General features: G+C 39.9%; 2 protein-coding genes and 2 non-coding genes across 4 annotated transcripts; 1 reads left to right on the plus strand and 3 right to left on the minus strand.

Annotated features, from left to right (window-relative positions):
- The first annotated feature begins 1380 nt into the window (after window positions 1–1380).
- On the plus strand, window positions 1381–158610 carry phf21b (PHD finger protein 21B). Its single transcript, XM_041781051.1, has 18 exons — window positions 1381–1434; window positions 5022–5029; window positions 44975–45001; window positions 48411–48424; window positions 70878–70894; window positions 80055–80096; window positions 128563–128826; window positions 152398–152490; window positions 153134–153499; window positions 153760–153891; window positions 154175–154226; window positions 154469–154545; window positions 155213–155267; window positions 156749–156771; window positions 157387–157545; window positions 157757–157823; window positions 157924–158027; window positions 158277–158610. Exons 1-18 carry the CDS (start codon window positions 1381–1383, stop codon window positions 158550–158552), a joined length of 1830 nt encoding a protein of 609 aa, XP_041636985.1. The 3' UTR covers window positions 158553–158610.
- trnat-ugu lies at window positions 22349–22421 on the minus strand. Its single transcript has one exon. It is a non-coding gene; the product is annotated as a tRNA-Thr (tRNA).
- Window positions 27942–28014, minus strand: trnat-ugu. Its single transcript has one exon. It is a non-coding gene; the product is annotated as a tRNA-Thr (tRNA).
- Window positions 158611–170229: 11619 nt separating the features above from the next.
- Window positions 170230–182898, minus strand: LOC121505470 (rho GTPase-activating protein 8-like). The gene is made up of 13 exons (XM_041780839.1): window positions 182799–182898; window positions 181999–182051; window positions 178923–179066; window positions 175673–175760; window positions 175053–175184; window positions 173950–174036; window positions 173770–173868; window positions 173580–173690; window positions 173403–173476; window positions 173048–173125; window positions 172521–172649; window positions 171169–171272; window positions 170230–171086 (listed from the first exon to the last, which is right to left on the minus strand). The coding sequence occupies exons 2-13, from the start codon at window positions 182036–182038 to the stop codon at window positions 170889–170891; spliced, it is 1284 nt and encodes a 427-aa protein (XP_041636773.1). The 5' UTR covers window positions 182039–182051; window positions 182799–182898; the 3' UTR covers window positions 170230–170888.
- Window positions 182899–288358: the final 105460 nt, after the last annotated feature.

Below are 288358 nucleotides of genomic sequence, written 5' to 3' on the forward strand. Positions count from 1 at the left end.
CTGTAGCTTTAAAGTAAAACATCATCCAAACCCACTGGTCTTTATAATAGCTTCCTGTATAGGTTAAAGATATAGCTACCAAATTTGTCAGGATGACTTTTAGAAATTGTGAATCAAATATAAACTTTATCCCCAATAATACATGTAAAGTAAGGTGTCAACTAAATGAAATATTCAGTTATGAATCAATATGTAAAATAATTAATTATATCAAATAAGAATTGATGTGCAATTCTTACATAGAAGGGTTTCTAAAAATAAAATCCACCGATTTTTATGTAACAAAGTGATTGAGAAAGTTCAACTGTATTTCTTATTCAGTTTTGTAATGTCAAAGTTATACATTTTTTATTTATATTGCTTCTTATGTGGTTTACTGTACTATAAATAAATTAAAGAAATAAAATAAGTGTAGTTTTAGAGAAAACTGTAGCTTCAATATTGTAGTCTCTTTTAAAATAAAGTCTTTTATGTTGACAAAAAAAGAGTTTAAATCAGAAATAGCCATTACTGTGTTAATTACTGTGATTAAAGCTGTAAATTACATAAAATATTCATATATGATGCACTATGTAAGATAACTAATTGTGTGAGATAAGGACTGCAGTGTAAAGTATGTCTACTATTTTTACAAGTGTTTATTAAATGTAAAATAAACCAATTTACTCCATCAAAGTAATGGGAATGGTTTAACTGTATTTCTTATTAGGTTTTAAAACACTAAAGTCATATATATTGTGTTTACATTGCTTCTTTTGTGGCTTATTGTACAATAAATGCATTAAAGATATAAAATGAGTGTAGTTTTACTGAACACGGTTTGTTTATAACTTCAACATCCTTGATGCCTTTATAATGGAGTCTTTCATAGTTAAAAACATTCCCAGTAATACTCATTACTGTGTTCAAGCAGTTGTAGCTCCCCTTGCTCACAGCGCATGCGTAGTGTATGGGGGGGTTCAGCTCTCTCTGCTCCATCCGGGAACTTCAGAATTACCATTGACAGCCGAAGCGCAACTTTTCCCCAGGCAAAGTGAAATCAAGCCGCGGACTCGGACAAAATATAGTCCCCGTTTTTCAACTTAAAATTATCGAAAGAAAAGCTAACCCGCTTCCCCGTCGGGCACGTCGACGTTCGGCCGTTATCCGTAGAGGATCCGACCGGGGCCTGGGCTCTTTGTGCCGGGTTTGGAGCACTTTTGAAGACGGGCGGAAAGTGGGTGATGAGTCCTAGCCTGTAAAAGAAGAAGCGAGAACTTGCTTTGCAGCCTGAGTAGTTCTTCTTTCAATTGTTATTGTCGCTTTAAAAAATCTTTAATTCACTTAAACTTCGTCTCGGCCGCATCGAAAGTGGGAGAAAAGTGCTTTTCTGGTCGGAACATGGAACTACAAGGCCTACAAGAGGCGTTGAAAGTAGAAATCCAATGTCATCAGGTAAATGAAACATCGTGTTATTCTACGCTTATTGGTGTTGTGAGAGAGTGAGAGCAGGAGGGGAGAGATGTGAAGGGATGAGAGGTGAACACTGCGAGATGAGAACTATGCGACATGTCTGTTGCCGACACAACATGTATACACTTCCAAGTGTTATTAAGTGCACTTTTCACACTTACTTTAGCTTATTGTCGTAGCTCTTAGCGGCGAGCAACAAGAAATGTGAGTGATAATGCGGTGCTGGTGCTGTGTGGCGATCAGGACGCGACCTGCATATTTATGAGGTGATAGAGTCTCTGTGGCTATCATCCCCGCTTTGTTCCTCCCTTAAACTTTGTAATTCCCATTTCACTCCTCCATCCTTTACAAACTAGTTGCACAGATGAAGCAGCACCCACAGGTAAAGATAACATATATATTTCCTCTCAGCTTCCTTTCAGGCGGATTGGGGAGTGTGCGAGAAACTTTATCAGCATAAATCTCTCAGCATACAAACCCTTGTCTTATAATATCTCCTTTCATTGTGACTTTGCTGAAAATCACACCGTATATAGCGTGAAGTTGTATCCTTTTTGTGTATGCACTGGCTTATTTTCGCTGGAAATGTTTTGTTAAATAGTAGGATGGAGATGTGTACGACAGTCAAAGAGGAAAAAACAGCCCTAAGCGATTCTTTTTGACATTTCTGCTCCCATTGTTGACGCTTTGAGAAAGCCACAACAACACGGTGGATGTGAAAGTGTTAAAGCCCTGTATTTATGGTCTCTTGTTGGGTCTCACTGCACTCAAAGTTGTGTAATGTTGAAAAATTTTAGCGTCCATTTTGAGTAGGTCGACATGTTTCTGGAGAGTAACGGTGGATGCTCATAAAGGGAGCAGCTAAGCTAACTTAACGGCTAACACTTTGGGGAAAGTTGTAGTTTTAACGGTCGAGCTGACGGTTAATAACGCCGCGGTGGTGCTTTTTAACGTCTTTTAATCGGTTTAACGCGTCGGTTTTGTTACTTTGTAGTTAGTCTGGTGTAGTGATGGGACGTTCAAGAACGAGCCAGGCTGTAGAGCCGAATCATTGTAACGGTGAAAATTATTCGCTAACAATCCTTTATCGTGACAAATCTGTTGGGAATGTATAAGAAGACGTCGACGTAGTGACGTATTACCTAAATTTGAGCTTGAAACTTTTCACTAGCCTGTAGTGTTGTTATCATACTGTCTTTTCAAACTAGTACAAACCATACAATATCTACTGGTTGAATACAGTAGGCCTAAAACAAAAGCACAAGTCCCAGGCACAGCAATGTTGTGTACTTAATTGTGTTTTAGGCCCAAGAAAGTTGTCAGAATTGCTCTGAAACACTGCCAAACAATGTTTCTTGGGCATAATGTTGTTGTCAAAGCTCCTGTTGTGTAAGCAGAGTGAATTTAGAGATGGTAAAATAGAGGAGGACCAATGATTGATCTCCTTGGGTACACCCAGTACACTTTATAAGGCTATCAAAAATTTCAATACCTTGTTATTTTTCTGTAGCATAATGTTAGCTGTTGTTGGTGACATAGTAATGCTCCTGAAAGCACCTGTTTTCGATGTACTTTTTATTTAGATTCAGTACTTTTCAATACTATCACTCATCATAACAACAGACTGTATCATTTCGAAACTTGTAACCTTCAAAGTATTTATTTTGACCATCTGACTTGTCTGTATTTTCATGAGCTGAGCATGACCAACTATAGCTCTACTGAACTGAGTGTAAATACTTGTTTCTTTCAAATTTCATCATATAAAGTGGATGGTTTAACACATTATTAAGTAATGTCATTTTTAATCAACTACATATTGTAGATGAAACTTATTTTAGGGAGGAAAAGTACCTTTTTATGCACAAATGCAACTTTAAAATCGGCCAGAGAAATGTTATAACAACCCTTCTAAGATATAAAATCAACACTTTATTGATATGATGCCAATTTCTGTTTCATGGTGGGGAAAAAAGAAGATTCAGACACAAAAATTGGGTAATTTCTGTGTTTTAATGTCCAAAAATTGCATGAAAACTCCTGCATACTCTCTAAATTCCAAAGAATTGCATGCATTTTCTTTCATTTGTATAGGATGTAATCCACCCCTAAGCAATTCTCTTATGAAATCGCTGTGGTTTCTAGAAAGTTTCTGCCCTTTTTTGAGACAATCTCTCATTAAACTAACAGGGTTTAATTGTTTAAAACCATGTGATAGAAAAAGAGTAGTAAAGTATAAGATTGCAACAACTTCAGGCTAGTATGTGCAATTATTCCAATAATTGAAAGATGAATATTCCTGCAACTAATCCTAATCAAAGTAAAGACAGTAATTAGATTTTTTAATTTCAGTATTTAATGATTTATGTAACTATTACTGACACCAAAGTGGGGAAAATGCATGGTAAAGTTGTCATAAAATGCAGTATTTTGGTTATTTTTCATACCATGTGTTTTGAACAATGCAGTCTCCAATTTCTGAAAGATTAATTGTACCAACTAGTATCAAACAGTTGAGCAGGAGAGCATAAATCCATCAAAAACTGCATGCAAACTCCATTTTTGCAAACGTTGCAAATGTTTTTGTGCAGTTATAAAGTGTGCAGAAGATGTCTTGCAAGTTTTTGTGATTAAAAACAAGAAATAAGGCAGTATTGGGTATCTAGGACTTCTCTTTATGTTGTTGTGGCATCAAACAGGTAGGATTATCATCTTATTTTCACTAAACTCATATCACAGTTGAAGTTTTAATTGAAATATTTGCACATATACTAATCAGAAAAGGCTAAAGTTGACTGAGTTGCAAAATTAAGAAAGTGTACTAAAGGAAAAAAGGTCTCCCTGTAAGCTAAGTCAAAAGATCTGATCTTTAAAAAGACCCTGAATTCCCATCCCTAGTCTGGTGGTATTATTTCTTGTTGTTCACATGACCACAGAGATGCATTTGATTGGCCCAGCCTTCCACTTTCACTCTTTTACTCTCTTTATGGCTGCCCTACATTAACTTCTTGAAGCTAGGTGTTTAGCCTGTTAGCAGGAGCAGCAGCCGGTCTGTTGGATGCTGAGAGAGGCAGCAGTGTGTTCAGCACCACGGCCAGCTCCTCCGGCTCCTTCAGCTCCCCGTCTGCTGCTGCTGCTGCACCGCCCCGCTGCTTGGTCCCAACCCGACAGCACATACACAACTTCCCCACATCAACAACAAGAAGAAATCAAGTAAAAATAGGTCGATTTGAATGTAGGCACTCTTTTTGTTGTGTTTTATTCAACAGTTAGAGCCCTCTTTCCCTCCCTCTGACTTGAATCGACATTTCTAGCTTGTAAGCACTTGGACTAGCCTTGATTTGTTGCCCATTAAAGTTGCCAGATAAAAGACAAAGCTTCATGCAGCTGTTGTTCCAGTTTCTGCTGTTTTTTTGGCCTGAATCCTGCATGTAAATCCTTGTTGTTTTATGTTGTAGTGTGTCTGTCTTTCCTCTTCTTCTCCTTTCAGTTTGGTAGTGGAAGCTTCCATTTTGAGAGCGAAAAGGGGGGTGGTTTCCTCCCCCCTGCTAACATGGAGAGGAAAAAAGTCTGCAGAGTTTCGTGCAGGAGGAGGAGGAGGAGGAGGAAGAGGAGGGGGGATGGGCCCCATTCATGCCTAACATTACCATTTTGATTGCTTTGATGCTGTTTTTGGTTTGGAGGGGGGGAGGGGCGGCAGGGAAAAGAGAGACAGAAAGCCCAGTCAGCAGAGCACGGCGATGTTTTTAATCACAACCCACTACACTCCATTTTTTCTTCTTCTTTAGCTGCAAAATGTGACCTTTGCTTTTCCCTGTAAACATGAGCTGCTGCTTTTCTCTTAAACCAAATGAGTCTTAAATTAAACATCCACGGTGCAGATTTAATGATGATCCTGGTTAAAAAGTGAGCACACTTTGAGGCTGTGTCAACATGCCCAGAAATCAACTCGCCTTGAACTTTAAGCTGCTCTCGGAGCGGGAGTGTATCGGCTGGAAGCAGGAATAATTAGATAGCTGCACAAGTTGTTTATTAGCAGGATTGAGAAAATGTCTGCTGGCTGGAGGAAAGGTCGTTTCATGGTCACAGTTAGAGGCCTGTAGATGTGAGTTTGATTTCTTTTTGAGGGAGAAAACACTAGTAAGAGCTTCTGCTTTAGTTTTTGGATCCATGTTCTGACTAAAAATAACTCTCAGAGGATGTAAACGCTCACAAGTAGGGGTGTGAAGCTCTCCTTTGCAAGATGATGTGATTGAAATCTTGATTCACATGCTATAATTTGGTTTGCGGATGTTTCATTATAATGTAGAACAATTCTGTCCAAATCAGATCAACTCTATTCTTTTTACTAGAATGTGAGCTGATGATCAAATCATAAGATTTTTTTTACTTTTTGTAACTAAGATAAAGGTCAAACGGTTGGTATCATGTCTGAATTAAGACATCTTTGACTTTATTTATAAGGGAGAAAAATACCAGGCCTCCTGTCTAATGACGTTATGTTTATATACTATAGTCTTCATCACACACGCCCAGATGTCATTGGAAGATTAGTTGGGGGGACAAATTTGTCATTACCGTTAAAGAAGACTCTGCCCCTCTCTTCCTTCCTCTTTATAGGTTGCTAAAAGTGAAAACTAATTATTAAACTCCCTCAAGAGACACATTAAAGCGTATCCAACAATCAAAGGAGATTTGGACTAACACTGTTACAGAGATCTGCCTGCTAGTACAGGAGAAAGATGTAAAAATAATATTGAAGCAGTAAAAACCAACACTTTCAGTACCTTTAAATATCTATTTTTGGCTTTTATTTTAAAGATATGACAGTTAAAAACTGGAAAGAGAGAGGATTAAAAGAAGATAAACCAATTTAGTGAAAATTAAGCCTGTTAAAAGCATGTTAAAGTCTTACATGTCACAATATCTTAGGTAGTTATTTGCAGTTTTTGTATTTGCCTAAAAAGGCTAGTTTTTCAGCGTTTTTGCATCTAGTTTAAATCACAAGAGATTTTGATAGGACTCCGCCAGATCGGACATCAGTCTGCATGCGTGTTCATGTTCTGTCCCGTTAAACTATCAGTGCATCCTTAAAGGCCCTGTAAAGTAAAACCAAACTTTCTATCTTGACACACTAGATGTGTTGGAATATGGTTGCTGTAAACATGTGAGAACACTCAGATCTTTTTGTGACTGAATTTTTGATCTAGACTGTTAGAAACATGTTCACCTCCTATACCTATGACTTCTCTGGTCTGGATGTGGAATGACCCCGCCCCCCTAACACTACAATAATATAAACCACAGAGCTGTTAATCTCAGTTCAGTCTGTTAGCTGATGTCTCTGCCTTCATAAGAAGTTAACAGCCAGTTACATGCTGTTTTGTTGTTCATTGTGAGGTAAATTCCCCAAATCTATCAAAGTATCAAAGCTGAAATTTGTGCCAGAAAACAGTAAATTTTATCCCCAACTTCTGTCTCTGCTCTGGCACAGAGCCAGGCAGCTGAACTCTGATCAGAAGCATTTTTAAAATTTAAGAGGATCGTATTTCTCTGAGTGGGCGTGGCTTCAGCTCATTCAAGCAACACACCTACACCATTCTTGAGCTGATATTACTGCCTCATTTTTCAAAGTTTGCATAATTTTGAAGCATAGTTTTATAAACTTAGAGACGTTTTTCATGACTGGAATTTGGCCTGATGGTTTGTAACACAGTGGACAAATGTAAAATATGTTTTTTTTTTTATCATGTTACAGGGACTTTAAGCTTCTGAGACCTGTTTGGGACCAGTAGGACCTGAGAAATTCAAACATCAGCCTCAGGAAACAGGGAATTTTGGACATTTTTACTTTCCAAAATCCTCACAAATTGACTAAAGTGACTTTAAATTCCTGTGAATATTTAAAATATTTATATAGTAACAGTCCCCAAATGTTTCAGCCGAACTTTATCTCGGTGCCGCAGCATTCTAATAAAAACATCTTCCAAAAATACAATGTAAACTCCTGAAAATTTCAAGAAAAGTCCAACACTTGGAATGAAAATTACCCCTAAAACTTCTTAGCAAATTCCAAAAAATTACATGTGCATTCACCTAAATTTCTTTAAATTGACAGATATCCAAACGAAAAGTTTCCTGAAATTCCTGTGAAAATGATTAAAACATTTAAAGAACATCTCCTACCCCATATTCTCAATCAAATACCCACACATTGACAAATAAATTTCTCAAATTTACACTAAAAAGACCTGAAAAGTTCCAGACAAATCTAACCAAACATTCCCAAATTCCCATTAAATTGCCAAAAAAGTTGAAGCAAATTCCAATGAAACTTTTCCAAATCTAAAAACATATCCCCAAAATTTCCAAACAAATTCCTTGAAATATCCAAACAGCATCTTAAGCATATTACTTAAACTTCAATGGAAAACTATCAAAAAATTCTAATAGTAACTATTACTATATTGTAAGGAAGCAGAAATGCAGTGTCCTCACATGTACATGCAGTCTTAGGAGGTTTAAACCCTGCTGTGTCCCTAGCTAGCAGATAAACTAGTGTTCAAGTGATGTGTGGATGTGAATGAAGGGTAAATCTAAGTTTTCTGAGAAGTGCTTAGAGGAGAAGAGGTTTGCGCTGAGGCCAAGGCCAACCATGTTCATAGTCTACAGGATTTTGCAAGCAAAAAGAAGCTTTTCAGTAAACCTTTCACTGAGTATAATACCAGCTCAGAGTCTGTTAATGTTAGCCCCTCCAGCATCCCAAAGAAACATTTATTTGCACACTAGAATGACAGATACCAGCTGCATTGTCTTTACTATGTTGTCACATTTTACCATACTGCACAAAAAATGCACAGACCTGTGTCGCCATGCTGCGGGTTAGACATTAAAGATGTAATTGGATTTTGAAATACATGACGAGGGTCTTAACAGATCCTTAGATTTAGTTTCAGATTTGCTGTTTATTCCCTGGATTAAGGAGCCACAGGCCAGACCTGAACCAGGGCTGTCTGCCTTGATGACGACTTCCTCTGCACATACGGGCATGGGCATAAACAATAAGCTACCAGTGCCCTAAAAACAGCATTTTATTTTAGTATTTTTTATTCTTTTGCACTTTTTTTCTGGTTGAAACACGTAGCTTGTTTGGTAGTCATGGTTATCTGCCTGATGTGTTGCTCATGTCCTGGTTGGTTTTGTTCCACACTTATTGTTGCCAATATTGATACCATACATAAATACTTAATTAGCATAGAGAGCACCCAGTGTCTCTTGTTATCATGAAAGTCTGTTAGCTGTTAAAACAGACACCAGAGTCTTTAACCTCCAAATAGCACTGGAACAACCTGCTGACAGAAAGGTGAGCATCTCATACAGCTCATACTCTACTGTTAAAATTCATTCTCCTAGTTGATCAACAGGTAAGCAGGTGGATTTACTGAGACAGCTCTGACAAAGTGCATAAAATCAAAACACCTTCTTCTCTACTGTAAAAAGTTAAAACAGCTGTAGTTCAGGCCTTAAGACCTGAAGGCACACTTAAAAGTTTAAGAAATAAGGATGAGGAAAAATGTAAAAACTTCAGTGGAGGTGGGTCCACTGGTTCTGCTGAGACCAGTGCATCCCTACAGCTCTGCTGTGCCCCTAGCTCACAAGTTAGCTGTGTGATTGAATAATGTGTGCATGTAAATGATGAGGTAAATGCAAGTTTTCTGAGTAGAAGGTATAGGAGCTGAAACTGAGGCCAAGCATGTTAGCATTTTACAGGATTTTATGAGTTAAAAGCTGCTTTGTAGTGAAGTTATTGCCTATTGTAATACCAGTTTAGAGTAGGGATGAACAGGGTTAAACAGTTCAACGATTAAATTAGTTCATCAAATTAGCTGGCGAGAGATTTACGAGTCTGATGATCTTTTAAACCACTAGAGGCCGCTGTAGCTTTAGTTAATGTCCGCTGCCTTCCTGTCTGAGCTTTCCAATGGCACGTAAATATGAGACGCTCAGCAGTAGCTTAGAGGTAAGCGTGTAGAAGGAATAGCGTGGTATGGCAGCTTTTTAGTAGTATATGGAAATAAAGTAGGCTGTTGAGGGTTGAACTCACGAACTACTCAACCAAAGTAAAAAAGAGGCCACATATCAAAGTCAGAGGAACGAAGGCTGGCGGAGCTAGCTTTTAATGTTAGCCACACTGTACAGAGTGTATTAGGCTCACATCACACCTGTTGACGCGACAGCCCTGTGAGGAATTCAGCTGTTTTCTAAGGATTTTCTCCTCTTTAGACTGGTCAGTAAACGAGATGTAAATGAGCATCTAACCGGATGGGGAAATAGATGCTTAGGAACATCGTTAGCCTGTTAATCTTAGCATTGCTAGCAAGCTTTATTGCAAACTACAACCACAAATTCTATCTGCATTTTTATGACCATGTTGTCACATTTTAATCTTACAATCTGCACAAAACATGCTCATGACTGTCACCAATGTAACTGGGCAGAAATTGAAGATGCAGTGGGGTCTTGAAATATACTCTGAGGTTCTTTACAATGGCCTTTAAAAGCTTTGAATTTGAAGTCAGATTTTCTGTTTATACCCCGTAAAGCAGGGGTTTTCGAAGTTTTGATAGCTGAGAACCAATTTAGTAACCCATCATTGGACTGAGGGCTGCCTGAAGGAAATAAAAAAGGAAAAAAACAGAAAAAAATGCTATTTGTAATCATTTTAATGACCATGTTGCATCTCTACAGTTTACATTTATTGGTCTGCATCTAGTAATGTGCAATAAACACATTTTAATTAATAAATGAGGCTAAACCTGGCAAAACTTGAGAAAATCTTGAGGAACATTGTAATGCACACGAAATCCCTGGGGTTTTCTGCCCTCTATAGTCAAATTTGGGATATAACAGTCCTGTGTGCAGTCCATTTTAGAATATATGTAAAAACTTTAGAACAAACAGTCAGTCTCAGTGTGCCTTGCTTCCTGTCTTAACAATTGCGGGCCTCCAGAAATGTTTCTGCAGGCCGCCATTGGCTCGCGGGCCGCACTTTGAGAACCTGTGCCGTAAAGGAAGCAATCAAAATGGAGCACAGTTTACTTAAAACAGGATCACAGCAGCAGTTGGTAAATGGTTTGATTTGATTTAACGTTAGCAGTGCTAGCTAATCCTCTTTGCAGTTTAACATCCATATTCCTATGCTGCATGTTCTCTCTCTCTCTCTCTCTCTCTCTCTCTCTCTCTCTCTCTCTCTCTCTCTCTCTCTGGGCTATATGTGAGTATAACCTGAGACAGCCTACCTATAACTTTAATTTCATTTTCTGGTTCAAATCAGTGCTCAACTACTCCGTTGTTTACACCAGGTTAAAGAGTATTATAGTAACAGCATTAAGCACAGCTGCAGTGCCTACTAGTGGCAGGAGTCTGCGCTTCAGTTTAGACTGATTCTGGTGCTGACTACCAAGTGATCCAACTTTAACTGTTTAGCTGTCTAACGTGCGCATCCTCACTCATGAGCACAGCATGTTTGTGGTTTATCTTTACACCACAACTAACACAGAGTAATCAGACAACAAAATTAACTCTGGTTGGATCATTTCCCTGCTGTCTTCTCTCCTCACATCCAGGATTTAATCTTGATTTTCACTGTAACATCTACATTATTCTGGCTCCTCGCTGTGTTCTTGGCCCTGGAAGAAGAAAAGACTCATTGATTCTCTTTCACTCCGCTCCACTTGCTCTCTGTTGCATCATGGCGTCAGATTTTTTTTCGACTTGTCAGGTAGAAAGAAGTTGTTTTTCTTCTTTTTAAACCCAGTTGGGCTTCATTTATTGTGACGCGGTGGTTCTTTCTTATTCCTCAGAGCAGATGAGATCGACCAGAGTGCTCGTGTCTGAAACTCTTTGTCGACTCGAGTGTTTAATTCTCATATATTGTTCCATTTCTGGTCTCACATTTAAGTGGAAACAAAGGCCGCAGCTACTTGACTTGAAAGATTTCCAATGACAGAAGTAAAGGCAGCATCTGTAACCATGGCGACTCCTTCTTACACATTCACAGAGTGTGAAGCTCATTACGGCGCTTTTTAAAGTTGCACAGAGACTTCTATACAGCGGGTGTATTATTAAATTATATATACGTGTGGATATTTAAAGAGCAGAACAGCAAAGAGAAAGTTCACAGGAGAGGATTAATGGAGGAGAGGTTGTAACAGCTGCTTTTATTCAGTCTAGGAAGACATACTTGATCTAAGGACTGGATCGCATGCGTCTGATTGGTCAAATTCACCTCCTATGATTTGCCATTTTGAAGGAAAAGTGGGTTAAGAGTATTTGATTTAGAGAAAATCAGTTTAAATCAGCTTTATGGGATGAGAAGTGTTGGGTTTCTGTTGTTTAAAGATCTTGGATCCTGCATTTTTAAAGGCTGTGTGTTTTAGGGCAGTCACAAAACAAGAAATTAAACTTTAATAGGATGCTAGTTAAAATTAAATTGTTTTTATACCTGTGTTTATACTTCAGCAGTAAATGTAGTCTAGGACATCCATTGGTTTTGTCACTTGGTAAATGAACAATGCTTCTTTTATTTTGGCCATAACAGGTTTTTTGTTTCTTCATTTGTAATTATATAGAATAATTTTTATATTCTTATGCTCCTCCCTCTTTTTTATTTTTGTTTGTAGCTTATTAAAGTGTTCAGAGTTTTTGGGTTTGATAACTGCATGTGATGCAGGTGTTGTAAAATCGAGTTATCGTGTTTTAGCAACAATCATGCAGCCTTACATATGGATAATTTCTTATTTGTTATTCCCCAGATCCACACATGAAGTCCTGCACATGCACATAAATTTTGCCTATTTGTTGTGCACTTTAGAGTAGGGCTGAATGATTTAGGAAAATAATCTAATTGCATTTTTTCCCCAATATTGCAATTGTTTTAAGTATCTCATCTTATGCTTTTACAACAATACATAAGTAAGTTTTCCTGTTAGAGAACAAACAATTTTAGAGGGATTAAAATAAGACTGAACAAATCTGATAATAATATCTTACTGACTCATTGCAAATTCAGTGTGAATTTTATTGGAGGGAATCATGACTTTACCTGTCTCATTTTTTGAAAGACAAACATACAAAAATAAGGAAGGTAGGACTTTTTGCAAATTATTCTAGAAAGAAATGACACTTGAATGTCTGCATGATGTGTAGAGCATAACATCTCTGCCTCAATAAATGTATTAAACTGGTATTTTGACACATTTTAGGTTAAAGAAAAACTACACCCACTGAGATTCGAACATTTTGAGAGGGTATGTTGTGGTTTAATCAAAATTTCCATGGATCGCCCAGCCTTCGATTTTAGATACTGAGCAGGAGTTTGCCAGCCAACAAAGCTGTCTCATTGAAATAACAGAGAATTTTTTGTTTTAACACAAAAAAGTATGTTAGAATTAAAATATTGACAACCTATCGTGGCTTAATTCCACACTGTTTAAGTAAACAAGACTTGTACCATAAAATATCGCCTATGGAAAGATTTAACGCCCTCTTTCAGGAGTAGTTAATGCACTTTGTGATCAACAAAGCAGGGATGTTTGTCATCAGATAATTTACCAACCAATAAAACGCAAGATGACCAGTCTAACGCAGGGTTGTCCATGGTCCATTTTTGAATATGGCCCACATTAGAACATGAAGCTTTTCCTTGACTGTATTGTACTTCTTAGTTTCAGTGCAAGGTGCTACCATGCTAATTCTGTAAACAAACATTTTGACAAAGAAGAATTTATTGTTTCTTTTAATTTGTGACTGAACTAAGATGACACTGTGAATGGTAAACGTATTTGCAACCAAAGTAACAATATTATCTTGAGTTATAATATCCTAATTAATTACCACAGCATATGGTAGCACCAATAGCATTCCAGGTACACAGCCAGTGTTAGCCTGAATCTGATTGGCTTCCCCAGAGTCCTTAAATTAATTGGCTGTTTGCCTTGTCAATCACTAACTAGCCATGTGAGCACGCTCAATCACACAGAATATCTTAAACTACATTAGATTGGTTTCTAACTTTAATATCCCTGAGGTGTGGTGTATGAAAGTGGCCCCACTATTCTTAGAAATTCTATATGTGGCCCTCAGTTGAAAAAGTTTGGACACCCCTGGTCTACAGTTAAGACAACACCACCAAAACCACCCAGAACGTACTCCACACAGAATCACAGCAGCTACGGGTAAATGATGTGGACTTAGCCTGCTGAATGTGGCTAACATTTGCAATGCTAGCACATCAGGCCTCCCATCCTTCTGTCAGGTTTTCATCCACATATGTAACTGTTCTGAATGTGGTTTCTTCTTAACTGACTTTTCATCATGATCCCAGTTATAGCCTTCTTATAGTCAAAGAAACAATTGACAGCACTTATTTACATTAAAAAAGCACTCAGTGGTTGTTAGATTAGGTTTAAGAATCAGCTACTATTTAATAAAAACACACTCTTACTATTGCTGGTTATGATCGTTTTAAAGCGTTGAGGTTTCCAGATTAATCATGAGCGTTAGCAACAGCCCTAATTCTTACATGAGGATGAAAACTAAACACTGACCTTTTTTTGTGATATTGTCTTGAATGTGTTTTCAGATTGTGTCATGTTTGGCTTATTTTTAGAGGCCGATGCCAACCAAAAATGCCTGAACAGATTGTTTTTTCCTAGTCCAAACCTATCCGGTATGTCAACAGATGTGAAACAGGATATACACTCACCAGCCACTTTATTAGGTACACCTTGATAGGACCGGGCTGGACCTACAGAACCTTCTTTGTGGCATAGTTTCACTAAACTTGCCTTGGTGTTTCTTGTGAGAATTTGACAGAAATTTCCTTCTAGATTTGATAAAACTCTTCTGTGTACCGTCTGTCGTTGTGAATACAAGTAGTCATTGAAGAAGAAAAGGGACTTATTCTTTGTTTTACAGCTCCTTATATGTAAAGTAACTAGAAACAAATACACAATTGATGCTTTTTGACCTTTTCTCACATTGAAAAGAGAAGTCTGAGAGAACATATTTAAGAATTAAAATACCCTTAAGTGGCAGATGAGCTTTTTAGTTTTCCTTTTCCAAGCGTGTATGTGTAAGAAAGCAGAAGTTAATTATGTATTTGAGTGTTTTATTCATAAAGTCACTTCTCTATTCTCGTGTTTCTGTGTCTCTTTAGTTTCTCAGTCCGGGTTGAATCCAGTTCACCTCGTCTGAACTCAAAGTGTGCAGGTTAAAAATGTTTCCTGCTTTGTTTTTTCAGAGCTGCTCGCCGGTGTATTGTTCCACTTTGTTTTCCAGCTGTGAGCAGCTGCTCTGCTTCTTTTTGTGCAGTGCATTGTGGGAAAAAGTTACATTTACATGCACTTAAGACACCGGGTTGCCTGAGATGTCAGTGTGCAGGCAGTATATTAAATCTGGGTGCAGTTTGTGGTTTATTTCGGAGTTGTAGAGTGATACAAGAGGCTGTTTGAAATGGTTTGTCAGTGGAAAAGAGTTATTTTGAGTTCTTGTAGCATCTCTTCTCTGTGCTTTTATCTTCAATACAACAAAACATCTCTACATGCAATCATCGCCAAGCTACAACTGCTTTTATTTCATGAGAGCTACAACAACACAGCCAGAAACATGTTAGCTGTGTTGGCACACATGAGGAAGAGAAGGAAAGCTGTAGTAGAGTTTAGAATAACTTCATATAGAGAGTGTATATGCTGAATGTTTTATTGTACTAACTTTAATTCAGATAACAGTTTCATTATTAATCTGTTTAACTCGTCCCTGAATGGTTTCATAATGATGTTTTTCTCTTTCATGAGCTCCTGGATAGTAAGTTGTATAATCAGAGATCAGCGCTTTGTATTCATTGAGCTGCTTCTAAAAGACAAAGAGGAGGAGGAGGAGGAGGAGGAGTATTTCATAAAGGTGGATGAAGCTGCAGTTTGACCTCTGATCCGTTTATTTACATCCGCCCAGGGTTTGGTTTGGGAGGTATTTGGGTTTAATGTGCTGATGCAGTGAGTTCGAATCACGACTAATAATGAATGGATTTAGAGGGTTTGGGTTATAGATGTACGTAGGAACTTTAACTTGCATTTTCTGTTCATGAAATGTGGCTCAAAGAGCTTTAGAGCATGAATAGTCAGAACGATGGTAAACACAAGAATGGAGAGCACAACTTCAAAAGATTTCTGAGAAAAGCTGAACTGATGTAGATTACAGTATGCATCATTTATGATGATGGTGACATTGCAGGGCTAGTTTCAATGGCATTTAGCTACTTTTTGTTATTAATCACCAAAAATTGCAATCAAATTGCAGATATGCTTGATATTGCAGTGCCAGCTGTTAGCCAACCAGCTGACTGATCTTTTAATCACAATGTGCCACCTTTTCCTGTTAACATAGCAAAATGAAATAAGTTGCAACATGCTTTTCCCGTATGTTTAGGAGGGGTGGGAATCACTAGTGGCCCCATGGTACGATATTATCACCACACTTTGGTCACAATTCCATATTATTGCAATTTTACACATTGTGCAATACAGTGAATATTGCGATACATTGTGATCTATACCATTTTCAACTGTTTAGCTGATTTAGCATTTGTCTTTATGTTTGTCATATATCTGCAGTATTTTTCCATTATCATAGACTTCAGTTCATATTGACAATTTGAACAAATCGATACTTGGTGGACGAGATGATACGATACATCACCAGATGAAATATCATGATACTAGGCTGTATCGGTTTTTTCTCCCACCCCTAGTGTTTAGTATTTATTACAACAGTGTATCAACTTAAAATGATGAATTTTAGATTTTAAAAGGTCTTTTCTACTTTGTCTACTCTAAGGTTGTCAAGATTAGATTGGCATATATTACCTAAGATCATGGCACAATTTTACCCAAATAGTTTATACAAATGTTTTTTGGTATAATAAACATATAAACCTGTTTTCTTTGGGTTTGGTCTATGAAGCAATTAAAATTGCTGTTGATTTTTGACAGTAATAATTACTTTTTAATCCATGTGGGTTTTGGGGGGCTCGGCTTTTCTTAGCTATAAGTAGGGGGGCTCCAGGAGAAAAGGTTGGGAACAACTGGTTTAGAGGACTGAAGTATAAAATGTGAGCTACATTTACATAGGGATGCAGATACCTAACCTTGCAAAGCAGATGGATTCCCCCCTTGCATTGTTTCTTACTGGCAAGCCCATCTTGCAAAGTTCCCATCTGAACCGTTTGGGCCCGGTTAGAAAGTGACAGGACCAATAAGCAACGAGGGGCAGTACTTTAGGTGTGGCAGAGTTGTGACGTAAGCGAGCAGCAACAAGAGGCCGGTGCAATCATGGCAGAGGAGATTAGTGTGGATGCTGCTAAAGTGTCAGTTTTATCAGATCTTGACGACATTTCTTCATGATACAGTTTCTTGATATTTTTTTACAGCAGAGATTTTTTGCTCTACACATTATGCACAAATACAAGTGTGTTTTTTCAGAATACTTTACAAAAATCCTACTTTACCTGTTTGTCTATATGATTTATTAATGAAGATGAGAATAACATAAAAAATTGTCATCCCTTCAGTATAGCAACCAATTTAAAATTTTCTATATGAGCCAAAATCACAATTAGATCTTGTCGCATCCTAAATGCATATTAAATCACAATCTCAATATTGGAGAAAAAAATTGCAGTTAGATTATTTTCTCAAATCGTTCAGCCCGAGGAACAAAGCGTTAAATGCCATCCTATATGATCAGTAAAGGTACTGACTGCAGAGACAGTGATTGGAGCATCCTTAGCAGAATCATACTAGAATTTAAAATGCAGGTATTGTGACAATCCTGCTGTGTGTTAGAGTTTCAGCCTTACTCTCTGCATGTCTCTGAGGAGTTTCCTTGCTTTGTCAGCCGGTCACTAACTCCACCATCAGTATGAACAGAGCATCTTCTCGTCTCTGCCCATGAGGGTGTCCCTGTGCATGCTGGGATACACTTCTGTCCAATCATCACCTTGACAAAAGAAAAGATGAAAATGATTCAGAGGCTGTAGCTTCATGTCATTTTTAAAAAGGATTAGTCTGATGGGTCAAACAGCTGTTTATGGATGTTGTTAACTCTGGTCTTGTTCAGAATTATGTATCTTACACAGTTTAGATCCTCACAGTGTTGTAAGACAAACAGATGTGCATTTGGGGCCACATAGAGGACGTCCACCTCTCTGCCTGTGAGCAGCAGATCCTGGTTCAGTCTCTGAGGACATAAATCTGTCCTCTTTTGTCCTCTTGATCTTCAGGCTGCAGAGAGTCGTCGCTGTCTTTGTGTGTGCTCGTTTTAATCGTCCCGCTCGCTTTAATTAAGAGACACATCGAAGGAAACACTGAGATGACTCGTCCAGAGGGAGGAGAGTCTGTCTGTTAAGAACGCCTTTTCATCTAACGGTGTTCTGGTTTCTACAGAAGGAGATGTGTGTTACAGCAGTTATAATGTCACTTTTTAATCAGATGTGTTTGAAAAGTCGTGTCTTTTTTCAGCTATACTAGGAGGTCACATCATTTTTCAACATGGGATTTTAATCTACTGTATTATGATCCTCAGTCTACCTTAAAGCAAGGATGGGAGCTGATAGATTGTTAAAACTGTAAAGCATCTGTCAGACCTTTTAGGAAATTCTCATGTTTGCTGTTTGAGTTGATGAGAGGCTTATCTAATAAAAAGCCTGTACATGCAGGTCGTATGAATCATAGATAGACCTTAAATATCAGCATTATTTTGAACTCTTGCATCAGGTATAGGTGGTTGCCTAGGGCAGCCTTTCTCAACCTTGGGGGTTGCAAGATGATTTCTAGGAGTCGCCAAATCATTTTGGAAAAATATAAATGCACATTATTAATATTAAATTACATAATTTTAGACAGGGAGTGGTTTTATTTGTTTTCTGCTTCATTATTTGTCCAACATTCATTGTATCAACTGAGTTTGTATGATCTGAACTGTGCGTGTGATAGATTCTGTTCAGTGACAGCAGAATAAAGAAACAAAGAGAAAGAAAAAAAACCTCTTTAGCCGCAGCTGCAGTAAGTTTGCTAGCTACCTGATGATCAAAAATGGAGCGATGGCTTCACAGAAAAAGTGCTCCAGCTCAAGACTTGGGTCAGCAGCAGCAGCAGGGGTCTCAAGGACAAGCCTAACAGAAGCTCCACCACCTTGATTTGTAAATCAGGCACAAATAATATGCTGTAATGGTCAAGCATGTAAGTGACAAAAAGGACATGGAGCGCCTTTAAAATATTACAAGTTATGAATTAAGACAGAATGTCATGAAAAAACAAGTATCTATTGGGATTTATTGTACATGTTATTCATCATATACAGAAATATCCCTCAATATCTTGAGCGAAAGCTCCTCCCTAGAGGCAAAGGTGCTGCTGTTTTCTCTCTCTAGAATGTTTTCTCTCTCCCACTTGTTGACAGTCGCTTCACTTAGTTGTGTTTCCACTATCTTTCCATTTCTCCACTGTCATCAGAGTGAAATTAGAGCCACAGTTTTATTGACAACTAGTAAAGGGAGTAGAATAAGTACTCAAAGTAAAATTTTCAGTTGGTTTTTCAGTATAGCTGCACTGTTTTTTGTTTCAGTACCGTGGACAGCTCTTCGTCCATTCACACCGGGATTTGGGGGGGGGGGGTCGTGTGACTGGGAGAAGGGCGGGGGTCGTGGACACCATTGCATGTTAAAGGGGACATATTATGCAACAATCACCTTTCCAGGCTTTTCTAACACAAATGTGCCATTTGTGCCATTACATCTCTGACCCACCGGGCGTGTGATGGTGGAGCCTGGTCCTTCCATTTAAGAAGAATGAGCTGGCGGGCCAGAAGGGAAGCAAATGCTAGCAAGTTTGATTGAGCTTTTGAAAGGGATAACACCAAATAAAGCAGTTATAGGATTAGGTGATAGAGTGCAGGAATACATTTGTGAGAAAGTTTTAAATACAAGAAGCCAAAATGGGGCGATTGACTGGCAGGAGAAAAAAGTGTGATATAAAGTAGCAGGTGCAGCATGGCACCTCTGGCAGGTTGGAGAAACGGGGGTTTTAGACATGCAAAAATCTAATACTGGAGTGTTTTTTCAGCAATAAACTTCATAGACATGTTTTGGGGACCTCTGAGAACAATATAAATGTGTCTTAAAAGGGTAAAATATGTCCCCTTTAAATTGGAGCTCGTGACTCAAGAATGGTTGAGAACCCCTGGCATTTTGAATGAAGCCCCAGACTGTCCACTTTCCAGCTTCTCTTTGCACAGTCAAAGCTTGGTGTTTTTAGTCTGTTTGACTAAACTGAGTTTACAGATATCTCGTGATTCACAAAATTGGATTTTTGCTGACAAATGATATTTCCGTATCCACAAATTCATACAAAATTGGTACCAGTATTGAAATGCAGTTCAGATGTGAAACATCCTTCCTTGAAAACCACACTATTTAAAGTCTGAGGAGGAACAACGAAACAAATTTCAATCCTTAAAACACACTTTAAAGTTTAAGGAATGATAATGAATCAAGAAAAAGTCTTCATCTGACATGGGTCCAGACTTAAAGGCCGCTAACATATTTCTTCTTACAGCTAATATTTACACCTGACATAGGCAGATTTTATAGCCAGTTGTAAATAGTAGCAGAACTGCTTCAATCTGCTGGTACCAATGATAGACTTCTAAAACTTATATTTGCAGATACCCATATCATGCTGACAATACTGTGCATCCCTTTAAATACGGCCTATTAGATATTATTGTGCACCCCTACTACTGATGATGTATTTTAAATTAGAAATGGATGATAATGATTTGCTGCTGATCAGTCGGGGCATCTCTAGATTCTAGTCAAAGGTGTAGAAATACAGCATTGAGATCTAGCCATGACCAGTTTTTAATGGGTATTAGAGCGTAAATATTAGCTGCTGATCAGTCCAGGCATCTCTAAATTCTCTATATAACAGTATCCATGCTTTACCTCAGCCCCACAAATGATAAAAAATAAAAGTCCTTGGCGTCTGATATTTGGTATTTTCTAGTCTATAATCATCAAATGTTCAAACTCCTGCACACTGTCTAAATTGCTGAGATAACTTGGCCGCCTTTCCGTATTTTCCCATCAGCGAGACGATTCAGCCACTCTCAGGTTAAACCTTCCCTCACTGTCAGACACAGAAGAAGACAGACAGGCGGAGGATACAGGGAAACAGTTGTTTAAATGTAACGATCGGCGTGCAGGAGTAAATCTGAGAGAGTCTACAGGGAAAACGCCGGTCCTTTGCTCCAATCTACTCTGAAAAAATGAAGCTCCAGTTAGTCCAGCCTGGATCCCTAAACCAGGCCCTGGATTATCGGCCCTGCAGGAGGCCGTAATGAGCCCGCTTGGGATTAGACGAGGTTTGGTTTCAGTCGGTGGGAAAGTTTGCAGCTCGGCGGTCACTAAATCCTGTCGTCTGTGTACCCAAATCTCGCCGCCACTCCCCTGACGTGTTTACAGCTGCCTGCAGGAGGAGGACGGGAAAATGTCTGATATCAGAGCAGAGCTGATGTCACAGAGGACGGTTTTAGAAGTGCAGTGACCTCTGATTCACCCTGATTAATGAACGTGCAAAAAGCAAATGAGTGCAGAAGAGAAAGCCAGTGTTTTTGAATGCCTCTTAGCCACACTGAAACAGTTAGAGCAGTTTCATTATCACCTACAGAGCTGAGAGAGAATAAATACCCACTGACTGAGAAACCAGAGAAACCTTGAGCTTTATCAAAAAGTAAGAATTGAATTCATGTTTAGACACAGTTTAGCAATTATATTGTATGTTTAAAGAAAAAAAGACATGATTAAGCAGAACAAGCAGCAGAAAAAAGGTTTGAAACATTATCATTCATTAGCCTTTTACTAGATATCAACACATTTCAGTGCTAGTTAGCAATAGGTGAGTACAAAATATCCCTCCAAACACTGAAATTACATATTTAAAATGCAATTTGTACTGAATTTCAGCCTCTTGTAGTGGATTTTAATACATTTAACACCTTCTAAGGCATTTGAGTTAATTGCATTAATTACCTTTTTCAAATTTTCAGGCCTGCAGAGAAACGACACTTGTTATCTGAACTTTCTTAGCTTTTAGAGCAACATATGCTTCCATCCAGAGGACGTCTTTTTCAGGGATGCCCCTGCTTATTTCCCTGAGACTATGCCAAGTGACATTCTGCACAAATTACAACACCGTGGCTTCACAATAAAAGAAGGCATGGACTAGACTAGCCTGCACACAGCCCAGACCTGTCTCCCATAGAAAATGTATGGCACATTATGAAGCTTAAAATACAACAGTGAGAATAAATGCAGCTAAACATGTAAATGGGAAAGATTTCTCCTGTCCCCACTTTTTTTTTTTTTACAATGTGTTGCATTAAATTAAATTTAGAACTTTCATATTTTAAAAAATGCAGTTTATCAGTTAAAACACTAAATATCCTGTCTTTGTGCTGTAAGTAATTGAGAATAAAGGAGGAACATTCCAACTGACCTGTCATTGTGGCAAATTAAAAAGCTAAAATATCTACTAAAAAAATAAAACAGAAAATGCAGAAAAAATCTGATAAATTACAGAGGATTTTAGCAGTTTTTATCAAAAACTTTATTTTTACCTGCTATACCTTTGCACCAGATTTTACAGACATTGATGCAGTTTGAAGATGGCTCTTTTCCTATGAGTCAAACATAATCAGGTATTTCAGGTTTACTAAGAAAGTCCTGTTCATGTCACAGTGACCTTTGACCTTCCTGGAGCAAATATATTAAAGTATTTTCAGGCCCCAGCGAGATTTGAACTCGCGACCCCTGGTTTACAAGACCAGTGCTCTAACCACTGAGCTATGGAGCCTTGGATATTCACCTGGGAGGGACACACCTTTTTTAATCTCACCTCCTGCTGATGTGGACAGGTGACATGTCAGGAGGCCACACCCCTAATCCTGCTCAACTTCATTCGTGAAGATCCTAGGTGAATGGTTTCAATTCCAGTGAAATGCAAATGAAAATTACGTTAGTTGACTACTCTGAGGTTAGGAAACTCACAGGAAGCTGTCAGCGTTGAGCATTATTTATATTATATATTCAGTTTCACAGAGGCAGTGGGTGAATGATGCAAGGCCTGTTTGCAATATATAATATAATATTAGCAGTGCTAGGGTGGCGTTCAGACCTCTGCAGAAAAACACCATGCAATGCTTTAGTTATATGTTAGTATAACCTGACACAGCTTATGGCCAACTTTATCGCTGTTTCTAGGTGAACATAGTGTTAAATCAGACTTTCTATAAGATGTTGTTGCTGTGGCGTTGAATAAGGTCAGAGAATCAGCTGTAAAAACCGACTGTCCTGCTGGCTGTTAACACGCTGCTAAAGCCAAGTTATATCATTAAAAAACATGGTACCTCTGGCAAATCCTTCACAATAAAAGTTCATCCTTCTTGTTTCCCTTGGCTGCTTTTATTGTGAATCCCCACATTAAGAAATGTCCAATTGATTTAATTCACCACAGGTGGACTTTAATCAAGTTGTAGAAACATTTCCGCAAAGATCCTGAGAAAGTGTTGTTGCCAAAGGTCTTACTACTCAAGTCAATGTGATATTTTAGTTTTTTATTTTTTGTAAATTTGCAAAAATTTCTAAAATTGTGTTTTCACTTTGTCATGATGGGGTACTGAGTATAGATTAATGAGAATTAAAATTAATTTTTTCAACTGTAGCATCAGGCTGCAACATAACAAAACTGAGTAAATTAAATAAATGGGTTCTGGATACTCTCTAAAGGTACTGCATGTATCTGAATCGAATCGAACTAAAAAAGTTGATCCATGCATCTCAAAATATAACCTGACATGCTTTATGTACAACTTAAACTCTATTTTCTAGATCTGAATAGTTTTAAATCATGCTGTTTCTATAAGATGCTGTCGCTGCTAAGGTTCAGTATTGTTTACATCGGATTAGAGAGCGTTATGGAAGTAGCCGTTAACTGGAGATACAGCGGCTACTAGTGGTGGACAGCTATGCTACAGTTTTGTAGGATTGTAGGACTGAAATGGTTAAAAGTGATTAGAAATAAGGTTCACCGGTCCATAGGTAGACTGAAAAGGGGCTGGATGCTTCATTATTAAAGGCACACATCCCTAATCTTGATATCTTATTTCAACTAAAACAGATGAGTTATTTAAAAAAAATCACCCTTTTATGGTGTGACCCCGAAAGACATGAACCATTTGGCCCAAAATTGTTCAAACCAGGCTGTAAACATGTATAAAATCAACATTTGAACATGTGGTGGCTCTCTGTGCTTCTGCAGCTTTTTGCACTTCCATGTTGGCTTCATTTTTCAGCCAAGGAGCTTTCTGCTTGGGTGTTACATAATGTAACACGTGGATGTTAAAAGGTCTGTGAGCGGTCTTGAACCTGGAAAGTCTGGGATCTTTCCTGACGTCTTAGCCCTGTGGATATTCCACTCTCTGTTAGCGATGCTGCGCGCGTTTCTGGTGAACAGGTTTCAGATCAGCTGCAGACTCTCAGCTCTGTATCATCCTGCAGCCGCGGCTCCGTCTGACGGCTCCTTATTACCCAACAGCAAACAGTCATTTCCACAGTCACAGAAAAGTGCTGATGTAGCTGAGCTGGCAGGCGGGGCACGGGGATGAATTAACCCGCGCTGACGGCCACGCTCAGGCTGCTGCTCACTGAGAAACACTCTGTCATCTCTGGAACACATTGCAACACGGCGCAACCTGCAGAGCATCACTCACTCCACACAAAACGTTCAAATCTGAGCATAAACATCGTGTTTTTCAGGAGCTTAAACCAGAACAAGCCGTTTCTTACATAATCGCTGTTGTTTTGGACGTCCTAGAAATAAAACGTTCTATTCTCATCAGTTTGATTTCAAATGTTTCATCGTAGTTTATTATTCGTTCCCCTCAAACTGTCTCTGTTCTGCTAAATATTTCATCTGCAGCCTATTAAACCATTCTCCTGCAGTTACTCAGTTTTATGGGTCACAGTTCAAGAAGCATGAGATGGAAAGTGAGTCACATTTTTATGTTTTATTCCATGATTTAAGAGTGTCGGGATTTTCTTGCTTTAACTCATAAGAAGGACGGGTGGAGATTTAGAGCAGCTGCAACAATTAGTCAATTAGCTGCCAGCTAAATAAATACTCATCTATACTGACAGTCCATTTATATGTTTCAGATGTAAAGGAAGAAAAGGCCAAAGCTCTGCTTTCAGCTCATTTAATGGGAATATTTTGTGGTCTCTGTTTAAAACTTAATTAGGTGTCTTTTATCGTGTGCAAAACAAGACGTTCCAGGACTTCATTTTGGGCCTCTAGAACTGCTAATTGACACTTTATACAGCAATTACCTCATCCATTATAGGAGGTTGTAATATGCAAATTAATTCCAATAAAACACTCACCAGTTGCAGCAATAATGCAGTGATGACTTGACATGAGTGTTCGGTTTAATGCATTCTTTTCATGAAAATATCAACATGAGTATTCATTTTTTTTGTTTCTGTTTTTTGTTTGCATAATTTCAGATAGAAATTACATATTAACAGCCCCCAAGTTGACTGAAGACAGGGGTTTCCAGACTTTTTCCATTCGGGGGCACGTACAGAAATTTATAAGGATGGTGGTGCCACTTTTACATTTTTCACCTTGACACTAAAGACCCTGTAAAGTGAAAATAAATCTGTATTCAGGTATGTTGAATGACAGGTCACTGTGTTATGAACCCCCAGGTCAAATTTTAGTCAAATAAAACATCTCTCTGTTTGTAAAATTAAACTTCAAAATCATGAAAAATGAGTCAGTAAAATCTGCTCCAGGATGGTGTGGGCGTGTCTGTTGATTGAGCTGAAGCCACGCCCACTCCGGAGAAATACAATCCTCTCAAATTATAAAAATGCTACGATCTGAATTGAGAACAGCACTTACGCCATTAGCCTGCCTCTTGACCTTTTGTTGACCTTAGAAGGAGAGATAAAGTCAGTTTTCTGGCTCAAATCTCTGTTATGTTGTTTTCAATGATCCATAGACCACTGTGGCTGATAGATTTGGTAAATTTACCTCAATGAAAAAAAACAGCATTTAACTGACTGTTAACTTTCAATAACGGCAGTGACATCAGCTAACAACAGACTGGACTGAGATGAACTGCTCTGGGATTTTAGATTGTAGCGTTAGAGGGGCGGGGTCATTCCCCACTGTGGGCTCGTGACATCACCAGCCCCCATATTGGGCCCCGCCCACATTAAACCAGGCCAGGAAAGAGGTTAAAACTTTTTGTAACTTTCTAAATCCAGAATTCAGTCAAATGTAGATCTCAGTTTCTCCAAGTTTACTGTGACCACATTCCAACATACTTCCAACCTTGGATTTCACTTTATAGTCTTTAAAGTTAGTAAAACCATTCTAACATTGGTTAAGATATGCTCAGTGATTGGGTGTGCTTAAATGGCTAGTTGATGGCTGACAAAGCAACTGGCCAATCATTTTAAGGATTTCGAGGAGGCCACTCAGATTTCAGGAGGCCAAAGTCAGCTCTGGCTACCATTGGCCCCGCCCCTGGAACATCATTGGTGCTGCTATTTGCTGCTGTGATCCATTAGGGTGTTATAAATCAAAATCTCTTATTATTTGGCTGTGAATATTTTTACTATTTATAGTGTCGTCTCGACTTACTCCTGAAAAAACAGCTATAAATCCTTGTCAAAATGTTTGTTGACAGTATTAGTATGGTAGCACTGCCTTGTTTCAGTAAGAAGAGTAATACAGTGTAGCACAAGCCTCATGCTCTATTGAGGGCCATATTTCATTTAATTTAAAGAACTCATGGACACGTCATTTTTGTTTAGAAGTCAAATATTTTTAATTCACCATCATTTAAATCAATAAACCTACATTTTGGGGAAGCTAGATGTATACATCTCTTTTGTAGTTACTGATTTAACACACTAGAAAATATCAAGTTGGATTTTTGGACTTGATTGGATGTATTTTTAGGAAACAGGCAACTTTTGATGTTTTTGTGTTTTAAATACATGAGCCAGATGTGGGCATAGAACAGGCCGGGTGGATCTGGCACTGTGTGGTTCCTAGAGCATCTCCTCTTTTTGCATTCCTCTTACAGGATGGAAATAAAGTAACGTTGATTCAGCACGTCGATCGAAAGTTCGTAGGTGTAAAGCAGGAAATCTTCCACAATAAGGATGCGAGTCTTCTCCTCCTTAGTCTCAGACTTTGGGGCGATCTCGATGTCCAGGATGTTATTAACACCATGAGATTTCTCAAACTTCACTGGGTTCTCCAGCTATTTTAAAAAGATAATCTCCAGATCAGTTGACATAAATTACTCATCAGTTGCAGCCTTTATGTTGTGTTGTTTAGAGCACATTTTTCCGCATAAATGTTCAACTTTCTCATTTTTTAAACCTTCATGCTGACAGTGATAAGGCTGGAGGCATAATCTTTCCTCTAGATGATAAGCATGGGTTGTTTGTTTTTTGATCGAGGAAAGAGAGAGAGAGATTGTGAAAAGAGCGGCGTGCGGCGCTGTCAGTCTTAAGTTTGATTTTTCCTTTAAAATGATGTAAAGTCACTGAGATCAGACAATGCAGAGAGATCGAGGAGGGCCGGAAACCTGTGTCATCTGCGTCATCAGTTGAGCCATAATTCAGTGATGACATGAGTGTGAGGTTTAATGCATTCTTTTAATGAAAATATCAACATGAGTGTTAATTTTTTTTCTGTTTCTGTTTTTTGTTCGCATAATTTGAGATAAAAAATGACATATTTACAACCCCAAAATTGACTGAAGACAGGGGTGTCCAAACTTTTACATTAGGGGCCACATACAGAAATTTATAAGGGTGGTGCGGCTGCTTTTACATTTCTCACCTTGACATTAAAGACCCTGTAAAGTGAAAATAATGATCAGAGGTGTTTCAGTGGGTAAACCAGGCAAACCCAATGAAGAAACTGGAGCACACGAATCACTTGAGGACGTTTAATAAGGTGCAGAGGACTAACGAAAATAATGACTTAATGACTTAAGACACATCACTTTTGTTTAAAAGCCAAATATTTTGAATTTACCATGATTTAGATTTATTTTTGCCAAACAGGTAGCTCAGTTAAGGTGGAAAGGCAAATCCCTGCCACCAAACCAAGCCGAGTTGAGCCACACCATGTAATGGAAAAGCCACATTTGTTTCTGCAGCTCCTCCCATCAGTCAAACATGATCAGGTATTTCAGGTTGACTTGAAACCTTTGATTGCATGGACAAAGTCATGTTCATGTAACAATGACCTTTGACCTTCCTGGAGCAAATATATAAAAGAATTTTCAGGCCCCAGCGAGATTTGAACTCGCGACCCCTGGTTTACAAGACCAGTGCTCTAACCACTGAGCTATGGAGCCCTGGCTACTCACCTGGGAGAGACACACCTTTTTTAATCTCACCTCCTGCTGATGTGGACAGGTGACACGTCAGGAGGCCACACCCCTAATCCTGCTCAACTTCATTCGTGAAAGTCCTAGGTGAATGGTTTCAATTCCAGTGAAATGCAAATGAAAATTATGTTAGTTGACTACTCTGAGGTTAGGAAACTCACAGGAAGCTGTCAGTGTTGAGCATTATTTATTCACTAGATAATCAGTTTCACAGAGACAGTGGGTGAATGATGCAAGGCCTGTTTGTAGAATGCACCCTTACAGTAGCAGTAGCCTTCATGCAGTGCTTTAGTTATATGTCATTATATCCTGACACAGCTTACATCCAACTTTATTGCTGTTTCTAGGTGAACATAGTGTTAAATCATACTTTCTATAAGATGCAGTTGAATAAGGTCAGAGAATCGGCTGTATAAACTGACTGTCCTGCTGGCTGTTAACACACTGCTAGAGCTAAATTATGTCATTAAAAAAACATGGTACCTCTGGCAAATCCTTCACAATAAAAGTTCATCCTTCTTGTTTTCCTTGGCTGCTTTTATTGTGAATCCCAACATTAGGAAATGTTGACTTTTCCGGAGCAGCTTGAGACATGGGAAAGCAAAACAGCAACTTGCAATGTATGGACCCTTAGGTAGGCATTGTTTAGTGCGCATTTATCTGCATAAATGTTCAACTTTCTCATTTACTTTCTCTCTCAGCTGGTTTCTTGTCATTCTTTTTGTCATTTCTCTGATAAAACATTTTTTATTTTTATTTTACAAGTGCATAAACAAACAGAGTAAACGCAGTACAGTCACACCAAACAAAAACAAGAACAACCTTCCGCTGCTTATGTACCGTTAAGTTAAAAGGTGCTGAAACACTCATTTATACATTCACTCAGACGTTAAAGCCCTTACACAGCTGTATATCCCATGATGCACTGAGTGCACTGTGTGCAGCAGATATTTGACAGTGACGATGAGATCAGAGTGATGAAGGTGTGTGTGTAATCAGTGTGTTCCCCTCAGGCTCGTTCTCTCGTTCGGCAGCAGGTACAAACAGAGAGGAGAGAGAGTCATTACGTTTCATCACTTCTTCTTCTTCTTCTCCTCTTTGTTTGTTATGTTCGCAGCGTCTCCTCGGGGAAATCATAAATAATGAGACAGAGTTTTATTTTGGAGAGAAGAATGAAAGACGTAAGTCAGTGAAATCGATAAAACACGCCGGACTGTAACTCTGGTTCAACTGGAAACAGCTCTGTACGCAGTGGTCTTTAGTTTGTCCCATTCAGGCTCCTGTACTCTTACTCACTCTTCATAATGATACAGCTCTGCTCAGGACTATATGTTCTTTATTTGTCCCACTCAGGCTCCTGTACTCTTACTCACTGCTCAGACAGGGAGCTTGGCGTTGTGTTCTTTATTTTGTCCCACTTAGGATCCTGTACTGAGTTCTGCCTACACAAATGAAAGAAGATGTTCTTTTTAGGATAAAAATAGGACTGAAGATCTGTAGTTTTTGGTGCATTTAGATGGTTTTAGAAAAGTTTGCCTGCAGACAGATGAATCTCTTCTTCTCTACATAACATAACATTTTTATAAAGTGATTCTTATCTCAGCATCTCCTCCAGTCTGCTGTGCACTAAGGAGCTGTAAATTATGTGTTAGGTGTTATGGTTTAACTAGTGCCTGTGCTAATTGGTGACTTTCAGCTGAATGCTTCTGTGGTTGCCATGGTTCCACAAACATTAATAAGCTAGACATTTTACAACTAAACATGCATTTAGTGTCACCAGTTAACACGGTCACATATTAAATCACAACATCAGTCAGACAGATCCTGTTTTTCTTTGTCCTCATTGGTCAGCAGTTGCCATCTGCTCTGCCTATTTAACCTCCGGGTGCTGATGCAGGATGCTAACTCTAGCTTTTGACTCGTTCCTGAATCAGGCAACATTACTACTGTACTTTTGACTACCTGGAAGATTTAGATCTTGGTTTGACTCGCCACAGTATCACAGCTCAGCAGGGGGTTTGCTTCTCCACCACAACCAAGCTACTTCTGATGATGCGGCATAAGCGTCATTTTGTTTCTTCTTCTCTCATGGTAATCCGGCAGGTATTTCAAAGTCTGGTGCAGGGGTTGCAAGTTAAACATGTCTGCCATGCGTCGCCAACTGATGACGAACTGCTGTGAGGCCACTGCGGGGCACTTAGAGGCGGGGCAGGCGTGCTTGGGCCCTGCTCCAGAGCAGGACCATTCCGGGTGCGGCTTGGCGTAGCCTGGCGTGGTGTTGGAAATGAGAATCAGCACGGCTTGGTTTTGGATTGGCGGGGCCAAAAGTCATAGCGCAAGGGTGTCCAAACTATGGCTTGGGGGCCAGATGCGGCCCCTCGGTCCACTTTTGTCTGGCCCTCAGAAAATTCTTGATAAAAAATGAATCATTGCCCACATTTGGACATTAAGATTGTGCTTAACTGTATTGGACTTTGTAGTTTCAGCACAAATCTGTGCTACCATCTCAGTTCTATAAACAAACATTTTGACAAAAATGTATTTGTAAGCTTTTTTGTGACTAATATGGGATAACACTGTAAAGAGTAAACAAATTTGCGACCAATATTGAAATATCTTGATGTATAACTCCCTGATGGATTACTGTAACAAATAGCACTACCAATGACATTTCAGGGGCAGAGCCAGTGGTAACCAGGGCCCTCTGAAATCTAATCGGCCTCCCAAAATCCTGAAAATAATTGTCTGTTTACCTCGCAGCCGTTAACCATTTAGGCATACTCAATAACTTGGCATATCAGCAGATTAGATTGGTGTTATTGTTTTTGAATATCCACAAGGCAAGGAATATGAAAATGGCCCCACCATCCTTTTATATTTTTGTATGTGGCCCTCAGTGGAAAAGCCTCACTAGTTCTTAGTATGCAGAAGAAACTCACTTTATAAAGAATTTAACTTTAACTGCTGAATTAAAAGTGGATCCTGTTGTACAGCTGAGATAATGAGTGTCTAATTTCCTTTCGGAGTACATTTTTGTCCCATTAAAGTAGAATTTTTTCTTGTTAACACAATTTTTCCCTCCTAAGTGGTGACTTTATCCTTCTAATTCAACCAGCCCTTGGATGCCGTAGCAACTCAAAACCCTCCCACGATTCTCATGAGACTCAGGTCATTCAGAGAGTGTCAGTGAGAATGCTTAGTTTTTTTTTTAAAGAGATATTAAACTTGCTTTTTGACTCTGCAAACTCTTCCTCCTCGTGTTTTGCCAATGAAGAAATTCCTGTGATAGGGAGCTGCCCTGTAGCTAGTTGAACCAGGTGTCACTGGTTAATTCAACACCAGTTCAACCGTAACACCAGTTATACATCAGACAACATACATGATTAAAAGGTGATGTTTATGTTAATTCTTATGCTGTTTCATTCATTCTGAGACTAATGTATTCAAGAGTTTCCTCATTTAATACATGACTTCAATTTTTGACAAAATGATCAAAGTTTATGATCAGATGAGGACTGTAGTCATAGTTTAAAACCTCCACCATCTAACACAACAGATTAAATCCAGTCAGAAAAAATCAATACTCACATTTCAACATATATTGCTCATTTAACTTGTAACATTTGAGGCATTTTTGGTAAATTATTCCACATTTTTTTGTGTGAAATTGCACCTTTACGTCATCACACCAGATAAAGCATGACATCGGGAGCAGAAGTAAGGCTGCCCTCGTGTTTAACATGCCACTTCATTAGTGAAGAAAACCTTCCCTTCTTCTTCTGTGGTGTCTTCAGAGGGCGTCAGGTGTGTTTCCTCCCTCAGGGAGCGACAGAGTCATGTACCGGAGCTGCACAGCTCGGATTATCCTCCTCAGAAAAGCGTGAAAATCGCTGTTATAATTCAGAAATTGCCTCCGTGCATCATGAACTGAGCCTCTTCTTCACTTCCTGAATGTTTGTGTGAAGGAAACAAAGTGCCACAGTGGCTGCTGGGTAATCTGCATGTTTTGTGTATACGAGAGCCCTTTGTGGTAACGCTGTTTTCAGCTCCAGTCCGTATCATCGCTCAATTTCACGCAGACCTGAAGTTAATTGTTGTGGTTTCATGGACATCAGAGTGTTTTCTCTGCAGAGCGCAGCACAGTGTGGAGGAGCTGCACAAATACTGTCAGTGATATCGACAGGTCTGGTATTTAGAAAGTTCAGCTGGAGCCTGACACGAGGCGTGCACTTTACAGAGAGAGTCAGAGCAGCATCAGGACTTATCTGCATCTCAACACCTTAAAATGTAATGCACATCAGTCAAGCATGATCTGTTCCTGCAGGACTGGCAGGAAAACTGAACATTTCCATTCACTGTGTCCTGTAGACAGGGTGAAGGCAATTAAGTCAACTTTTGGTTATTAAAGACAAAAGATATACAAATATATCACCCTTATTGGAAGCCTAAGAGTATGCTTTTGTACCATGTTAAAGTTAATGCAACCCCTCTTCCAAAAACGCTGGGGTGCTGTGTGGAATGTAAATAAAAACAGAATGCAATGATTATCAAATCTCATAAATCCATATTTTATTCACCATAGAACATGAACAACACATCAAATGTTGAAACTGAGACATTTTACCATTTCATGAAAAATTTAACCTCATTTTGAATTTAATGGCAGAAATGCATCTAAAACTAGAAAAGCACTCTGAGAGCGCAGACCTCCGCCATAAGCCCTATCTCCCAATAATGAAGAATCCTTTAAAAATTTCCTGTATCCATCCCCATGTGCCCCCCACCACGGCATTCGCCAATTACTTGGAAACATGGTGAGGCAAAGCATTGGCTTCGCTATGGGTGCCAACAGAAGCACCCATGGTCTCACCGGACGACTGAAAGTCATTGCAGAGGCTGAATGTTCCTCTGTTCCTCCCAGCATTGTGAGTATTCTCGCTACAGTTTGCTGTATTTCTCTCTGTTACACTCCGACTCCTCTCCTCGACCAGGCGTGCGTCTTTCAAACTCTATAAACTCCAAAACTTTGAATAGAAACACACCAAAAACATGCTGCTGGGATTGAAGTTACTTATGTCCACCATCTCCTGGTCTAAAGTGGTAACAGCGCAGACCTCCGCCATTAGCCCTATCTCCCAATAGTACAGAATCCTTTGAAAAATTCCTGGATCCAGGTAGTGATCCGGATCAGTCCCAAAATCTAATCAGTTCTTCCTTATACCATTTTTGACATTTCCTCAAAATTTCATGAAAATCCGTCCATAACTTTTTGAGATATACTGCTAACAAACAAACAAACCCACCCGATCACATAACCTCCTTGGAGGAGGTAAAAAGTAGAGACGGAGGCATTTTTACTCTTGTGTAGCATCCCCTTTTCTTTTTAAATGTCTGAAATCTGAAGGGCCAGCTGCTGGTGTTTTGGCGAGGAATGTTGCTGAACTGTCCTGGTTCTTCTTCACTGGATTTTTTCCCTTTATGATTCTCCAAATGTAAAAAGTCTGGACTGCAGGCAGGCCAGTTCAGGACCTGGATTCTTCTACTGTGAAGCCATGCTGTTGTGATGGATGTGGTATGTGGTTTGTCTTGCTTGAACTTTTAAGGCCTTCCCTGAAAGTAACGTTGTCTGGATGGGGGCATATGTTGCTCTAAAACCTCTCTCTACTTTCCAGCATTGATAGTTCCTTTCCAGATGTGTAAGCTGCCCACGCCATAGGCACTAATGCAACCCCATACTATCAGAGATGCAGGCTTTAGAACTGGGCTGATAACAAGCTGGATGGTCCCTCTCCTCTGTAGTCCACAGGACACGGCATCCATGGTTTCCCAAAATAATTTCAAATGTTGGTTTGACTGACCACAGAACAGTTTTCCATTTAGCCTCATTTGAATGAGCTTCGTCCCAAGGAAGATGCCGGCATTTCTGGATCCTGTTCACACATGGCTTCTTCTTTGTATGATACAGCTTTAATTTGCATTTGTGGATGGAACTGTGAACTGTGTTGTGATTTCCGAAAGTGTTCCTGAGGCTGCCCAGTGATTTATGGTACAGAATCATGCCTGTTTTTTTTTTTTTTTTTTTTTTTTTTAAGATTTATTTTTGGGCCTTCATTAGATAGGGGAGGACAGTGGATAGACTCGGAAACAGGGAAGAGACATGCGGGAAATGGTGCCACAGGCCGGACTTGAACCCGGGCCGCCCGGGTGCGCGCCTTAACCACTTGACCACCGGCACGCCCCGAGAATCATGCCTGTTTTTAATGCTGTTTGGAACATTTGTTCGAAATTCTTCCATAATTTTTTGACACAGTTCTTCAAAAGTTGGTGAACCTGTACCCATCTTTACTTCTGATAGAGTCTGCCTCTCTAAAATGCTCCTTTTACACCCAGTCATGTTCGTGACCCAACGCCAGCCAACCTAATTAGTTACATATGCACCTCCAGCTGTTTTCATAGTACCTCTTACTTTTCCAGCCATGTTTTTTTTTCCTCATCCCAACTTTTTTGAGATGTGTTGCTGCCATCAAATTCAAAAAGAGCCAGTATTTTTCATGATATGGTCAAATGTCTCAGTTTCAACATTTGATGTTTTTTATGCTTTATTGTGAATTAAATATGGGTTAACAAGATTTAACAATCATTACATTTGATTTACATTTCACAAGGCATCCCAACTTTTTTGGATTTGGGGCTAAAACAGATCTTGAATGTAGCGCTTTGATGCAGAAAGGATAGAGTGGTTTTTCAATGACATGCATGCTTTGTAATCCCTTCAAATTCATGTGTGATAAATGAGGAAATAGTTTGATTTTAAATATTTTTTTTACCCCATTTTGCAAATTTATTATGAGATTAATGAAAGAAGTGCAGTGCAGGATTACTGATGATGAAAGAAAATATAAGCTGGATGTTTTATTTTCTTTTTTGCTGCAAGCAAAACTTAAATTTGCTGCTGAAATTGAATTAAAATAAGTAACATTACACTGAAAGCAGCAGGGAAAGTCAACATGGCTATTTTGGTCCTGTAAGACCTCCATACTCTTTGGAGATGTAGCTCTGTAGAAAAGGAAGCATCAAACTGATCCTCAAAGATGTGTAGAATGTAAGTTTACAGCTGTAATTAAATATCTCTAATCAAAAAGGTCTGACCCTGCCCTTGTCCTGCCTCAGGTCGACCTTCAGGGACTCCATGGACTCACCTTGACGCCGTCGTTTAAAGGACAGGTGGGAGTTTTTCCCTCAGATTGGGATCAGGTCGTTGTTGGAGCGTTTTTCTATCCTGTAAAGGGCGCGGCGTTCGGAGCACAGTATTGACTTTTCTGTGATAAGGTTTTCCAGCTCGCCTCTGTTGATAACCGAGCGGAGCGGCTGCTGCTGCTGCTGCTGGTGTGTGTGTTATGTGTGTGTGTGTGGCAGGTTCTTCGGTCAGCAGCTTACCGGCTGATCACACCGCTGTGCTCAGTCAGCAGCCGGACTGGGCAAAAAAAAAAAAAAAAGGCCGGCTTTATCATCAAACGCTGAGCCGCCGCTTCTCAACCCGCTTTATCAAAGATTATTCTGACAGTTACCATGACAACCGCACCTGAAACGTCTCCATGGGAGATTTCAAAAAGGAGATGTCCTCAAAACTTCACTAGGGACAGAACTTTTTACCTTTATATGAAAAAATTATAATCTGCCTCATGGAAAAGTTCAAGGAAGTTTCTATGAAACTTAAATTTTAATCTCTCCAGCACAGAAAATAATGTTAGCATTATGGTTCCTTAGAGTCGCTGCCTATACCTCTGAGATGAATCTTTACATTTGTGTTTCTTTAAAGCCCACCCTCATCCAGTCTGAATGTCTATCAGTCTGGGATATTTTCTGGGCATGGTGTGTTTGATAATGAAAACTTTATGCTAATATTTATCTAAATTCTTTACTTTTTCTTTACTTTCCAGATGTGTAAGGTTCAGTCCTGGTCTGGGGAAATCTCATGCCTTAATTTTTGACTGTTTATTATGCAAGAAGTGGCATTATTTTTTCTCAGTTCAAGGTCTTAGTCTTATATCTATATCTTATCAGATCAGATGTTTTATTGACCTTTGGAATAAACATCCCTGAATGTTTCCTACCCTGCTTGAATGGATAAAGGTGCAACTTACCTGTTGAATGCTAGTGCTAAATTAAAATCTCATGTCAGCAGACTACTACACAGTAATCTGTGTAGTGCACAGTTTGTTCACGGAAAGTTACGATAGTGTGAAATATCATAATTAGATGTTTGTAAATTAGTTTTTATAGTGTAAAACCAGGAAATATTCAGTAGCATGTAAGTATGTACAATCCAGGATTTATAAATTCCTTTATTAATTCTAAGGCCTCTGTTTTTAGTAGTGCAGCCCACAGTTTCTTTTTCTAGTGTTATTAAGAACTCTCTGGGGAAGTTGGTACAGCCTGAGGTGAAGCAACACAAAACAAAAGAGAGGAAACAGATAACAAAATAAAAGCAACACTTAACTGAATAGCACAATATTTTCTGATTTGAAATTATAAGATGCATATGATGAAAAATTGTTGATTCCTAAGCACTTTATTTTTAATCATTACAGATTGCAGACAAACTCATCTACAACTAAATGACACAAATAAGACATGACCTTTCCTTCTTATTTGTGCAGTTAGACGATACACAGGAGTTCTCACTTAGACATTTTGATGGATTCATTCCTCTCCAACACACCTGTCTGATGAAACAGATGATTCTTTTAAAGCTTGAGTGCTTCTTGATGGTGGAGAGAGAGGCTTCAAAAAGCTAATCAGTGAATGAGGCTGGAAAACAGACTGAGAAGAGACGGCGGCAGAAGCATTCCTGACTTTCTTCTGCTTGCTTTCAGCGATAAAGAGCTGAAAAATCCACCAACATCAATACCAGCCACGTGTTTATACCCAGGGAGGAGTAAAGAGTTTGCAACAATTTATAATAAAGCATCAGAGATTGTGCTGTTTTATCCCTCAGGCATCACTAGGGGCATTTTTGTCCATTTGAGCAAATTTTTCGTCTTTATCTGCTCACCATTTTGGCTGTGTTAGTGCATATGGTCTAATTTTTGCAAAAAAGTTTCTTTCTATGCAAATTTTTAAATTTAAATTTAAATTTCTCTAACAGGTCAGGGAAACACTGGAACAAATTTACTACCCTTTAAAGCCCTTAAAGACAAAAATGTCCACTTCCAAAAAACTGCTATAAAAAAACTTACAGATTAATATTTTTTCTGCTTTTTTGGCATAAATCTCTTAAACAACTTCAGCTGTGCTCAAAACTACCAAACATTCAATCATTTTGAGGATTTTAACCCTTCAAATGCCAGTTTCATTACTTAAAGTCAGTGTAATAACTGGCATTTAAAGGGTTAAAATCCTCAAAATTATTCCATAATCATTGTTTTTTTTATTAGAACTTAAGTTGATCAATAGATTCGACCAAAAAAAGCAGAAACAAATATTAATATATACTATTTTTAGTTTTTTTTAGTTATTTTTAGTTCCGTTTTGAAAGTGGACATTTTTGTCCTTTATGGCTTGAAAGGGTAGTAAATTTTAAATCGGATGCGTTACAAAAACTTAAAATGCATCAAAGTCAATATTTTGGCTAATCATTGAAATATCCAAGCTGGATTTAGAAATAAAGCCTCAGCCATCCAACGTTTGGTTTGAGGAAGATATCACATTTTTCACTTTTTTTTCATTAAAAAACATCACTGACTTTAAGTAATCAAACTGGCATTTAAAGGGTTAAAATCCTCAAAATGATTGAATGTTTGATAGTTTTAAACACAGCTGAAGTTGTTTAAGAGCTTTATGCAGAAAAAAAAAACTGAAAAAAATATTGATCTGTTAAGTTTTTATAGCAGTTTTTTTGGAAGTGGACATTTTTGTCCTCATTGGCTTTAAAGGGTAGTAAATTAATGTGATGCCTGAGGGTTAAATATGGTGTACTGAGAGCTTTCTCAACATTGCAAATTTTGACAACCTTGTTTCAAATTTGTGAAATAAAATGAATGAATGCATGGCTGCTTAGGGCTTCCATACAAAAGCATACAATCCCATGAAAAGGCAGGTATACTTTAAAAAAAACTTAAAACATGTACCTGTTAATCTGGAGGACTAAGTCAGTCTTTTAGTGGATTTTTTGCAGAGTTTCATTTGTTACCAAGGACCAGAATATTATCCGAAATCAGTTCAAACCTTCAGAAGCGTTTGAATTTCTTTTCTACTTTCCTGCAGAGCATCCGAGCCAAACGTGACCCCCAGAATCGATTCAGAATCCACTCTCTGTTTCACAGTGATTGATGGACCTCCTGAGCAGTTAGTGATCTGGTTTCGTGGTTTGTGAGGGACGTGTCCGGACAGGTTTGTTGGGGTAACACCCGACTCACTTGTGATTGAATTTTCCCCTCGGCTCTGACTGACAGGCTGACTGGCTGCAGCCTCCTACTGCTCCTGTAACCCCCGTCACCTCGGTCTGTCTGTCAGAGAGGAGGAGGAGGAGCTGTGCTTCATCCTGACACTGTTCCTCTCAATCTTCATCACACTCAGCGTCTGCAGCTGCTCCTCCAAACAACACAAAAACCTGATTTAAGGTGTTTTATACTACATCACTCCAGTGGCTCAACAGTTCCTTTATTTCACTGTCTTCAGCATTCAACTGAACTGTCAAAAACTGAGCCTAAGTAATGCACGATGGTGCTTTTAGAGACATTGTATGTCCATTTTTGTTATTCTAGGCTCTAATAGGCAAGGCAAGTTTATTTGTATAGCACATTCCAGCAACAAGGCGATTAAAAGTGCTTCACACAGGACATTAAAATACAGTGACAAAGGGAAAAAGAAACACAATGGAAACATTTTAAACAAAGCATGTAAAAGTTGATAAAAAACAGCAAATAAGACCCAGAAAAAAGATAAAAACCCGGGTTCCTCTCATTTCATTTGTTTTGTTTTAATACAATTTTTTTATATGTCAGAAACAACCTTGGTCGATAGACTGGATTCTGTCCCAGACAGTTTCACGTTTCTGACTTATCCCTCTATATGCCAGAAACAACCTTGATCCGGAGACCGGATTCTGTCCCAGACAGTTTCACGTTTTTGACTTATCCCTCTATATGCCAGAAACAACCTTGGTCTGGAGACCAGATTCTGTCCCAGACAGTTTCACGTTTTTGACTTATCCCTCTATATGCCAGAAACAACCTTGATCCGGAGACCGGATTCTGTCCCAGACAGTTTCATGTTTCTGACTTATCCCTCTATATGCCAGAAACAACCTTGGTCCGGAGACCGGATTCTGTCCCAGACAGTTTCACGTTTTTGACTTATCCCTCTATATGCCAGAAACAACCTTGTTCTGGAGACCAGATTCTGTCCCAGACAGTTTCACGTTTCTGATCAATCCCTCTATATATATGCCAGAAACAACTTTGGTCAAAGACCGGATTCTGTCCCAGACAGTTTCACATTTCTGACTTATCCCTCTATATGCCAGAAACAACCTTGGTCCGGAGACCGGACTCTGTCTCAGTCAGTTTCACGTTTCTGACCAATCCGGGATGCAAGAAACAACCTTAGTCCGGAGACCGGATTCTATCTCAGACAGTTTCACGTTTCTGACCAATCCCGGATGCCAGAAACAACTTGGTCTTAAGACAGGATTCTGTCCCACACAGTGTCACGTTTCTGGCCAATCCCTCTATATATATGCCAGAAACAACCTTGGTCGAAGACCGGATCCTGTCCCAGACAGTTTCATGTTTCTGGCCAGTCCCTCTATATGTCAGAAACAACCGTGGTCGAAGACCAATTCTGAATCTGAATAGCCAGCTCCACTTTGGATTTAGCTACAAAAATAGTTGTCTTGACATTTAAATTCTTAATAAAGGGCTAAGAACCAAGGCAGCAAGGATCTCTTATCAAGCAATGCTTTGGTTAATTGATGCTTTGGTACTTTTTGTAGTGCTGATTACCAAAACGACAGGAATTGTATCATAGTATCAAAAGATATAAAGCATTGAACATTTAGACATCCCTATAGTTTTGTTTTTTGATGTTGCTTATTCAAAGTAAAGCATGGAATAAATGAATAAGAAGTCTAAGGACTGGGTCCTGAGGAACTCCATGTCCCCTGACTATGGTTCAAATGTGATAGGAAGAAGCACACTCTGGACGGTGAAATCTTTGGCGGTACACAGGATAAAAGACTCCTGAGAAACTGAGCAGTCAGCACACATAAATGTCCTTTTAGTGTCTTTAATTCTGAGCCGTGGCGGCGTCCGGACCGTGACGAATGCGTTTCAGCTCTTGGCCTTCATGCTGCACGCGTTCATAGTGGTCTGCCTGCTGCCACTGGCCAGAATTTAAGACTCTAAAGGACATTTGTGTGTGCTGACTGTTCAGTTTCTACTAAGAAAGACTGTCAAACATTTGTAATACTTCATATTTAAGTATCAAACATTTTGGCAACTTAACACTGTGGGTATTTTATGTCTGTCGCTGATCTTTAGAGCAGTGCACTGCCTTGTTTCATTTATTTGCTTTCTGAGATATCTGACTGTCAGACAGTAAAAGAAAAACCTCTGTGTACTCAAGATTTCCTCAAGTACAGCCTGGTTGTTGTAGACTTTTGGCTCTTTTTGTTGCTGTAGTTTTCCCCCTGTAATAAAAGATGATTTATAGTTTTGCTGAGAGTTTTATGAAGCTGCTGTTTTGGTGTTTTTGTTCCGAGTTGAAACTCACTGAGCCTCAGAGGAGTCAGGAGCACAAAGTTTTTTTTTCTGAGCTCTACTTTCTCCTGCTTTGAATGAACCGTGCTCTTCTTTAATCTTTTATTTATCCCCTGAATAAAGAGGTCATCCTGATTAAACATTGAGCGAGAGCAGAGTCGAGTTTACAGTGAGGAGAAGAAGAAGAAGTGGAGACTGACAGGAACAAGGGGTTGTAAGGTTTTGTTTGTCGCTGCAAGGTGTGGGACGTAAGTTTACTGCTGAGACGTGACGCATTAACATTTAGATCAGAATGTACTGGCTTCAAGGAGACTAAGAGGTGGATTTAACTTTTGTCAATGCCTTTTTGATGCAGAAATGGAGTCATGTTACTGCTGATGGATGGCCATAGCAACTTATTTCCCTGTCAAGTAAAACACAAATTTAAATTCAGACTTGTCGACCTGTCTTGGATTAATCAAAAACTATTTAATAAAATGAGTGCTCAGGAGAGGAATGTGGACCTTCTGCATACTGTCCTCAAATATATCTGCCATGTTTAATTGAATTGTTTGCACAGTATTTTAACAGTTTGCTTGCAAGCTTTTGATTCTCGAAAACAAGAAAGCTTTCAGTATTCGTTGACTCTGACTTCCATTTTGTTGTTGTGGTCTCCAAATAGGTGTTGATATTTGATTTTTCTAGTGTCATATCAACGTTTAAAGCCCTTGGCATAGAGAGAAGCTCCATTAACCAGAACTACAGCACTACCTAGTGGCAGGCAGCTACATTGCAGCTTAGACACAACATTGTAGGTTAGGGACACCAACATCATGGCGATTGGCGCTAGTTTAATTCAGCAGAGCATGAAGTTTTTTTTTTTTTTTTTTAAGTTTTGTCAGCAAATAGCATAACCAATGATATTTCAGGGGCTGAGCCAGTGGCAGCAAGGGACAGACAGGGCCCCCTAAATTCTTATTGGCCACCCCAAAAACCTGAAAAAGATTGTCTGTTTGCCTTGTCAGCCATTAGATTGAGTGTTAGTTCAGGAAGGCCTTAGAGTCAAGCTCTGCCCTGATCAGGTGATCTAACACAAGCCGTCATCAGCTGACAGCCAGCTGATTGGCCAATCACTCTCATGCTTTCTTTGGCCTTGTCAACACAGAGATGAAAACAATATATTTCTGTTTCCTTTTGAAAAAGTTTTCCATAAACACAGGATCATTTTAGGAAATGTCCGCCTAAGCACGGAACAAGGGCTGAATGATTTTGGAAAATAATCTAATTGCATTTTTTTTCCCCCAACACTACAATTGTGATCTTATATACTATTATTCCTTAACTTTCTTTTATTCCTCAACAGGGATTGAGCAATTCTTTAACAGTGTCTAATCCTGATGATTTTGACTTGTATTGCAAATTGGTTATGAATTATTGCATTGAAGTGTTTTTGTCATTCTTATATTTAATAAGAAAAAAGTACAAAAATGAAGAAGGTAGGTTTTTTTGTAGCCTATTCTAAAAAAAATGGCACCTGAATGATTGCATGATATGTCATGTATAACATCTCTTTTGCAAAAATAGTTTAAAACTGGTATTTTGACACAAATTTCAGGTCAAAGAAATATTGCACCTTTTGCAATTTGAAAATTGCAGTAGGTCATATTGCGATTTAATCTACTTTTCGATTAACTGTCCAGCCCTACACAGATCCACTGAAAATGACTGAAAACGCTGTATGCCAAGCCTGTAAGTGGCGCTGTAAAGCTGCCACATAAATGCACCAAAAGATTTTCATGGTTGCCCTTCTGGTTGTTCTCTGTGGTGGATTTAAGAACATCTGGTGTCTGCTGTTCTCCGTGGTGGTAAAGGAGCATCAGATTTTGCTGAAAAGCAAGAATAAGCTCAGTAGCTTCTGCAGCACGAGTACAGTCCTGTAATCCACCACTGTTGTTTTGGTTTGACAGCACATGCAGCGTAGGTTTCAAGAAAGATGCGGTTGGCTGTCCACATAGAGATGAAATGGTGAGCATTTACAGATTTGTTCACTCTGGGACCCGGTTTCAAAAAGTAGCATCCAAACGCTGTTTACGTGTGGATGAAATGCCGATACAACAAAAAACTTCTGTGAATACTCCTGAATTTGTCTCTGTGTGGACGGGACTTTATTCAAACAGCTCTTGCTTGGCCACACTCTGCAAGGTGCTCTTGCAACCCTCCTCCACCCCAGCTCCTCCTTTTTGCCGCTTCTCAATGTTATAAACCTCATCTTGTGGATGTTAGAGTGGCCCAATTTATTTCTGTATGTGGCCGTCAGTGAAAAAAGTTTGGGTACTCCAGCTTTACAACTTTAATTCTGCTGCTACACTTTTCTTTTAAAAGTATCAATTCAGGCACTATTTAGACACCGGCACCAAAAAGTTTCAAATTAGCACTGTTACTGGAAAAAACAAAGCAAACCCAACTCTATTTATGAGGTTGTCAAAATTTTTGATACTTAACAGTCCCATGTGGGCTTGAGCTTAAATAGCATGTAGCAATTAGCAGTGTTCTGATAGTTATCAGCTCAACAATAACAAAAAAAAGATTATGTTTTTATGGCATTATGTGTGATACTTTGCTACTTTTTAATACTCATTATTGTCAATGAATAGATTTGCTGATATTTTGATACTTGATAGAGTTGAAAAATACCAAAACTTGAAATCGTCAATTATATTTTTAACAGAACTTAGAAACAGAACACTTCGAAATCCTGTGTGTCTAGGACTGCTACAAGCATACATTTAGATGGATTTTTCTTTCTCTAAAACTATAATGCAGCTGTAAACTTGTATACTCACAATTAGTGGAAATGCTGAGCATGCTGAACATCCACACTATTGATATTCCCGTTGGCCATTTTGTTTGTTATTCTTTCTCTGCGCCAGCTATCTCCTCCCTCATACTTTGTTGAATCGACACCGTTTAAACTTAAAAAAAATTCAGATTCTTCGTCATTCTACTGCTATGACTTTTCTCATTTCTAACTTTTCTAATTTTTAAAATATAGCTATTTTCATACTATTTTTTATTAGCTATTTCTATGCTTTTTCAGCCATTGAATGCAACTTTCAGCTACTTTTAGGCCAAAATCAGCTATTTTTATGCTATTTTTGGCTATTTTAAGGCTATTTTCAGCTATTTTTATGCTATTTTCGTCTATTTAAAGGGTACTTTCAGCTATTTTTGTGCTATTTTTGGCTATTTTGAGGCTACTTTCAGCTATTTTTAGGCTATTTTCAGCTTTTTTTAGGCTACTTTCAGCTATTTGTTATCCTTTTATGAGCTATTGAATGCCATTTTATGCTACCTTTATGCCATTTTATGCTATTTTTTTTTTGCTATTTTCAGCTATTTTTGTCCTTTTGGCTATTTTCAGCAGTTGTTCCACAATTCAGCTCTCAGCATCCCCACGCAATTTCAGCTGAAATTGCACTTTTGATCTAGTTCCTGAATGCTGTTACAACTCTTTCTGTACTTTCCTGATTGTAAAGCATTGATGTCGATGTTTTAAGAGTAGCTGTGTAGACCTGAACCAGCAGCATTTTTCAGGTCTTTGTCTCTGCGAGAACCAGGCTAGCAGAGAGAGGAATGTTTTTGTCTTTCCTCAGCAGCTGGTTCCCTCTCAGCCGGCTGTCCGGCCTCATTCACTGAGCGCTGATTAGCTTTTTGTTACCTCTGTGCGTGTGTGTGTGTGTGTGAGTGTGTGAAGAAGTAGTGGAGCTCTTCTAGGAACAAACAATAGACTCACTCAGCCAGCTAAACAGGCAGCACCAGAAAGAGGTCAATTATGGAAAAGGACTAACAAAGAGCAAAAAAAGAAAAGTGAGTGTGATTGCTCTTTGTTATGGAAACCGTGCTGTACTCTCTGGCTGCAGAGATTGGTCTCCTGCTGTCGACATCACTCTGATTGTACCCCTGAAAACACCCAAATCCTCCTGTAGCTTCACTTTCCTGCTCCAGCTGCATCAAAACACTTCAATCTACCCGGAAACCTGCAGGAAAATCCTGCTTTTATGCTCTGTTTTGTGTGGGAGGAGCTTGTTTTCCCACTAAGAGTTCATTTGCATACTCCTTCTAGGCCGACGTCCCACAATGCCCTGCGTTTTATGCATTATTGAGTCTCCTGGTGGCTTCCTTTAAAGGGGGAAGAGGCCTCGCCATAAAAGGAAGTAGGACTCTGAATTCAACAAGCGTGACTTCAAAGACCCTTTGAAAAATTGATCAGGTGGGGTTGTCACTGGAGTAGATCTCAGGCCGAGGCCTTTTTTTATCAGGTTAACAACACAAAACAGGAGGAAAACACAAAAAAGTGCCTCCTCTGACACTCTGGAAAGGTCACATCTTTCTTTAATGCTGATTTTCCTCCCTAGGTTTGATAAAATAGGGGGAAGTTTCCATGGTAGTTGCAGCTCAAGTTAACCATCACATCTTTATTGCATCTCAGACTGTTTTTTTTAACAGCATTGTCATTAGAAAATCAAAGAAAGAGGGAGAAAAGAACAGAACTGCACCTCTGAGGATTAAATTTGTTTTATTAAATGAACCTGACTAAAGCAAACGATGCTAGAGAGAGGGAAAACACAGATCTGAAGGCTGTTCAATCTGTGTTAAGACTGAGCAAAAACAGAACTGAAAGTCCACCATGGTTGTTGTAGTCCATCTGTTTGTACATGGGTATTGACTGTAGCTGTGACTTGCATGTCTATGAAGTATGTTTCAGATGAATTGAGTAATATCAGTTTCCACAGCAGCTGAAGTGGTGCTCTTTACAAGCATTTGTACCCTGGAACCCCTTCTCAAAACTTTATTTTATCGCCCACCCTAAAGAGACAGCCAAACTGAAAGCGAAGGTTACTGCTTTTGGCTGAAACTGTCGTGTAAAGACGGCCTGAGGGTTTATTTTTAATCAGGAACATCTCGGCCCATCTTGGACAGTGAGGCATTCCTGGAATCTGCAGACGAAAGTCTTTCAGTCCTTGGTTCTCCTGGTCCGACTATACTCATGTGAGGCCCGGATGTTGACTGATGGCGTGAGCTTTGTGACAGCTTCTCTTCAGTGATTTTTGGGCATCATTGGCAGGATTGTGTGTCTATGCTGACGTTAGCAGGGATGGGAAGGGTCAGCTGCACTTTCCCGAGCCTGATCCAGCTCACTGTATACTGGGTGTGATGAGATCCAGTACCGAGTCCAGTAGGTATCAAATGTGTTGGTACCTACTGGACTGGATTACAACACAGAGGTTAACTGTGAATTGTGATTCCCCGCCCACCCAAATGAAAGGCAAGAAAGTAGTCATGGAATTTTGAAGGGATGCACAATATAGGATTTTTGCTGATATCTGATATGCCAGTATTTACAGATTAATTTTAGCCGATACCGATATTTAAATATGCTCTTCGGACAAGAAATTTTAGTCCTTTTGGACACATTTTAGGGTTTGAGAATAACAAAGAAAACAAACTTTAGTTCCTAAAAAACACTTTAAAATTTAAAGATTGGGATACATAAAGAAATAGATCTATACTGACTTAGGTCTGTCAGTTCAGCCTAATATTCCACTAATTTATTAGTATGTATGGATAAAATTTACAGTCAGCATTTGCTGAAATACACAGACAAAATATCGGATGTAAATATGGGCAGAAATTTTGATATCTGCTGATACTGATATTTGCCTTTTGAAGCTAATATCTGCAGATACCGTTATCATATCATATCCGATCTCTTATTTAGATATTTCTGCAAATTATTTATGATTCCTAGACAGCTTTTAGTCTCTCACTGACTTTCAACACACTTTTTTCCTCTCAAAAGTGAGGCTCCGTCTTTGCACTTGCACGGTGTAAAAAGTAGGGCTGGGCAATTAATCACGAATTAAACTAAGTTGCAATATGGCCTGCTGCAATTTACAAATTGCAGAAGTTGCAACATTACTTTAACATGAAATTTGTCAAAATAGCAGTTAAATACATTCATTTTTTTGCAGCAGCAGAGATTCAAATATCATTTATTTTAAAATGGTATACAAGAGTCCTCTTTTTGTGTTTTGTTTATGTTTTTTTTTGTTTTAGTGAAATTGAATGACTTTAAAATGAAAATCCCCTTCAATAAAGCAATGGGTATCAAATTTGCAATATGAGCAGAAATGACTGATAGCCAGCTTCACCTCCTCCACCCCAGCCGCCTCCTTTATAGCTTAAAGTTCTTGCACCCTCATATTCAGATTATGCTACTGTGGATTCATTTCTTGGTTTTCAGTGCACATTGTCATTTATGTATTCATCCACAAGTGTTTTCTAGCTATGCACTCTCTGAAAAGTCAAACCCAGGGAGCATCTTTAGAGCAGAGCCTTCTCTACCTGGTGAAACTGTAGCTCTATTTAGTAATAAAATGGTTAAATGTGCCATGATTGTTCCTGACTGATTGTAGGTTATGATATAGAACGATTTATTGCTTGAATTTGTTAAAAAATACATAAGTTGAGGAACCTAATAAGAATCGCATATTAAATTGCAATACTGGGAAAAAATTGCAATTAGATTATGTTTGCAAATCGTTCAGCCCCAGTAAAAAGTATTGATTTAGCACTAGTATCAGAAAACGGACAAACGATACCCATCCCAGGACCCGCTGGGTTGGTCCAAATGCCGGATGCCTGGGGCGACCGTGTGTGTTGTGGAGGCTGCGGGGGATACCCGCAGAGATGGGGCATGAGCCTGGATGGCCAGAGCAGTACCGGACCAAGGATGATGTTGCCAAACTGGCATATGTTCCAATACCCGACCCGAAACCTAATTTATGAAAACGATTTTGGCAGATTATTTTCTGTAGACCTGCAGTTTTTTGTTTGGAATCACAGTGCTGAATGATTTGGTAATAATGCAAATGCAGTGTGAAAGAAAACATAAATGTGATGAATCTACTTGGTTGGTTTTGGAGGAAAATGCAGGGAATAATGGCAGTTTTGAAGTGTTTATTTCTCATCTCAAAACATACAAACATTAAGCCACATAAAAACTTTACAAAACCTGGCGCAGTGGCGCCATTGTAAAGTTAAAGGCCAATGTTTGGAAACCTCTGATTTAGAGTCATTTAATGAAAATAGTTTCTTAAACCACATCTAACCATGCCTTTAGTGTCTCATCAGCCACTGAGACTCTAGTATATGCTGGATTATAATGATCTAAGTCCTGACTGCTACATTTTAATGTGATTAGCTCAGATTAGCTACAGACATCAGTCCACCTTTGTTGTCCTGCATGTTTGTCTTGAAGTTGCAGTGATATTGAGAGCCAGAGCTCACATATACAGTCTGAAGACTCTGCTGGTACCACTCTTCTGTATGATAAATATTTTCCTCATGTCTTTACAGAGCAGCTTCACACCCTCTTCACACATTCAGACGTGTATTCAAACACACGTCGGCGTCTTCTTGGTTCAATCGGTTCAAGGTTTTTCACAGGTTTTAAAAAAGTCCTTATATGCAGCAAGATTTATATTGCATGATCATAGAAGCCTGAACCAAGAACTGTAAATTATATAAGACTTGTTTAAAGGGATGAAACATCAGCACCAGTACCAGAATAACTAGTGGGTTAAACTAATGATTGAGATTTTACCAGAAAGTCGTGTATAAGCTGTACTAAAACTACCCAACAGCAGACGTTCCTTTAGCTCCAGTTAATAAGCCTTCTTCCTTACTCTGCTGCTCAAATATAAATCAGTATGAAGTCGATTGGCTGTTTTTGATTGTTGGAAAAGTGAGATAGAGGTGTACATAGGTTGCATCAGAGCAAACTAGTTTATAACTAGTTTTGAGCTCAGACATGTGGATGTTTACCTGCTGAATGTGAGCTAAGGCAGTCTCTATTATTCCAGTGGTAGATATGATCAGAGCTTTAAAAACTACATCTATTTAATAAAAAAGGTGTTTAAGACAGGAATTAATATGCTAACAACTTTACTGAGTACACTGGGAGTTCTGCAGGGTTAAGTGCTCGGGCCTCTTCAATTGATCTATTTCAGGGGTTATTTTGAACAAAGCTGCTTGAAAAGAAAAATTAAGGACGTCTAAATGTTCCACACTTTGATAATTTTTGAACCTATATGTTTTAAAGGGGACATATTATACAACTAGAAAAGCACTCATAGAGCTCAGACCTCCACCATTAGCTCTATCTCCCAATAGTGAAGAATCCTTTAAAAACATTCCTGGATCCAGTCAGTGATCCGAATCACTCCCAAAATCTAGTTCGCTGATTACTCCTTCCCCGGTGGGGTGGAGACACAGTGAGGCAAAGCATTGGCTTAGCTACGTGTGGAAGTCATGGCAGAGGGTGAATATTCCTCTATTCCTCCCAGCATTGTGAGTATTCTCGCTAAAATTCGCTGTCTTTCTCTCTGTTATGCTCTGACTCGTGTCCTTGACCGGGCATGCGTCTTTTAAACTCTATAAATCCACAATGTTGAGTAAGTTACTCATGTCCGCCATCTCCTGGTGTAAAGTAGTAACAGCGCAGACCACCACCATTAGCCCAATGTCCCAATAGTGAAGAATCCTTTGAAAAATTCCTAGATCCAGATGGTGATCCGGATCAGTCCCAAACTCTAATCAGTTCTTCCTTATACCATTTCTGACATTTCAGAAATGGTACAACCCCCCCTCTATTTCAGCCCTAGGGCTGTTTTAGACATGCAGAAATCAGTACTAGAGTGTTTTTTCAACAACTAACTTCACAGGCATGTTTTGGGGACCTCTGAGACCAATATAAACTTATCTTAAAGGGGTAAAATGTGTCCCTTTTAAGACAATCCCAAAATGATGCCAGAATTTTTGCACAATAAAGAAGTTTGCTGAAGTTTCCCTGCAATTTTACAAGTGCAAACAAAACATTACTCAATATTTGGAGTCTGCAGTTTCTATCTTTGTTGCCATCACATGGAAACAATAAATCACGATCATTGAAAAAAAAAATCCAAATATTTTTTGCTGATTTTCATTTTATTTTCTGCAAAGTTTAGTGGGGGAATGTGCCTCGTAGATGATTCACAAAGTCCCACAGCAGGATTTAGAATAGCCCTCAGCTTCATTATCAAAGATTGTGATGGACTGCTTTATATACTGTAGCAATTAGACAAACTACAAGTAATACATTGTTTTGGAAAATGTTTTGTTCAGCTAATTTAGCTCAGTTTGGCTGTTTTCTTAGCTTTAGTCATCTGAATTTAAATTTCCACTTGATCCATAATGAAATTATGTGCATGGATGTAATATGAGATGTAATATAATGCTCAGGTTTAGTTGCAGGAGTGTATCTAATAGAAGTTCAAAAACTTCCACCCTGGCTTGCTGGTCTGTCATGTTAACTCTGAGAGTCTGAGCTTCAGCCCCATCAGCTCACTGTCCTCATCCACAGCCGCCATTTGTTTTCATGAATCCCCCCTGTAAGACCCTGAGGCTTCACTACGTCCGTCCTCCTCCTCCTGCTCCTTGTCCCCCTCCCCCTTCTCTCTCTGAAGGTCTCGGGGTCGAACATCACATTACATCACCCGGATGGTAATAAAAAGCGCACTAAATGTCACGCTGCACCGCCGATAAATAACAGACTTCAACCTGCAGGTGTTGATGTTCAAGAAGCTGGAATACTTTTATTAGAAATACATGTCAATATTTAGAGAGCAAGCCTTAAACAGATTTCAAAGTTTTAAGAAAAACTATCAGACAATAAATGATTTAACTAAAATGTAAAGGAAGTGCATACATTTAAAAGTAAAGATAAGATTGCTGCTATCTGTCCCTAAATATTTCTCTTAAAAACCACTTCGAAACTGTGTTTTTGAATTAGTGTTGTCTTTTATAAAGTTTTTCCCCAAACAACATGCATTTAAACTAGATTGCATTTAAAATTAAAGTCAGAATGTTTGCAACATTTCCAAACTCCAGAATTAATGACTTAAAAGTTTTTCATTGTGTTTTTTTTTTTCATTAAGTGATTTTTTGATATATGCACTGAGTGATATTTATAAAAAAAATACATTATTATCAAGCATATAGAAGTAAATATTGAATTTAGTAGATGGAATATGGATGTATTCAGGCTGGGAGTGTTATATCTGTGTAGTTTGGAGCTATAGTATGATATATTTTTGGCACAGAGCCAAGATTCATCATCCAACTTTGGCGCCTGTTACATCCCCACCTTCTGGTGAAAATGCTTACAAAGCACAACTTAAGATCTCCCACTTGTCTGGAATGAGGAAAAAATATTCTGGAGTCAATCACATGAAATCCCTCTGAGGAGAACCTTCAGATATGACGCCGGTGATTTTTTCCCCTAAACACCTACAATTGATCTCACTTCCTTTACGTTTTAGACGAAGGTCTCAAGAGACTTTCTTGTTTGTCTGGACATGATACATGTGTTTCAATTTTCATGCATGTACAGTGCCTATAAAAAGTTTCCACTCCCTTGGATGTTTAGTCCTTTTATTGATTTTATAAATCAATCATTGTCAATAAAATGAGGCTTTTGTGACTTTCCTGCATTCATTTTACCCTCTACTTTTACAAACCTTCCATGTCCGGTTGCTGAGAAGCATCCCAACAGCATGATGCTGCCACCACCGTGCTCCATAGTGAGGGTGTTGTGTTTGTGGTGGTATAGGCCAAACGGCATCTTGTCTAATCTTAAAAGAAAGCATCATTTTGGTCTCATCAGACCAAAGAACTTTCTTCTACTTAACCACGGAGTTCTTTTGGTGAACTTCAGTCCAGTTTTCTCTTTGCCACTCTCCCATAAAGCTCTGACTGGTGAAGAACATGGCCAACTGCAGAGTCTCTCCCATCTCAGCTGCTGAAGCTTGGAACTCCTTCAGAGTAGTCACAGGTATCTTGCTGGCCTCTCTCTAGTCTTCTTCTTGCACAGATTTACACATGTGCCATATTCCTTCCATTTCTTGATGATGGATTTAACTGGATGTTCAGTACTCGTGTGTTTTTGTATCCATCCCCTGATTTCTACCTTATTTCTGAGTTGCTTGGAGTGTACTTTTGTCTTCATGGTGTAATGGCAGCCAGGAATACTGATAATCATTTATGTCTGCACTGAGGCTGTATTTCTTTGATTTTTGCTACTGTTCTTGTGCTTTTTTAGGCTTAAAGAAAGTTTATTTGCATTATTTTTTGGGGTTATTTTATTGTAAGTTTGATAAGTCATTAACATATTTGCTTTTTAATTCAACTTTTCACTTCAAAGATGTACTTCTTCAGCTGATAGCTGTCTTACATGAACCAAAGATAACATACTTTTGAAAGGGTTCATAATTTGTGTATGTTTTAAAGTCGTAAAATTCTTCCAGAGCTCGTCCCCTGCAGAAAGGTCTCGTTAGCATTTTATGACTTCCATCTAATTAAACCTTAATGATCGTTCAGTCGTTAAACAGCCATTAAACGCCTCAGGGCAAAAATTCACCTTAAACTTAAAACGCTCAGTGAATGACGAGAACAAAGGAGGAGTAAACGCCCGGCTGCAGGTGTCTGACTTCTTTTAGAGTCGTCACACGTCAACAAGATGAGAGAAATGGCTGCCATGTGAGAAGAACTGTACCTGAGATGCTGCACAAATCACAGAAGCTCCTTTTGTTAAGGTGGAGGGTTTAAATACAGCAGGAGGCAAACTCAGACAGGTTTGATTCTTACCAGAATCATATTAAAGTTTAAAACTCAGAGGAGAAAGCAGAGGATCATTAGAGTTTATCAGATTGATCTGAGTCTAGGAGAACCCATACCCTGCATTTCTATCTGGTAGTTGTTGAAATATCTCGCTGTTTGGAGGCTGTTTGCTACCTTTCCTCAGGTGTAAACATCAACACCTGGTCTGATTTGATTTGGCATCAGCAAATCAAACTGGATCTGGCTGTGCGTCTTCAGAGATGCTTCAAATATTTACTCTGAAGTTTTGCGACTCAGACGAGGATGCATGGGAGGTAGAAGAGTTGTGCATCTGTGACAAACTCCAGGAAGCAATCAGATCCAAATCATCTTTGGGCCTGATCATCTTTGGGCATTTCTAAGAAAGCAGGAGGTGTTGAAGTGTTTCCTGAAAAGTGCATCCTCACCCTCAGTCTGTCCTCTTCTTTAAGGCAGGTTTTTGTTTGTTCCAGGGTCCAAACGCTGAGCAGACGTTGGGGCTTTTTCGATGTTTCAGGGATGGAGCCGGTGTTAATCTGTGATGAGCTGTCAGGTCGACGCCTCCGTGCGTCTAATCCAGATCTGATCTCCTCCTCAGATCTGCAGAACAGCTCCAGGCAGCGCTGCTTTAATGCTGATAATGCCTTCTAGTTTGTGTGGAATATAATCTGTGGAAATCCCTTTAATCAAAGCAGCAGTGACACAAACATTGGCCGGGTAAAGGCTTAATACGACTAAATGCCACAGAGAAACTCCCCCTCCTTTTTCTGAGGATGGCATGAGATGTTTTCAGCTAAATTTAACCTCTGACTGAACCACAGGCAACAAAACACTTCATAGCAGTCTGAATGCACATGAGGTGGAAGTCAGGTACCTGTGTTTTTCATGCTTTTACATCTCACGTGTCGCACACAGTGCAAAAATGATCTGTCTAGATTTAAGAAAAAAAAAATTGTTTCTAGTCTGAATCTTCTCTAATAAAGTGAAATTATCTGCCACATTCCAAAAAGGTTGGAACAGGCACAAAAAGACTTGGAATGTTGTGGAATGCTCCAAAAACACCTGGAACATTCAAGAGGTAAGTAGATTAACTGGTAACAGGTGATAGTACCATGATTGGGTTCAAAAGGAGCCTTCCTGAAAGACTCAGTGAGTCACAAAGTCCTAAAGCTAGTATCTGTGATGTGTGGGTGTATTAGTGCCCATGGCATGGGTCATTAGCACATCTGTGAAGGCAGCATTAACACTTTAGAGGTACATACAGGTTGTAGGGCAGGGGTGTCAAACTCAATCACAGTAGAGGCCGGATTCTGGATTTAAATCTAACCTTTGAGCCTACACTACAACACAACCTTAAACTGTCAACCTCATTTTCAGCAGTAATAATATATGAAATAAAACAGCACTGATGATAAATCATTTGGAAAATCAAAAAAAGTAAAATTGATGTTTAAAGGCTCAAAAGTGCAACTTATTAGTCCAAAAGATCAGAACATGATATTAAAAAATAGAAAAATTATGGTTTGAAGAGCAAATATATATGAGTAGAAAGTTGAAATCATGAGTTTGAAAGGTCAAATATGAGATCAAATTTGAAATCATGAGTTTAAAAGTCCAAATATGAGTTAAAATTTTAAATTTTGAGTCTGAAAGGTCAAAATATGGAATTAAAAAGCCAAAGTCAGGAGATGAAAATATCAAAATATGAGCTAAAATTCAAAATAATGACTTTAAAAGTTAAAAATATGACTCAAGTTTTAAATTGTGAGTCTTAAAGGTCAAAATATGATAGAAAAAGTCAAAAATATGAATTTGAAATGTCAAAATATGAGAAAGAAAATTGAACTAATGAGTTTAAAAGTCAAAATATGGGATTAAAAAGCCAAAGTAAGGAATTGAAAATGTCAAAATAATAACTTGAAATGGTAAAAAAAATCTTAAATTTTAAATTGTCAATCTAAAATATGAAAATGTGATATATAAAGTCCTAATTATGAGTTGAAAAGGTCAAAGGATAAAACTAAAAGCCAAAATTATAAGTTTGAGTCATAATCTTGATATGCAAGATAGAAAATTTTAAAGAAAAAATAAATTTCTTTCCCTATATTGTGACTTTTTATCTAATTTTTCTTACTCTTATCCAGATTTTTATGGCTTTACAAGGATTTTTTAAATAATCAAGGTTAAGTTTACATTTTTATACTGGAGGAAATCTGCAGACCTCATGCTGGTGGGCTAGTTATAATAGAAATATGATATGATCTTCTAGGCCGGATATAACCGTTCTAAGGGCCAGATTTGGCCCCCGGGCCTTGAGTTTGACACCCCTGGTTTAGAGCATCATGTGCTCCTAATCCAGATCACGTCTGTTTCAGAGACTTATTTCAGTGAGACAATGCTGAGCCACATTCTGCACGAGTTACAACAACATGGCTTCACAGTGAAAGAAGGCGGTGCCTATTGTGGCCTGTAAATGCAGTCCAGACCTGTCTTTCATTAAAGATGTGCAGTGCACTGGGAAGAGCAGAATCAAACAGCAAAAACCCCTCACTGTTGAGCAACTTGAACATGAATGGGAGAGAATTTGACTAAAATACTCCCTGAGTCCCCCACACACTTACAGAGCGCTGTCAGGAAAGGGGATGTAACACCGTGGGAACCATGCTCTCGTCCCAGGCTTTTTGGAATTTTTTTTCAGTCATCAACTTCAAGATGTGTGTATTTATCCACAGAAACAGTTAAGTTTATCACTCTGAACATTAAATATTTTGTCTTTGTGCTGAATTTAGCTGAATTCAAACTAAAAAGTTTATGCAGTTTTTCTTGATGCTATTTACATTTTACAGTGTCCCAACTTTTTTTGGAATTGGGGCGTGTAAAAAGCGTCAACTACTGGAGATGTAGACAACCTTATCTCTTGTAAAGTCTATTGTGTAGAGTTTCTGTTGTGTCATGGTGAAGCCACCGTCTCATGATGAATATTGATGCTAACTGGCTGAATCTTCTTACCTCCGTTGAAGCTTGGGCTGCACGCCGTCGTCTCAGGCAGCAGCAGAGATGATCACGCCGCCTCCTCAGAGGAGCGCCTCCTCTTTGAAGTGGAGCATGTTTCCTCTCCTTCAGTCATGGAGAATCCTCCAGAGACCCCCCTTTAGACCCCTCCTACTGTCAAGACTCCCCAATCAGCTTCAAAGTTGGGGACATTTGTGCCTCCGAAGTCTCTGAGCTTTGAAGTGAGGACGGTTCAGGCACAAAGGTTCGCTTGTGGACCTGTAAAACACCGTCTCACTGCTAATTCAGCGCTGATACAAGTTTGTTTTTAATGCTGGAAGGTTTGCCAGGAGATGAACTTAAGATGACTCACTGTCCTCCTGACTGAGAAACACTCAGGATAAGAAAAATGAACCTTCAAAGTATCTACAGGCTCTTTGAAGGTCTTAGCTAGAAGCTTTTTAAGTTCTAGGATGGTTTCATCCACTTATGACCCGCCATAGCTGCACTTTTTTGGACTGCTCTGTTTCGGAGTTTTCCCTCTGTTTCCCTGAAAAGGACTGGCAGCAGAGACACCAACATTTATTTATTTGTTTATTAGTTTTCATACTATAAACCAGACATAGAATATATTCCTCTATGTCTACAATTTATAGTAGACACAGAGGAATATAAAAAGTATGAAGAACTGCAGATAAGTGATGTTAATTTTGCAGTCAGGAAGCTCGAATAAGTCCCTGTTTCTCTGGCACCAGAAAAAAACATTAGCTGTGGCTCATTTTAAACCCCCCCTGCTAACGTTAGCACCCTAGCAAAGTTGGGGAAACTGGACAGGCTCCTGATTGTTGATTTCATAAACAAATTTCACATAATGAGGGAGAAAAGCTGTTAAAAGTGCCGACTTGTGACTGCAGCATTAACCAGGAAGGCCTTTTTTAGCATCTTTTCTACCACATGATGGGAAACTTATCAATGAAACAAAAAAGTCCCTTTGCTACTTTTCCCTTTGGAGGAGCTGTGCAACTTTTTGACATCACTACCCAGAGTGCATTGTGCCATCATGGCAGCTTCCATATTTGTCTAGATTTTGATGTTCTGGTTGTTTTCATTGGAAAGCATACATATAAAAGACACTAATGTTGATGAAATCTACTAAATTTGTCTTTGGTTCTCAGGGCATCTCGTTAACTTAAACTAAAATCTGATATATTTATATGTGATCGTGTGGTCTTGTAGTCTTCTGGTCTTATTTTCACCCCTTTATTTAAGTCTGTGATCATGAGCCAGACTGAGACAGAACACAAAGACGGAGGCGTGAAAGTGTCCTAAAATTCCCCTTTTCCCTCGTCTGCTCCTTGTTGTTGTGTGTCAGACGTAAAGCTTGTGAAAGCACACACATTTCTGCACAGTTTTGAACGTGTTCAGACCTTTCTCTGTGTTACGTAACAGCATGGGGAGCACAGGAGGACAAAGTCAACCTGAAACCTCTCTGATGCAGCTTGTTTTTGATGTTCAGGATGATAAAACAAGCTAGAGACAGGATATTTGGTTTAAATATAAATAAAAAACTCTGCTTCATAGCTGAATATCTCCCTGTAAGGATCTCGATTTAGTGATGGAGGATGTAGACGAGTTAACTCTGATTTCACACTTCATTTCTGTGCAGCTATTTTCAGCCGTGTGTCGAGGACAGAAGGCCCGGTTTGTGTTTCAGATAATGAAAACACACCATCCAGCGGTGAGCGGCTCCTTTCATCCTCCCCACGTCAGCTCGTTATTGCTCGAGTTAAGACATTAAGTCGAGAAGTGAGAGAGAGAGAGAAAGCGCTGTGTCTGTGAGTCACTCACCTAAAAATATCAGCCATATTCCTCCCGTTCTCTGCGCCGAGTCGCTCTGACCCGTGAGTCACAGCTTCACATGGAAAGGTTCAGAAGCAGGCGGCGTTCAGAGGAACCCGGCGATCTGACCAAGAGAGGATGTTCATCAGGGAGAGAGGAGGGCAGACTGAAGGCAGCGACAGACAGAGCTGGAGAAGACTGAAAAAGGCCCAGCCAGGTTTAATACAGCAAACATGGAGCTGGGATAGTTACAGCAACTTCACAGGCCTGAATCAAAATGGCTGCCTCTTTTTTACTGTTGAGGAAATAAGAACAGAAAGTTACTAAATTCTCTACAAGTGAGTCTAACTTCTTTCCAAAGTCCTGGAAAGGGAACTATTATAATTTTTTATCATGCACATGAAGATCCATCCATCCATTTTCTATAAGCAGGGGGGCTGGGCGAGAGGTGGGGTACACCCTGGACTGGTTGCCGGCCCTGCGAAGTTGAAATCATAAGTTTAAAAGTCAGAATATGAGATCACATTTGAAATCATGAGTTTAAAAGTCAAAATATGACTTAAAATTTTAAATTGGGAGTCTGATTGGTCCAAATATTGGATTAAAAAGCCAAAAATTAAGAGTTGAAAATGTCAAAACATGATCTAGAATTCAAAATGATGACTTAAAAAGTTAAAAATATGATTTACATTCAAAAAGGTCAAAATATGATATAAAAAGTAAAAAATTTTCATTCAAAATGTCAAAATATGGGAAGAAAATTGAAATCATGTTTTTAAATGTCAAAATATGGGATTAAAAAGCCAAGGTAAGGAGTTGAAAAGGTCAAAATATGACTTAAAATTTAAAACTGGAATCTAAAAGATGAAAATGTGATGTATAAAGTCCAAATTCTGAGTTGAAAAGGTCACAGTATAAAATGAAAAGTCAAAATCATAAGTATGAGTCGTAATCTTGAGATGCAAAATTGAAAATATGAAATAAAACAGATTACTCAGATTTTTATGGCTTAACAAGGATATTTAAAATAAACAAGTTGAAGTTTACATTTTTATACTGGAGGGAATCTGCAGACCTCATACTGGTGGGCCAGTTATAATACAAATATGATCTTGCGGACTGCATATAATTGTTCAACGGACTGGATTTGGCCCCCGGGCCTCGAGTTTGACACCCGTGACTTAGCTGACTAGTGTAAAACTAACAAAAAATTCAGGAAACATTTCAGAATGACTGCTTTATTTAAGATGGGCTCACAGCAATGTCATGATTCCTATTCTGAATGTTGTTACTTACAACTTTAACCCAACTTTCTAGATCAGTGGTTTTCAAAGTGTGAGGTGGGCCTCCCCTGGGGGGCGCCACAGAGCTTCAGGGGAGGCGTGGAACCATAAACCAGAAAAAAGGTGATTTGCTTTGCTAACCTCTGCTGTGCATGGAGCAAAATGGATAGACTTATAGTTACTATAGGGACTATGCTATAGAGCAGTGTTACTCAACTAAAGAGCCAAATTATTGAAGATACCTTTGCAAGAGCCACAAGCTAAGAGGTAAAAAGAGGCAAAAACAGCTTGAAGTAGCAATAAATACAGGTTAAAGGTGGCAAAACTGGTCAAAAAGCTGCAAAAACTGGGTGAAAATGGGGAGACGAAGTGAAAAAATGGTCAAAAAGCAGTCAAGAGAGGCAAAAATGGGCAAAAAAAGACGAAACAAGTGGTATTGAAAGGCAAAGGGTAGTTTAAATGAGCAAAAAGTGGCCAAAAAATGTGAAATAGGGCAAAAATGGCAAAAAGAAGAGGCAGAAATTAGGAACAAAGGAAACAAGTGGTATTTAATGGCAAAAGGTCCCTTAAATGGACAAAAAGTGGCAAAAAAATGGATAAAAATGGCAAAAAGACATCGCAAAAATAAGCCAAAAATTTGGAAAAAATGATATTTAATGAAGAAAGGTAGCTTAAATGGACAAAAATGTGAAAAAAGGCAAAAATGGGGTAAAAGTGGAAAAAAGGGGGAAAAAGAAGCAAAAAGAAGTTGTAAAATGGCCCCAAAAAATATGAAAAAGGTATTTAATGGCATTATAACTGAATAAGAGGGAAAGGCAGATGTTTAAGGACATTTGCAAACCAAAATATCCAAAATATATTAAAGAGGGGGTATTATAATTTTCCAATACTTTTTTTTTTCTTTTGAAACATAAATATAAAGTCACAATGTTGGGTGTTCATACTTCACGTATGGTAATTTTCAAACCGCAAGATAAACGTATGTGGCAGTTATCCTGTAATTAGAGTGTAAACTGATGAAAACGGTTTGTTGGGAATCTCTCCAAGATCTTCCTGAGACGAGAATTCAATGGAGCAAACTGATGAGGTCATCACAACAGGATCTCCTGATTGGTTCATCTGTGCTGCCGGCAAAGCGGAACAGACGGCCCCCACAAGGCCGGACTCAACACGTACGGACGTATATCACAATTTGCCATATTTTTCTCAGTCGGACCAGTTCATTCAAAGTTTACAAGCACTAGCATAGCAACATAGCCACATTGGAGGGGGCAGGCACAAAACATTGAGTCCTGCTGCTGGCCAGCCTATGGAAAATCAGCCAATCAGAGGAAAGAAGGTCCGTGGCGGGGGGGGGGGGGGTGTTAAAGAGACAGCAGGGAAAACAAAGCGTTTCAGATGGAGGTTAAATAAGGGTTTTTCAGGACACCAGTGAGAGAAACATGAGGAGTTTTTTGAGCTGTAAACTATGTGAAACTACTACATGGGTATCAGAGAGATGGTGTAAAGCCTTGAAAAAAAGGTATAATACCCCCACTTTAAAGTTAAAATGTTTGAAGATTAGACATAAATGTTTGAAATGTTGTTACATTTTTTTTTTAATTTGAATCCTTTTTGTGGGTGGGGGTCCACTGAATGGATCAGTTCTTCTTAGGGGAGGCTCCCTGTCACACACTTAGAAAACCCCTGTTCTAGACCAAAATAGTGCTAAACCGTGCTGCTATCAATGCTAGACATCCACCATTGTTTACACTGGGTTAAAGAGGATTATGGCTGGAGCTATTAACTGGAGCTACAGTGGCTACTAGTGGTGGGCGGCTGTGTTGAAGTTAAGACAAAGCTTTTGTCTGGGATGTGGGCCTGGAATGATAGATTGTAAGGATTAGGTTACCTGGTTGGTAATACTGATGCCAACTACAGAGGAGTCATGCTGCATCATGGTTTAGCATCCCTGTTAGTAACCTAATAAAAGGGTTACTTATGGAGCAGAACCATTATGCATTCTTCCGAAAAAGATGTTAATTTATTGCAAGAATATTGCCGTTGCAGTGTTGGTGAATGTTACTGCACATTGCTCCATATTACCCTCCTATCATGCAGGCAAAGATGCCAGAGTTTTTCCTCGCCAAACAAGCAGCATCACCATAACTGTCTGTGAGCCGGACATAGACGAGTATTTGGCCTGATTACAGCTGTGTGCAGACATCTGATCCGGTGTGTGACAGCTGTCGTCTGTCACTCTAACACACACAGTTTGTTTGTTACCTAAAGACTTGAGAGGTTCAATCCCCAGCTCTGATAATTTATTCATACTTTTGGCCTGAGACCAACAAAGAAAACACGGCTGATAAATCAGAGCGGAGTGACATCCACATGAGTCATTTGTTTGTTTATTTTTGCTGATTTCAGACAGAGCTGGCATCACAGCTTAAAGAGACAGGAGGAGTTTATCATGCTATCTGAGGGGAGGCTTTTCTCTGTTTTGTTCTGCAGTTAGAGCCTGTGTTTGTGTCTTTGAGTTGTTTAAATTCCTATCAGGTGAGTTTCTGGAGGCCAGGATGTTAAATAAGATGCTTTTGCAAACAGTCAGTGACACTCTCTCACTCTGTCTGTGCTTTCTTATCGTTAGCGAGCAGCAGTATCTCTGTTTCCAGCCTCGACAGTGATTTGTTGTGTTCCTCTGTGTGTTCGGCCTCTTTTTCTCTCTGCTGCAGCCAGAAGATGGCATGGTTCGTATGCAGTCACACTCTGGATCACTGCTGCCACGCTATTATTAGCCCTGCCATGCTTAAAAATGTGTGTGTAAATAAAGCGCCGGGCCTCGCTGTGGAGAAACGGCACCAATGCAAACACGCTGCACGTAAAGCAACATGACAGTTTATTGCCGTGTAAGAGGCTGATGATCGTGATCCAAACTGAAAAGGGATTTCCTGGTTTAAGCTGAGATTTAGAGCTGCGAATGCGTCACCTTCCCTCTGCCAAGACCATTTTTTTTGACACATTTTCTTGCCTGCAGGGCGCCGTCGACAAACACTCAGGTTTTTTATCGCTCCCCGGTCTTCAGGACGCCAGCGCCAGCCACAATTTCTGCAAAGGCAATGACACGCTGTGGCTGGATAAAGAGCTACATGTGAGGAATCAGAAGCAGGGAGGAGAGAGGCCTGAATGGAAATGTGTTTCATCGGGCCTTCAGAGGAGAGAATATGTTTGCTTAATCACGTCTCACTTCAAAAAAACCTGCAGCCAAGTTGCCTGGTAACTAAAGTGCAGCGGAAGTCTTTGACTTGAGAATGATCATTTGACAAAAAGAGCCAGAGAAAGTCTTTGTAATCCTGATTCAAGGCCTGAAAATGTCCTTGAATGCTGTTCCCTCTAGGGGTCCAGGTTTCAGTCCATTTACATATTAGAATCAGACTTTAAACACAGTTGTTGCCTGAAGATTAAGTGTAGAATATGTTAATTATCGAAACTTAAGTCCTTCTAAAAAGTGCTTTAATCAACTTACATGAAGCTTTTAAATTATGCATACAGCTTCTGTAGCTCCTTCAGGTTTAAAGTGATAGATTTGTATGGATTTTTAGACACATTTACATTCAAGAATCCCACTTTAGCAGAGTGAAAAACTGTCAGCAACCTTCGAATCACATTAAAGCAAAGTCAGGGTGAATTTAAAGAGCAAAACTATAATTTTCCATGCAGCATTTTTAGTTTGAAGCTAGAGGACTTGTTGATTTGTTCGTCTTTAACTAGAAACAGCCATAAAATGGAATTTTTTTTTTAAGAAAAGTTTCAGTGAGCATGGACATTTCTGCTCACATATTTGTTGTGGACATTCTTACATGAGTAGCTTTACACTACTGATGCTTAAAAAACATTCTAGCTAACTGCAGATACTGAGACCAGTGCTTTTCAATACTTTTTATGTAACACCTACATTTTCTTTTGTGTTTGACCTTTAAAACAGATGAGACTTTGTTCAAGCAGTGGCTTCTTCTGCCCTGTGAAAGTCTCAGTAACTCTAGATGTCAGCATTAAACTGATAGACCTGGACCTGGTTACTGATGTTTGTTGATGGGACATTATTTACCAGTGGTGAATGTTAGTCAGATATCAGATATCTGCTGATATCTGTGTTAAACCAATTCACCCACACATCCTTATTCGGTATTTTCAACAAAAAGATAATGCTCAGGTGGGCAGGCCACGTATATTTGCTGACTCTTCTTTTCATCTCGCTTTTTAAAAAGTCAAATAAATTCACCATCCATGCACAAGAGAGGTAACACCTGCAAACATAAGTGCCCACATACAGTCATGGACGAAAGTATTGGCACCCCTGGAATTTTTCCATAAATACACAATTTCTCCCAGAAATTGTTGAAATTGTTTTTTTTAAACTGTGGGTGAATCATTTTATTGAGGCCTACAAAGAAAAGAATACAGGACCTACAGTCAAACATGGTGGAGGTTCAAAGATGTTTTGGGCTTGTTTGCTGCCTCTGGCACTGGGTGCCTAGCCTTGCAAAGCAGATGGATATGCCCGTTTCCTTGTTTCTCACTGGTGAATCCATCTTGCAAAGCTCCCATCGGAACTGTTTGGACCCGGTTAGAAAGTGACAGGACCAATCAGCGAGGAGGGGCAGTACTTTGAGGCGCGGCAGTGACGTGACGTAAACAAGCAGCAGCAAGAGGCCGGTGCAATTATGGCGGAAGAGCTTAGCGTGGATGCTGCTGAAGCGCCAATTTTATCAGAACTTGACGACATTTCTCGAAAGAAGAACAAAGAACAGCAGTGAGTTGTTTTCTTTTCAAAAACAACAAAATTCGAGTACTTACATGTCTACAGTCGCCATGTTTTGTGTTATTCCTCGGAAGCTGAGCACGCGCAGCTCGATTGCGGCTACGTCACGTGTTTTGTTGCTCTGATTGGCCCGTAGAGATGTGACAGGACGTTCATCCAATAACACTCCCAGCTTTTTTCAAAGCCTCTGCCTTTTCCCAAATGTTTCCTATAGAAGTTTTCCCAGATGGATGTGTGAAACAAAATCCATCTGGTGTATCAGGTTACTGGGTGCCTTGACTGTGTGCAAGGAATCATGAAATCTGGAGACTATCAAAAGATATTGGGCCGCAATGTAGGGCCTAGTGTCAGAAAGCTGGGTCTGCGTCAGAGGTCATGGGTGTTCCAGCAGGACAATGACCCCAAACATACCTCAAAAAGCACCAAGAAATGGTTGGAGACAAAGCTGGAGAGTTCTGAAGTGGCCAGGAATGAGTCCGGATCTAAATCCCATTGAGCACCTATGGAGAGATCTCAAAATTGCTGTTGCAAAAACCACTCTTCAAATCTGAGAGACCTGGAGCAGTTTGCAAAAGAAAAGTGGTCCAAAATCCCAGCTGAGAGGTGTAAGAAGCTTGGCAATTGGTTTCGAATACTTTCGTCTATGACTGTATCATAATAAACCACAAATGCAATACAAATCTGCAGGTTTTAGCTCCATCTCTGTAGGGATCCTTTGAGCCTGTCAGTGACCAAACAACTTTCAGTGGACACACATTTGCATGCATTAGTCAGTGAGACCCCAGTACACGTAAAAGTCCAGCAGATGTTAGAAAATAAAGAATCCTTCTTTAGGAGAAGCTTCAGCTGTAGGAGTCAGATCATAAAAGCAGAGTGGGAGGTTGGAATGCTTGCTTTGTCTATTTCCATCGCCTGAAAATGTCCTTGTCCTTGGTTTCCTTGTTTCATTTCTCCATTTCCTCTTTTACACGCAGTCTTTTACCTTCAGAAATACTTCACAACAAATGCCTTCAGATAGGTTGACTTCATGAATCGTCGGCTACAAAAGAACCGAGCTGCATGAGTTTAAACTGTATTCAGCATCATAATGTGGATTATATATGGCTGCTGTGAATACAGAGTTCTTTATGTGCATCGCTGTAATCTACAGGTCGCTGCTAACCCACAGAAGGTCTGTATGAAATTGGTAAAGCGGTTTACAGCTGATTTCAGCAGTGTTTTTGAATTAATTTGCATCCGTTTTACACTGTAGATGCTCTATTCTCCTGCAGAAGTCTAGTTTGACTTTAAAAAACATACAAATGCATTCTATTGTGCTCAGTTTGTTGCTGGATTCTGGTACAAGGACAATAAGAGTACAACATTTGCAGATATAAGCTTTAGGAGCAGGAGTTCAGGGTGAAAAATGTGAACTTTATAAGGTTTGTGTTTGTTTCAATGCCTCTGTAAGTGTAGCCTTCTGATTAAGGTTGGCAAAAGTGCTCTAAAACGAAGGATAACTACTCCAGAGAGACAAACTGTGCAAAAAGAAGACTAAATAGTTGATAAAAGCAGCTTAATGAAAACAGGAGTATTTTAGATGGAGCCTGGTTTGGTGGTTTGGGGTTAAATTTAGCCGTTGAAGTCCGTCCGTCCTTGTGCTGCCAGTCAGGCGCTAACAAAGAGCAGCGAGTAATAAATGGGAGTTTAATTTGTTTTTCTCAGACAAGGTCGCCGTGAGTGATGGGTGAAAGGCAGCGAGGGGATGTTGAGTTGGAGTGAAGAGGGAGGGAGGGAAACGTGGGGAGGAGGCGATAAAAGCTTCAATTTACATGAATGAGTTTGTGGAAGCTCTTAAAGGAAAGATCCACTCGCTAGCTGGAAAAGTCGACCCGCCCATTTTCAGGACAGCACCTGACAGAGTCACAGTGGAATAAAGGGGACTGAAGGAAAAGTGGGAAGGCAAGATGGAGCTGTGAGTGAGATGCTGTCAAAGCTGCCATGGCAACAGGCTCACGTGGATTATGGGTAATGTAGTATAAGAGTGATCTGACTGAACCTCAGCTTTAAAAAAGGATGTAGATGTTTCTGAGAGTTTTTCAGAGATTTTTGTGTTATATTGGTGTGTTATATTTTGTAAAGCGTTGTTTTGTAGGACCAAAAAATTTGGGGCAATGTGTTAAATGTAAATAATGACAGCAATGATTGTCAGATCTCCTAAACCCATATTTTATTCCCAAAAAAACATAAACAAAGTATCAGATGTTGAAACGGAAAAACCATTACATGAAGTTCAAATGACTCATTCATGACACTTTTAACCCCTTTTCATCAATTTCCTTCCAGTTTTCCACACTTTCCCATATTTTTTTCAAACTTTAACCCTTTTTTTGCTACTTTTTAACTGCTTTTCACCATTCTGTCCATTTTTTACCACTTATTGCCCATTTTGCCATTCTGTGACCCATTTTTGCCAAATTTAACACATTTTTGCCACTCTGTAACCCATTTTTACAGCTTTTAATCCATTGGTGCCACACTGTAAACCATTTTTGCCATTTTAACACATTTTTATCACTCTGGAATCAATTTTTGCCACTCTGTAACCAATTTTTGCAATTTTAACACATTTTTACCACCCTGTAATTAATTTTTGCCATTTGTAACCCATTTCTGCCACTCTGTTGAATTATTTTCCCCTTTTATCTATTTCAGTTCCTTCTACTTTATTCTCTGGCAGCCTGTCGTTTGTGCACATCATGGCTTAGCTATGAAGTCTGATATTACTTTACTAATATTTTAGTCAATGTGCCAATCCACAATGATAACATTAGCAAGACAAAAAAGTTATTCTGTCTGGTAGTTATAATATAGGTTAAATATAACATCAGGTTACCACAGATTAACTTTACAATGAACCAGGATTTTCATGACCTCCATGTGTCCCCCATCTGGCTGGGCCCTAAAGAGTTCTTCCTTTTAACCCCCTTATGTGCAGCCTAGGGGACACCTCCAGAAATCTTTTTCTGTCAACACAGTTAAAGCTCATGCAGAGAGGAAGCCATATGTGAACAGGATCCAGAAACGCTGTCTTCTCGAGGGTAAAGCTTATTTAAAATGGACTGAGGCATAAATGGAAAACAGTTCTGTGGTCAAACAAAACATTTAACATTTTTTCGGAGGCTGCAGATCCATAGTGCCTATGGCGTGGGCAGCTAACTCATCTAGAAATGTACTATCAATGCTGAATGCAACGTATTTCCCCATCCAGACATCTTTTTCAGGGAAGGCCCATGCTAAACCACATCACCACAACAGCATGGCTGCACAGTAGAGGAGTCCAGGTCCTGAACTGGTCCGCCTACAGTCTAGACCTCTCACCAATAGAAATCATTTGGAGCATCATAATATGAAAAATCAAAGTTTATGTTCAGTTGTAGATAGAATAGTCCTACTCTTTTATACTTTTGTCTGCTAGTGCCAACATGCATGGTCAGACTGTGGTGTGTGGAGGGTCTGATGGTTCTGCCAGCTGCTTTAGTTTGGTTCAGCACTGTTTGGTAGAGTTTGGTATCCTAGATGAATGATTTCCCATCTGATTTAATGCAGTTTTTAACTGGGTTTAGCGACTAGCCTGGAGTCAAGTAGAAGCACGCTGTAAACCACCTTCCCATGGTGTAATCAGTGTCTGTAGCAGCAGATCTTACCAGTCCAACACTGGGTAGCAAGGATGTTGTAGTCATGTTGTTTTAATGACCCTAGCATGAGTATTTGAGCCTCGGTGTGACCAGCTGGCTGTCATGTGCCTCCTCTGCTCTCTGACCTACACCGTGCTCCCGTGTATCCTGTCAGACTCCAGCTGCTTTATTAAAAACCTGCACAGAAACCTATAAACGCAGCAGAATGAGCTTCAAAGTGCAGCAGGATGAGGAAAAGAAGAGAAATAATCACTTGACTGTGCAGCAGCCAGTCTTATATTTATACTGTGACATTCCAGCTACCTCTGTAAATGTATTCAAATTAATTTCCCATTATTGCGTGCTTATCGTAGGCCGCAGAGACGTAAACAAAGATGCGGACAAAAGCAATTAAAAATAAATGGGGTTTGGACAGAAGAGCCCGAGAGGAAGAGATAAAGGCAGAAACGGTGCCGAGCTGCTGCAGAGCTTTTATTTTCTATTTTTCTCAAACTGTTGTGGACTTTTTTTGGTTCCCGTCCTGCGGCGTCATCGCGCTAAACGGCCAAATTAACCCAATTATTTGGAGCGAGCTGAAGTGGCGCTGCTGCCTGCAGGCACTGAGTTCTTTCTGTATGTCCATACCGTCTCCACAGCTCCCGGGTAGAAGTGTGAGTCTGTGTCTGCGTGCACATTATTCATCGGTCAGCTGATTCCGTGCCTGCAGAGGGAGAGTGATTACTGCGCGCCTTTGCTTAATGAAAAATAATGACTCCTTCTCCGCTGACTTTTTCCTCCTCCTGCTCTTTAGCGCGAGTCGAGCATACCTGAGCTCCGTGTCAGATGTGAAGAGAAAAAAAAAAAAAACCTCGGCACAGTTTGTTCAGCCTTCACAACGATAGTTCTTAAATGAAGGCCGGTTTCCGTAGCAACATGCCAAATATAACAAGGCTCCTGCTCACACACAAATAAAGACAAACACTGAGGATACAGACAGACTGCAGGCCTCAGATCAGCCGCTCTGATCTTATTTGGCTTTAAAAACAGAAAATTCAAATGTATGCTAATGCCTGCAGCTCTAATGCTTCAACAAACTGACTTTTAGCAGCAAAAACAAGAGCAGATTTTTAATTTTTTCATGCTTTTTGATAAACAGAACAACACAGGATCGTGTCATTGACCTCTGTGTGACTCCTCGTTTTTCAAGGATGACTCAAATGTTCAGAGATCAACCTTTTAGGCTGCTGTGAGGACGTTTAATAAGCAAAGAAAAGGTTGAATTGTTGATTAAGGTTGTTTTCTGTTTTCTTTTTCAAAGATTTATTTATGCCTTTATTCATAGAGGACAGTAGAGACGCACAGGAAAGATGCCACAGGCTGCCCGCGCATACGGGGCGCGACCTAGCCCATCAGCACTCCACCATGTCTTTTTAAACAAAACAGTCTCTTTAGTTCATCTGGTATGGCAAAAAATATAAATAAAACATGTTTTAATAAATATATTCATGATTTGTAGCAGTTGTTCTCAACTGGTCTCGCATCAGGGCCTCAAATTATGACCCAAACTTCTTAATTTTTCACTCATAACAAAATGTTTTTAATAAAAAAGGGGGCGGTTTGGACTTGAGATGGAACAAAAAATCTGGAGGTATAAAGAAATGAAGGTACTCCTTTCAAAATAAAAGCACATCATAGGCTTTTTGCCACACACTTCTTCCAGAAATACGTCCTCAACAAACTGAAAACTGCACTGGGATCTACTTTTGAATCTGCCCTACAAGTTAACAGCACATTCACACCAGAGCTGTTTGGTCTGCTTTAAATGAACTCGGTCCGTTTTCTCGGATAGTCCGGTTCGTTTGTAGTGGTGTGAGAGCTCACTCTAACTCTGCTGCAGACCAAACAGGGGGTCTCGGTCCGCTTCCAATCGAACCCTGGTGCGGTTCGTTTGAGGTGTGAAAGCAAAGTGGACCAAAGACAGGAAGTGGCATAAAGCATAATGATTTATGGATTTATATGTGATTTAATACATTCAAATACATACTGGTACCTCGTTTGGCATCTATGTAACCATAGCAACACGTCATAGCTGGTGCTGATTTATTCTTCTCATGTAGAGAACGACATGCTGGACAGCTCACCGCCTCGCTGGCTGCTCGTAACGCCCCAGTGCAAGAGCAGAAACCCCAAGACAGCGGAAGGAGATGGATTCCCGGTTTTGTCTTCTTCTACGCCTTCTTTTCTTCTTGGTCACTGTTTGTGACGACAGCGCCCCTAACGGGCAGAGGCTGTAAGCGTTCAGATGGGTTGGCCCGTTTGACCAAGAGCAGTGTGAATGCGAACCAAACCAAAAGAAAGAGAAACAATGTTGCAATTTCTGTTCCAAAACGGGCCGAGTCCCCCGGACTATCAGGTGTGAAAACGACCTAAGAATCAAAGACCTGTAGGTTCTTTGCTGATGACGCCACGCAGTAGCGGAGAACTCCACTACCATGCTACCAAAAGGCCATGTTTTGTCCTGTTTATGATAATGCCAAGTGTTCAAAGTGCAAACATGAAAACGTTCTTAAATCTTAAGCTCCTTTTGTGTCCCAAAAGTGGTGAAATATTTAGGCAAAAAAAGAAATGGCAGCAGGCAGGAATGAAAAAAATTTCCGTCTAAAGCAGTGTTGATTTCGTCGACGAGAACTATGACTAAAAATGTTCGTCGACAGCCTTTTTTTCATGACAAAAACTAGACTAAGACTAACAAAAATAGATCTGTGATGACTAAAACTGACAAAAAGTAAGGTTAGTGTTTGTTAAGATGACTACAACTAGACTGGAATGTAATGTAGTTTTCATCGGACATTCAAAATCCATGATATTTCTCCACTGTGGGTACATCTGTCAAAACAATGTAGTTGTATCTATTCTACCTCTCAGCTGTAGAAAGCAGGGACCCCAGGTCTGGCAGAGAGCAGAGAACACACTACCATGATTTGGTACCAGATTTAGGCAAGAAAATAAAAGCTTGGACTGAAAGTAAAGACTAAAATGTGAGGACTTTTTATGGACTAAAACTAGACTAAAATGTTTTGGAGTTTCCGTTGACTTAAACAAGACCAGTGGTTTTCAAAGTGTGAGGCGGGCCTCCCCTGGGGGGCGCCACAGAGCTTCAGGGGAGGCACGGAACCATAAACCAGAAAAAAGGTGATTTGCTTTGCATGGAGCAAAATGGATAAACTTATAGTTACTATAGGGACTACGCTATAGAGCAGTGTTGCTCAACCAAAGAGCCACATTATTGAAAATACCTTTGCAAGAGCCACAATCTAAGAGGTAAAAAGAGGCAAAAACAGCTTGAAGTAGCAATAAATACAGGTTAAAGGTGGTAAAAATGGTCAAAAGCAGCAAAAAAGGGTGAAAATGGGGAGAAAAAAATGGAAAAATGGTCAGAAAGTAGCAAAAATTTGTAAGAAGTGACAAAAAAATGAGTGGAAATTGACTTAAATGGGCAAAAAGCAGTCAAGAGTGGCAAAAATGGGCAAAAAAGAGGAAACAAGTGGTATGTAATGGCAAAGCGTAGTTTAAATGGGCAAAAATGGCAAAAAGAAGAGGCAGAAATTAGGAAAAAAGGAAACAAGCTGTATTTAATGGCACAAGGTTGCTTAAATGGACAAAAAGTGGCAAAAAAATGGTAAAAATAAAAAGGGCAAAAAAATGGAAAAAAGTGGCAAAAAGACATTGCAAAAATGAGCAAAAACAAAAAAAGAAAAAAGGGATATTTAATGATGAAAGGTAGCTTTAATGGATAAAAAGGTGACAAAGGGCAAAATGGGATAAAAGTGGAAAAATGGGGAAAAAGAAGCAAAAAGAAGTTTTAAAATGGCCCAAAAATATGAAAAAGTTGTATTTAATGGCATTATAACTGAATAAGGGGGAAAGGCAGATGTGTAAGGACATTCGCAAACCAAAATATCCAAAATATATTAATGTTAAAAATGTTTAAAGATTAAACATAAATGTTTGAAATGTTGTTATTTAATTTTTTAAAAAATTTGAATCCTTTTTGTGGGTGGGGGTCCACCGAATGGATCAGTTCTTCTTAAGGGAGGCTCACTCTCACATACTTTGAAAACCCCTGAACTAGACTAAAACTAAAAAGACATTTCGTCTAAAACTAGAACTAAAATTAAAAATAGCTGTCAAAATTCACACTGATCTAAAGCCTGGGGGAGTGGGGGTCACACACCAATCTTACCTGTGTTTCCATAGCTGCTTCCGGTCCAGCCTTGCTCGTTGTGATGGGAAATACGGTTCTTTGAATGTGGATTAACTAACGACAAAGGAGGGTGGAAAGGAAACTGGCACTCAAACGGAAGCTAGCTACAGCGGCTAATATAAAAGAGCCGTTTCGTAGGACAGGATCGTTTGTGAACGGCTCGTCATTACATGGTCACTCAACCACCAAGATTTCTTTAGTTGATTGTTTATCACTGTAGGGCTGGTGATGTGGAACACAAGTCATATCTTGATATTTTTAAGCTCAATGGCGATATTCGATATATCTCTATTTTTATCTATTCTGTAGGAAGATTACAAAAACAGTCACCTTTCAGTCAAATCCACATAAACCAGGGGCAGGTATGTGCGCTGATATATAAGAGCATTTGTATGTATACATGTAAGAGCATGTATGAATGTGTAAACAGTGTGTTTATGCAGTATATATCAGTATCTACTGTATGTATCTAGGTGTTTATGGATGTATGTTTATTTATGAGTGGCCATACTTCTGAACTGAACTCTGAGACATTCATCAGGGTTCAGGTGCTAGTGCTATTTCTGAAAAAATAATTTTTTCTTAGAAATGTGCCATTGTTTCATATTAAGAACTAGATCTTGATTTTCAAAAACAGATTGAGAGCACAGAGCTGACATAAACACATAAACCCCTGGGATAAAAAAGTGGACGGCTTAATGACAAATCATGCTCAGTGGAAAGGCACTGATTTGTGAGTGAGAGGCGATTATTTCCTGGTCAGCAGGGTTTCGTACCTCACGATGACGCACATTTCTCCCTGTCACATCTGTAATGGACTCCGTGTCCGTACACAAACGACTTCCTCCTCGCGCTCACCGCGGCAGAGACAAAAGACAATTTCATTTACCTGCGTCTAATGAAAAGGCAATTTGTCGTGTGATAGGATGGAGATGGAGTGAGTTGATGACGCGCAGACGCACACCCCGGCTCGCTTGCCCTGCCTCGCGGGTTCAGAGCTGAAATGAATGACGCCGTGTCGTCTGCAGCTCCCAGAGGCGAACTGAGAGGCCACAGAGCGTCTGCCGCTCCACAGACTCAATCATTCTCTCCACAGTGACCTGTCAGAGGACACGTAACAACACTTTCACTCAATATGAGCCTCCAAGATCAGGTGTTGATGCAAGATGGTGAAAAATAAGAGTTGAACCAGTCTTTTATATTCCCTTCAAGCTGCCTCTGAGCCTGCTGCATTTGAATTTAAACAGCATTTGGAAATCTAATGGCCTCTTTCTTGCATGAATTTACCTAAATAGTAATGTTTGGACAGGCAAGTGTTGTTGGAATTTGTCTTTCTCTGGGAGGCAGTGATTGCCAAGAAGAGGGCTTGTTTTTAGTGGAGTTTGGCAGTGAAAATAAACATTTAACTGCTCTACATTCTTCAAAATAAATCCTCTAATTGTACATATATTTTGAGAGGATATCATGCAGGCATGTTAAGGCTTGAACAATGCCATTCATGTCAACCCTTTAATACATGTTTGCTCAAAAATCTTCTGCTGGTTTCTGTTTCAAAAATCTGCATTTAAGTTTGTTTGCGTGTCGCTAAAATGATTGACCTTTGCTTTAGCATGGTTTTAGAGATAATTGTGTATTCTGTGTTGTTTTGGGGAAAGAAGTTTAAATTTGAGTGTTATTTGCAGACATTTAGAGCTCAAGTTTTGATGTTTTGCACAAGTTTGTAAAGGAAAAGCATTAACTTATTAAACAAAAGAGGCCCAAGGTCTGAACCTTGGGGAACTCCTTACCCACATAAAATACCTCTCAAGATTGTTCATGAATATTCTCTTTTGCCCTAGCTTGTACTAGTTTAAGAAAGTCAAGTTAAAGCTAAGTCCATAAAAACTCAAGTTTTCAGTAATTTTGTTTTTTTAGAAACCCTAACAAATACTTTGGTGATGTTTGTGTTTATCTAAAGAAGTTTAAAAATGAAATTTATAATTTGATTTTGTCTGTCAAAGAGAAAACAACATTTCAGTGTTAATACTTAGAAATGGTTAATTTTGGTGTTTGGTTATACAATTTCAGTAAAGTGAGGAGATGTTAATAACAGCCTAAAGATTTATTGAGTATGGCATTTTTTTTTAAAAGAAAAATGCTCTGATCTTTTCTATTAATTTGATGTCTTTCCATATCACCAAAAAAATGCAGCTTGGCTTTTTTAGGGGTTTTTAAGTTTTGTCGGATTTAGGTAAAATGTCTTGTTCTTTGTTTCATAAATCTTTTTAAAATAAATGTTTGATATTTTATCATCTTTGGGACTGAGTAATGTAAATTTGAATGTCAACTGCATAATGACAATGCTTGGTTTAGCTGTTTCACGTAGTTTGGTCAAAAGTCTTCGTAGTGAAAACTCGAGATTATTCAACCTTCCCATCTGAACAGTGTGGGCCTGTTTAGAAAGTCACAGGACCAATCAGCGTCAAGGGGCAGTACTTTGGGGCGCAGCAGAGTCGTGACGTAAGCAAGCAGCAACAAGGGGCCGGTGCAATTATGGCGGAAGAGATTAGCGTGGATGCTGCTAAAGCGCCAGTTTTATCAGGACTCGACATTTCTTGGTTAAAAGAAAAACAAAGAACAGCAATGAGTTTTCTTTTCAAAAACGACAAAAAGTCGTGTACTGACATGTCTACAGTCGCCATGGTTTGCGTTATGCAGTTCTCTGTGGAGTTTACTCACGACGTCACATGTTTTGTTGCTCTGATTGGCTCATAAATGTGTGACAGACAGAATTTCATCCAGTCACCCTTAAAGGTTTATTTGAAAGGCTCTGCCCTTTCCCAAATGCTGTTTTTGGAAAACTTACCAGATGGACATCCATCTGACATGTCAGGTTAAAGTTTTGTTGGATTTAGGTAAAATGTCTTGGTCTTTGTTTCATAAATCTTTTTAGAATAAATGTTTGATATTTTATCATCTTTGGGACTTAGTAATGTAAATGTGAGTATCATTTGCGTAGTGACATTGCTTAGTTTAGCTGTTTGATGTCGTTTGGTCAAAGTCAGTGTAAAATGTTTAGCAAAGGAAAGTCAAGGATTGAGCCTTGAGGAACTTCTTCCTCAACCTTTCACAGTACGTTATGGATAGTCTCTTTTGCACGTACTTATCCTTGGTAAAAACCAAAGATTATCGCTGTAAGGGTGCTAAAACGAGCTGTAATATAGTGTAAGAGAAAGTAGCTTGTTTTTATCCATTGCAGCAAATGTGCAATGCCAAATTAACATTTCTAAGCATTTCTTCTTGTTGACTTGAAAGAAATCATATTATAGAGTTTATTTAAGATTTTTTTTTTTTTTTTTGCTTTTATTGTAGCAACAGGGTAGTGGATAGAGCTGGAAACAGGGATGAGACAGTGAGGAATGACGTGGTGAAAGAGACACTTTTCAGACTTGAACCTGGGCTGCCTGCCAACATGAGCGTGACCTAACCACCAGGCTGTCTGCGCCTCATGATAGATATTTTCAAGATGATATTGCAGACTTACTTACTGATTTGATGTGGAATGTTTAGGCTGGTACCTTTGACTATGTTGAGCCATTAGAGAGATCCCACAGCAACAAAACTCTAAGTTCTACACACCAAATGCCATGTAATGTTGTGTTTCAGTTACCTTAGAAAGGTCTTGGATGAAGATATGGCCAAAGAAGCATGTGGTATCATAACATAACAATGACAGTCTAGTTCACTTGGTGTTTGAAAATGTTGAATAAAAGCGGCCCGAGGACTGAGCCCTGAGGAACTCCATACCCCTATCAATAACCCAGTATGTTAGTTCAAGTTACCACTTTTTTTTTGCTTATCCTACATCAGAACCTCCTGTTTTTGCTCTTATTTCCTTGGAAATTATTTTGAAGGATAAGAAAATTTCATTCTAAATATTAGTTGCTTTTGCAGCCGCTGTAAAAGATGTCTTATTAGAAAGTGGCACATAAATTTGCATCAGCAGCTGTTTGAGAATCCTGCGTGGTCAAAAACTAACACCGCTGCTAAAAGAATGTTTTTCTCTCTAAAATTTGGCAGAGCAGCTGCTAAATCGAGCTTCCAGGAGCTTGCTTTAATTAACATGTAGAAACAGTATCCGCAGGCATCCTAAATGATGCTCCAGCAGTCATTTTCGCTGTAACTAAGTGGCTGTTTCTCCTGCTGGAGCTGTGAATATGTTAGAGCCACACCTCTAATTGAACACCGACATGTCAGAGCATGTTTCAGGCTCACGCTGCCATCAGCTGCTTTCACACTGGAGACCTGGCGGCCTCCTCTTCATCCAGACCTCCTCACACCTCTTCCTGCTCCTCCGCTCCTCAGACAGCTCCCTTCAGCCTCCGGAGATTTCAACAACCGACAGCCAGAGTCCAGGTGTCAGGCTCAAGTGTCTGCAGGCTGGTAAACATAAATTGTTGACGACCTGGAAGGGATATTTTCTTTTTCTTAACAAAGTAAACGTCCCTAGAACATCAAATCTATTCCTAATATTTGCAAATTATTGCCATGGCAGCTTGTCTTTGAACAAGTCATCCTAATGTTTTTTAAATAGAATCATCCAGAGCATCCACTATCACAAGCTTAAGCCCAAAATCTGAATGCTATCAGCATTTTATATAGATTTTGACAGTCTACCATTCATTATCCCCAGAGGATAACTAAGAAGATGCTTTACCTTCTGCCAAATGTCCATACTTTCTTTTGATACCATCCTTTACTCCCCACTAGCATTATCCCCAAAGTCTCCATTGAATAAGTTGCTGGCTTGCCACAAAATCTTTGCAAATTCATGGTCCTCAGAGATGAACTGAGAACAAAACTTCAATACAATCTGCTGTTTACCCACAAAAATGACCGTCATTGTTTTTTCCCAGAAGAAACAAGGCCAATTTAAGTGACAGTGTATTTCTTCTGATGCAAAATTCAAAGGTTCAGAAACATTTTTAACATCTGTGTAGTTAAAAATTTGGCTAACCATTGTCATGGCCCCCGGAGGATGAAACTTTAATTTTTATTTTTTTCCTCTGACACTGTATTTTCCAACCCTAAGCCCAAAATTTCTACTTGGCCCACATGTATAAAACAAAATGCTTGCCATGAAATTTTTTGGACATTCATGGTCCCCAGAGGATGACTGACAAGGCATTTAACAGCCCCCTGCTTGATATTGAATTCACCAGATTATGAATCTTGGCAATGCACTCTATGCAGCCTCCTTTTTCTACTTTCAGCAGTTTTTCAAAGGGTCGTCTTGCAAAAAATGACACAACACTTTTATGATCCCCAGAGTATCAACCGTTAAGGATTTACATTTTTGTCTGATGCTATAATTATGTCTATCACCAACTTTAGCCCAGAATCATAACATAATTAGCACTTTAAAAGTAAGAGCTGAAAAAACTGGCTCCCAACAAAATCCTCTTTGGCCATTCTTGGTCCCCAGAGGATGCCTGGTAAGACATTAAAATAAACTTAAAACAAAAAGTAAGGAAATTTGTGTTTGGTACATTATTTCTTAGTTGTAACAATGCTTCTTGGCAAAAAATCTTATACCAGTGGAAAGCCTGTTTATTACCCTTTTAAATGATGCCACATTTGTAAGGATCATGCATTAGTGGGATGAGCAGCAGAGCTGAGTATGTGGGTTGCACCCATGAAGAATGGGCTTTCCAACGGTATAAAATTTTTTGCCAAGAAGCATTGTTACAACAAAGAAATAATGTACCAAACACAAATTTCCTCACTTTTTGTTTTATGTTTACTTTCCATGTAGTTTTAAAAATGATTAAATTTGGGCCCCTTTTTATAAGGCACTCTTTTGTCATTGAAAATGCTAACGTCTATCAAAAATATCTAAATGAAACGCAAAGTGCGCTTTCATGGGTTTATGACCAATGCAGTGTGCTTCCTGTTCATGATCCATTGGTGAGGTCTGACTTTTTATAAATTACAAAAACTCCATCCTAGGCTTTGAAGTTATAGCCATATTTAAGAGCTTAAGTCCAGCTGGTGCCCAGGGTAGAACTTAGAGCTGGGCAGCTTCTAGTTGAAGGGTTACTTAGAGCTTCTAGTTGAAGGGTTGGCGTGACGTTACGCTCAGGCATCTGACCAGCTGGTGCCCAGGGTGGAACTCAAAGTTGGCAAAGCTTGTAGTAAAAGTGTTGGTGTAACTTGCCCAGGCATCTGACCAGCTAGTGCATGGCCCCAGAGGATGAACCTTCTTTCCATATTGAAAAGATATTCCCTTATTTTATAGTGAAAGTCCAATGAAATCTACTTCAGTTGTACTCCCAGAGGATAGTTCTTGACATCTACGTTACTTCTCCTTTCAAAATGTAAGTAATATTTTAACACCAGATTACTAAAAAATGTCATGGTCCCCAGAGAATGAAACTTAAAGCGTTATAATTTTCTTCTGACTCTATAAATTTTTCTTTCACTTGAGTCAGCCTAAAATTGCTGATGGACCAGCATTTTAAAAACAGACTAATGAACTCATGGTCCCCAGAGGATGACTACTTTTCCGTATATTGTCATTGTTTCCCCAGAGGATTTATTCTCATGATTTTCATGCCTTCTGTCATAAGTCCCTCCTTTACAAAACAAAATAGCAAAATCGTACCACAACATCTGCATGAAAAATAGCAAAACCATCAACTTTCATGATCCCCAGAGGGAGAACCCAAAAAATAATGCTACTTTAGCTAAGCCATTTGCATTGTCCATTTCTTTTTCTCTCAGAAACAATAAAACTAGGTCAGTTGCTGTATATATTTGACTGAAACATTCATGGTCCCCAGAGGATGAACGCTACTTCCATATTGATATTACATTGCTGTACTTTATGCTGAAATTCCATGACATCTACATTAATGTAACTCCCCAGAGGATAGTTCCTGACATTTCAACTGACCTCTTCTTTACACTCGTACCAAATTTAAGCAACATCTTAAAGTCGAATTGCCCAAGGACTTGACATGACCATTTTCATGGTCCCCAGAGTATGAACAGTGAAGAGGTGACACTTTTCTGGCATCATAAGTTAGCCAAATGTCTTCTTATTTACCTTTTAACACTTAACAATGTTAAAAATGAAAGATTTTCAGACATTGGCAGTAAGACATTTCTGATCCCCAGAGGATGAACCCTTCTTTTCATATGTAGGCTCCTCTCAGATTATCACTTTAAAAAAACATTAACAGATAATCAACTTATTTAAAAGTGAATGCAATCAAATTTACTGATAACGTTGAAGATCCTCAGAGGATATACCTTTATATTTTTTCAAACATTTCTTTCAAGGTGACTTTATCGGCTGTTTCTGTCTCTGTAGTTTGTGGTCATGTTGGATTTTCTCTGGATTTTCTCTGGCCTCTAGCTCTGACCTTCAACTGTAAGCAAACAGACACGTTTCCTGATGTTTTTTTTGGTGTTAAATTTCAGAGCTGGACAGCTTTGGACGGAGGAGTTTGTTGGAGGAAGTAGATGGAAGCAGCTGGGCAGGTGGCCGCCGTTTCCCACGAGGCTCCACGCTCGCAGCTTTGAGAGATGAAGCCCGTCAGAGTTAGCCAAACAGCGCTAATGCTCTCCCCAGAAATCCTCCCCGTCCAAATGCTAACAAGGAAAGCGAAAGCCGGCTGTGTTTGTGTGCATTTTGAACAGATGCTCTGGCTGTAAATATGGGGGGGAACGCCATTTGTTTTCATTTTGTTGCATTCAGGGGAAGGGGGAGGATTATGTGGTGAGAGAAAACAGTCATTGAGATGCAGCGAGCAGCAAATTCAGTCTGTGGCTTTCTCTGACTGAGCTGATCTTTATCCTGCAAAACAAACATTTGTAGGAATGAAGGGCAGGTACAAACAGACCCAGTGGACCTGCTTTTAATTGAAAATAAATCCTTAACAATCATTTTTAATGAGCCAACAAATCACCTTGTCTTTGTCCTTTCATCCAATTAACAGCCTCCTATTTCTCTTTCATAAAGTTGTGTATAAAATTATTTATCATCATTATTTATCCTAGACTCCCAGTAGTGGTGAATTTCTTGTGTTCAGCCATCAGGAATTGCAGGCAAACTCATGCATAATGTCCTACTTGCAAGAAGCTAGATCTGATGCAATAGATGCTGTTTTAAAGCTTTCATACATTTTTATACTATTATTAAAATGGCAGAGATTGTGGTGCTTAAAAAGTGGCTTTTAAAATGTCAAAGTTTTGAAAATTAAAGTAACCCCAGTCCTGAGCCCCTCTGAGTGAACTCTGCTGACAAGCTCAGACTTTGTTCAATGTTTTTTGGTGTTTTTGTTGCAGTAATCTCCCTGACGTCACAGCGCTCTGCTCCGAGTTTTAAACATCCTGAGCTTTCAGTCTGAATTTCCCCTGTGTGTGGAAAAACAATGCATACAGAATGAATCAGTGTGTTTATCTACCCGACCGTCCTGACTCCCTCCGACCCACGGCGGGATCAGCCGGCTTTAGAATCTCCTCACAGCTCCTCGATGTGTTCTTTAGATTTCAGAAGGCAAACAGACGCAGATCGTCCTCTGTTAGCTGTGAGCGGCCCGGCTCTAACACGGCGGCGCTGAGTGACCCTCCTGAGGACACGCTGATGTTTGTTAGTGTGTGTCGTAGAAGTTTGCACTTAAAGCTTACGGTGTTTTATTTTCTCTGTTGCAGAACCAGACGTTGTGCAAAGGCCTCGAACTTCAGAATGGACAGGTAAGCCCACCTGGCATGTTTATGCTTGTTTACGTGTGGGGGGGGGGGGGGGGGGGGCTGCAGAATCTGGCATGGCTGCAGGAGACAGATCAAGAGTGACACAGTTTGACTTTTATCTGGGGATATGTGGTGAGTTCAACATTCCCTGTTGGTGTAATGAGCAGGTGGCCAAATACTTTTGTCCATACAGATGCACCTGCATCTGTTCATGTTTAGTGATTTTGCTTAGAGGTAGGAGCTGAAATTGGTAAGGTTTTATATGTATTGCATGTGTAAAAAGACTCCTCCTCCTCCTCCTCCTCCTCTTCCTCTTTTTGTGTTTTGTTCAACTTAAGCGGTTCAGTTTCCCCTGTGTCTCCTCAGTTCATCTCCGTCCTCTCTCTAAGTGACAGCAAGCGCCTGTGGCTGCAGGAAAAACTCTGCAGAATGTAAATGACTCCTCGGGCTCCTTCAGAGACAAAGAGAGGAGCGTAAAGAGTCGAAAGATGGAGATTCATTACCCGTCAGTTTAATTTCAGAGCTGCGATTCATTACGCAGTGAAGTCGATTTGGCCTCTCGTCTGTCTGCAGGCCGGAGGAGCAAAGAGAGAGAGAGAGAGGGAGAGAGAGAGAGAGAGAGAGAGCGTTCACGGAGCTCTGCAGGAGCAAAAGAAGCTCATTAAAATCAAGTTTGCTCTCTGTGATGGAGGATAATTGTTGCAGAGCACCAGTGTGTGTAATTGAGGCTGAATTTGTTTTACAGGTTTACCTTGTAAACAGGCAGATTTGCATTTTTTCCTCCTCAGCTGAGGGCTGAAGTGGAGGAAGATTGATGTTTTAGTGAGGTTTGTTCAGCCCAAAGTTTTTTTAGGAAGATGGTTCTGGTTTTACCTGGGCTAGACCACCACTGATGGGAACAGATGCTGCACACTTTAGCTTAAATTCAGCCTCAAAGAGCCATGCTTTGACTGACAACTACACGCATTTACAGGAGTCATAAGTAGAGGTGTAACTGTCCATCAGCCTGGAATGTTTCTGAGTCTAGTTTGAACAAAGATCCAGTCTGACTCGATGGAAAGTCAAACACTGATTCACAACATCTTCTAACCTGCTGCTGTCTTGGCCAGGACACTCTTAAAAAAGAGATTTTTTACCTCAATGAGGTTTTCTCCTGGTTAAATAAAGGCTAAAAAACAAAAAACTCCTGAGACCCTGCGTGCACATACGAGGACATTTTTACATTTTGACATTTTTCTAAAACATAGAAGTCAATTCTGCTATTAGGATTTTAGAGATGGTTGTTCAGAATTCCCATTAAAGTTTAAGTTATTTGCTTTGAAATTTTTAGGAATTTTCTTCACATTTTGAGAATATGTTTGTATTTTTTAGATTCATCTTTTGTACTTTCATGGGAATTTGGGTAATTTATTTGTAAATTTGGGGGAATTTGATTAAAAATTGGCTTGGGAATTCCTTTGAAATTTTTCTGAATTTTTGTGGAATTTTTATGGATTTTGGGGGGAAATTTTTTTTTTAAGTTTACTATCATTTTCAGTGGATTTTTTTTGTGTGGAATTTATGTAAAAAAAATAGAATTTGTTTTGAAATATTCTTTGTGGTATTTTTTAGGGCAGCAACGATTAGTCGCCATAATCGATCGTGACAACTATAAAAATTAGTCAACACAGAAATTCAAGTGTTGACTAATCGTATAATTGTTTTTGATATTGGTAATCAAATACCGGCCGATAAAAACTCATCTGTACCAGCCTCACACCAAAACATGTTGACTCATGTTCCTGCACTGCAATTTAAAGAAATTATAATTTATTGTTCAGTCACTTGGGCTGGAAGTTTGATTTGTTTACATGAATCTTTATTTGTACTTTTGGACTTTGGTTGGGCAATTTGCTTTATTTACTTTTATGGACATACCAGACACTTTAAAGAAAGCCATCCTTTAGTTATTTGTAACCTCCAAGGCAGGTGAGCTGCTTCTATTTAAATTGCTACTATTTACGTAAAATGGGGATCCAAAATAGTATCCCAAATAATCGTGATCAATCGGCAAATCGGCAAATTTATTGATAGATTAGTCGACATAGAAAATAATCATTAGTTGCAGCCCTAGTATTTTTATGAAATTTATTTGAATTTTGGGGAGCATATGTTTGGAATTTTTCCATGGAATTTGTGGGGAATTTGTCTGTAAATTTAAGGAAATGATTACGATTTTTGGGGGTAATTTGCTTACATTTTCTTAGGAATTTGTTGAATATTTTACAGCGTTTTGTCAATTAATTAATTTATTTTTTAGAGGGAAGCAGTGTGCCTTACATGGTTTCAGTACTTTCATGGGAATTTGAGGAATTTATCTATAAATGTTGGGGAATTTGATTTGAATTCGGGAGGGAAAATTCCTTCATAATTTCCTTGAATTTTCAAGAAATTATATTGAATTCTCAGGTGAATACCTTTGGAAATTTTCCATAATTTTCAATGGAATTTATGGAGAATTTGTCTGTAAATTTGGGGAATACATTTAGAAACTTCAGGGAATTTGCTTGAAGTTTTCCAGGAATTTGGTTGTATATTTTAGAGTGTTTGATTTAAAAAAGAATTTTGGAGTGGGCAATGTGCTTTAAATATTTTCAGTGCTTTCAGGGAAATTGAGGTATTATTTGTAAATTTCAAGGAAATTCTTTAAAATTTTTCTTGAATTTTGATGGGTTTTTTGTAATTATTTGGGGGTATTTTGGGGGACATTTGAGGAGGAATTGTCTTTGACAATTTCCTCAATTTTGTGGTATGTTTTGGATTTTTTTTTACATATCTTGGGGGCTAATATGTTTGGAAATTTTTCTTAATTCTCTGTGGAGTTTTTGAGGGAAATTATTTGTAATTGTTTATTTGGAAAAAAAAAAAATTTGGAGATTTTTTTAAGGAATTATTTATGGGATTTGGGTTGAACATTTTCTGAAAAGCTTTTTCAGAGAAGTTTACTGTAATGTTTGGGGTCTAAATATCTCAGAAATTTTAGGGAATTTAGGGTGAGTTTTGGAATGTTTTGGAATTTCTCAGGTTCTAAAGGGAATTATCCAGGATCTCAGAATTTGTGGAGGAAGTTAAGTTCATACGTGGCCTTAACAGGCTCCTGTGGTCCATCTTTAGACAAAGGACTAGGCTGTACCTCTTTGAATGACTGAACGACTCCCCACCAACTGGCAAACTCACAGTCAAAATGTAGAAAAACTAAAAGTTTAAAATCTTATTTTTGTGTTGTACAGTAAGTTAAGCCTGTCATCCTCATATGGAGACATCATTTTCTGTGAAGACTACTTCCTATTCAAAGACCGGGCTTAGATTTGAAACATATCAGGTCCTACTATGAACAAAATCTCAGGTCTCAGAAGGATTTGATACGCTTTAATTTTGAAATTTTTACAGCACTCCTGTTTGACAGTTTCCGCCCAGCTGTGCACCATCATGAACTTCTGGATAATCTATCAGGTATCAGATGATCACTGAAGAGGGAAGATGTTTTCTCCTCATGTGGAACAAATTCATCCATGTGGATTCGGTGTGGTTGACAGATTTTGGCAGCTTTGGTTATGAATATGACCCACGGGATAATTTTCTGTGAAAGTACTGTTAAATCCAGTGTATGAGACACTCTTGATGCTTTTTTTAGTCTAAAAATTTGGCTGCACGCTGTACAAAGGCAGTTTGAGTAATTTGGAGGCTTCAGGCAAAGACTGACCTTTTCATAGCGAGTGAAGAGATTTGGAAGCATCTTAATCCACGATAGAAAGCTGGAGAACTACCCAACGTACCCAAAATCAAAAATAGATGCCCGAAAAATCCACCATCACCACACAGAGACAAACACATTGGTCAAACCAGCTGTTTGTATCAGTTCAGTTTCTTTAGTTTATGCAGGACACACCCAGCTGATCCCAACTATCGCCCCCCAGCTCCCACAGCCAATCACAGCTCTTTCTCTCAACACAGTGGTGTATTTAAATATGACGCACTTCTCACTAATCTCTGCTTGCGTTAATGCTGATGCACCACACTGCTGCTCCAAGCAAAAGTTTAACCTCCTCCACCCCAGCCTCCTCCTTTATAGCATGAAGCACCCTCATTTAGATTCTACTATGGATTAATGGCTTTTGAACTAATTTTCTTCTAAAATGTGGGGTCTTTTTTAGCATGACTGGCATCAATACTTAATCCCATGTTTTATCAGGCACACTGGGCCCATCCTACTGATCAGAGAAAGCTTAAACCCCCCTTTTATCACCTGTTTGATCTGCCGGGTTTTCTCGATCTCATTTAAAGAAAGAGGACTCTATTAGATTCCTATGCTCTGCTGCCCTCTGGTTAAGGCCTGTCAGCCATGTTTTCAAGGATCTGTTTTCATTCCTGCTGCTGCTAACAGAGGAGCTAATTAACGCTGCCTCTTCAGACTCCAACGTTTGATTCCAACAAAACAGATTTCAGCAGAAACATTAAAATCCCTGAAGAGAAAAAAGCATCCACATTAAGACAACAGATAAACAGACTTCCTCCTCTGAGTGTGGCTGTGTTTGTGGCTGAAGCTTCCTTCAGCGAGGCTCTGCCAAACTTCATCTCCAGTCCCGTTAATGAAGCTCGCTCGAAGAAAGCGCCCCGTGTTTCCTCCCGGAGGTGTAATTAAAGAGGAGACGAGCCGGAGATCAATCCTCAACATCAACCTGGAGCTGCTCTTCATCCTCAGGAGAGATTTTTAATGTTTAGCAGACAGACAGGCTGCACCACAGGAGGCAGAGCGGGCCTGCGTCACAGAGAAACACTACCTGATCCTCTGACCCACATTTAAGACTGGGACTACAGATCCCAGCATGCACCAGGGCACACAGGAGTCACCATCACACCAACAGAAAATCACATAAAGGAAGATCTAGACTCTTTTCATTCCTCAGGGGGTGTTTAGATGTTAGAAATTTAACTGATGAGATACATACATTTAGATCATAAACTAAACTTTTAAAGTCGTATTTTTTCATACATTAGTGCAGCCTAGATTTTCTTCCATCCAGTGTTATTTAGCCCTATCTGTGATCGTTGATACAGCCTGTGATGTATTTAACAGGAGACAAAAAAAGAGGAACTCAGATAAGCTGAAGAAAATGGATGAACAAAAAAAGGAAAATAAAAGAAAGTGCAAAATCAAAAGTCACACAGAAATGCTGAGCCTGTATTTCCTGATATGACAATCAGTACAGCATTAAATGCAAATATGAACACATGCATTTTGTAGCAATGCATCATATTTTTGATTGAAAAAGTTTTCTGTGACACTTGTTAGTAAAAGCTATTGCAGCGGTTTCTCATGCAAAATCATGACGTGTTTGTCAGTGAAGGACTGCAGACAAACTGATGTAAACACAAGACACGACGTTGCAAAGAGCAGAGCGCTTTAATATACTTGTAGCGAGTGCTCTACATTTTTATGCATAGCCTTTAAAATGTATTAGCATTGCAGTGTTATTTTGTCAACTTCAACTATGACTAGAAATGTTTAGCGACAGCCTTTTTTCCATGAAAAAGTCTCGACTCAAGACTTGCCAAAAATAGATGTTTGATTACTAAAACTTGACTAAAATGAAATTTAGTCGTTGTAGGACATTTAAAATCCATGGTATTTCTCCACTGTGGGTAAATCTGTCAAAGTGCAATGCATCTGTATCTATTCTGCCTCTCAGCTGTAGAAAGCAGGGACCCCAGGTTTGGCAGAGTGCAGAGAGCAGACTATCATGATCTGGTATCAGATTTAGGCAAGAAAATAAATGCTTGGACTCAAAATAAAGAGTAAAATATGAGGACTTTTAATGGACTAAACTAGACTAAAATGTTTTGAGTTTTCGTCGACTAAAACCAGACTAAAACTATAAAGGGTAAAAATGACTAAAATGTGACTAAAACTAAAAGACATTTCATTTAAAGACTAAAACTCAGACTAAAATTTTAAAAAGCTGCCAGAATTAACTCTGGGCCAAATGTGACCCACGGCCCATTTCTGATTGGCCCCGATAATGATTTAAATTTATTGAAATATGGCACTCAATAGAGCATGAAGCTTGTGCTACACTGCTTTATTCTTCTTAGTTTAAAAACAAGGCAGTGCTACCATGCTAATACTGTAAACAAACATTTTGACAAGCAGTTATAGCTGTTTTTTTAGAACTAAATTGAGACGGCACTATAAATAGTAAAAATATTGGCAACCAAATAATAAGATACCTTAATTTATAATGCCTTAACGAATTACAACAGCAAATGGCAGCACCAATGATGTTCCAGGGGCGTGGCCAGTGGTAGCCAGAGCTGACTTTGGCCCCCTGAAATCTGACTGGCCTCCTCAAAATCCTTAAAATGATTTGCCATTTGCCTTGTCAGACATCAACTAGCCATTTAAGCACACCCAATCACTGAGCATATCTTAACCAACGTTAGATTGGTTTTACTAACTTTAATGTCAAGGTCAGATATGTAAAAGTGGCCCCACCATCCTTATAAATTTCTGTATGTGGCCCAAGATGGAAAAACGTTTGGACACCCCTGCTGTAGAAAGCAGGGACCCCAGGTTTGGCAGGTTACAGAGAGCACAGTACCATGATGTGGAACCAGATTTAGGCAAGAGAATAAATGCTTGGACTAAAAGTAAAGACTAAAATGTGAGGACTTTCTACGGACTGAAACCAGACTAAAGCTATAAAGGGTAGAAATGACTAAAATATTACTACAATTAAAAGGCATTTAATCTAAAGACGAAGACTGGAACTCAAACTAAAAATAGCTGTCACAAGTAACACTATAGCATTGACCTCTGCTTTTTAGGAACAGTGCAGAGATTCGGAGTTAGAGGCTTTTCTGCTCTGCTGCTCTGTGAGAGCAAACTTCTCTTCTTCGTGTGTTTTGTTTCGCTGACTTCCTCCCCTTCTTTGATGGTTGTTTAATAGTGGTTAGCAAGCACCTATGAACATTACTGCCACCCGGATTGAGGGTAAATGTCACATTTGTTTGCTATTTTAATGGTACTGATGCACCGAACCGTTCCTCCTCTAGTATTAACGTTATAATACTATAAACATTCTGATGCATGACATGTTAGCTTCATACTACTGCTTACTGCAGTCACTCTTCAGGTTGCCACGCCGTCTCTTGACCAATGAACATAAAGGCAGGGATTTTATTATCAGAGCTTGACAAACTTTTACTATAACCCTTAGTTTTATCTCACAGCACAGACTCCATTACTCTTCTTTTAGTTTACTGTTTGGTTTGTTTAGAGTCGTGACTGTAGCAGCACTCCATGCTCTCATTGATTGAATTGGTCGGTAGAAGGCAGAAAGACTCACTAGACTTTTTGTCAGGGGTCATGAGGCATCCAAGATGTGGCCTTGGTTGTTGTTACTAACTCTACAGTGGATAAAAGACTGAATCTCAGGGTCTGCGTGTCCTGTGACCCTGCATCTGGTACAGAGGTCAAGATTCATTCTCATTTCCATGGCTGTAGATAGAAGAAGTAGAGGAGTATCACATATGTTCGGGACTATTTTTAGAGGAGGATTTAGCTCCAGCGAGGCCTTCATTCAGTCGTGTTTGGGCTATAATTTGACACTATAACAGACTTTCTGGGTGTCTGTTTCCTGCCTGAATCTTATTGAAATCTTTGGCTACTCCCAGCATCTCTGGAAACATAAAGTTTTATCAGAGAAAATCCCTGAAGTAAAAGTGTTATTTTCAGTTTTGCACCTCCTGTTGATCACCTTCCTGTCTGCGTGCCGGCTGTCTTTGCTGTTCTTCACATGAAGGACACACTGTGTATGTTAGCACAGATCCCGCTCGTCTCTGACTAAATCACCACCTGCGATGAGCAAATTAAATATTGACTCCTCGTATTGACTTGTAGATCTAATTTGAAGTGATTGCGGACGAGAAATAATGGTGCAGAAAGGAGTCAAGGGGGGCGGCTTTGATGGCGAGCCGTTGGTTGTTAACAGGCGACGTAATTGGCTGTAAGGAGTGAATCATTGAGTGGAAGAGTTTATGCAGAAGTCTGGGTCACTCTCTGAAGCTGCAGAATCGAACTCAGGCAGAAAAAGAAGAGGTGATTGAGCAGGTTTATGCTGCAGGGAATCCACACTTCAGATCCAGCTGAGATGATGGCAGCAGCCAGTGGGACGGCTGCAGACGCAGGAAATAAATGACAGAAGATGTGTCGTGTTGATGGAAGCCCCCGCAGCCTGCAGAAGCGCCCCGCTCCGCAGACCAAGTATCCTCCTCCGAGTCTCACCGGCGTGCAGAAAAACTCATCTGAGACGCAGCGCTGCAGAAACCCAGTGTCTTTCATTCACATCCTCTCTGTCAATATTTGCCCGCTGGCCTCAAAACCAAATACACTGATATTGGACGCCATCACACTCGGCGAGGCACGGCGAAGAACGGGAGGGGGCTGCAGAGACATGAAGGTCCACTCCTTTTACTAAATCAAGGCAAGAAAAACTTTAAAAGGAAGCATTTAGATGATAGCTAATATTCATTCACCTGGCTGTTGTTTTTACATATTTTGGGCTCTAAATGACTGAAAAAGGCAAAAAGATTTTAAGTGGGTTTCTTTTTCTTGCAGCAGAAACCTCCCCCTATTAACTCATGAAATAACTGGGGTTAACCCCATTTCTTTTAAAAGACTAGACCTGTTCAATCAACAAATCTGATATGTTTTGGTCAGACTCGCATTACAAAGCAGGAGACTAGCTTAAGCAGCAAAAGTTCAAGAGTTTATTTTCCAAAAAAAGACAAAACGACAGGCAGTGGAGACAGGGAGCAGGCTGCCTCTTCGAAGCACAAAGACAAAAACTTGCCGAGAGAACACTTGCAAGATGTCGCCAGTGGCATAGCCTTAAACAGACTAAAACACAGTTAAGTATCAAGAGGTTTCAGGGAGTAAAAACACTAGCAAAGGATGTAGAAACCGCGACTAAACAGGACAAAACTGTGGAGTGAAGACCAGGCTGTCATGTCAGAGGAGATGAACAGATTGAAGACAGGTGTGCCTCGTCTGCTGTAGCTGAAGAGTAATACCTCCAAAAGACTGTGCATTTGTAGCAATCTTAAATGTTTCTGGCATGCTACACATAGGCCTTTCAGACTGGCAGGGCTCCGTGCTGGTTCCTGTTCCTGAACCTAAATTTGAACCGGCTGGCGCGTTCAAACTGGGAACAAAATAGTTCTGAACCTGAAAAGTTGGTTCTCAGCTTGAACCAAAAATAGTTGGTTCTTTCTTGGGAACCGTGACGTCATCGGTGGGCGTGTCACATTCTAGATTGTGAAGATGAAGTGGTCTGCTGGTGAGACAAAATATTTGGTTGTATTCTGGGTATTGACAGAATTCCAGGTGAAGCTGGAGAGTAGTACAAGGAAGAGCAAGTTATATGCTGAACTTGCGGGAGAGATGGTGAAGGGCTGGATTCACCTGAACACCAGACCAAATAACTGACTCAAGAAAGTGAAGAGAGAATACCAGGACAGCAAGAAAGACGTAGGCAAAAGTGGAGCTGGACGTGATGATACATGTCCATCATGTCCTCCTACTTTAGTTCCGCTTAAACTGGTGTGCTTTCTGGCTGGTTCACCAGAAAGCACCAGGGTTCTGAGTCTCCAGAAGGGAACCAAAGCCAGAACCAGAACCATGTCTGTCTGAAAACACCTACTCTGCAACGTGAATCTCAGACGACTTCAAGTGTGATATGTATGGTGCCAACTCCCACAAACGCTGCTAAACCGCTGGGCATGGTGGCATAATAAAATAAGTTAGATATATTTTAGGGCTCATCTTGTGACAATACACACCATAAACTGACATCATGATACTCTATGTGAATGTATGAAGAGTCTGCTAAAATCGGTTAATCTTTCAAATACTTAGTTGGATCAAACAGACACACAGACAAACTAATCAACTACTTAATCAATTATATCCAAATATTTTCTACCTTTTAGTTATTTATACAGAGTTTCCAGGATAAAATGTAGGAATAACCCTTTAAAAGAAGCTTGAAGTGTTCATTTATTTTTCCTCAGATGGCCAAAGAAAAGGTGCTTAATAATCCAGAACGTTCTTATTGAGATACAGGCTCTGTCAGTGGAGGTGTGCTCATGGAGCTTCAGGTCTTCAGGTTCACGTCAAGTCCGAGTCTCGTCTCCTCTCTGACACGAGTTTTAATTACCCACCATATGTCGAGTCTGCCTCCAACATGTGGCGAACCGCAGCCTCTCTGTTTGGACTAAACGCTTCATTTACATCCAGCGCTCGCCTTTTTTTTTTTTTCCTCCTGGCATCAGCTCCAGTGTCTGTCCTCTGCACGGAGCTGGCACTGAGCGCGCTCAGTCAGGCTTCAGCAGGCAGACGTTATGTGAGACGTTTTTGGGACAGAGACGAGGTCCGGCTGCCTGACACATCTTAAACAACAAATTAACAAGTTAGAGCAAAATAATTTTCAACAATTGTTTGGTCATTTAATCTAAAGATTGAAAGTTTAGATAGAGTATTTTCTTTAACAATAAAAATGACACAATCTTGAGGTAACAACTGGTTCCTATACAGTTCTTATCAAGATGAGACACCTGTGGGAGCTGGGAGGCAATAAATGGTGTCAGCTGGCTATCAGCCAATCGCGGCTAGGGGTATGACTTCCATGAACTAACGCTAAGGTTCATCAATATTCAATGAATGAACTAGGGCAGAACGATTAAAAAAATACATTTAATTGCAATTTTTGTTGCTCATATTGCAAATTTGATATCAGTTGCTTTATTGAATGGGGGTTATTGTTTTTATTTCATTCATTTTAATTAAGAAAATGTGCAAAAATCTCTGCTGCTGTAAAAAATGACTGTATTAAACTGGTATTTTGACATTTTAAGTAAGGGCTATATTGCAACCGTTGCGATTTGTAAATTGCAGTAGGCCATATTGCGATTTAATCTCATTTGCGATTAATTGCCCAGCCCTAGACTAAAGTCATGCTTGTTTTTAAAGGGAGAGAGCTCTGTCTTAAGGGGATCCAGGATCATGCCCTGGGGTACACCAGGACAGGAATGAGTCTATCCAAAGTAAAAAAAATACCCCTGAGGTAATATTGCCAATGTTTTTATTCAAGTTAAGCAGAGTGCAGGAGTTTGTCTGTAATTCTTGTTAACTAAAAACACATTAGCCAACTGCTTGCATCGCTGCCTTAAACATAAATTTGATGTATTAACCCTCAAGCCCTCCTATAACCCTTTCAGGGCCTTTCAGTTGTATTTTTTGCTCTCATTTGACTGTTACGATGCTGACTTAAGGATGCCTGATAAAATATTCTATTGGAGTTTCAGCATCCACACCGTGTGGACAAAATTTTCTACATTGTAGACAAAAAAACTGACAGTCTTCCCCCTGGAGCCTTTTTTGGCCCCATTGACTATATTAACCTGCATTAGAGAAATATGAAATCCTGGTTGTTCCTCTGTAATCCTGACATTTAGAGGCAAACAAAAAAATGCACACTAAAAATCACCACCAGGTGTCGCAATTTTTCCGTGTTTGCAAAGAGGCATTGTGGGGATTACCCAAAAATGCTACAACATAATGGATTCATTAGAAAAATGAAGAAATTGTGAAGACCAAGGCCATGCCCTTAGTTACACCAGGATAAATATAAGCCTATCAAACTGCAAAAACACAGCAGCGATGTTAAACTAAACACAGCAATGTACCCAACATTACCTGTTCATCTATTGCCCCACATTGAAACTTCACTCATAAAAACTGATTTAGAATAAAATAAGGGGACCCAGGATGGGGCCCTGGGGTACACCAGCAGAGGAACAAGTCTGTCGAAATTGCAAGAAATATGTCAGCAGAGTTATATCGCATAGAATGAAGCATTTGTGGGTGCCTTAAACTTGTGTTTTTATCGTAGTAGTTACAGAGCATTCAAACATTCAGTTTGATTTTAAAATAATCCTGAAACTTTAGTCTAATTGATTTCTCAGCTGAATCCACAACAGCTCTAAACGAGGGAAACTTTGAACTCTTTTTTGTTTAAAATCAGGCTGCATTTCTGGAGGGTTTATTGACAGAACAGAAATGTTCCATGGATGCCTGAGGGATCTTGAAGTGTGGACTTTCACCACAAATTGACTTGAAACTGTTATTTTTAAGCCATCAAACTTTATTCACAAAAATCTGAGTTTAACATCGTATGGCAAGGATGCTGATGGTCCTTCATTCTGTTTGGATTTAAAGCAGATCAATAACCTGACCGACTGTGGTTCAGATATCCTCCTCCTCTTAAATAAGAGGATGCTTAAAGAATCAGACTGAAGTCTATAAAACATGAGAAGAATAAAGCCAACAGGTGCTATAAGGTAATAAAAGAAACAGAAATGTTTTTGTTGGTGTCTGTGGAGCTGATGGAGGCAGAGCTCCGCCCCTAAATGCATCAGTGTGTCGGGATGTTTCCTCTCCGCCTCAAGCTGTACACAAGACGGGGGGGTGGATAGGACAAAAAACTCTCCCCTTTGTCCCCACAGAGTTCCCCCTCCTCCTCCTCCTCCTCCTGCTTGGGCGTCTGCAGGAAGTTCTCACATGTCTCGGTCTGCAGAGAAGCGGTGTGTTTGTGTTCCCAGCAGATGTTCACGTATTACACTCATGTTACTGCTGATTGATAAATCTGTGGCTATTTCTGGTCATATTTGTAGAGATAAGTCTCTAAGTAGGAGACTTTGATGTGACTCTAACGCTCACTTCTGTTCTGTTTTGAGTCGGTTTGTTTTAGAAGCTGCTTCACCTCTCTGATGTTTATGTATTTTAAAATGATTCCGTCTTTGTTATCTTAATGAATGGTAGTTTGAAAAGCACCAAAGCGTTGAACAAAATGCAGATCGTTGTTATATTATTAACCAAAAGCTGGAGCAATAGAGAGAGCTCTGTCTTAATTGCACAAATATTTCACAAATACATTGGCTAAATTTCAGTACTGACATGTTTTTAACAAATCTGTGCCATTAAGAAAGCAGGAGTGCAGGAGGATGCTGGCAGTTTCTGATCATTTAAAGCTGTTGTTGTTGTCATCAGTGCTGCTAGACTTGCTATTTTGATCAAACTGCAGCTGCAAACATGCACTTTAAAAAAAACAAAATAAAGGTACTTTCACATCATTATAGCAGCTTTTTAAGCAGTCATCCAATTGCACAGCCTGACTTTGTAACTGCCATTAGATTAATCCTGCAGCACTAGATGTGACTGTCTGTCATGTCTTTACGGGCCAATCAGAGCAACAAAACGTGACGTAGCTGCTACCAAGGAGTAAACTCCATTAGAGCTGCATAAAGGGAACCATGGCGACTGTAGACATGTCAGTACATGACTTTTGTCGTTTTTGAAAAGAAAACAACTCACTGCTGTTCTTTGTTCTTCTTTTAACGAAGAAATGTCATCAAATTCTGAGAAAACTGGCGCTTTAGCAGCATCCACGCTAATCTCTTCTGCCACAATTGCACCAGCATCTTGTTGCTGCTTGCTTATGTCACAACTCTGCCGCACCCGTAAGTACTGCCCCTTGACACTGATTGGTCCTGTCACTTTCTAACCGGGCCCAAACGGTTCAGATGGGAGCTTTGCAACATGGATTCACCAGTGAGAAACATAGAAATGGCTGAATCCATCTGCTTTGCAAGGTTAAAATTCAGCACCAAACTGTCAGCTCTTTGGTTTAAATGTCTTGTTTCCAGAGAGTTCCACATTTTTGAGAAGTGCTTTTTAGAAGTCTTGGATATGTTGGAGACTTTTCCTGGGCTTTGAGTAAAAGTTTTGGATATTGTCTCAGTGTTATGACATTCTGGACTGCATTTATGGTGAATTAACAAGATTCAGCAACATTTCTTTGGTTAAGGCAGCGGTGTCAAACTCATATTGAGTCCGGGGCCAGATTTCCTCTGATGAGAAGTCCTGAGGACCGGACTATTTAGGCTAGGATTGTAAGTCAATCAGGATTCTGAATTTAGGTCTTACTATAGAGCAACATTTAACCATAAACTGTCAACCTCATTTTCACCATTAGTAAAATATAAAAAAATATAAATAACACTGATAATAAATCATTCTGAGATGAAAAAAGTAAAAATGATGAGTTTAAAGGCTCAAGGTCTCAGATGAAGTCAAACTTATTAGTTCCAAAGGTCAAAACAAGAAATTAAAGGCAAAATAATGTTTTAAAAAGGAAATCCATGAGATAGAAATTCAAAACCACATGTTTACAAGGTAAAAATATTATTTAGAATTTTGAATTGTGAATTTTGAAGGTCAAAACATGAAAAAAAAAGTCAAAATCATAATTTTAAGTCAGAATTTTGAGATGCAAAATTGAAAATATGAAATGCCAACGTTAATGTCTTTTCTAACTTACCTAACTTTTTATCTAACTTCTTTTACTCTTTACCTTTCAGATTTTTATCTTTTATCAGTATATTTTCAATCTTCAAGGTAAAGTTTACACATTTACTGGAGGAAATCTGCAGACCTGGGCCAGTTATAATAGAAATATGATCTGATCTGGTGGGCCGGATTTGGCCCCTGGGCCTTCAGTTTGACACCTGTGGGTTAAGGCGTCTGCAGAGATTTATTAGTTTTCATTGCATTACTTTATACTTAACAGTTTTGAAGAAATCTTATTCATGCTTAAAGACATTATGTCAGGCTTTAGGGGGACGGTTTTAGACCTGCCTGTTCATCCCTAATCTCCCCTGTCTGCAGGCTCCAGTGGTGTCCATTGTTCCAGGATGTTTCAGGACTTTTAGGACCAGAAGATAATACCTGCTTTGTGATCAGTTGTTAGGATTCAGGATTGTAGATCATACCATTTAAACCAGTCATTTTTTCTGCTTTCACTTGGAGCTTAAATCTGAAGTGAAATAGAAAAGCATTCTCCTTCATCTTTATGCACTACGGCATCTTAATGAAGACATCTCTGTCTTTTAACACTAATTTATAGCTGATTTTCAGGTCAATCAATAATTGACCCCTTTGTGGCACCTGCTTTGTTACCACTCTCACAGATTTGAGTTGATAAAACCATTGGATATCATGAATTTAATGGGAATTGTCCTTTATTTTTAAAGGTATGGTTTGATGTGAAAACTCAACAACTGCTCACATGGAGCTGCTATTGTGATAGTGTAGAGGAAGAAAAATGCATTTCTGCACAAAAGTCCATGATAAAATACACATCAGTTCAACTAAAAATGGCATAAAACTCAAAACATGTTTGGAAAATTAAAAGTATGATGTTTAACTGAAACATTTAATAGATTAGAATGACTTTAGTGGTCTTTAATTGGCATGAATACTTGCATTGATGGTGAAAAATGAAAGTTTTTGATTAGTTTTTGTGTTTTTTCTGTCCTGTTTGAGCCCATGGCGGCCGGCAGATGAACTGCAGCCTCAGCGTGCACGTATGAAGCGGAGTCTCTCGGCGTTTGTGTATGGACGTGTGCGTTTGTGTCGAGTGTGGTCGCTGCTCTTTGTGGCTGCATCTGTCTGCTTCTATTGTTCGCAGGAGTCCATCTGCTGGCCTCCAGCTCGGCCCCTCCTCCCTCTGCTCGGGGTACAAACACCCCCATCCTCACCCCTCCTCCTCCTCCCTCTCTCTCTGTCCCCCCGCCTACATCTCTCGGGGGGGAGCCAGCTGTCCCCCTCCTCCTCCTCTTCTCCTGTGTCCCTCCATCACTTGAGTCAGTGTTGATCAGAGTTGAGGAGGCCTTCAGTTCAAACTGAACCCTCCAGAATCTTCTGTACGTGAGGTTTTCCTGCAGCACAGAGCCGTAAGTTTGATTTCCTGTGTTTTAAATGTGATGAAATTCAACATGGAGATAGCTTCATTATGAATGTGCATACATCAGCGGGAGGGGAGCAGAAAGTAATTTCAGCCTTAAATGAAATGACAGATGTTTACCGACTGTCTCAGAGATTTTCATTAACATCACACACAGTGGAAACTAACATTACAAGATGACTGACGGCAAAACGGTCCGCTTAAGCTGCTGCTCTGGTGCTAAATTCACATCATTTAGGGACAAAACACCAAACATTCTCTGGTTTTAGCTTCTCATGTCCAGAAATCTGCAAGTTTTACTTGAAATCATCTGTTTTTTAGAAGTCTGTGACTGTTTTAGGATATTATCTAGGACTTACAGAGAACTTTCTGGACATTGGTTTGTGATTTATCTCATTTCAGTGAGAAATGTCCCAAAATCTTTGGTGTAAGCTTCCTGTTAAAGCTGTCTTTGCTAATGTTGATAGTTGTAATGGTTTTGGAAGTGTTGGGGTGAATTATCTTGGATTTTAAGAGAACATTCTGGACATTTACTCTGAGTATGTCATTATAGGACTGAAAGAGTTGTTAGAAGGTACCTAGCAGGTCTGTAGGAACTGTAATTCCATAATTTAGTGACGCAGTGAGGAATCAAACCAGGGTTAAATGGTCTTTTTGGGCTTTAAGTGAAGATTTTGAACATTTTTCTTGATTTATCTCAGAGTGTAGAGCAGGGGTGTCAAACTCAATCACAGCCGGGGCCGGATTCTGGATTTAGGTCTGAGTTGAGAGCCTACTATTGTCAGCACAACCTTAAACTGTCAACCTCATTTTCAGCAGTAATGATATATGAAATAAAACCGCACTGATGATAAATCATTTGGAAATTCAAAAAGTGAAATTGATAAGTTTAAAGGCTCAAATCTGAGATTAAAAAGTCCAACTTATTAGTCCAAAAGATAAGAACACAATATTAAAAATAGAAAAATATTGTTTCTAAAAAGCAAATAAATGAGTAGAAAGTTGAAGTAATACGTTTAAAAGGCAAAATATTACTTAAAATTTTAAATTGTGAGTCTGTAAGGTCAAAATATGGAAATTAAAATACAAAATGTGAAGTTGAAAATGTCAAAATATGAGCTAAAATTCAAAATAATGACTTAAAAAGTTACAAATGTGTCTTAAATTTAAAATTGTGAGTCTTAAAGGTCAAAATATGATCTAACAGTAAAAATTATGAATTAGAAATGTCACAATATAAGAAAGAAAACTGAACTCATGAGTTTAAAAGTCAAAATATGGGATGAAAAAGCCAAAGTAAGGAATTAAAAAGGTCAAAAGATGATATGAAATTCAAAATAGAGACTTGAAAAGGTAAAAAATCTTCTTAAATTTTAAATTGTGAATTTGAAAGATTAAAATATGACACATAAAGTCCTAATTATGCGTTGAAAAGGTCAAAGAATGAAATGAAAAGTCAAAATCACAAGTTTGAGTCGTAATCTTGAGATGCAAAATATAAAATATAGACTAAAAAATGTATTTCTTTCCCCACATTTGTGACTTTTTATCTAGTTTTTCTTACTCTGTACTTTTTCAGATTTTTATGACTTAACAAGTATATTTTAAATCATCAAGGCTAAGTTCACATTATTATACTGGAGGAAATCTGCAGACCTCATACTGGTGGGCCAGTTATAACAGAAATATGATCTGATCTTGTGGAACAGATATAACTGTTCCACGGGCCGGATTTGGCCCCCGGGCCTTGAGTTTGACACCTCTGGTTTAGAAACTTTTTATGCAAACATTTCTGTGTTGTAAGCTTCTTGTTTCAAGTTTTTGTAGTATTTTTCTGACTTTTATAAGTCTTGTGACTGTTTAAGGACTTTTATTTTGAAAATCATTTCAGAAGATTCTGCAACACTTCCAGTAAAAATGCTAAAAATCGTTGGTTTGAGTGTCCCATTTCTAAAAATCTGAATGTTTTCATGGGTTTCTAGATGGTTGTCAAGTTTTTTGAAAGTTTGGGGTTTTAATCTTGCTCTGCTTTAATAGAACTTTATGGATCCATGATTCATGGCAGATTTAAGCAACACTTTCTGTCTTAAATGCTAAGCATCCTTTGGTATAAGATTCTTGTATCACATTTATTTGAATTACCTAATAGTAACAGTCTTTCTGTTGATCTTGGGCTTTTAGACGGCTTAAAGTCACGCACGTAAGTGTGAAATATGTAGGCTGTTGAAGATTCCTGTTGTACCCGGGGCTGCATGCCAACACACACGTGTGTCACCTGACAGCCAGCTGTTGTCCGGGCCTTCTCACCCTTGGTAATACACCCAGAGGCCGCCATGAGGTTTTCAGGACTCTCGGGCATGTGGCGACCCTACTAGCCAATCAGACGCCAGGCATATACAGCTCAGCTCTGCACTGTGCTGTTTATCTGTTATTATCTGTATTGTCTTTGGCTTACAGTGAACTTTTGGCCTTTCTCAAACAGTTTCTGTCCTTACAGGGCAAAAGTCACGCTTCTTTAGCATCATAGTCAATCATCATGTTCTCTAGTCTAAGCTTCTCTGTTAAGTTTTCCATCTTTGGATATTTTTTTGTATTTTCTGCCATTGTAGGATTAGAAAGTGAGCTAATCCTCTTACCTTGCAATGATTTAACTTTGGCCTGAGGAGATTTACTGCTTTTATTTTCTAAGATCTACATTTTTTGGGGTTGTATTTACTGATTTATACATTTTAAGACTGAAAAATTAATATAAGCCAGCAAATGTTTCCCAGATAACTCTTCAGTTTTAGCGTTGTATTAAAGTCTAAACTGTTTTTATCGAATGTGAAAATAACTTTATCAGGTTTCAGATCAAATCTTGAGCCTGTACAAGTTCTATCAGCACAAATCAACATAACTAGACAAAGGTTGTGATTCTGGCCTATAAATACTTTTGTTTGGCATTGATTGAGTGTTTGGATCAATAGTTCAAAAGTGCATATTGATTTTTGGGCATAAAGACGACACTTAGGATGCAGAATCTGTTAAAAACAGCGATGCTGGTGTAAATTGTGACAGTGTGGGTTTTCAGAGATGGTATTATGAGTGTTGTGTGCAGTATTTTCTCCATTTTTACAGTAGTTATAAAGGAATGACCCTTTTTCAGTTTCATGTTTTTAAAAGCAACTTAATGCTGAAGTAGTCGAGCCACAAATAAAGCTTAAAAATTCATCTTAATCACTGAGAAGCTTTCTGTAAAAGTTTGATTATTCATCCATGTTGAAGCATCTTTTAAACCCCGGCCTTCTACCGAGGTCAGACCTTCAGGAATAAAAGATGCAAACTTTTAAAGAACATGCGAAAGAAAATAAAACTCCAACTGAAGTGCACATAACTTCAAAACAACCTGATATTGAAGGTTAAAGCGACAGCGTAGACATCAGCCTAGAGATACTGATAAGGATGTTTCCTGTCTTTTCATCTCTTCTTTAGTTCCAACTCTCCCGTGGACTCGGACTTTAATTCCTCATACCTTTAGGTTCATTCCCTCAGTAGCAGGACAGATAAAACTCAGAATCATCTAACTTAGCCCATCAGATGTCCCTAATCCCGTCTAATCCAGCATGTTAAATGCTTGTTTTCTCTGCAGTCTGTGGGAGGGCGCCGACCCTGGCACTACTGCTCCCCACGGGCCAGTTGGACTCCCTCAGACCCCCTCCGGTCCTGGTTCAGGCCAAAGTCCGGGCTGAATGAAGAAAGTGTCTCCTCTGGTCGAATGAGCTATTTATGACCAAGGAGGGAAAATAGGACTTTATTTTGGTGAGGAAAAGTCTGAATTTATGAGCCCGTGCAATCAAACTCTTCTTCTGATTGGTGTTTTTTATGTTCAGTCTGAATATTCATCTTTCTTTTGTTGTACTGACGACAGCAGAATAAACCCGAGCTCCACATTCAGCCCAGAAATGACCGTTTAGCTTTTACACACGTCTATAAAATCACTGTTATGACTTCTGCCATCATTTACCAACAACGCAGGCAACAAATCCTTCATTCAGATGCTAATTTGACCCCTCAGTTTGTAAATCCCTCTCTAAAACAAGTTTTTACTCCCTCAGTTTCATGATTCAGCCTCTGAAATGACTCAATATGTTCTTTTAAATGAATAATTTGTTCCTTCCAATGACTAAATCATGGCCTAAAACGACTTCATTTACTCATCTCTGCTGCCGGCTCAGGCTTCCTAAACCTTGAATCTGAGTTTTTTATAAACGGGGTATCATCCACGGGTTTAAGGTGATTTAAAGGGAAAGCTTCTGCTCTCCTTTAAAGGCAGTCAGACTGTCTTTGAGTGAAATGGTTAAATCAGAGTAAGTTCCTGCATCTGTCCATTATCAGAATCAAATGAAGGTGAGGATGATGGAGATGACAAGGATAAATGGACTGAAAGTGATTGTCCTGGGCTTTTAATTTGAATGGATTAATTAGAATATGATGGCACCGTTTATTTAAGTTAACATTAAAGTTTGGACAGCAGGAATGAAGCTATTTTAATTTAACAGTGGAGTCATTTTGGTGGAATAATTTCATGGAGCAGTTATAACTGAGCCACAGTGGCATCAACAGCTGGTTTGTAGAGGTTTTAGTGACATCGCCGTCCTGGTTTTCTAGAGTTGGGTTTGCAGTAAGTGACCAGATTTGGACAAAAAGACAAGCTAGAGAGGAACATGAGGTTAGAGCCTTCAGCTTAGAACAGCTTTCCTTTTCTGTACAGTCAAAGTTGTCAGTGTCAGTGCAACCCTCCTGTTATAGTCAGCTTTTAGAATGAAAGACAGCTATTGTTGAGTTTGATGGGGTCAGGAAAGAGATTTACCATCTGTTAAATACATACATACCGGACATAAGGGGGGGAGAACTTTCTGGGGCCCATGGAGATCAGAGAGGTCATGGGAAATGTAAAGTTAAGCCATAAAAACAAAACCCATATATCTATAAATGTATATATTTATGCTGAGGTAAATGCCCTGCTTCAAACAGAATTAAAAGGGTTAAAAATGGCAACAGAGGTTCAAAGTGACTAAAAAATGGGTTAGCAGAGGCAAAAATAAGTGAAAAATGGCAAATATAGGGAGAAAAGTGGTGGAAAGGGTTCAAAAGTGGCATAAATGGGTGGAAAAGATGGTAAAATTAGATTTTCAAAGTAGGATAAACGAGTTAAAAATCGCAAAAAATATGTTTACAGTCACAAACATGAGTTAACACAGGCAAAAGGCTGGAGGAGGCAAAAGTTGGTTGAAAGTGGGAAGAAATGGGCAGAAATGTGGACAAAAAAGTGTCAAAAATGGGCATAATAAGCAGTGGCATTTGGTTGAAATCGGCAAAAATGGGTGTAAAATGTGGTGGAAATGGGTTAAAAAGTGGCAAAAATGTATGGAAAAGGGTGTTGAAGTTGGATTTTAAAAGTAGGATAAATGGGTTAAAATGGTTAAATATGTTCAAAGTGGCAAAAATGAGTTAACAGAGGCAAAACATCTGTGGAAAGCGTCAAAAAATTGGCTTAAAGTGGCAAAGAAACAGCAGGAATGTGGGCATAAAGGGTCAAACACGGCCATAATAAACAGGGACATGGGGCTGAAATCAACAACAATGGGCTTAACAATGGGGGGAAAGGGTTCATAGTGGCAAAAACAGATCAAGAGAAACAACAGAAAGCATAAAGTGACAAAAATAGGTTAAAAGTGTCAAAAATGAGCGCAACAAGCAGTGAAATGCAGTTAAAATGGGCAAAAATGGGTATACAGTGATGGAAAAGGGTTAATAGTGGCAAAAAAAGTCACCTAAGGTTGAAATTGGCAACAGTGGGCATAAAAAGTGGTGGAAATGGGTTCAAAGTTCCAAAATATATATGGAAAAGGTTGTCAAATAAAACTGTAAAAGTAGGATAAATAGGTCTAAATGGTTAAATGTGTTTAAAGTGTCAAAAATGAGTTAACAGAGGCAAAACATCTGTGTGAGTGGCAAATATTGGTTTGAAGTAGCAAAAAACAGCAGAAATGTGGGCAAAAAGGGGTTTTAAATGTCAAAAATGGCATAAAAATGATGGAATGGGCGTAACAAGCAGTGAAATGCAGTTAAAATGGGCAAAAATCGGTGTATAAAGTGATGGAAAAGGGTTAAATATTGCCAAAAATTGGTCAAGAGAAGGCACTCAAGGTTGAAATTGGCCAAAATGGGCATATAAAGTAGTGAAAATGGGTTCAAAAGTGGCAAAAATGGGTGGAAAAGGTAGTGAAATGAGATTTTAAAGGTAGGAAAAATGGGTTTAAAATGGAAAAAATGTGTTGAAAGTGGCAAAAATGGGTGGACAAAGTCATGAAAATGGATTTTGATGGCAGAAAATGGTTTAATGTTGCAAAGATGGGCAAAAATGGCTAAGCATGCGCAAAATTGTTGAAAGTGGAAAATAATAATGGCTAAAATGGGCGTAAATGTGGTGTAACCCTTTAAAGCCTGTTGTGATATATTTGATATGAATATCTGATATTATAGATAACATTTAGTATGCAACGTTTTCCACTCCAACAGTAAAGACCAGCTTATATTTACAGCTGGCTATTAGGAGGCCATTAGTCCATTACGTCAGGGTTTTCTGTGTTAATATTCAGACCTGCGTTGAGCCTGCAGGTGTGATCAAACCGGTCCTGACTGTGAACAGAATGGATCCGGAGCTCCTGGTCCACTCGCAGACACTAAGCATGGCTTTAATCAGCCGTGCTAACGTCTCCTGCTGCTCCTCCTGCCATCTTTCATCCTCTGATTATCAGCGATTAGGAGCACACCGGCCACATGATCAGTGGACGCAGGGACCGCTCTATAATTTCTCCACTTAATATAGACTTTGACCTTTCAGCGCTCGGGGATCGCCGCCGCCGCTGGTCAATATTCTCCCTCTCTCTCTCACTGAAGGTGTGAGCACGCTCAGTCGGTATATTAATGTGTTCATTAGAGCGCCGGGTGTCGGACCACATTCTTCTCCATGATGCTCCCATCATCTCTGCTGCAGGAGGTCGTTTGGTTGGGATGAAGTGGAACGGCGGCCATGTTTCTCCATATAGCAGGGACTTGAGTTCCTTCTTCTTCTTCCTCTGCAGCTGACATGATGTTAACTTGTAATAAAAGCAGAGGGGGGTGTTTCAGACCCCATCATTTATCTTTTATTGTGTGTTTCTGCAGTGAGAGCAGCAGGCAGAGTCAGCGTGAACCTCCATCCTCCGTCAACTTTCAGCCTCTCCACAAATCAACACTCCTAAACATCATCTCTCCAAATACAGTTTCCATCCCTCCATCCTTGTCTCTCATCTTTTATCAGCCTCCCTTCATCCAAACAGCAGGCAGCTCTGTCACTTCTGAAAACCCAATTAGCAGAGATTGGCGATTAATATCTGAGCGATGAAGACGACGATGATAGCGGGCTCTCAGAGCGTTTTTGTTTCTGTTTGTTGTCGATGAAATCTCTTCTGGCACTCTGCTGAAAGTGGAATGATGATAAACAAACTGAGTTTGATTCTGTGCTGCTGTGATATTCTCTCTCCTTAAAAACGGGCAGAAATCAAAGACAGCAGGCCTCCAGACAGTGATTAAAGAAGAGATCGATTGAAGAGGCAACGTCACTAATTCTGTTTGGATAATTAAAGTTTCTTTCTTTAAAAAGTCAGCACAACTTTTCTGTTTCATCCTTCTGTCCAGATAAACCGTGGCTGCCTGTCTTAGCCTTTATAGATGATTTATATCTAATGATTTAGGATATTTTTAGAGGAATCGGCAGTAAACTGGCACAAATCATTACAGCTGTCATTATTAGTGGGTGGCCGATTTGTGCCCCGAATAAATATTTGGCAAAAAAGATCTGGGATGTGCTTTTACTTTGATAGAAACAGAATCATTATGGGGTAGAGGAGGTGAAGCTTTATGGTATAAAGGAGGAGGCTGGGGTGGAGGAGGTGAAGAATTATGCTCTAAAGGAGGAGGCTGGGGTGGAGGAGGTGAAGCATTATGGTATAAAGGAGGAGGCTGAGGTGGAGGAGGTGAAGATTTGCCACCAGCAGCAGTGTGGTGTATCAGCATTAATGTAAACAGGGATTAGTGAGAATTACGTCATATTTAAATACACCTCTGTGTTGAGAGAAAGAGCTGTGATTGGTTGTGGGAACTGGGAGGTGATAACTGGGATCAGCTGGTCAAACTGTATCAAAATGATCCAAATTTGTTCAACTTTGTTTGGCAGTTAGTTTGTTTCAAGGAGGGTATGAAATATATTTGGCTAAATTTTGTATATCACATGATTTTAAATGAGACATTTTCAGTTATTTTCATGAATAAAAGAACTAAAAAGACAGAGAAGCTTGAAAATCTTCAATTTGTCATGATTGGTGCTTGATAGAGGAATGAATACATCCCAAATTTTACACGTAACTTTGCTAAAATATTGGTTCAGTTTAGACCGCATGAAGGATTTTATGCACATTTTCTGGGGATTTAAATCAAGAAATTACTCAATATTGGATGGCTTGGACTTATATTTTTGTTGCCAAATAGGTATTTTAATGTTAGATTGCAACGTGTAAACCTCTGGCAGCCTTAGTCAGAGCTGCAGGCTGAAGTGATCTACTGAGGCCTTTCCAAAGATTTTCTCATCTTCTAGCCATTAAGACTCAAAATCTTCAAAAACAGGACCCCGGGATAGAAAAACTAAAGTTTATTGCTTCTTAGTTGCAGTCAAAGTAACAATCACACAGGCTCTGTCATCAGTTTGTGGTTAAACATCTGCTAAATGTGTAATTAGTCGTCAGCGTTGTTATTGATCCGTTAATCGATACATAGATTGATCTCCTCGCTGCTGTTTGTGAACGTTTCCTGCGGCTGATGTCACATTCCTGTGAACTCTGCTTCGCATGAACTCGATGAGACTCGGGGCGTGTTTGATTTGCATTTAAATGGATTAATTGTCCTCTGACGGTGTGACGGGTGGAGACTGACCACATGAGCACATTGTTGATTTTATTTTTTTTTCCATGGGAGGAAATTAGAAGACAAAATTGGAAATTCAGCAGCTGCCAGCGTATAAAGCAGAGAGAGTGCGTTATGAACATTTTAATGTGATTTTTATCTGCTGTCAGACAAAAGAGGAGCATTATTACTGAAAATTAACTCCTAATATGGAGACTGGATATGTGAAACAGGACACTGATCATGTGAAGCACTAGCACTGCTGATTCTTTCTCCTCTAGGTTCAGTTAGAAACACAGACTTTTGTGTCATCGACTCAAGCATCAGTGGTCCCAGGAGCCACTCTCACCTCTGGACAGTGTCCCTGCTGGGCCACATCCACCGCTCCCCTCGCTGCTGGAACAAACATCGTGTTCCCTGTTTGTGTTTGCTGGCTGAACCCCCACCTCCACATGTGGAGCAGCAGGGGCCTCACTCTCTGATGGCCCCCTGTGCCAGAGTGTGGGCGGGGGGCCAGACTCTGTCCTGTGTGCCCCTGATGATAAGCTGTCGTCCTGCCAGAGGGAGAGGTTTTTACTACAGCGGGGAATCGTTTTCTCACCACAGCAGAGTCCGTGTTCTTAAATGCAGGTTCAGAGAGCGAGTCAGTCGTCGGCTGGTGAATATTTTTGATTGTTAAAATTAGGGCTGACACAGCTGATTGCCAGTACCACTTATTTTCTTTCCGTCTTTGTCAAGCATTTTCTCTCATGTTTGACCACCAAAAAATTTCAGATTTTCCTAAAAATATAATGCATAGGGTGTACCTAAAATCAAATTTATCCTCTGATTTTACAATAATGAATCAGAAGAAGTGTTTGCCGTGATAAATCTCTGCCTGTAAATTCTCATTCTTTATCATTCTAGTCGTTTTATAGGTGTTGGTGTTTGTGCAGGGCTGTGAAGCTGTCATGAGTCTGCAGGTGGGGGTGTAAAGGGAAACTTTAAAGGACCAGGAGCCATCGCTGTCTCTCAGTTCTACTCTCTCTCTGTCTATAACAGACATTAACGTTTACACATGCATCTTTGTGAGACGCTAAACGGACGTAATGAGATGTATTTGGTTAGATTTTGAAGGCTTTAGGTTGATTGTACTGGGTCTCACACTTTGAGGGATTTTCTTCAAGCTAGGGATGCATGATAATGATAACGGATTTTTTCCAACGTTTGATATGCCAGTATTTCCAAACTCATTTTAGCTGATACCCTACTATTATCACACCTTTTTAGCTGGTTTAGCCTAAAGGCCCAAACATAATCGGGCTGAACGTTCACGGAACAGACTCCACGGAGGTGCCTGTGGACTCAAAGCAGATGCCCACAAGGCCCGTGTGCGCAAAGCTCAAATTTTATGACAGCGCTGACTCCGCTCCGCATACTGGTGTCACACAAAACACTGCTTGGCATGTATTTTTCACATCGACCCGCATTGAATGTGACGCTGACCTGCATTTTGTTCCTCTGTGCAGCGGTGACTCCCAGAGTGGAGAAGTAGTGGGGCTAGGTGCCCAACTAGATTATCAAAGTTTTCACGTGTCATTTGGAAGTATTGAAAATGTTTTTCCACGTCAATACTTTGCATGTCCTTCACCAACATGGCATACTCTCCTTCCTTGTCTCTTGTGGCATTTAATGCCCGTACCTACCACCGTCTCTTAATTTTATTCCTTTGCAAAGCCAGCAGGCTTCGTCAGTGTAGGACGACATGACGGAAAAATGTAAACAACGTGCAAGGATTGTGGGAAATATAGGATTTCACGGAAATTTCACAGGAAACTACTACATGTCAGTGCGCTCGACTATGGAAGCTCTGATGACTGCGGACATTACGCGCAGAGTCCGCTACGCTAACAGTACGCTCAAGTATGTTTGTGCCTTAAAGACCAACCAGCATCTTCTTAATGACAAATCATGACCCAAATTACTACGTCTGGTGTGTGCTGTTCTTGGTGGCGGTAAAAGAGCATCAGATTTTGCTGTAATGCTATAATAGTAGTAGCTCAGTAGCTTCTGTAATCCGCCATTGCTGTTATGGTTCGCCACACACTTATGACTTAAATAGGCTACGATATCTATGTCGTAATCATTTCAGGAATGATGCGGTTGGCTGTCCACACAGAGACGAAACAGTAAGCATTTACAGATTTGTTCAATATGGGACCCAGTTTCAAAAAGTGGCATTTACAGCCTCCCAAAACGCCGTTTACGTGTGGATGAAATGCCGATACGACAAAACCTTTTGCGTATACTCCTGAATTTGTCTCCGTGTGGACAGGGCCTCTGCCTCTTTTTGCACTGGAGACAAAAAATGGAGTGTATTTATCAATGAGTTTGGAAATATCCATATCAAATCAGCAAAAATCCAATATGCATTCCCTGAGTTTGAAGAAAATCCCTCGAACTCTTCTTGAGATATTGCATTTATAAGCAAGGTATGGACACAAGGGCCAGGAAACTTGGCCTTTGACCTAAAACGTACAAAATCTAATCGGTTCACCCTTGAGCCAGAGTAGACATTTGTGCAAAGTTTGAAGAAAATCCCTCAAAGTGTTCTTCAGAAACGGCATATTTAAGTCTGGCCTTGACAGACAATCGGACAACCTGAAAGTGTATGCTTCAGGAGGAATAAAAACATCAAGTTGCTGATCTTTTGTGCAATTTAGACCAGTGGATTTCAAACTGTTTTCACCCAAGGCACCCCTAAGGTTAAGCCAAAATCTCAAGGCACACCATATTTAAATCGATACAAAATAGACTTTTTAAATAATGTTACAGTCAAGGTGGCCTATAAGGGGAGATGCAGGCAAGAGTTTTCTGGGACCCAGACAACTGGGGGATCATGGAGATGGCAAAAGTGGGCAAAAGGTGACAAAAATGGGTTAAAGGTGATGACAAAACATGGCAAAATTGGGCAAAAAGTGGCTAAACAAAGTCAGAAATGACAGAAAATGGTAAAAAGTGGTCAACCAATTGGTTGAAATTAGCCAAAACTTGTTGAAAGTGTCAAAATAGTGGCAAAAATGAGTTATAATTGGCCTAAAAGGATTAACTGTGTAAAAAGGTGGTAAAAATAGGATGAAAGTGACAAGAAAAAAGGGAAAAAGTGGGCAAAAAGTGGCAGAAAGTGGCTAAATAAATCACAAGTGGCTGAAAAGTGGCAAAAAGGGTTAAAGTTACTACAAGGTGGTAAAAAGTGGGTTAAAAGTGATGTGAAAAAATGGCAAAAAATGGCCAGACAATTGCAGAATTGTGCCAAAAGTAGCAAAAATGGGTTAAATGTGGTAAAAAGTAAAAAAAAAACGGGTCAAAAATGGGTCAAAAGTAGTAATAACAAGTGGCAAAAAAGCAGTCAAAAGAAGTACCAAAAAATGTTTAACTTGGTTAAAAATGTCATAAATTAAGAACTTTAACACCAGTTTAACCCAATATTAGCTTGCCATGCTTTTCAGCTCTTAATAAGGTAACTATTAGCCAGGATGCTAGCACCAATGCTACTGATCCAACCAACATACACTGATATCATTAATAAATTCCAGCTGGGGTGGTCCCGTTATCTGGGGTTTTTCAGGGGTCCAGACAGATCTGTGGACAGGCTTGGTTACAGTTCTTGACATAAAGTTGTAGTAATAACGTATGGTACAGATTCCCACAGCACACCTAGACTTGCCTTAAGGCACACTAGTGTGCCTTTGCACACCATTTGAGAACCACTGATTTAGACTATGTACAGGTTTTGGTTTCCCCGGGCTTATTTGAGCATCTAAGCCTTCTGTTTTTGCTCTCATATAATCCAGTTTAAACCAGTTTAAATTTATAGTTTCGTTCCGGACCTTTCCATTGAATTGACCTTTTCCAGCCTTCCTCAGCTGAAGCAGTTTATGCAATAGTGAAAGAGTTGGACCACTTCCTAGAAGAATCCCTCATGAACAGGCCAAGTGTCATGTGACAATGAAGGTTCTGGCTGTCTTTAACAAAAGCTGAAACCTTCTCTGAGTTGTCACCTTGAATATTTGAGCATACTTCCTAGCTCCCACATAAAACCCTGAAGCTTCTTTTAAGGGTCTCCTTTTCTTTATTGTGTCATCACAATGACAGATTTGAGTTTTCTTCCCATCGCTGTGAGTAAGAAGGCCAAACTGAGCCGTCCGTCTCCTCAGCACCTCTCAGGACTGAAGAGCCTCGTGTCTAAATGGAGCGTAAACAAAGAAAGCGTCTGGCAGCTGCACTGATGGAAATCTGAACAGCTACTAATGCGTTTTTCAGCGGCCGTGTTATCTCAAAGGCACACTATCAAAACAGAGTACATAATGAGCGTGGATAATCCTGTCCGCTCTGCAGTAAACAGTGCCGGGCCGACTGATGACCTTAACCGCGGCCGTCAAGCGGCGGCGGAGCTCTCAATTAAATTCTGCCAGACGAGTGAAAGAGCAGCGAGCGCAGAGATACTCTGATATCTGCTCGACTCAAACTGAAGGAGAGCTTAGAGAGCACGACATTTATTAAGTCAACAGAAAAGGAGTTTAAGATTTAAGGTTTTTGTGCTTAACCTTGATTTATCCTGAGGAGTTTTTTTTTACAAAATAATGGCTTGAGGTGCTCCAAAACTCTTACATTGGATAAATGTGGAACAGAGAACACATCTGCAAGAAAAGAAAAATAAACATCTTCAACTCTGATGGTGTTAAAAGTTCTACTGTTTTAAAGCTAAGAACTGCGGTTCCCAAACTTTTTTCCTTGGAACATCCTCTGTGATATAGCTACTGCAGTCAAAAGTTGATCTTAACTGCTTCAGTTAAGAAACTGCTTGCCAAAAAACCTTGACCTCAAATAGGTATTTCATGATTATTTTAGTGAATACAAGTATATTTGATTGAGTTTAGATATGATTTTGTACTGCAATAGAACTGCAAATATGAAGTTTAACTTCTTTTTTCATACTTAAGAGTGACCAGATGTTGCTGTTAGCTGTGGTCAGGCGACCATAATACTGCTATGGTGCATTCCCTCAACTTCACACCATACTAATGTCAGTGCTTCATTATATAATGATGTGAGCCTGCCTTGTATGAAGAGTCGGTTTTAAGAGTCCATTAATTTCTATCAAAATGTCCCAACAGTCACATTGACAAGGTTGATGAATGTAGGAGATCCCAAAAGGCATTGGGGGAGTCCAACAGGAAAATCTCTCTAGTTAACATAATGGTGTCATCTGCAAAAAAAAAAAAATACTTTTGAATGTTTTTATGTCAATTTAAAATGAATGGAGACCTAGTATGGAACCCTGTGGGACACCATATCTAATATTATACTGTTACCAAACTGCTGATCATCATCCGTCAAATGCTCTCTTACATTTTGAAGACTTTGTTTGAAAATAGATTGTATTTATCAATACTTTTGACAGTGAAAACATCTCCTTGAAGTATCCTAACAGCTGTGTAAACATAGTTGTGGATTCTGGGAAATCGACAAGTCACTGGTAGAATCAACAAAAAGTTTTGAACATAATGGTGTCATCTGCAAAAAACATACTTTTGAACTTTTTATGTCAATTAAAGATTAACACCTTAAAGCCTGTTCTATCATATTTCATACATACTTTTATGATACTTCTATCTAATCAGTATAATCAATAAATTACAAAAGAAAAAATTCTGAATACAATATGATAAATGATAAAAATGCCCTCAAGTGGATTATCAGTTACCAAAAACACCTAATGTATCAAATGAGATACAAAAAAAGAAAAAAAAAAAAAAAGTTGAATTTTACGGAAATTTTGATTTTTTTGGATTTCAGTAGGAAGTGAAATAAACATTTCAGTTGCAAAAAATGAAAAATTTCTGGCTATAACTTGTGTATTCAGGCTTTAAAGGGTTAATGGGCCTTGTGGGACATACTATCTAATATTTTACAAGTTAGCCCATCAACATAGATGCTGTTTTACTCACCACATAAAGTAATGATCCATTTAGCATTTTTTGAAGTATGGTAGTCAAATGGTCTACAGTCAAGCGATTGTGCGATGTTTATCCAAGATAGAATCACTGCAATGTGGGGAGTTGTTTTAAAGAATGTGGCTAATGATATCAGTGCTAGCGCTGCGAGCCGGGAATGCTCTTCTAGGTTAATGTCCAGATTCCTATGCTAATTATTGTCATCCAATTCTCAGGTTGTATTGTTATGTTTCCCCCCAGAAAGACAACACCAAGTATGAAAGGTCACTAGTGGGGAATCTAACAAAAACTACACCATGATCAAAATGAAGTTGTATAAAAAAAATAGTTTTCATATTTAAGAAGTGACCAACACACCTGTAAAAACAAGCTTATTATGCTATATCCCGGGCTAGCCCCCAGGTGTTACGTTTCACCCCAGAAACAAACCACCAAGTAACAAAGATTGCTTGTAGGGAAACAGAATCTGCATAATGATCAAAATAAAATTTTAAAACAAACATTTTTTTAACATTTAAGATGCAACCAACACACCTTTAAAAACAGGTTTGTTATGCTATATCCCGGACAAGCCCCAAAGTCTTACGTGTCCATCCAGAAACACTACACTAAGTATGAAGATTGCTTGTAGAGAGGCATACAAAAACTGCACAGTGAGCAAATTTATCCCAGTTTTCTAGATCAAATAATGCTAACCAGTGCTGTTCGTAAGAGATGCTATCAATACTGTCAGTTTTTTGTTGTTTGTATCGGATTAAAGAGTATTACGGCAGCAATGCAGGAGCCATTAATCACACATACAGTAGCTGCTAGTGATGATCTAGTTTGTTACTGCTCAGATGAAGTTTGACCACTATTTTGGGCCTGAACTGATTGAAATTATGAATATTATGTTTAACCGACTAGTGAGTGATGCAAGAGCCGACTAGGATTCTGACTTATGCCATCTAATGCCGAGTCACAATGATGCTGTGTTTGCTCAGCAGGTCCTGGCAGATAAGTTCAACTTTTATTGGCTTCCAAATTCTCACCAAAGTTTAATCTTCTGCTTTTAAGAACTAAAAAGCAGAACTGAACTTATCAAACCCACAAATCTCTGGCTGTTCTCACCCTTGATCCCCAAGCCTAAAGGTAATTAGAGTACTTGGATATTAAAATGACTTTATATCTCCATACCCAGTCTTCTCCCTGATATCAGTGCTGCCACATAAACCCTGCGCCTATCAGCCGACTGTTCTGCTGTTTCCAGCTCTACCAGCTCCTTCAGCAGAGATGGACGGCTCTCTGGTTCCAGATGACTTCTCTATCTCAGGCCCTTTTAAACTGCAGAGCTTTCCCAAACTTTCAATTAACTTTCTCCTTCGGCTGTGTGGAGAGGAGCTATCTGTGAACGCCAAACCCTGCATGATAGACCGACTCCCTCTGCGCCATCCCTGCAGTATAGTGGAAGAGACTGAGCTAATGAAGCACAGACACAATCGCAGCTCTTCTAAAGAATATTTCTCACTCCAGGGAGAGATTTGAAGCCCAAAACCATCTCTATACAACCACTTGGATGCATATTTCCCTTCAAACCCAAGCAGCCACAGTTGGTGATGATATGCGTTACTTTGATGTGCACCGGTTTGGAGCCGGACAAAGTGACTAAAAATGCAGAAAATTGGGTGTGAATCAGAAGCCCATTTCCTCTCATCACGGCGTCCAGTCGTCATTAGAGCGTCTCTGTGAGGATGAAAGGTGAGAGCGAGTGGACGCTGATGAAAGCCGCCACAGCCTGCGTCTAATTTGACTCAGCAAGATATATGCAGGAAAATGTCTCGTTAAGATGATTCCCTCAACGATTCTGCGTACAAACGGTGTCCCGTCAGGTGAAAGCGTCTGCTCTGAGGTCAGTGTGCCACCAAAGGACTCTGAGTTTGATCCAGTGATGAAAAATGAGTCATTAATTGTCTGGTAGCTTCATGCTGGTTGAGTTTGGAAACAAATCTCCACAGGTGACTATTATGTGACACTTAAAATAGTGTCCTTTTAAAAATTGATTCTATTGATTTTCTTATTTAGATAAAAATCTCTTCATGAACTCATGCCTGAAACAGCAGCTTTCAGATATCAAAACAACAAATATTTGACTTCAAAGGCTTTAATTTAGTGTTTTTTTTTGAGTATTAACATAGCTTAAATCAATAAGGGCTATATCAATTTTAAGGAGAGTGAAGTTAAACTCCTTCTTGGTTTGTTGTTTTTAGCTCTGTGTTCACACTGATAGGACAGTGCTTCCTTTGGCTTGTTTAAGAGTCCCAAACATATTCTATGCTTTTTATTACATGACCCCCATCCTCTCTCACGATACGGTCCCACTCTATGAGGTTAAGCTGTACATCAACGGAGCTTGAGGTCTGCCTACCTCTATTGCTTACTAGCTTTCTTGAATTGAGGCTGAACTCCATAAGGTTTATTTACTAATCTTGGCAACATAGTGATGTGGCACTAGTTGTATCTGAGCATGCTTGGTCCCAGTCAACACTCTCATGAGGCCTTGATAATGACTGATGGCCAGAGATGCAGGCTGGACTCCTTTAGGACGACTTCCGTTCTTGGGTATCATTAGCAAAAACAATACCGTAAAAGGCCTGCTGTGCTTCTACAGGGACCTGGCACTCTTTCTTTGATCTCACCACATCCTGGGTGTCCTGGACTTGGAGGGTTGGAGCAGACGCAGTGTACTAGGGCCTGATGCTGGCCTGTATGATTGCCATCAGGAGGTTGGAGCAAGTCAAGCTTGATGACGAGGTTGTTATAGTTAACTAAAATTAACTAAAATTAAAATTCAAAATCATTTTAGTTACCTGTTACTAAATCAAAACTAAGCTTAACCACAAAAGCAAAAACTAACAAAAACTGTATAGTGTGCTTACAAAACTAACTAAAATAAAATAAAAATGGAGACAAAATATACCTAGTTTTAGTCTTTGACACAAACATACTGACTGGCACCGACACCAGAGTCTGGGGAGTGTAAAATTGCCTGATCTGATTGGTAAAGATTTCATACAGTTTATGTCTGGAGTTTTATTCAAACATCATCCTTAAACAAATAAAATGAAAAGTTTAGAGTAGCCTGTTTGAACATGTTTTTAAAAATGTATGACGCTCACTCAGCCCTGACATGTATCCAAAAAAACTAAAACTAACACTAAAACTAATAAAAACAGAACTGAAATGAAGCATTTTTGCAAAATAAAAACTAAACTAACAAACCAGCCGAAAAACTAATAAAAAACTAAACTTAAATTGAGAAAAAGAAATTGAAAACGAAATAAAAATAGAACTATTGAAAAAGCCCAAACGGGCGGCACAGCAGCACAGGGATTAGCGCTGTTGCCTCACAGCAAGAAGGTCGCTGGTTCGCTTCCCAGTCAGGGCCTTTCTGTGCGGAGTTTGAATGTTCTCCCAGTACACGCGTGGGTTCTCTCCAGGTACTCCGGCCTCCTCCCACCACCAAACACATGCTCATTAGGTTAATTGGTGACTCTAAATTGCCCATAGGTGTGAATGTGAGTGTGACTGGTTGTCTGTCTTGCTTGATGACAGCTGGGATAGGCTCCAGCCCCACCCGCGACCCGGAACGGAATAAGCAGTATAGAAAACGGATGGATGGAAAAATCCCAAACTATTATAACCTTGCTTGATGGATACCTTTTCACCCCTGGTAATATGCCCCGGAGACTGCTGGCAGTTTTCAGGCCCTTGGGCAGAGCTAGGCAATTTATCGAAAAATAATTGAAACCGACATTTTGAGCCTCTAACCAACGTAAACATGCAGTTTCAATTATTTCCTCTTTCTTGGAAAAGTGTGACTTTTCAGGAAAAAAGATTTTCATTTCAGCTGATGTGTGTTTTGATTTCAAATTCAAAATTCAGAAATTGTTCGGTGGCTTTCACACTAGGGGCCCGGTCCCGGATCTGAGTGCACTTGAGCCCAAAGTCCTGTTCATTTCAGTAGTGTGAATGCAAACGCACCAGGCCCGGGCCCACTTGGGGAGGTGGTCTCAGGCACGATTCAAGTGGACTCTGGCATGGTTCGAATGAGATGTGAATGCAACCGTGCTCGGATACGGGACAGAGTGCCATACCAGCTTTATGACATCATTGTTAAAACTAAACTTCTTTTAACAGTGTGGAAATTTGTTCACATTTTTCCTCAATAAAGGGTGGAAATCACCAGAATCCAGTCAATGAACGGTCTGTTGTGACTCACCTTACAGATGAACACAAGTTGGAGTCAGTGAGAGGAGGTGCAAAGGCAACAAAAGTCTCCTGTCACCACAAAAACCGTGGTATCTGCGTAGCGCGAGCCCATTTAATCCTCTGAGCTGTAGTAGATGTGCAGATACAAGAGCGAAGTTGCTGGCATCTTAAAAGTGATTTTAAATCATCCATGGCTGCAGGGTGGACTTTTTGCCAGGTCAAAACAAAAATAAACTTCGCTCAGGTCAAGACCCCAGTGGTTGCCATGGTAGCTTCTTCTTTTTTCTCCTCCTCTGCTGGGTTGTAAACCAGCTATGTGCATACCGCCACCTGCTGTTTCAGACCGAGTAAATACACAAGTGCGCCCTGGCACGGTTCGATGTCGCTAGTGTGAAAGCGGGGGTAGTGGAATCGTGCCGCGGCACGGTTCGAAACAGCTGGGCCTAATGTGAAAGCACCCATAATCTGTGCCTGTTCCTTTCAATTGTTTTTTTCTAAAACTGTAAAAATATTTACAGAACAAACAGAGTTTGAGGTGGGGGGTGGAATAATCGTCATTAATCTTAATCAAGGTAAAAAGTTCAATTAATTGTGATTTTTATTTTTGCCATAATTGCCCAGCCCAACCTTGGGCCATCCACAGCCCTACCAGGGAGCTCGTAACAACCCTACTAGTCACCCTAGGCCAGGTTTGCTCTCCACATTCACCCCTGACTTCCCCTAAAGATGTGGGCCCTGTTGTTTTTTTAGCAGATTATTTTTCCAAGCCGCTGGTAATATACAAGGACATCTAGAGGTGTCCTTACACTGATGGTGCCCTCAGGTGGCTTATTTGCCACATCTACACTTTAATTCAGCCTCCATTTTTTTGGCCCAAACCTGCCTTAAAGTTCAGCACGGTCCTCTAGTTATATCTTGGTTTCAGTAAGTTTGCCATATAGGTAGTCATCTCAGATTTGGTCGTGAAAAAAGCACATAAACGAATCAACACAAAAGTTTTAAAATTGCTTGTTAACGTAATGATGTCATCTGCAAAAAATCTAAGTCTGATTTTTGTTGTATTATTACAAAACTAAAGAAGACCCAGTATGGACCCCTGAGGCACACCATATGTGATATTTTACAACATTACCTGTAAACGTTCTAAATCCGCCAAGTAGTTCTTTTTTACATTTTTTGGAAGAACCCTGATGCCAGCAGAGCTTTCGTAACAGAACAGAGAGACAAACTGAGTCAATCTTTGATGCATAACAGAGCGTAAAATCAATTTTTATTTGTTCAACAAGAAGAGAAAGCTTTCAAGCTCAGTGTTCAAGAACACAAATGTGTTAGAATAAGATGTACTCTGGTGTTTTCTCTTGCACCCTCCTTGTATCTAAAAATCCATACCTGAGAGGCTGTAATGGTGCCATATATGCCATTAACTCCTCCTTCAGACGCTCTTCTGTGGACCTGGAGGTGACGAGGACGACACGGTTTGGCAGTCGGCCTGAGTGTCATTAAAAAAAGTGCAGAAAAAGCACTGGGGCTCTTGTTAAAGCTGAAATTTGTCTCAGCAGTTCAGTCTCACAAAAACCCGGAGTAATACGTCGGCTCTCTCTCAGAATCCGACTTCTTTTTCAAGATTTTAACAAGTTTGGAATTGGCAGAGGCGAGAATAGTGGTTATTCTCTGACATTTGGGGAAATTGTCTGGTAAGAAGCAGAGCCAGGTGAGATGGAGATAAAGATGAAGTGTCAGACGTGTCATTACATTCAAGTCACAGTCCTGGATAAATCCCTGACTGTCTGAAAATCCCAGAAGGTCATTTTACAACATTTAACGCCAGTTTGAAGTTTTATTTCAAGGATCCTCAAAGACTCTTTGAGACATTTGGATAAAAAATGTTTCAAGAGCTTAAGGATGGAGAAGTCTTTGTAGCTGCTGAATGTATGAGGCCAATATGTTTTACATTATTCATCCAGTTTCATGAAGTATTTGCTATGATGCCAGAATTTAAACTTAATGATATTTAATGGTATGCCTGACTACTTAAAGAGCTTTTTACTCTGCAGACCACACTCACCCTGTTAGATGTTATACTTACTGGGGTTTATATCAGTTTTTGGCATTTAAAGAACAAGTGATAATCCTTAATGCTTTGTCTGGACTCATTTCAATGTGTACTAAAGTCTGAGAGATCAGACTGCATACAGAGGTGGTCTGGGATTCCTTTATCAAGATTGGCTTGGTTATGTAGACCCAGTCAATACTGGCACATATCAAAGACCATCCCTCAGATTACATCAATAGTAAACAACACTTATTTATGTAGGTCTAACCTCACTAGGACAGATGGGAATTGTGGCTCTCCTACAGATCTGGATCATTTGGCTCAGCTCAGTCATGAGAGCAGCTGTTGATTTTATATCATTTTGCCTTTTTATATTTTTAAAACAACAATTCCATCATCCATCCATCTATCCATCCATCCATCCATCCATCTATCCATCCATCCATCCATCCATCCATCTGTCCATCAGGACTGGGTCGGGGTGTCAGCAGGCTTAGCAAGTTGACCCTTAAAGGTAAATTGATGGCCTACTTAAAAAAAATGCTTCTGTTAGAAGCAACCAATTGAATCAAGTTTTTTCAACTCAAGTCAACAAGCTGCATGAAGTAAATGTTTTAAGTAGTTCCACAATTTTCTTTATAGAAAGACATTCTCCAGTTCCTCCTGAGGGATCCCAAGGTGTTCCCAGACCAGATGGGTCCCTCCAGCGTGTTCTTTGTCTATCTGGAGTTCCCCCAGTTGCACATGCCTAGAAGACCTTCAAGGGGAGGCACCTAGTAGGCATCCTGATCATGTTCCAGAAAACAACAAAAACGGAAAAACGTTAACAGTTCCTTAACCACGAGTCAGCATATCCAACGGCAATCACCCCTTATAGAGATGGGGATCGAGATCCAGTTCCAGTTGACAGTCAGCTTCAATTAGCTCATTTCACTGACATCCCTTACATTTAATCTTATCAACGCCTTAGTTTCACGTGCCTTAAACAACACAAGTCTTGTGAGAGGAAGTCAGTGCGAACAAGAACAGAGAAGTTGAGGAAGTAAACATGGCCGACAGTCACAAAAACAGGCTAAAACTTCATGTTTAACATTTTTAGTTAGCAAAACTGTTGATGTGTGCTTTCATTGGCTCTCAGTGAAGGTGGCAAACATCATATTCACTGTTCAGAGAGACAGAGACTCAAGAAAGTTTTCAAACCCATATAGTTTAATTTTTCCAAAAGAAAAATTGTTAAAGAGGGGGTATTATGCCTTTTTTCAGAGCTTTACACATCTCTCTGATACCCATGTAGTAGCTTTACATGGTTTACAGCTCAAAAAACTCCTTAATGTTTCTCACACAGGTGTCCTGAAAAACCCTTAAGTTAACCTGCATCTGAAACGCTTTGTTTCCCCTGCTAACCCTACCCCCCCCCCCCCCCATGGACCTGCTTTCCTCCGATTGGCCGATTTTTTTCCAGAGGCTGGCCAGCGGCAGGACTCAATGTTTTGTGCCCGCCCCCTCCAATGTGGCTATGTTTGTGGCTACTTGTAAACTTTGAAAGAACCAGTCCGACTGAGTAAAATATGGCGAATTGTATGTGTTAGACCCGGAGTCTGATCCTGATAGTTTGGAGAGATAGGGGGAAGAAAACCAGCAGCAGCCAGGGATAGAGCAGGGCGTATCTGTTTGGTAAGTGTTACTGTGTTGCTAAATTGCTAAAAGGGCAGTCTGTTCCGCTTTGCTGGCAGCACGGACGAACCAGTCAGGAGATCCTATTGCGATGACCTCATCGGAAAAGTATAATACCCCCTCTTTAAGGAATTGAATCAACAAGCAGAATTGATAATGGTATTGATATCAATAAAATCTGTACCCTTGTTGTGTGCCAGCTCAAATTGAGTTGTCATTCCTATCCAATCAGTACCCCATAAGATCTAATTGCTAAATAAACAGCATGTGAATGACAAAATGTGGGAGAAAAGTGGTCTAAGAGATGCCACTACTCTCTAAGCTCATGGTGAATTTGGTCCCATTCATTCACACAGCATTGATACCAAAACCACAGTAACAGACACAGAAACGATGCACTGGCTCTCATGTGCAGTCCCTTGGTATCTGCATGCTCAGAACTAGTCGTTAATGCAGTGTATGAACTTATCCCATTCATACTGCAGTAGCAGCAGTCTGGGCATAATGGTCTTGCCCAAAGACTTATTGACATGTGGCTGCAGGAGCTGGGGATCAAACCTCTGACCTTCTGGTTGAGAAACGTCTGACTCTTTCCACCGCTGCCTAAATCCATACCCTAGCAATACAGATAGAGTTGTGGACACCCAGTCTTGACTTGTTTTCTAATTCCAGTTCATAGATTATTGCAGGGAATGTGTAACAGAGTGTGTTTATTTACTAACTAGCTTCCCTTTGCCATCCAGGCTGGAGCAGGTCAGGCGCTGAAACAAAAGGTCAATAACCAGCCCTCACCTGGCATCTCAAAGCTCCTTTGTAATAGCTGCTGGAGCATGGATTAGGTTTTTGTCTTGTGAATAAAACACCTGTGTTGTTCAATTAGCATGAACAGCTTCCTGTCGTTTGCCCTTTGAATTATGTTTTTAATTAAGGATCCTAATTAATGAGCGGCTCTTTTGCTGCAAGTTAAACCTCTATGTAGGGTTAATTAATTATCAGGCAATGGATTCTAATATATTTGCATGGAAAAAGGCTTTTATTTTAGGAGCAAACAAACAGCCAAGATTTCCTCATAAGTCTTAAAGTCACCTCTTATAAGTTATTCATGCTCCGTAAAATACAAGATGTTTATCGACCTTTATACGCCTTTGTACAGCGTCCTTCTGTTTGCACATTAGTTAGCAGGCTTATCACCTTTATGTCAGTAAATCAGACCTGAAATCTGGCATGTAGCTTTAATACTAACTGTTGCTAAACCTCTCTCTTTCCCTTTAACATCCATCATGTAAATCAGACCAACTCTACCTTTTTGAAAAGTCGATGTTCTTTCATTTTTCAGCAGTGCCTGCTGACTTCCATGAGCTGCGTTCATTCAGGCTGTGTTTGTTGACTTATTTAAACCGTTAAATGTTGCAGGACTATTTTTTCATCTCCGCTGCTGCTGACGTGGTTCTTGCCTTTAGCATCTGACTGTGGATGTTTGATTAGATGTGAGCAGCTCTCTGATCTTACGTGGGTAAAGGTTGAAGTTTTAGATCTTTTATCAGGGTTTTTGGCATTGGTATAATGTGTTGTAATTTCCTTGGATAAATCTGCTTTTCCTGCAGAGTTTCCATCCTTGAATCTGATTCCAGGTGGTGTTTAAAAGGTTTTGGAGCATCCACTGATTCCTGCTGTTATCACGTTCTTTAAGCCCCCCCCTCCCTCGTTCATTCACTCTGCCCCAGCAGGGGGGCCGGGCCGCTGCTCTCAGCCCTGAGAGGTTTTAAATGAGTGACCTTTGAGACAATCAGAGGTGCCCCGGCTCTGAATGGCGAGTGGCGGCCCTGGAGTCCTGGTGCAGGCGGCTGCATGGCTGCCTGTGGATTACATTGATCCTGTGAAACAAAGGGGCCCGACACGCTCATTGTGTAGGGGGGAATTAATAAATAACAACATGTGAATAAATGCAGGGAGGGGGCTTTAATACTGTATGCTGTGGAGGCCTCCATGTGAAATCATTTGGACTGTTATGTAGTGACTGGTCCTCTTTTGTCTGTCAGCTGGTTTACAGACTCAAATCTCAATCTGAGACGTTTACCTCTGTCTTATTTAAATACATGTAATCAGAGATCCATGTTTGCTTTTAAATGTTTCAAATCAGCCTCTAAAATATGAAGAAACTAGAAGCTTTCTACCTAGTAACATTTGACTGATGGTTGATTTTTTAAATGTTGAAGTTTCTTCAGGTTCAGAAGTAAAGAAAGTCCAAAGCTGGAGATATATTTCGTGCTAACTGCATGGATGTGAGCACATGATGGCTGCCATGCATCCCCTTCATCGTCTTGGCGAGTCGGCTCTGCAAGGCTTCAAAAATTAACGCAATGCAAGATGAAGTATAGATGTGTGGAAGGGTGAGCACAGCAGCAGGAAGAATGGGATACAGATCTGAAGACATACTGACAAACCAAATCCACAATTATCCTCTCCTTTAGGATGCTTTGACATGTCGCCAATCTTACTGCTTTAATTGACAGCGTGTCTGTCCGTCTGTGTCGATTTGCACGCCACACTGTTGCTCCATTTGTCCTTGATCCTTCTCAGAAGACTGATTGTGTGCACTGGTTTGAAACTGGAACCGTAAAAAATATGTACAGATTATCTGTAAAAACCCCCTAATGTTGCACCGACTCATCATTCAGGGACTCTGAGGTTAGAGCTGGGAATGACATCACACCTGAGTTGCATGTGTTCTGTTTTCTACAAAGTCGTCAGAGAAAGCGACAGAGCCAGAAAACAACTGGAGACATATTTGGATGAGATGCCTCATGATCCCCGATCAACATAAAGCACTTCTCCATGCTCATATTAAACAAGATAAAGCAGGAGATGTGTCACATGTTGGTGTGAGAAACATTCTCTTAGATATCACGGTTTGAATGCTGTTTTGGTCAACTGTAGTCGACGCTGCTGTGTAAACATGTTTGAATATCTCTGTTGTTTCCGTGCAGCCAAACAGTGTGATGCTTGTTAAAGCTCCACAATAAAGTACAAGCACCACAACTTTGTAGATAGGTCAAAAAGCCCGGCTTTAACACTCCCATTATTGAGCGTTTTCCTATTGGTGCACATATGCAGTGATGCGCAGAGATGCTGAGCCATTATGCAGTTATTGAGGGAAAGAACACCCTTTTTCATGCAAATTGGCCTTGAGCATTCAATGATGACAGCGTAGAGTAAAAATTAGCCTATGAGCTGACAGAAGTGCGATGCAGTTTTTATGACGCACAAACTTTCCAGAGATGAGGAAACAATTACACCTTTGTATGAATTTAAAACCAGGAGTTAGCTACATCAGACTGAGGCTGATTTTTGGCATGGTAACCTATGTCTGTTTTCTTAATGGTTTCTTCATTCAGTCAGGAAACTTACTGAGGGTGGCGTTTAAGTGAACATATTGATGCAGTGTTAATTTCGTTGATTAAGACTATGACTAAAAATGTTCCTCTGCACTTTTTTCCCCATGAAAATTAGAACTAAGACTAGCCAAAAAAATTATCTTTGATGACTAAAACTGACTATAAGTAAAGTTAGTTTTCATCAAGATGACTAAAACTAGACTAAAATGTAATTGAGTTTTTGTTTAACATTTAAAATCCATGACATTTCTCCACTGTGGGTAAATCTGCCAGAACACAATGGATCTGTATCTATTCTGCCTCTCAGCTTTAGAAAGCAGGGACCCTAGGTTTGGCAGGCTGCATAAAACAAACTACCGTGAACTAACAGAGAATAAATGCCTGAAGTAAAAGTAAAGACTAAAATGTTTATGGACTAAAACTACACTAAAATGAGTTTGAGTTTTGGTCGACTGAAACTATAAAGAGTAGAAATCACTAAAATGTGACTGAACCTAAAATAGCTGCCAAATTTAACACTGTATCAGTGTGTCCTTTAAGTAAACACACTGTCTCTTATTCCTATTTATCATGGATTATCAGAGTCTGTGCGGGATGTAGGCGGGATTTAACACACCTGTTTTGGGTGAGGATGGGAGGGCATGGCACCTGTGGAGGAGAGGGCGGTTATGGTCACAATCCCAGGGGGTGAGAGCGGGATTAAGAAGAGAGTCAGGGTTCTAGTGACAGCAGTAAGATAAAGCAGCTGAAAGTCACTCATTAACATGGTCACTAATTAAAGTGGAACACCGGGGACAGATATGTCTTTGCACAGAGGAAAAGGTTGTAGAAACAGGATGCGGATGGTGTGATCTGGCACTAGTCATGAGTCACCTGAGCTGATTTTATGCATAAATTAATAATTGATGTTTAATGTGTTACATCACCATTAAACCACTATTGCCATGTTTGTAGTTTACATCTCACACATCAGATAGTTTGATTTGCTCCCTTTTCTTTCCTCTAGATCAGGGGTGTCCAAAAATTTTCCATCTGGGCCCACATACAGAAATATATTAGGATGGTGCGACCACTTTACCATATCTCACCTCAACATTAAAGTTAATAAAACCAATCTAATGTTGGTTAGGACATGCTCAGTGATTGGGTTTGCTTAAATGGCTAGTTGATGGCTGACGAGGCAAATGGCTGATCAGATTTCAAGGGGGGCCCTGGTCAGCGCTGTCTACCACTGGAACATCATTTGTTCTATTTGCTGCTGTAATCCATTAGGGCATTATAAATGAAGATATCTTTAGTATAATATTTTTACTATTTGTAGTGTTGTCTCAGTTTAATCCTGAAAAAGCAGCTATAACTGCTTGTCAAAATGTTTGTTTACAGTATTAGCATGGTAGCACTGCCTTGTTACAAAACTAAGAAGAGTAATAAAGTGTCGCACAAGCTTCATGCTCTATTGAGGGCCATATTTAATATATTTTAAAGAATTTTTGGGGGGCCAGTCAGATTTCAGAGGACCTAGTCAGCACTGTCTACCACTGGCCCCGCCCCTAGAACATCATTGGTTCTGCTGTTTGCTGCTGTAATCCATTATAAAAATGAAGATATCTTTTGTATAATATTTTTCTATTTATAGTGTCGTCTCAATTTTGTCATGAAAAAATCGGCTAAATCTGCTTGTAATAATGTTTGTTTACAGCATTAGCATGGTAGCACTGCCTTGTTTTGAAGCCAAGAAGAGTAATGCAGTGTAGCAAAAGCTCCATACTCTATTGAAGGCCATATTCAATTTATTTTAAAGAATTTTGGGGGGCCAATCAGATAGCAGGGGGCCCTTGTCAATGCTTTCTACCATTGGCCCCGCTCCTGGAACATCATTGGTTCTGCTATTTGTTGCTGTAATCCATTAGGGCAAAATATAAATGAAGACATCTTTAGTATTTTGGTTGTGAATATTTATACTGTTTATAGTGTCGTCTCAATTTAGTCCTGAAACAACAGCTATAGCTGCTTGTCAAAATGTTTGTTTACAGTATTAGCATGGTAGCACTGCTTTGTTACGAAACTAAGAAGAGTAATGCAGTGTCGCGAAAGTCTCATTCTCTACTGGGGCCATATTAGGTTATTTAAAGAATTTTTGGGGGGTCAATCAAAAATGGGCCACATTTTGCCCCTGGGCCATAGTTTGGACATCCCTGCTCTAGATGGAGGTGTGAGGCTTTGTCTGCTCTGAGGCTGCCAAAATAAGATTTGCCATGATAAAACAGTTATTAAGTAGTTAATACAACGGACTTTTGATAAGAAAAGCATGCGTAGGCATTTTATAAGGTTTTATCAGTGAAACATTTAAAAACTGTGTTGGTGTTTGGGGCCACTTTTTCTTCTCTTGGGTCCTGGAGGACCTCCAAGTAAAAAAGGTCTGGAAACACTGCTCTAGATCAGGGGTGGGCAGTAGCTCTGTAAGAATGTGTGATTATGCTGGACAAAACTGTGATTACTATAACTCACCCTCTTCCATTAGAATGCTGGAGTTCAGCTGACTTAATCCTGTGGACGATTTCAAAAGGGCAAGTTTTCTGTCTTCACTTTAATGAAGTTTTTCTATTCAGAGTTTGATGTCTGAATAAATGAGCTTGCTGAGCATCAAAAGGTCTGATCACTATGAAACTGCTGCTTTTCTTCTGATTATTTTACTGTCATCCTTCAGAAAATGAAGGTCAGGGTTTCACTTTGTTCATTCACATCTACAAGCTGGGAGTGTAAAATCTCGACTTTCTGTTCTTTACAAACTCTCCGACCATGAATCCATTAAAAGTAGTTGCTTATTTCACAACTAAGCTATGAATTATTGATGCTTTTCCTCGGATGGGTTGAGAACACCGGAATAAAATTTACTGGAAAAGAAGGACAAACTGAAAAGCGCTCAATGAGCAGATTTGGACACAAAAGCAGAAACCCCCACCCCCTTTTAGACCGTCACACTTCATCCAGTCCACCTTAAATCTGCAGCCTGTGTTTTAAGGAGGCCCTCCTTATTAGTAATGCAGTATTTCAAGCAGCAGCAGGGGCCTCAAATGAATATTACCCCCTCATGTCCCCTCTGTTTCCTTCACCCCCCCTCTTTGGGTGGATAATAGAGAGCTCTAATGGAGTTTTTCAGGGGGGGTTGTGGCTTTTTACTTGGAAAGATACTCCAAATGTAGCAGAATTTTAAAGATTTACTTCTTACAAATAAATCTGCAGACTTAAAAGTGTCTTTTCCTTCAGATATTAATCATAATCTCATCTTTCTTTGTTTTTGATGTTGTTTATCAAAGTGCCTCCTCTCCACTGATGTATTTACAAGATCGTTCCTGCCCGCGCACAGATCTTTCTTTATTTTATTTTCTTCTCCAGTGGATGCACAAACAGCCAGAGAAGAGGAAGAAGAAGGAGCCCCCTCCCCCCCCTTCCTCACCCACAGACCCTCTGTAGTGTGTAGAAAAGCATAAACAGGCAGCAGCAGTGTGTTGAAGAAGACGGCGGGGCAGTGGGATGGAATATCAAATATTTAGAGGCTCTTGGTTTCAGCCGTGTGAGGGTGAAGCGGAGGGGAAACAGTCGTACTTATCTCAGCTTTGGAAAATGTATTTTTCTTTTGCACTCTGAAGAGGACGGGGGAGGGTGGGGGAGGGGTCCGTGTGTGATGATGAGGACAGTCTGGTGGGGATGGAGGGTCTCAGACTGTCTCTGTTTCACTTCATGGTGTTAAATAAAAACAAAGTGAAGCAGAGTTGTATTGATTTTAACGGAAAGTAGTGTAAAGTTAGGAGGAGGGGAAGTCACTCCACCAGGCCAGAATAAAGCAGACCGTATCTGTTTGATAGCACGGCAGCATTAACAGAAGTCAGCAGAAGCCCATTTTTAGACATGTTCCTTCCTGATAAAGAGTCCTGATCTGATACCAGTGTGAACTTTCTGGACTGACTGTGCAGACTAGCAAATTATTTCAGACCTATATTTGTCTCAGAACATGGCTTAACTAATAGAATCATCATGTACAGCATCTCTGTGAGCCTGAAGTTGTTTTCCTGCTGATTATGGAGTTTAACTGCTAAGTATTAAAATAACAATAATACAGGGGGATGCAACACAGACTCTCTCTGTCTTTCCATTATGCTCTAGTCACTTAGCCTCACGTGATCACAGAACAGCCTGCCATTGGCTTACAAACCCTCACAGAAGATAAACCATATAACGGTTAGCATTCAAACGAGCAGTAATAAATGATCAGATCAAAACAGATAAAAAGATGTTCAATATCGGGTTTACTGGTGTGGATTTAACCATTAAAGTCCCAAAAAGTCACGTAAGTTCCAGACTAGGTTGTAAAACTAACTAAAGCACTAAAACTAAAATTTAAAATCATTTAAGTTAACTGAAACTAAATAAAAACAGCACAGTGGTGCAGGGGCTGGTGCTGTTGTCTCACAGCAAGAAGGTCGCTGGTTTGCTTCCCGGTCAGGGCCTGTCTGTGTGGAGTTTGCATGTTCTCAGGTTATTTGGTGACTCTAAATTGCCCGTAGGTGTGAATGTGAGCATGCCTGGTTGTCTGTCTCTATATGTCAGCCCTGTGATTCCCCCCCCCCCCCCCCCGCGACCTGGAACAGAATAATTATAAAACTAGTTAACAAAACTAAATAAAAAAGAATAAAAATGGAGACAAAATATCCTTAGTTTTGGTCTTTGACACAACCAGACTGACTGGCACCTGAACACAAGTCTGGGAAGATTAAAATAGCCTGATCTGATTGGTTAAGACTTCACATAGTGGTAGTTTTATGTCTGGAGTTGTATTCAAACATCATCATTAAGTAAATAAATGATGAATGAAGTGTAGCCTGTTTAAATGTTTTAAAAAATGTATGACGCTCACTCAGCCTTAGCATCTATCCATGAAAAACTAAAACTAATAAAAACTAAACTAAAACGAAGCATTTTTGCAAAATAAAAACTAAACTAAACTAACAAAACAGCAGTCAAAACTAATAAAAACTAAACTAAACTAAAATCTAACACAGAAAGTGAAAACGAAATAAAAATAAAAGCTAATGAAAAATCTTAAACTATTATAACCTTGGTTCCAGGCTCACTAAAAATGCTGTGGCAAGGTCTGGAAGGTATTTTAATGATCACATTCAGAGAAAAACTGTTTGACAGACACCAGACAGTGTGTTTTCTTTCAGTTTTAGATGAACTTAATTCTTATCTGTGCGTCTGTCTTAGTATCTTTGTACTATGGTGATAAATTGTTAATATTTATTGTTGAATTAACAGATTGTAGTCTTCCAAAAGAGTTGGTATCCAAACACTAGAAGTGTGGACTACCTTATAATGTAATTTGATTTGATTTAAGCTTAGTCAAAGTAAAGTGTGGAAATGTTCAATAAAAGAGGCCCAAAGAGGTCCTAGGCAGGGATTATTATATTGGAAAACATCTTGTTTCTTTGATCAAAAAACGAGGAAACTCCTGCTCACTAAATTGCCAAAAAAGAAAAAAAAAAACACCTGCAGTGTTTCTGAAACATTGTCAGAATATTTTTGCTATTAAGACAGTGTGTAGGAGTTTTCTCTCTGTTTTGGATGAACTTATTCCTTGTCTATGCTCCTGTTAAATTCCATGTAATTTTTTAGAGCTGTATACTACATAGAAATAAAGTGCTGATATCAGTTATAATGGAGGTTGCACATTGCACATAACTCCTGCACGCTGTCAAAGCGTACAAAAAATATTCGGTTAGAAATCAGACTGAAGACCTGAAGTTTTTCATCTTTTTAAAGCTTTGGTACTTTTTTATTTTATGCTGTATTTCATCCTAACAGGTCCGTCTCAGCTTTTTTGATACTAATAGTTATTAGAATAAACTGGAATAAGAGAGAATAGTGCTGGATGTGTGTGGTGCAGTTTTGTATCTTCAGAGTAAATCTGTTCTGTTGTGAGTCAGCAGTGAGCATGCTCAGTGTACTAACACTGACAACACCTGCTGATTCTACTACCTGTCCGTCTTTATCACACCTCTGTGTCTCCTTGAAGAAGCTGGTGGTCAGAAACGGTCCTGCAGGGACTACTAAGCCACTCTCCACCTCGTTTCTTAAGGCTGGGTGTTTCCTGTCTCTTTCTGTACCACTGCTCTACTGTATCTCTCTCTAACACACTTCTCTCTCTCTCTCTCTCTGCAGAAGCTGGCGGTCAGAAGTTGTCCTGTAGGGACGACTAAGCCGCTGTCCCTCATCAAACCTCCCGCTCAGAGCATCGCCATCTCCGTGGTGCCGGCCAAGGCTCCCGTTTCCATGGTTACAGCACACATCAACGGCCAGAAGGCGGCGAGCTCGGAGCCCCTCCAGACGTCCCCCATCAACCTCCAGACGGGCGGCAGGGTGGGGACGGCCGGAGTCCACCCGTTCAGCAGCAGCAGGAGAGCCGCAGAGCTGCCGCCCTCTCAGGTAGATAAAAAAAAAATTAATAAGATTTAATAAATGAACTCACCTCACACCTGGGATACCTGGATGCCACTGAAACAGCTAAAACTTCTCTGATTGATAAGATGGTCCACTTAAGATACTTAAATGCCCTTCAACAACACTTTAATCCAACTTTAAAGGAGCAGTTCAACATTTTTCCACATCAGATCAGTTTTTCAGGCAATATTTAAGAGTTTGACGGCATAAATATTAAAAGACAACGAGCTCACAGCTGCAGAGCAAATCTCTGTTGTTGTTTTTCCACTGAAGTTGTTCACGCTGAAATGGAAATATGAATACAATCAGGTGTACAGAAACGCTGCTAATGAGTGTGCTGTGTTGAAGCAGAGCGCTGCTGTATCCGCTGTGGAGGAGAGGGAACTTCTGTGCAGTTTCTCTCTGATTAAACTGCCGTGTTTTTATCATCTACATGCACCTATATTAAAGCAGAGTTTCTTTTTCTCCTACGCCTCGTAGAGTGACTTATATGCTCTCAATGCTTTATTGTTAAAGTTTTTACACTACGTTTATACTCCTGCCGGCATTTTATCGAAGTAAATAGTCATTTTTTAAACTGAAGTCACATTTTCTCTCTGATTCTGAGCTCCGATTTGCTGTTCTACGTAAGTGCCAGGTTTTAATTTTTCCTTGTCAGTCACTGGAGCCTGTTCAACCTGTTCTGAGACTTGCTTACATAAGGATTTTATAGGTTCATTTTTATTATTATGTATAACCCCAAGTCCAAAAAAGTTAGGGCGCTGTGTAAAATGTAAACATTAAAACTATTTGAATTGAATTTGATGGCTGCAACACATCTCAAAATACTAGGGACAGGGCTTTGATTACCGTTGTGTAGCATCTCTTCTCTTCGTTTTGGGAGAGGGATGTTGTCCCATTCTTGTCTGATGCAGAATTCTAGCAGCTCAACAGTCCTGGTTCAGCATCCAGACTCTTCTCCTGTGAAGCCATGCTGTTGTGATGGATGTGGTATTTGGTTTAGCATTGTCTTCGTGAGATAATCAAGGCCTTCCCTTGATCAGAGCATGAGTTGCTCTAAAATCTATTTTCAGCATTAATAGTTCCTTCCCAGGTGCCGCTGACGTTTAAGCTGCCCACCCATCGGCACTAATGCAACCCCATACCATCAGAGATGCAGGCTTTAGAACTAAGCCAGGATAACAAGCTGGATGGCCCCACTTCTCTTAAGTCCACAGGACACAGCATCCATGGTTTCCCAAAATAATATCAAATGTTGATTTGACTGACCACAGAACAGTTTTCCATTTAGACTCAGTCCATTTTAAATGAGCTTTGGCCCAGTGGTATTACTGAATCCTGTTTACATATGGCTTTTTGTTTGCATAGTGCAGCTTTAACTATCATTTGTGGACGGCACGGCCAACTGTGCTGACGGACAGTGATTTCTGGAAGTGTTCTTGAGCCTGTGCAGTGATTTCTAGTACAGTATCATGCCTGTTTTTAATGCAGTAAGATCATGAGCATCCAACGTTGTTCTAGAATGTGACTGACCTGCTGCCAATTAATCCAATTAGTTGCAAAATTTTCCTCCAGCTGTTTTTCACGAGAATCTCTTATTTCTCCAGACTTTTGATGCCCTGACTTTTTGAGTTTATTTTCCATTGTGAATGAAACACAGGCTCATGAGATTTGACAACCATTACATTCTGATTTTATTTACATTTTTTTGGAATTTGTGTTGTCTATTAGGGAGTTTGCGTCTTTATTGCACGGGCGTTAAACTCAAGGCCCTGGGACTAAATGCGGCCCGTGGTGCAGTTTTACCCGGCCCACAAGATCATTTCATATCTTAATTAGAAGTGGCTCACCTAAATGAGGTCTGCAGATTTCCTCCAGTATAAACATGTAAATTTAACCTTGAAGATTTATTTAAAAAAAAACAAAAAACCTTGTCAAGTCATAAAATTTGAAAAGGTAGAGAGTAGAAATGATAAGATAAAAAGTCAGGAATGAGGTAAAGAAATCAATTTGTGTTTTCATTTCATATTTTCATTTTGCATCCCAAGATTATGATCTAAATTTAGGATTTTGACTTTTTTATTTCATATTTTGACCTTTTAAATTCATAATTTTGACCTTTTCTCTCATGTTGTGACCTTTTAGGTTCAAAATTTTTCATTTAAATCATATTGTGACCTTTTAAACTCCTAACTTTGACTTTTAGTCCCATATTTTCAGTTTTTAAACTCCCGATCGCGAATTTTATCTCATATTTTGACATTTTAGAGTCACAATTTAGAATTTTATCTTCTATTTTGACATTTTAAACTCTTAATTTGGTTTTTATCTCATATCTTGACCTTTAAACTCATGATTTTAAGTCTCTATCTCATATATTTCCCTTTTAAAGCCTTATTTTCACTTTTAAATTTGTATTTTGACCTTTAGGACTTATAAAGTTGTCTTTTTATCTCAGAGCCTTTAACATATTTATTTATTTAGCATTTATTCGACATGGACACACAATAACATTGGTGCTGTGATATTTAATCATTTTGACTTTTTTTTTTTTTTTAAGAAATCTTAAAATCATTTCCCCTATAATTCATTACCTGTGAAAACACTGTTGACAGTTTTTGGTCAAATCTTGACCCTGTTAGGCCCTCAGGTCAGACCTAAATTCAGATTTCAGCCCCTGCAGTGATGGAGTTTGACACCCCTGCTTTACTATCTTGGACAGTATATATATCAGCATCCTATGTTTACTTAGTGTAAGGATGGAAAACACTCATACCAAATCATGTTAAAGGTTTAATATGTGACTTCAGAGAAGATTTTCAGACCAAAACAAATCCTCTCTTTGGACATACTTCCTTCATCCCTAAGCTCTTCCCTACCCAACTCCATCCAAAAAGTGCTAGACGCCTTAGGCACCCAGTATGGGGTAATTTCTCTTTCTCAGTTATCAAAACTTGCAGAAAAATTCCTGCACAGTCTAAATTAAAACTCTCCTCCCCTGGTAGCTTTTGGCTGAGAAGTATTATCCTGGACTCAGCATTGCTCCTCCTGTTTTGCATGCTATTGTTGAAATTTGCTCAGCAGTCGACCACGATAATCAGTGTTGGTTTAATTTAGATGTATATATTATTTAACATGCAGAAATGAAGTATATTTGCATAAAGCTGAACCTTTTCCAGTCCCTCCTCCTCATCATCACACCCTGAGAGAGTTAACGTGTTGTTTTAACTCCAGTTCATCCTGCAGCATCTCCTCGGTTTTAAACCTATATGTGTGAATTTTTGTTTGCTGTTTGGAGGCAGAGAAGCAACAGTGCTCATAAAAATTCTGCAGGTTTCATCCTGTGTAGTTCTTATTCCCTCCTTTGTGCAGCAGGAGATGACTTGTTATGATTCCAGGAAGCAGGAATAATAGATTTGTTGGCCATGTTTCTGACATGTAACACATGTGTAATGATTGGGGAATCATACGGTTGGATTTTGTGTATCAGAGATGTAGTGTGTCCTCTGAGTGTGTGTTAGGATCCAGGCTGCGCCTCCTCGCTCTGTATTCAGCACCATCACCTCCATCAGCACACAGCCGGGGATCACAGCTCCACACTGCTGCCTCCTCACTATTACTGTAATTGCATGGGCCCCATACAGGGAGGGGGGCCGGGGCTGGGGGCCCTGAGGCTCCAGCTTTATAATTCATCTGTGTGTCCAGCAGATCAGAGTCTCTGTCCATCAACACGGTTCATATGAGATAGAGCGAGTCTGTTAGCGTGACACCTTCACAGAGATTGACAGGAAATACACATGAGCTTTAAAACATGAAGGAAGGGAGAATGCATTTTTTATCCTTCACTCTTTTTGTGAGTTTAATTTTTATGATGACTGTGTGTATGTATGAAAACATCTGTTTGTGTGTGTGTGTGTGTGTGTGTAAGTTTCAGTGTATGCATAAATGTATGTATGTAGGGGAGAATGGGGTTGGTTGTTACACCTTTACACTAATATGATTTGCACGTGTCAAAAGTCATTCCTATGTTAAATAGAAGCTTAAGATGAAATGTATGACCCTCTCATTTTCCGATTTATTTAAAAAAGAGGCACTCTGACACACTGTGACAACCAACCCCATCACAGGTATGGTTGTCACACACTATAGGGTTGCTTGTCACAATGTTTTTTAAATGGATAAAATCTTAAAAAGAAGGCAAGAAGGAGGTACTACATTTGAAACTTAAATTCAATTAATGCATCTTAAAACAAAATGAGCAAGGAGCATAAACATCTTTAGCCTATAAAGAACAAAACAAATAGACCTGACAATAACTACTCACCCAGGCTACACCTATTCAGAGTTACAGTGATGGCAAATGTAGGATCAGTGCCCTCCAGCTAAGTGGAGCTTGTGAGCCCACTAGTTACACATCCAACACCTCTCCCATACCTGCCCTGAGCGGCTGTGACAACCAAGCCCAAAGAGAATGTGACGACCAACCCTGACTGGAATTTCTTGCTAGCATCAAGGCTAACAACTGACTAACAAGAAATTAGCTAGTCAACAACAGTCTAAACTATTTAAGGGTACCAATTGTTTTGTTAAAAGCCCCACTATGTAAAAGCCTAGAAGAAAAATACCAAGGAGCTGAATATGATCCTCTCACCTCTCATTCAGCTGGCCTACTCCAGGAAAAACTATGTAAGGCAAGGCAAGTTTTTCTGTTTAGCACATTCAGCAACAAGGCAATTCAAAGTGTTTCACACAGGACATTAAAATACAACGACAACAGGAAAAAATAAACACAATAGAAGCTTTTTAAAAGAAAAGTAGGTGAGCTTTGGACCCAACACTGGAAATGTCCAACTTTTGGGAGAGGGCGCCCTCTGGTGGCGAAATATTATGAGTGTGACAATCAACATGTGTGCCAACCAACCCTGTTCTCCCCTATATATGTATTCACAAAGGTGTAGTATATACATACATAATGATGAGCATAGATACATACAAACATACAGTGCTCAATTTGCAGTAAGACAGCATCTTTTTCAAAAATAAACTATTTACAGTAGTGCAATCAAATCTCTAAGTGTGCCAGATACTTTTGAGGATGCATGTGTTTGCAGAAGACCATGTTGAAACAATAACACATGGGACTTGTGACCTGCTAGAAAACAAGACAATTATAGCCTGATTATATTAGATTTTTTTTGATGTTTGCGCTTTATACTCGTTTCTGCAAAAGAAGGAAGGATATTTTTAGAAGGAAACGGTACTCTGGAACACATTGACTGTGTGATCTGTTAGTGTTACCACTCTGGTTTTATATTCAAAAAGAATTATTGCTCCATCTCATTTGGTTGCAATTCTACCCGCGGTTAAAAATAGATAGGCAAATGGGAGCGCAGGCGATCTCATAGGTTTTAAAGGGTTAATATGTGATTAAGATGCAAAAATATCTAATTGGGATTTTGGTTCATACAGCAAATTTGAAATTGGTTGCTTTCCTGAATAGGGCTGGTCAATTAATCCCAAATTAGATTAAATTACAACATGCCCTGCTGCAATTTTCAAATCGCAGAAGGTGCAGTATTTCTTTAACCTAAAATCTGTGTCAAAATAGCAGTTTAAAACTTTTTTGCAGCAGAGATATTATGCATTACATATCATGCAATCATTCGAGTGATGTATGTTAGGAAGTAATCTACAAAAAAAATCTTACTTTCTTCATTTTTGTTTTTCTTATTGAATATGAGAATGACATTAAAATTGTTGCTCCCTTTATACAACAATTCATATCCAATTTGCAATATGAGTCAAAATCATCACAATTCTATTTCTTTTCAAAATTTTAAGCCCTTTTAATCAAATATAGTGTTGGTTATAGAATAGAATGACTATTTGCTTGCTTTTGCTGGAAAAATACATGAGATGAGGAACTTAAGAAATAATTGCATATTGAATTGCAGTTGCAATATTAGGGGAAAAAATTGCTATTAGATTAATTTCCCAAATTGTACAGCCCTAATACTAAAGGGATGACATTTTTTTGTTATTCTCATTTTCATTAAGAAAATCATAAACACTAACAGGAAGAGTATGATTTTTGTAAAATGTTCTGAATAAACACACTTGTATGAACACATAATGTGTAGAGCAAAAAATCTCTGCTGCTGCAAAAAATTATCAAATTGGTATTTTGGTATTGCACTGTCTGCAATTTATTAAATTGCAGCAGGTCATTTTGCAATTTAATCTAATTTGCAATTGATTCCCCAGCCCTAATATATACCAACATGCATTCATAACAACATGCATATACACTTTAATACAAATAGTCATTCATACATCCTTATATATTTATATTCACTTAGCTGCACAGTAATTCATTCTTACATTTAGTATTTTCAAAAATATCCGTGCATTCATAAATACATGCATGCATTCATATGTATATTCATGCATTCATACATTTTATCATACAAGCTGCAATCCATGTTTGAAGGTATGTTTGTATGTATGAATTCATTTATACTTGAGAAAAACTGACATTTCCATAGTGAAGCGAATAACATCAAAACTAATAACAACACTTATTTGATTTTTAAATGATATAAACATTGCAGACTTACACACATATTTTACAGTTACATGCAAACGAAGGTTATAACAGTTTGGGATTTTTCATTAGTTTCTATTTTATTTTGTTTTCAATTTCTGTGTTCTTTTTCAGTTTAGTTTTTATTAGTTTTGACTGCTGTTTTGTTTAGTTTTTATTTGGCAAAATGCTTCGTTTTAGTTTAGTTTTTATTAGTTAGGCTGAGTGAGCATCATACATTTTTGAAAACATATTCAAACAGGGTACTCTTCACTTATCATTTATTCATTAATATGTTTGAATACAACTCCAGATATAAAACTACCACTGAGTGAAGTCTTAACCAATCAGATCAGGCCATTTTCCTCTCCCCAGACTTGGGTGTTAATACCAGTCAGTATGGTTGTGTCAAGGACTAAAACTAAGAATATTTTGTCTCCATTTTTGTTTTATTTTAGTTAGTTTTATAAGCGCACTATACAGTTAGTTAGTTTTCTTTTTTTTTTTTAAAGCTTAGTTTTTATTTAGTTTCAGTTAACTAAAATGATTTTTGAATTTTAGTTTTAGTGATTTAGTTAATTTTAGTTAACTATAACAACCTTAATGCAAACATACAGGTTAGTCTTACAGTTCTACACATATGCTTACATACTGGCATGCATACGGAAGAACTTGCGTACTAATAAACAAAGAAACAAACAAACGTAACACTCTTGTTTCAGCACACACATATATTTCTCTGCATACTGTGATTTCATTATCCATGGATGCATGCCTTCCTAAGCACATATGTGTGTTTGTGTGGTATATAGAAATACAAATATACATAGGAACATTTGGAGCTTTTTGTGTGCTTTATCAAAATAGAGGAAATTGTGCATTCATTTAGACTTGTGCAACATTTTTACATATTCAGCTTTTTATAAATTAAACCAGGTTGAAATTATTGCATAATTTTTTAGATGAACACATACAATAACATTTGTAATTCTATCATTCATGCAAAGACACTTTTTATCCTGTGGTTTGTTAACATTCCTACATTCAGACTCTCAGACACATAAACCCAGTCTTATGCTGGAGTAGCTGATCAACTACCACTGAGAGAAAGAGAGGGTGGGGCCGTGTTTGAGGAGTCGATGAGGGTCATGGAGTTCAGGAGTCGCATCAGGATCCAAACGGTGCTCTCTGATTGGCCGATTCTTGCTGTGTGTGACGTTGCTCTGTGAGCCCGTGGTTATGATTCAGAGCAGGTCCGACACTCACAGACGCTGGCTGCGATAAAGCTGCTTCGTTTCATCAACGTGTCACTCCGGAGACTCCCCTCCTCCTCCTCCGTCTTGTCCTCGTCCTCACTCGTCATCTGGACTGACTCCCTCTGTGCCCCCGCTGAGCCGGGGGTGGTGGAGGTGAGCGGGTCAGGAAGCAGGATTGTTTTTGGGCTCTTTACGGCTGTATTGTTCAGAGAAAGTGGGCACTCTTCACCCAGCTGCCAGCCAATAAAGAACAAAACCCCCCCCCGGCCTGCAGCTTTTCTTACCTCCATCAATCCTGAGTCGTAAAGGCTCGGCCAATCAGAGGCAAGCGTGTGGGGTGAGTCAAAGAAGTGGAGGGGGGAGGCAGCAGGTCCCTTAGACCACCTGGCCACTAATTCAGAGATCAATAATGAGGTGTAATGGGGTTACTGCTCTGCATGAGTGCACACATTATCGCTGCATTGTTTCAGCTCCTCACACTTCTGTGTGAAGGCACGAGTCTCATTCAGTCATTTCAAACTCTCTTCTCTGTTACTCATTTATCTTCTACCTTTTCTCAAGCCCTGTATCTTTCTTCATAACTCTGCAAAAGATGTAGAGTTTAGCTTTTACTGAATGAGAGAAGTCACCCAGTAAAGTTAGAAATATCAGGAAATGTGAGATGCTCCAATTGATTTACACCCAAACTAACGACGACCAAAACCAATCACCTGTGGTTAAAACTCTGGTGTCTGTGGCTGAGGAAAGCTCTGTATGTGGTGGAGTGCAATTATATAATTCAGTTGTCTGAACTGAAATGCAGCAATTTGGACAGTCAACTTGACTAGAAACTTTGTCTGCTGTTACTGTTGGCCTGTCGCCACTAAAAACAGCTGTGGTAAGATCTCCTAAACTTTGTAGGTAGTCCTGTAAATAAAAATATATCCAGTGATGAAACCAGCAGGATAGTCAATTTAAATGAGGTGGCATAAGGTGGAGACGGTAAATAAAACACCATCATGGTGTGTTTAGATGTCATTTCAAGAAGGAAATTGAGGTTTTTGGAAGGAAACTGAGTCATAAAGGCTCGGCCAGTCAGAAGTGAGCATGTGGAGTGAGAGGAGAGTTGAATTTTCTCAGCAATTTAAAAGAAGTGCATCTATCACAGCAGCATTAAACCTCAAAATGATAGAAAATGGAGTGTGCTGTGCAAAGAAGAGTTCATTTCTGCAACTCTTTTAGTTTTAGTCACATAATTGAGGCCGTTTCTTTAAAATCTATTCTAGACTATGGTGGCGTAATTTACAGGAATAACTCTGCCTCCACTCTAACTCGCCTTAACTCCATTGATCATTCAGCCCTCAGATTTATAACTGCTGTCACTCTACTCATCATATGATAAAGATGGCCACCTCTAACTGTAAGACATGATAGGCCAGTGTTACTCAACCCTGCTCAAAAAAAGAGCCAAATAGTTAGAAATTACTTTTGCAAGAGCCACAATCTAAGTGGTGGAAAAAAAGGGTTGAAGTGGCAATAAAAATAAGTTAAAGGTGGCCAAAAATGACCAAAAATTGGCACAAATTGATGAGGGGCAAAATAGGCATAAAATAGCTAAAACTGGGTATAAAGTGTCAAAAATGTAAAGAGAAAGTTGCCAAAAAGGTTGAGAAGTGACAAAAGAAGCGGGGTACAGGTGGCAAAAATGGTCAAAAAACAGCAAAAAAGTTGTAAAAAATTAGTAAAAAGTGACTAAAATGGGCAAAAAGCAAGAAAAAGTTGGGGAAATCAGTTAAAAGGGGCATTTAATGGCAAGTCATCCGCACTGTTGATATTTACATCGGCCATTTTGTTTATTATCCTTCTTCCACGCCATTTAAACTTAAAAAAATTAATTTTCTTCCTCATTTGACTGCAATCACTTTTCTCATTTCTAACTTTTAAAATTTTTGAAATACAGCTATTGTCATGCTATTTTCAGCTATTTCTATGCTTTTACAGCCATTGAATGCAATTTTAAGCTACTTTTAGGCCAAAATCAGCCATTTCTATGCTATTTTCAGCCTATATTAGGCTACTTTCAACTATTTTTATCCTTTTTTGAGCTATTGAATGCCATTTTCAGCTACCTTTGTGCCATTTTATACTATTTTCAGCTATTTTTGTGCTTTTGGCTATTTCAGCAGTTTTTCCACAATTCAGCTCTCAGTATCCCCACGCAATTTCAGCTGAAATTGCAATTTTGATCTAGTTTTGGGTGTTTTTTTAACTTTAGACTAAACTTAAATAAAATTAGCACTGACAGATTTAAAATTTGTCACGGAACAACCCTAGTATTAGAGAATTATCAACAATACTTGAAGGAAACTGGGCATAAACCCAAATGACTGAACTGTATGGATTAAAAATGGATCCTACGTCTTTATAAACACTGATAAAATGTTGTTTTATTTCTAAAGGCTGGGCACAGTGAGTGTTTGTTGTGTTATCGGACCCTCAGTTGTGTTTAGCGCCTGTTAGCTTGCAGCAGAGGAACAAAGAGAAGCTGTGAGTGTGTCTCAAAGTGTGCAGCTTTAACGCTGATCCGGCCTCTCTTTCATTCCTCTCTATCCCTCCTCCTCCTCCTCCCTCCAAAGAATCACCATCCTCTTTAAACAGCAGCCAAGGTCATCTCCTCCACCCGCCTCTGAGTCTCCACAGAGCCGGAGGAAGGTGGACGACCCCCTTCAAGGGTCCGCTCCTCCTCTCAGAGCCTGAATGACAAACGGAGAGGACGGATACGCTCCGTACTGAACACAGAGTGGTGAAGTACAATGAGGACTATTTTATCTGGAAGAGTGAAGAGTACACAGCGTACACACGAGTGTTTGGACTGTTCTCATGTGAGACTGGAGCTACAAAAAGAAATGAGGAGGAAGATCCAGCTCTAGTTTGAGTCATTTTCACTATATTTAAAAAAGAGAACATATTATTAAACCTCAGCACATTTCTTTCTTACATATATAAATCAGCACAAACAGGAAGTTTGCTTTGTTAGATTTCTTCATCCTGCAGCAGTCAAACAGACTGTAATATTTCTTTTCAGTGTCTGACAACATTACAGATAGGATCCATTAGAGACAGAGCTTCTTTGTTTAAGAAGAGGATTTTTAACCACAAAGAGCTGCTACGTCACTCCTGAAAGATGCTAAAATAGATTCTTAAAACAGTAGTTTAACAGTAGTTCTTGTATAGGGTGTAACACTAAATCAGCTGAATTGTTATTGTAGCCTTCAAAAGTAAGTGCAGTGACCACATGGAGTACTTGTTTGGCACTCTGTAATTTGGAAAGTCGATCTGTTTTTCCTGTTATCTAGGGCTAGATCGCAGTAGTAACAGGCTAAGTAAATCAGCCCAGACATCCTTCTCCTCAGCAACATTTTTCAGCTCTTCTTGGGGGGTTCCAAGGCCAGATGAGGCATGTAACCCCTCCAGCAAGTCCTGGGTCTACCAAGGGGTCTCAGCCCAGTTGGATGCACCTGGAAGACCTACACAGGGAAGCAACCAGGAGGCATCCCGATCAAATACCTTAACTGGCTCCTTTCGAAATCCTCACCCTATCTCTAAGGTGGATCCCAGACACCCTCCTGAGGAATCTCATTTCAGATGTTTGAACTTGTGATCTCAGTCTTTCATATATTACCCAGAGATCGTGATGAGGGTTGGGACAAAGGTCGACAGTCCAGTACAGCGTTTGTAATACTGCTGGTGCTGCACCAATCTGCCTGTCGATCTCACGGTCCATTCTACCCTTACCCATGAATAAGACCCTGAGATACTTGAACTCCTTCACTTGGGGGAGAGACATCCTTCCCATCTGGAGGGAGCAATCCACTGTTTTCTGGCAGAGGACCACGGTCTCAGACTTGGAGGTTCTGACCCCCATCCTGACTGCTCTAACCTTGCAAAGAAGATAGATTCGCCCGTTTCTCACTGGAGAATCCATCTTGCAAAGCTCCAACCTGAACTGTTTGGGCCCGGTTAGAAGTGACAGGACCAATCAGCGTTGAGGGACAGTACTTTTGGATGCGGTGGAGCCGTGACATAAGCAAGCAGCAACAAGAGGCCAGTGCAATTATGGTGGAAGAGAGCGTGGATGCTGCTAAAGCACCAGTTTTATCAGAACTTGACGACATTTCTTTGTTTAAAGAAGAACAAAGAACAGCAAAAACGACAAATGTCTACAGTCACCATGGTTCGCGTTATGCAGTTCTAGGGGCGCACCTCAGTAGTGGCTCAAACGTCACGTTTTGTTGCTGTGATTGGCTCGTGAAGATGTGACAGACAGAACGTTCATCCAATCAAAGGCTCTGCCCTTTCCCAAACGCTGGCTATGGGAGGTTTTCCAGATGGCGTGTCAGGTTAGACTGCTCTGCCCTCAGCTACAAACTGCCACATCCTGGAAGTCCCCGGCTTAAGAAGCCAACAAAACCACATCATCTGTGGAAAAGCAGAGATGGAATTCTGGCACCACCAGACCAAAAATCCTCCTCCCCCTTGTTGTGCCTTGAGATACCGTCCATGAAAGTCACAAACAGAATCAGAGGTCGGAATCTGTATTGTTCCTCCTGTATCCAAAGTTCGACAATCAGCTGGAGTCTCCTTTCCAGCACCCTAGAGTAGACTTTCCCAGGAGGCTGAGAAGTGTGGTTTGGATAGTTGTAATAGTTATTTAAAGAGATCCTAGACGTTGTTTCGGTTCTGAAGATCTTAGCAAGCTTTAGCAACTTGTTCAAGTGGTCCTTGAGGATGCTTTTGAGGTCATTTTGATATTTTCACTAGGCCTCAGAGATGTTTGACCACATGAAAATGCTCTAGTTGTCTCGCATCGTGGTTAAAAGGTTCTTAAGGCATCTTGGAAGATATTCAAATAGTCCTGGACATCATATTAGATAATCAAATTGGGAGCCTGAATCCTTAATAGAAATCTACCGATGAAAGGGAGTATCTTAAAAGTTCTTGTTGTTATTCCTGGAGTCATGGAAGAGCTGCTTAGAAAGTCCTTGAAATCTTTGATGAGGTTTAAAAGTCCTTGAGCTGAGAGTTTCCCCAGTCATGAAAATGCTTCTTATAATCTTGTAAAAGCTTTCATTTTGTGCCAATTTCCATCAATCACAGAAAAGCTTTATGACTTTCTGACAGAGCTTCCTCCCCGTCCTCCAGGATCCCTTGACAAATTTTCAATAGTCCTGGAGAATGTTCTAGTGGCCCTTTAGGAGAACCCATGAGTGATGTCAGGAAGTCTTGAAGGAGGTTTCAGGGGTCCTGGAGAACGTTCCAGGTGTTGATTAGAAGGTCTGGAGGTGCTTGAGGAAGACTGTGAGTCCTGATGAATGAATGATTCGGGTGTTGCCATGGTAACAGTGTAGTGTTCCTGCTGGTCTTAGGTCAGAGGAGCTGGAATCAGAGGATGGTTTATTGATTCAGTATTTTCTCTTTGGTGTCATAAATGTGATGTTTGGATGTTTTTCACATTCAGATCATTTCAATCTTTGTCGTTTTTGACATTTAAACACTGATGCTGTTGATTTCTCAGATTTTCCTTTGAAAGGGAGAAAACAGATGGAAAAATGGCCACTTATGGATTATAAAAGATGGTAGATTATTCAAACATTTTAATAAAAGCTTAAAGTTCATGCTGAAATGTTTTAAAAAAGAATTATTTTTGAGAATAGCTGAAATTGAACACAGTGACTTTATCAGAAATTACATAAATTTGATTATTACAGCTGCTCTTATTCACAGTGTAAGAGTCGGACAAATAAGGAGAAGAGCTGTCTGTGTTAATGTTTAAATAGTGATGCAAACATCATGCAGTTTTTTATATAGTTTATTTGTAGATGAATTCATGCAGCAGTGGAGAACTCCCCTTGGGGGGCAAGTAGTGATTTCTGCATAAAGACACAAAAGACTGAGTTTTGGGCTGTTTACGACCATGCCAAGTGTTTTAAGTGCAAAAATAAAAACATTCTTAATTCTTAAGCTACCGTTGTCTCCTTAAAGTAGTTAAAAATTCAGATGGAAAAGTTTTAGAAACTCACTGAGAAACGGCAGTGGGTAGGAATAAAAAAAGCCTCCATCTAAAGCTTGGAGCGGTGTCACAAAACTCTCCAGTACGTCTGATTTGGTTTGGTTCAGTACTGTTCTGTCACGGTGTAACACATCAAACTCTGATCGAACCTGTTTCCTCAGCTTTCCATACGAGAAATCTGTCTCTTTTTAGAGATCCAGGTCATTTGGCTGCGCTCAGTAGAGGCTGCTGTTTGCTCCTAAACAGCTCTTCATTTGATAACAGTTTGGCTTTTTAAATGCAGACAGAATAATGACAACGGATGGAGGAAAGGAAACTGGTGCTCAAACAGAAGGTAGCCATTGTGGCTAATGTAAAAGAGCCATTTTGTTGCACAGACTCGTTCATGACAATACATCATGACTCCGCTCACAAGGTTTATTCGGTCTATAGTAAACCTCCATTTCAATGAAAAGCATGTTTTGTGACAAAATGAGGATTTTTTAAATGTTAAAGAGGCTCGGCTAGCCTCTTAGCTCAGTTCTAGACTCCACAATAGTCTCCCTTTATCTGTCTAGACCAGTGTTTTTCAAACTTTTTTCTAGCCAAAATCTCAAGGCACACCATCTCCATACTCATACAGAATCTCCTCTTTAACATTTCTTTATTTGTATTTTTTTTGATGCATACTTGTAATAATGCATGGTGGTTCAAATTCACAACGTTCCTTCATCATTTGGGGACAACTGAAGTACACAAATGCACTCAAATATGTATATTTTTGCAGCATACATTTCAGCTGTACCTGCCGTATTTACAGTTAATTCACTGATTAAAGCAATCTGCTCTAGCAAATCCAAAACTTTTTTGCACCTGTTACTTGGCATTTTTTTATTTTCATCAGTTAGAAAATGCCTGAAATACCACATAAAAAAATCTAAGCTTTCAAAGAGGCCCTCTAAGAGGTTGTCCAATATTTTTATACTTTGTGAAAATGCCCATTTTTAACACAGTATTTATCATAATAATGGTTACCTGAATCAATGATAAGGTCAAAAAATACCCGTGCAAACAGATGTGAAAGTATCTTAAGTGCTTGTACAGTCAAAGTAATCATGCATGGTTGCACAAATTCTGAAGGTGCACCAGTGTGCCTTACCACACAATTAGAGAACCACTGGTCCACACACATCCTACTCAGTTTATACAGAAATTTACCGATATCTGTAGTGTACAGCTCCATTTGGAGCACTAACTTTCCTCCTTTCCCACTCACTCCTAATGCCTGTGTATAACTTCCTGCTCCCATCATGCTTTCAGGGTCACTTGATTGCAAACAACCAAATAAAACAGGAAGTAAAGTACAAAGTAAAAACATATCATACAGCAGATTGAGTGAACAACTAAAAAGTGAAAATGCCATCACATTAATCAGTGAATCATTTTGTACATGCACCCCTGCCTATTTCTTCATATGTATCAGTGTTAAACAGCTGACTCTAAACTCTAAGTCATGGTTTCAGACCACACTACAAAGAATTATTCACTTTGTCAATATGGATTTAAAATATGAGGTTTGAAATGCAAAATAATTACATTTTAAATGTGATTTCTAAATGGTCATTATCAAGATTAACTGTCTAAAAGTTATTTGACAAATGTGATAAATATTAAAAAAGCAAAGTTTGGAACAACAGAGGTACTGCACAGAGTACTATTTCACATATTCTTCGGTATAAATGACGTATATTTGCATATTGTCTGTTCTTCTCTGCACTTTCATTGTAATTAGAACATGATCATACTCTACAATAACAGAGAGCCCTACATGCTCTACATAATTAGTGTAGATTCTGTTTCTCCTGCATGTATTTGTCTCACACTTTCATTATTTTGGTCATTTCCCTCACATTTTATCGTCTAAATTAACAGCAGCAGGCTTAATCAAAAACTTCACTGTGTGTTCGTTATAAACTCTATTTGTATGAATCTTGGACACTTCTTATGAAATATGAAGCATAAATTGAGTAAAAACCGTTGGAGAATATGAACGGTGCTGTTGTTTACCAGCAGCTGTTTGTGAACGCAGCCTGCGTCTCCTCCCAGCACCGCTGTCTTTTTTCTCTTTGAGCTCTGAACATGAATGAAATTAAAAAAAAAATCTTCAGGGTGAGGATGGAGAGTCAGAGAGCTGACGTAGCCTCAGGCAGCGCCCTCTGCTGGCTGATTAGTGGAGTGAGTGTAGTCTCAGTGATGTAAAACAAAGCATGGAGATCTGAGTTGTCAGATATTTCACTCATCATACAGAATGAGAAGCTGCTCGTAGTCTCTTTTTAAGTTGGTTTTTTAAGTTAGAAAAGTGAAATGTTTATTATTCCAAGACACATCCAGGAATAATTAACAATGATGCAAAAACAAACTAAATCCATTATTAACCATGAAGATATTTATCCAGTTTGCCTTTCCAATATGTTTCAAAGGCTTATACATTTTTAGATTTCATGTTCATAAAAATAGGCAGTTTTTGCATTTTAAACGAGGACTGTAAGACATTGATCAGACCTGATGTTGCAGAATCTTTCCTTTCTATTAATATACTGCAAATAATATGAAAAATTGTGATATAAAACAATATGAAGGATCAAACTGGGTCAAATGCAGCTTTGCATTAAGGGAAAAGCCATCCAAACCTACATGGCCATATGTGAAAGGCATCGCCCCCCTTCTTAAATCATGAATTAACTGTAATTAACCACAATTTTTGGAAAGCTGAGTTCAGTTTGACTATCCACACCCAGGCCTGATCACTGCCAGACCTGTTGAATCAAAAAATCTCTTAAATAGAATCTGTCTGACAAAGTGAAATACGCAAAAGATCTCAGAAAGCACATTTCTAAGGGACTCTGGTGATCCACTGTGAGAGCCATTATCCACAAATAGATAAACCTGGAATAGTACTGAACTTTCCCAGGAGTGACCGGCCTAACAAAATGACTCCAAGAGGATGTGGAGACTCATCCAGGAGGTCACAAAAGAACCCAGAACAACATCTAAATACCTGCAGGCCTCACTTGACTCAGTTAAGGTCAGAGTTCAAGACTTAACCGTAAGAAAGACTCTGGGAAAAAAATGGCATCATGGGAGAGTTCCAAGGCCAAAACCACTGCTGACAGACAAGAACACAACGCCCTGTCTTACATTTGACTAAAAACATCTTTTGGAAGGTGTGTGTCCCATTCATCTGGAGTAAAACTAACACAGCATTCCATCAAAAGAAAATCAAACCAACAGTCACACATGGTGGTAGTGTGGTGGTCTGGGGCTGCTTTGCTGCTTCAGGACCTGGACCACTTGCCTTATTTAAAGGAACCGTGAATTCTGCTCTCTTCTATAAAAATCATCAACCATCAGTTCATGACCTCAAGCTTAAGCACAGCTAGGTTATGCAGCAGGACAATGATCAGAAACACAACAGCAAGTCTACCTCTGGGTGGACTAAAAAAACTAAATGAAGGTTCTGGAGTGGTCTGACTGAGATGCTGTGGCTCCACCTTAAACTGGCCTTTCATGCTGGAGAACCCTCCAATATGGCTGAATTAAAACAATTCTGTAAAGACGAGTGGAACAAAATTCCTCATGTAAAAGACTCACTGTCAGATATCACAAACGCTTTTTTGCAGTTGTTGCCTCCAAGGATGGAACAACCAGGTGTTAGGTTTAGGGGGCAGGGATTTTCCACATAGGGCCAGGTGGGTTTGGATGGCATTTTTCTGCCAGCTCATGCACAGAATACGTTTTTCTTGTACTATCCCATCAGAATCATACCGAAAATGTAAAGCAACCATTTCTTAATTTTAAGGCAACTTTTGTCTCTCATTTTGTGAGAGAAATTTTAAAATAGTTTGACCTGGTGGACAAACTGATCCACTACAGGTAGCTTTCGTTGTTTATGTTGCTAAACTTTGATTGACTCGCCGTGTCGTTGAACTTTTGTCCTCAAACGTCGTCTCACATCTTCTCCCTGCCGCTGAGTTCACACGTTTCTGGAGATGTTTGTGATTTCAGAGAGAAAAAGATGAAACCTGTCGTCTCTGCTCTGTTTGTTTTGTCCTCGCCTGTGTGCACATCGCCTTCTTCCTCCTCCTCCTCCTCGTCTTCCTCCTCCTGCTGCTTCGCTGACAGACGACTGATGGCAGACTCAGAGCCTCGGCCCACCTTCAGCTGACGAGTTGATTTCCACTTTTCTCTAAATCCTCCGTCTCTTCCCTCGCTCTGCCGCCACTTTCTCCGTCTGCGTCCTCTCATCCTCGCACAGATTCAGCCGCCGTCTTTAGTGCAAAAACACTTTCCTCCTGTAAACACAACTTTAGAGAGAAGAGCTCTCAGAGGTTTGTTTGGATGTTTGAACAGTTGACTTTACAGTGGATGGATGGAGCCTTTTAGTGCTGTTTTTCTTGCTCTTAACTGTTTTGGAGGTTATTTTTAGTCCTCTTCTGGTCTGATCTTGTCTTGTTTTTGTGTTTTCACTTTGTGAAAACTCAGCCTTATAGCAGTGGGTTGTAACATGAATAAATCCTCCTTAAATTGCTGAATTGTGTCTACATTTACACCTCAAAAGCTCCATGATTGGATGCACAAACTTGTTTCCTTTCCACGTTAGCAGTAGGGATGTGAGGATCCACAGAGCGCACATCAGAGACCTGATTCCGACCGCCATCCAGGAAATGTTAGTTTATGAAAATACATGACATTCTGAGGGATAAAGCCACGGACAAGAGAGGAGTAGACAGCTTGACTCAGTGAGGATACACTGTGACAGCAGAGGGCGAGTCATGACATTAAAGTGGTACACAGACTCTGTGGCAGATTCTATTTATTGATGGTTGTTTTTCAAAGTTAGGAAAAGTACACATAAACTACTCTTAGTATCGTTATCGTAGTAGGAAATATAGGTTATTCATTTAAAACTGGAACTGATGAGAGCAGTCCTGCTCTCCAGAGTGTCCAGGCTTACATTCTGGCTGAGAACACGCCCTATAGACATTAAATTAGAAAACACTACACTCCTACTGCTGCGAGTCTCTCCACTCCACAAGACAGTATCATCACTGATATACTAGTCTATAAAATAATCCATAAAGCTGCTCCTCCACCACTGAAGAGCTTTGTTTTGAGACTCTAGTATCCCTGAGCGTCGCTCCACCTCTTTTTCTTTAAAGCTATCAAAGTGTGGAAGAATCGTCCAAGGAATCGTCCAAAGAAACTAAGAACTATTTTTAAATGATTTCATATTGTACATTTTACCATTTTTTTAATGAAAATATCTGCATTATTGGTGAAATGTAAAGCATCATTTGGTGAGATTTATGCTGAAATCAAAGTAATATTTAAAAAAATCAGTAAAAAGGAAGTCTGCACACCGACATGCTAACAGATAAGCCTCTGACAAACCAAAGCCTGGGCCCTCCCATTCTTTGGGGTCAAATGTTTAAAGTTTTTATTTGTGCGACTTTTTTAACAATTTTTCCCACCCGCTTTTGCCACTTGTAATCACTTTTTCCCACCAATTTTTTGCCAAGTTTAACCCATTTCTGGCCATTTCTTAAAAATTGAGCTGTTTTTGTCACTTCTAAAACATTTCCACCAATTTTCTGCCTTTTTCTGCTGCTTCAAAACAAATTCTGTTGACTCATTATTGCCACATTAACTCTTAGTCACTCCTTTTTACACCCATTTTAACCACATTCACTAATTGTTATGCCCTTTTTTTGCCAGTTAAAACTATTTTTGCCACTTTCAGCCTTTTCTAAGCCTCAGTTAACCCATTTTTGCCAGTATAGACCATTTTTTTCTAAGTTTTAAATCCCATTTCACCACCTTTTCCAGCCATTTTTTCCCTTAAAACTAACTTCTGCCACTTTTCTACCAAATTCTGCCACTTTCAAGCCCATATTGCCACTGTAAACCACTTTTTCTGCTTGTTTTTGCCACTTTAACCCATTTTTACCACTTGTATCTAAATTTCCTGACTTTTAACCCATTTTTATTGTGCTTAAGAAAGGTGAACTACATTTTTAAGATGGCTATAAACTATGACACAAATAAATAAATAAACATAGATTTTGTTGGTTTGAAAAGGGTTGTTATTATTATTCAGCGGGGAAAAGTAAAGATCTCTTATCCCCCTCATGGATGGCCTTGTCTATAAGGCTTATTTTAGGAAAAGTATCAGTTTGAACTGATTTGAATCAGTATCAGCAGATAGCTGAAGCTGCTAATGTTCCCTTTAACCTGCTTAGTTTGTCTTTAATTGAAGGAACTTTATCCAGGTAGACTGTGAAGAATCAGGCCTTTAGCTTTAGCGTTAGCTTAGCACACAGACTGGAAACAGAGAGAAACTGTTCACCTGCAATCATCAAAAGAAGGAAAAAAGCACCTTAAAGCATCTTCTTCTAGGAGTCAGACAGAAAAAGTGTTCAGCTTCAAGAAATCGCATCTGAAATGACAAAAATCCCCCTCCTCCGGTTTTTCTCAGCAGGTTTAGAGACCTGGGGGAGGACAGAGAGGGTGAGTGTTTACAGCAGAGCTGTCATCAGTCTCAGAGATGCTTTTGACTTTTTATTTGAGTAAAAGACCCAAAAAACTCAAATATAAGAAGAGAAATAAGTGGTTAAGGTTGTACTAGAGGAGAAGGAGAAGAGGAGGAGGAGCCCCCCCTCAAAGAGAAGGTGCTTAGGTTTGGAGAAAAAGAGGAAGCAATTACGAAAATGAAAGCCCTCGCACTGCAAGAATTTTCATCTCTGCAGTTGCCATGGGAACAGGCCCAGGCCGTCCTCCTCCCCCCTCCTCCTCGCAGAGCGGCTCTGCAGCACAATACGACAGAACGAAGGGATTTTCACAGAAGAAGAAAAGGAGGGGAGGAGGAGAGCTGAGATCAGGAGGGGGGAGGAGGAGAAAACTTTCCCTTTTTTTCTGAGCGGCTCAAAGGAAACATGGAGCAGGAAAAAAATGGGTCGTTTAAAGTCTGCAGGTTTAAATCAATGATAGAAAACAGCTGATCCATCAGACGCGCTCCTATTAGAGTTATCCTCTACTTAAGTACAGTTTCATCATATAAACCTTATTTCAGGCTGATTCCTCTAAGGTCTCTGATTTTATAACAAACACAGAGATTAAATCATCTCTCAGCTGCGTCTGTTCTCCTCTAGAATAAAAATATAAAAGTGGACCGAGCAGACGGGCGGTAAACTCCAGCAGAGACAGAGCAAACATCTGGAGGTGTCAGAGAAAAAAGCAGCAGCTTTTGATTTGTTGACGGCTTCTGGTGGAGAAAAATGAAGAGAGAAAATCAACGGTTTAAAGAGGACTGACTCCTTTACTGATTTCTCTCTATTGCTTCAAACCTGGGGGGTCATGGCACCAGAATTAAACTTGTTTTGGGTGTTTGAGAGGTTTTTACTGTAATTTAAAGAAAATAAAACCATTTCTCTACATTTTTTTCTGTCTATTCATCTGTGTTCACTAAAGGTTTTTAGCTTTTTGAGTGTGTTAAAGGATCCTTAAAAATTTCAGGAATTAAAATACAAACTTATCTTAATTGCAACTATTTTCTCATGCATTATGTGTTAAAACTGTCTTTTCTGTAGGTAGCATGATCTGAAACCTTGAATTGGCTTATATAAAGCCAGCCTGCTCCTACCTGAGCCTGTGCATGTCCTCTATAGCACAGCTTAAACCCAACATTTTTGACTAAGTGTGCTATTATATTTTAAGTTTAAGCTACAGTTCTGGGTTGTTTTTATGGCAGAAATCTGATCAGATGAGATCAAAATGATCAAATATTCCTGCTGTGGTGTAATCATTTCTGATCATCAGAGCGGTGAGGATGAGCAGCAGACGCACACACGTCTCTGAGCACCAAGGTTATCATTAAACTAATAAACATAAACATCATTTTAGTCCTTTTAAACTAAATAAAACAAGAGCTTTACCAAAAAACTAACTAAAACTGCATTGTGTGATTAAGAAACTAGCAAAGATTCAATAAAATTAGGGATAAAATCTCCTCGGTTTTATTCTTTGATGGTTGCAGACTCACTTAACATGAATACAAAAGCCTGGGGAGTGTGAAACGGCCAAGTGAAAAGTGAAGAGTAGCAGATTTAATGTGCTTTTAAAAGTGTATACTTTTTTAGGCCTTTTTGGGTCTCACCCCTGACAAGTAGGGCTGGGCAGTTAATCGCAAATGAGATTAAATCACAATATGGCATGTTGCAAATTTACAAATCGCAGATGTTGCAATATTGCTTTCGCTTAAATTATGTCAAAATACCAGTTTGATACATCCATTTTTTGCAGCAGCAGAGATTTTATGCACACGTAAACATTCAAGTGTCTTTTTTTATTAAACGTTTTACAAAAACTGTCCATTTCATGTTTTATGTGCATTTTACTTAATAAAAACAATAATCCTCATTCAATAAAGCAGTTGAGCAACAATATTTGCCCTGGTTCCTTCTATCTAATATTGATGAAGCTCACACTAGTCATACCCCTAGCCGCTATTGGTTGATAGCCAGGTGCCTGCTGCTGGCAAAGCTTTGCCTCCCCCCCCCAGCCTCCTCCTTTATAGCTTAAAGCTTGCAGCACTCAGATTCATGCTAGTATGGTTTAATTGCTTCTGAATAATTTCATTGTTTTCAATGCAAATTGTCATAAATGAATCTATCCATATGGGTTTTTCTGAACATGCACTCCCTGGACAGTCAAAGCATGCTGCTTGACCAAATGTAGGTCGTAATATAGAATGATTTATTGCTTGAATTTGTTGAAAAAATATACAAGATGTGGTACCTAATAATAATAATCGCATATCAAATTGCAATAACAATTAATTATTTTTGCAAATCATTCAGCCCTACTGACTTGATCTGAATAACACTAGAAATAATAAAATAGAAACTAAAACAAAGCATTTTTCAAAATAAAAGCTTATTCAAACAGGAGTAAAAACTACACTGAAATTGAAAACAGAAAATAAAAAAAGAATCCAAAACTATTCTAACCCTGCTGAGACAACAGTCTGCAGTGTTGTTCACACACTTCATCGGTAAACTGAGTTGTATTTGAACAGATAATCAACTGAAACATCTGCTTTTTTCCTCATCAGCTGTGCCTAACTGTGCAGCATGCGCCCTCTTCCATGCCTGTTCCTCACTGCACAATTTCACTGTGTGCTCATGGAGTGAAGCAGGCTGGCAGCGCCACTTTTTAACAGCTTTTCTCCCCCATTATGCCAGAAACACACATTTAAGAAAACAAAAATATCATGTTTAGTAAATAACCCATGTGGAGGGTAGTTGTTATTGACAAGACTTCTAAATTCAAGAAACAGGGCCAGAGTTTGGCAATTGTTCTGAAGTTAACACATGAAAAACAGCACAAAAAATACTGTAAAGTTATTCTGCCCCTGTCAGAATCCATCCAGCTTGAGCAGCAGTTGTGGCCTGACTCGGCTCTGTACCTCAGGCTACGCTGGGCTGCTCTTGGACTCAGGCAGTAAATCTAACCTTTGAATTCATCAGACATTACAGCATTTTGAGGTGCTTCCAGAACAATCTGATATATGTACAGTCTGATTCTGAAGCTGTGGTTTCTGGTTCTAACTGCTGCGTTCCTGTGTGTTTCAGATGTTGGGAACTCTCACTGCTGTGCCCATCAAGGTGCCTCAAGTCAGCTCCCTGCACCGGCTGGCAGGACAAGCAGCCACTCTGCTACCTCAGGTAAAATCACTCCTCCAGAATAAAACCTTCATTTATATTCTTTACATTTCTGTTCCTCTTAGAAGGAACATTGATTCTGGTCGTGGTGACTCATAAATGAGCTTTAATTCCCTCATGATAAACTTCAAATAGAAGTGGAGTGGCTGAAACTCCTCAAATGGATAATTTCTGAGTGCAGTGCTTGGGTGACTCCAGCAGGTGGCAGCATAAACCACAGTGGCTGTTTCTCAGTGAATTAAAAAGTAGAAATGATCCAATTAGAGTCAGTGATGCTCTGAAGATGAAGACAGATGTTTCTGTAATGACCTGACCCTCTGTCACTATCTGCTCTCTGATTGGACTGCAGGGAAAAAGCAGAGTTCTTTCCATCCAGTGACTTTTATTAGTAATTTCTTACCTTACAGTCTTACCTTGTAGAATAAGCCACCCTTTGAGCTCTCAAGCATGTTTTATGTAGCTAATGGAGGCCTGAGTCACAAAATCTGCCCAGGTTTTATTGCTGCACCCTCATTTGACGCCTTTAAATCTCATCTGGAGAGAAATAATTATTCCAGCTGTTTCATATTTAACAGGCAGCATGATTGAAATGTTTAACGTCACCAGGACTTAAGACAGAGTTTACATCTTCCTGTTTGTCCTTCAGGTCAGGCCAAAGACCCAGATCCCCGACAGCCTCCCCCACAGTCCCTGTCAGGAGCTTCAGCCGCTCAGTCTGCAGAGAGCCACAGCCGTGGTCAGTCCCAAGAGCGGGGCCCCCACCCTGCCCACCGCCAACAGCACCTTCAGCCCCGACCACCAGCCCAACGGACAGAGCGACATCTCGCCGCCCTCTGCCCCTCTACACGGCCCACCAGGGGGCACAGACTCGGCGGGTCCCGCCCAGCATGCTACCGCAGGGCCTGGCGTGGCGTACGCCATCATCGCCGCCTCCCCCGCCACTGGAAACGGGGTGTCTGCTGTGAGCGAGGCCGTCAAGGTGCAGCACCTGCTGTTCAGCGCTGACAACAAGGCTGGTGTCTCTAAAACTCTGACAATGGCACCAACTACCTCAGATCACATTTAAATACATGTTTTTATTTCTATTATTTAACTTATCAAAAACATTTAAATAGAGCTTGTTTAATTTGGAAAAAACACCCAGATAAATTTTAAATTTAAAGGTTTAAGCTTAAAAAGGTGGTTAAAAGTGTCATTATAAAATCTTAAAAAAAAAAAAACGTGAAACTGCTCCTTTTCTTGTCTAATCCTGACATATTTGTGCGCCCTCAGGTGATAATAATCCAGCCACAGGCCCCCAGCAGCACTGAGGGGTCTCCGGGGGGTCAGGCTGACCTCCCCTCACAGGAAGCTCCGTCCACCCCAAAATCCCCGAAGTCCCCGAAAAAAGACGAAGACCCCGAGGTGAGGCGACAGCCAATCAAAGATTTCATCCATCTAAATCTGATCATGCTCTCATGCCTGACAGAGAAATTGTTGTTAACTGGTAAAAGTGCTTTTTTAACTCCATCATCATCATCCTCCATGGTGGTGGCATTTACATACAGTGCATTTAAAGCAGCAGCTCTTTAGTCACCGTGATACAGAACCCGAGAAGAGACTGCAGATCTTCTCTTCAGTGAGAGTCCTTGAATCAGACACTTCACCTCCTCCTCCTCGTTACTTACATCTTCTACTTCTCTTGTAGAAAATCGCCTTCATGGTCGCCCTCGGCCTCGTCACCACAGAGCACCTGGAAGGTAAAACCACATTTATCTTCAAGCGTCACCATAAAAAATCAAGCTGCTGAATGTGTTTCAAGTAGTTCAGAGTTGAAGTTTTCAAATTTGATTAAAGCAACTTCCTGGTTCAATTGAGGCTTGTTCTCAAAGGGCCACTTCACCAATTTAACATAAAAAGATGAGACCTTTGTCACATTCAGACCCCTAAGAGGAGCTTTTCTTCATCAGAGGAGATTTAATAGATGTTTTTCTTTGAGCAGAAATCCAGACGAAGCGACAGGAGAGGAAAAGACGAAGCACAGCCAACCCAGCCTACAGCGGCCTCTTCGAACCAGAGGTACATCCTCATCACTGATCAGTTTAAGTGTTAAATCAAAGTCAGCTAATCAACATGAATCAGCAGTAAAATATGTATTTAAACTGGTGTTTTTATACTAAAATCATGTTGTCTAGATGTTTATGGCAGTCTATAAAGGCTACCAGAGTTTTGAATTTACTGTACAAGCAACACTGATGTCTGACAACAAAAATAAAAGCCATAGATTCAGCACTCTGTAATTTACATGCAATCCCTGCAAACTGTCAAAATAGCATAAAAACTTTGGGAACATTTCATTGTTGCCAGTGCTTTTTGCAAGTTTGACAGTGTGCAGGGGTTCAGCTGCCATTTTTAAAAGGTTATTTATTGGAGGCCTCTTGCCTTTAGTCAGATAGGACAGCTGAAGGAAATACGGGCGAGAGAATGGGGGAAAACGTGCACCAAACAGGGCAGAGACCGGGAACGAGCTTCTGCTCTACCCACGGAGCTAAACCGACCCCCTGCCTGCCATTTCTGAGAGTTTTATTCCTCTCCAAAGCTCCTGTCTGATCAAATACATGCAGCACTTTGTGATAAAGTGATCACTGATAGATCAGAGATTTCATCATATCGTGGGATTTAAATGTTTCTAAATGCAGCCTTTCTCTCCTTGTGTCTTATTTTTCCTTTTCTCGTGTCTCTGCAGCGTAAACGTCTGGCGTCACATTACCTGAACAGCTCGCTCTTCCTGTCAGCACGAGGTAAAAAGACGCTAGCTCCACATCAGCATAATCAAAACAATTAAACACAATTTTTTTTAACCTTTAAGAGATCCAAGGGACATTTTATGCCATTCAGTTTTTTATTTTTTATTTTTATATTTTATATTTTTTTTAATATTTTTATATTTATTTTTATTTATTTATTTATTTATTTATTTATTTATTTTTTATTTTAAGCCATTTTGGCTGTGTTGAATGAATATAGCTCAGATTTACCAGAGGATATTCAGAATTGTTGTCTCAGTGCCTTGAATTAGCCTGAAATGGCTATGCAAGCTACACAAAAACTGACACATTTGTTCCTAAGGACCAAAAATGTCCCATTGAAAACCATTAAAAAGGACATTTTTGATCCCACATTTATCTCAACATAAACTAATGCATTCATTTATATTAGGATTTTATTTTAGACTACTAGCTTTCAGTTTTTATTTTTTTATAACTGTCCACCAGATGGCACTTTTCCCATTCTAAGCATGCCACAAGGTTTCACATTTTACTGTTTTCTGCAAGGATGCCCTGCTACTGAAATGATAAATGTGTCACTAATTAGGTTGGATGATAGTGTTTGTTTTTATGATTTTTTTTCTATAAAAAAACAGTGGAGTTGTGTAAACATACTGGCCTGTAAAGGGAGTAAATACCAAATACAGAATTAATATTGGATATGTATATTTTAGGCTGAAGTAGTTTTAACAGATTGACTTGTTTAAAGTGGAAAATATTAATATATATTATTTTACAGCTGATATAGGAAGCAGGCACTTTTTGTCATTCGGACTTCAATCGTGAGGTTTTTTTTCTCAGAGTAATGTAAACATACTGGCCTTTAAAGGGTTAAAATCCCAAAAATATAATTTAGATTTGATATGTACATTTCAGGCTGAAGTTGTTTTAAAACACTGACTCATTTAAAGTGGAAAAAAAAAAATCATAGATTTTTTTTTTTTTTTTTGCAGTTCTTGTGAAGTGGACATTTTTGGTCCTTAGGGACAAATGCATGAGGATATTACAGGAACTCTTAAGGGTTAAATGTTCATTTAGCAGCCTTAAACTTGCACAATGCATGATCACACTAACACAAACCTGCACCCATAAAACTCTGAAGATATATTCATACATTTGCTGGGAGCTTTTTAAGTCTGAAAACTCAAGTTTTGGTCAAATTTTAGACACATTTTAACTATTGAGTAAAATGTTTATAAATGTTATGATTTTGTCTTAAGCCTCAGTAATCTGCTCTGTGTGCTCTAAAATTAACAGGGAACATCACTAAAGGAATATTTCAGCATTTAACAAAGTATTATCATTTTTTATAGTTAAATGAAAGCTGCAGATCCAAAAAGCACTCCCTGAAATGTTGAACTATTCCTTTAAGTGATGTAAAGTGTCTTAACCTCTCCCCTGTGTCTTTGTGTTTGCTGCCACTAACCTCTGCTCTGCTTCGTTCACACGCTCAGACTCTGAGGATTTCTGCTGGAAGGTGGGTACCTCCACTCATCATGGCACGCTTTGTGTTTTATATGTAGACCGCAACACCATGACAGCTACCTAAAGAGATCACAGAGGCATTTAAGATAAATAAATAGACTTTATTTTCACAAAAACTGGAGATTCCTGCAAAGTCTCTGGACATCATAATCAGATTTGACACTCTTAAAAAGTACACTAGACACCCGGGCTCAGATCTGAATATCCCTGACCCTAAAGTCTGGTTTCAGAAGCAGACTGCACTGACGTACATGCCTGAGTAATCATTTAAGCACGGCACAAAACAACCGTGCCTAGTGGGAAAATGTCCTAAATCTGCTTTAGTCCTAATGTGTCTAATTTAGATTTTCTTGTGCAACTGAAGGTCCCTTTTTATCCAAACGTAGCCCACATTTTGCAGGAATTTCCCAAAACTTGTTTAAAAAATGGTGTTTATCTCCATTGCTGTTTGAATTCTCTTTTACATTCCTGTCATGAAGTAATTTGTGTTTTTATAGACCAAAAACGATCTGTCATCACAGTGACAAAAAAGGAGATTAGTTCCTGTTTTAAAACGAGTTCTTTGTGGAGCGTATTTAACGGTTGTTGTGTTTGTTTTGTGTGACAGGAGGACTTGGAGCATGACAAGCACTGTGCCGTCTGTAAGGAGGACGGAGAGCTGCAGCCCTGCCACAACTGCCCCAGAGCCTTCCACCCAAACTGCCTCCACCCGCCGCTTAAAACCCCACCCAGAGGACCGTGGTACTGCCCCAAGTGTCAGAAAAAGGTACGAGCTGCAGAACTGCCTGGTTTAAAGTCAGACTGTGGAGTTAAATATGGCTGTTACATATTTATGCCTGCTCCGCCAGGTTTTAAATATCTTGTAAATCTAGGAGGAGCTAGCTTCTCACCAAAATGATGCAAAAAGTTTATCCCTATTTGAATTTTTTTATTCCTGTTCAACTCAGCCAACTATAACCTGCTGCTGTGCTTTTCAGGTGCTGAACAAAGAGAACATGTCATGGCCACATAACTTTGTTCAGTCCTATGTCACACACAAGACAGGTAAGAACCAGCAGGCTCCTGAATAAGACAGGTCTACTGTGTGGTTGAGACATACGCTGACGGCGTTTTCTTTTGTTTATGTGCTTTTTTATGTGAGCAGTGAGGCAGGAGGAGAAGCGACGGCTGCTGAGACGAAACAATGAGCTTAAGAACGAGTGTGCTCACCTGCAGGAGCAAGACAAGAAGCTCAACAACACGCTCAAAGTAAGAACATCAGTCTGGGACAGGAAGGGTTAATAGTTTTAAGAAGTTCCTGGTCTCTGTAAGCTAGGTTTTAATTTTTTAAAGATATATTTTGGGGCTTTTATGCCTTTATTTGGAGAGGACAGTGGATAGTTAGAAAAAGGGATTAGAGACTTGTGTACATGGGGGCGTGGCCTAACCGCAGCTTTACTACTAAATATCCACGTCCTGTTCTAAAGCGTGACTCCGGTGTTTCCTGTGTGTCTGCAGCAATGTATGGACCTGAGGGAGCGACTGTTGGGGCAGCAGAGAGACACTCAGGCGTCACTCGAACGCCTCAAAGCTCTCATCCGCCTGATCCAGCGCGACCAGCTCATCCAGGTCACCATGACGACCACCGCCACCATCGCCGCCTCCCTGCTGTCCCAGTCCTGGATCAAACAACCCACCAGCATTACCGCCGCCGTTGCCGCCGCCATCCCGGGCCCCTCGGCTACGCCCCTGCATCAGAGCCACGCCCACAGCCAGGATGATGCCAACAACTAGCCCCGCCCCCTCGGCTGTGCTGATTTCTTTTTATCTGATAATATCGTAACCATCTTTTTCTCTGAGAAGCTGAAAAAAGCGACAAAAACTGAGAAAGAAGAGCCTCTATCCTCCACGATTCAAGTATTTTTTAAAACCCAACACCTACAGTGCTTACGAGATTTCTTTTTTTAAGTTATTTTCTATTTATTATTCTTGGCCTTAATGTATTTATTACTAAAGTTAGACAACAGCGCCGCCGCAGGAACGCCACGGGAGTGCGGTCCAAAAGATATTTCCCTTTTTTAAACACAGGTATAATAATTGTTCTGCATATAGTGAGAGAGAACAGTAGAGTTAGTCGTAGTAGAAGAAAACAAAGCATTGTGGGAAGTGAAAGGACTGTACATTGATATATCTGAGTAGATGTTTGTTCTCATTCTCCTATGAACAATGTTTTTGCCATAAGAATTCAGGAAAATGTTTCATGGTGTTTGTACACGCATACGAGCCTTCAAACAAAAACAGAGAATAACTTTTTTTCAGTATTAATAGAGTTAAAGTCAAAGAAAAAAGTATTTAAGATTAAACTACAGAAATTAGCATTTCTAGTGGAGATTTTAGTATTTTCATGCTGATGATGCCTGTTGATAAATGTAAGTTTGGAGTATTCAAGGGGATCACTGTACATATGTTGTATTATTATTATTATCATCATCGCAAGTTTTTTTTCCTGTTATTTTAACTTTATTTAACTCTCACATCAGAGACAAACGCCAGTCCCTGAGAGGTTAACTCTTTGTTTTCTGTCTGACAGCAACACAAACACGAAGTCAGAGCTGAAGTAAGTTTTTAAAAAGATGCAAAAACAAAAAGACTTTAAACTGAAAACTTTAATATTCAAAGACTGTTCGGTAGAGACGTAACAATCCCCTCAGCTTATGAGACATATCACATTACTGGACTCAAAAATAGATTTTAGCACAATTCTTGTTAATGATTTTCCCATTTTCATCAGCCTTTTCTCACACTTGCAACCCTGAAAATTTCCCACCTTGTTTGTCTGCATTTTCCCCTCACAGCAGAACGTTTTCCTGCAGTCAAAGGAGAGTCCTATTCACTCCTGCACAAAACAATTTTGGATGAAACTCTGGAAAAGCTCCTCTGTAAGCTGCATGTGTGAATGCAAACAGCAGGTGGTTTTGACCCTGAAATTTTCATACTAGTGCCTCCAATTCCTAACAGGAAAACTTGTTTCTGTGAGGGCCAAGTGTTAAACAAGTCAGAAATTTACAGGATTGTTTACTGAGAAATGTTCCTGAAAATATCAGGGCTGCACGTGTGAAATTTCAGAGTAACATTTAGGTGAAAATCTCAGCTGACTGCATTCACACATGCAGCTCATCCAGGTAAATTCAGGAAATTATAGACACAAGACTGAAATAAACACAATTATGTTGGTTCAATTCTATGATATCAAAAACAGTAAATATATATGCCCTTAATTTTCCTTCTAAATTTAAGTAATACTTTTGAATTTTCAGATCGTATAGTTACAGATAAAACAATGCAGAAAAGTGAATCTGAAGATTCCTTTCAAAATCCTTTTTTTAACTTTAGTTTGAGTCATAAAAGGCCTGTAAAATAAAAACACTGATGTTTAATTTTGTAAAAGGTTTTAACAAAGGCAGCACGTCTCAAAATCCGAGTTACGGAGGAGAAAACATTTCAGCAGTTTATTTGGCTCACATCCCAAAAACAAACGCTTACACGTTTCATCAGTTTGTTTTCATTTTTTTTTTTTTTTTTAATGCCAAAATTGACGAGTGAAATGTTTTGTCCTCCTTAACTTGGATTTTGAGACGTGGTGACTCTTTTGAAATTTCAGAACAATATTTGAACCCATGCTAAGCACTCTGGTGAGTTTAATTTAGTCAGTTTGATTTACATCTCCTATATTTATATCTAATTAATGATATTTTGAGGTATTGTTACCTCCTTAACTTAAAGAACATGAAAACTAACTTTGACATTAGATTAATTTAATAAATGGCTATAAGGCCTACTGATAATGAAGTAGAGGAAGCTGTGGCTGCATTAATCTGTGGACTTTTGTTTGAAGCCCGGGCCCGGTTGTACAAAAGCTTTAATCTGAATTTTAGAAACTTGGAAATCTCCTCTTTTCTTTCATTACTTTGTCCCAGTAGCTTAAAGTTTATCTGGATTAAATAAACCTAGTCCAGATATGAGTTTTAAAGTGTCTAAGGTTGTCGGAAATGTAAAAACTTCAATAATATTTCATGTATCACTTGTTTTTAATGATCAGTAGTGCTGAAAAGCACTGGAACTTTCCATTTATTTCATAAGACAGTGGTGTAGGAGAGGTGAACCCATTGAAAAGCACGGAAATTCCTGCACATGCAAAAATGCGTTCAGAGTAAGCAACCATTTGTGCAACTGTGCAAGAGTTTCTTTGCAATTTTTATGATTTAAAAACAAGAAATAACTCAAAATTGGGCATTTGGGCTTCTATTTTTGTCATAGTGGTATTTAAGCAGGTGCAAATACTGACTGATTTTCACTAGAGTCACCAAAGTTTAAGGTTCTGATATCTACAAGAAAATCAGGATTAGCTCTGCTCTAAATAAACATCTAGACTCAGACAATATGGAAGTTTGGATCACAGTTATCCCAGTGCTATCCATCAGATTAAACCAGTGGTTCTCAACTGCTCTAGCCTCAGAACCCACCAATATCTCTGATGGCAAATTGCAACCTAAATTTCCAAAAATGTTCAACAATGCACGTAAAAAAAAAAAAAAAAAAAAAAAAAATGTTGCACTGAAGATCTTGGATAGAACAGAATTTTTAACAGGAACAAGAGACAGGAAAAAACTGATGTTTCACACCCCCCCTCTCCCCCTGATCTTCAGAATAAATTACTTCATTAGCATGGTAAAAGCAGCTCTTTTATTACAAGAAAAGGAGATAAATATTTTGAAACGTCAATAAAACATTTAAATTTGCCCATTATCACAAATAAGCGGGATGGTTGCATGTTCTTCATAGACTTTTGCTACCATTTTTTTCTAGATGCACATCCCCGACCCGCTGAAAACTGCTTCGCGACCCACTTTTTGGTCCAAACCCAGCTGTTGAGAAACACTGGATTAAACAACACAAACTGTAGGTTTTAGGACTTTTAATCTCCATTTTTAAAAGTCTTGAAATACTGGAATAACCTGAAGAAAAAATAGTTTTAAAGATCAAAAAAAATCTGAATTATAAGAGCTCTAAACTAGAACTTGGATTGGGATTATCAGGAAAATCCTGATGATTTTCAGGTCAAAGTTAAACCTAAAACAATCAACAGCAACTTGAGGATTGAGCCACATTAAAACAAACACTGGATCATCTGATCTGATCCATTTTAATAATTATTTTTCTCCTTTAACATATCTTATTTTCAAGATTTTACCTAGTCCATTTTTTAAAATATTAAGCTGATCTGCTGCTAACTACCGGACCCTGGAGTTCAGCATATTTTAACAAAATCAGGAAGTATTTCTGTGTTTGCATCTTCACTTTAAATTTTAAAAATTCAGACTATTTTTGTTCGTGTAGGTCAGAAAACAAAGAGTCCAACAGAAAAAGGGACCAAAGTGTTTTTTTGTTCACCGCTGCACTCAAACACGAACGCGTCGAGGCGTTGAGTCGACATGCGATGCATCCATTCAGTCCCTTTTCCCCTTTAAACCAGTATAGAAAATATGCCAAAAACTTGTTTCTTTGTTTTTGTACTGGGATGCTTTTTCTCATTTCTCAATAATGTCTATAGTGCTTTCTTTCCTCCCTGCCTCTTTTATATTTTTGGCTTTTTTACTCTTCGTGTTTTATGAACGTTTTAACAGTGACGAGCCTGTTAATCTGACAGATGAACACTGCCTCAAGTACAAAATCGTTTTTTAAATCCAGGGTTTTTTGTCTTTGTTGCGTCATTTTATAAAAACACACACCAGTCAATCAGAAGTGGGACTAATGTGTCAAACTGCAACAACACTTTTTGACTGTAGGTGGAGCCAGAGAGGACAGACGGCGTCCTCTGTTGTAACGAAACAAAAAAAAAAGAACCAGGAGGGCGCCGTCTGGTCCTGCTCCCTCCGCTCGTCTCGCTAGTCTTCCTGCTGGTCCAGAAAGGTTCAGTTTAAATGTTCAAACTTAGATTTAGTCCATTTTTTATTTATTCTTTATCAAACTGTACTCACCACACAGTCGAGGTGCAGCTCTCTGCAGCCTGTTAATGCACAAACATGAACAAATGGTTTCGAGAATTCAGAGACAAATGCCTTTATCAAAGAAGACGAGGGATGTTAGATGAGAAAACGGTGGTTTTATTTACTTTCAATCATATCAGCTCACCTGTGTTTGGACTCTGAAGTATCACAGATACTGAGGAGCTCTTCACATCATCTGTACGGCACAAAGTTTTAGAAATATATCAGTTCAGCTGGGTTTCAGGGGCGGAGAACAAAGAGGGAAAAGGAATGGAAGGAGGTAAAAAGACGAGCAATATCACACTTAAACAATCCATAATCTGAATATTCTCTAAAGAATTAATGATGCTGAGAAAGGCCTCAGTAGGCTTCACTAGAATAATTTCATCTTTCCATATCTCACTGCTGTGAACCTAAAGCGGACTAGTTTTACTAACATATCAGGAAGTTTTGACCCTGTGAAACCAAAATGTCCTTCGATCGGTTAGTTTGAAGCAGACTGAGGCCACAAATCAAACATGCAATTTCCACAAGGTCTGTCTGCAGTAAAGCATTGAGCGGTGCAGCCCAGAGCTCGAGTTCAATCTGGAATAAAGAGAACAAAGTACAAACAACGTGTAGAACAGCTGATTTGCTCCTAATTAGCTTCCTGTCTCAATGTAAAGTTGTTATCATGAAGGGTTAAATGATTGGCAATCTGATCATAAAGTTTACTTTGAAACTGACAGGATGCTCTGTGCTCTCACATCCTTGACTTCCTGTTTGCATCTCTCAGATTTATGGTGGATACCCCAGAGTAGCTGCAGCCGTGCACCAAGGCTGATGGGAATCTAAGTGAACAACCAACAGAACATGAAATTGCATTTCTTTTTAAAAGTCTAGCAATTTCAGATGAAACAAAGGTGTAAAAAGTGTGCATAGACCTTTAGTATTCAGTCAAGAATCATGTCTTCATATTTTCACTGCAAAACGTTTGTATTGCAGTTGATGCTGCAAGATTTGGCAAAGTGCAATTGCAGTTATGATATAAAACATCAATGGTATCACAGGTCTACTTGCTCAGTAGACTAACATACAGATAAAACCTTTTACAGGACTTCTTTAAAAATAATTAAGTACATTTTAATAAATTGAAAATAAAGCTACTTATGCATAGTGCAATAGCGGCACTATTGTAAACTGAAAGGCCTTTCTGCAGGCATTTTTATAACTTTTTAGAGTACTATAGAAATAATTGCCTCCTTTTATGCTAGTATGTAATTGCACAGCCTGACATCATGATTGCAATTGCATTAATTATGCAGCAGATCAGCTCTCTTCAACTTGATGCACGCTGGCAGCTGCATTGAGAATTCCAGACTCTGTAGAAAAGCCATGTTTTGCTCTAGAGTGCATGCATGGTGCAAGCGAAACGCAGCAGACAGACCATGAGGAAACCACAGGACAGTCTGTGAACCTTTGCATCCCAGAAAAACATTTTAATGTGTAATCTGCAAACAAATATGGGTTTAAATGAAAAGACTTTTTTTATTTACTGGTCAAAAAAAGAGTGAAACACAAAATAATTCATAAAGTATTTACTGATTGCAACCTGAGATATTTTCTTTTTAAACTCAGACTTTTGTCCACTTACCAGCTGTAAAAACTCCAGATTTGGATCAGAGTTTGGCTAAGTTTGACCTTTAGTGTGTCAAAATATTGCAGCTTTGAATGCAAAGGTGCACAGACCCGTAATACTTAGCAGTGAGTAACTTATTAGGGTATGGCCCCACTGAATCTATCTGGCGAGCTGATGGAGCGTTGTGTCCCCCTGTAGGTAGTTGTAAGATGTAGCTACTAATAGCAAACCAACGCTTCATTTTCATAGATGAATTTTGCATAATAAAAGAGAAATGTTTTATGTGTAGCTTGTGTCCACTGGAAGCACAGGCCGGCACTTTTGCAGCAGCTTTTCTCTTACTATGTGAAATTCATCCATGAAATTTAAATGTTGGTTCACTGTTTAGTACCTGCACCTTATCCTGCTCAGTTTTAGTGAAAAGACTAAGCGGAGTTCTGCTGAGCATGACGCTCCGTCAGATCGCTGTTGGGATGGATTCAGTGCGACCGCATCGTCAAACAGTCCAGATGACCTGATGAACACTGAGTTCATACAACAAGCAGAAAAGCTAAATCATCAGCTGTTTTCCTGTTTGATAAAAGAGCTAACTGCATTTTGTTGTTTGATTTTTAAGAAACTGAATGAAGTGAATCAAACCCCTGATTTGCTCGCTGTATGAAGGCAGAGTTCATTCCCCCACCATCATTATAAACCTAGAGCCGAATGCACACAGTATCTGAAATTAAAAATACATAATGCGCTTTATTAGAACACAGAGCCTGGAGGGTTTTTAACTGCTAATCATATTACTCCTATCATTACATGAAACTCTACAGCTCCCTTCCTTGTCTGAAATTAACACTAATTTCCTTAGAGAGAATTACATGACAGCGTAGAAGGGTCATTTAAAAATGAGCCATACATTTGTGAGAAAAAACTCAGAATTCTCTGTTATTTCCATCTGAATAGCTCTAATTAGCATGCTTATGATGATGTGATCAGTGGTATTGTTAATGCAGAGAGGACTCTAAGTGCGGTCAGCTCTATTCAGATGTGTAATGCAAGGTAAAAATCAGTGGTTCTCAACTGATCATGCACCAGGACTCACCCTCATATGAGAAATCATGACCTAGATTTTGAAAACAGTTCACCCACTCCAGTCTATATGAAGTAAAATGTTGACATTTGGACCCTAAGAGGGAAAAAACATGACCTGTTTTCGAAGTATACATGAATGGAGGATACCTTTACCTTCATTAGCTGACAAGCTACGCTTTAATTAACATTACTACATGAGCCTAAGTGGCTAAGTTAGCTTTAACAATGTGAGCTTTAGCAAACATAAAGCTAACGTAGCTAACATTCCTGCATATGTTAGAGCTAATTTGTGACCCAAGCTTTCAAAACAATAGCTACGTAGCTTTGTTATCTATAGTTAAGTTAGCTTTAGCAACGTGAGCTTAAGCAAACATAACTAAAGCTAGCATACCTACGTAGCACACAGAGCTGCCTTTGAGCTTAGCCTTAGATGCAGTAGCTATGTTGCTCTCTTATCTACAGCCAAGTTAGCTTCAGCAACAAGAGCTTTAGCAAACATAGCTACAGCTAATGTAATTACGTAGTTAACATACCTATGTAGCTTACAGAGCTGCTTTGTAAGCTTAGCTTTAGATACAATAGCCATGCATCACTGTTATCTATAGCTAAGTTAGCTACAGCAAGGTGAGCTTTAGCAAACTTAGCTAACGCTAACATAGCTAATGTACTGCTTTGTGAGCTGAACTTTAGATACAATAGCTATGTAGCTCTGTTATCTGAGATTTAGCAAATTAGCTTAAGCTAACATACTTCTTTGTGAGCTTAGCTTTGGATACAATAGCTACATAGCTCATCTATAGCCAAGTTAGTTCAAGCAATGTGGGCTTTAGCAAATGTACTTTAAGTTAACCTAGCTACATAGATAATGTAGATAGGTAGCTTCAAAATTCAGTTTTGGTCCTGGAAAATTTGGGACTTTTAATTTGAAAAATTCTGAATTCTGAGTTTCTTAACTTTATGGCTCTTTTTTACCTTTTATTTTCAGATATGATGGCCCTCATGCACTGTTGTAAAGTTAACTAAATCTCCACTGAAATCAATGCTTAAACTCGGATATTTAACACTTAGTAGCGCTCAGCATTTCAAACATTTGCCACAACAAATCTGACACTGATTTTTTAAATGTTTGTCTCTTGATAAATCACATTTTTATCATAAAGTTGGACTTTTCTTTCGAATATGTTTGCAGATCTTGTTCTAAAAGAGGCAGGATGCCTTCTTTAAAATCTGCCTTACAGAAAAACTGATTGATGCCGTGCAAAATTTGATCTGATGCATGCCTGCAGCTTTTATTGAGTGTCTTTATGCACATGAAACAGCTCATTAGTTTGATGTTTGAAGATGTCAGTGTTTTGCGTTTTACTGCTTGTCAAAAAAATGATCGCCCAAATACCACTTTCCGCTTTACAGAGCACCCAAACTTCTGTGCATCTTTAAAGCCAACATGTATCTTCTTAACAGTACAAAGACCATTAAAGCAAGCACATTACTGACCTTTATAAGGAGTGTAGATGATCAGCTGACTCCTCCAGGCTCTGTCCGTCAAACAAACAGCAAACAAGCAGAAACATGAACCTAACATGCCTTTTAAACGAATAAAATCATGATCAGTGTTACAGAATGTACCATGAGAAGCATATCCAGTCCTCACCTTAAAGAATGAAACCATATCAGCGCTCCATGCCGCCTCCACCTTTCAAACCTCCATCATACTCCTGCATTTAAAAAAAAGAAAAAAACACCCTCCACCTGAACCTCCTCATCCGTTTCTAGAAATCTTCTCCGGGAGAAACTGTGCAGTGCTTAAACAGATCTATTTTAATACACGACACAACATTTGAACAAAGAAGAAAAAAAGTTAGAACATTTTTATATTCTTTTATCAAGGAGCAAAAAAAAAGAAACAGAACATTTTTGGGGTTTTTTATTGTTTGCCAGTTCTGCATTCTGACTTCTAGCTTGCAACGTGCGATGTGTTATTTTTGCCATGAGGGGGCGACGAGGAGACGACGATGACGACACGTTTAGATGGAAAATAAAATGTCTGTTTGAAGTAGAAGTTTTTTGTTTGTCATTAATAAGGGGACTGTCCAGTGGATAGTGTGTATAGGAAAGTGTTTGTCTTAAATATGCCAATGTAGTTTTTTTCTTCTTTATGATGCATTAAAAGTGGATCGATGGAAGTTGGTAAATGATTCAAGAGTAGTCTCACTTTTTTGTACCAAGTTCTTACGAAAAATGGAATCATTAATAAACAAAATTCAACAACAAAACGTCCGACTCCAGAATCTGTTCTTATCTCAAACACACACCATCATATTTATATATTTATAAAGTTGGAAAAATAGCCCAAATGGGTTCATAATGGCAAAAAAAATGGTGAGAATGTGGTGAAATTAGATTTTAAAAGTGGCAGAAATGGGTTAGAAATGCCAAAAATTAGATAAAAGTGGCAAAAAAAAAAAACAAAAGACAAGAATGGGCTTATTAAGTGGTAAAAGGGGATTTGAGAGTGGCTGAAATGACGTTTAAGTGGCAAAAAAGGTGGAAATTTGGGGAAATGGGATAAAAAATGATATAAACTGGCAAAAAAGGGTAGTTGATGCAGAAATAGTCAGAAACTGGCAAAAATTGGCATATCATATTGTGAGATGTGGCTTCAAATGTGGCAATAATATGACAACAAAACAAACAACAAGCAGAGAGTTGCATGATTTGGTTTAGAAGTGGCAAGAACAGGAAGAAAAAAGTGGTGGAAAGGGTTTAAAATTGAGAAAAATGGGTTTTAAGTTGCAAAAATTGGTGGGAAAAAATGATGAAAAAAGGGTTAAAATTTGGCAGAACTGATGTAAAGTGGCAACAGTGTAAGTCAAAAATGTTCTTAAATTTTTTTAAGGCATCTGGAGAGCCCCTCTCAGTGTCTCGCGACCCCCAATAGGGTCCCGAGCCCAACGTTGAGAACCCCTGATTTAGGGAAGCTGACATGAATTTCATGCTCAGAGAAATGAAGATCCTGCATCTCCTGGATAGGAGGAAATATAATAATAGCAAAATACTTTAGAAATTATGTTTAGGAAGAACAGAACTGAGACCAAAAGCAGATCCTTGCTGAGTAAAAGCTTGTCTCAGTTTTCTTTTCAAAGAGAAGAGGAGAGTACAAGCATGTTTTTCAGGTGAAACAACTCCACAGCTTACAGCACAGTCCTGACCAACGTCTACGCCACGTAGAAAATAAAACAGGAAGTTTTAAAACTTCTAAAAAGGATCTCCTGCTCCTTGGTGTTTTATGGTAAACAATGTTATGGTGCATCGCAGCCATCAGAGTACTGAAGCAGACAGGAAGTTTGTGTTTTATGCCATGTACTCATGGAGAGAAATCTGCTCATTCACAGAAGCACATAAGGTTTCTGCAGAAAAAGGATTGTTAAAGGCATGTAAACACATCAAATCAGAGGATTAACGTTACCTGATTATCCCCAGTTATCAGATTATTTTGATCTCATCAAAGTTTCTGCTGCTTTCTCACTAGTTTGCCCTTATACCTGCACACCTAGATACTGCTTTAGTCCTAGATTCACTGCTTTTATTGGCCGATTTGTGCCCAATATTTTATGGTATTTTAGTCTTACTTTACTCATTATACAATGTTTCTTTGCACTACATAGGTAAAGTATTTCCTGATCTTGTAACCTGAGTTGGGTCCTAAGTTTAATCACCTTTAAGCCTTTCTGTAGTAATACCTCTCTTTTTTGCCAATGCTATAGTCATATTAACTCCTCCCTCACACTGGTCTATTTATAGCCCTTTGCCAAGCTTTTCGACCATACTGCATCCATCATTTCCGAGTCTTTAAGTCCAATTTCCTGACATATTTTGCACTAGTTAGGTAAGATAATTCCCAATCTTCTAACCTAAACTGGTTCATATGATAAATAACCTTTAAATCTTGATTCAAACAGTTATGTACCAGTCTTTTAGCCTGTTTTAGTTGCAAATTCCCTTTTTAACCAATAGGTATAGTCGTATTTCAGGCTGCACGTCAGTGCAGGGAGTGCTGTTGCCTCACAGCAATAAGCTTCCTGGTTCGCTTCCCGGTCAGGACTTTTCTGTGCAGAGTTTGCATGTTCTCCCCGTGCTCTCGTGGGTTCTCTCCGGGTTCTCCGGCTTCCTCCCATCACCAAAGACATGCTCATTAGGTTAATTGGTGACTCTAAATTGGTTGTAAGTGTGAGTGTGCAATTATCGTCTCCCAGTTCCCACAGCCAATCACAGCTCTTTCTCTCAACATAGCGGTGGAAGAAAAGAAATGGCAATTAGATTATTTTTGTAAATAATTCAGCCCTAATATTTACTGATTTTTTACAAATAAACGGGGCCAAATACCTCCTGGTGGTCCCATAAGGTGCATCCCTTATTTATTAAATCCCAAACATTTATCGTTATCAGTGTTGTGATATTTTAACTGTAAAGTAGAAAAATATGCCACAAAATGCAAACTGGTTTTGTTTTTTCAAGTACAGCGAGTCACAGTAAGGAACTAATTTTTACTATTTTAGGTTAACTTTACCTTTCAGGACATTAAACCCTTGTACCAGATATGAAACAGAAGCTATTTCCCATAAAATGACCAAAATTCAGCATACTTTTTTATGTTGATAAATGATGGTTTACAGTCTAATATTTAAAAAAAAATGAACTTCAATGGAAAAACGGTTCTTATAACAGGTATTTGTCAAAAGTCTTTATAAACAAATGTATTCCTTTAAGCATCAGACATTTTTTTCAAGTGTAAAGGTTTTAGTAACAAGAATCTTCTCAGACACATCACTTCTTATCAGTAACAGCTCAAGAGAAATAAAGATGTGAAGATTTTAATTATATTACTTTAAAAGGCTAAGAAATTAGTGTTTTGTTAAATTTTTTAATTACATTTGTACAATTTTGACTGAAAAATGAGACAAGATTGTTCTCACTTCTGAAAGACATGAGAGAATCTCCTGATTTAGCACCATAGATTTAGCTTAAAAAAAAAGTTTATAAAATTCTAGTAATGGATCAAACATGATTTCTTCTAACAAAGCCTCTTTAAGTAGATAAAACTACATGCAGATAAATATTTGTGTTAAAAGGAGCTGGAAAATATCTGCTCGGTTTTAGACATTCGTCACGTCCAGATGAAGGTGTAAAAAACTTAAAAATCAGACTCTTTAAAATCTTCAGGATTGTCCTTTTAGTCTGATGAATGTCCATAGAAATAGTCAGAATACTTTTGACTTGAGACCCAGGTGATGCAACATAAAAAAATCAGCGGTAAAGGGAAAAAAAAAGTGACAAAAAATAAAAATATATTCCACAGGATGAGTGTCCACCAGGTGTTGTGTTGATTCAGGGCATTACCTGAGCAGGTGGGCAGCGGGAGCCAAACACGGCGGGGTAATGCTCGATGAGGATCTCTGCAAAGATGTTGACTGGGGTCAGAGCGCTCAGGGAGATTGAACCATGGCGAGGCCACACCAGGTTGACCCCGAACACACAGGCCAGGTTAGACGGACTCATCTTGTTGACGATGCTCTCCTGCGACACCTGAACCATCGAAATCAGAGATATTATTGGAGTATTTTTAACAGGTACATGGAGGAAGTCTGTTGTAAATCAGCAGACGTACCATGTGGAGGAAACAGAGCAGAAACTTTGTCACGATGAAGTTATGTTCAGGAAGACCTTCGATGATCTGCTTACACCTGCTGACCCTCAGACTGCTCTCCACATCTGAAAAACACAGTTGAGATCATGTAAAAACAACACAGGATACAAAAAGTCACAAAATTTTTATTCTTCTTCAGGCTGTTTATCCTCTCCTCTACCAAATCCTTTTTATCCTACAACTACCTTCTCTGTTCCCACCTCTTCCTCTTCCTCCCTCCTCATATCCTTCCTCCTTTTCTTCCTTGCTCAGCCTCTGCCTCCTGACGCTCTTCCTCATTCTGCATGCATGTGTAACAGCTGCACTTCTCTCAATGAATGGCAAGGTCCTGGCATTGATACTGCTGAACAGCATCTGTGATCCTCTTCTCCAACACCAGTGGCCTGAACAATCAGGTTTCAGACATCTACAATAGACCGCATCCTAGCACGCTGGGTCCTCTCTGAGCAGTTTCCAGAGAGTGCTGTGAAGTGTGGCTGACTTCTTCCTAGTTCATCCTGGCCTAAGGTTTAGCTCCTACACTCTTCAGTACCTATATGGACTGGACAATGTGCCAGGTAACAGGGGTGGTGAACTGTGGAGTGTCATTGGGTCATGTCCAGATCACTGATCTGCTGATGATGCCGTGATCCTTTTGGAGACTGGAGACTTTCTTGTGGGGGATCTTAACCTGCTGAGTGAGGGGCTGAAACTTTGGGAACGCACGTCCCATGGGCCAAAACAAAGATACTCAGGAGAGCAGGGATGGGAAGGGTCGGCTGATGGAAAGGAGAGAGGCAGCTGTGCCACTAGGGGCACCTGGCATGCTTCTCCTGGGTCTGATTCCGCTGGGTGCCTGGTGGGTTGGACCAGACCTCTGGGGTGGCCGTGTGCGTCATTGAGGGGTCAGCTGGGAGGATATCTAGGGAAATGGGGCAGGGGCCTGGATGATGGCCATCAGGAGGCCAGAGCGGTGCATGACCAAGGATGCCAAACCGGCATATGCTCCAATACCAGACCTCATCATGCATCCTCACCACCCTCTTCTTTCTATTTTATCTTCAAAGTCTAAGAAAATCTGCTCAACCTCCTTGCTACCAAGTCATTCTCTTTTCAACCATCCTCCTCTTCTTCCTGCATCCCAATCATCTCATCCCTCTCCTTTTAAATCATAAACCACCTTTCCATCGTTAAAGGTCTCCTTCTTTTCTTCTCCTCCTGCCTCCCCCAAGCCTTCTTCATCTCGCCTCCTCCTCATTCTCATCTTGCCTTCTCCCCTCTCTCATCTCTCTCTCCTTCTCTTCCTATGATGCCTCCTCCTCCTCCGTACTCACTGAGGAGCTCCTGGACCTGGTTGTAGACTCTGAAGGTGAGCAGAGGTTCTGGGAGTTCTCTGAGGAATGTTTTCAGGATCACAGCGGGAACATGAACGTCTGAGAACTCGTCAAAGGTCACGGGTTTACCTGACAAAGGTCAAGCACAAACAAACTTTATTAACAAGTCGAAGGTGAACAAATAGGGTCACTGATTTACATGTCTTGTATTCATTCAGCCCCAAATTTTTTTTAGAGGAGCTTTACGCACAATTTAACTGATAAATTATGGGTCAGACAACATGAAATTAAAGAATAAGAATCTTCACTCCTTGTTTATATAAAATTAACTTGTGTTAGGACGGATGCATGTTTGGAAAATGTTTGTTTACATTCTCATCTGTGTGTTCAAAGCCAGTCTAGAGTTTGATACAGTTGCGCGTTTGTTGTGCTCCATCTCTGATACCATCGCTCACTCTGATCTCCTCTTCCTGCTACTGAGAGATTACAAAAGACCCCTGCCTCTGAGATAAGGAGACCCCACTCACCCAGGTTGTAGAGTTTCTGGACATCTTTGATGATTTGAACCCGAGCTGAGCGTCTGAAGATCCCCTCTGTCCTAAGACCTGCACCAACATAAAAACATAAACACTTAAAACCAGAGAAGCAGAGAGATTATATGAAAATCAAAGAGAGGGACTGAGAAAAACTCTCCTCTAATAAAGCTTATTGCAAAACTGAGAAACTCTGATTTTTATTATTAGTCATGAATTCTATAGACAATGAGCCATAATTAGGGATGCACCTAGCAGGAAAATTTCTGATATGTACGACCACTATATTGTCTGTTTGTGGATTTATAGGAAGAACCAGTAGTCCTACTCAGCTGAAGTCCTCACTCACCTTTCTCCTTCAGGTAGGTGACGGTCTGAGAGATGACTGGGGGGATCACAGCATCTCGGTTTTTCTCTCTGATGCTGCAGAACAAAAAATGGTTTTATGGCTCATTTAACAACTTAACGACTGTAAAATTCACAATAATCTGTCAGGGGTTTGGTGCAGAAGGAGACAAACACTCACTACTGCAGACTGACACCAAACTGCTGCGTGGGCAGCGGGGGTCGAGGTGGGGGCTTCTTCACTGAAGGAGGGGGTCCTCCTTTCTGAGCTGCTCTGAGCTTTTCATCGTGTCTAAGAGAAAGAAACAAAACCCTGTTATCTATAAGGTCCTCAGGCGTTTGTCTGGATCAGTCTGAGTTGGTGAGCGTACCTGACGACGTCTGCAGGGATGACGAGCTGCTCGTAGTTCAGGTGCTCTCTCAGCTCGGCCAGGTAGTTCACGTACGTCAGCTTCTTTCCAAACTTATGACTTTGGACAGAAATGGAGTATAAGTTTAAATGAGAAAAGAGACGGTTTAAGCTCCTACAGGTGAGTCTGACGTGTTTCTACCTGATTAGAGGTTTGAAAATGTTCCAGACGATTCTGATGAAGTTTGTGGGATGAACGACGAAGAGAGTCTTCAGATTCTTCTTGTATCTGCAGGAAAATAAACATACAGCTGCTAAAACGCTGGATCTTCATTACTTAGCTTCTAGCTGATCTTTGAGATGCGGATTTTAAAGACTCAAAAAATCTATGTTGATAAAAACATGCTTTCACACTTGTGAGGTTTAGAAAAGTCTGGACATGGGAAGGAAGATATTTTTCAGGTACTACTGTTGGCATGCAGCCACATCCTTAACTAGAATTTTCTCATAGGACGGCCGCGCCGCGCACCGAAGCGCTGCGGGCTTGCTCCAACCAAAGGCGAGTGACCTCGCCCACTGGAAGTGTGTCTAGAGCGCTGCGCCACAGTGTGCAGCCCTGGTCAGTAGACAGAGATCACAAGAGAACTGCGAGTTCACACAGGAATACTATGTCAACAGCAGATGATTTTACCTTTGGGGCTTAATTTATCATCCTTTTCGGTAGAAATCCATGATATTATTGCTTCCGCCACTGGTTGCATTGGCTATTTAGTTTTAATTAAGGGTTTTGCACTGAATTTCTGTAGCATTAATAGAGGACACTCATGTGCACGTTTCTGGCTGCTACAGTGAGCAGACTTCTGCTAAGAGGCTTGAATCGTCCGTGTTTGTGTATTTAACTTAAATCATCCTGTGGAGTATTTTGAGACAGTTTTGGAATACAAGTTTTTTTTGTGTTTTTTAAACCTTCAGCAGCCCTGGAGTGGATGATTGCATCAGATACACTGGGGCACATGTATGCTAGGACTTCCAGGTGGTTATTGTACTAATGATATTTATATTTTCCTTATTTGAAAGTTAAAAAAATATACACATGTAACACAAAATCCTAAAAAAAGAAATGAAAAGGATGCATAACATGTAAACAATGAAGCAATGTTCTCTGATTTTAAAGGTTAATGGTGATACATTTGTATAATCTAAGGCCCTTTTCTTCATAGAATTCCCTAAAAATGTATTTAATAAAAGCTAAATCTACCACGAACTAAATCACTGGCTTTAAATTGGACAGCTTGGTTGCCGTACTTTCTGTCGAACTCGCTGTAAGCTTCTCGTAGCCACTTCAGCGATGGTTTGTTGCTGCTCCTCAGTCCGTGATGGAAGTAAACCAGGATGTAGTCCATCTCCACGTACTGGTCCAACATGAACTTCAGATACCTGCAGGAGGAAAAAGGCAGCACAGGGACAATTACTCCCACATATTTAAGGCCCTTCTGTTTTACTGAAGTAGATCCTTTCCCTCTTTTAAAACAGGTGAATAATTCTGATTTTATAAGGTGTTATGTTGCTGATTTGACCCATTAAAATGAAAAATTTGAGGGGTTTAGGGTGGAGTCTTCACATACTTATAAAAGCTACAATCTACTCTTTTTATTTATAGATATAAATTTATTCTATTTTGATGCTTTCAGTTAATGTAAACGATAATGTTAATGTCCTGTTTATTCAAGCTGAATTATGCACTGTAAGTCATTTTAAGAAAATATGTAGGAGATCTTTGTGCTTCTTCCTCCATTGTCTGAGTTCAAAAATCTTGTTTCCGACTGAAGGCTCACTGATGCTCTCTCAGCTCTTTTTTATATTTTGAATGTAAAACAGTGTTGCATTTAAGATAGCTTCATAAGAGTGTTTATCTGTAAACGTACTCAAGCAGGCGTCGGTGGTTCAGCTGGTGTGATGGAGGCAAACAGCAGCTGCTGAAGACGATCAATTTCCTGCCGTAGTTGTCGTCACCTGGAGACAAAAACAGATGATTTTAAGACGACAGTTTTTTTTATTGAGGGTATTTTTTCTTCTCCCAGTCAATTAGGGGCACAGTTTCTCTTTTTAACAATATACAGTCATGCGTGTAAGTTTTAAGCACGTAGCGTGCTCAGGATTCGTCATGGGGTCCGATGTACCACAACCAGGGCTGGAGAGAGGGTGAAGGCAGCCAGAGTCAAGCCTGACACATGTCAGCACACATGAGTGTTGCCCGGCAGCTTGATGGCATCTCTTTTGCCTAGGTTGTTTCATCCGTGGTAAAATGCCCAGAGACTGCTGGTGGTTTTTGGGCTACTAGAGGCTCATGGCAACCCTACTACCTACCCAGAAGGTACCCTAGTCCATGCTTCCGTCGTTATCTTTTCATTTTTTTAATTTTACCATTCCCCTGTTAATATGCAAGGACATCCAGAGGTTGTGTCAATCCTTCTTAGCGCCTGATGGCGCCCTCAGGCAGCTTACTCGACACATCTACGTCTTATTTCAGCCTCGATTGGTGGCCTAAACGTGCCTAAGCATTCTGCACAGCGGTTTTTATTTTGACAGCTATTCTTAATTTTTAGTCTTAGTCTGTTGATCACGTCTTTTAGTTTTAGTCACATTTTAGACATTTCTACCCTTTATAGTTTAAGTCTTTGTTTAGTTTTAGTCAATGAAAACATAAAAACATTTTAGACTAGTTTAAATCCAATAAAAAAAGTCCTCACATTTTAGTCTTTAATTCTAGTCCACGCATATATTTTCTTGCGTAAATCTGGTACCAAATCATGGTAGTGTGTTCTCTGCACCCTACCAGACCTGGGGTCCCTGCTTTCTACAGCTGAGAGGCAGAATAGATTCAGCTGCATTGTGTTTTGACAGATTTACCTACAGTGGAGAAATATCATGGTTTTTGAATGTCCTACGAAAACTAGTCTAGTTTTTGTCATCATGATGAAAATTGAACTTACATTTTTGTCAGTTTTAGTCATCAGAGATCTATTTTTGTTAGTCTTAGTCTAGTTTTCGTCATGGAAAAAAAGGCTGTTGATGAACGTTTTCAGTCACAGTTTTAGTCGAAGAAATCAACACTGCTGCACAGTACTGTAAGTCAACAATGTTGAGTTCTTTCTTTGTTCTAAGGACCCTGAAAGTTGCTGTTTGATGCTATTAAAAACATGTATGAGGTAAGAACAGGTGCCGAAATTTGTGGTTGGTTAGAAAGTTAGGTATACTGACAGCAGAGTTGCTGCATGCTTTCTGAAAACAAAGATGTAGGATTTTTTCAAGAGACAATCAAAGAATACTTAGCCTAATTTTCCTGCAGCGTGTAGGGTTGATGATTTTTGAATTTCTTTGGAAACTCAGCAGCTTTGCTTCCCATTGTCCCAAATTTTTCATCTTGCATATTTGCAAGTTCCTTCATGATTGTTGTCCATGTATTTATTCTTTCAATTTCATCTTTCAGGCAAATTTCCTTAAAATTAATTTCCAATTTTCTTGTCTTTTGTATCCAATGCTATCCTGATAATGCCATGAATTGCATGCATATAAACAAGCATTTTCACCAGGGCTGAACGATTTTGGAAAATAATCTAATCGGGATTTTTTTCCCCCAATATTGTAATTGCGATTTGATGTGCAATTATTCCTTAACTTTCTTTAATTCCTAAACAAGGGCTGAACAATTCATTAAAAACATCTAATTCTGATGATTTTCACTTGTATTGAAAATTGTATATGAATTGTTGCATTGAAGGTTTTTTTTTTCCATTCTTATATTTAGGAAGAAAAATGTACAAAAATGAAGAAGGTAGGATTTTTTATAAACTATTCTACAAAAAAATGGTACCTGAATGATTGCATGATATGTCCTGCATAACATCTCTGCTGCAAAAAAAAAGTTTCAAACTGGTATTTTGACCAAATTTCAGATCAAAGAAATATTGCACCTTTTGCGATTTGAAAGGTGCAGCAGGTCATATTGCAATTTAATCTTATTTTCGATTAATTGTCCAGCCCTAATCTTAACACAAAATAATAAGTTATTTCATATTTAAGAATTCAGTCAAAGTCCTAACTTTAAATTTATGACCTCTCATAAGAACAAATACACATTTTTGGGAGATTTATTGACCTTAAATTTAAAAAAAATGATGTACGACATTTAAAAGATCCGCAAGAACCTTATACCAGGCATTTTCAGTCACTTCCTATTAGTGCTTAATGATTTGGGAAAATAATCTTATTGCGATTATTTTTTCCAACATTGCAATTTAATTTGGGATTATTTTTTTTATTTTCTAAGTTCCTCATCCTATGCATTTTCAACCAACACAAGCAATAAACCATTTTATATTTTAACCAGCAAAAGTCATAGATTAAACTACAACAGAAAGATTTTGAAAACATATTCAAGTGCAATTATTTTGACTTGGACCAAAAATTCAATATGACTTGTCGCATTGAAGGGAAAGATCTTAGCTCTGTCATTCTTAGTATGCATAAGAAAAACTTAAAACAAATTAAGGAAGGTAGGATTTTTTTAAACTATTCTAAAAAATGACACGTTTGCAAGATGGGTAGGACATATCACATCTGCTGCAAAAAATGTATCATACTGGTATTTTGACTTTCATTTTAGGTTAAAGACATATTACACCTTTTGCTATTTATAAAACTGCAAGAGGACATATTGCGATTTAATCTAGATCTCGATTAATTGCCCAGCCCTACTTCTTATCTTAGTTAACAGATTTTTTTTTGATGAATGAATGTTTCACAAACACCAAAACTAAGTCCTCTGGGTGCTGTTTACTTCTTCTTTGAAGGCCAATGTCATAGAAGAAGGGCACGATAATATTCACTTTAAACAAGCAGCTAAAACATTTATTTTATTTGAATCAACCAAAGTGATTAATAATTATATTATATTGTATTGTTTTCTCATTATGGCAGCATTTGTCCCTTTTTGACCACTAGAGGGCAGCAGAACAAGCTATGATCAAAAACGTCTGACACAATTCTCTTAAAGCAACATGTTTTTAAATAGTTTTGATGTCCAAACAGAAAGGATTTGTGCTGCAATCAAACCAAACTTTAAAATGAGAGATTTTGATCCTAAAATCAAACAAAGAGTTTTTTTGTACTGACCGCAGACCTGGATGATGCCGTGTCGAGCCACGTCATAATACGGGTGAGAAGGATCAAGACTGATGGAGCTGCTGGGGGGACCTGCTGGACCGTCTGTGACACACATCTGATCCTCTTCATCCTCCTCTTCCTCTTTCCTTAACTCTAAAAAGAGAAATAAAGCATTAACAATCACATTGTTACAACATAGGAAGTTTCCAAAGTGAGTTATTAAAAAACAATGTTAAATGGAAAAATAAACACAGATGGGAAAACACGAGGTCAGTCACTAATTTCTGCCCTGAACCACCCAACATTTTCTAAATGATTTCCTTATCTGCTCGGTGTCACTGTTCCTAAAAATACAGACTATCAGAGAGGAAAGGCCTGGAGCAGAGCCAGAGGACTGGGTGGAAACCCGATTCATGCTCTGTTTTCTGCTCTGGATGTTTATTCTGCTGCACCGAGGGAAGTTTGTGATAAACACAGAGTGGGGCTGATAACGGAGAGGAAATGATCCGCTCAGAGCAACCTGAAAAACTGCTCCGTTTGGTTCAGAGAGGCAGGAAGGGAGGAGGAGCAATCAGAACTACTGCGAAACAGCTGAGGGAATCATACAAATCTAATTAGCGCTATTAAATCCATTTCAGATAAATGTGTACGATATAAACAAAATGTTCCTCCTCTCTGAGGGTTGTTCAGACTTGTTTTTTATTATAATTCTAGTAAAAATCCATCTGAACTGATACCACAGCTACAGTAACAGAAAGCCTAGGCATCCTGAAAAGAATCAGGGCCATTGCTGACACCCATGTATAAAATAGCAATAATGCTGATATTTTTCAGTACATCTTTTGGTGTGAAACGCCCACAATGCCAACATTTAATCTTATCTTTGCCCATGAAAACAGATTAGAGTTTATCTAACAGGAGATTTCTTCTGCCAAACAATAAATCTTTTCTGAATCTGCCACTAAGTATGCTAAACACCAGCGTTAAAACTGATAAGACACTGATAAACATCTGCTACTGTTATCTGTTCATGCTCACATTACTTGCTGGTGGCTGATGTTTGTCAGAAGATCAGATTTTGGCTCCGATGTACACAGATGTAGGTTAAACCATTGCATCTGTGCATTCCCAGTTGGTCTGATTTAAGCAAATGTGTTGCCAATGCCTCAGTGCCATAAGCTTCCAATGTATTTCTACATATTCAGACAGTCCTCTCTCTCTGTTTTGCTCAGGTTTTGGGTAAAAATAAGACTGAATATGTGTGATTTTTACTGCTTTGTTACTTTTTGATAGGATGAACCATTAAAAAAACCTAAGACCAGAAACTGTAACTGGGCTGCCTTGTCAGTAAATCTGCCGATCATTCAAACAGTTTGATTTTCTTTCTTTTCTTTATCCACAGAAGATCACCCTCCCCAATCATTGCGCTAGTTTATATCCATTTCCTCTCACTACTAGTATTTATGTATTAATATTGATCAGGAAAGTAAATCAACTGAATCGTAAATTGGGTTTGGTGTGAAAAAATCGGAGACTTTATTTCTAGGCCAAATATCCCAGCCTGATTAGAAACATACGATAAATAAGTCAGGGATACACAATATTGGAGTTTTGCAGATATTCAATATTTCCAAATTAATTTTAGCCAATATGATAAATAAATGTAGTTTAGACCTAAGACTTCAGCCCTAAACACAAGCATAGACTTTTATGGGTAAACAAAAAATAAACTTACAGACGAAATTACAGATTCATCTATTGTCAATAATAGCTGAAATTTTCATATCTGCTCATACAGATAAAACTGTGCATCCCTTATTTTAGAGTATATCATATACATGTAGTACATTTTCATTATTTCAATAAATATTATCCTAAAAGAATACAAGTTAAAAAGAGAAACTGTTGTCTTTGGATTATGCTCCACTATATGCCTCCATGTAGAACAGGGGTGTCGAACTCAATCACAGCAGGGACCGGGTTCTGGATTCAGGTCTAACCTGAGCCCTAAGGTTAACAGTGTCACCTTTTGAAGCATAAACTCTGAACCTCATTTCACCAGTAATGGAAAAAAAAACTTAGCACTGATGATAGGCTAAATGAGTTTGAAATTAAAGAAAGATACGTTTAAAGGCTCAAAATCTGAGAAAAGTAAATTTTTAGTCCAAAAAGGTCAAAATATGTAATTGAAAAATAATCTTTTTAAAGACAAATATATTAGAAAGAATGTCAAAACCATGAAATTAAAAGTCAAAATATGATCAAATTTTTTAATTGAGTGTCTACAAGATCAAACTATAGGATAATAAAGACAAAGTTAGAAGTTAAAAATATGAGATGAAACACTAAATAATTAGTTAAAAAGGCAAAAAAATGACTTAAAATGTAAAATTATGAATCCAAAAGTTCAGAATATTAGGTTATATAAGAAGTCAAATTTATGAGCTGAAATACTCAAAATACAAAATAAAAAGTAAAAATCCTAAGTTTGAGTCCTAAGTGTGGGATGCAAAATTGAAAATGTGAATTTACAACACAAATTAATTTCTTTTCCCATATTTCTGACTTTTTATCCAAATATTTTACTCCTTACTTTTTTAGATTTCGTGACTAAACAAGGATATCTTAAATCATCAAGGATAAGTTCACATTTTTATACTTGAGGAAATCTGCAGACCTCAGACTGATGGGTCAGTTAGATCAGAAATATGAGATCATCTTCATCTTAATCTTCATATTAAATCAGGCCGGATTTAACTGTTCCACGGGCCAGATTTGGCCCCCGGGCCTTGAGTTTGACACCCCTGATGTAGAACATTTAAAATAAAAGAAAATGCAGTTCAAAAATATAAACAAATGAAATGCATATTAAGAATAAGATGACATTTATATTTAAAATAATGTCACATAGAGGGTGATCGAAAAAAGAAAGCAAAACAAAAACAAACAAACAAAAAAAAATCAGAGTTTCTTTGTTTTTGATTGTATTTTTTTGTGTGTTTTTTTCTCTTGTTCTGCTCTTTAATGAAACAATCAAATTAACTTCTTCAGGTTGAATAAATGACAAGGAATAACTTCAACAAACCTATTTCTGCCAGCTGTTCTAGATCTGACGTTGAGGCCATGTCTGATGGATGTCTGTGGAAAAAAAGGGAGAAATATAAATAAACAGTCCTGACCCTAACATCTATGAACCCTGAGACAGAATATAGTAGAAATAAAATCACTTCCTCCTTAAACAGAGGGGCATTATGACATAATTTAAAAGACTTAAGTCCATAAATAACATTGTAACACAATGATACCATAACTCTTTGGCTTATGAAAAACTTGTACATTTAATTACTTATTCAGTCAAGGAGCTCATATGCAGCAAATATTGACTTTTAAAATACTGATACCAGAATACAAAAATATTTTTAATATATATCTACAAAATGAATAACGAAAATAAACAAAAGTGTTGCCATTGCTCTGATAAAATAAATATAAAGCAGGATTGAAGGATATTAACAGTTAAAACTTCCTCCATCATCGCTCCTATTTATGACAGTGTTTTTTATTAATCATAAACATGCTCTGATCAAGAAAAACCCACAGAACTGAGTTAATTATTCACAGCAGAGTTGAGATCAACGGACCAACGCACCCCTGAACAGGTAACACGTCAGGTGAATGTGCCATAAACTAGCGGGTAACACGCTAACTGTTACTAGCATCGTAGCAACACCTGAGCTCATTAACAGCCCATTAAAACTCGGATTGTCATCCACGAAGAGCGAAAGACGCGGTTTAAAACCGTCTTTTGAGGTTCACACACGCAAAATATTATACAGAAAGTTCTGTGTGACGATACAAATCAGTAATAACCGGAGAAACACTCACCTGAAGCAGCAGATTTAAGCTAACATCAATGAATCCACATCATCATCCACAGGTAGAAAGTTGATCCAAACTTCCTCAAACAACCGCCTGCTGGGCGCGCATGCGCACATCAAACTCATCTAGGAAGCCCAGAGGGATGGTATTTGTGCGTCACAAGGAAAACACAGATAAATAATTAAAGAAGTACTGAAATACTTGGCAAAACTGGACGAAAAAACATTGCAGTTTACTTATATTTTTCTGCTTAAATTATAACATAAATTTAGTAGTTTACCGTTTTATTTTGACAGTTTATAAACGATATTCCTTGTTACAACATTTTTTTAACAAATAGCCAGTTGTTTTTTTATTGTTGATCTACAATCTTGTTTACCTTTTAGTGGTAATTTAAAGGTACAGTAAGTTTTAACGCCTATTTATAAACAGTATTTTCTACATTTTTGCGTTTTTTTCCACAAAAGAATTAATGGTAATGTATGTGACAATACTGTTTTTTTGTTGAAATTAATATTTTGGCTATATATAGCTCTTGAGTTTTAAAATACATATTTTAAACAGATCTGAAACTCTCCTTTCAGCCCCCCCCCCCAAACAGCTGAAGAAGAGGAAACCTAAAATACTTGAGTTTACTAAATGAAATAATTAAAATAAAATAGGTCTAACTACTAAAGTGTAATAGACAGTAGTGTAGTGGTGCATGCAGATGTGGGTACACTATTAATTTATAAACTCTGTGGAGACCTGCACTACACCACTGGATGTGGATTAAACCAGTTTAAAGTGATGTAAACATCTCCATTGATATGCATACTGGTATTTTGATTGTGTGTTAACTGGCTACACTGTATTTAGGACTCTAACATAGCTGTTCCACTGCTGTAGATTAGCAGATCTAATCTGCCATAGGTAGACTATTAATCATCTCCTGCTCTGGTTAAAACTATTCAGTAAATGTGTGGCATCTCCTCCCTCAGCGTTGTGAAACCAGTTCAGTTGTTTCATTGGCCCAGATAAATCAGTCAGCTGTGTCTGCTCTTGTTATTCTGGCTGCGTCTCACCTGCGCTGACTCGTTCACTGACACAGACTGAGTGGCAGCTCTGTGAAGCGCAGAGTTCAGCTGAAAATCCTGACAATATGAATCTGTCAGCAGCAGCAGGGCTCGGGCTTCACGGTGGCTTTGAGACGAAGTGAAAAAGGTGAATTTTTTTTAAAAACTAAGGCTTACGTGACCCCGCTGATTCCCAGATAGGAGAATAATCATGGGGGTGAGAGGGTTGATTTTTTGTGAAAACAAATAAATATTCATCACTCAGAAGGTAGGGGCAAGCATTGTAAACTAGCTCTGCTTTGGATTCTGTGGCTGTGTACGCATCTCAAAAAAGAAGGGACAGAGCCATGTTCAGCATTGTGTAGCATCCCCTCCTTTTTTATATAACAGTCTATAAATATTTGGCAAGTGAGGAGACCAGTCACTGGAGTTTTGGGAGAGGAATATTGTCCCATTCTTGTCATGTCTTTTTCTTTTAAAGTAATGCTAAAGAACACTAAAAAAAACCTTAAAATTGTTGGCCCACATTCACTCCAGTTAGGTCACTTTTGTCTGGTTTTATAAATATATATTTTTTAAATTCATACCAAGAAAAATGTTCCCATTATCTGCACTTTCAGTGTTTTTAAGATCCCAATTTTCTCCATTTTTATTTGATAACTCTGATCTGCACTGGCCTGTTTATAAACCCACAGAAAGTCAAAGACATTGAACCTGACTGTCAGATTAAGAGTCCTGCCATCAGACCGTGAAGTGCTTTGTTTACTTTATAGCCAGGCAGAGATTACTGAGAAGAAATCAAAACTCACAAGTCCTTCTTTTTCCTCCTAAATCTTGGATTTGGTGGAGACTAAATCCCACAGACTCCAAGAAAACCATCAATGTTTTCTTTGAGGTTCATTCACAGCAGTTTGTCAGTAAAGTTGTGAAAGCCTGACACCTGCTGGACGGAGTTAAAACTACAACAGCTATGACTGAACCCTTCTGTTTGAAGTCTGAGCACTACAGCAACAGTGAGAGTGTGTCAACACACTTTTATCTAATAGACAGAGGGTATTCTATTTATTTCTATTTGTTTACATTTTACGTTACTAGAACTTTTTCTATAGAGATACAAAAATGAATGATTTAACCTATTTTAAAAAGATAGGAGTGCAGTTCCTCCACTATTGGACAGATGCCCTCTAGAGGGCACTTTTTCAGGTTTGTCCACTGAGAAAGTCCATTTTATCATCATGTTAGTTCTATTATTATGTCCCACTAAAAAGCACTTTGTCTTTTTTGCAGTGTAAGGGAACCCTGAAGGGCATTTAAGTGCATTTTCTCCTCTGGAAGGGCGTCCTAATGTGTCATGGAGGGGTCAGCAGGGAGAACTCCTGAAGAGATGGGGCATGGGACTGGTACAGGTCTGGTCAATGGCCATCAAACAGCATCTGTGGGGTCCCTTTTTTTTGCAGAGGGCATTTTGTCTTTGAAAGTGCAGCCGTGGGGGAATTTTATCACTTGAAAGGCACCCACGAGGGCATGTTGTATCTGAATGTGCATCCTAGGGTGCACATTATATCTGGAAGGGCACTCTGAAGGACACTTTGTCTTTCAATGGCACTCCAGAGGGCACTTAGAATCTGGAAGGTCACTCAAGAGGGCACTTTGTATCTGGGTGTGCAATCTAGAGGGCACTTGGTATGTGGAGTGGGATTCTACGGGGCACATTGTATGTGAAAGGGGCCTCTAGAGAGAACTTTGTCTTGCAAGGGCACTAAAGAGGGCACATTGTATCTGGAAGGTCACTCTAAAGGGCACTTTGTATCTGGCAGGGAACTCTAGAGGGCACTTTGTATCTGGAAAGGGACTCTAAGGGGCACATTGTATCTGAAAGGTCACTCTAGAGGGCACACTGTGTCTGGAAGGTCACTCAAGTGGGCACTTTGTATCTGAAAGGTCATTCTAGAAGGCACTTTGTCTTGCAAGGGCACTCTGGAGGGCACTTTGAATCAGGAAGGGCACTCAAGAGGGCACTGTGAATCAGGAAGCACACTTTAGAGGGCACTTTGACTCTGGATGGCCACTCTAAAGGGCACTTTGACTCTGGACAGGCACTCTAAAGGGCACTTTGACTCTGGACGGGCACTCTAAAGGGCACTTTGACTCTGGACGGGCACTCTAAAGGGCACTTTGACTCTGGACAGGCACTCTAAAGGGCACTTTGACTCTGGACGGGCACTCTGAAGGGCACTTTGACTCTGGACGGGCACTCTGAAGGGCCCTTTGTATGTTTTGGAGCACAGATGGTCTTGTCTCTCTCTGTGTGAAGCACTGACTTTCACTACACCCTGCTTTCATTAACTCTTAATATAAATGCTAAAGCCATTCATTCAAAATGACACTAAAGAGAACCAAAATCCTGCTCTACAGCATAATAAGTCTTGATTTCATGTGCTGTACCTCATTCAGTATTTAGTGTGCAGATTTGATCTTTTCTATGCTTCTTGTCTGTTTTGTCAAACTAAAGTAAATCCCGTCTCTGTGGGCGATGAAGTTGGATCTTTTTTGTACCTTGTATCTCTCTGTGGCTGTCAGGTGTATCTCTCAGACAGACAGATGAGCTTCTGGAGGACCAAATTGGATTTTATTTCTAATACCGGGCTCTGTCAAACTAAAGTCTGAAGTCTCTTCTGTCTCTCACTTTCTGATGGCTCCTGCTAAGGCGTCGGACTCAGAGAGAAGTCCTTTAGGCGAGGATTTACTCACAAACAAATTTATATGCAAAGCTGGCACAGACTCTGTGGGGAGAAATTTCAGAGAAAGAGTCTTTGTCTTTTGCCCCGGAGCTGTTGGAGTTACAGAGGCGACAGAACAAAGAGGGAGTTACACGAGACAGAAGGGACGAGAATAAAGACATCAGAAACACTGAAATCAGAGCAGAGTCAAACAATGAAATGTCAGAGGGATTTTCATTGTTGATAAAGGAGGCAATTAAGTGGCAATTAATCTGTCTTCAAAGCTGATCGGGATGTAACTGTGTTTCTAAAACTTTGTCAGGCTGCTGCCTCTTTTATCTTGACATCCTCTTTTATTTTGTTAGACTGCTTGTCCTCTCAGCTCCCCCTGTTATCCTCAGAGAACACCCAGGCTCATTTTAAGTTCATTTTAGGATCTTTCTAGTCTTCACATATCAAACACAGTCTGTGGAGTGCCTCAGGGTAGGACGCCAGGCCCACTGCTGATTGTCATTAGCATGTCAGGAGCATCACTCAGACTGAGGCCTAATGATCAGAGCTCCCTTTACCTCAAAAATCACAACAAGACAGTTTTTATGTCCAGTGAGTCCTCAAACTGGATTTTTTGATTTTTTGGCACTGTTATTGGTTGACCCTTCTTCTTAACACTGCTTTTTCTGTTTAACTTTGAACATGTTTGTGGGGACTGATGTGGTCAGATCAGGTATGGGAGCATCATCCTTGGTCCTCTACTGCTCTGGCCACCTGATGGCCATCATCCAGGCCTGTGCCAGGTCCATGTTCCATCTCTCTCCCAGCTGGCCCCATCATGACATAGCCGGCCGCTCCAGACAAGGCCGCTGATAAGAAGGGTTAAAGAGGAGGGCTTTCTGGGGCCCAGCCAAATGGAGGGGTAGGGGTGGGCGTGGGGGAACACTTTGCCCACGTTTGTCACTGTTCTGCCAGTTTTACTACTTTTAACCCATTTTTACCGTTTTCATCTCTTGCTGCAACTGAATGCCCATTTTTGCCACTTTTGCCCATTTTTCCCTGTTTTCCTACTACATGCCAGTTAATGCCACTTATCTCCATGTTTTGTCACTGTTTTGCTGCTTTGCTCCATTTTTGCAAATTCCCAACTAATTTTGTCACTTTTTTTGAGGACTTTAAACCCATGTTTGCCACTGTTTCTCCAGTTAAGGCCCATTTTTGCCACTTCTATTGCTACTTTTCACCCATTTCAACTGTTTTCACCCTTTCTTATCACTTTTTGCCATTTTTGAACCAATTCTTTGCTGTTCTGCCCTTTTTGTCAATGTACACCAAATTTATTTTGCTATGGTTTTGCCATTTTACACCATTTCTGCCACTTATGCCCATTTTTTTTTTTTTTTTTTTTGCCAATTTTCGCCCATTGTTGTCACCTTTTTTTGGTGGCTTTTAACCAATTTTTCAGAACACTTTTATCCCTTTTCCTGCCACTTCATTTTTTTTTTCGCCAAATTAAACCGACTTTGCTGCTTTATGGCTATTCTTGGACTTTCATGCAGGTTTATGCTCATTTTTGTCATTTTTTTGCTTCTGTTAAAACATTTTTGCTATATTTCACTCTTTCAAACACAGTTTTGTCACTTAAAACCAATTTTTGCTGTTTTTGGCTGCATTTTTACTACTTCTTTTTGCTACTATTTTTTTTAACCTCTTTTTGCCCATTGTAGCTACTGTTTATTGCCCTTTACTGGCACATTAATGCCATTTCTGGGACTTTTTGTCGCTGTTTTCTGAAACATTTTTGCCTTTTTAGCCACTGTTGTGCCAGTTTTACTACTTTAAACCCTTTTCTTCTGTCTTTCATCTCTTGCTGCCACTTTTTTTGCCACTAAATACCAATTTATGCCATTTAGCACCCTGTTTTGTCACTGTTTTGCTACTTTTTTTGGAACCTTTAAGTGTTGGAAATTTTATACCCTTTAATACCCTGCTTGCCATTGTTTTTTTGTTTTTTTTTGCCAGTTTAGGGCAATTTATGCTACTTTTTCACTCATTTATCTGTTTTTCACCCTTTCTTGACATTTTGTTTTGCCATTTTGAACCAGGTCTTTGCTGTTTTTCACCTTTTATTGCCTCTGTATGCCAATTTTTGGCCAGTTTGGTCACTTTTTAGAGACTTTTAACTAATTTTTTCCACTTTTCACCTCTACCTTTTGCCAGTTGGAACTCACTTTGCTGCTTTTTGGCCATTCTTGCCCCTTTCTTGCCATTCTCCACCAATTTTTGGCCTATTTTCTCAATTATGCATTTATTTCCATTCAAGTTGTCTCTGTTTTTTAACTTTTTTTTCTGGCATCCTGACATTTGTGCAAATTATGGCCTTGCTATAAGTCTGACATTACATGGTTTAGTTCAGCGTTCATGTCCAAATTTTTAACATTATCAGTAAAAAGATAATTCTGTTTTAAGAAAATGGATTTATATCTTGAAAAAGATTATGCTGTACAACAGCATGAATAAATAATAAGGTTAAAAAATAAAATATGGTTATAACAACAGTGGACCATGATTTAGAGAACCTTCATGGACCCTTATTTGGCTGTGGCCCCAGAAAGCTCTCCCATTTATCCTCCCTTACGGGCGGCCTTGATTAGACACATCGACGTGCTAATGATACCCAAAACTGAGCCTAAGAGGAGCCATCATGAAGGAGCCATCAGTCCTCACAGCGGAGGACAGAGATGGGACTTCCTTGTTAGAGGAAAGTAGAATGAAACAATGTAAAGGAAAATGCTGATGGACTGAGAGTTATTTGATATCAACCTGTTGGAAAGATGAATGGTTGTGCCAATTTTCATATCAGTCCAGTCAACTGTTTTTAAGATATTAAAGTAAAAATGAACCGAAGGTGCTATAAACAATTAATGCTTTGCAGATTTTAAGACAATCCCTCCTACAGCTATGGTGGACAAACGTACAAAATAACACTTAGTGAAGTTTGTCCAGTCTTTATTTTAACACTCAGGACAATCAGTCTGTTGTTTAAGAACCAAATCTAATTCACAATCCACATTAATCCACATCCAGTCCTTATCAGCCCTCCACAGTTCACTCCAGTGGCTCCCTGCATGTGTTCATGATAAACTCTGCACAACAACAGCCTCGGCATCAAATCTGCTGCACAAAAACGCTCCGGCAGCATGTGTCTGTTAGCATCGGAGGAGAAAAACACAAAAAAATGGGGTTTGATATGGTATTCTGTGATTATGCAAATGAAGAGAGTACATCAGGGAGTACGTGACCCAAATATGAAGAGAATACTGATGAGCTTAATCACTGGCAGCAGATACTTGACACCTCCACATGCTGTATGAGTGAGAAAATAACTGGGAGATAGATTATAAATACCCTCTAATCTAAAAATAGAGAGATTAAGAAAATAAACTGACTGTCAGCATGGCCTCAGGGTAGACTGTACATGGAAAACTGCTAATATTAAGCTGTTTTATTGAATCTTTACTGTTATTTTCTCTTATTTGTAAAGGAAATTGCCTCTTACTGAACATGATGCATGAGCTTATGGCTCCTTTTAAATATTTGCACAACAGTAATAATCACTGGTAAGCTAAATGTTTAGGAATAATCCTCTTGGCACCGACATTCTGCATGTTCTTTGGCTTCCTTTATGTTAGTAGTCCATTCTCATGATTGGTCGAAATGACCTTGAGTCCAATGTCAGTGATATGGGTGCACAGATGTTGAATTGTGGGCTCATTTCTGGTCTTCATTTAACTCCAGCTCCCTAAATTTTCCCGTACTGAAAGAAAGCACTCATTCCTCATTTGTCGCCCGTACAGGGTTTGTTTTCTTTGGATCACAGAGCTGTTGAAAAGGACAACAGTGTGAGAGGGAGAGCTGGGAATCCTTTTCATTACAATGTGTTTCCACCAGGCTCTATAAATAGAGACAGAGTGGAGGGTAGGGTAAGGGTGGGGGGTTCGAGTGGGGGGCTGGGAGGAAAAATAAATCTGGATCAGGCTGAGAGAATCGTTTTGAGATGCTGCAGGCAACATTCAGACTGAAAGATGGAGATGTTCGCTCCGTCTCACATCATCGACCACGATGGCATGGAGCTGTGAGCAGGAGGAGAGACGGGCAAGCATCCAAACATTTATCCCACCAACCAGAGAGTCTCCATACATCCATGTCCAACCAAAGGTCCAAGTGAGAAACACTGTAAGCAAATACGAATCAAAAACGTCATGATTATGAGTCAACCATTAAACTAAACCACACCCAATTAAATAGAAGAATATCTAACACTAATAAAAAGACTGGGTTTGAAAATGTACATGCAATTGCACATTTTCAGTGGATCCAACCATCTACTTTTTCACCAACGTTTTTCTGATTCTACACCTGAAAGAATTCAAACTGTAAAAACAGCTGAGATGCACAATCATTTAAAATAAGACAAGAGAGCAGAGATGTTTACAGCAAATGACACTAACAACACAAGAAAATGTACAAACTCCATCAATCAATCATAGAAATTTCTTCAACCAGCATTTTACAGAAAAACAGAATGATTACCACCGTCTGAATTTCCATGTTATTAACCACTTCCACATTTGAGTGTACAATGAGTCATGAAATCTGACCAAAGATTGAGCTTTCCTGTTCGTTCATTCATCCATAAATCCATGCAGGACTGCAGTACTGCTGCAGAGCATGCAGAACTAATGGAGGGACCTCAACCATAGGAAGTGGTGTACAAAACCAGAGCCAAGACCAGAATGATACACTGTGACTTTATGAATGAATGATTAAATGAATACAAATTTAAAATAAACTGTGGGGGGTTTTAATTTAAAACACCACAGAACCACCAGAAAACCCAAAGAGGGGTAAGGTTAGGCACCTGAACCTAAACCCTAGGTTAGGGTTAAGCCCTTGTTATACCACGCAGCAACTCGCTGCCTCCAGTCATTTTAATGAGGGAAGGGTGGCGGTAGGACCCAGAAGCGGTTACTGCCCACGTGAATGCGCACAGATTTTGCCCTGCCGCAAAAAGTTCCGCGTGTTGAACTTTTTGGTGGCAGCTGCCTGGCAGCAGCCAATCACATCAAGGGAGGGAGAGAACCCAGAAATAGCAGGCTTCATGGGTCAAAACAAACAATGGAGGAGCTCATAATGTTGTAGTCAGAATATCCTGAGCTCTACAACACGGCTCTACCGTCGTACAAAGACAACCAGAAGAAAAATTGTGGAACCAACCATAGAAACGTATTTTCTAGGAGGAATTATTTTGATGACAGAACCATGTTTTTCACTTTGTTATATAGTACATTATACATGTTAATATACAGATATTGTGAGGTACTCTACGTGTTTTTGGGGAGGGGGGTTGTGATGGACTTGTGGGTGGGCTCTGCTGTGACATTTACTGAAGCACCTCTACATCATCGCTGCCTCGTACGGCGGTGGCAGCAGCTGCTTTAAAAAAAGCTTGGCATTTTGGGGGACTCCTCCAGGAGGGAGGCGGTTTTCAGGGTAGTTACCGCGCAGCGGGGTGTAACCAGCTGTAGGTTAAGGGGGATGGGAATAAAATTAGAAACAACACACCCCAAAGGTTAGGGCTAGGCACCTGAACCCTAAAGGTTAGGGCTAGGCACGAGAACCCCAAAGGTTAGGGCTAGGCACCAGAAGCCCAAAGGTTAGGGCTAGGCACGAGAACCCCAAAGGTTAGGGCTAGGCACCTGAACCCCAAAGGTTAGGGCTAGGCACGAGAACCCCAAAGGTTAGGGCTAGGCACCAGAAACCCAAAGGTTAGGGCTAGGCACCAGAAACCCAAAGGTAAGGGTTAGGTAACTGACCCCCAAAGTTTAGGGCTAAGCACCCGAACTTCAAAGGTAAGGGCTAGGCACCTGAACCCCAAAGGTTAGGGCTAGGCACCAGAAACCCAAAGGTTAGGGCTAGGCACCTGAACCCCAAAGGTATCAATTCATCCCTTCATCTGTAGATACACGCCTCTCCACTGATCTATCAAACTGCCTGATGTATGAGTCCAGCAACAGATGAATTCATCAGCCCATCCATCTGTCAACCTAACCTCAGTTTTATGAAGAAACATTGAGTCTAGTTTGGATTTTACACATTAAAATATGTAAAAACTTGTAAAAGTTTTCAACTTTCATAAGTTTTATGTTTTTCTTAATAAAAACGAAGCATATACAACCCAGAACTACCTCCAGTGGGATACTTTTATGCCTCCGAGAAGTATAAAATTGCTTGGCAGGGCAAGTAAAGATATGAGTCATGTAAAGCAGGATGGAATTGGACCTTAACCTTGTACCCTCTTAAATTTCTTTGGGTCACAGTGGAGAAAATCTCTAAAGGCATTCTTGAGATTTTGCATACTCAAGCAAGGGAGGAAAGTGAGGTCAGGAGACCTTGATCTATGACCTATGGCTTCCAAAATCTTATGAGATCATCCTTGAGTCAGAGTGGAAATTTGTGCAAAGTTTGAAGACAGTTTTCAGGAGATATTGCATTCACAAGGATGTCTTAATGGACAGAGGTTTGTATAGATAGATGGACGGACTTACAGGCTAATAGACTGGCAACCTGAAAATATAATGCTCTGGTCCAAGAGGCTTGAATTATTATTGTCTATGAAATATCCTCCTGTAATCTTAAAATTTACTTGAAATGATGCTCTTAAGAATGTTTGCATTGCTGAATAAAGAACATATAAAAATCAACCATGTGCATGATTGTATTTTCTTTTCCCACCTTTAAATTCATAAAATAGTGGTTTTGAACAGGATCCAAAGCTCTGATCATTCTGCACAACACTCATACAATAACTTACCTAGCTTGTTTCTGTATTTACTTTAATCACCTCCTGTCGCTGAATTATCTCCCCATGTTTCTCCTATTCCTCTTGTAAACCCACAGGTTCCCAGTCTCCCGTCGTCCTGTGCTGCAGCTCTGCAGCCAGCAGATGTCAACGTTGCAGCAGATGCTTCCTCTTGTTTCAGGAGTGAGAGCTGCAGGCGCTGACTCCTGCTGAGGCTGATAAATCTGAGCCTGAGGCCTCTGAGCGCCGGGATAATCAGCGTACAGAGCTGTTTGGACGGCTGGACGTCTTTTATCTGTTTCCATCCAGAGCACCAACATCTGAACGCTCAGCAGCAAACTGAGAAACACCGTGAAGAATAACCCTGGAGGAGAGATCCGGGAGTCCAAATGTCACCAACAGTGCATCTCTAAAGGACCAGATGGCTGGTTCACATGTTTATGTGAATATTTCTGCCCATGCAGTCATATTTTAGACAACTCCCTCTCAGTTTTATTGTGCAGGAAAAACATTAACTTTTAGATTCTTTATCTCTTATTGTTTCATAATTTACTGTTTAGTTATGCACCGCACACTTGTAGCCATTTTATCTTTTCTGTGATAAAAGCAGATGTGCACAAGGAGGGAGTCATCCTTTCCTTTATACATTAGAACAAACTGAGCTGATGAGCAATAAAACTCACTGTTTTTCTGCATTCTGACTGTCTGTATCAGTGATTTAAAGAGAACATGTTGGCAGACTTAAGACGGATACTACTGTGTCGGTAACGTCACTGTCCAATCACAGCACTCCTCTGGTATCGAATCACTTGTATCCAAGGTGCTTTTTTTATATCTGGACAAAAAAACTTTACAGTCATTGCATAGTCATGGTGGTATCTTAAATCAAGATGTGGTTTTTCATCAAGTCTTTGTATGAGAATGATTTTCAGACCTACTTGTGCTGCTGCCAGTTTGTGATTTCACTTTATGAACAAAAAACTCCAAGATTAGATCACAAAACATATAAATGCTGAAAGTACCGTCAGCAGAGATACATCCTGTTCACTTGTTAACTTCAACTTGAGCTTTTTAGTCTGTTTTTACAAAAGATACCCACCTTGGTGATGTTCAAATTTAAGTAGTTAAAACAAAACAAATCAAGCCACTGGGCAGGTACATAAAGTGAGAAATTCCGAAGAATTATGATGCAATATAAAGGACTGTTCCAACAGATCCTCCTTTGACATGGAGAAAATTTTTCAACACCAACTTATGCTCATTGCAACATGTTCTGCCGTCAGGCAGTATCATATATTGCATTGCAATGCATTATGTAACCTTCACTGTGTCCCATTGCAGCACCTGACATTGCTTGTAATGCATGACATTGCATCGTATTGCATGACATTGCATGACATTGGTTGTATGGCATTTCTTGCATTGTTTGCACTGCACTGCATTGCAATGCATCACAACAAATTGCATTGTATCACTTGCATTGCATAACATTGCATGGCACTGCATGGCATAGTATTGCATTTATTACATGGCACTGCATGGCATCGCTTGCAACGCATTGCTTGCATTGCATCACATAGCATCACATTGCATCACCTGCAGTGCATTGTTTTTCATCCCTTTTATTGCAACACTTGCATCGCAAAGCTTGTATCGCAACACTTGTGCCACTCTTATCTTTTTTGCCGCTTTTCTTCTATTTTTGCCACTTTTTAACCCCTTTTTATTTCATTTTTTTCAACAATTTTCTTGCAAATCTAAGACCATTTTCACACTTTCAACCCATTGTTGATACTTATTGCCCCTTTTTACCTCTTCAACCCAATTTTTGAAAGATTTTAACCCCTTTAAACCACTTTCCTGCATGTTTTATCCCCTTTGTGCCACTTTATCAGTTTTTGCCACTTTTCTGTCATTTTTGCAACTTTTTAACCTCTTTTCTTTACTTTCTTGCACTATTTTTTGTCATTCATAACCCCTTTTAATCCTCTTTTACCATTTTTGACACATTTTAACCTCTTTTCACAACTTTTTCTGCCAATTTTTGCAGCATTTCTGCCAACCTTAACCATTTTTTAAAATATCGACTAATTTTGACAGTAAAATTCGGTATAAACAGATCACATGGTTAGTCATTCTAAAACTATTTCTATGTTAATTGTTTGTGGGATGGATTTAATAGCTAGATACTCTTAAAATCTTTTTTTCACCTTTTCTGAATGTAATGATCTTTCGGGGACAAGACAGGAAGCTTTGGGCTCCCGGGCCACTGGTTGATGATCAGTGGTCTAGGTTGTTAATTGTCATCAATTCTGCCTGCCCAACCAAGGAATCTTCTCAAATATTGGAAAATTTACCAGGCAAAAGTCCACTTGAGGTAAAGTTTGTATAAAAAAACTCTGGATCCCACCCTTCAGGAGTTCCTTCCATGTGTGAAAGCCCCTACAGAAGCAGCTGATGGTTTAGAGGAAGTCTCTATTAAACCAAGTTACTGAAACCTTTCCAGTGGTCACCTCTCAGTTGTTTACTGCTAACCGAGGTGAGCCCATCCTGCCTGATCTGTGATAATCTGAGCCGGTGTTTGGTGCTAAATGTTTGCAGAGCTCCTGTGACCTCTGTCAGGGACAATCAGCTGAAGAGCCCGGTGTTCGGCCTCTCGGCTCCTGCGGCCAATTTAAAGCTGTGAGCGGCGGCTCCCAGGCCCGCCGTGCCGCATTACAGAGCCTAATTGATTTTCCGTTGTAATCTCAAGGTCCTGATGACATTCTGGACGCAGCAGCTCGCTGTGGACACGCGCACTCTCCTGACGCCAATTAATGGCTGCTTCTCTGTGGCGTTTCTGTTCGCACCCACAGGAGGAGGAGGAAATATTCACCTCACAGCATGAAGGGTGGAGGTTTAATTCTCCATTGTTAACACTAAAATGACCCAGTTATGGTTAAACATCCAGTTTGTTTGCTCTGGAGGGACATTAACAAATGGATGACTTAAATCAAACCATTTCTGATCAAATCTGAGACCTGAAGACCTTTTAAATAATGTCAAATACCTCTCCTGATTCCTATGAACATGCCCTGAGACACCTTCTTGCAGAGCTTTGTTCCTTTCCATGCTCTGCCTCTTCCTCATCTTTACTTCCCCTCTCACTTCTTCTGCATATAACCCTTGTGTGTTGTCTGCGTTGTGTCAAGGGTTATGAATGACCAATGAGGAGACAGTACATGGCTTCTGGTTCTTTGCTGTCTTACCAGACAGAAATGCAGAAATTCCTGAGCTGTGGGTGCTGTTGTGCATCAAGCATCTCTCCTGATAAAAGAGCAAATCTGTGTCATCTACAAGGACTGACAGGGTTTTGCACCTGGCAAAGAAGCTACCATTGCACACAAGCATTAGCTTGTGCTAATGCTGGTGTAGAGCTCTTAGAATCATTTCGGTCAAGACCACTTCGTCAAGAAACACATTATTTATAGTTAGAAATATTTCTCTTTATCAGCAGTTATTGATTTGCTCTTATTGCTGTTATTTATTTTTGGTGGTGTGGCTGTCCCGGGATCCCCCCTGCCCTTCCATGTGGAAAGCATCAAGCAGGAGCAGCACATGTTCCTGCCTTTCCTGTGCCCACAAGGAGAGCCTAGGGTGGGGAGAGAAGCAACAAAAAACCCAGAGCAAAGCAGGCATCATTGACAACAGAATGACACTGATTAAGTCATATGTAGCATAAAGAAGGAGCTGGGGTGGAGGAAGGTTGCAAAAAAAGGCTTGCAGAGGGAGCAGCAAAGCTTAGCCAGGCTAGAGCAGTTAAAATATGACAGCATGATTGCGATTAGCCAATAGTGTGCTTAGCATCAATCATCTGGCTGTCAGCTTATGCTTGACTCTGTGGCCTGCCTGCGCTAACAGGATTTGCTCGATTTATCAAGAGTGGCCTAATATTGAGCTGCCTCTGACAGTGCTGAAATCAGCTTTGGCCAGAGCACACACCTAATGTGAATGTACTGTACACCCATTTCTGACTCCAGTCCCATGCCTTCACTGCATTCACCTCTATCTTCCTGTCTGTTTTACTGTTTACCAGCGTCCATCATCAGCAGCAGCAGTGTGGAAATGAGAGGAGGACTGGACAGAACTAGCCACAGTGGATGCTTTTGTCTTTCTTCTAGACTACTCCGAATAAACCACAATGGTTGGATTTTACTGTTTTAGCGGAGGTTACATTTGAGATCATCAGTATATGTGGACTTATATGAGACAACTGATGGTAAGACTCAGTTTTAATTACCAACGCCGATGAAATCGGCAGGGGGTTATGTAAAGGGTTCCGTATCTTTGTTTGTTTGTTTGTATATGTACAAGATAACTCCAGAACGGAAAGTTGGATCTTCACCAAACTTTCAGGAAATATTGGGGTAGTGACAGGGAAGAATCGATTAGATTCGGTGATGATCCGTGCACCCCTTCGGTTTTTCTCGGACTTCGAAATTTTGAACACCATAGTAATCAATAGGAGCGTGAGTTCCTCGGTGGCGCTGTTTAGGCGTGGGTCTGCTGCCTTGGACAGCCATTCTAGTTTGTAATGCAGAGTTTTAATGTGGTTTCTAGTTAACAGAGCCCTGGTTAGTTATTTCTTGGGACAATTTGTTACTGTTTACACTGAAGGGTGATATTTAGCTGCTGTAAGCTGCTAAGTTAGAGGGCTAACTAAGAGCTAATGGCGCTAATGTGAAGGTACTCTGGAGGATCTTGGATTACAATTTGGAGCATAAGGTGTTAAAAGCTCTGCAATGTAAGCAAGGGCCAGCCTGTGTCATGCTTTAAAAGCTATTTAAAGAAGCTGAAAATCATTTCTGTATGTCACGGGAAACCAATGAAGGGAAGAAAGGAGTGGGGTATTGTGGGACCTCCAGTCTGTCTTTGTTAAGATCCAAGCAGTAAGATTCTGTGTTTGTTGGAGTAAAGCCACAGATGACTGACTAATACTGTGTTCGAGCAAAGCAACTGTCTTTATTAAAGAAATAGCAAACATATGAGTCCAAGGTCAAACATTTCTTGAGTTGTCAGACAGAAAATTGACTTTGGCCAGAGCACACACCTCATGTGAAAGTAGTTACTTTATTAACCGAACAGATACTGACAATTTGCAGGAAGGAGAAAAAAGAAAACCCACATGTAGAATATAATGAAAAAGGAGTGTTTTGGTGAAATTTATAAGCTATAACTTTATCAAACTGCCCTTTCTACTCACTTACTATTATCTATGCACCGATCTAATAGTACGGAATATACTGTAGATCCAATCCTGACTACAATGCCTTGCCTTCAACTCATCCATTGTAGATTTATTATCTGTTTTGCTGTCTACTGGCATCCATCATCAGCAGCATCAGTGTGGAAATGAGAGGAGGACTGGACAGAACTAGCCACAGTGGATGCTTATGTCTTTCTTCTGGACTACTCTAAATAAACCATGATGGTTGGATTTTACTGTTTTAGCGGAGGTTACAGTTGAGATCATCAGTATATGAGGACTAATATGGGACAACTGATGGTAAGACTGAGTTTTAATTTGTAATGCAGAGTTTTAACATGGTGTCTAGTTAACAGAGCCCTGGTTAGTTATTTCTTGGGACAATTTGTTACTGTTTACACTGAAGGGTGATATTTGGCTGCTGTAAGCTGCTAAGTTAGAGGGCTAACTAAGAGCTAATGGTGCTAAAGTGAAGGTACTCTGGAGGATCTTGGATTACAATTTGGAGCATAAGGTGTTAAAAGCTCTGCAATGTAAGCAAGGGCCAGCCTGTGTCGTGCTTTAAAAGCTATTTAAAGAAGCTGAAAATCATCCCAGTACGTCAAGGGAAACCAATGAATAGGGTATTGTGGGACCTCCAGTCTGTTTTTGTTAAGATCCAAGCAGTAAGATTCTGTGTTTGTTGGAGTAAAGCCACGATTGACTGACTAATACTGTGTTTAAGTAAAGCGACTGTCTCTATTAAAGAAATACCAAACATTTGAGTCCAAGGTCAAATATTTCTTGAGTGTTCAGACAGTGAAGAAATTCAATTTGTGGTTAGATGAACCAGAAAACTCATCAAATCTTGCCATTATGATGAGAAAGGAAGGAAGAGCTCTGTGTTAGAGGAGTCAGAGGTTAGTCATCCTTTTATTTGCTACAGGAACTCTGGTCTGAAATGTGTCACAGACAGAAAATGAAGCTCTAAATGACTGTGTTTGTGATATCTGTGTGTATAAACAGCTGTGATCTCCTCATCCTGTCTGACTCACACTTTCATTCACACCGACAGCATCCAGGCGATCCATCGCTGTGGAAACAGCCGATCCTTTGCCTCATTAGCATTCAGACGGTCACACCGGGAGAACAAACGTCACCTGTGAACGCAGCCAAAGCACGCGCTCTAACTGATGTCAGGACAATATTGCGGTTAATCTGCTGGATAATCCCGAGGAGCAGGCAGACAGAGAGGAGGCAGACGATCAATACGGGCCGTGAGTTGTTGGGTTTGAGTCCGGTTAGATGTCAGGGTTTTCAGATGTTGGATGTTGGGCTGAGAGGAGGCTGCAGGGGGAAGATAAGCAGCAATGGCTGCCGTCCTTTTCAAAACAAAGGGAGGCCGGCTTGTTGTATTAATCAAGGACGGTTGGAGAGGCAATGGTGGGAGAGCGTGATGCATGGGAACATTTATGTGGGTTTAACCTGCAAAGACACAGAGAACAGAACAGATCGTCCTCATAGAAATATGCAGGTAACGGTCGTCTGAGCAAAAACCTGATAAAACAAATACTTCTGACCTCTAGATGTAGGAGCGTCAGTGGTAAAGGAGATCAGGTCATGTAGGATAAAGAGAGTCCACATGTTTGTTTCCATGTCTTCTATGTTTCTGGGTTGGACATCCTTACATCCTTCTGGACCATCAGTGTGAACACAATACCTCAAGAATGCTTAAAGGGATTTTCTTCAAACTTTTCACAAATGTACAGTCCAGCTCAAGGATGAACCCATTCATTTTTCAAGGTCTTAGGTCAAAGATCAAGGTCACTGGGTGTCATGGAACACGATATCTTAAGAACATGTCCACTTTGACTCAAGGATGACTTTTGGTCAATCTGATCTCAAATCTTGAGATAATTCAGGAATGCATGGAGGGATTTTTGAAAAAAATCCCTCCATTTTTGGGGCTCAACCATATGGGGGACCCTTTAGGTCAGGGCAGATCAGGTATGGGCCTTTCTTAACCAATTTCTTAAACCATTCTTGCCACTTTTTAACCCCTTTTCTCAATTTTTCCTGCAAAGTTCTGCCCACTTTTTGCCTTTCTTAACTCATTTTTTGCCCTTTTTCCCACTTTTCACCATTTTAATTCCCATTTAGCTAAATATTTTGCCTTTATTATCCAGTTTTTTAAATCATTTTGGCCCCTTTTAACCCCTTTCCTGAGTTTCTGCCATTTTGATTCTATTAATCCATTCCTGCTACCTTTTTAACCCCTTTTCACCATTTTTCCTGCAAAGTTTTGCCTGATTTTTCACCTTTCTTAACCCATTTCTGAACACTGTTTAACCCACTTTCACAAAGTTTTGCCATTTTTGCCTTTTAACCCATTCTTACAATTTTTAACCCACTTTTCACCATTTTCCTGCCCATTTAGCAAAATATTTTGCCTTTTAAAAACAGTTTCTAAAACCATTTTTTTGCCACTTGTTAACCCCATTCCAGTGTTTCTGCCCATTTTTGTACATTTTTAAACCCATTCCAGCTATTTTTTAACCACTTTTCACCATTTTTCTTTACATTTTTGCCCAATATTTTGCCTTTCTTAACCAATTTCTTAAACCATTCTTGCCAATTTTTAGCCCATTTCTCCAAGTTTCTGCCCATTTTTGCCTTTATTAACTAATTCCTGCCACTTTTTAACTTCTTTTCACCATTTTCCTGCAGATTTTGCCAAATTTTTCCCCTTTCTTAACCAATTTCTTTACCCATTCCTGCCACTTTTTAACCACTTCACAATTTTCATGCAAAATTTTGTCCAATTTTTGCCTTTCTTAACCCATCTTTGATACTGTTTAGCCAACTTTCACAAATTTCAGACAATTTTTGCCTTTTAACCCATTTCTTCCCCCTGTTTTTTTTTTTCATTTTTCAACGTTTTAATTCCCATTTAGCACTTTTTAACCCCTCTCCCGAGTTTCTGCCCATTTTTGACTCTATTAACCCATTCCTGCTACCCTTTCAACCCCTTTTCACCATCTTTTCTGCAAATCTTTGCCTGATTTTTTTTAACCTTTTTTTTTTTAACCCATTTTTCCATTTTTGTTCCGTTGAAGTTATTTCTGTTCCTTCAGTCTATCCTCTGCAGGTCATGGCTTAGCTATCATATATCACTTTCCAAATGCTTTTGTTAATTTACCCGTGCACATTGTCAACATGTTTGTCAGAAGAGGGGTTTACATTTTAAAAAAGGCATAATGTTCTTCAGATGCCCGTATGAAGGGGCTGTTTTCCCTGACGTACTGGTCACTGGATTGATTCCTGGTCAGGTGTCTTACCCCAGTCTTTTGCCCTGTATCTCCTGCCTTCCTTTAGCTGTCCAATCCAAATAAAGGCAACCCCCCCCCCCCCCCAAATAATCTTATGATGAAGGACCGGTCAAATGCTAGGGCCTATTTCTTTTTTTCTAAATCCCAGTCCATCACTGTTGAAATGCTCCAGAATAAATAAATTACCAGTTAGCAGCTGAAGGTAACAAATTGGTACAAATATCCCGGCCTATGAGGAGACCTCCAGTCCTAAAGTGACTGTATTTCATCTGTTAACATGACAAAGAACACACACTGTTGAGCTGTTTTTCGGCTCATTTATGAACCTTTAGTGTATTGGAGGCCTTGGAAATGTAAAGTGCCGTTTAAAATGTGACGTGATTTCACTCTCAGGGTGAAGGATGGAGCAGACTCCCACAGGAAGAGGCAGAAAAACCCACAGAGGTGAAATAAAACACGAGTAAAGAGAGGATCAATCAGCTCGACAGGCAGCCAACATCACTGCAGACGTTTAACCAAACCTCCATCTGCATTCACACGGCGATGGATGGAAATGACACACCACGCACACACCAGCCAGCACACACGTCCACTGAACACACACACACTCAGTCTGATTCATCATGGCCGTCCCTGCAGGCTCTGCGGCTGAAGAGAAACCCTCCACGGTTGTTTTTATCGAGATAATGGTCCTCACCCATTTAAAGGTGTCTCTGTGATTTATGGAAATTGCTCTCCCAGCATGCCTCTGGATTACCATCGCTCTTTCACAAAGAAGAATGAGCGTATGTGCTCCACAGATAACAGAAAATACATACTTCTGATGTTCTCCGTGCTCTCTGGAAACTCTTATTTTCTTTCTTTGCACTCTTTGATTTATTAAGAAGATCCTCCAGGGTTTTTATCAGGGCTTTGTTTGATTTCTACACTTCCTTTCATAATTAACGACTGATTTAATGGCCCTGATCCTGCATAATAAAATGCTTCTGATTTACTCCCTTGGTAAACACTTTTCTGACAAATCTATGGTCTCTTTTGGTTCCATTTAGAGTCAAAGAGACCTAAAACAGAGCAGGATTGGGGCGGAGCTTCCTGTGATGACCCAACTGTTCCTATCATGCAATCATGTCCTAGCATCCTCTCTCCTTGACTAACCCTGCAAATGATCTCTGCAGTGATGCAGGATCCGGTTTTGACTAGGAGTGCATGTCTGATATCAGGAGAGATCAGGGAATTCCCAAAACATTCCTCCCCAGACAAGAACACAGTAAAATCCCTCTGGAGCTGTTAGCCTACAAGCAGCAGCAGTCAGGAAGTCGTTAACCCCGATATGAAAAATCCGACCAAACAAAGTTTATCTGTGAACGTGTGAACAGTTTACTGCAGATGAGCCTGCTAAACTCATGCAAACTTGATGAAAAAGAAGAAAAAGAATAACTTTATATTAACCATCAAAACAGAACCAGGGTTGTTATGATGCCACCAGTTTAAATTTTAATAGGATTCTCAAGAATCATGTCACAAAGACTTAAATAAAAAGGTCTTAGAGTTGGGAGAGGAAGATGTCATCTCTCTATTTTCCGTCAGTAGTCCATGAGACAGACTTGGTAACTTGAAGACATTTATGCCTTGCACAGAAGCGTTGCATCCTTCCTGCACGACTTCCTTCCAACCAGTGTAAAAGCCCTTGTAAATATCCAGACATTAGACATTACTCCAGCTTGGTCTAAGTGCAACAGCAGGCTGTGTCAGTTGCATGCTTGTTGAACTAGATAGACCTACAGTCACGGACAAAGTATTGACACCCCTGGAATTTTTCCAGAAAATACACCATTTCCCCCAGAAGTTGTTGCAATCATGTTTTTGGTATACATGTTTAGTTCATTTATGTGCATTGGAACAACACAAGAAAGCAGAAGAAAAAAGACAAAGTTGACATAATTTTACACAAAACTCAAAAAATGGTCTAGACAAAATTGTTGGCACCCTCAACTTAATAACCTTGGGAAAAAAATAACTGAAACTAATCTCTAATAACCATCAACAAGCTTCTTACACCTCTCAAATGGAATTCTGGACCACTCTTCTTTTGCAAACTGCTCCAGGTCTCTCAGCTTTGAAGGGTGCTTCTTGCAACAGCAGTTTTAAGATCTCTTCATAGGTGTTCAATGGGATTTAGATCCAGACTCATTGCTTGCCACTTCAGAACTCTCCAGCTTTGTCTCCAACCATTTCTTGGTGCTTTTTGAGGTATGTTTGGGGTCATTGTCCTGCTGGAACACCCATGACCTCTGATGCAGACCCAGCTTTCTGACACTAGGCCCTACATTGCAGCCCAAAATGTTTTGATAGTCTCCAGATTTCATGACTCCTTGCACATAGTCAAGGCACCCAGTGCCAGAGGCAGCAAAATAACCCCAAAACATCTTTGAACCTCCACCATGTTTGACTGTAGGTACTGTGTTCTGTTCTTTGTAGGCCTCATACGCCTGTGCAACGTCTTTAAAGTTCCTGTAGAGTGAAATCCAAAATCTGTGTCTTCACACATGAGATATGTTGGAATATGGTTGCTGTAAAAGTGAAAACACTGAGATCTACATGTGACTGAATTTGGGATTTAGACCGTTAGAAAGTTTTCCACCTCTTTCCCAGCTGGGTTTCATGTGGGCGGGGCCGATATGTGGGCTTGTGATGTCACGAGCCCACAACTGGGAATAGCCCCACCCCCTAACACTACAATATAAACACAGCTCACAGAGCAGTTCATCTCAGTACAGTCTGTGTTTAGCTGATGTCACTGCTTTTATTGAAAGTTAACAGTCAGTTAAGTGCTGTTTTTCTGAGGTAAATTTGCCAAATCTATCAGCCGCAGTGGTCTATGGATCATTGAAAGCATCATAACAGAAATTTGAGCCAGAAAACATCCCTTCTTGTAAGGTCAACAAAAGGTCAAGAGACAGGCTAATGGCGTGAGTGCTTTCCTAAATTCAGATTGTAACTTTATTTTTTTATTTGAGAGGATTATTTTTCTCCTGAGTGGGCGTGGCTTCAGTTCATTCAACAGACACGCCCACACCACCCTTGAGCAGATTTTACTGCCTCGTTTTTCATGATTTTGAAGCTACATTTGATAAACTTAGAGATTTTTTTTGACTGAAATTTGTTTTAGGGCTTCATAGCACAGTGACCTGTCATACAACAAACTTAAACACAGATTCATTTTCACTTTACAGGGCATTTAATTGACTTTAAATGTAGTAATTTACAGTCATCACAAATAGTATTGTGTGAGATCAGATGTCCCGGAAGTATCTGTGCTATTATGTCAATAAACTGTTGCCTGTTTGCAGAGAATTTCAGGAAACTCAGGTGATCTCAGTGGTGCTACAGCTGTTTTTAGAGGTTATCTCTGGGGACTTTTATTTCCTATTGACAGGGGAAGCCAAAGGAAGAGGATGGCTGAGACAAAACTGTCATTTAAGATTTCATGTGAACAATTATGACAATTTTTCTATCATTAAAGCTGATGGGGTGTCCTTCGCACCTGCTTTTTGAACCTTAGAGTCGCTGTCGCCCTTCCTGCTGGGGTCTGTCTGCTCTGCGTGTTTCAGCCGACTTACTCACATATTTAGGAGGTTCAGGTGTCGGCTTGTCAGCTGTCATTTCTGTCTGGTTCTCTCTAAAGGCTCAGAGCTCCCTCTGGGGAAGCTTTTTGAAAAAGAAATGGAATATCAGCTTCTGTGACATTGCCTCGAACTTCTTTGTTTGACTACTTTTTAGCTAGAAGGCCCATGTTTTCAGACATCTGCATTGCTTTAGGATAGACTTCAAGGCTTCTTAATGATATCTAATTGATAAAAATATGGATATTATAAATTAAATGGATACAGACGTACTCACATTACATTTAAATTGGAGCTATTTGACAGCTTGGATTGGAATTATGTAGGCCACCATCATCCTGTCCTGAATACTGTGTTTGAAAAGCATGAAGGAGAAAAATAAAAGAATAATAAAAACCCCGGAGGATTCCTGTTGGCTGGTTTCTCCCACCAAACCTCACCCAGAGAGAAACTTCATCTGTCAGTCCTCACCCTCATGTTTCCTCCCACAGCGTTTGTTCGGTGGCTCTCAGCAAACTGTCACACTTTGTTTGGCGAATGTTACTTCTCAGTTTATGTCACATTTAAGACTCCAGACCTGCAGACTCATCGGGAGGAGAGTAGAGGATGGAAAAATTATTGAAGCAGGTTGACAGAAATGAAGGTGACGGAAGAAATACGACCATTTATTAATGTCGTTTTTTTCTCAAGAAACAACAAAGTGCTTTCTCTTTTCTGCCTCACTTTGCATGGCTCATTGGAGGCTCCAATAAAAAGGCAAAACAACTGTTGAAACAGAGACGGGACTCTCTGATTGGTGGGTCAGCAGAGAGACGACAAAGGGACTGAAAACAGACCATCAGTGGTTCATTAGTCTTGTTTTAAAGAGTATAGCTGTAAAAAGAGGGTTTACATATTTAGTCTTTCAGAAATGAAGTCTATGTGACATTTTCAAAAGAAGAAAAGAAACCTCATGCACAGACTTATATTACAATCCCATTCCCAAAAAAGTTGGGGCGCTGCATAAAATTTAAATAAAAGCAGAACTTAGTGATTTGCAAATCTAGCAAACCCTTTTTTAAAAATGTTTGAACATAAAAAACATATCAGATGTTGAAATTGAGACATTTTACCATCTCGTGAAAATATTAGCTCATTTTGAATATGACAGCAGCAACACAGCCCACAAAAGTTGAGACCAGAAAACAAAATGTCAGAAAAGTAAGTGGTACTAATGGAAAATTTGGTTAATTGGCAACAGGTCGTTAACAAGATCTGGGTATTAAAGGAGCATTTTAAAGAGGCAGAGTCTCCCAGGAGTAAAGATAGGCAGAGGCTCATCAATCTCAAAATTTCAGAAAAATTGTAAAATTGTGAAGACTTTAAGTATCCACCATCTACAGTCAAGAGCAGCGTTACTCAACCCTGCTTAACCAAAGATCCAAATTGTTGAAAAATGCCTTTGAAAGAGTCACAATCTAAATGGTGAAAAGTGGCAAAAAAGGGTTCAAGTGGCAATGAAGATAAGTGAAAGGTGGCAAAAATGGTCAAAAAGTGGCAAAAAATTGAGGGAAAAGGGGCAAGTGGGCATACAGTGGACAAAACTGGGTGAAAAGTGGCAAAAATGGTCAAAAAGCTATAAAAAAAAAGTGGCAAAAAATGAGGGGCAAAGGGGCAAATAGGCATATGATGGAGAAAACTGGGTGAAAAGTGGCAAAAATGGGTGCAAAGTCACAAAAATTGAATTACAGGCAGTCAAAAAAGCTACAAAAAAGGAGTGAAAAGTGACTAAAATGGCCAAAACAAGATGTAAAAAGGTGGGAAAAATGGGGAGAATTGGCATTTAATGGCCAAAGGGCATCCTAAATTGGTAAAAAATGGAAGAGAAGCTAGATAAAAGTGGCTAAAACTGATGAAAAATGGCAAAAATGGAATAAAAGAGGCAATAATGGTCAAAAAGTTGCTACAATTGGTGGTAAAAATGGGCTAAAAGGAGCAGAAATGGATTAAAAGTGGCAAAAAATGTGAAAAAAAGGACAAAAATTGCACATAAAGGCAGTGGAAATAAAGTTTGACCATTAATCATACTGAATAAGTGTGGGAAACAAACCGATTAATGTGATGGTTAATGAGTAACTTGTGAGGTCAAAGTTTCCATTTTTAAGGTTTTCTGGGGAAATATATTTCAATTTAAGACATCAAAGAGCCACAAATCATCACAAAAGAGCCACATGTGGCTCAAGGTCCAGGGATGGAGTATCACTGGTCTAGAGAATCAGGAGAAATCTCTGTGGGCAAGGGACAAGACTGAAGGTCAATATTGGATGCTGGTGATCTTTGGGCCCTCAGGGGCCACTGCATTAAAAACAGGCATGATTCTTGACTGGAAATCACTGCATGGACTCAGGAACACTTTCAGAATAATTGTCAACACAGTTGGCTGTACCAGCCACAAACTGAGCATATAGCGTTAGTTCAGGCAGGCCACGAGGTCCAGCGCTGCTATATAATCGAGATCAGCTGATCTCTCACAAGCTCTCATCAGGTGACGGCCAGCTGATTTGTCTAACCTCCAATTTCCACATATAGCGAATGCGCCTCCAACCGCCTGTGAATCTTACTGTAGAGCATAATGCTCCCTCTCTAGTCCATCAGAGCATTTCAACAGTCGGCACTCCAGACCAGCGGCGGTGTGTGCCTGGACCAACACTTCACTCTGCTTCGTTTGAGATATGCTGCAGGTCTATTTTCATTGCTGGCTGCTGCCAAACTGTGTCAATACCTGTCGATCAGAAAGCTCCAAAAAAGGAAGTCACACATGTAGAATATCCGGTTCTTTCAAAATACAACACAATGCATGGACTTCCGATCGTAAATCATCACTATATCAACATTATGTCTCATCCTGCAGTGAGAGCAAAGGGTCACCGAGAGGTCAGCTGGTCACAGAGCTACAACGGTGCCATTGATGAGGAAAAGTTAACTTTTGGGGATATTTAGCTAAAGAATTATACATAAAACTACAGATCCTAGAGGTAACATTAACCTTTTAACTTCCTAATGTACTCACCCAATAGCGGAAGCTATAATATCGTGGACTTATCCCGGAAAGGTTGATAAATTGAGCCCCATAGGTAGAATCTATTACTATTTCTGAGTGAACTCGCAATTCTCCCATGATCTCTTCTCGCTGATCAGGGTTGCGTGCTGCTTCTCTTCCTGCCTCAGGCTTTCCTCCAGGACGAGCAGGAACGTGTGCTGTTTCTGCTTGATGCTTTCCACGTAGGCTTGTAGAGGGGTGGGGGGGTCTTAGAACAGCCACACCGCAAAACATCAACAACAGCAATAAGTGAAAATTTAGAGCTGCTAATTATGCATCGTCAGATGAGAATGGGACAACATTCCTCTCTAAAAACTCCAGCAATTGATCTCCTCACTTCCAAGATGTTTGCAGACTTTTGTTTAAAGAAGAAAAGATGCTACACAGTGGTGAACATGGCCCCGTCCAAACTTTTTTGAGACGTGTTGCTGCCATCAAATTCGAAATGAGCTGTTTTTACTGTCATTTACAAAGCGACCCAACTTTTTTGGAAATGGGATTGTATTTGTTACAGCAATGAGCAGAAATTCAGAGTCAGAAATGCAACAAATGAAGAAACTAAGGGTGCTCTTAATGCACAAACTTTCTGACCTTTCAGTACTTTTAATGCTCCAGGAGGGGATTTTCCTTGCAGGCAGGACTGATGTGAAATCTCAGCTCATCAGATCCTTCAGTAAAGGTCACTCTGGTATTCGGAGCTGAAGTATCCAAACCCACACAGAGACGTTCCTGCCAAATTTCCTCTGGTTTCATTTGCATCCTCGCTGAGCTGGAAACTTTTGTTCACTTTGGAGAAACTCTTGACGGGAGGTGAAAGGGACAGATCGGCCCTCGGGGACCAGATCTGTTTCTCCAGATTCCTTCATCTGAACCTGCAACAAACAGTGACGGAGAGCTGACACTGCAGCCTCTCTGTCTGTTTCTGTCTCTGTCTGCGACTCGTGTCATGTTGTGTTGGTCTTTTCTGATCAGACTCGGCTTGAACGCGGATTTCTGTACCCTGGATGGACTGAAAAACAACAAACTGGGGCACTGAGAGGACATTTTATTGTTGATGCTGCACACCACGTTAGATTTTACGGGGCAATTCTTATTTAGTGCAAAACAAATGTAAATGCATTTTGATGAACTTTGACCCTAGAATTCCTAAAAATATGCTGTATGTCCTGGTGCAGCAAAAACAAAACTGAGGACAATAATGAGGGTGAAATCCTGGCTTAGAAGATCGTATAGGCTTGAAATCAGCCTTTTTTTTGCAAGCTGGAAAGTGTGCAGGAGTTTTCTTTGATACCTTTCTGTCTGACACACCTCTCCTAAGAAATAGATGTGCAACGGAATTCTTCCATTGAAATCAAGCTGAAAAGTCTGTCATTCAAAATGTTTGGTGCAAAAAAACCCATCAGGGTTCAACCAAGCCAAAGTACAATATCTGCACTATCTGGTTAACTGGTATTCCTGGCTACCATTACATCATGAAAACAAAGGGACAACCCAAGCAACAAAGAGAAAAGATTATTGAAAAGCCCATCAGGGTTCAACCATGCCGTAGCAAAATATCTGCACAATCTGGTTAATCGGTATTCCTGGCTACCATGACACCACCAGGACAAAAGAACAATATCTGCACTCTCTGGGTAGTCAGTATTCCTGGCTACCATTACACCATAAGGACAAAAGAACAATATCTGCACTGTCTGGTTAATCAGTATTCCTGGCTACCATTATATCGTGAAAACAAAGGAACACCCAAAGCAACTCAGGGAAAAGATTATTGAAAAGCCCATCAGGGTTCAACCAGGCCATAGCACTGGTTAATGGGTATTCCTGGCTACCATTACACCATGAAGATAAAAGAACAATTTCTGCACTAGCTGGTTAATCACTGTTCCTGGTTACCATTACAACATAAGGACAAAAGAACATTATCTACACTAGCTGGTTAAATCAGTATTCTGGGCTACCATTACACCATAAAATCAAAAGAACATTATCCGCACTGTCTGGTTAATCAGTATTCTGGGCTACCATTACACCATGAAAACAAATGGACACCCCAAGCAACTCAGAGAAAAAATTATTGAAAAGCCCATCAGAGTTCAACAAGGCCAAGGTACAATATCAACACTATCTGGTTAATCAGTATTCCATGCTACCATTACATCATGAAAACAAAAGAACACTCCAAGCAACTCAGAGAAAAGATTTTTAAAAAGCTCATCAGGGTTCAACCAGGCCAAAGCACAACATCTGCCCTATCTGGTTAATTAGTATCCCTGGCTTCCATGACACCATGAAGACAAAATAACAATATCTGCACTTTCTGGTTAGACGGTATTCCTGGTTACCATTACACCATGAAAGACAAAAGAACACACCAAGCAACTCAGAAAAAAGGTTATTGAAAAGTACAGGTCTGGGGATGGATACAAAAACTTTTCTAAGTCTCTGAACATCCTCTAAAGTTCAGTTTTGGAAGGAACATGGCACATGTGTATATCTGCTTAGATCAGGCTGTCCTGAGTATTGTAAACTGAGTGATTGTGCAAGAAGGAGACTAGTGAAATACCAGTGGAAGAAAGTTCTTTGGTGCTTTTTGGCCATCAGACAAGATGCCAATCACTGCACAACACCACAAACACACCATCCCCACTGTGAAGCACTGTTGTGGCAGCATCATGCTGTGGAGATGCTTCTTGGCAACCAGCCCTGGAAGGCTTGTAAAGGTAGAGGGTAAAATGAATACAGAAAAATCCAGGAGGGCAATCTTATTCAGTCTGCAAAAGAACTTGGGAGAGCTTGGGAGAGAATTATTTTCCAGCAAGACAATGAGCAGCACAGAGTAGTGTAAGCCATCAGGGGGAATGTTCTGGACGAGTCAAAGCCCAGCTCACATCCATGAAAACAGCTAAAATGCTTCAATATTTGCAGTGATTTCATAAGACATGCATTCACTTGTTATGAAATTCAGGGATTTTGAATATCATGTTGCATTCCTCCAGTAAATCAGGTGGTTTTGATGTCTGTCGAGCTCACACAAACACAGAGGTTGTGTTCAGACACTAAATATATTTCTGCATGTAGGCTCCATAGCTCTCCGTTTTTCTTGTGGGTTTCATGTTTGGATTCTTGCCCGGCTCTGTGAAACACGTCCAACTGTTCGTCATCCAAACACACCGCACCGTGCCAGAGACAAGCCTGGACAAGCCCAGAAAAACAAACCGAAACATAAAACACACAAAACTCAATTAACAGTTTCATTTTTCTAACGATCTTCTCCTGCCAGTGAGGTAAAAATACAGTTCTTCCTGCTCCCTCTTCTTCTTCTTCTTCTTCTTCTTCTCTGGTGATTTTATTTTGCTGCTAAGCCGTTTCAGTGAGCGGGACATCAAAGCAGAGCAGCATCCTTCAGAGCTGCACTGACTCTAATCTGCCTCTTTACACGTCTCATAGAGCTCTATGGGAAAACCTCCTGCAGGACGGAGAGCTGCTGTCACACTGAGAGACTCCCTCTGTGTCTGCTCTGAGTATCTCCAACATTTGTGATAGGAACAAGGGCTGAACACACAGAAATAGACGACTAGAATGGAATATCTACAACAGAACACAACTCACATGTACAACCCCAACTCCAAAAAAGATGAGACGCTGTGTAAAATGTAAATAAAACAGGATGCAATGATTGTCAAATCTCATAAACCCATATTTTATTCTCATTAGAATATAAATAACATATCAGATGTTGAAACTGAGACATTTTACATCTCAGGGAAAATTTTAGTTCATTTGCAGTTCTTTATAGCTGTTTTTCAAGACTAAATTGAGACAACCCTATAAATAGTAAAAAATATTGGCAGCCAAAATAATAAAGATATCTTGATTTATAATAACCTAATGCAGGGGTGTCAAACTCAGTCCCAGCAGGGGGTGGATTCTGAATTTAGGTCTAAAAAAGGCAAAATGATAAGATTAAGAGGTCAAACTGAGATTAAAAAAATTAAATGAATAAGTTCAAAAGGTAAAAACACATTAAAAGTCAAAATAATGTTTTTTTGTAAGTAAATATATGAGATAGAATGTCAAAATATTTAGTTAAAAAGGTCAAAATATGACTTAAAATTTAAAATTGTGAATCAAAAAAGTCAAAATGTGGGATAAAAGTTCAAATCATGAATTGAAAAGGTTGAGATATGAAATGAACAGTCAGAATCATAGATTTAAGTCGCGATTCTGAGATGCAATATCGAATTATGAAATGAAAACACGAATACATTTTTCCCCACATTCCTGACTTTTAATCAGATACATTTTTACTCAGTTTTTTTATGACTTAATGATATTTTGAATCACTGAGATTAAATTGACATTTTTATAGTGGAGGAAATCTGCAGACCTCATACCGGTGGTCCAGTTAAAATAAAAATATGATATGATCCTGCGGGCCGGGTATAACTGTACTATGGGCCGGATTTGGCCCCCAGGCCTTGAGTTCGACACCCATGACCTAATGGATCACAGCAGCAAATAGCTGCTCTAATGATGTTCCAGGGGCGGGGCCAGTGATAGCCAGAGCTGACTAGGGTCCCCTGAAATCTGATTAGCCTTTCCAAAATCCTTAATATTACTGGCCATTTGTCTTCTCAGCCATCAGCTAGCTGTTTAAGCATACCCAATCACTGATTATCCTAACCAACATTAGACTGGCTTTACTAACTTAAACATCGATGTGAGATCTCTAAAAGTGGCCCCACCATCCTGATATATTTCTGTATGTGGCCCCAAGATGGAAAAAGTTTGGACACCCCTGCTGCAAGAATAAGTGCAGTAACATTTTGCAACTAATTGGGTCAATTAGTTGCAAAATGTTCCTCATCATGAAATTTGAGGAAATTTGAATCAAATCTTACATTTAATAAAACAGTATTTTTTTCTTTTACCATTAAGAACTCAAACACATAAAAACATGTTTAACATTGCTCTAAATATTACAGTTTTCAGCATTTAAGTGAATAAATCTGTTTACCACCTTTTTTATGTATTTTTTTTCCCATCAAAACTTTTACAACAAATTTCCACCCATGTGTAATGTAACTTAAAAAAACAGACATCTTAAGGAGGCGGAAGTGAAAAAAAATGTATCTTTAACATAATCTATAAGGATTTAAGAAACATACGAACACTTTGAGAGGAATTAGATTTAAAACTAGAAAAGCACTCAGAGAGCACAGACCTCTGCCATTAGAAAAATTCCTGGATCCAGACGGTGATCTGGATCACTCCCAAAATCTAATCAGTTCTTCCCTATGCCATTTCTGACATTTCCTGAAAATTTCATCAAAATCCGTCTAGAACTTTGTGAGTTATGTTGCTAAAAAACAAACAACCAAACGAACAAACCCACCTGATCACATAACCTCCTTGGCGGAGGTAAAAATGTCAGCACTGATGAAACTACACTATTTTTGTCCAATTCCTGTATATTTCTTTGGAACTTAAATCTAAATTTGAGTTTTAAACTGCTCCCAAAACGTGGTTTGCATAAAGAATTTCAAATTTTGATTCATCAGACCACAGAACAGTTTTCCATCCTCAGTCCATTGTAAATGAGCTTTAGCCTAGAGATGACAGCGGAGTTTCTGAATGCTGTTCACATATGACTTCCTCTCTCCATGGTCCAGCTTTAAAGGGATACTTCAACATTTTGGCAAATTTGCCCATTGCCATAATTCCTGTAGTCTTAGTAATAGGTTCGTTACCTTTAGTCGTCCGTGCAAGCTATTTTTAGATTGGTGCTGCCAAGTTCGGACCTGCCGTGCCAACTCAATGGAGTCTTACGGTATTCCAGCTTTTCCTCATCAAACTCATCAAATACACAATCTAACAACTCCAAAACGCTCTGGTGGACAAGTAGTGACCTGCACATTCACCACGCTATGAAATAATAATGTATAATTATGTAACATTACCACACATGAAGCAAATACTCTGAACGACTTTCTGAGTAAACCACTGAGAGGAGTGACACAGTGCATGCTATTGTTACTTGGTAGTTCTCTCTTTGCATTTAGCTTTAAAACATCTCTGTCTCGTAATGTTCCATGATTATTTCATCGCGTGGTGAATGTACAGGTCACAACCTGTCCATGAGAGCGTTTTGGATTTGTTGGATTGTGTATTTGATGAGTTTGATGAGGGAAAGCCAGAATACTGTCTGTCTCCATAGTGTTAGCTGTGCAGCTGGTATATGGTCCCCCCAGATCTAGAAACAGCTTGCACTGACAACTAATGGAAACGAACCTATTACTAAGACAATAGGAATTATGGTAATGGGCGAATTTGCCAAAATGTTGAAGTATCCCTTTAACTTGCATTAGTGGATGGCACGACAAACTGTGTTGGCAAGCAAGGATTTCTGGAAGTGTTCCTGACCACATGCAGTGAATTCCAGTACAGAATCATGCCTGTTTTTAATGCAGTGGCCCCTGAGGACCGACAGATCCCTAGCATCTTATGTTGAGCTTCAGCATTGCCCCTTGCTCACAAAGATTTCTCCAGATTCTCTGAATCTTTTGATGATACTTTGAACTGTAGATGGTGGGCTATTCTGACTTTCTGAAATCGTTCCACAACTTTCAGATGCAGTTTTTTGCAGATTGGTGAACCTCTCTAAAATGCTCCTTTCATACCCAGTCACACGGTTGATCTGTTGCCAGTTTGCCTTAGGAGTTGTGAAATGCGTCTCCAGCTGTTTTTCATTAGTAGCACTTACTTTTCGAGCCTTTTGTTGCCCTGTCCCAACTTTATTGCAAAGTGTTGCTTCCATCAAATTCAGAATGAGCTAATATTTCCATGAGATGGTAAAATGTCTCAGTTTCAACATCTGATATGTTGTTTACATTCTATTGTGAATAAAATATGGGTAAATGAGATTTACAAATCACTGCATTCTGTTTTTATTTTTTGCATATTTCACTGTGTCCCAACTTTTTTGGGATTGGGGTTATATTATTAGTCTTTGCATAAAGCTTGTCTTTTGAGATTGCCATATAAAAGCAATTCAAGTCTGTGCATGAGGTTTCTCTTTTAAAAATATCACATAGACTTCATTTCTGAAAGAATAAATACAATCCAAACCCTCTTTTTATGGCTATACTTCTCTTTAAAACAGGACTAATGAACCATTGATGGTCTGTTTTCACTCACTTTGTCGTCTCTTTGCGGACCCACCAATCAGAGAGTCTCTTCTCTGTTTCAACAGTTTTATTGCCTTTTTACTGGAGAATGATGTCAAAAAATCTTCCCTCCAACGAGCCATGCACAGTGAAATGGAAAAGACAGAGCACTTTGTTGTTTCTGGAGCAAAAAGACAGCAATAATTGGTCGTATTTCTTCTGTCACCTTCATTTCTGTCAGCCTGCTTCAATATATTTTCTGTCTTCATCCTGATGAGTCTGCAGGTCTGGAGCTTTAAATGTGACATAAACTGAGAAGTAACATTCGCCAAACAAAGTGTGACAGTTTGCTGAGAGCCACTGAACGAAATCATAACTAGGGATGCACAATATTAGCATTTTAGCATCAGTGAGTTAAGTATCAGTTTCAGCAGGCATGAACATCTCCTGTCAGTTTGATTCAGCAGAAAGTTGAAGACCTGTGGACAGTAACTTTTGTGTTGGTCTTGTTGTGTTTTGAATTCTCTCTCTTTGTTTGGAGTCTCGGAGCATCACAGCTCTCAGAATGGAGGAGATGTTTGGTTTTCTCTTTTGTGAAGGATCCTCGTGAGCTGGAGGAGAGTCGGAGGAGGTCTGCAGTCGACCTGCTCTCCTTGATGCTGCAGACCTTCACCTGCTGTGTGGGCGATCCTGGATGTGTCAGAGCATCAATCAGCCCACAACGAGAGGCTGGGAGTTAGGTAACAGCCAGGAGAAGATGCATGGAGAACACTTGGATTGTACGTCAACAAACAACTCTGCAGATCAGGAGTGCTGGAGTCTGAGTATCTGCGAGACCAGCTGGAACTCTGCAGGTCATCAGACTTCATTAAAGGCCAAACAGAGTTTTTGTAACAGCATTTAAATTCTTTTTATAATTTATTACAGATGTATAGGTCCATATCATGATGAAACAACCCTTCATCTTGAATAACTTCTTTTAAAGCTTTCTATATTTCCGTCTATGTGCTCCTACCCTCACCTGTGAGCTTTGCCATCAGTAGTCACCAAAGGCGCTGACTCAGTGACATTACAGGATTTTTCTACTCCTTAGCTTAGCTAATTTTTAGACTTGTACAGAATGAAAGGGCTTTAATGCACTGAAACAATTTTCAGTCAATTTTTAACCTGCAAATTCCACATACTCCACCTGTGCTGCATTCTTGGTGTGCAGTATTTTCATAACCTGCTGAAAGTGTTCCTAGAGAGCAACCCTGAACAGCTGGAGCCTTCAGATCACAAGCTCATGAAAGCTACAGATTATTTTGCCTTTCAGAAGTACATTTGCCAGTTGGCTAAACCTGCTACCTGCTGGAAAATGGAGTTCCTTTGAGAATCCATCTTGCAAAGCTCCCTTATGAACCGTTTGAGCCCGGTTAGAAAGTGACAGGACCAATCAGCATTGCGGGCCATACTTTCGGGTGCAGCGGAGTCGTGACGTAAGCAAGTAGCAGCAAGAAGCTAGTGCAATTATGGTGGAAGAGATTAGCGTGGATGCTGCTAAAGCGCCAGTTTTATCAGAGCTTGATGACATTTCTTCTTTAAAAGAAGAAAATTATAGACAATTTTGAGATTTAAAAAGTCAAAATGATATGTGAACAGGCTCAAAATCTGAGATTAAAAGTCAAACCTATTAGTTCAAAACATCAAAACATGAAATCAGATGTTAAAATAATGATTTTAAAAGGCAAACATATTAAAAAGAAAGTCACAATCATGTTTCTGAGTCAAAAATATAACTTTAAATTCAAAATGGTGACATCAAAAGGTAAAATTATGAGATAATGGTCAAAATAATAAATTGAAAAGGTCAAAATATTCAATAAAAAGTGAAAAAACAAACAAAATATTAGATAGAGTCAAAATCACAAGTTAAAAAAATTTAAAATATAAGACAAAAAATCCAAATAATAAATGTAAAAGGTCAAAATATAAGACAAAAAATCAAAAAATGAATGTTAAAGGTCAAATTATAAGACAAAAATTCAAAACGAGAAATGTAAAAGGTCAAAATATAAGACGAAAATTAAAAAAATAAATGTAAAAGGTCAAAATATAAGTCAAAAATTCAAAAAATAAAGGTCAAAGTATAAGACAAAAAGTCAAAATGAGAAATGTAAAAGGTCAAAATATAAGACAAAAACTCAAAAAATGAATGTAAAAGGTCAAAATATGAAATAAAAGTCCAAATAATAGATTGAAGTCATAATTGTTCAATGCAAATTTTTTAATTTTCCCATATTTCTTTTTATCTAATTATTTTTACTTTTTTATTTTTTCACATTTTTGTGACTTACAGATATTTTAAATCACTAAGGTTAAGTTTACATTTTTACACTGGAGGAAATCTGCAGGCCTCATGTTTTAGGGCCAGTTATAATAAAAATAGTATATGATCTTGTGGGCCGGTTGTAACTGTACCACGGGCCGGATTTGGACCCCGGGCCTTGAGTTTGACACCCCTGCCTTAAAGTAAAAACCTGTGAAATGTAAAGCTCAGTCACACATGGCTGTCAACATTTTCACATGTTAAAAGCAACTTCATTCCAACATATCCAGTGCCTTAAACCACTTACATTTATTTTACTTCTTTTGACGCTTGAGCAGCTGATGATTAACAAGGCATTCTGGGAGATTTCCCATAACCCTCAGTTTGGATTGTACCTCTTAAAAATCACCATTTGAACGTCCATAAAGCCTTCACCCTCCTCCTCTATTAGGACATGATCATGCTAAATGTGGGGGCAGGGCTCAGTGGCAGGGGCAGCAACAGTTTCTATGAGAGGAGGCTTTCTGATTGGTGGGACAGTGGTCCAATCAGAGAGCCAATACAGGGTCAGATGCTGACACGTTAGCCCTTTTCTTCAGGGATTTAAAATGAAAATATAAAGCAGGAAGTGTTACGGTAGATGGTATGTGCTATCATTTACATTTGATTTCATCTTTAACTCAACAGAAGACGCGGATCCAGATGTCTCATCAGCGGAGTCCCTCCTCTGAGTCCTGCAGACTCTTCAGTCAGTGTGTCACAGACGCATTAATAAGAGACTCCAGTGTGAATCCATGCAAATGCTGCCTCTTTGAAGTCGAAGAATTTATTTCTTTGATGTGTTTCTGTACAGATTTGACATTATTACAAATTCTCCTCACCGTGTTTCTGTCAGGACGAGATTTTAAATAAAGCTTTGGACTATTTGTGAAAGTGAATTCAGGTTTGTGCTGCATTATTATGTATGAATGTGACTCTAAAGCGGCTAAAAAGGAATATTCTTCAGGAGCAAGTTTAGAATGTGTTTGAGGATTTGACAATATTAAAATGGAAATGTATTTTCCACATGGGAAGTCAGCTCAACAATATGTTTATGTATAAAGAGAGCATGAATTATGCATTCAGTGTTTTAGACCATGAGCTGCTGCAGGATTTAGTTTGTTTTGACTGCACTGAGTGTCAGAGAGCTTAGAGGAGCGTGCAGATGTTCGTTATTTCAGGGGAATTTCTCCTCAGTGAAAGTTTGTTAGTGTCTGAAATCCATCTACAATTATGACTTAATTTAATTTATGCAAAATAAGCACAAACCCAGTGAGATATGAATGATTTGATTGCTGCAGAATAAGATAAGAATTGCTTTAGGGAACAAATATATTGAGTGTGTTAAAATAAGGGCCGTCAAGTGCGATTGCATTAATTGCAATTAATAGGATCTGTAAATAATGCATTATTTTCTAATTGCAATTAATTGCATGCTTTATTTGTCCCCTTCAGCACACTCAAACACCACAGACAGCTCAGTGGACAAGTCAAAGTAATCTGTGCCTTCTGTTATCAATGTTAACGTTAATACTGCTCCCTTATTTCCTTTTCAATCCAAAACAAGTTCCTTTTGTCAACCCAAGCTCATTTAAAATGGACTGAGCCACAATGGAAGACTGTTCTGTGGTTGGATGGGTCGATATTTTGAAGCTATGGACGTTGTGTCCTTTGGACAAAGAGGAGAGGGACCATCCCGTTTGTTATAAATGCAAAACAGTTCAAACATACTTGAGTCGATTTTAGGGTGGGAAAATAGACCATCAACCATCCACTGGTCCTGTTTTACAGAGGATTATAGCCATAAATAGTGGGTTTATGTTGTATTTCTTCATCCAGAAAATAAGAAAAAGGGACAATTTTAAAAGAAGACATTATACACAGAGTTATATTACAACCCCAATTCCAAAAATGTTGGGACACCATATAAAATGTAATTACAAACAGATGCGGTGATTTTTAAATCCCATAAACCCGGATTCTGCACGCAATAGAACATAACAGCGTATCAGATATTGAAACAGAGACATTTTACCATTTCATGAACATATCAGCTCATTTTGAATTTGATGGTAGCGACACAGCTCAAAAAAGTAGGAACGGGACAACAAAAGGCTGGAAAAGTAAATGGTACAAATGAAAAACAGCTGGAGGAGTGTTTTGCATCCAATTACATTTGTAAGCGGCATTTTCCATTTATAGCTGTGTTTTTATTGTTTGAATATTACAGTTTGCTAAAATTTCAGTGAGATGGGAGGAATATTGTTGAATATTCAGTGTGATTTATTCCTTTATCTTATTTTGAAGTTTTGTTGTTACGCCTTAAGACTCCCGTAGTCATGTGATGTACACAGGAAGTGAAGTGTTTTATTGTGAAATGCTGCCGAAGTCAATAAATGAGTGATGGTGGCGGAGCAACATGCTTGTTTTACTGTGGCTGTGCGTAGCCATATGCCGACTCAACGCGTAGAATATTGCCACGCTGTCACTCGAGCGGTTATGAAAGAAGTAAGGTTTAGAGACATAAGAGTTAGCAAGAAGTCTAAAGATAGCCACTACAACGTTATATAGTAACATATGAACATATGAACACATGACTAGGTGTAAAAGAAGCATTTCAGGGAGGCAGGGTCTCTTAGAAGTAAAGATTATCAGAAGACAATCTTTACTTCTGAGGGCCAAAGCTCATTTAAAATGGACTGAGGAAAAATGGAAAACTGTTCTGTGGTCACATGAAATCTGAAATCCTTCTCAGAAACCACAGATGCCATGTCCTGGGGGCTAAAGAGGAGAGGGATCATCCTTGACTATTTCAGCAAACCACATACTACATCCATCACAACAGCATGGTTTCACAGCAGAAGAGTCCAGGTCCTGAACTGGTCTGCCTGCAGTCCAGATCTTTCACTAATAGAAAACACTTGGAGCATCATAAAACAAAAGACGATCCAGGACTGTTGAAGGTAAAATCCTGCATCAGACGAGAATAGGACAACACTCCTCTCCCAAAACTCCAGTAACTGGTCTCCTCACTTCCTAGATGTTTACAGAGTGTCAGTAAAAAAAGAAGGGATGCTACACAGTGGTGAACATAGAGAATTTAAAAATCATAGCATTCTGTTTTTATTTACATTTTACATGGCACATTTTTTTTTAAATGGAGTTGTAAGGATTTTTTTTTTTTTTAGTATTTGATTGCAAGAATGCCTGTCTGAAGTATTTTGGTAAAAATTCTCCATGGGGTGATTCATTGACTCAAACACAAAGTGATGATGATATAACTGTGCATAGTTAGAATCCACTAAAGGGTTAAAACTGTGCTTATTAAATCAACAGTGTCTGCCATGACAACACATAAACAGCTGTGGATGCTGGTGTGCGTGGTGTTTTGTGTTTGTTTCCACGTCTCAGAAATAAGCCTCTCAGCTCAGCAACAGTCCGACTCCTTGGAGGATTGGTGAGCGTAATCTCTATCTGGAGTGTGAGTGTAGGAGATGTTCTATCCTTGTGAGAGCCAGCTGAGAATTTTTAGACCTCCACGAGCTGTTTTTGCCAGACAAATCTGCTCGGTCTGAGGGTGTTAATGAAAAGAATCATTTGACATTTACTGTTTTCACGTCTTTTGTCTCTTTGGTTTCTGTCAGTGTGAAATGTCTGCAGTGTGCTCTGAAGACAGCAGCGCTAGGAGGTCAGTGAAATGTCTGTTAGAGCTCCATAGTCGGATATGTAGGCCAGCTGCTGGATTACAGATAAAACAAGCCAGCTTCTTTATTTTTAAAAACTATAAAGTCTCTGATGGACTGTGTCTTAATGTAAATATGAACCACAGGGGATTTATTTGGTGATCTTCTCTTCTATTTCTTCTTTGTTGTCTTCATCGTCTTCACCGTCATCTTTGTTGTCTTCTGGTGGTCTTTATCGTCATCTTTGTTGTCTCCATCGTCTTCATCGTCATCTTTGTTGTCTTGTGGTGGTCTTAATCGTCATCTTTGTTGTCTTTGTGGTGGTCTTAATCGTCGTCTTTGTGGTGGTCTTCATTGTCATCTTTGTTGTCTTTGTGGTGGTCTTCATCATCATCTTTGTTGTCTTTGTGGTGGTCTTCATCGTCATCTTTGTTGTCTTTGTGGTGGTCTTCATCGTCATCTTTGTTGTCTTTGTGGTGGTCTTCATCATCATCTTTGTTGTCTTTGTGGTTGTCTTCATCGAGGGTTTTTTTTTTTTGTCCTTTTTATTTTCTTTGTCATCACTATCATTTTTCTGCTTCGCTGTCCTCTTGGTTTTCAATCTTCTACCTCTAATTTTCTGCCATTCTAGTCTTTGCCATCGCCTTTTTTTGTTTGTGTTCTTCCTTCTCTTCTTCGTGTCTGTGTCTTCTTCTTCTTTTTTCTTCCTGTTCATTTTTGCCAATTAGTCTTCTTTGTCTTTGTTCTCCTTTCCTCTGACATCTTCCCTGTCTTCTTTCTTGTCTCTTATTTGCAGTCTGTTTTGCCACATTCGTCTCTTATCTTCTTATTTGTTGTCTCTATCAGCTTTTACTTCGTTACTGTATCTTTACAGCATCTTTTTAGTCGTTCTTGTCATCTTCCTCATCTTATTCCTTAATGTCATTGCCTTGTCATGGTCAACTTTGTCTTCATCATCTACATCAGTGGTTCTCAACCTTTTTGGCCTGTGACCCCCAAAATAAAGGTGCCAGAGACCAGGGACCCCGCTGTACCTAAAGGTGGTTGAACACAGCTAAGCACAATCAAGAATAGTCATGTGCAGACAAGGCAGATAAAGGGGGTAAAGGGGGAGGTTTCTGGGACCCAGCCAAACTGGGGGCCTGTGGAGGTCAGCAAAACCATGGTCCATTATGAAGTTAAGCTGTGAAAACCATATTTTATATTTGACTTGAATAATTACCACTCTTGTCAAAGAAACAAATATCTTTGTCTGTTCATTTGTGTAGTAAACGTAAAAAACCTCATTAAAATAGGTTAACAGACAGAATGACCGTGCAAACCTGGTGAAAAGTGCTCTTGCCTGCTTTGTTTCTGGTTTGTGTATGAATGAATAAATATGTCACTTTTAAGCCAGAAGTCGTTTCTTTCCTGGAGGTTCATTGAAGGCAAATGCAACATCATAAAAATCTTGAAAAATTAAGTTGTCAGGGCTTCTTTGTTGAAAAGAAGGACTTTCAAAACTGTTTGGCATTGCACTCATTTATATTTGCCGTCTCTGTTCTGTAAATAACCCGCTGACAGTTCTGTCTGTAAACTCTTCTCCTTCACTTCCTCTCTTTTAACCTGAATCTGAGAGTGCCTCGGGTCTTTACCCCGTCTGCAGCTCTGATCACCCCGTGCAGGAGGACGTTTGGCATTTAGCTGCAGCCTGCGTGTTGTTGTGGGAACTCGGCCATCTGTCGTCCTTCCTGGCAGGGGTCGACGATGGCCTTGGGGTTGGGGGACCAGGAGGCGGCACACCAGAGGGTCCTTTAGGCCTGCCTCGACCTCCGTAAACACAGTGTGGCATTTCATACGACCACCTGAGCTCAGAGAGAGCGGTAAGTGTTGGGCTGAGGGGATCGATGGTCTAACACAGAGATGATTCGGTGTAATCAGGCTCTCTTCAGCCGTGTTTTCTCGCTGTAATCGCTTTGATTTCCTGCTTGGCGTTTGTTAAAATGTCTCATCAAACGGGCTGATTTAATTAGACTCCAGCTGCCTCCACCTGAACTCCTGTTTTCTATCTCAAATTACTCCTGATTGATTTCAGCGCTGATGGATTAAACATGTGGTTATTTTTAACCTCAGAGGCAGGGAATGAACTCAGGCTGTACAGACCAGCGTTTATGTTCCCATTAGATAGATATAATGAAGGATTTCATTATTAAATTTGTCTTTATGATCAGATAAACTAACGTGGAAATTATATCACAGGATGCTGCCCAAAGTCAAGGCTTGTCCTTGGATTGTGGGTTCATCTATGCTGCAGGACCTCACAGGTCAACATCCCATCATTAAAATGTTCTCCATTGCTCGCCTTCATCAGCCTTGTTGCTGCTCTTAATTGGCTGAAGCAGCAACAGATGTCTGATCTCTGCCAGTTTCTAAGGAGTGTTGTAATCAGGCAGACATTTCAGACTAATTGGCATGTTTATCGGTGCCAGACCAAAGTGCACATAACACTGATGTCAAAAAATATGAATTTGGTTTTATACCTCAGAAATCACTGTAATTTAATTTGCAAATGGTGTTTAGTTTTTAAGGATCCATGCTGGCGACAGCCAGGGGCCGAAGTCATCATGTTTTCGTGATGTCCGTCCATCTATCCTCATGTAAGGGTTTCTGCAAGATTGTGGGGTGTTTCTGTGGGAATTTGTGCCCCTACATTCTGTGGGGCATTTATGAGGTCAGGCACTGATGTTGGACCAGAAGGCCTGGCTTATAAGCTCCATTCCAGTTCATCCCAAAGGTTCTCAACGGGGTTGAGGTCAGTGCTCTTTATGTGCCAGGCAGCTCTACACGGAACACTTTTAAGATAGATAGATAGATAGATAGTTGTTTATTGTCATTGCATTGTAAGAACACAATGAAATTATGTTTGGCAGTCTCCTCTGTAGCAGCAAACACAGTCGTCCAAGAGGTGGTTAGCATCTGCAGCCTCAAGTCATCCATCCTGCTGGCGAGGGGGCGGGCACCCGGGAGAAAGATGCTTGGTATGACAGGTTTGTGTGGGGCCACTCTTAGCCTAGCCTGCAGCTTCTCTCTGTCTCGCACAGTGCTGTCTCTGCCTCCTCCCTCAACTGGCTGTAGGTGTCGTGCTGCTCCACATCCTCCTCCTTTAAGTCTCCAACTGCCCTGTTCTCTGGATAACGTCTGTCAGGAAAGATGTAAACTGCATGGGTGCACTGTCAGTTCTGGTGTAAGTGTAGGGCTTTGTTTTGCTGCTAGTGATGGGGCACTGGGCCGCTGCGTTCGTACGTGCCGCCCCATGCTATCTCAATAGTTAGCATTCAGTAGTCTCCTGTTGATCAGGCAGTGTTCTGTGGCAGTTACTAGCAGTTGCTGTTAGCTTTTAAGCTAGCCAGGAGTTGTAGTTTAGACTGAGGTCTTCTTTTTCACCTATTTGGGTTTTTCTTGATGGAAATTTCCCATTCTTTCTCTCAAAGGTGTCCTGGACCATCCATCTTTTTTGTTTTCACAGGTTTGAACATATGTTGTCAACTTTATTGTGAAAAACACTACAAGTCCAAGATATAACTCAAGAGTGCATCTTTCTTGCTGCCAACTGCTCTGGTTGCCTGGCAACCAGTCTGGATGGCACTGGTGCACAGTCATTTTGGAACAGGAAAGAGCCTTCCCAAAACTGCTGCCATAACACTGGAAGATTGTCCAAACTGTCTTGGAGTGCTGAAGCATTAAGATTGGCCCTCACTGGAGATTCGGGGCAAAGACAGAACAATATCGTTACAATCCTCCACCAAACTTCACAGTTGGAATGATGCAGTCATTCAGGTAGCGTTCTCCCAGCACCCACAAAATCTAGACTTGCCCTTTGACGTCCAAACAGAGAAGCATAATTTGTCACGTTGGTTTGTGATTCAACCTTGTGGCTGATTTTTTGTTGTTCCTAAACTCTTCCACTTTCTAATAATGTCACTTACAGTTGACTGTGGAATATCCAGCAAGAATGAAACTCCGCCAACCATCTCGTTGCAAAGGTGACATTCATCACAGTACCACGCCTGATGTCACTGAGCTCTTCAGACTGTCCTGTTTGTAGTTTTCTACTCATTTGTCATCTACCAGCATCTTTAAATCTCCTCATGGACCTTGCTGATCCATTTTCCTGTAAAAATTGATCTAAATGATGCTGAGTAAATTCTCCTCTGCTTTGTGACGTCCTTTCAAAGAGCGACATATTTCTCTGACCCGTCAGCGAGCGGGGAAAGTCCCGCCATGACTTTGATAAATCATCTGTCGTCCTTCAGGGGCCGCACAGTTGAACGTCCTTCACAACACACGGTTCTCCGTGTCAGGACTCGGACATACAATCCATCACAGCGGACAGTCACTCACTGAGGTATCATGTGTTGTCACCGATGAGATTAGTAGAGGAGCTTTATTGAGCCTCAGAGGGGACGAGGACGCAGCACGATTGATGTGAACTCTTCTGATCAATAAGGTGAAGATGTGGACTGAACTTCAATCCTCATGGGGTGCATTAACCTGCGCCGCTCGGGCTAATGCATCTCTGAATTAAGTGGCCCTGTCAGTCCTCTGGTGTCGGGCCGGGATGTTAAACTACCCTCTTTAAATTCACATGAATAAGAAAATGTGACGGGCTGCAGGAGGAGGTTAACTTAACGTCCTCTGAGCTGTGTTCCCTGAACTCAGAGGTAATTTCTGGCACTCTCATAAGTCATTAGGTTCTGAGATTCAGCCCTTTTATTGAGGCACATATGCACTCGCCCTCTATTTCTACTCAAGTAGATGTGCAGTGACAATAATGTACCATATTCACAGAGCAGCTGTTTTCCTCAGGTGCAAAATAATCTTAAAAGGATAATAAAAAGCAAAAAATAGAAATGCTTGAATCACTATCTGGTGAAGACCAGAGACTGAGCCCCAGGTTAATGCATAAACCATGACAGTAGTGCTGAGAGAAGTCGGTTGTATGATTTACAGCCCCATTTCCAAAAAAGTTGGGGCGCTGTGTAAGATGTAAATAAAACCAATGACTGTCAAATCTTAAAAACCCATATTTTAATCACAATAAGACATAAACAACATCAGATGTTGAATCTGAGACATTTTTCCATTTCATGAAAATATAAGCACATTTTGACTTTCAAAACGGCTGCAACATGTCTCAAAAAAGTAGGGACAGCTTTACCACTGTGTAGCATCCCATCCATCCATTTTCTATAGAGCTTATTCCGTTCCGGGTCACGGGGAGGCTGTAGCCTATCCCAGCTTTCATCGGGTGAGAGGTGGGGTACACCCTGGACTGGTCGGCAGTCAATCACAGGGCTGACATATAGAGACAGACAACCAGGCACACTCACATTCACACCTACGGGCAATTTAGAGTCACCAACTAACCTAATGAGCATGTTTTTGGTGGCAGGAGGAAGCCGGAGTACCCGGAGAGAACCCACGGGTGCACGGGGAGAACATGCAAACTCCACACAGAAAGGCCCTGGCCCTGACCAAGAAGCGAACCAGCGACCTTCTTGCTTTGAGGCAACAGCGCTATAACCCCTGTGCCGCCATGCTGCCCGTGTAGCATCCCATCTTCTTTTAACAACAGCACGTTAATGTCTGGGAAGTGAGGAGCCCAGTTGTGGGGGAGGAATTTTGTCCCATTCCTGTCTGAAGTAGGCTGCTCAACAGGGAAGTCTGGACTGCAGGCAGGCCAGTTCAGCACCCAGACACTTCTACTGTGAAGCCATGCTGTCGTGATGGATGTGGTTTTGCATTGTCAATGAAAGAGGAATTGTCTAACCTTGCAAAGCAGATGGATACGCCTGTTTCCATTTTCCATCTTGCAAAGCTCCCGTCTAAACTGTTTGGACCCGGTTAGAAAATGACAGGACCTATCAGCATTGATAGGCCGAACTTTCAGGTGCGGCAGAGTCATGACACATGCTAGCAGTGAATAGAGGCCGGTGCAACTGTGGTGGAAGACATTAGCGTAGATGCTACTAAAGCGTCAGTTTTATCAGAACTTGGTGACATTTCTTCATTAAAAGAAGAACAAAGAACAGCAGTGAGTTTTCTTTTCAAACACGACAAGTCGTGTACTGACATGTCTACAGTTGCCATGGTTTTTGTGATCCAGTTCTGTATGGAGTTTAGTCCTCGGTAGCGGCTATGTCACGTATTTTGTTCCTCTGATTGGCCTGTAAAGATGTGACAGACAGAATGTTCATCCAATCACCCTCCGAGTTTTTTTCCCCAAGGCCTCTGCCCTTTCCCAAACTCTGTGAGAGGTTTTCCAGATGGATGTGTGAAACAAATCCATCTGGCGTGCCAGGTTAGGAATTGTCTGGATGGGAGCATATGTTGCTCTAAAACCTCTCTCTACTTTTCAGCATTGATAGTTCCTTTCCAGATGTGTAAGCTGCCCACACCATAGGCACTAATGCAACCCCATACCATCAGAAATCCTGGGCCAGGATAACAAGCAGGATGGTCCCTCTCCTCTTTAGTATGCAGGACACGGCGTTTATGTTTCCAAAAAGAATTTCACATTATCCTTGTGACCACAGAACAGTTTTCCATTTTGCCTCAGTCCATTTTAAATGGAGAAGATGGTGCTGTTTCTAGATCTTGTTCACATATGGCTTCTTTTTTGCAAGATCCAGCTTTAGCTGTCATTTGTCGTTGGCGTGGCCAGCTGTGTGGAGACAATGACTTTTTGGAAGTGTTCTTGAGCCCATGAAGGAATGAGGGTTAGCAAACCACAGCGCATCCTTAATCAAACATTGATTACCACCTGAGTCACTTAGTCAGCTGACTCCGTGGGCTGGCCAGTGAAACATAATTGATAGTTAATGTGGGACTTTTACTGCAAAGCAAGTACATAGGAAACTTTCCGATACTGACATAGTAAGGAGAGGAAAAGGAGGCACATAGAACCCTAACTATGACTTAGCAAGGAGACCATCCGGGCATTGAAGTGATTAAATCACACCTGAGCACAGCCCTTTAAATGGATCTTTGAGAGGCTTAGCTGTTTCTGTGGATGGTCCTGCTAAAAACTGATGTAGGGTGTTAATTTTAAGCCATCATATAAAATAAACAAGAGTGGATGTTTTTAAGTTTAATCTGGAGACTAAAATATAAAATTAAAACATTAACAGTAGGTACTGAGAAAAGGTAAAGTTTTGTTTTCTGCCAGTGTCTTGTTCTGGGGTCCTGGTCTCACCTTTGCCAGCAGTAACCAGGTGTTTACATGCAACAAACTTGTGTTTTCTCCTGAGCATTAGTAACAGCTTTAGCTCTGTCATGCTCCAGCCTCCAGTTTCACTTAATTCACCATCAGCTCAGACTTCAAAGAGAACTCGTCATCACGTCCAGTAAAACACAATCCTCTGCCTGTTACACCTTCAGCCCACTCTCACTCTCGCTGACGCGTGTCTGTAAAAAGCTCAGCTGACGGTGCTGTTTTAAAGGTTTCTGAAGCAGATTTCTAACAGGAAGCTAATGGGTAAACGTAACCTGAGATCCAGATGCTTCTCTGCCTGGTTTTGTGGTTCCAGTTCATCTATAAAGTGTCACATCTTGCGTCTATTTTTGTTGCTCTACCTGAGAGGTTTTCCTGAAACACAACACCAACCATCTCCACCGCGGATAATATTCAGATCTCTAAGTAACACAAACTAGGAATGGATTATTTTCAGGAAATATCTGGTTCTGATCCCAGGGAATTAAGAAAACTGTACACATAAAACCGTTAGCTAAAACGTGACTAGAACTCATAAATGTGAAACCTGAAATTTTTTTTATAATTACTAGAGTCACGGACGTATGCTGACAATGACTCAAGACCCAGGGAGGTCAGCAAAATCATGGTCCACTGTAAAGTTAAGCTGTGATATCTATATTTATATTAATCCTGAATTATAACCATTTTTTAAAAGCAACAATAAATTTTATTTATTTATGCTCTAAAACAATAAAGCCTTTTTCAAAATGTAAACCCCTTTTTCTTGAATCGGAATGACCTTTTAATTGGCAATGTTAAAAATGTGGATGGGCACCATTAGTAAAGTAATGTCAGACTTCTTAGCTAAACCATGATGTGCAAAAACATCAGGATACCAGAGAAAAAAAAAGAAGGATCCAAAACAAGTTAAAGGGAAAATGATTATATAATTCCAAGATAGAGGCAAAAATTGGCAAAAATTGGTTAAAAATGCAAAAAGTGGCTAAAAGTGGAAAGAATGGGCAGTGAACAATAGTGAAAAGCAGTTAAAAAGTGTTAAAAATGGGTCATAAGTGGCAAAAATTGGTAAGAATTGGGAAAGATTAGTAACGGAAAGTGGAAACGACTGGCAAAAATATGTTAAAAGAGAAAAATGAAGCAGGTACGGGTCAAGAAATGAAAAAAAAAATCAAAAATGGGCAAAATGCAGCTAGAAAGGTATATAAGTGGCAAATAAATTGGCTAAAAAAATGTGTAGCAAAAATTTTAAAAAGTAGTTAAAAAGTGGCAAAAACAGGTTTTAAGCAATAATTGCCTAAAACGGGCAAAAGGGGGTGGGGGGTGAAAATGGTAAAAGGGGTTAAGCAGTGGCACAAAAGGGTCAAAAGTGGCAAGACTTGGCAGAAATTATAAGTGAAATGTGGTAAAAGACTGGCAATAATTGGTTGTAGGTACAAAATTAGGTAAAACAAAACACGAACTAGATTAAGAAACAAGGCTTGGCTAAGAAAAGAAAAAAATGCAAAAGTTGCTGTTAAAAATGATGAAAAGCGGTTAAAATTGTCAAAAAGAATTATAAGCTTTAAAAATTGGTTTAAAGTTGAATTAAATTGGCTAAAAGTGGCAAAAATGGATGGTCAAAATGGTGAAAAGCAGTTTAAAAGTGGCAAAATTTGTAGTGGACAGTAGAAAAGACGAGCAATCATTTTAAAAGAACAAATGCAGCATGTATGGGTCAAAAAAAGAAAAAAAGTGGCAAAAATTAGCAAAATGTAGCGGGAATGGTTTAAAAGTGGCAAAAATTGGTCTTAAGAGGCAATAATTTGCTTAAACTGGCAAAAAGGAATGGGGGTGGGGGTTGAAAATGGTGAAAAGCGGATAAAAAAATGGCACAAAAGGGTTAAAAGCGGCCATACTTGGCAGAAGGTGGTAATGAAAAGTGATAAAAGAGTGGCAGAAATTGGTTATAGGTGGCAGAAATAATTTAAAGAAACAAGAAATAGTTTGATCCCCAGGTATGGGCTTAGAAAAACAAAAGCTGCAAAAATGGGTGATGAAAATGGTGAAAAGCGGTTAAAATGGTCAAAAAAATGTGTTTAATGTGGAAACATGGTAAAACTGGCTGGAAACAGTGGTGATAACGAGTTAAAAAGTAGTACAAATAAATATTATTGAACATCAGAACCCAATAATGGCCTGACACACTTGTAGCCAGGGCGCTAGCACCACTGCAACTGTTCTAACACACATCTATTGATATCATCAATAAATCACAACTGTAGAGGGGCTATTCTCTGGTTCTTCAGGGGCTCAGCCAAATCTGTGGGCAGGCCTGTGGATGGCCAGTCCATCAGATCTTATTCTGGTCATCTAACACAGCATTCAAAACTCTCACAGACTTTGAAATTTATTAATTTCCAGGTTTTAGGACAAATAACTGCACACTCCTTTAGTTTTGTTCTCTGCTCCTGCTAAAGAAATTTCTCTCTGTGAGATCAAAAAAGGTTAATTTTCATTTCTTATGTAGCAAACGTGTTAAATTAGAGAACATGAAGCCACCAAACATTCCAGAATCAAACCCAGGCCGTGACCTTTGTGTCCTCAGTCACCCTGAATGTAAAGTCTCATTTTAAAGCCCTGAGCTCACCTAATTACCCCTCATTTAAACTCACCTAATTGAGGGGAAATAAACTGCAGGGTGTGTCATGTTTTCAGGAAAGCAGAAAAAACTGTAAAAAAAAAGAGTACAACTTTTCAGCTTGTTTGAGGAAATAACAGCGTCCATGTTTGTCCTCCGCGTTCATGGAGCTTTTTACGCTCATTATGTTTTTCCATCCTGGTCCGAAGGGAGGCTGCATAGCTGCTGACCGCCTGCCAAATGTGTGCCCTAGATGCAGTTGGCAGATTTTCTGCGGCCGCAGTCCAACGTGTACAGAGCACCTGTCAGCTCTGACAGGACAGAACAGCACTGTTTCATACCTGTGAGGAGAGAAAGTCAAACATACAGCGAGGTCTTTGCTGTGTAAACTCTGAGAGGAAATCTGTGTGTAGACGGGGAGAAGCTGGAACAAGATAATGAGTGTTAGAGAGTCTGAAATGACTCACAAAGCAAAGACACTACAGCAGATATGTTAGAGGGGGAAAATCGATGATGTACGCATGAAGATAAAGTCTACAGAGACCCTGGGTACATCTGAGAGCCAAAACAAGAGCTGAGAAGGCTAACATGCTAATGATGCTAGACTTTCTGACTGTGGTAACTTGATGAAACACTCCATGTGTTGCAACAGTCGTCTAATGCAGCATCGATTGCAATATCTCAGCTGGAGATCTGGCTTGTTAGATGGTCTGTCAGTACAACCCCAATTCCAAAAAAGTTGGGACACTGTGTAAAATGTAAATGCAAAAGAATGCAATATTTTGCAAATCCCACAAACCCATATTGTTTCACAATAGAACATTAACATCTCAGCAGCACATCTCAAACTAGAAAAGCACTTTGAGAGCACAGACCTCTGCCATCAGCCGTATCTTCCAATAGTGAAGGATCCTTGAAAAAATGCCTGGATCCGTCCCCATGTGCCCTCCACCATGGTATTCGCCGATTACTCCCTCCCCGGCTGGGGTGGTGTTACGGCCCGGCTCATGAGGCAGCAACAAAAAGAAGGGGAGGACACATCCAATGTTTCCAATTCTTCACTATTGGGAGATAGGGCTAATGGCGGAGGTCTGCGCTCTCCAAATGCTTTTCTAGTTTTATATGTGTTGGTGCCATCAAATTCAAAATGAACCAGTATTCTTAATAAAATGGTCAAATGTCTCAGTGTCAACATTTGATATGTTATTTATATCCTAAAGTGGGTAAAATATTTATTTTTTATGCACATCTTATATCCTGTCCCAACTTTCTTGGAATTGAGTTTGTATAAAATTCAGCCTGTACAATTTTCATAAGAAGAGAAATGAGCTTTAGAGACTTAAACTCCTTTCTTTTTTCATGCTGTAAACCAGTGGTTCTCAACCTTGGGGTTGGGACCCCATTTCAGGTCGCCAGACACTGAGAGGGGGTCTCCAGATGCCTTTAAACAAACCCATAATGTTTTTTAGATTACACATTTGCCACTTGACTTCAATTTTGCCAAATTTTCACCTTTTTTTAATCATTTTTTCCCACCAATTTTAACACATTTTTGCCAAATAAAACTAATTTTTTTGTCCATTGAAACCCTTTCCACCAATTTTTTTCTTCCTGTTTTTGCCACTTTTAAACCAAATGTTGCAAATTTCTGCCTCTGTTGACCCATAATTGCCTCTAGCAGACACTTTTTACCACCTTTTTCTCCATTTTAACCAAATTTCACTGTTTATTATGGCCATCTTTTGGCAGTTTAACCCATTGCTGCCTATTTTTCTGCCTCAGTTAATCCATTTTTGCCACTTTAAATTCATATCAGCCACTTTTTAATCCCCCTCTACTATTTTCTATGATTGTTTTTGCCCCTTTAACCCATTTTTGCCATTTTGTGCTTATTTTTGCAACTTTTATTAAATTTTTGCTGCTTCTAACTCATTTTTGCTGGTTTCAAAATCCCATGTCATCACCTTTCCCACCTATTTTTTTTTTTTTATTTTTTTGCCATTTTCAACCCATTTTAATTCTGTTTTTAAGTAAAAGGATTTAAATTTTGGAGGCCACTTACTATAGCACAATAGAATTAAAAATGGTTTATTTGATAATAGTGGTTATTATTCAGGTTAAAAATATGGATATCACAGCTTAATTTTACAATGAACCATAATTTTGCTGACCTCCCTGGTCCTCCAGTTTGTCTGGGCCCCAGAAGCCCTCCCCTTTATCCTCCCTTATGGGCAGCCTCGTTTGAACATGACTATTCCTGATATGTTTGTGTTCAACCATCTTCAGAAACAGTGGGGGTCCCGGTCTCTGGCACCTTTATTTTGGGGATCGTGGGCTGAAAACGTTGAAAACCACTGCTGTACATGTTTTTATTCCTGCTGTCAAGTCCTAACATGGGGCTTTATGTGGGCTGACTCACTGCAGGTGGCAGCCTCTAGTGGACACTAGTGGAACTGCAGGTTCTGGAACTTCAAAGCCTGTTTCTCTTGTTACCTGGAGATCTCTGCTGTCTGGTTAACCCTCCTGAGTAGAGAACATCCATGATGGTGTGTTACATGACACACATTAACACATGAAAGAGCAGCAGTGCCGTGTCAGTGACAGCCTGCAGCATAAATTTACATTTTTAGCCTTTATTAGAGGGTCATTTTAATTTGTAATGTCAGTTTGATAAAACCAAGCATGGGTACATTCTCTCTGGGAGAAAACATCAATCTGTACACTTTAAAAGTGTGTAAATTACTCTTAATTTATGTTTTTCTCCAGTTCAGTCATGCCTTTCATTACTTTAGTGATGCCTTATTTCCCCAAGTCTTTGCTGACTCATTTCCTCCTTGAAGCTCTCAAGAAAACTGTCAAAAAAGGTATTTTTATTTTCCATCTGCTCTCTGTCTACCCTATATTTACCTCAAACCTCCACCTGGTAATTTTAAAGGGCACCACCTCGCTGACCGCTCACTTGTGATTACATTACAGTGGAAAAAAAGCACACTGTTTGCTCCAACTTACAGCATTTTTTAGCCTTAAATTCCAGATTTATCACTGGTTTTTAAGTCGGCACTGCTGTGAGAAGGTTCTAGATTACTGTGAAACAGTCAACCTTCATATTCATGTCTCCTTATGGACTCAAACTCTAACTGGACCTTTAGAAAGAAGACTGGAGCAGTCTATAAAGTCATTTGTAAGAGGTCAGTATCACAAGACAGCACTGCTTTCCAAAGAGGGCCCTCCAGCTTTTCACACACACGAGTGCTCGTCTAAGATAAGACCACCTTAATCCTGGTCTATCGTTTGTGGCGGGGCCCTCCTGGTATCCAGAAGACACGTAAAAAAGATGGAGGCCCACTGAGCGAGCTTGTTCCACACAGCGTGTACATCAGTTCTCCACAGTGCAGTAAGGGTTTATTTTCTGGTTGAGTCTTGAGGACTGGGAGATGGAAAGATTCTATTTGTTTGTTTCCAAGCTCTCCTCCATGCACGCTCGCTCCAAGTTTGTGTTCTGTCCAATAAACACAGAAACACACGCTCACACACTCTCGTGCAACAGAGAGCTGGATTAGTAATTATTCTTTTACGTAACCAGAAGAGATACAAATTCATTTCTGCAGGACAGCTTAGAGAAAATGAAACTTAAGTCCACCATCATATTCCGTACGGTCTCCTGTTTGTGTTCATGATAAAAGGAGAGAAAGTTAATGAACCAAATGGTCTATTTAGGATGCAGTGTGAATACCAACGCACCAGCCTGCAGATGCACCTGCACCTTAAAGAGAATAAGAGCTGCTGCCCTGAATAGTTTGCTTCATCCCCAAAAACATTCTTATGCATGGTCAAGTCTAAATCTTTGACTTGCTGAAAGCCTTTGATACAGTCATTTTAAAAGACAGACTGAACTGTGTGGGTTTTTTACAATAGTTGGCCTGTTGGTTTGACAATTATTTATCAAACAGACCACAGGCTGAATGCTTACTTCAGTCTTGGGACTGCTGTTATTCACTCTTTATATCAACGGTATCAGTCATAATGTACTTAATGCACATGTTAATTTATATGCAGATGACATTTACTGCTCACTCCTACACAGCTTTAGGCCCTCAGCCATGTACAAAAAACCTTTGATTCTGTACAGGACTCTTTGTGTGAGTTAGAAGTGGTTATGAATCCTGATAAAAAACAAACTTTTCAAACTCATAAAGGAAGTTGCTGAACCTGCTGCCTGCTACTACGTCTCTTGGTGATCTGATTGAGTCTGTGTCTTCTTTTAAATACCTTGGATTCTTGACTGATGAGTATCTAATGTTGTTTTCTCGCCTGATAGTCCGGGGGACTCTGCTCAGTTTGGAGCGCAGGTTGCAACATTGATGCACTTTCCTCAGGTTTGGTTTGCATTCACATAACACTTCAGGGGCTTTCACACCTACATCATTTGGTACAGACTTTCAGACTTTTCTGTGTGGTCTGAACCAAAATAATAGGTGTGAAACCTCCCCTGGACAATGGTCCGGACCAAACAGCTGGACCAAAAGAGGTGGTCTCGGTTTGGACCAAACGGAACCACGGTCCGGTTCATGCCCAGTGTGAAAGCATTATTTTGAAAGGTTCGGACCTTCGTATCAATGACAGGAAATTACGACATGACTACCGGCAAAGTATATCCATCACCAAAACAAAATGAGCCGCGGAAGAGCCCACAACAATCTCACGCTACCGAAATTAACCAGCAGCCTTGACAGGGTGGGCTAACGGTAGCTGCTTTACGTTACGCAAGGACTAGAAGTGTCTGTTACTATGTTAATAGAGATTGTCCAAGCACGGAAAATTTCATGAAATTGTAGATAAAGTTATACCTCACTATTGACAGCTCATCTTTTCAAGAGTTTTACAACACATACCTTCTCTCCCGAGTCGGTGTTGCAATGGCTCGTGGGATTGCATACTTTCTTCTCCTTTCCTGTCGACGACGATAAAGTTGTCATCTAATGATAAAACTCATAAGACGAACTCGGACCAGCTCTTCAAGTTGTCGCCTTTGGTAGTAGAAAATTAACAATAATATGATGGGAGGAATGACGATTTCATTCATTGTTTACAACATTCAAGACTGGTGTTATTCAACGTGTTGATGTCAGACGCCTGCCAGCCAAATGACCAATCAATGTAAACTACAGAGACACACAAACCATGTAGTTGATGATGATATCACGTAGGTTCGTCATGTACAGTCTGAGTCTGTTTGCAATAATGACAGTGTAAAACCCAAACAGACCGAACCAAATGTATACAATGTACAAAAACACGGACCTTGGTCCGGACTTTCAGGTGTGAAAACACCCTTAGTCAAATGAACCAAACCATCTGGACAACATCAAGCTGTTATAAATTAAGAGTGGTGAAAAAGAAAAGGAGGCGTGGATGCTGAGCGAGGTACTGACAATTATTTGAGTGTATTAAGTCACATTATCTGTAAGTCATTACAGGTGGGGAGTGAGCCATTGCCCCGAGTGAAGGAGTTCAAGTATCTTGAGGTCTTGTTCATGAGTGAGGGTGAGACCTCCCAACCCTCACCTATGGTCATGAATTCTGGGTAATGACCAGAGAATGAGACTGTGGATACAAGTGGCTTGCATGAGTTTTCTCCAGAGGGTGTCTGGGCTCAGCCTTAGAGATAGGGTGAGAAGTTCAGACATACGGAGGGAACTAGGACTAGAGCCGCTGCTCCTTCACATCGAAAGGATCCACATGAGGTGGTTCGGGCGTCTGATCAGGATGCCTCCCCGTGGAGGTATTCTGGCATGTCTGTCTGGGAGGAGACCTTGGGGAAGACCCAGAATGCGCTGGAGGGATTACATATCCTGTCTAGTCTTGGAACACCTTGGATTCCCCAAAAAGAGTTGGAAAGTGTCGCTGGGGAAAGGGACCTCTGGGTGGACTTGCTAACCTGCTACCCCCATGACCCGGCCCCAGATAAGCGAAAGGAGATGGATGGAATCATTACGCTCCTGCCTTTGGTTCACAAGTTGGTCTGCTTTGCTTTCACTCCACAAAGGAACCACACCAGCGTTCATGGGAAAGCAAACCAAGACCCCTGGTTTTAAGTGGACCAGAGTCCGCACCAGAGTTTGGACAAGCTTTCACACCATTCCAAACAAACTGGACTGTCCTGGAGAATGAACCAGAGTTTATCCAAATTGGACCAAACAGCTCTGCGACCTTAAGATTTCATATTTAGCAACTTGGGAAGATGTTAGATTTATAACTGAGTTTTTATCTCAGAAATAAGTCTTGCTTTCTTTTACTGCAAAGATTAGATGTGTTTCTGCTACTTTTATGCCTCTGATTGATTATGGTGGTGTTTTATACATGCATCCTCTCAATGTCTGTTTAGATGCAGTTTACTATGGTGCATTGAGGTTTATAACTAATCTGAAGTCCTTAACTTATCGATACATTCTGTATAATTGAGTTGGATGGCCCTCATTATCAAAGCATGGGCTAAATCACTGACATTTCCTTATTTACAAGGCTACACTCACCCTGCTTCCCTTATACTTTTGCAGTCTTATTCATGTGAAGAATTTCTGGAAGCTTCAGTCTTCGCTCTGTGACTCAGTCAACAGATTTACTTTTGCTCTCTGCTCCCAAAGTGAGTTTTGAGATGGGAAAAAGAGTTTGAGGTTTGCTGCTCCTGCAGCTCTGCAGGAGATTCAATGTCTTGAAGAGCTGGTCTCTTTAGATTAAAAGCATTGGAGGATGATGCTTCAGGTTGTAGATGTTTAGACTGATGACTTACACCGTTTTCCACATTATTAAGCAAATACATTTTTCTCTTATTTGCTGAAATATTAACGCAAATGACAGGGTATTTTTCAAGTCATCAGCCATTAGAGCATAATTCAAATGTTTTTGAACAAGCTTCATAATGATAACCATTATTTTTTTTTAATAAAACCCCCCAAATGCACTTTTTAACATAAAGAACTGAAAATGGTCATTTGTTGAGTTTGCAGCATTAGGAGGTCATATTTACTGAAATCAAAGCTATTTCAATCAAAAACATCTTAACAGGACAAGTTCCATGTTAACACAGGAGTCCTTCTTTGATATCACCTTCACAACTCTTGCATCCATTGAACTTGTGAGTTTTTGGAGAGTTTCTGCTTGAATTTCTTTGCAGGATGTCAGAATATCCTCCCAGAGCTGCTGTTTTGATGTGAACTGCCTCCCACCCTCATAGATCTTTAGCTTGAGGATCCTCCAAAGGTTCTCAGTAGGGTTAAAGGTCAGGGGAGGATGGGGGCCACACCATGAGTTTCTCTCCTTTTATGCCCATAGCAGCCAATGACACAGAGGGATTCTTTGCAGCATGAGATGGAGCATTGTCATGCATGAAGATAATTTTGCTACAGAAGGCACTGCTCTTCTTTTTGTACCATGGAAGAAAGTGGTCAGTCAGAAACTCTATATACTTTGCTGAGGTCATTTTCACACCTCCAGGGACCCTAAAGGGGCCTACCAGCTCTCTCCTCATCATTCCGGCCCAAAACATGACTCCGCCCCCTCCTTGCTGACGTCACAGCCTTATTGGGACATGGTGGCCATCCACCAACCATCCACTACTCCTCCATCTGGACCATCCAGGGTTGCACAGCACTCATCAGTCAACAAGACTGTTTGAAAATGAGTCTGGGCACCTGTATTTCTGGATAGGGTGGCCGAATAGTAGGTTTATGCATGACTGCAAACCTCTGGAGGATCCTACACCTTGAGGTTGGTGGGACTCCAGAGGCACCAGCAGCTTCAAATACCTGTTTGCTGCTTTGTAATGGTATTTTAGCAGCTGCTCTCTTAATCTGATGAATTTGTCTGTCAGAAAACTTCCTCATTATACCTTTATCTGCACGAACCTGTCTGTGCTCTGAATCAGCCACAAATTTCTTCACAGTACGATGATCAGGCTTAAGTTTTCATGAAATATCTAATATTTTCATTCCTTGTCCAAGGCATTGCACTATTTGACACTTTTCAGCAGCAGAGATCCTTTTTCTTTCCCATATTGCTTGAAAGCTGTGGCCTGCTTAATAATGTGGAAAAGTGCATTTTGAGGTTTTTATTAAAAAAAACAAAAACAAATAATGGTTATCATTATGAAGTTTGTTCAAAACATATGAATTATGCTCTAATGGCTGATGACTTGAAAAATACCCTGTCATTTACATAAATATTTTGAAAATTAAGAGAAAAATGTCATTTGCTTAATAGTGGAAAGCAGTGTAGAGTTCTGTGTTTGTATCTGCTCTGTTTCGTGTCTGTGCCTTTGTTAAAAATGTGCTGCTGCCTCCTGGCCAGGACACTCTTGCATAAGATTCTTGATCTTAATGAGGCTTTCCTGGTTAAATCAATTCAACATCTCAAAGGGAGTGGCTCTGGTTGTCTTCTGAGTGTATCCAAGAGGGAAAGATCACTCTTACTACACCTCACGCCACGGGAAAACCTGTCAAGATAATCTTTGGAACCATCCTATTACCGGGCTGCTGCTGATTTTGCTGGTTGGAACTGAAGTCTGGTTGGAATCAGGCCCAAAATCGGCACGACTTTCTGGTGTGCCGGGCTGAAGCCAGCAATCTTTCTATCAGTACAGAGCACCTTTTATCTTTTATGATTTGCCGTATTTTTGAGAGTGTAATGAAAACATATTTTGGGTTACTGAGGTGAAAAAAGGCCAGCTTTTGCCAACAATTTGTCACTTGTGTGCTAATGTTGGGCTGTTGTGCCCTCTTCTTTCCCATGTAGGTTTGAGGCATAAGATGTGACAGCTGACTCAGATTAATTAACCACTTACTTACAGAGGATGGTGCATTTCTAAATCATGAAACAAGTCAAGCTTTTCCTCAATATTTCAGAGTTTTATGTTGGTGTAGTTTCCCCCGTTGGGATACCCTTGTGTACCAGAACAGTCAGTGTGAGGGCTCATGAGCCCGTAGTGTATTTTCATGTTGCCGTACTTTATTCTCAGCTGTCAGGGCGTCGATCCTCTCACATTATCGCATTCGGACTCTATAACAGGCTGTTCTGCCCTCTCAAACACACTGAAACCCTTCCAGCACCGCGTCCACTTCAACAACAGGACCCGGCGTCACCGCAGTGGAACTTTTTCAGGACAGATTTTCTTCATGGGATAGGCACGGGGATAAAAATAGCCTCTGGGACCAATGAAAGGCGTGTTTGTGCCAACCGTCGCCTGCCACCCACCAGCACAAGTCCCCGGCACCTGCTCGTCCCTACAGTTTGTGAGCGTGTTGTCGGGTAACCAGCATTCCCTTTGTCAGGAGGGCTGGGTGCTTTAATACGATGGAGGACAGGGGGATTGTCTTGTTTACACTCTTTTTAAGAGGCTGTGCAACATCTACAGCTCCTGTTAGCTTTTAATAGCGATGTTTGGTTCACCCGTCCACTTGGTCTTCCTTCAAATAAGACTCGACTTTCTCTCTAAAGGAATTTTGGATCAAAACTTGACATCTTCCTGGCTCAGAATCACAGCTTTTTCATAATCTAACGGCTGTTTTATCTTGTGTTACTCTGGAGTTGTGGGCAGACACTTGAGGAGATGTTTGCATCCAACATGTGGTTGAATGTGGGTTACAGAAGAGTCAAAATATAGGAAAAGACTGTGGTTTGAGTTCAGTAAACACTGCTGCTTCTATAATTAACCTGTAAACTCTTTCAGGCAGTGCTCAATATATGCACTTGCCAACCTGTTAAAAATGTTTGCACTTGCTTTTTTGGCATTCATATTTTTTAACTGTCCTTATCTTAAAATAAACTAATATCAATTTAACGCTATGAAATCACATCTCCAATCAGCACCAGTCTTCTCCGTCAACATGCTCATATTTTTGATGAACCATAAATAAAACAGTTGAATTATCAAGTCACCTGGGAATCTGTTTTGGGTGTACTTAAAGAGATCCAGAGCTCACTTTTACACCTTTTTGATGAACCAAATCAAGGCCAAAGTTTAACACAATGCCCTAAAAACCCTCAGCCTAGTCGTGGACATAAAAGCTGACTAAGTCAGTGGTTCTCAAGACCTGAGAGGAGGCTGCAATACACACAGAAGGGGTCGCCAGATGCCTTCCAAAAAATATCCAATTTGAATGTATCTTTCAGTTGGCTCAACTATTTCCCCCAGAATAAACTACACACTACCCCCCCCCCCACACACACACACATATATATATATATATATAGTGTGTGTGTGTTGTATCAGCTAGTCAAGTTTCAAAAGTGCACCCAATACTTCAGAATGTGTTTTTGAATTTTTTTTCAGTGTAACCAACCAACCATCCAGCACTGGCAGGGTGATTGGCAGTCTTTTCCTAAAAAACAACCAACATTGGCAGATGGCCCTCCCCAACCCACCATAAACCAATCAACCAGTGTTGGCTGATGGCCCTGCCTGACAGACCAACCAACCAACCAACTGACCGACCCACACTGGCTAGGAGGCTGGCAGGTTGGTTGGCAGCCTTTCCCCAACCAACCAACTCGACCACCAACCGACCAACCAACCAACCTGATCCCCAGACCAACCAACCTGATCCCCTGACCGCCTTATCGGATCTCCCGACTGACCAACCCGATCACCCGGACCGACCAACTAGATCCCCTGACCGACCAACCAGATCCCCGACCAACCAACCCGATAACCGGACCAACCAACCCATCCCCCAACAGACCAACCCCATCCCCCTGACAGACCAACCCCATCCCCAGACTGACCAACCTGATCACCTGACAGACCAACCCCATCCCCCAGCAGACTAACTGGATCACATGACACACCAACCAGATCCCCCAACCTACCAACCAGATCACCCGACCAACCAACCGGATCCCCCTGACAGACCAACCCCATCCCCCAACAGACTAACTGGATCACACGACACACCAACCAGATCCCCCAACCTACCAACCCGATCCCCCGACGCACCAACCAGATCCCCCGACAGACCAACCCCATCTCCTGACCCATCCAACTGGCCAAGTCATCTCTCTGAGAACTAAGCCACCTTTAAAGGCCCTTCACAATGGGCCAACATGGCCCATTGTTAAGTTAGACTGCATATAATTACTCATTTTTTTCTTTTTAAATTTATACCTGTAAAGTTGATATGAGCCTTCTTTTTTTGAAAGTGTTCACAATGCCAGCAGGCTTCCTGAAATAAACCATTTGGCTGATAATGCCAGACTTTGACATAATCTGCAGAAAAGTAGAAGAAACTAAAGCAGCTTTTTTGGGAACGTCTGAACATTTATAAAGATACTTTTCAGCACCAAAAGGAGGCGGATGTCAGACAGAAGGCTAGCACCAACTTTACTTGTACAACACACTGATATCAATAATGGGGAGGGCTGGATCGCTGGGCTGTTCAGAGGCCTGGCCATGTCTATGAGCAGGCCTGCTGTGAAGATGTGAGACAGCTTGAAGCTTTAAGAGATGACAGACATGGAATCTGGCCAATCCATTAGCTTTGCAAGGTTAGCCTCCCTCTGCTTTAAGAAAATTATTCATTACTGTGCAGTGTGTTAAGTCAGTGTTGCAGTCTAGACTAGAGCAGAAAATTATACATCAACTTTTTGCTTGCAACTGGCAGAAATGTGTCTGTGAATTGCACATGCAAACATATTCTTAATACAGCCTGTGATCCTTTACTTTAGTTACGCAATGCAATCTTTCATTTTCATGTCTTTCGTTAATCTTCCTGACAAAATAAAGCATGCTCCTCTGGAGTTTCCTGGTAGAAAATTGCCTAGGACAGGCCTGTAGTGTGGGATTTTTAAAACATATTGCATAACTTTCTGCACCAGAGTGTCCACATATGTTCTTTTGAATATCTGCCACCTGCAGGCTGAAGCAATCAGTCAAAAATGTTAAGCTGCACTTATTGTTTTAAAGGGAAAGTTTGAGTGTGTTTATATTGGAATCAGGTTAAAAATCATTGAGCCGAGGGATATTTTCCACTTGTTTTAAGAACAAATAAGTGGTGAATATGGAGGACAGTGTATTCTGCCTTCTGGACATTTCTCAGTGGACCATCAGATGATGATTAACGTTGTCCAAGCACCAAAAGAAAAAGTGTATTTTCCGGATATTAGACGTGGTATTTGTCATGTTAGGGGGCTTCAGTTTGGTACTAATTACTTCCAGATGTATTTCCTCGTGTTCAGCTCAAGTGGGCCTCTAGAGTTACCTCGAGTCTCTCCTCTGTAAAAACCTCAAAGAGCAGACATGTAAGAGGCGTGAGTGAGTGGCTTCCAAAGCGGCTCCCTGTGCAGACGAGCGTTTCTCTCTCTCTGCTTTGATGAGGATTCAGAAACCTGCGAGGATTCCTCTGCTTCAAGACAGACATTTGCTGGAGTAAGACGTGTTTGTCTCTGGTGTACTGAACAAGATCAGAGGCAGCGGAGACAGAAGCGTCTCTTACGTACTGTATATCCAGAGCAGGAAGAGAAGGATCAGCGTGTATGTATGTTTAAAGGGACCTTTGTTTAACCCGGCTATCTCTAATGGGATGTTTCCATGCTGTGTTTATGCAGCCGGCTCCCAGCAGTGGGGGGTTTTCTTCCAGGATGACAAAAAAAGGCGAATACATGTTATCGTCATTCTAAAGGGTATTTGCTGCTTGTTTTTAAACATGAAGTTTACATCTGTCAGGTTAAAGTTTCAATCATGGGATACCCATATGCATACACATCAGAGCCTCACCCTCAAATTACACATACTCTAGATGCACAGCAATCTGCATGCAAAGCAGCATTCCAGAGCAAATTGCTCCCTTTCTAGTCAGTCTTGCAATTCTTATATGCTCTGCTCAGCTTAAGACATGCACCTAGTCTATTTTTAGCAGAGGCTGCAGCCAAAATACGTCAACCCATGCAGCGCAGATCAACCCAAACCGGAACAACAATGCACAGAACATCCTGACAATTTAAAATACAGCACATTGCATGCACTCTTGAGTGTAGGGCTCATCACTATTTCAAAATTACACAATCGGTGGTCATATGAAAGGCCGCCCATAAAGGGGGGATAAAGGGGAGAGCTTTCTGGGGCCCAGTCAAACTGGGGGACCATGGAGGTCAGCAAAATCATGGTGATTTGGAAAACAAATCTGTGATAAACAGGTTTTATTTTCAACCTGAATAATAACCACTCTTATCAGAGCAATACATTTTTTTTAATTTAGGATGTAGTACAACGTAGCATTTCAAAATTAACCATATTAAAGAAACAGAATTTCCTTTTAATTTGTACTGTTAACAATTTGGATGGGCACACTGAGCTAAATCATATGGAAAGTAATGTCAGACTTCATAGCTAAGCCATGATCTGCACAAACATCATACTAGAGAATAAAGTAAAAGTAATTACTATCACTTCAAGAAAAATTTAGTTGTGGGACAAACTGGAAAACTGGTGAAAATGGATTAAAGGTAACAAAAATTTGCTAAAAGTGGCAAAAATTTGAGGTTAAAATGTAAAAAAGTGTTCAAAGTGTTTCAAAAGTTGGAAAAATTGGTTTAAAGTGGCATAAATTAGTTACGGGTGGCAACAAATGGGATAAAGCAGCAAATAACATTAACAAAGTAAAAACAAGGGGCAAAAATAGCAGTACAAATGGAGAAAAGCAGTAAAATAAGTAGCAAAAATGGGATAAAATGGGCAAAAATTGGTTAAAAGTTGCAGGAAAACCACTGGCGGAAATAAGTGTTGAAAAGTGGGTAAAGAGCTGCAAAAGTTGGGAACATAGGCAAAAAAAGATTAAAGTTGCTAAAAGTGGCAGAAATTAGTGTCCCAAAGTAGGAAAAGAGTGGCAAAATTTGTCAAAAGTGGCATAGATGGTTTCAGAGCTGCAAAAATTTGGCCTAAAATTGGTCAAATTGGGTGGTAAAAATTGTGAAAAATGTTTGAAAAGTGGCCAATGTGAGTTAAAGTGGCAAAAATTAGTTAAGGTTGGTAACAAACTGGATAAAGCAGCAAATCTGCATTAAGAAAATAATAAAGTGGCAAAAATAGCAGTAAAAATGAAGAAAAGCAGGAAAAAAAATAGGAAAAAATAGTGTAAAATTTGCATAAATTGGTTCAAGGTTGCAATAAGTGGCACAAGTGGTGAAAAATGGTTAAGGAGTGCAAAAACTGGTTAAGACTGGATGCAAGTGGCAAAAGTGACAGAAATAAGTGTTGAAAAGTGGTTGAAGAGCTGCAAAAATTGGGAAAATGGGCCAAAATTGGTTCAAAGTTGCAAGAGTAGGCAGAAGAGGCAAACAAAGTTGCAGAATTAACTGACAAACTGGTGAGAATTGGTTGAAAGTGGTAAAAAAATGGATAAAGCAGCAAATCTTGGTTAAGAAAGTTTAAAAAGTGGCAAAAATAGCAGTAAACATGGAGAAAAACAGGGAAAATGTGGCAAAACAGTTACCCTGTTTTGACAAAAAATTGACATTGACAAAAAATGTATTAAAGTTTGGATGAAGTGGCAGAAGAGTGGTTAAAAAGTGGCAAAAAAGTGGTTAAAGTGGCATAAATGGGTTCAGAGTAGCAAAAAGTAAGTGAAAAATTGGTCAAAATGGGAGGTTAGGATTGTGAAAAGTGGTTAAAAAGTGGCAAATGTGAGTTAGAGTGGCAAAATAAAGATTTATAATTTGAACATCAGAACACAAATGTAGCTTGACTTTGACTGTTAGCCAGGATGCTAGCACCAGTGCTACTTATACAACGTGCACTGACGTCATCAATAAATCCCATCGGGGTAGGGCCCATTCACTGGGGTTTTCAGGGGCCCAGCTGAATCTGTGGGCGGGACAAGTTGCATGCCATCACTTCCTCAGAAGATCACAGATGAAACACCGCCGTGGGTCAGAGGAGGTCATTTAGTTAAAGGAAAAGCCCAGGATTTTATGATACCACATAACCATTCTACACAACATAAAGCCTTTAATTCCCTAATGTACTCAGCCTGCTTCTTATTTGGATCCACATTTGAAACGGGCTCAAATCTGATTTGAAACATCTGATTGGGACATTGGCCGGCCACACAAGAAAATCAGATCCAAAGACAATAAAACACAGATTTAGATTACTTTTGCCTCAAAAGCAGCCAAAGTGCATCTGCTTAATGTTTTTTTCCAGATTCTTATTCCAAAATGATTCACATTTCTGACAGAGAGGAAGCTGACTCGCGGCGCCGATGGCCTGGTGGTTTAGGGCATGGGCCATGTATGCAGGTGACTCAAGTTCAAGTCTGGCTTGTGGCAACGCTCCCACATATATCTCTCCCCCCTCTCGTGACCCTATCCATAAAAAGCCCAAAAAAGGGAGACGACCTAACCGTCTTGGAACAGGTCTCGCAGATCCTCAACTGCCTTGATAGGTTAAAAAATACTCTACCTCCTCCTGTAAATCTATGCCCAATGAGGCAGACAGAGAGTCAATATGTTGAAGGCTGGCGAGCCTTCAGTGGATGTGAGGAGAAAGAACCAGAGCACTGCTCTGAAAGAAGCTTTTAAAGGTCAGCCAATCAGAGCAGGTTAGCAGGATTCTACCTGATTACCTTTAACTCCTGCCAGGTGTGAGACGGGGCAGTGAAGCTGCAGCCTGTTAACTTTTAATTCAACCTCTTTATGACTGAAATGTATTTCATTAATTCCCAGTGGGTGAACTTTTTTTCTGACTCATGAAGTAGAAATTTTTCAATGACTAAAAAAACACATAAATTCTTATTTGGTCGCCAAATCAGAATAAAATTCATCCTAGTGTGTAGGCAGCCTGGACAACAAATACTAAAATCAATTTTTTACAGGAGTTTGTCAGTTTTATCTATTTTCTATGACCTCAAACTTCACAGACTCTTTCCAGATAACACCGCATTGAGCATCTGGCTCTTTTGATGTAATAAAAACAGACCTTTTGAATGATGTTCATCACATTAGGAGATATGTTGAGTTATATTTTTGGTGTTAATTTATCTTACTGGCATCCTTTCTACTATGATGTTCTTTTAAATTTGCTTTGATGCAATGACCAAAAAAGACAAAAATGCACTTTTACTGCAAAGAAACACTGTGTTTCCATCAGGAAACACGTGTGAAACCAGCATAAACAGACCTCCTGTACTTCCTTTATTCCTCAGAGTCAGTGCAGTGTGCAGCAGTGTGACTGCCGTCTGATCAATAACTCAGTAAATCATTGGCTAATTTATCTGATCACCGTTGCATGTTAAAGCCATAATGATAATGAACATTTAAATGATTAACTCAAGTGTTTCTCACTTCCTGCTCTCTGTTTGTTTTTCAAATTCTTTCTATAACTGTCCTGTTACTTTATGGACACCACTGATAAAAAATATACACATTACTCATCCGTCCTTTTATTGGCATCCGCAGCGCGCCTCATTTATGTAAAGTCTGCTAGATAAGAGTCCTAAAAAAGAGCAACACGCCTGGGCAGAATTTCCCTAAAAAGTGTGTGTGGGTGTGTGTGAGCGGTGTTGTCTTAAGGAGGCGGTTTGTCGAATAGATAAGAGTGAAACGATGTGTTTGCATCCTGACAAAACTATAGGAATAACTGACTTCTTAGTGTATCAGCTAATTAAATCAGACAAATAGCATCAGGTGTTATTTTATCTTTAAATAAGAAAAAACAGCGCTTTAGTGTGTTTCAGCTTCACGTCATTACGTTCAGCTCATCAATATTTAAGGTCGAATTTTTCCTGTCTAGTATCAGAGAAAAGCGCTTCTGTCCCTCATGCTACATTAAAATAATTGTATGAGTGATGATTGCAGACAAACCCCACAGCTTCTTCTGTAACATGTTCCTTCAAGTGTTTTTTTCTTTGTTTGTATTGAGGTGTTTTTTAGTTGTAGTCAGTCTTTTTATGAATTCAGACCCTAATCTTGTATTAAGCATGCAGTCTGGCCTCTAAATCAGGGATTCTCAACATTGGGGTCGAGGCCCTATTGGGGGTCGCGAGACACTGAGAAGGGGTCTCCAGATGCCTTAAAAAACTGAGAACATTTTTGAATTACACTTTTGCAAGTTTACACCAATTTTGACAAATGTTAAACCCTTTTTCATATTTTTTTTCCACTAATTTTAACACATTTTTGCAACTTAATCCCCCCTTTTTTGTCCATTTTTATCCCTTTCCATCACTTTTTGCATGTTTTTGCCACTTCTAAACCAAATCTTGTAATTCTCTGCCTACTGTTGGCTCTTTAGAAACATTATTGCCACTATTAACCCCTTTAACCACTTTTAAAGCCACATTTCATGATTTGATATGCCCATTTTTGCCAGTTTCTGACTATTTCTGCCTCAGCTAACCCTTTTTTGCCATTTTATATCATTTTTCATCCCATTTCACCAAATGTCCACCTGTTTTTGCCACTTTAATGCCATTTCAGCCACTATCAAATCACCTTTTACCACTAAATATGCCCATTTTTGCCACTTAAACCCATTTTTGCCATTTTTGGTTATTTTTTTGCCACTTTCATCTGATTTTTGGCATTTCTAACCCATTTTTGCTACTTTTAAAATCTAATTTCACCACCTTTCCCACCATTTTTTTCCCATTATAACCCATTTTAGGTATTTTTTTATTTTATTGCAAGACAAAACAGACAAAGATTAAGACCAAGACATATAACAAGCCAGGATAAATAACATATAAGCTGATGGGTTTTACGGTTTTAGGGGAACACAATAAACAAAAAACAAAAGAGGGGGCTGTTTTTCATTTTAGCTGTTTTTAACATATTTTCATTCTGTTTATAATACAAGGATTTACATTTTTAAGAGGGCTACTTCCTACACAAATGAATTAAAATTTGCTTTTTTGATAAGAATAGTTATTATTCAGGTAAAATATAAAATACCACAGCTTAACTTTACATTAGACCATGGTTTGCTGTCCCCCAGTTTGGCTGGGCCCCAGAAAGCTCTCCCATGTTTCCCCCCTTATGTGCGGCCTTCTCTGCACAACTATTATGTGCATGGCTGTGTTCAACCACTTTCAGGTACAGTGGAGTCCCTGGTCTCTAGCACCTATATTTTGGGGGTCGTGGGCTGAAAAGGTTGAGAACCCCTGCTCTAAATGTCTCATAGATACTTGACAGACATCTTATGGTGTAATCAGGTCTCTGTTTTATCAGAAAAATGCCTCTACTTTGGAAACTTGAATTTTGTTTGAATAAACAGAGAAGAGGTCACAAAGGGATGAATTTGAGATGTCAATTTATCAGTGTTTGTTATACTCACATGACACATGGTTTAACATAAATGGCAGTTTCCCTAAAGTCCATCCAGATCAATTATATGTTTGTAGAAAATAATCATTTTATATATTTGAACAACAGACCCTCCACAATCTGTATTTAAATCAGAATGTAAGTGGACTGACAATAGAGCCCTGAGGGACGCCAACATCACAACATAGCAGTAGACTTAATAAATTGCAAGTCTAAGCTTTTTTATTACTCAAAAATGTTTAACAGCTTCCTTCTTATGGATTATTGGTGGAGTGTAGTCCAGATGGGTTTTAGCTGCTGTATCACAGGAATTAATAATCTGTGGTCAGTTAGACGAGCCAGGTTCACATGGGGACTAGAGCATTTTCTGTTGTGGTAGTTGTGTGTACGTTGTATCGTGAGTTATGGTGTCAAGTACACATGAAGTCTTATGTGTAATCTAAAAACCTAGCAGGGAAAGTGAGGAAATCTGTGTCGGTCCCAGGGCAGTACAAGAAAAAATCACCATGATTGGCAAATAACCAAGACGTCCCTGATGCATCAGTAAAGATAGTTTATTAATCTTGAATCCATCCATCCTTTGGTCTGTCCGTCCATCCGTCCATCCATCCATCCATCCATCCTTCGGTCCGTCCATCCATCCACCCATGCATCCATCTGTCCATCCATCCATCCATGTTTTCTCTAGTTATTAGAGGCCAGCCTTCCTCCATCCATCCATCCATCCATCCATCCATCCGTCCATCTGTCTGTCAGTCCGTCGGTCCGTCCATTTTTTTCTCCATTTATTAGAGGCCAGCCTTCCTCCATCTGTCCATCCAGCCATCTGTCGTCCGTCTGCCCCTCCATCCATCCATCCATCCATCCATCCATCCATCCATCCATCCGTCCGTCCATCCGTCTGTCCGTCAGTCTGTCCATTTTTTTCTCCATTTATTAGAGGCCAGCCTTCCTCCATCCGTCCATCCATCCATTCATTCATCCATCCGTCCGTCCGTCCGTCCGTCAGTCCATCATCCATCCATCCATCCATCCATCAGTCCTTCCATCTGTCCATCCATCCATCCCTCTGATATGGGAATACTGGATACTGATGCAAACCCCTGGGGCCAGACCTCTGGAGGCGGTCTTGCTGGTGAGCATCTTGTAGTCGGTGTTTTCTTCCATTAGGCCCAACCCAGTTCGACCCAAAGAAGCGACATGTAGTCGCCATCCTGTGGGCTCACCAGGCTGCAGATAAAGACTTTGGACTTTGGATGCTGATCCCTGGTGGGGTAGAACTTGATTACTGTTGCCGATATGCTGTTTTAACTTTATGTAACCAAGTAGTGAAAAGCTGTTTTTATAACACAGTGATGGTTACAGTGCTGCCTCTTGTGTCAAACTGTTTCTGAACAGACAAATGGTAGAGAATAACCTCTGTTATTAAGATCAGACAGGTTAGTTTAGGGATAGATAAGAAAATCAAAGAAATATGAGAATACAAGAGCGCCAGGTGTGGAGTTTGTGGGCTATGATAGACCTCAGGGGCAGGCCCAAAACTTGCTAGAGAGATTAGGTATCCCATCTGGGCTGGTAGCACCTCAGAGTCTCCCAGGAGGAGCTGGAAAACACTGCAGAGGAGAGGGATGTCTGGGATGACTTGCCTAGCCTGCTGCCATCGTGACCTGACCTTAGACAGCCAACTCCAAGCCAGCCTGCAAGATCTCTGGTGTGACTTCTGCCTATGTTGGAACTATCTCAGCTTTTGCAACACCTTTGAATGCTTTTAGAGCATAATCTCCATCCCAAATGAGGATTTACGTTCCGATTAGACTATGACTGGTGCAGCCTTGACATCCTGAGGCTTTTGTAAAGATTTTCACGGTTCAGCCTTGCCAGGAGGTGAACCCAGCATGAGATCCACCTTTGCAGTAATTATCCTCAGTCATGATGGTATGACATTGCATGAAATGTCATTAAATTATGTTAAAACATTATAAACCCTGCTGATATACAAAGAAAAAACAAGCAAACAGGATTGTGGACAAGCCACCTGGCAGAGGTTATAACACTGAACAAATCAGCTGAAAACAAACAGGCCTGTTTGTATAAAAGATTGCATTTTCATTCACAAACCCCATCTACTCCACATAATCAGCATTCTGGGAGAGGGATGTCTGCAGCCCTCCATGCATTCAAAACATCGTTTAGAAGAGGGCCAATTTTTTTCTTATTTTCACAATTTTCTGTGAGATCTTGCGTTAAATTGACTTTGACTGCCGTAGAGCTGAGCCGTGCCGTTCTGAGCCACCTCCCTCCCTCCCTCCCTGAGACTGAGATCATGAAGTCAGAGGCTGCGTGTCAGGAAATGAAACGGCTGAAGAGAAACAAGGACGACCCCTCCTCATTGCTCCACTGCATACCCACAATCTCACTCTGAATACGTGTTCATGTATGAGCCGGGAGCATGTGTGTGTGTGTGTGTGTGTGGGGGGGTGCTTCACCATCTCACTTTCAATCTAAATCGTCATTAATCATGTCACGACCAGCGGCATTACTCTGAAGCCTTTTACTGAGCTGGTTACGGCGTTTTCTCCCTCAGAGACTCTCAGATCAATAACACAACACACCACGGTGCAAAACACACAAACAGGCGCTGCTCTGCACAGGCTCTTTGGGATTTTTAATACTAACACTTAAAGAAGGCTCCTGGTTGGTTTTCATCCCTGAATGCTTTGAGGCCTGACTGGTTTCATTTTCAGCTCAGCTCCTGTACACCTTACAGAAATCAACACCTGCAGTAAGTGGTGACAGACACTTTAAGAAGGAGAAAACACAAAGAATTAGCTTTCGATACTGGATTAGATCACAAAAATTAACAAAGGTTGTTAAAATATATGGCTTTGTTTTTGTTTTTAACAGGAAGTGTTACTTTCGTGCAACTGGGGGAGTGTTGCATAACAAGAGAAACTGTCTACAACAGAACTGCTTGTTCATAAAGTATGACAGGTTACCAGTATAACAAGTATGACATCAAAAATAAGGATGCACGCTGCTCCTTAAAGTACCTCCTCTTAAACACATACGAATCAAAGATCACCACAGTTCAGGTGAAAGCAGAGGGACAAAGCCCTTGGGACCTTCGCTGCTGGATGAGGAGGAAATCCCTGCGTCGATCAGGTAGGTTGAACATTGCTGGTGGTGCTGAGGTGTCGACCGGTCATTTACAGCCAAGGCAAGTTTGAAAACTGCGAGTGAAGATCTGCTGTTTCAGTGTCTGTTGTAATGGTGGATGGCTCTACGAAGTGTTGGCAGTTTAAATTCTGCTACAGCCAGGCCCTAAAGTTAGAGTCTGAATCTAAATCCCTTAAAACTTGAGCAATTATGAGTTTGCATGTGACCCACATCAATTATGTCTGAAACATTTCCTGTGCTCCAGGAGAAGTGCTCAAACTGAGGAGTGTTATGAACTGGGACACAGTTTCTGTTTGCACCCTGGTTCTGTAGAGCTTTATTCCTGTTCTCAAGAGTCCTCAGAGCGAGCACCGGGCCAATCTGAGGTTTAACCAGGTGTTTACCCCTGCAGGTTTGAGAGCTTTTAGGAAACCACTACAGCCAATTACCCTGACTGATGAAGTGAGAGCTGCAGCAGCACGTCTGAACCAGGAGGCAAACTTCCCGTAAATGTTCTGTTGTTCAGTCACTAATGAAGCCAACGATCAGGAATCTTCCTCAGCGTAAAGGAGGAGGAGGATGTTTAGTATGCAGGCGGAGCTCAGGTCTGTCTGTTTAAGTCAGCCAGCGTTCTGATGTGATGAGCAGCTCTGATAAAAGAAGATGAAGTGACACGCTCGCGCTTTAGATAAAATCATGTCTGAGAGCAGCCGAGGAGCGACGGTTCTGTGCTGAAGATAATCAGCTGAGACTGAACGAGTCTGATCCCAACACAGTTATCGGTTTGTTATGATGAATGATTTAATTCTCTGTTTGATGCACTGCTCAGCCCGCTGTAGGTGAGGAAGACTTATTTATTCACTTGATCTTTTCTTCATATTTAGGAGATTTGATTCCATTTCTTCTAAGAACGAGATGCAAAGATTGTGTTACCCAGTTTAATGCCTATGTACCAAATAATGTCTAGTTAAAGGCACCATTTAGCACTGACTTTGTGGAGGCCCTGCACAACCTTTAACACTGGTTGGATTAATCTTTCTATATCATCTAGTCTGTTTGGTGACGTTTTCGAGGAATCCTCAAGTTTTTCTGTACAGTTAAAGATGCTCTTCTCTTTTAGTTATTGGGTATCTGTTGACACGCTTCATTGTACCATTTCATCTTTCATGTTTTAAAGTGTCAGGAAAACCTACAAGGTAGCTGTGTTCATCCTCATTATGTGTGTTATTTTCAGTGCCATTATAATAACTCCAATTCCAAAAAAGTTGGGGCGGCAGACTGCAATGATTTGCAAATCTCCTAAGCCCATATTGAATTCAAACTCAACAGGCAGCCATTATTGTAATTCTATAGTTGCATCCATGCTAATTTCTTCACTAGACTCCATTTTTTACAGCATTGAAGTCACTTCAACTAAACCATGCCTGTCGCTACAGTCTCTTTCTCAACAGACTTGGGACAACTTCAGGATCACTCAACAGTGAAAGTTTGATAAAGGCGGATTTCCTATGTGAATATTTTGATGAGCCTCACTAGTCCAAGTCAGAAGCTTGGTTTGGGTGGACTTTATGTAAATGTGGCCCTATTTTTCATGCCCATTACCTGGCTTGCCTGAAGGTATGAAAAGTCCTGAAACTTTAAAGCCTGGTTTTCTCAGAACAAACAGAAACTAGAAGTTAACATTCAAACTCTAAAATGACCTCGGATGACTTGCAGGAATTTTTACCAGCTTTGGTCACAAATGGTTCCACTTGATGACAAACATGGAATCGGGTCAGTACATCAACTTTGCATAATCAGGGCCCAAGCACCATCCAAGACTGATGACTGTGTTGTATCTGTATGCATTAATTGTACTCACATGAGTCACTAATTTAAGCATTTTAAATTAATCAAAAACTCACCAAATTTTACAGGAGACTGTCCCCTAAAGAAAATGTTTGTATTTTGGTGGAATCATGCAAGCAGGGGCCACACAGAGGACCAAATGTGAGATAGGGGACTGGCTACAACCTTAGTCCATGAAAATCAGTACACATATGTATCATGATAAGGTGAAAAAAAAGTGTCTTGGGGCCATACTTTAAAATGTACAGGAAGCTAACTACAAACATGTATCAAATTCTGGTGTTTATGGGCGATTCACAAGTTTAACATCTTAATGAACTAGTCCAAAGGATTTCATCCAATTGACTCCAGATTTTCTGAGCTTGTACTACACAACCTGGAGATCTAAAGTTGTACTTACTGGAAGTTTTTAACCATAGGGCGGGGCCATGATGGGAGCCCAAACTTAAACTACGTTTTTGTACATTTTTTTGCAGTGAAAATACACCAATAATGCCACATAACTTTTTAATGCCTATGTCAATCATCACCAAACTTCACAGGAATGATGACCCCTTAATCCTGAACAAATTCATACATTAATATCGTTACTTTGTTTCAGCGCCCCCTTCTGGTGATTGAACATTTCCACCTCTTTTTTTAAATTTTCCCTTTAAAAATTCAGTCCCCGCTCACCATTCAGCCTAGGCTTATGATTTTTGTTCTGCAGATAAGTCATCATAAGACCTACAAAAAAGCCTCTGGAGTCATTCCTAAATCTAAACAGGGAGTCCATGAGATGAATCTCAATTTCAACATAAGGCATTTTTGATGCCCAATGAATTTAACATGTTTTAACTTAAGTTACAATATTCTGTGACCTTCTGCTCTTTTTTTGCAAGACAAAAGTGTCACACTGAACCCGCTCACATGCAAACCCCTAATCATAGCACCCCCTACTGGCAACAGGAAGTGACACAATTAGGTAATTTCTTCTTTCCAGTCACTAAGTTGAACTGATCAGCTCAGATTTTGGTAGAAAGGCCTTAGTACTTTTCTACAACATTGACATGTCTTATTAAAGGATGCCCTAGAGCCAATGGTGAGCATTTGATATTTCGACAATTTCCCAGGAAGTTGTCATTACTCTCATATGAAATATTTGATATGCTTCCATATTAAAATTGATGAGTTTATATAACTTGAGCTCAATCATGAAAACAGACAGAGCTGAAGTAGGCTGGAGAAACATCTAGAATATGTCTGCCCACCAAATTAACTCAGCTATGACACTATGCAAACATATTTGAACTCTCAGAATCAGAATCAGCTTTATTGGCCAAGTATGTGTGCACATACAGGGAATTTGGCTCCGGTAACTTTTGCTCTCTTGTACAAAAAAAACACAGAACTTAAATAAGTGAAACAAAGATATATACATATATACAACATTACAGGAGTATGTACATTGAGCATGTACAATAGTGCAGAGTTGTTGTTATTGTTCAAGTGATGGTCTAACTCTGTGACCACCCAGAGTTCATCAGAGTGAAAGCCCGTGAGATTGTGGACCCTAGGAACCTGAATGAGTCAACAGTAGGGACTGTTGTGTTGAGGATTGTGAGAGGAGGGGTTGAAGGGGGGCTCTTCCTGAAGTCCACTGTCATCCACAGTTTTGAGCAGGTTTAGCTCTGGGTGGTTCTGACCACACCAGAGGACCAGCTGTTCCACTTCCCCTCTGTATGCAGACTCGTCACCATCCTGATGGTGGTGTCATCTGCAAACTTTAGTAGTTTCACAGAGGGGTCCCCTGAGGTGCAGTCATTAATATAGACTTAATATAATCAAAACAGGTGGGTAATAATAAGAAGTTTAACCACAGTACAGTGTGAGCAGATAAAGAAATTAGCTAATGGACCAACAGCATTTTTGAACCAGGCTATGAACATGTAAGTTTCTGCTGTAAAATTTGACATCTTTACATGGGTGTTAATGGAATTAAAATCTTTTACAGCCAGCCTCAAGTGGACATTTGTGGAACTGCAGCTTTTTGCACTGACTTCATGTTTCAGTGCCTCAGGTTGCTGAGCCTGCATGCGACACTGATCTGAATGTGAATTTACACTCCTTTATATCTGAGCATGCTGGCTATGACATAATAGATATAATTCAGGAACATTCCTGCTGATATGAGGGCCACCATCACACATTTTATGATGAATGCAGCCTTGTCAGCAGCCATGTCTTCACCACTTCACAGAAAGATTTGTAGTTCCAGTATGTGCAGGTTTTTTTCTCCTCTCGGTGAGGGTGCATAGTCGTTGTGGGGGCTGATGGGTGGGGGACAGGTGCAGCATGCAGTCAGTCCTCTAAGTATAGACCTCCTCCCCCCCGCACACACCGAAACACACACAAACACCCCCATCACCGACGGCAGCAGCCGATCATTCCTGTCGCTCCTCTCTCTGCAGGGACAACAATACAGCGGCTCAAATGACGGACGCTGAAAAGCCTCCCGCTGTCACACCACCAAAAATGTCAACATCTCTCACTCTCCTGTACCATGTGACCCCCCCCCCAAAGACCCTTCACATGCTGTCACTACCACCATCACACAGTTAAAACAAGTCAGACCTAAGAGAGCCAGTTCACTTCCTCTTGATGTAGTTTGGGGGTTTATGTTTTGATTTTATCAATGCTGCATCTAACGGCTCTGCAGGTTTGAATTACAAATCCAATGGCTAAAAAGTTGGACCGCTGTGTAAAATGTCAATAAAAAGATTGTAATGATTGTTAAATCTCATAAACCCATATTTTATTCACAATACAGCAGCAAAGAGGAGACGAATGAAACAAAAGGCTGGAAAAGTAAGTGGTATGATACTGTTCTTACCTGTTGGTGGGTAAGTGGTGTTTGCAAAATCTGCTTCATCTGGTGAGCTAAATATGTGAGATGGGCTTTAATGTCTTTGTTTTTATCACAGGATAATTATCCATTGTTGGGAATAAATTCAGAGTATGCCCACTTTTTAAGGCACCTCGAAACCATTGAATGTTAGGCTGTAAGAGTCATAAGAAAACTTTTATGAGTCCAAACAACTCCTGTACTAAGAAAGGTTTCTGCATTCTGAGCTTTTTGCATTCTCAAAAATCTGACGCCATGAGAGGCAAAAGCACAGGTGGGCTTATTTTGTTTGGTCGTCAACAGCAACAGTTATCGTCCGACACTCATACCTGCAATCTGAGGCCCTTAATGACCCTCTCCTGCTGAGTTCAAAGACCTGGCCGCTCTGCGGAAATTCACAGAAATGACAAGCGTAAAAGACACTCACAGGGGGGTTAACTAACAGCAGATGTATGACACCACTAATGAAAGCCTTTTAGCACAACAATTATCCTCTAATTTGATCTCCTCTCTGAGACCTTCACTGTCAATAATCCCCCCTCAGGGCCACTCTGAGTCATCCTTTATATCAGAGCATTGATTATAGGGGAGATGATTCGACCTCATGGATCCTCGGATGGACTGGACTGAGCAGTGATCAATATGAAAACCTTTCAGGTGGTAAATTAACATCAAATAAGCAAACATTAGCTCTTTACTCCATTTACCAAACCAATGGTTAAGTCCTAGGTCAGATTTTCAATTACAGGGGGTGTGGCCACCGCTTCTACATGAATATATAAGCACGTTTCTATCTCTATGACTACTTCTTTTCTGCCATACACTAAATATGGTTCATCTTTATATCACACATTAGTTTTGCTGGCATTAAAGCCAAAAGGTATGAATAAATGTACATTGTTGATACTGTCAGTCCCCACCCTCACCAGCATGTTGCAACGGTGCAGAGTTGGTTCGTATGATCAGCCGGCCTTCGATTTTCTTTGCAGGTAATCAGTGCCGGCCATAAGGGGTGCTTAAAAGAGGGAGATTTCTGGGGCCCAGCCAAACTGTGGGCCCATAGAGGTCAGCAAAATCATGATCCATTGTAAAGTTAAGCTGTGACAAACCGCATTTCATTTTTAACCAAGTTAATAACCCTCTCATCAAAGTAACTGTAGTAAAATGTCACCTTTCTTAAAATGTAAGCCTCTTTTATTAAAACAGAATTAACTGTTTTATTAGAAATGTTAACAATGTGGATGGATGCACTTGAATATTAGGAAAATAATGTCAGACTTTATAGCTGGGCCATGATGTGCCCAAATGTCAGGATGCCAAAAAAAATAAATAAATAAAAAAAAAAAAAAATAGAAGGGAATGGAAATATAGTAACCTTGCAAAGCAGATGAACTCACCCGTGTCATGTGTTTTGTTGCTCTGATTGGCTGGTAAAGATGTGACAGACAGAACGTTCATCCAATCACCCTTTTTCTAAGGCTCTGCCCTTCCCCAAACACTGTCTATGGGAGGTTTAAACCTCCGTAGAAATATAGTGTATAACTGAATAACTGTGAAGAGACGGGAATGGGAAAAATGGTTAAAGAAATGGTATAAATGGTAACAAGTGGCAAAACAAAGGTAAAAAAGAGGCAAAAATTGGGTAAGGCAGCAAAAAGTGACGAAGACGGGCAAACAGTAGCAAAAAAGCACAAAAGGGTAAAAATATGGCAAATGGGTCAAAAGTTCCAAAAAGGGTCAAAAAGTAGCATAATGGAGCAAAATTGGTTTAAAGCCACAAAAGTGGAAAAAAGGCCCCAGAAAATGGCAAAATCAGCAAAAAAATGGTTAAATATAACAAAAACTAGATAAAGCAGATAAAAAAAGTGGGAACGAAGGGTAAAAAGTGGCATAAATGGGCAAAATGAGATCAAGGTTCTAAAATGGACAAAAAGTAGCAAATGAAAAGTCAGAAGGCTGCAATAAATGTGCAGAGAGTGGGACAAATCAACAAAAGATGTATTATATTCAGCAGAAATGGGCAAAAATGGACAAAAAGTAGCAAAAGTGGGAAGAGTAGGCAAAAAGGTGTTGCAGAAATGTGCAAAAAGTGTCAGAAAAGGGCAAGAAATGCAAATATGGGCAAAAAGTGGCAGAAATTGGTTAAAAGTGGCAAAAAGATATAGCAAGAATGGATGGATAAAGTGGGGAGAGTAGTTTAAAAGTACCACAAATAAATTATTCCAACATCAGAACCAGGATGCTAGCTTGACACAGCCATGATGCTAACAGCAATGCTGCCAATCCAACACACATGCACTGATATCATCACTATATCCAAACTGGGGTCAGCCCATTTTCTGGGTTTGTCAGAGGCCCAGCCAATCCTGTAGGAAGGCCTGCAGGTAAAATCCACATTCCTGTGTCAAATATCATCACTGAATGCTTTGTTATATGTGAGTTTAAACCTAGGGAAGTGTTGCCCTGTCCCCTGGCTCAAAATAGTGCTGACCCATGATGTTCCTGTGAGATGCTATCAGTGCCATGAGTTGGTGGTTGTTTACATCTGATAAAAGGGAGTCGTGGAAGCAAGTTAGCAGCACAGCTACAGTGGCTACATGTGATGGGCTTGCACAAGAGCTGGATGGTCCTGTTCTCTTTAGTCTGCAGGACACAGCATCAGTGGTTTCATCTGACCACAGAACAGTTTTCCATGTTGCCTTAGTCTGTTTAAATGAACTTGGTCCCAGTGAAGACACTGGCATTTCTGGATTCTGTTCACAATGGCTTCCTCTCTTCATGATCCAGCTTTAACTGTCATTTGAGGATGGCACGGCCAACTGTGTTGACACACTGGAGATTCTGGAAGTGGTTTTTAAAACAGAATCATGCCTGTTTTTAAGGCAGTGGGCCCAAAGGTCATAAGCATCCATTGACCTCATCACGATGGGGTGTACTCACCAAAGTCATTGCATATTTCTCTTTCATTTAAATGTAAAATAAATTATTTTTAATGTGACTTTATTGCTTCTGCTTCAAACTTCGTTGGCTAAGCTACAACAATAGAAACACATGTATACCAGCATAGCTATGTGAGTTTTATTGGATACAGTTCGAATGTATTACAGCTCAGTTTGGCTGATTTAGAAATGTGGAAAGTGCTGACATGTTTTGACCAGACTCATAAATACATCCATTTCATTCAGTTTTCCTCAGTTAGTGAAATGCTGAGGGCGTAATTTTCAGGCCACTGCAGTAGCAGCCTGTCATTACTAAATATGACCTCCTGCGGTCTGAAATGCATTCTGGTTAATGTAGGAAACCTGCAGCAGCGGGCAGATGATGGAAGAGGTCGATGTTAAACTGGAACACTTCATCACCACACAGCTCCTCACATTAACCAGAGAGATCTGAGGTTGTCAGATGATGCACAGAATGGATTTTGCTTTTAAATTAGCTGCCGGTGATTGACATGTGGCTCCGCCCCTCTCTGTAACCGTGGAGGACGGAGCTGACGGATGTGACAGCCGTGATCGATGGCTCATAATAAACTGTTTCCTGACAAACGCTGAAGCTTTCTGTTTCCAATAAACAGCCTCAGAGGAGGAGACGCTGCTGATGTGTTCAGGCGTTTAATGTTGCACAGGAAAGCCTGGTGTCACAGTGGAGAGTAGAGGTGGAGGGGGGACTGGGGGGGTGTCCTTGTCAAGAACCTAATTACCTGCAGCAGGAGGGGTGAGGAGGCAGAGGAATAACAGAGGCTGCTCATATTCTGATTTCCTGAATTGATCCAGAGTGACAGCTCTCTGTTTCCCTCTCTGATCCAGGGCCATTTCTAAAACACGGCTTTAACAACAAACCTGTTTTAGACTTCATTTTACATTTAATGGATAATTATTTCTGTGTTGTACAACCACAATTCTAAAAAAAAGTTGGGGCTCTCTGTATAATTTGAATAAAAACAGAATGGAATGATTAGTAGCATTAATAGTTCCTTTCTAGATGTGTAAGCTGCCCACGCTATAGGCACTAATGTAACCCAACTTTTTTTTATGAAATGGTAAAATGTCTTAGTTTCAACATCTGACATGTTGTTTATGTTTTATTATCAATCCAAAATGGATTTATGAGATGGACAGTTATTGCATTCTGCTTTTATTTACATTTACACAGAAACCCAACTATTTTGGAATTGGGATTGTATTTGTATATTTATTATTTTTCAACAGCACTATGCCTGCTGGCTGTTAAATTTTTTTTTACTTAGAATGTCAAAAAACAGCGAAATATTGGAATTTTAAAATGCCCCACAATAAGTTGTGATAAATCAGCCATGGTGAGAGCCATTATCCACAAATGGGGAAAACTTAAACACTGATTAACCTTCCCCAGAGTGGCTGGCTTACCAAAATGACTCCAATAGCGCATCAACAACTCATCGAAGAGGTCAACAAAGAACCATTTAACCAAACTGTGAGCCATTACCCACAAATGGGGAAAACTTGGAACAGTGCTGAACCGCAAGAGTGGCCAGCCCACCAAAATGTCTCCAGATTGACAACTCATCCAGGAGGTCACCAAGGAACAAGCAAACCACAGTAAGAGCCATTATCCACAAATGGGGAAAACCTGAAACAATGGCTGTTTTTACACAGAGATTCCGCAATAAAGGCAAAAAGGAATGATTGTCTCTGTTCTGCAACAAGCAATTCACACAAAGGTGTAACAGAGCCGTGCATGCCCGAGCTTACACACGCTGGTGTCCCGTAATCAGACGGCAGCTGCTGCCCGAGCTGCTGCTTTCAATGAAACTCGAAACTCTGGATTTCTCGGTTCAAAACTTTGTATTTTCTAAATAGAATACAGGGAAAATAACATGAACATTAATTTTAATCGATTAGATCCAATAGACTTTTTTCCTCCATGTTTCTGAGTCGGGGGTCCGACTTTAAGCAGTGTCACAGCGCATGTATTTACGTCGGAGGTCGGAAACTTCAGAGCACCGAGCTCACTTGAACACATCATGGAACTTTTCAGATGCTGCTGTGTGCACAGATGTGTCTGCTCTCTCCTCTCCTGTACAGAGTGTGATCAGCTCTCTAACCTCGCATTCTCTCCTGTTAATCCACATTATTCTTTGTTTTATCCCCCTGTTGTTTTCTCTGATGAAATGTGCTCGATTAAATCTCCTGTTTATGGAGACAGCAGCGCACACTCGCTGTTGCAGAATGCCGTGACATCCTTTCACACTCATTGTGGAAAAATCTGTTATGGCTCTGATACTACCTCTCAATCTGGATCAGAGGTGGGGCGAGATCAATCCTCCATTGCAGAACGGTCGCTTTCATACAGAACGGCGTTGTGGAACGAAGACGTAACAGACACGGAAAAGAGAGGCAGTGTGAAGTAGATGCTGATGAACCTTCCCCATTGTGGCTGGCCTACCCAAATGACTCCAACAGCGCATCAACAACTCATCAAAGAGGTCAAAAAGAACCAGTTAACCAAACTGAGAGCCATTACCAACAAATGGGGAAAACTTGGAACAGTGCTGAATCTACCCAGGAATGGCCAGCCTACCAAAATATCTCCAATTTCAGACTGATGACTTATCCAGGAGGTCACAAAAGAACCAGCAAACCATGGTAAGAGTTATTATCCACAAAGGAGGAAAAGTTGAAACAGTGGTGAACCTTCTCAGGAGTGGCTGGCCTACCAAAATACCAAAAAAAAGTTGTGATTTATCAGGATTTACTAGGCAAATTCTGAGATTAATTAGGATTAGAATTTTTATTTCACAGCCCTAATGAATTTCAGAGCATAGTTAATTTCACCAACATGAAGTGTCATGCAAAATTTTGTTATAATGTCAGATTTGAAGAAGACAACGCTAGCATGGCTGTAGCTCTAATAGTGCTCGTTCTACCTGATTGCAGCCTGTCACTGCTAATATATTTAGTGGTGTTCGGGGCATTTATGACACCAGATTATGTAAATAAAGAAACATATTTAAAGAAACTGCTGTCATGGTCTTTCCCTCAGTTAAAGAAGCTGATTCCTCGAGGGCACTGACTCTGTGACTGAATGTCTGTAATGTTTTACGGCAGCAGTTTGGATGGACTTACTGAGGGGAGGTCCTCACATATTTGAGCTATTTTCAGACGAGGGAAACCCAAACCTCGCTCTGACTCCTCTTACTCGACAGTTTGAGCTCCCAGGATCGGGTCTCTGGGGGTCTCAGGGGTCGCGTGCTGACAGAATGGATTTCACCTTCGGCACGTTCACTGCCAGCTCCTGACATCCAGTAAATTACATAACTCTGCTGAGAGAGACCCAGTATTTGGACTAACATCTCCACCCTCATGACACATCCTTTGTCTGATTTGATTCTCTTCCCCTCAGTTTTGTCTTTTCTCACATTCTCCGCTCTTCCCGCTCGGCTCTCCCTCGCTGTAATGACACAGGGCAGCTGATCAGCTGCACCGTGCCGCTCTGCCTCCAATAATTATCATCCTGTGGACAGGAAGATCCAGCTCAGGCTGGTAATTGTTAGCTTCAGCCTGCTCTGTTTCCCCCTGAGAGCCAGCTGAACACAAGAGACAATCAGAGAAATTCAGATTTCAGGAGGCTGAGCAGTAAATGAAGCATCGCTGATTCAACCTCTGCACCAACAAACTGCTGTGAGCCAGTGGAGGCATGCAAATCTGAGCTTCCTTCATGCAACATTCAATTTTAATCTGACTTTTTAATGTGCAATGGTTTGGTTTGCAGCAGAAGCATTAACAACGAGAACAGAAAGAGTCATACTGCATTACTTGCTTCTTTCGGTTGAAAATTAGAGACTCAGCTTCACAGTTTCAAATAATATCACTGAATTATGGAATGAAGATGGAAATACCAGTGTAGTTTTGACAGTTTCCCCCTTAGCAAACCTCCATTGTGGGCATTATTTATCATTATCTTGCTCAAAAACACTTCACGTTTAGTTTAAACTGCTGAAGCCTCTGAAACCTTGAAGGCGACTTCATAAATGTGCATTATTAGACCCAAGGTTTTAACAGCTATAGCAACAAAATATCTCAGTGGTTGAAGTGCTGTTGAAATCTTTTGTCCACTTTTCTTTTTCTTTGAAGGAATTCTGCTGAAATAAAAATCCTGGATCCTTTTAGTACATTATAGTGTCTCTTACATAATGAACACAAAAATGTTGGAACTACTCAAGCAGCTCGTTTGGGGCTGTAAAATCTACAACATGGAGTTTTGTGACTCCAGGGAACCACTTTCCAGGAGAGAAAGAAGTATCAAAATAACTCCAAGAGTACATCAATAACTTATCCAGGAGGTCACAAAAGAACCAGCAAACCACAGTGAGAGCCATTAACCACAAATGGCAAAAACTTGGTACAGTTTTGAGAAGTGGTCAGCCAACAAAAATGACTAAAAAAGCTCATTGATGACTCATCCAGGATGTTACAAAAGAACCAGCAAACCATGGCGAGCGCCATTTCCCACAAATGGGGAAAAATTGAAAGAGAGGTGAACCTTTCCAGGAGAGAAAAAAGTACCAAAACAACTCCAAGAGTACATCAGTAACTTATCCAGGAGGCCACAAAAGAACCAGCAAACCACAGTGAGAGCCATTGTCCACAAATGGCGAAAAGCTGGAACAGTAGTAGGCTGACCAAAATGACTCCAAGTGCTCATCGACTAATCCCCCAGGAAGTCAAAAGAACCAGCAAACCTAGGTTAGAGCTATTATCCACAAATGGGGAAAACTTTGAAAAGTGGTGAACCTTCTCAGTGGAGGGGCTGTCCTACCAATATGACTCCAAGAGCACATCGACAACTCATCCAGGAGGTCACAAAAGAACCCAGAACAACATCTAAAGACCTGCAGGCCTTACTTGACTCAGTTAAGGTCAAAGTTCATGATTCAACATTAAGAAAGAGACTGGGCAAAAATGGCATCCTTGGTAGAGTTCCAAGGCCAAAACCACTGCTGACCAAAAGAACACAAAGGGTCATCTCATATTTGACTAGAAGCATTTTGATGATCCCCAAGACTTTTGGGAAAATATTCTTTGGACTGACTGGACAACAATTGAACTTTTTGGAAGGAAACTAACACAGAATTTCACCAAAAGAACATCATGGTGGTGGTACCATGATGGAAAAGGAAATACATCAACACTCTGTCAGTCTATCTAGCTGCCCAGAGGCAGGTTGGAGAAGCCTATTTGGTGCCATTGCTTTGGAAAAATAAAGATTGCGTTATCTTCTCCTGCATCAAAAATAACACTGAACACTGACTGGGAAGATGGGATTGTATTTCTCCTTACTTCAGTCTGTGTAATATTAAACTTTAGTTATTTATTTCAGCTCCCTGGCAAGCAAATAAACCAGCAAGGAAAGGGAACGTCTTGTCTCTCAATTATCTTCTCTTGACTTTAAATTTACCCGTCTACTACAGACATATTATGAAACCAATGCAAACAGAAAAAGGAGACAGATAAACATATGAAAATAAATGAATCATGAGCTAAAAAAATGTTGCATTGTTAAAAATAATGGAGATAATTGTCTTATTGCCACCCACAGAAACTTTCTGGGTTTGTATTCATAAAGAATCGTCACTGACAAAATCAAAAAGAGACAAAAGAACAAAGACTCGTCCTTGGTTTGTCTCTGAGGCTGCCTGTGACGGATGGAGATGGGAATCAAACAGCTGGATCCCAAAAACCTGTGAATTATACCTCCTCAAAGTGACACCGAGCTGTCTGTGAGGACAGGAATCTCTGAAATAAATGTGTGCGTGCCGTCTCCTCTTATATAAATGTGTGTGTGCTGTGGGGGGAAGAGGAGCAGGAAGACAAATCATAAAAGTTTCAGAAGAAAAGTCTGAAAGTTATCATCGATCATGCAGCCACGGTGCTGTCAGAGCGGCCCGCTGAGAAACAGAGATGGAGCTGCTAATGATGTTGTTGGTCTGCAGGAAAAACTCAGACAGACAGTGCAGATGTGAGTGAGCTCTGAAGATGTGAAAGTCTGAACTGTATGAGGAAGAGCAAAGGAAACATGGGTTTATTAAGTGTGCAAGGGACAGGACAGGTCCACTGGTAGTGATTCAAAATGAATGCTCTTTGAAAGGAATCAACAACCCACTTACAAGAAAGACTTGGGAATTAAAGTCCTCCTCCTCTGCCATTTACTTCAAAGTGTGCCAGTCTGACCAGTGATGACTTGTATAGTTGCATGTTGCCCTTTAACTGCTGGCTGTGAGCATCATAAACAACTGGAACACCTTTCTGGCACTCATCCCACTTAGGCTGGTAGACTGTTATCTAGAAATTTAGCTGGTTGGTTTAGTTCGGTTAACTGTCAACACAGTTGGCTGTACCATCCACAAATGCAAGTTCAAGCTGCAACATGCAAAGAAGAAGCCATATCTGAACAGGATCCAGAAAAGCTGCCGTCTTCCATGGGCCAAAGCTCATTTAAAATGGACTGAGGCTAAATGGAAAACTGTTCTGTGGTCAAATGAATCAAAATTGGAAATTCCTTTTGGAAACCATGGATGCTGTGTCCCATGGACCAAAGAGAAGAGGGGCCATCCGGCTTGTTCTCCTGGCACAGATCTGATGGTATGGGGTTGCATTAGTGCCTATGATGTGGTCAGCTTACACATCTGGAAAAGATCCAGCAATGCTGAAAAGCGCATAGAGGTTGGACCAAATGTTGGGGACATTGTTGGTCAGTTGGGAGGACACCTGAAGAGATGGGTTATGGGCTTGGTTCAGGCTTAGACAATGGCCATCAGGACACCTGAGAGGTACAAGGCCAAGAATGATGCTGTGAACTGCCAAACCCAAACTTGACCCTGACCTGATAGGTTAAAGGTCAAGATAATTGGGCGTCATGTTTAGGCCCTGCATGATTGCAGTATCTCAAGCTCTATCATATCAGACTCGAGGATGAAATGATTAGATTCTGGAGGTTGTAGGTCAAAGGTCAAGATGATTGGGCCTCATAATCCTTGTCAACGCCCTCACTTTCTTCAAAGTTTGCACAACTGATGACTCAGGAATTGAATATATTTTGAAAGTATAAGGTCGAGTTCAAAAACCACCCAAGCGCCCTCCACTTGACCTACTATTGTTCTTTAACTGTCCAGCAATTTTATTCCTCATGGAGACAGCAGTTTCTATTTCCAAGTGTTTCTCCTTTTGTTCTAACTGGGCTGTTAGTTTATAGGGGTATTAAAGCTGGTTTGATGCAAACCAGGAAAGAAATAAGCTAAAACAGAGCAGTAAAAGTGGCTAAAGAGCTTTGCAGAGGTGCAGAGTTATTACCAGTTCTCTATAAACACAGTCTCTCTGGTCTTGTTCTTTCATATGCTTTTTATTTGTACATTTAAACTAGCTGAACCTTGACTTCACACACTCTGCAGAGGTGCAGCACATTAAACAGGTTCTATATATTAAGTCCAAGGTCTTTATGGGAGGAAACACACGGAGCAGAACGAGTGCTGACTACTCCAGAAATATCCTTCATATCCTGATTACAGTTTATCGAGCGGCTCCGAGGTACCATATTGAACGGATCGCTCTGCATCAAGTGGCCGCTCCGCAGAGGTCACAATCTAAACTTGTTCCTTTATTTTCTCCTCGTTGTCTTCAGTCTCAGGTTTGTCTTTCACCTCTTCTCTCCTCGCTGTGGTCTGCAGCAGGAAACAAAGTGAAACTGAAGCTCTTTGTCCTCGCTCTGGCAGACCAGAAGTCTCCATATGAAACCATGGCTGCTCTGAATAAAGCATTTTAAGATCACGGTGGCCCTAATGCTACGACCTTAAAGACTTCGAAGTTTGTTTGAAATTATATAACATCAAATTCAATGATGTCAGACAACAATCAAGGCAAAGGAAAATCAGTGACACCTGTATTTTGGACCCAGAATTCTTTTTTTTTATCAGCCTGCTTTGTAAGTGATGTAAATGCTGGTGAGTATCATGTTCCTCTTCAACCAAAAAAGGCATTTTTAAACATTTTCTTCAAAAATTCTATCATCTTAACATTGGGGTTGTCTGACATAATAATGCAGTACATAATGAGAAAAGTACGCCACGCAGTACTTTGGCAGTACCAACAATTAAAAACCCTTTAACTACTCATTCCATGCTTTTGTTTGAAAAAAGGCACATAGCCTTTCAGTGTGTCAACTCTACCATCATCAACAACCTAGTTTAGTGCCTTTTATCTGTCACTCTGTGGCTCAAAACAAAATTACAAACCAGGTAATTTTGTGCCCACAATCTGATAATAAACTGAGCAGAGGCATGCAGTATTAAGCACAGGCTGTGAGTAATACTGCATGCCTCATTGACAGCTGTCATCCAAAGAATCCAAGAGTACCTTGATGCAGAAAAGATGGCCGACATACAACCAGCAAAACTGAGATATAATGTCATCCTCTTTAGCCTAAGCTGTTAGCTATGTGCACACACTGACACAGCTGTGTTTACCTTCTGCTGGCATACAGCTACATGCTAGCTTGATAACAGATAGGAGAGAAACAGAAACAGTGCAGATGCTTCAGGGATTTTCCTGCTTTTTTGGGGTGGTGACAAAATGTAACGGTAAAGAAGACTTTTTTGGAAAAATCAAAGAAGGAGAATCTAGAGAATAGAGGGCATGGCTATTTTAACACAATAGACAGGATAAGGACAACTAGAGAGCCATATTAATCTTGTTTTAACATATATGTTCACTATATGGATAAAATTATTCAGCTGCCTGACCATAACACCATCAGGGACTGTAATGATATTATATTTATATACATGCTAGTATTTACATACAGTCCAGGCATGAGCTTAGACAAGGCCCCCAAAATCCAGCCCAACCCCAAGCAAGCCTATGCGTGTTCTCTTTTTGCACAGTGATGTTACCCATAGTTTTCTTCCTTCTACGGTTTGTTCCAACATGTCAGGGATGTTGACCAGTGGAGTACAGGGCTGTGTGCAAGCACAGCTGTCATAAGCAAACAACATGACCGAGTAAAAGGAGAAAGCTGAAGTTGCAAGGTGGAACTATGAAACTGGCCAACACCGGCTGCCTGGGACTTCTGTTTTTGTAACTGTGGTATCAAAACAGGCATTGATATCCTTTGATTTTAGCTGGGATCACATTAAATTCAAAATTCTGGTGTTGTAACAACCGTACTTTGTATCTTGTCTCACATGTTTGGTGTGCACAGTCATCAGTACAGAATCTGTGCTGTGTAGTGTTTTCACTCCCGTGTTGGTAGCCACATGTATGTCTCGTGTGTCCATCACCACAGTGACGCCCTGGGGGGGGGGGGGGGGGCGTCCACTTTCACCAGAACCATTACTAACTCTTAACCCCTCGACCTCACCTCCCCTCTCTCTCTCTGTAACCTCCACCTGACAGCTAAAGTGAGCATTTGTTTCACCACATGGGACGAGGTTACTGCCGCTCGTTTCAGACCGATGATGTGATGTGGTGATGAACCCGCTGCATGATGGGTAATTGAAGCTATAACAGGCTGCCAGCAGCGACCTCCCGTGATTGATGTGACATGTTGAGGCTCCTGATACTCCTGAAACGAAGACGGGAGGGTCAGAAAGTGGAGTCAGAGGTCGATGGTCCATCAGCGGACTGAACACAGGAGGCTGTAATAGAATTTCTTGACTTCTGATGAGGTGAACAGAGACTCATTGTGAAGGTCTGACCACTTTAATGCTGCAGATTGAAATGCTCTGACTCTGTCTGGAGGCATCCACTGAACTATCTACTCTAATACACAGTTTTCTATGTTAAGCTCTCAATGAAAAATGAAAGAAAAACTGAACTGATTGAGCCATCTTTATGGACAACTGGCACTTTGTTGGGTCTCTGATTAGCTGGGCTATCATGGCTGGGCCTTAGCCACCTAAAACCTGGTCTGAAGTCTCAAGTCTGTGGCCCAGTATGATATTTAGAGGACACATTTGAAAAATGGATAAATCAGCAAGTTCATAACACACAATGGAGCTTGTTTATCTACACAAGATTCAAAACAGTACATCTCCACAGTTCAAGGGCATTTTCTGATGAAGTTTCTAATGGCTCAGAGAGAGTAGCAGCATTTCTTTGCTACTGTTTGTATACAAGCCCTCTTCATGCATGCTTGCTATAATGCACATTATATCAAACAACATGCAGAAGCAAAAATGCATGCTTTTCTGAAAAAGCGAGTCAAATTTCTAATGAATATTACCCATATATAAATGTCAGTGACATTAGAGCTCACAAACACTGATGTATGCATTATAGAATACAGCCAAGGAGCAGCAGGGAAAATAACCACATAAATGTTGACACCCTACATATTTTGAATGTTCAACTCATCAAAGACTAATTAATCTAAATCCTGTAGGATCATGTTGACAAGTTTGGGAATTTCAAGTTATATTTTTGACCATTTTTTTTTAACTGTTTCTGATGTTGTGGGAATCAGGTTAGATCAGGTTTGGGAGCATATGACGGTTTGGCACATCACCGTTTCATCCTTAGTCCTGTACTACCCTGGCCTCCTGATGTGCCAGGCCCATGCGCCATCTCCCCAAGTACCCTCCAGCATCTGGACCAGCCCACTGGATCCTTGGCACTTACTATTTGGTGAGCTGGATCAGGCCTGGGAAAGCATGCCAGGTGCCCATAAAAGTGTAGCTGCCATTCTCATATCAGGCAACTGACCCTTCCCATCCCCACTCCCCTTAACATGTCAGCATTAGACACACAGCCTTGCCAACGATACTCAAAGAGGTGCCCAAGACAAGTTGGCACCTGTTGACAAACAAAGGCCAAAAGACTCTGACTTTCATCCACATGCACAGATACCTGGAATGCCACACTGTCTTGCTCAGTGAACCCATTGCCCCATGCATGAGTCCAAGTCTATGGATGATCTCATCCTTTCAGTCAGCGGATCAATGTTTTACACTGCCAAGGTAGGTGAACTGCTCCACAACTTCCACGCTGTCACCATTCAGAGACTCATATTCAATGGCAGCATCCCCAAATGCCTGGATCTTTGCTTTGGCTCAGGAGACGTGCATTCCCAGTGTTTCAGCTTCCTCACTCAGCAGCTTAAGAGCCCCCACAAGGACATCTACAGTTTCTGCAAAGATCACAGCATCATCAGCAAAACATCAAATGACACAACACAGTTTTCTGTCCCTGTTACCCGTCCCATTATCCAGTCCATACAGGTACCAAAGAGCGTAGGGACCTGGATGTATCCCTGCCTCCCCCCAGAATCAACTGGGAAAAAGTCAGATGTGGAGCCACTACACTTCACAGAACTCTCTGGACCAGAATATAGGACAGATGATCAGCTGGATGAATGCATATGGGATCGCATTGATTGAGAGGGCATCTTACCTGGATGGATGCCTTCTGGAAGTCAACACAGTCTGCAAGTAACCCTGTGTTGCATTCCTGAAAGCACTTAGTGAGGACCCGAGGTGCCAGGATGCGGTCTACTGTAGACCTGTTGGGTGTAATGCCCTATCTGTGTTTTGGCTTGTGTCTAGCCTCTCTGCCATAAATCCCAGATCGGTGGAGGGTTGCAGTGATGGTTGCTTGAGCTGCTTATTTGATTTAAACATTTTTTGAGTGTCACACTCACTTGCTGAAGTTGTACAAGGATGACCCTGGTACCGTTGGAAAACATGTGGCTGAATTAGGGGATGAGCTTGGTTTCAAGTCTCTTTGACCTTCCTATGAACAGTTATTAACCAAAAAAAGAGTATGAAACAGTGTCCCATAGATAGATAGATAGATAGATAGATAGTTGTTTATTGTCATTGCATTGTAAAAACACAATGAAATTATGTTTGGCAGTCTTCTCTGTAGCAGCAAACACAGTTGTCCAAGCGGTATTTAGAACTCTGCAGCCTAATGTCATCCATCCTGCTGGCGAGAGAGCGGGCACCCGGGAGAATGAAGCTTGGTACGACGGGTTGGTGTGGGGCTGCTCTTAGCCTAGCCTGCAGCCCGGCTTGTTTGCCCCGCTTCTGCCTTCTTGCACAATGCCATCTCTGCCTCCTTCCCACAGGCTGTAGGTGTCGTGCTGCTCCGTGTTCTTCTCCTTTCAGTCACCGAGCCCCCCGTTCTCCGGATAATCTCCGTTGGAAAGATGTAAACTCCGTGGGCTCGCTGTCATTTCTGGTGTAAGTGTAGGGCTTTGTTTGGCTGCTAGTGATGGAGCGCCGGGCCACTGCGTTGTACGCGCCACCCCATGCTACCTAAATAGTAGCATTCGGTAGTCTCCTATTGATCAGGCAGTGTTCCATGGCAGTAACTGGCAGTTACTGCTTGCCAGGAGTTGTAGTTGAGACTGAGGTCTTCTTTTTCACCTTTTGTTGGGTTTATCTTGATGGAAATTTCCCATTCTTTCTCTCAAAGGTGTCCTGGACCATCCATCTTGTTTGTTTTCATAGGTTTTAACATATGTTGTCAGGTATAGGTGGCAAATAGCGCTTAACCTTACCCTCAACAAAGAGACTAAGAATGAACAACAAGAAAGAACAAAATAAAGAAAAGATCGTCTTTATTTCTAATCCTAACCCTGATCTTTAAAGACAAATGTGTCTTAATTTTAATAACATTTTTAACATTTTGTCTATTTTAAACCTAAGTTTAGAAGCATTGTAGGGAAGGGCCGGATGGAGGAGTCAGGGGTTGGTGGATGGAGCACATTCCTCAGGTTCCTCAGGCAGGTTCCTGTCCTAATCCCTAACCCTAACCCTAACATCTCACTGGATTGTGGACTCTTCCTAAAAATGACTCTACCCAAGGTGCATTCATATCATTGCAAGCCCCCTTTATTGTTTCATGGATGAATTCCAAATAATGAGGGAGAAAAGTTGTTGAAAACTGATGCTGCTGTAAGCTTTCCCACATCTTTTGTGGGTGGCCAAATTGGCGTCAAAGTGTTGGCCTCCTGGTCTTGAGTGCAGTCATCGAAACAAACTCAAAAGATGCAAATGATTGCTCTTATTCTCACTGACAGACAAACCACTTTACTCAGCGAGTCATGAAGCTCATTAAAGGTGCAACACGCCAACAACTTGCATGAAAGGTCAGAAACACTGTGAAGTAGTTCTGACTACCTCCGTCTTTCTACACCGTGCATCTTAATTAAAAACTACTGACACAAATGGGAAAAGACACACTGAAATTATCAGTTAATTTTATTTTAATCTAATATCAGAAAGGCAAACACAGAGAACATCACAGTTCACTGCAGGGCAGTCTGATTAAATCTTTACTCTCTCTGTTTGTTTGGTTGCTACGGGCCGAGGGAATCCTGACAGCTCCATCAGAGAGAGACACTGGACACTGAGGGAGCAAGTGGAGGGGGAGCTGACAGCCAATCAGCTGTTAGGACAGAGGGAAACCCCTCCACATTTAGACACTCAGATGAGTAAATTTAGTCCTTATACACACAAAAATATCTCAGAAAACTACCAGATTAACTGTATTTATTTGAACTATCTTGCAGAGGTGTGTAAAGTGTATGAGTACAGAAACATCTTCAAAGTTTAAAAGTAGGAAGGTGACTTTAACTTCGCTGCACAGAAACTTTCAAATCTTTTGACCCTGTTCACCTTTAATCTTGGACATAACATTTCAGCTAATTTTATTATCTGCTCATTAATTAACTTTACATTAAGTCGTCCCCGGAGAATGGAGATTAAAAGTCCATCACGCGCTGAAGACGTGATCCGTCTGCAGGAAAAACTGAGACAAAGATACAACAAGATCTGCAAAAATATAGGGATGATTTAAATAAACATGTAAAGAAGAATGGGATCAAAAAACTACCAGAAAAATATATTCAACCCAGAAGGGCTAGAATATCAAAATTAGGACAAAAACTTTCAAAGGTAATGCAAAGAAATGTGATCTCTGTGCCTCTGCAGTAGAGTGGACAGGACAGGAGAATTAAAAGGTTTGTTCCATCCATACATTCGTACGACTTTCTCGTGAATGCTGTTTCTCCCTTGTGCCACATCCATCTGCCGTGTCAGGTTAGGAAAATATAAGAGTTGCTGGAAATGTTGGGAGTAGAAATATGAGCGGTTTCACAAAGAAACTTCTGAGCATTGCACCTTCATCATGGTCAGCAGGAATGGTTGTAGCCCCACAGCATAGGTTGCTCACTCTAACTGGTAAAAAAGGTTAAAATCAGCAAACGTAACCACAGGATGTTTTCCATACATTTGGGTAACACCACAAAGATGTTAACTCTTTGGGCACCACAGTTTTTTCAAGAAAATTTTCAATTGTGATATCAAGATTTCAAAAGGCTGTAGCTTGAAAGTGGTTAGAGATAAAGGCATACTGTAAATGAGAAAAATTTTCAGTATGACCCAAAGTTTGTGGTGGGAGTAAATTCACTCATCTAATTTGCATATCACCAGGCGTCACCAGGCGGCCTCCACCGCCACTGCTTCTACTACGTCTACACCCCCCACCATGTCCCCACCCCAGCCACCGTGAGGAAAAGCACCAGCTTTGGTATGTGCTGCTGGTGGACTCTCATGGCGCACGGAGTCACTGTGGCTCCGACACACCGCTGGTCTTGGTCTCACCGAATGAATATTCCACTATTCCTCCCAGCATTGTGAATATTCTCGCTACAATTCGCTCTCTTTCTCTCTTTTACGCTCTGACTATAACCACTTCTACCACTCCCTCGTCTCCTCGACCGGTGGTGCGTCTTCAAACTCTCTCTCTCCAAAACTTTGAATAGAATCACGCTCACAAATGCTGCTGGGATTGAAGTTTCTCATGTCCGCCATCTCCTGGTGTAAAGTAGTAACAGCATTAGGCACCATATTTGCAGTTACAACCTGTTTGATTCAGCAATATTGCTTGTCGCAATTTTGCCACTTTGGCACTTAAAGGGTTAAAGAAAAAAACTCTGAGGGTGACTAGATAAATATCTTACCTGCCACGTTCATTACAAACCAATCAGATCATCAGAACCTATAATGAAGTAGTTGTGCATCACAACAGATATTATCAGATATTATCATTGTTCACTATTAGTGGAGCCAACCGGTAAATTGAACTGTTGGTTGGAAATAACCTAAAAAAATCCTTCCCCACCAGAAAAGCTTTCAGTGTGGCTCTTTGCTCCTCTTTTAATAAAGAAATGTCCAGCTCTGATAGAGTTGCCACAGTCTCACGTCAACGCTTATCTACTCTCTAGCCACGGTATTTGCAGGCTTGCAGTTGCTTTGACTAAACCTCACTCCTGGCTCTTTTTCTCTGGTGTTGGTCTGGTCCAACCATGCAAAACAGACAGATTAACCAGATTTCACGTCTTTCCGGCCAGCAAAGCTTCAGTCTGAAACAACCATACCCAGTCTGAGAATGGACCACACTAATGAGGTGGTAGGTATGGGCAGGGTTTAATGGTACTGAAAGCTAGTGTAGTGATTAGCTTGGATGTAGCTATAGTGTAGCATTGGTTTGATCAGAACTGAGCTACATTTCTCATTTGAGGAGAAGCAGACCTACAGTGGCAGCTTCTCTTAGCTGAGATGTTTTTGCTTTTCTCCTTGCATGAGTTTTATCCACCATTCATGAACTATGACGATGCCTGTCTGTTGAGCTCAGGTTACTAACCAGTGTTGCCATGCCAACCTCATTTTGTGTTGTCGCTCTGATTGGCCCGTAATGAATGTGATGGACAGGCTGTCGTCCAGTCATCTTCCAAGAATGTTTGAAACACTTTGAATGGAAGGTTTCTATGAGGAATGTGAAATAAATCCATGCAATGGATATAAAACAGTCTATATGTGTTTGGTCATCATCTCACTGGGATTATGAGTTTAGAATTGAAGCTTTGCAAGGTGGACTTGAAATCCAGCTGTTCAGTTGGCTTTGCAAGGTTTTAACTCAGCACCTTGTTCTTAGTTTCTCTTTTTAGAGGAAAGAAGATGAACATAAGGAGCTCTTGTATCTTGAGTCAAATCTCCTTAAGGTAGGGGAATTTAAACGTTAATGTCAAGTTTTGCTGTTTGCCTTCTGGCTGCTGATAACCCGAAAGATTTCTAGATCAGACTGAGTTTGTTCTGATTGAAACAGCATGAATGTTTCCTCAGTGGTTCAACTTCCTCCTGTTCGCCGCGCTGGTTGTGTTTAGTATTCAGGTGACGGCTGCTGAAGGTGACCCTCGGTGTTATTTATTTGTGGGGCCACATCAGCCTCGCAATTACCGAACGACAGCAGAACAGAACCAATCAGAAATAATTGTATATGAGGAATATGATACACATGTACCCCTGCTATTTTTATACATGATTTGATGCCTGTCTGTCTGACCTATATCTGATATTGTATGGCAGTGTCATTACATGGTACGTTTTCACTGCTCAGGCTGGAAACACACGTCTGATGGAGTCATGTAAGCGTAGGTTATGATGCTGCTAAAGGCATAATGGTTGGGTTGGTATATCTCATTGTCTGTCTGTGATTGGTCGAGCATTCATCAGAGATTATCGCTCAGACCTCGGTGGTACCGTCGCTCTGCCTTTTAAATGTTTTAATTAAGTACATTTTCTCGTGAAATAACCTCCCAATAAATTTCTCATCAACCGACCTTCCTCTTCTATAAACCCAACAATAAAAGTCCTCACTTCCTGTATCTTCAGGAACTGAATATGAAGACAAATGAGCGTCGGTGAAATCCTAATTCAGGCTTTTCTTTCTCCTCACCTCTCCGTCACGCTGCAGCCTCTCTGCTCTGCATAATGAGCAGGGGGAGAATACAATTATTGCAATTACTCACAGTGAGATGACCCCAATCAAACCATTCAACAGAGGCAATTAAAACCAGGAACCAGCCTTATACAGCTGAGATTTCAATACCAGCATCGTTTTTTTCTGTGTGACCGCTGAGAGTCAACGAGGAGAGGGGACAGGGGTCGTTTTTTTTTTTTTTTTTTGTCCTTATGGTATAATATAATATTATAAGGAAAAACATCAACACTGCATGCAATTTTTGTGCAACCAGGACAACCTAAATAAAGAAAAATGAGCAAAGCTTAAATTCGCACAAAAGTGGTTGTAAATCCAAGGTTGGACTGAGTATTTGAAATTGCATTATATCCCTGGATTTCAATGGTCAACCAGGATTAAATCAATTTTTAAACACTTGTTCAAAAATTAATGTTTTAATGTCAAAACACACCTGATGTCCATAACAATGAATCACAGTCCCTCCAGATGTTTGTGGTTTAACTCAAATCAAGTCAGAGGGATGTTTTAAATGATGTTAACTGTTAGATTAAATAAACTGTGTTCCAAATTATTATGCACGTGATATTTTCTCTGATTTTCCCACATAGTCGATGAAAATGACTGTATATCACTATATTTATTTTTTTCAAAAATAAAAACCTCAAAATGCACTGTTCCACATTATGATGCATGACAGAGTTTCAAAATAATTTTATAGGTTGTAAAGAACTGAAAATGGTCATTTGTTGAGTTTGCAGCATTAGGAGGTCATATTTAGTGAAATCAAAGCTATTTCAATCAAAAACATCTTAACAGGCCAAGTTCCATGTTAACACAGGAGCCCTTCTTTGATATCACCTTCACTACTCTTGCATCCATTGAACTTGTGAGTTTTTGGAGAGTTTCTGCTTGAATTTCTTTGCAGGATGTCAGAATATCCTCCCAGAGCTGCTGTTTTGATGTGAACTGCCTCCCACCCTCATAGATCTTTAGCTTGAGGATGCTCCAAAGGTTCTCAAAAGGGTTGAGGTCAGGGGACGATGGGGGCCACACCATGAGTTTCTCTCCCTTTATGCCCATAGCAGCCAATGACACAGAGGGATTCTTTGCAGCATGAGATGGTGCATTGTCATGCATGAAGATAATTTTGCTATGGAAGGCACTGCTCTTCTTTTTGTACCATGGAAGAAAGTGGTCAGTCAGAAACTCTCTATACTTTACTTTTAGTGACTTATGTCCAAACCTAACCCCCCTTCAGGGCTTTAGACTAAATGCCTAACCTTAACCCTAGGACTTAAGGTGGGCTTCAGGGTATACCCTACTACCTTTCCCTAACCCTAACCGCTTAGTGGCTTACAAAATGGGGCATTATTACATAATGAATTGAAAATTACATGATGTGGCACTACAGGGGCCTACCAGCTCTCTCCCTATGATTACAGACCAAAACATGACTCCACCCCCTCCTTGCTGACATCACAGCCTTGTTGGGACATAGTGGCCATCCACCAACCATCCACTACTCCTCCATCTGGACCATCCAGGGTTGCACGGCACTCATCAGTCAACAAGACTGTTTGAAAATGAGTCTTCATGTATTTCTGGGCCCACTGCAACAGTTTCTGCTTGTGAGCATTGGTTAGGGGTGGCTGAATTGTAAGTTTATGCACGACTGCAAGCCTCTGGAGGATCCTACACCTTGAGTTTGGTGGGACTCCAGAGGCACCAGCAGCTTCAAATATTTGTTTGCTGCTTTGTAATGGCATTTTAGCAGCTGCTCTCTTAATCTGATGAAATTGTCTGGCAGAAACCTTCCTCATTATGCCTTTATCTGCACGAACACGTCTGTGCTCTGAATCAGCCACAAATTTCCTCACAGTACAATGATGACACTTAAGTTTTCATGAAATATCTAATGTTTTCAAACCTTGTCCAAGGCATTGCACTATTAGCAGAGTGATTTTCTTTCCCATATTGCTGAAACCTGTGGCCTGCCTAATAATGTGGAACGACCTTCTTAAGTAGTTTCCCTTTAATCGGGCTCACCTGGCAAACTAATAATCACAGGTGTCTGAGATTGATTTCAGTGATCCAAAAAGCCCTGAGACACAATACCATCCATGAGTTTAACTAAAAAACAATAAACTGAATGTTTATGACACTAAAATCCAGTTTGGAACGCACTGTATTTAAATGCGTGCTGCTCTGCTACACTAGGGTGAAACAATTATTTAAAGCTAGGAGACTGATTCAGGTGCTTACTTTGTCCAGTACAAGAAATTTGCAGGAGTGCATGTACAAAATGACTCAAATAATGCTCTGCAGAATGAATGAGCACAAATTCCCATAGAACCACCCCCTCTAAGGGGAATGGAGGCTGTTAGAGCTGCAACAAGGGGGCCAACTAAAGTATATGGATTTGAATACAGTGTCATTACAGTCCCTGTTGGTGGAATGATCCGCATTCTTGCTGTCAAATGTTGTCATCTGAATGCCGAACTCTTTTGAAAATGAGAAAAGATTCAGGTTTCAGTGTGTCAGCTTCATGTATAAGTGGCCTGACTCAAGCCCATATTATTCCCCCCTATGGTGGGGTGTGATGCAGCTGTATGTCCGTGTGATCATAAATGCTGACGGCCTGTGAGCTCTGCGTGGATGTATTCGCCGTGTGATGGGATGTGACAGGTCAGTTTGTGCTGCAGCTGGGAGGCAGAGGAGGACCGTCCCGGGTTGCCACGGATACAGACCGTCTGGCACGACAGGTGAGGGGCTGTGCATTAATTCTGCTTTAGACATTTTTTTTTCCCTTCCTCGGTGGCTGGAGATGGAGGCGATAAGGTGGCCACAGTTACCCGCTCAGGCGAGGCTGACAGCGCTGGATTTACATGTCAGGCCTGCTGGGATTCTGAGGGACGCTCAGGTGTCGGTGCAGGTTAACAGCTCTGTTCATGATAAACTCGTGGACTCCTGCGGGACTAGTCAGAGGAATATGAGGCGATGCAGACAACATTATCAGTTCACCTCCATGTGTGACCGCTAAGATGAATAATGGCTGAATAGACCGTTATTTCTGGACAGATAAAACTGCTCTATTGTGTTTAACAAGGACATGCTTGAGAACTAATAACACCCATCAGCAGTTTTATATCTACTCTGCAATATAGGAAAGAGTCCATGTGAGATACATCACTGTATTTATGTGACGGATATATAGAAACAATGGATGAATCTGATTTGTTTTTTTTTTTTAACAAAAGGAGCATTATATAGATCCGCGGTTCTCAATCTTTTCAGCCTGCAACCCCCAAAATAAAGGTGCCAGAGACTGGGGACCCCAACTGTACCTGAAGGTGGTTGAACACAGTCATGCATATTCAAGAATAGTCATGTGCAGACAGTGCCACTCATAAAGGGGGAGCTTTCTGGGACCCATTCAAACTTGGGGCCCATATTTAAGTTAAGCTGCTATATTTTAACCTGAATAATAAGCACTCTTATTTAAGCAACAAATATCCCAAATATCTTTTCTTATTCATGTGTTCCCTCCCATTTTCTTCAAAACAGAATTAAAGTGGGTTAAAAAATTGCTAAAATGGCTTTAAAAATGGCCAAAATTGGTTCGAAAAAGTGGTGAAATGGGATTTTAACCCTTTGTTGCACAACATGGGTCAAAAGTGACCCAGATGAGTTTCTATTATCTATATCTTTGGAATAAATTAATTTCATCATTCAGTCCTCAAGGTATTCCTCAATTAACTTGTTTTCAATCATCAAACATCTTTATTTGATTTTTAACTTTCTTACTTTTTGAGTTAAACCACTTTTTTCATCACAACCCCTCTGACACCCAACATTGGTCAAAAATGACCCATGTCCATTTCCTGTGTTATTTCATGTTTATGGCTGAGAGTTCCTATGATATTTCTTTAAAAGTAGCAGAAATGGGTTCAAGTGGCAAAAACAGGTGGTAAATTTGATCAAATGGGATTCAAAAGTGGAAAAAAAGTGGTTTGAACTGGCAAAAATTGCTTTACTGAAGCAGAAAAATAGGACAACATGGGCAGGAATGGGTTAAACTGGCAAATGGCAAGCACAAAAAAGTGAAATGTGGTTAAAATACGCAAAAATGGGTGTCAAAAGTGGTAAAAAGATGTTAATACTTCTAATAATGGGTCGACAGAAGCAGCAAAAGGCAAAAATTGACAATGTGGTAAAATGTGTTAAAATTGGTGGGAAAAAAGTGATGAAAACTGGTAAAAATCAGGAAAATTGGTGTAAAGTGGCAAAAGTGGTGGTTACAGTGGCACTAAAAGATCATTTCAATACAAAAAAAAACAAAACAAAACAGTTATACACATTTTTTAGCTTCAAAATGAAGGAACAGTTATTCAGGATGCTACTGATAAAACTTTTATTTTACATTTAATGAATATCATGCATATTTTTTCATTCAAATGGCTACAATGTACAGTTGATGTCATTTAAAAAAAAATCTCAATTTTTTTAAGGCATCTGGCGACCTCCTCTCAGTGTCTTGTGACCCCCAAGGGGGTCCCGACCTCAATGTTGAGAACCACTGATTAGATAAGCCACACAAATGTCAATGCGGAAACACTGTTAAGCTACATTTACCACCTGGTGGTTACATGCTTATATGAGGTATGATATTACTATTACTAGTACTACTATACTATTGCCAGACAATGAAGTGACAGTGGTGAGTCAAGCCACAATATTGTACAAGATCAGTGTGATATCTGAGCTCCAAAACCTGCTAAATGCACGTCCAAGTCCAAGAGTAGGGTTGTGAGAACGGCTTGTTTCAGCACACATTTTCTGAAAGGTAGAGAAAGGGAGGAGAGAAGGGAATGGATTTTTCTGGTACTTGAGGGCATTGTAATCATGCTAGGGTCACATATTTTTGTTGACAAAATGACATGAAAAACAGTTTAAAATGCAAAATAGTGGAATTTTATGTGATTGATCGCGATTTACGACAGGAATTCTGAGATTGACCACAATTAAAAATGTCAATCTTTTAACAGCCCTGCGTAATATTCAGACTTTCTTCTCCTGTGATTGTTTTATAAAACAGGTGAGTAAGGAGGAACAGATCCAACAATGAGTCTATGAATCAGGGGTGTCAAACTCAAGGCCCGGGGGCCAATTCCGGCCCTTGGAACAGTTATATCCTGCCCGCAAGATCATATCATATTCGTAAAATAACTGGCCCACTAGCATTAGGTCTGCAGGTCTTCTCCAGTAAAAGCTGTTAAGCCATAAAAATCTGAAAGAGTAAAGTGTAAAAAAATGTCATAAAAAGTCAAGAATGTGGGGAAAGAAATTCATTTGTGTTTTTATTTCATATTTCTAATGTTGCATTTCAAGATTACAACTCAAACTTATAATTTTGCATTTTCATTTCATACATTGACCTTTTCATCTCATAATTAGGACTTTATGTTTCACATTTTAATCTTTTAGATTCCCAATTTTTAATTTCAAGTCATATTTACACTTTTTCAACTCCTGACTTTGGCTTTTAAATCCCATATGTAGACTTTTAAACTCGTGAATTCAATTTTTTCTAATATTTTGAATTTTTAATTTCATAATTTTTACTTTTTATATCATATTTTGACCTTTAAACTCCCAATTTTAAATTTAATTCATATTTTTTACTTTTTAAGTGATCATTTTGAATTCTAGCTCGTATTTTTGACATTTTTAACTCCTAATTTTGGCTTTTTCATCCCATATTATGACCTTTCAGACTTACAGTTTAAAATTTCAAGACATATTTTGACTTTTAAACTTGTGATTTCAGGCTTGTGATTGAGTTTTACACCCCTGCCATAAATCCAGTGGTATTGAAACACTGCCAGCTTATTTGTGCTATTTTTACAGTGTGTAGGAGTTTTCCTGCATTTTTGATCGATGACACAAGAAATTGCTCAATCCTGGATGCTTAGGACTTTTATTTTATTACTGTGGTAGCACCATCATTACCAAAACTTTGTATGAAGAAGTCAATTTGTCTGACTGGTCTTATAGCTTTACATATTCCTGAAGTTTAATCATGCTCTTGTATATTTCTAAAATATGGTGTCTTAATTTTTCCACTCCCTCATTACCGTGTTTACTGTTTTTCTTGAGTCAGGCTGGAAGTAAACCTGAGTCAGCTCTGAATCAGCAGTCATCGTCCTGCCGTCACTCCCTTCCTGTCCAGACCGGCTCGTCCTCGCCGTATGGCCCCGAGCTGGCACAGGTCTGAGGCCGCCGCCCTGCACCGTGTGTCCATCCAGCCGTTATGCAACCGTGACAGAGCCTCGACTTTCACCACAACAATCTGCCACCCCTCATGGCATCAGTGAACAGATACTGAGAACACGAGCGCCGTCTGATATCAACATGTCGGGATCACCGCTCTAATATCTGAGAATATCAACACAGCACCATGAGGAGGTTACAGATCTGTCACTCAGTATTTACTTTTGATTTCATTTATCAGCTGCTCTGAACATGTCGCAGTAAAGCTCCATTTAACATCCAACGGACCAAGAAATGACAGTCTTTATGTTGTGGATGTAAAAGCCACATGGAAAAAAAAGTCCTGCCTGGATGTTTTTTAATGCTAACCGCTCACTTCACTGGAATAATTCAGAAATTAACATCCTGTCCCAGAAGAGAATACTATCTGAGACAGTGATAGAACATGACTGGAGTTCACAGATGAGCCTACCTTAGAACAATCAGCCCTTTAACTTTAAGTTAAATAAAGAGTGATCAATAAGCTCTCAGAGTTTGCAGCTCTGTTACAGAAGAGGAGGAGGGGAAAGGAGCGAGGGAGGAGAGCGGTGGAAATGTGGCCTGAACTCAGAGCCCTCGGCCAACTGAGACCCTGAGGACAGACTGAACCACCGGCCTGAAGCCAGGAGGAAGAGACTCCCTCCAAAAATGAAAGTGCAACAGAAATACCTCCATGGAAAAATCATCATTTACATAAATAAGATTCCTGACTCAAGTGTGAAAGTACGAGCGCCGAATTCTTTCAAGAATTTGGAATCAAAGACCCTGCTGTCAGGGTTTAGTTGGAAGTATATCCTCAGTTTCCATGTGTTAAGGTCAAGATGTAACAAAGAGGACAAAGACGGTAAATGACAGAAAAATAGGAGAAATTTGCATGCATATAAACTCTGCACAAACGTAAGAAATGTTGTGATTATTTCCTGTTGTAATGGTGCTTCTTGGCATTAAACCTTATTCTGTTAAAAGCCTGTTTCCAAGGCCTCGGTTGTCTTTGCAGAAAGCTGCCTGCTCTATCTTCTTGCAAACCTTGACTGCAAAGCTAGAAGTCGGCTTTTGGGTCCTAAGTGCTGACAGGGTGAGGAAACATCTTCTTGGGATGCCCAATTCACAGCCTCTCTTTGACATCCCTCCTTAATTGGAACTTGGCCTTCAGCTTGGAGCTGAAACCAGGGCTCACTTCAGACAATGATGCAACTTTTTTTCAGGGAACTCCAGCTTGCAGTTGCCCTGTTGCATGGATCCTATCCAGGTCAGTCAAACATGGCAAGCTGATTCTTGGAGCAAACACCCACTGACCACTGGTGCCAATCAGCGTCCACAAGTTGATAATGTTTTGTATTTTAGTCCAGGAGAATAACCTCTGTATGACCCAAGATATTACTGCTCTGCTGCTGGTGCCCGAGACTTTTTTCTATGTCCTCAAATGCAAACTCAGAGTTATTGTTTTAACAGGATCCTCAGACATGCAATTGAAGTAATGAGCATAAATATAAGTTTCACTCATGCAGGGAGAAATGATCAGAACGAGAGTTAACACAGTTATTGATCAGAATAATGATCGGCATAAACCTCCCCTCTCATCTGGAAGGAAGTTTCTGTCTGAATGGGCCGTACTGGATCACAATGCTCTGACTGACATGTGAAATGATGCATTTATATTCTGATCAGGGTTTATTTTCAGATTATTGTATCCACATAAACATAGCTACTGTCTCTCGCTGAGCACTGCAGAGCAAGAAAGGCAGCTCTGTTTGTTTGTTTATTCAGATCCTCAGTAGCTTTGCATAGCAGCAGATTTTCTTCCTGGGGTCTGCACAATCCTCATGTTACATTAAACATATAAGGCATAAGCAAATATACAAATAATAGAAGCCGATGCACGTGACATTATCCTTTAAACACAAAACCAGTGTTTTGGTTTCTCAGTGAAAGAACATTCTGAAGTCAGAGTCAAATTTGAAGTAAAAGTAACTTTGCACTCGTGTTGTAATGCTTTCATCTGACATCTGCTGAGTTTTAGATCTGGAAAGTTTTGATTAACTGCAGTTATAAATAACACTGAAGTGAATGCAGTGTTTCTAATTCTTTGGTTATCTCACTTTCCATTTCAGTGTCAGCCATGACTTCATAAGGAAAGATTCTTTTCAGGAGACTTTTTCATGCTCCTAAAGCTGGTAAACCAGGATAGAAAGAGTCGTAATCATTATCTATTCCTGGGGGAACACAACCTTTATGTACATCAACTCCTACCAAAATGCAGAACCATCAAGCGTGCTAAGGTCAGGGTCAGTCGTCCTGGACTCCTCAAAGCAGTCATGGATAAACCTCCTAAAGAAAAAATACTTAACAAAACCCTAAAACAGATTTTGACAAAGTAATGCCAATTAAACAAAAATGTGTAAAATAAATGACTGACCTAATCCAACAGAGGTCCAGAATACTGGTGCTAGTAGCCTCATAGTAAAGTGTGGATCACCAGTGCAGTGATTGTAGTATAAAGACACCTGTCTGGAAGGTCCAGTCACCAGTTAATCAGTATTCATGGCTACCATCACACCATGAAGACAAAAGAACACCCCAGGCAAGTCAGAGAAAAGGTTGTTGAAAAGTCTTAGTTAGGGGATGGATGCAACAAAGCCATGCCTGAAAGTACTGCCCCTCGTCGCTGATTGGTCCTGTCACTTTCTAACTGGGCCCAAACGGTTCAGACGGGAGCAAGATGGATTCGCCAGTGAGAAATATGGAAACGGGCGTATCCATCTGCTTTGCAAGGTTATAAATCTGCCTAGATCAGGCCATCCTCACAAACTGAGTGAGCGTGCAAGAAGGAGACTAGTGAGAGAGTCCACCAAGACACCTATGACTACTCTGAAGGAGTTCCAAGCTTCAGCAGCTGAGATGATAAAGACTCTGCAGACAACAACTGTTGGCCAGGTTCTTCACCAGTCAAAGCTTTGTGGGAGAGTGGCAAAGAGAAAGACACTGTTGGAGAAAACTCAGATTCAATCTGGACTAGAGTTCACCAGAAGGCATGTGGGAGACTCCATGGCAGGGGACGTTAAGTACATTTGCACAAGGGCCAGATTTAGTCTTGACAGAGTCTCTTGGGGCTGGACTTTGAAATAAAAAAAATAATTAAATCAATATTTTGTTCTAATTAACATGTTATTTTATTAGTGTTTTCTTTCAAAACGCAGGACATTTTTAGGCATTAACAGTGAGATCCATCCACATCTTTAACGTCGTAGACCACAGAATTGGCTGGGCTCCTGAAAATCCCAGAGAATGGGCCCTCAACAATTATGATATAGCACCAATATGAACTCATGTTTCACCCTTTTCACTACTTCACTGCTTCATTCTGCCATTTCTGCGACATTTTGTGCCACTTATAACCCTTTTTTGCCACTTTTTGTTACTTTATCACTCTTTAACCCGCTTTCCTGCCTTTACGCTGCTTTGCCATTTGCTATTTTTGCACCATTTTGCCACTTTTAACCAATTTTGATACTTTTGACCCTTTTTTGCCTCTTTAACCCTTTTTGTTGCCATTCTTTAACCCCTTTAAACCACTTTTCTTGCCTTTTGTGCCACTCCATTTTTGCCACTTTTCATTTTTTTCACCATTTTTGCCAATTTTTTGATATACTTTTTGCTACTTTTTTCTTTTACACTAATGGTTTGCCACATTTTAACCTCTTTTCACCACTTTTCCCACAAGTTTTTGTCCCTTTGTACCACTCCACAACCCATTTGGATGCTTATCGCCCATTTTTGCCACTCTCTAACCCATTTCACCACTTCATCTGGCCATTTTTGCAAGTTTTAACACATTTTTAAATATTTACTAACAATGACTGACAAGTGAATTTCTGTAAAAGCAGATCAAATGTGAAGTCATTCTAAAACTATTTGAATATCAATTTCTTTTGGGGTGGATTTAACAGCTGCAGATATTTAAAGCCGAAAAATACTCTTAAAACTCCAACATTTTCTTTCTGAATTTAATGATCTTCTGGGGGCCAGACAGGAAGCTTTGGGGGGCCTGATTTGGCCCCGGGGACACCAGTTGATGATCAGTGCACTATGGTCAGGGGGAAGAAAGTTCTTTTAACTGATGGGACCACAAACACACCATCCTCGCTGTGAAGCATGGTGGTGGCAGCATCATGCTGTTGGGATGCTTCTATTGAGCCGAAGCATACAGAGGAAGCTACACAGAAATGGTTTAAAGACAACCAGGGGAGGGTTCTGGAGTGTATGTCAGAAAAGCCAAATTAAATTGACCATGATTGATTTATTAAATCAAT

This window comes from Cheilinus undulatus, linkage group 23, assembly GCF_018320785.1.
Source record: "Cheilinus undulatus linkage group 23, ASM1832078v1, whole genome shotgun sequence".
Taxonomy (NCBI): Eukaryota; Metazoa; Chordata; class Actinopteri; order Labriformes; family Labridae; genus Cheilinus; species Cheilinus undulatus.

Bases quoted from the DNA above. Each gene is read 5' to 3' on its own strand.
- phf21b (XM_041781051.1), top strand. From the start codon at position 1,381: ATGGAACTACAAGGCCTACAAGAGGCGTTGAAAGTAGAAATCCAATGT. The intron at 153,500-153,759 runs GCTGGTGTCTCT...GTGCGCCCTCAG, and splicing joins TGTTCAGCGCTGACAACAAG to GTGATAATAATCCAGCCACA. The intron at 157,824-157,923 runs GTAAGAACCAGC...TTATGTGAGCAG, and splicing joins CTATGTCACACACAAGACAG to TGAGGCAGGAGGAGAAGCGA.
- LOC121505470 (XM_041780839.1), bottom strand. From the start codon at position 182,038: ATGGCCTCAACGTCAGATCTAGAACAGCTGGCAGAAATAG. The intron at 179,067-181,998 runs GTTTGTTGAAGT...TTCTCTTTTTAG, and splicing joins AGAACAGCTGGCAGAAATAG to AGTTAAGGAAAGAGGAAGAG. The intron at 175,761-178,922 runs GTCAGTACAAAA...TTTTGTCTCCAG, and splicing joins CGGCATCATCCAGGTCTGCG to GTGACGACAACTACGGCAGG.